This window comes from Phocoena phocoena, chromosome 20 (assembly GCF_963924675.1).
Source record: "Phocoena phocoena chromosome 20, mPhoPho1.1, whole genome shotgun sequence".
Lineage (NCBI taxonomy): Eukaryota > Metazoa > Chordata > Mammalia > Artiodactyla > Phocoenidae > Phocoena > Phocoena phocoena.
Window position 1 is genome coordinate 51,825,928 of NC_089238.1, and position 245,749 is coordinate 52,071,676.

General features: G+C 43.9%; 2 protein-coding genes across 2 annotated transcripts in view; one reads left to right on the top strand and one right to left on the bottom strand.

Annotated features, from left to right (window-relative positions):
- Positions 1–3,937, top strand: part of DYNLRB2 (dynein light chain roadblock-type 2) — a 9,154-nt gene extending 5,217 nt beyond the window's left edge. The window contains exons 3-4 of the mRNA XM_065899137.1: positions 2,631–2,798; positions 3,635–3,937. Of these exons, the coding sequence (XP_065755209.1) occupies positions 2,631–2,798; positions 3,635–3,678 (212 nt within the window). The 3' untranslated portion in view covers positions 3,679–3,937. The remainder of the gene's footprint in view (positions 1–2,630; positions 2,799–3,634) is intronic.
- A 46,472-nt stretch (positions 3,938–50,409) lies between these two features.
- CDYL2 (chromodomain Y like 2) lies at positions 50,410–235,706 on the bottom strand. Its single transcript, XM_065898787.1, has 7 exons — positions 235,662–235,706; positions 107,417–108,005; positions 73,660–73,877; positions 64,281–64,453; positions 55,758–55,968; positions 53,810–53,953; positions 50,410–51,263 (listed from the first exon to the last, which is right to left on the bottom strand). Exons 1-7 carry the CDS (start codon positions 235,683–235,685, stop codon positions 51,105–51,107), a joined length of 1,518 nt encoding a protein of 505 aa, XP_065754859.1. The 5' UTR covers positions 235,686–235,706; the 3' UTR covers positions 50,410–51,104.
- Between the last annotated feature and the right edge of the window lie 10,043 nt (positions 235,707–245,749).

Sequence of the window (245,749 nt, forward strand, 5' to 3'; positions counted from 1 at the left end):
TCAATTTAGCCCAATGCTGAGGAGTATAGGTTTTTGTTAGATTCTTTGTTAACACTGGTTTCCCATTTACAAAATAATTCATTGTTTACAGTATTGCAGTTCTGATCACAGAACTAGATACTGGCGAACATGTATATTTGTTTCCCAGACAGTCATATCTGTCATATATTCTTATGTATATAAGCCTGATTTCTGCAGACTCTTAATTTTAAATATTCTCGACATTTCTAACAATCCGTCATTTGAGTTTCATTAGGTTTTATCAGCCATCCAGCCAATCCTTTTATTTTTGAAATATAATCTATCAACCAAATGTACAGTTGAAGAATACCAGCTTACTGGGATCATGATGAGTCATAAGTTCAGGAAGATAGAATATATACTCTTTGTTCTAGAAGGTACATTTTAGGAATTTATCCTACACATATATACAAATGTGAAATGGCATGCACACAGACATATTCTGTAGCCTTGTTTATAAAAGTCAAAAATTGGGAACAGCCCAAATGCCTGTCAGGAAGATATATTAGTTACATGTATTACAAAGCATCCATTCAACAGTCACATTACACAGACATTAACATGAATGACCTAGCCTTATGCGGACTGAATGGAACAACTTCCCGAGTGTATTAAATGAAAAACGTTAAGGTACGGAATAGAAAATGATACAGTTAAAAAAGAATACAAACACAAACATACTGGAATAGACTTAGAATATCTCTGCAAGGACACCAAAGAAACTGAGAACAGTGGTTACCTCTCAGAAGGGGAAGTGGGTGAATTTTATACTATGTGCTAAAATTACTTCCTAAGAAATTATTTTTTAATTACCTCACATAGTCTCAAGAAAGAACTCAATAAATATTTGTTGATTGATTTTTTTTCCAAGGGTCTACAGTGGATATGAAAAACTCGAAGAGTTTCCACGGTGTGCACTTATTATTCAGAAAGGCTAGCCCTTTTATTTATTGACTTGGATCATGAATAGACTGACTAAGTAGGCCTGAGTATCTGATTCATAATCCTGTCATCTACAGTTTGAATAATTTATTCTGGTTGTATTTCTTTTTTGACACTGAGAAATGCAGACTTTGTAGGTAGTTGCTCTTCATGATGCAAAATAAAACTGTTTGGTCAAAAAGTGCCCTTGAAAGGTTGAGTGCTTGCTATACTTCAGTTTCCTGCTTGTTAAAGACACATGCCTTGTGATGGTTCATCAGTTGTGAAAGACAGAACTGACTTCTGGAGAAAAAGTGGCCAAGAAACAATAATACAGAAATTAACAAGTTTTCTGTAAAACCTTACTTAAATAGGTTTTCCTGTAAATACTGTCGTTGCCTTCTTTGGCAAGACCTACTCTGGAGAGAATGGCTTTCTTAAAAAGAAATTCGTCTGTTTCAAAGTCAGGGTTGAGGCTCTCAAAAAGTTTCATGAAAAACAGGTAAAGTCCCAAGTTAGAAGCACTCATCTTGTTTACCAGTTTCTGGAGCTACATTCTCTGAGGGAAAACCCAAGAGAGCCCCGTCAGCCTTTTTTATTGATTGGCCTTAATTCAGGTTCTTGAGGAACTTGACAGTGATCCCAAATTCACCTTCATATGTCTCCCTAAACGCAAGGCACATCGCAAATCAGATCCCTGGAATTCCCTGGTTGATCTGGTAGTTTTCAAAATAATATGAAGGCCGGTTCTGATTAGACATAGTATATGTAAAATACCTAGCACAGCACCTGTTCCATAATAAGCGCTGAGTGACCTGAATGGAGCTGGACTGATATGAACTGAATTGAATTATACTTGCATATTCGTCTGGCTAGATTTTTCCAGTTAAATTAATAGCTTCTGTTTTAAACTCATATAATGAAACAATAGAGCACACAAGTAGCCAAATTTAATCATGCTTAAACCAAGAGTGAGTGCAAACCAGGGAATGCCCAGCCGAACTGCAGTCTTTGTTGCTGTATTTTCTAGCATAAAAATTAAGGTTTGCAAAATACCATATGAGGAAGTTACAAAGAAATTCTGAAAATCCCTTTTGATACACCCTCTAGCATGTGCAGTGATATCCCCTTTCTATTTCTGGCCTCAGGGGAGAAACTAGCACCGTGTCACAGACCAAGCATTTCACAGTGGACTCACCTTAGGATGCTTAGGGGAATGCATTTTGTATAGTAATATGTTAACTTAGTACTGAAATAATCAATTAACAACTTCCAGAAGACTTGTGTACAAAAATGTTCATCACCATTAGCTACAAAAACAAAAACACACTAACAATCCAACAGTGGGGGGTTGATTATATTATGATATATCCCCAAAAACACTAAGTCTACAGCCATTAAAAATAATGTTGATGGCATCGTCAACAAGGACAGCTTGTATGCTATAATTTAAATGAAGAAAAAAGCAACAGTCAAATATGTAATTATAGTTTGATGCAACTAAATTTTAAAATCCACGTAATGGCAAAACGATTGGAAGGAAATAAAATTGTTACCTTTGAGTGATACGAGCCATCACTTTTTCTTCCTTTTTACAATTACTGTATTTTCCAGTATTTCTACGATGCACATATTACTTTTATAATCAAAATAAAAAATGTTTAACCCCAAATTAAATCTCGTACCAGGCATTCCCATCCGAACGACCTTGGACAACTCGACAACAGTTCAATATGCAGGTCTTCTTCATCAGCTGACCATGAAAGCCAAGAGCACAGTCCGTGACATTGATCCTCAGAACGACCTAACTTTTCTTAGGATCAGATCAAAGAAACATGAAATCATGGTAGCTCCAGGTAATTTGGCATTTCTTTTCATTATTTAAGGCATCTGTCTACTTTACTGGATAAAAGCTTTGTCTCAGAGACAGGGAGTGTGGATTTTAACATGCAATATGACACATAATGCTCTTCAATTACAAAATGAAGAAGTTTGAATGTGACAATTCCGTGAAATTAGTAAAGACGTTGAATTTTGCCCATTTGTTTTTGTTGTTAGTAATCAAACCATTTAGGAGGTGTAGGTTTCCTGTTATGTGAACTTAGCACACAGACTTTCTGAAGAGTGGGAGAAATGTCTCCTGTCCAGGGGATAACGTAGAGGGCAGATCAAAGGTCTGTAGGGTCTTAAACCTTCCCTGGAGTAGAGCACATTCACTGGGGCTATCAAAAGACAGCAGCCACAGAAATACTTCTTTCCTTGAAGGAGCTACATTCACAGTCTTAGTGGACGTCAGTGTAAAACAGGACTCACGTTCCTAAATCTAGTCTAGAACAAACTTCGCTGTAGTACAACTGTAAAATCAGAGTTACCCCCAAACTAAATAAAGCTTTCCCTACACCTGTGTTCTCACCCAAGCTGCACACTGGAATCACTTGGAGAGCTTAAAAAAAAAGACTGATACCTGGGACTCCACCCCAGACCAATAAAGACAGAACCTCTGGGGCTTGGCCCCAGGTAATGGTATTTTCTGAAAGCTCAACAGGTGATTCTGGTGTGCAGCCAGGCTGGGAGCCCACTGGTCTACACAAGGTCCAAGTGATGTGTTGAAGAGAAAAGCAGATTAGCTGAAGTATTCATTTATTAAATTTAATTTTTAGGGTAGATTAACTTTGTCCATATCTCTCCACAGATAAGGAATATCTTCTGATTGCCATTCAGAATCCATGTGAATAGACCTGCAATGGCCAAGTTCTGTCCTGGGACTCCAGGCTGAAACACTTCACTCTTTAAAGATTCCTAAAATTATAATCCAATCTAAATGATCTTTTGGATATTCCTTTCTACTTTTACATTTAAACTCTTCTACGTGTCTCATTTAGTCCGTTTCGAATGTACTGTAAATTTGTGATTTAGCTAGATAATAAATAAATTCTGGTATGTATGCCTCATTTTTTTACGATACACAAAACCAAAGAATTCTAGTGAGAAGACAGCCTTCCTTGAGACAGTTCTTTTCGTCTAGAAGTAACGGCCACCAAGAATTAGAATAAGTGTGATTCTGCCCATTTCACTGACATGCCAGGGAGTTTCAGTGGAGCAGAGTGGGGCTAGAAGGGAAGCAGGGCGTCCCAGCCCTCAAGGAGTTATAGGTGCTTTCCCAGCTTAAACGAGGGCGGTAAGAAGTCAAGAGGGCAGTTCTCAGTTGGGTCAGTGCTGCCCCCTGCGAAACTCCTCAGGCCTGTCCTTCCATCACACCAGCATGAGGGGACCAGGAGTGGGTCCTGAGGAAGGATGCACACGTCAAAAGCTGCCTAGAGAACTCCAGAGGGTTTATTTATTTTACTAGATATTTCAAACATTCTGAAAATAATGAAAATGATAGAACAAATATAACGGATTTCCACAACCCATACAGAATAGATGTTAATCTTTTGCCGTGTTTGCCTTATAACCTCTTTTTTTCTCTAATTAAGCATTTTATTTTGAGATAACTGAGGATCCACGTGAAACTGTGAGAAATAACATAGATCCCGTGTACCCTCTACCCAGTTTCCCCCACGGCAACATCTTTCAAAACTATATTACAATATCACAACCAGGAAATGGACATTGATTCAGCCTAGATACAGAGCATTTCCATCACCACCCGAGCTCCTCGTGGTACCCTTTTGTAGCAACCCCCCAACCCCTGGCACCCACTAAGCTGTCCTCCACTTCTGTAATTTTGTCGTATCAAAATAGTTGTTATATAAATGGAATCCTACAGTACGTAGCCTTTTGTAGCAACCCCCCCAACCCCTGGCACCCACTACTCTGTCCTCCACTTCTGTAATTTTGTCGTATCAAAATAGTTGTTATATAAATGGACTCCTACAGTACGTAGCCTTTTGTAGCAACCCCCCAACCCCTGGCACCCACTACTCTGTCCTCCACTTCTGTAATTTTGTCATATCAAAATAGTTGTTGTATAAATGGAATCCTACAGTACGTAGCCTTTTGTAGCAACCCCCCAACCCCTGGCACCCACTACTCTGTCCTCCACTTCTGTAATTTTGTCGTATCAAAATAGTTGTTGTATAAATGGAATCCTACAGGACGTAGCCTTTGGAGATTGACTTTTCTTACTCAGAGTAATGCTGTTGAGATTCATCCAAAAAATAAACATTATGGATACAGCTGCAGCCCCTCTCCTCCTTTGTGCCTTGGTCCTCTCCTTCTCCGGAGGATCCTTGTCAGGATACACAAGTCACCCTGCATGGGGGTCCACAGACGCTTCCTCCTAAGTTCCCACAACTCCACAACAAGCCAAGAGTTTGGAATGGTGCAGGACAAGTTTAGTTCTGCCACTGCCATGGCACCAGCTTGCATCCTGGCAGGCTACAATAGCCCAACCCAAACAGACAGTGGTCCGAGCAGAAAAGAAGGGCCAAGGCAAATCCCTCAGGTGAAAGGGGTTTACTCTCCACGTGGTGATGGTAGAGGAGACGGGCCAAGGCTGAAAGGGACCATGGTGGCTGAAGCCGAACAGTCAAGCCTATCCACGCAACAGACGTCAGCACCCCACTGCAAATCTCAGTGCCCCTGGAAAGCGGGACCCACATGAATATACTCTGAAAATGCTCTCCAGGTATTCGCAGTGCGGCTTCAGGCTGAGATCCACTGCGGTTACTCAACAGTGGGTCTTACTGGGGTAGGGAGGAGAGTAGCCCAAGACACACATAAATACAAGTTCCATCCGGGAACAGCCCTGGGGGTTCTCCCACATCATCAAGCCAGCTGAGCCCTAGATTTACAAGGAGGATGCTGTATCTATCTCCGGAGAGAACAGAACAAATGAGGAAATGAGCTTAAATTACAGCAGAAGTGAGTTCTTCTAAAAAAGTGAGATGAATAAACATCAAAGAGATTGCAGGATGGAGAACCTATACTATAGCACGTATTAGACTTTCGAGCATTTTCCCCACACTTTTTGTTTTAAAAAACTTCAGTTGGGCTTCCCTGGTGGCGCAGTGGTTGAGAGTCCGCCTGCCGATGCAGGGGACACGGGTTCGTGCCCCGGTCTGGGAGGATCCCACATGCCGCGGAGCGGCTGGGCCCGTGAGCCATGGCCGCTGAGCCTGTGCGTCCAGAGCCTGTGCTCAGCAACGGGAGAGGCCACAACAGTGAGAGGCGCGCGTACCACACACAAAAAAAAACTTCAAAGTTGCAGAAGAGGAGAGAATGAACACCCACATAAGCTTCACCCACATTCACCAACTCAATATTTTATAACATTTGGTTCATGTCTCTCCCTCCCTCCCCATATATATATATATATATATATATATATATATATATATATATGTATAAAACACCCATAACCCCTACTTAAGAAATTATTATTATTGATACAATAATATCATCTAATATAGTCATGTTCGAATTTCCTCAATGGTCCCAATAATGTCCTTTATAGATATTTTTTTTAATCCAGGAGTCTATCAAGGGTAACATATTGCATTTGGTTGTCACGTCTCGAGCTGTTCAGCTGTTTTTAGAACCCCTGTGTTCTATTCTCCCCCTCTAGGTGGTATCGAATTTGTATTTGTTCTCCCTGGAGTCCCCAGGACCATCTGCTCCGCAGCCTCCTTGAGCCCCTCCTGATTGGACCCAGATGCAGCCTGTAATTATAATTCAGCCCAAGAGCAGGTCTTGGTCACAGGTGAGTGCTTCCCCTTCCTTCTGTCATGACTCAGAGACCAGACGAACCACCATGGACCCAACCTCATCCTTCAGCCAGTGAGGTCTGGGTACCAGAATACCCACTCGCCCAGGCACAGCTTCTATGTGTGCTGACAATTTCCAACGTAAATAATATCTTGTTAGAATCCAAGCAGCAAGGAAATGCACTATTGAGGGAGAGGATCACCGATATCATCTATCTGACGCCTTGGTTTTACAGGTGAGGATTTCACCTGAGCCTGGCGTCCAGTGTTTTTCAGGAATCAAGTATGTCAGTTTGTACGGAACTGGTCAAGCCTCTGGAATTGGTCCTCATGATCTTATCAGGGGGCTCATGCTCTTGTGAGACCCCCCCCATACCCTCCAGAAAAAAACTATTTTGAGGAGGTAGAGATTAGTTCATTGTTTTAAAATGTACCAGAAGTAACATCTGATTCCAATCCCTAAATCTGTCATCTCCCCATTGTTCCCCAGCCTACCCAGAGCTCATCAGCAGACACATGGCTGAGTGGTAAAGCCACTTCCTTCCTCCCGGCCCAGCCAGAAATTTCAAGCCCCATTTGAGACGTAGCAGTGGGAAACCTCTGGCAGGTGCAGATGCCGCTGCTTTAAGTGCCAGGGCTCTGTGTGGGCTCTTTTGTGCAAGGAGACCCTTCCATCCCACTTGGCAGGGAACTCTGCTGTGGTCCTGCCTGCACTTTTGCATCCAGAGGAAACAGTAACCCTTTGCTAGAGGCTGAGACTGTGGTATAGAACTTGCCAAAGCCAATGACAATGGAGGAGGATATAATCTTGGGGAATCTGTATCACCCCTCTCTGCCTTCCAGCACAGAGGCATTCACATTCCACTTGGATTCCTAACAGCACAGTAAATTAACTCTTATTTAAAAAAACCTAAGAGATGCCTGGATCTATAAAGATCCACACTCATACAAAACCATTGATAAAGTTTTCATTTCCTGTGAGAAGTACAAGCCTGGACTCACTGGTGCCTCTCCTTAGTCCGAATGGCTATAAATTTTACCTGAACAATAGAGAGCTATTTGCAGACTCTCTGGAGGAACATATCTCAACCATCAATATTAATGAGAATGAACCTGGAAAGACCAGCTTAATAAAATAACTGAAATGCATTTACACATCATTAGCATTACGAGCTCCCAAATCTTCATCACTGAACAGCAGGACCATCTGAGAAGGGGATGAGCGGCAGCCTGCCCAAAGCTCCAGCAGGTGCCTGCCTCTCAAAGCCACTTTCACTGGTTGCATTCTGGCTTTGGGGCCAGATCGCCTCTTCCAAAGCAAAAATCACCATAGACTAAGATTTGGATCTCCACCCCCCCACCCTCTCTTGGTCTTTGAAAAATTACAATTATCCCCAATATGTCTTCTGAATTTAGAAAATACGTAATATATGCCCTTGAATAGGAAAAGATAACCAGAGATAGTCATTCAGTCAAGCAATATTTAGTCTTACATTCCCCATCTGAAGAAAAAGTAGATCATGTTTGGGGCCATAACAGAGCTTTCAGAGTGGTGAAAACATCTCCAATGAGGAGTCTTAACAAAAAATAAAGTGGTATTTCAAATCCTAGGAAATCCTAGGTCTAGACTCCCCCCTTAGTATGAAACCATCTCTAGTAATGGAAGTTCAGGCAACCCCAGGGAAGTTCTGGGTATTTTTAGGATCTGGAATATTTCAGGTCAGTAACACTTTTCTGTATATTTCTTAGGCAAGAGTTGACATAGAGGGTTGGGTTGGCCTTGTGCTCAGCCACACCCTGAACACAGAGATAAAAAGACTCAACCTTCTTACTTCCTCCTGGGTTCTGACTCTGGGAAACCTCCTCTCCTTCTTCCCTTCACCATACATGACCTCAGGACCCCCTCTCTTGATGCCCTCAACCTTGAACATTCCTGCTGCGTGCAGAAATGATTTTCGAATTCTCTTTCTTTGGTCAACTTTACACCATGAGATGTAAAGATGGTGCAGTTGAAAGATCACGAGACCTACGGTCTGACTCGACTTATTTGTTAGCAGGATCCCCAGCTTCTCTGAACCTCAGTTTACTCACCTACAAACCTGAAGAACGCCCGCCCACAGTGGCCTTGCCTCCTGAGCTACACTGTACAGCATAGGTGCCAATTATTATGATTAACTATAGCAAGAGTGGCCAAATAAACCAAGTTTACCAGAATATAAGTCACTGAACACATCTCACTGTGGCCTCTTCTACGCTTTAACCATACGTAAAAATGGATTTAAAGAGTTATAATCCTGCTGGGTTCACACTTCTGTCCAATTCCTTTAGTTATCATTCAATAAGCATTGCCACGGGGCAGCGGGGAGGGATAAATGGGGAGACTGGGATTGACATATACACACTACTATATATAAAATAAATAACTAATAAGGACCTACTATATAGCACAGGGAACCCTTCTCAGTACTCTGTAATGACCTATATGGGAAAAGAATCTAAAAAAGAGTGGGTATATGTATAACTGATTCACTTTGCTGTACAGCAGAAACTAATGCGACATTGTAAATCAACTATACCCTAGAATTTCTTTTTAAGTAGAGTGAAGGGACAAAGGCCCATTTTAAAAAAAAGCATTGCCACATTCCTATATTGATTTTTCTTAATATCTGCATGCAACTCAATCAAGCTTGTCGCTGGTGACCTGACCAGACGAGGCCAATGAGAGATGCTTCCTTGGTATTTAGATTTGAAAGAGAGTCAGAGGGGAAGTTTCCATGTGGCCGGACCTATGCACAAAGACAGGGGCATTGGGGAGGCCATATTTCTCCCAGAGGGGTAGCAGAGAGAGAGAGCCTCCTGGAAGGAAGGGATGTAGCAGCTGTGCGTCACAAGCAGAGCGAGAACAGTGTTCCTGCCATGGGTTCCCGGCAACCTTCGAGGTCCTCAACTATATTTTTACCCTTGGGTTTATGAAACTCCTCTAATGCCTTCACCACAGTGCTCCTCTTTGTGTACACTACCAGAGTGGGTTTTATCTGTTGCCTGAAACCAAAAAGTCCTTAGCTAACATTTTGGGGCTATACTTGTGTCACCCCCGGCTGCTTTAATCAGACATGGTCAAAAAGCCCAGTAACCCCCCAAAAGTGTGTATTAATCAGAGGCCCTGAACAGATGTTTTGTGGTCTCTCACTTCCCCTGCTTCAAAACATGCCCCATGGCTTTAGCAATACAGCGGGGGAGGCCAGTGCTGGACACTCCAGGAGGCAGAGCTCTGGGTGAGAGTGTGGCACTGAGATGCCCCTCTAACTGGGCAGCAGGCACTCTAGTTCATTCCCACCTGGAAAGTGGCCTCTGCCTCTGTCATTGGCTGGAAAGAGAACAGGCCACCTGGACTCTAGGCAGATACATTCCCAAAGCACCTCTCCGGGTGGCCTGGAGTATCTGAAGTGGCAGAGTCATACGAGAGACAAAAGGAATAAAGAAGTAAGGTACAGATTCACCTGACAACCTACCACCCCCTTGCCCCCAGAAGGCAGCGTGGTGCTGAAGGAAGGATGCTGCTTTGTAGCCAGACTGTCTGGTAGCCAGCCCTGCCATCAATAAGTAATAGTAATAGTAATAATAAAACTATTATGTATGTTATTACTTTTTTTTTTTTTTGCGGTACGTGGGCCTCTCGCAAATTTAAAATTTAAAATTTTTTTAAATGTTATTACTTTTAGAAGAAGAGAAAGAAAAAGAAGAAGAGGAAGAAAAGAAACGAAAAGAACACCAGCAGCTGCTGACATTTGTTGATTACTTACCAGTGACAGGCACTTTGGATTCTCACAACAGCGTAATTTACAGACAGGAACACCAGGCCTCAGAGGAGTTTCACAGCTTGCCTAAGTTCAAGCAAGTGTTAAGTGTCAGAGGAGGCACCAAAACCCCAGTACTTGTCTCGGGCACACCTGTTGCCGACGCTGCTGACTCAGAAGATACGTGACAAGGAAATTCACATCTCTGAACCTTAGAATCCTTACCATAACTTCTACATGGCCTGTTGTTGGGAGACAAAAAGAAATTATATAAAGCCCCTGACACTAAGTAGATGTTCAACAAAGGGGAGTTGCTACTATCATCATCACCATCATAAGTACTACCTAGAGGACCAGTAAGTGCTGGGAGATGACCATCACAGCAATTATGTTATTGTTATAAATATGATCAGTGTCACAGTGTTGACACTTAACAATATTCCGTGGGGTTCATCAGAGCAATTACTCCTAATTCTTTCACCAAACCCCTCAAATCCCCAACAACCCACCATCCATCTGGTCCATAGGATGTCAGACTACCATTCCATTCATGTAATGTCATCATATCAGGAATTGCTCGTAGGACCAATCTCCCCATCAAGAATGCAACTACTGTTTTGTATGTTCCTCAAGCCTATGTTTTATCCCCCTCCCACTGTGTCTAAACAGAAACCTGGTTTGTACTACGCTTAATCCCCCTCCCATTCCGTCCACATTCGTAACCTGTTTGAACCATTCCTTCCTTTCCCCTCCCCACCCTGCCTACACATATAACCAGCTTTTCTGTTTAGTCTGGATTGATGGATCAATTCAATCCATCAGACTGATTTTCTGGTCTGTAGTAACTGTCTGCATTGACTCAACAATCCAGTAAAGAGAAGTTATGCATTTGGCAGTCTGTTAGGCTTAAAGACACAAACCACCTTATCCTTACCCCTACCCAAGTGCCTGGCAGAAAATGTGGCACAGGGTGGGTACTCAGTCTGTGGGGTAGTCAACATCTCTATTCCCACCCAGGCCCTATTTTTTTTTTTTTTAATGCGGTACGCGGGCCTCTCACCATTGTGGCCTCTCCCGCTGCAGAGCACAGGCTCCGGACGCGCAGGCTCAGCGGCCATGGCTCACGGGCCCAGCTGCTCCGCAGCACGTGGGATCTTCCCGGACCGGGACACGAACCCACGTCCCCTGCATCAGCAGGCGGACTCTCAACCACTGCGCCACCAGGGAAGCCCCCGGGCCCTATTTTAGAAACACTGTTCCCTGGATCATCGGACTGGTCCATCAAGTTAATGAGCGCCTTTTAAGTGGACATAGTTAGCTACATCCTCCAAGAACACTCAAGACGGGATTCTGACCAGTTAGAAGCTTTAAAACTTCTCAATTCAGATTGCAGGATGAATTAAAGAAGCTCATTGACTGTCATGGGCCTCCTTCTGCATCTGTACTTTCCGCTTCCTGAACCAGCTCCAAGGAAATACCTGCCCCCGCCGACCCCCGTCAATGCTAGGAGAGCAGAAGGCCCAGCTTCTGAGAATAGTTCCCAGTATTCACAGCTGCACCCTTTGTGGAGCATGGATGGGAGGCCTGTGTCAGCAGGTCCCAGACCTTTGGGGACTGCGCTGGCGTTAGCCTCATCAGATTACAAAGCCCCAAATGGTGCTGTCAGCCAGATCCTTTATCCAACACGAACTTTAAGTTGTTCACAAACTCTGAACCTTCCGGTTGGGCATTTGATCATATCTCAGGGACGCAGGGGGAAAGTGAATGTCTAGTGTCTCCAAGAAAGAAAGAAAAAAAAAAAAGCACAACACCGTCAGTAATGTCAGGAGGAGAGGAAAGAAGATGTTATCTGAACATGTTTACCTGCTCTTGCCAAGCCCAGCAATTTCTGGGAGATGCAAGCAGAGATGAATAACCATTTATGAAATTTCAAATTAATAAAAATACTGGCTCCATCTGAGAATTGAAAGAAGGTGCACTTCTTAATCAGAGAACCATTAACCAGGTCGTGCTCGCTCTGCAAGCATGTAACCAGTAATGACTCCGCCCAGGAGCAGACATAGGTGACATCATCCCTGCCCCCAAGGACCTCCTAGTGTAGAACGGAGACAGGTGTGCAAAGAATACATTTTCAACACAGTGAGATAATGGCGACCAAAGAAGTGAGCGTGAGGGCCCGTGCCAATGTCATGCAGAAAAAGGACTGATAAAGGCCTGGTGTTTAAGAAAGGAGGCATTCAAGAAAGCAAACACATCTGAGCTGGATATTAAAGGCGGAATAGGGGTTTACAAAGTTAGGGGGAAGGAAAGAGCAATCTGGACGGGACGAAGTGTAAAGTGAGGCATACTCTAGGCCAGTGGTCTTTAAACCTTGCTTTAGGAATAGACCCTTGTTCATGCACAGCGGCAAGTAAAGCTGCTCTCCACGAGGCAGGGTGGGCCCTTCTCCCGTTCTGTCCTCCCCTGCTCTTTGCCCCCGACACTTTCACACAACGGTCATTCAGGGGCCCCACCCCAGACCTGCTGAATCGGCACCTGCATTTAGGAAGATTCCCAGGGACCCTCATTCCCATTCAAGTTGGAGAAATGCTCCTCCAGGACGAGGAAATCTACAACAAGAGCCCCCCAGAGAGGGGTTAGGGCTAGGAGTTTAGGAACACCGTCGGTCTACCCTTTTTCTCTTCCTGAAATCTTCCTCCACGGCCAAGCCCAGGCCACCCAAAGCCACAGTTCAGAGGAAGAGCTAGGGAGAGAAGTAAAAGGATGTCGACTTATGCCTCAATCCCGACTAAAAACAAAACGAGGAAGGAGACAACCTGGAAAATCCAGCCAAAGCTGATTCTCCAGCCAGGTTTCACATCTCAAGCATTGGGGGATCCCTGGGGGCACCTCAGCCACCAATGAGTCAGCCAGTTTCCACGTGGCATCTCCACGACCTTCACCTTCGCTGGCTCCAAACCTCCTTGGCACTCCTACCAGAGCTCTGGGCTCCGAACATCACAGATAACTTCCAGGTACCACCCCCTGACCCACCACCACCGTCTCCTCCTGTGTCAGGCACAACTGCCACCCGTGAGGAAGTAAATGCCTCACCCCCCTTTCTGCTTGGGCTCCTTGTGAGGCCCACCTTTCAGTTTTTACACACAGGGACTTTTCCTGAGACCATACCCCAATCTACAATCAGATGATTCTTCCACTCAGAGAAGTGAGGACTACAAAGCCCCCGTGCAAACAGGTTTCTGATGGCACCAGCCTACAATTGGCCTGATGTGCCTGGATCCCAGGGTGGGCGCCAGCAGGCTCCTGCACTATTTTTTCAACACCACATACAGTCATGGAGCCCAGGCCGTGTCCAGGTTCTTTATGATGTTACCCCATTGACCTCAAAATAACCTCACCTGGTAGACTTTATGCATCCCCATTTTCCTAACAAGGAAAATGAGGTTCCCATGAGGGCAGTATCTTGCCCAGAGTCACACTGCTTGACCCAAAGCCCCTTGAAGCCTGAAACTAAGTCTTATTTATCATTGCCCCCCAAACTCGTGCATTGTTGAGTCTGCATTTAGTCTACACTCCGTGTAGAAAGTTTGGATGCAGAATAAATGAATCGTGCGTGTGGTTTGGCGGGGGGCAAATAGGGGCACACACTTTAAAGAAATAAGGGCAACTTTACCACTGGAGCCTCCACCTCCCAGGTCCATAGGACATCTGAGGTCTCTCTCAGCCCTATTCCTTCCCAGAACTTCCCAGAATATTGATTCCCGATTTGGGGTTGCCATTACTATTTCTACTGCCGTCAGCACTGAAAAACAGGCTGTTCTGCTCTCCAGATTAGAATACTCAGCTCCCACACAGCCATAAACACTATGTTTATGTGTCTGAAAACACACACCTGTGGAAAGATTTTGAAAAATACACACCAAGATATTAACAACAGCGATTTCTGAGTGAGTGGGATTATGCCTGCTTTTATTTTCTCCTTTTTACCCTCCTTTATTTTTGTTTTTCACCTTTCTACAATTTAAACTGTGATTGAAGTGGGATATGCAAACAAAAAGCACATAAAACATAAGGATGTAGCTCGATGAATCTTCACAAACTAGACACTTAGCATCCAAATCGAGAAACTAAACACGTCTGCCTCCCAAGAGGTGCCCTTTGAGCTTCCCTCTGGTCTCTAATGCCCGCCCCGAGGGTCACTAAGAGCCTGGCTTTTGTCACCAGAGATTATTACTTTTTTCTCTTTGTGTACTTTGGATAAGTGGAATTTTATTTTCATTTTTTTTGATGATGAGAAACAATGCCATATTTTATTTTATTTTTTTTTTTGCGGTACGCGGGCCTCTCACTGTTGTGGCCTCTCCCGTTGCGGAGCACAGGCTCCGGATATGCAGGCTCAGCGGCCATGGCTCACGGGCCCAACCGCTCCGCGGCACGTGGGATCCTCCCGGACTGGGGCATGAACCCGTGTCCCCTGCATCGGCAGGTGGACTCTCAACCACTGCGCCACCAGGGAAGCCCAAGTGGAATTTTTTGTGTCTAGCTTCTTTCAACTGTCAGTACACTGGGGAGTCATCCATATTGTGAGTGGAGGGGTAGGCGTCACTCATTCTCATCTCCATTTCTTGATTTCTTAAGCGTAGAAAATGTGACTTATGCATTTTTTCTTTGGGGGCAGGAGGGAGTCTATATCGAAGGAAGTATGGAGCCAGGTCTTTCCTTGCAGAAAGCAGGTCCACGAAAACAGGGCTGATTTCATTCAGAGAGATGGCAGAAAGAAATGAGAACGACTGATGCTGCCAGTCACTGGTTCCCAGACGCCCACAGATCCCCCATCCTGGTGTAGCGGAAAGAACATACACCTTGAAAGCTTAGGTTCAAATCCTGATTTGGCCACTCACCTCTCCAGGGAATGATGTTTGACACTAAGCCACGGTAAAATGGCGATGTCAGTAAAATTGTGTCCTGGAACAGACATGCTTGCTCTCACCCACATCCCCTGCATTCATTCTACCATTTCTGTGTGCTCTTCTGCCGGCCTCCGGGGGAGGGGGGGAGGTTTGCATCCACCTGCCCTTGGGTGGAGCCACTTTGTGAGCACACGGAGAGAAGCATCAGAGCCTGGCGTTTGCAAACCCCGACCCTTGGGGCCCTCAGCCAGTGGGTGCTGGGGGCAGGGTGTGGAATCCAGCTCCTCTGCACCCAGGAGAGGCACAAGGTACCACCCAGAGGCCCCGGCAGGAGCAGACTGCAGCTCCCCTCCATAGGTCTTGGCCTGAAGTCGCACCTTTGCTGGGCTCCTTCCTCTCCCCTGCCCTGCTCCCCATGTCCCTTGCTGGTTTCCCCAGGGAGCTCTTCCTGAACTAGTCACATGCACAGGTACCCTCGGGCAGGGCCCACTTCTAAGGAACCCACCCTAAGACAAGGGTCGTGGATAATTGTGGTAAAATCTACCCAGCACCCGGCAGGTACTTGAACCTGCTAAATCTCTTTCCCATGTCCAAGGCAGGACAGCCCTCCTGTGTGGCCACATGCCTCGAATCATAAAATCCCCAGGGTCAGAAGGAACCGTAAATGTCCGGGCCTCCTGGAGTCCTGAATCACCATGAATCACTCCCATCTCTCCCTGAAGAGTATTACAGCAGCTTCTGAATGAAATAAGCAGGGACAGCAGAGCCATCCCGGCCATCACTCCCGCTTTATTGTGCTATAATCAGCACGGCCATCTCGTGTGGAGATGAAGCTGTGAAGGGCGGATATTAAAGCCATGGGCCGCGCTCAGCTTCCCCAGATCAGAGGCCAGATTCCCCACCAGCTGCTCCGAGCCACATCTGCACCCCTCGATCCCTGGCTGGCGGTGAGGAGAGCTCTGTCCTGGGGCGATGGGGGCTCCCCTGTGTGTTAGCACTCACCCTTCCTGAGAAGAGGATCTTCCTGCAACATAAGCTAAAAGAGCAAAAAGATATTAAAGAGATGGAGGTGGGGGGGGGAACACAGCATGCATGGAATTATCCACTCTTTTGAAAAGAAAATTCATTGTTTTTGAATAATCCGTGGCATTGATCTGTATTGTAAGAGCAGGCTTTGACCTCGTCCCCTCAGCAGAAAGGGATCATGGGGGCCTCATATCAACAAGGAGGACTTGGTTCATATTAATAGTTGCCATTTCTGTGCCAGGCACTACTTTCAATGTTGAACAGTCTTTGAAGGAGGTCTGTCCATCTTTGATTTACAGGTGAGGAAATGAAGACTCCGAGAAGGTAAATGACTGATCCCGACCCATGTGGCTGGTGGTGATGAGCTGAGACCCACGCCCAGCTCCGTCTGCCTCTAAGCTGGATTCTCAAGCAGAGCTATTGCCAGGGATTTGGGTTCACAATATGGTTTAGTTTCCTAGAGCTGCCGTAACAAAGTATCATAAACTGGGTGGCGAAGACAACAGAAAGTATTGTCTCCCAGCTCTGGAGGCTAAAATTCTTCCTGGCCTCTTCCCAGCTTCTGCTTGGTGGCCGGCAATCTTTGGAGGGCTTCAGTTTGCAGCTGCATCAGTCCAATCTCTGCCTCGGTCGTCACGTGGCCTTCCTCCCTGTGTGTGTCTCTGTCCCTGTTCGTCTTCTCATTTTCTTAAAAGGGCACCAGTCATACTAGGGGAGAGGCCCACACCACACTAGTATGACCTCGTCCTAACTAATTACATCTGCAATGACCCTATTAACCGGTAAGGTCACATTGTTAGGTTCTGTGGAGAGTTAGTACTTAAGTGTATCTTTTGGGGGGACACAATCCAATGTATAACAGAGGACAAGTACCCAGAAACTCAGTTTTGAAACAAGATTCAGAGAGAATGAGGAGAGACCTGGCCTCCTCCCCGACAGAGGGACCCCCAGAGGGACACTTAATCCCTTTGGTCTTAAGTCTCTCTCTCCATCTTTGTCTACCTGCTATGAGGGGGATTAGCCCAGAGGAAGAAGCCAGCTCACCACTGCACTGTAGTAGGAATAAGAAAGAACCTGGGGGGAGGGAGGGTCAATCTTTTAAATGTGGCACCCTCCAAACTGCAGTGTTCTGGGGAAAAACCTCTACAAACCTGTTCTGGTTAAGACTTTACTCTTATGAAACGCATCTCATTAAACTGAGACAGGGTTCTCACTTGCAAGCATGGAAACAAACTCGAGATGATTTTACCTGGAAGGGAATCTATTTTAAAGAGAGGGTCTAGCTCACACAGTAGCTGGGAAGAATGCAGGACCTGGCTGTAACAACAGCCAGGAACAAGAGAATCTGAGAGCCAGAACCACAGTCAGAGTAAGAACCAGCACAGTGAGGACGCTGGTGCCACTGACCATGGCCTCACTGCCACGGATCCATTGCCATAGCTGCCCATAGGCCTTGGATATTACTGCTGAGGCCACCACAACTACCAGCAAAGATTCTCCACTGTCCCTGATTTTGGGGGCCACTAGCTCCAGATTTAAAATCATTGGTTGCCACAATGAGGTATCACCTCACACCAGTCAGAATGGCCATCATCAAATAATCTACAAACAATAAATGCTGGAGAGGATGTGGAGAAAAGGGAACCCTCCTGCACTGTTGGTGGGAATGTAAATTGATACAGCCACTATGTAGAACAGTACGGAGGTTCCTTAAAAAACTAAAAATAGAACTACCATACGACCCAGCAATCCCGCTACTGGGCATATACCCTGAGAAAACCATAATTCAAAAAGAGTCATGTACCACAATGTTCATTGCAGCTCTATTTGTAATAGTCAGGACACGGAAGCAACCTAAGTGTCCATCGACAGATGAATGGATAAAGAAGATGTGGCACATATATACAATGGAATATTATTCAGCCATAAAAAGAAACGAAATTGAGTTATTTGTAGTGAGGTGGATGGACCTAGAGTCTGTCATACAGAGTGAAGTAAGTCAGAAAGAGAAAAGCAAATACCATATGCTAACGCACATATATGGAATCTAAAAAAACGGTACAGATGAACCTAGTGGAAGGGCAGGAATAAAGGCGCAGATGTAGACAACAGACTTGAGGACACAGGTGAGGAAGGGGAAGCTGGGACAAAGTGAGAGAGTAGCACTGACATAGATACACTACCAAATGTAAAATAGCTAGTGGGAAGCAGTTGCATAACACAGGGAGATCAGATTGGTGCTTTGTGACCACCTAGAGGGGTGGGATAGGGAGGGTGGGAGTGAGATGCAACAGGGAGGGGATATGGAGATATATGTATGCATATAGCTGGTTCACTTTGCTGTACAGCAGAAACTAACACAACACTGTAAAGCAATTATACTCCAATAAAGATGTTAAAAACAAATAAATAAAATAAAATCATTGGTTGAGCCTCACACATCAGGTATCTAGCTGCAAGGGAGTCTGGGAAATCACGTATTTAGCTTTTTTTAGCTTTAATAGAGAGAGGTGGCCTCCTACAATAAGCCATACACTAAGAAATTTCTCAAATGTGGGAAGGAGGTTCGAATGTTGGGCAAATAGTGAAAAACAGCTCTCAGGGAAGATTAAACCTGCTTATCCAAGAGCAAAGGTAAGACGGGGATGTCAGAAAGTAAATTAGGGATTGCCACGGGTTACAGATGGGGGAGTAAGAAGAGGGCCCACATGGGTGCAGGGTTTCTTTTCTGAAGTGAAGAAAATACTCTGAAATTAGTGATGATAGTCGTACAACCAAACTGTATGCTTTAAGAGGGTGACTTTTATGTTATGTGAACTATATCTTAATGAAGAAAAGAAGTCTCAGAGAGGGATCCAGCCTCCTCATATTTGCAGGAGAAGGAGGACCCCGGGTCACAGCAATGTCATAGGCTGGACATTGGGGCACGTATATACGGGGTGGAGGAGCATCCCCTCAACTTTCCCATGAAGAGAACACAACTTGATAGACGCGCGCTGGTCTGGGGGAATGGAGCAGAGTGAGCCAGATAGGTCAGTGGTCCCAAACATCCCATTTCCTCTTGGAAAATATTCCACTTCACTGCTAATTGGGTCACAATGAACATACACATTCCTGCTATTCCTGCTCAGAAAGTCCACTGGTGATGGTCTTCTACTTGAGATGAAAACTTTAAAAAAATAAACTCACTGGGGGGAAGGCGATAGAGAACTAGGATATGGATTATATCATACATGCCCTAGACCCTGCGCCAGGCACCGCCTACTGAATCCCATCCCCAGTTCTGTGAAGGGAAACTATTATCTCCTTTTGCAGATGAGAAAAGTGAGCCACAGGGAAACCAGATGACTGGCCTCTAGGTTGTCTGACTTCAGAAAAGCCCTGCTACCTTCACCACCACAGCTTCCTTGAGTGTATTTAGACAGGATGTAACATTCCATGAGAATAACTGAGGTTGGGCGGTGGGGAAAGCAAGAAGAGAAGGAACAGAGGAGTAGCTACAGGAGGTAATAAATGACTTTTAAGAACAGGGATGTTTAAATTTTTAACTTTTGGGGATGTGCCTCTGCAAAGCCTTAGCCAAGTCTGTGGGAGAAGCACAGGTCTTCACTAAATGAGGACCTTTATTGGCAAGGGCTGGTTGATTGGTTGATTAAAGAAAATGTTTCTCATTTGGATAAGATTTAGAGATGGAACTTTCTAACAGAAGCCAGAAGTCTGATCTAAAGTTGAACTTGAGGTTGTAAAACCACCTTGGAATTCACAGGCATTGCAACTGATCATAGCTCAATCTTAGGGGGCAGGGAGACCCCCTTTATTGTGAGGATCCCACATTTCTTACTCCCAACATTAGACTTGGAGCCCTTTCTGGGCAAGATCAAGATCTGGTTCACTTTAGAACAAATAATCCTAAAACGTATATGGAACCATAAAAGACCCAGAATTGCCAAACCAATCCTGAGGAAAAAGAACAAAGCAGGAGGCATAACTCTCCCAGACTTCAGACAATACTACAAAGCTGCAGTAATCAAAACAGCATGGTATCAGCACAAAAACAGACATAAGGATCAATGGAACAGAACAGAGAGCCCAGAAATAAACCCACACATCCATGGTCAATTCATCTTCCACAAAGGAGGCAAACTATAAAATGAGAAAAAGAGAGTCTCTTCAGCAAATGGTGTTGGGAAAGCTGGACAGCTGCATGTAAATCAGTGAAGTTAGAGCACACCCTCACACCATACACAAAAATAAACTCAAAATGGCTTAAAGACTTAAATATAAGACATGACACCATAAAACTCCTAGGAGTAAATACAGGCAAAACATTCTCTGACATCGATTGTACCAATGTTTTCTTAGGTCAACATACGAAATAAAATAAAAAATAAACAAATGGGACCTAATGGAGCTAACAAGCTTTTTTACAGCAAAGGAAACCATAAACAAAATGAAATGACAGTCTACGGACTACGAGAAAATATTTGCAAATGATGCAACCAACAAGGGCTTAATTTCCAAAATACACAAATGGCTCATACAACAAAAAACTAAACAACCCAATCAAAAAATGGGTAGAAGACCTAAATAGATATTTCTCCAAAGAAGACATATAGATGGCCAACAGGCACTTGAAACGGTGCTCAACATCACTAATTATTAGAGAAATGCAAATCAAAACTACAACGAGGTAGTACCTCACACCAGCCAGAATGGCCATCATTTATACTGGAGAGAGTGTGGAGAAAAGGGAACCCTCCTACATTGTTGGTGGGAATGTAAACTGATGCAGCCACAATAGAAAACAATATGAAGATTCTACAAAAAAACTAAAAATAGAGTTGCCATATATGATCCAGCAATCCCACTCCTGGGCATATATCCAGACAAAACTAGAATTCAAAAAGATACATGTACCCCTATGTTCACAGCAGCACTATTTACAATAGCCAAGACATGGGAAGCAACCTAAATGTCCATTAACAGAGGAATGGATAAAGAAGATGTGGTACATATATACAATGGAGTATTACTCAGCCATAAAAAAGAATGAAATAATGCCATTTGCAGCAACATGGATGGACCTAGAGATTATCATACTAAGTGAAGTTAAGGCAGAAAGAGAAAGATAAATACCATATGATATCAGTTATATGTGGAATCTAAAATATGACACAGATGAACTTATTTACAAAACAGAAACAGACTCGCAGACATAGAGAACAGACTTGTGGTTGTCAAGGGGGAAGGGGAATGGGGGAGGAATACATTAGGAGTTTGGGATTAGCAGATGCAAACTATTCTATAGAGAATGGATAAACAATAAGGTCTTATTGTATAGCACAGGGAACTATATTCAATATCCTGTGATAAACTGTAATGGAAAAGAATATGAAACAATTTATATATATGTATGTATGTGTATATATATATATATATATATATATATATATATACAGATAACTGAATCACTTTGCTGAAAAGCAGAAATTAACATGGTAAATCAACTACACTTCAATAAAATAAATTAAAAAAAAAAAAAGACCTGGTTCACCTTTGTGGTACCATTGACTAGCACATGGCAGGGACTCAGTAAATGTTTGTTCAATGAATAAATACAGGAATAAGTCCTCATATCACTAGATCACTAAATAAGTCAGAAATTGTATTTACCTAAATAAGTCAGAAATTGTATTTGCCTACAAGTAAGAACCTAATTGCAGTATTAAAATGGATAAGAAGTCTGAAGGTGAGCAGTTGAAGTCTATGTCACAATGTTACAAATGTGCTTCTACTGTTCTGTTCTTTCATCTTTATCACCCAGCTTCATGATGTCAAGATGGCTGCTGTATCTCCAGTTATCATACCCACATCTAGAGGAAGAAGAGGGAAGAGACCAGTGGTTTTCTCTGAGCCAGGCTCTAGTTGAGAAGGGAAGCCTTCCCCAGGAACTTCTGCCTAGATTTCACTCATCAGAACTGTCTACAAGAGGTGCTGGGAATTTAAGGAGAGCAGAAAAGAGTTAAATAAATAGATGATTAAAGCAAGATACAGTAACTGAGGGAGGGAGGATCTCCCTCGTCATTCTTTGCAACCAAACTGGGGATCTACTTGGAATTCAAGCATTGCTCGTATGATTCTGAGAGTGATGACTGCTGTGAGAGAGCATGGTAGAGGGAGGCCTGCCAATGAGAAAACCGAGGCTTGGGGAGATTAAGCTGTCTGAAGTTACACAGCTAGAGCTCAAAACCAACCCGATGGGACTTCGAAGCTCAGTGTCCTTCTGTTCCCTCCCTGGGCCAGGCCGGTGGGATTCTCCAGGCCCAGGGAGAGGGTGGCCTGGAAGGGAGGTGTGAGTGGCCCCTCATCCTCTTGTCCTCCAGGACTGGTCCTGGAGATGTGTGTGGGAGCTTTCTCAGAGGCCAGGCCAAGCCAGGCCTCACTGGCAAAGCACACCGTCTGCCGGCAAAGTCTTACATCAAACATATTAAAGGCCTCTCAGCTCTGCAGCCCTGTTCCTACCTCACAGCCAGGGATGGAGGGATGATGCTGGGGCCATGGGGACTCTGACTCACCACCGGGAGCTGAATGCTGCGGCATATTAGATGGGGAAGGAGGGGTGTGGGTGGGGTGCAGCCTCGCGCTCTCGGGGAGCAGGGGTCTGGACTGGGCTGGACCCTGACTTGTGGGGGACCCACACAGCCTTCCCCTCACCCTGGGACATCCCTGCCATGGTGGCTCGGGTCATACACCAGGCCCCTCTACCAGCCTTGCCCAAAGTTCATGAAACCGCCTTAGGAGAAACCACAAAGTGCTCAGAGGGTAGGGGATGGTCTCTCCTGTGACTGATTTACCAGGATCCAGACTCAGCAGGAGAGAGGGGGCAGACGGAGAACCCAAAAGCATCCCAGAGAAGTGCTGTCCAACCTTGCCTTGGCCATGAGCAGACACGTCACACCCTGGTAGATCCAAATACAGAATGGAACAAATCTGCACAAAGCAAGCCTCACCTTTACTACCTGCGATACCCTGTCTGTGCTGTACTTTATTCTACCCTGTTTTCTTTTCCTTTTTAGTTTTTTGCAAATGCTGGTTGTGACCCACAAAAATGACGTCACAAATCCATGAGGGAGAAGCCTGCAATTAGAATTTCGGCGACTTACTACGTGGGCCCTGTGGAGTTGAACTGGGTTTGAACTGGCTGGCCTCAGAATCCAGCCAAGTGACTTAGCGTCTGACACTCGGCCACTTTTCTTAATTGCTAATACCATGATCCCAGTTCCTGGCCTCCATTCTGGACCAGGCCATGGCCTCCCGACTGGTCTCCCTAAAATGCACCCTGGAACCCCCTCCTTGCACATTCCGTGCACAGCCTGCGGTGTATTTGTAAGCAGGAGCACGCCAGCCCTTGCTCAAGGCCTTCACGCTTTCCCTTTGATCTCTGGACGAAGACAAAGCTTCTGCCTTGGCTGACAAGCCAGTGACGTCTGAGTGGTCTGACCCACCTGTTCCACCCCGCCCCACCTAGAGCACAGCCCGCACCTCAAGCCCCCTCCCCCTCCAACCCCTTCTCACAGCTCCAGACACACCCACTCTCCTGAGTGTCCTGTCAGCATCCTCACCATGCTCCCTCTCACCACAGGGACTTTGCACGTCCTTTTTCCTCATTTCCTCACCTCTTTACCTGCTTCACTCCTATCATCTGTCCTTCAGTTCTCAATTCAAAGTCACTTCCTCTGAGAAGCCTTCCCTGACTTCCTGAGCAAAGTCAAACCCCCCAGATGACCCCTCTGGACTGCACTCCTCACCTGTCACGGCTGCAGTTCTACATTATTTAGATCGTTACTGAGTTAATCCATTAGACTCCCAGACTTCTCAGTCCCCCTGGGCATTAGAATCAACTAGAGACATTTCTAAAACTGCAGAAGACTGACTCCCTGCAACTGGACTATCACCCCTAACCCCCCAACCCTTCCAATTCAGTTCCTCGGGGTGGGGGGTGTGTGGCTTCCCAGCAGGGAAGAGAACCACTAGGCTGGTCTCTCAGCCTCATGAGGTCAGCTGAGAATGAGGAATGAGGTCAGCTTTCCACCCCACCATGCGCCCTAGTGCATAGCTCTGCTTTAGAGTGTGTGGAAGGGAGGGAAGGAGGGGAGATGGAGAAAGAGGAGGGAAGAGGGGAAAGAAGGAAGGAGGAAGGGGGAGGTGAAGGAGGGAAGGAAGTAAGAGAACGGAGAACAAGCAGCCTCCTTAAGGAGGATGTAACTTCCAACACAAAGAAGCTACGGCTTTGCTTCTCTCAGTTCCAGTCCCTGGAAGATGCTGAGGGCCTGGAGGAACCCAGCAGGCTGGCAGCGTGAGAACCTTCGCTCTCCTCGGGGTCCCAGCTTACTGGGGTGCATCTGCTGGCCCTGCAGCCTCCCCCAAAGCAGAGAAGGTGCCCTCACAGCCGGGGTGGGGCAGGGAATAGTTCTGAACAGCTGTAGGACAGGACAGGATTTCACCTCCATTCCCCCTCCGACCTCACACAAAGGGGCGCAGCTGCACTGACTCTTGTCCAAGCTCCTTCCTGTCTGTGTGACAGTACCCCAAGCCCGTGGGGCTGTAAGGGCAGGAGGACCGCTGGTTAGGGACAGAGCCTGTCCCTCAGCTAGGGGTCCTGGGAATAGAGCACTCAACAAAATGACAGCCCTTGGCCTCCCACAGCTTGCAGCATAGCAGGGAAGAAATATGTCAAACACGTAAATTATAATAACCAATGAACTAAAGCTTCACAGCTGTGCAAAATGCTGCTGGCGGGGGAGCGGGGAGGGTGGCGATGGGGAGGAATAAGGAGCAATGGCCTTGGAGCCACTCAGACCTGGGTCTGGGATATACCTTCCACCTGTGGAATCTTGGACAGGTGGCCCCACTTCTCAGCCTCAGTTTTCCTAACTGTAAAATGGAGATAATAAGATGCCCTCATCAGGCTGTTTGTGGGGCAGAAATGGGATAATCTGTCTAAAGCGCTTAGCACTCTGTCTGTCCTGGTGTGAGCACCCGTCAGAGATGGGTGTTATCTCTATTCCCAAGCGCAGACGTCAAAATTAAGGCTCAGAGGACAGAAGTCGGACACTGGGGAGACCTGGTCAGCTCTGTGTTTGAGGAACATTATTCTTTTGCTGGCTCCTCTCCACTCCAGCTTTGAAAGCTCATCACCTTCTGCTCTTCCTGACACTTTTTCCCCAGGTAGTCTTATCCTGTCCCGTGGTTAGAATTCTACCTATAAGCTGATGACTCCCACATTTATATCACCACCCCTGGCCTCTGCCCTCTATGCTAGACTCATCCATCCAACTGCCTACTTAGTCCACTCGACTGTCTAGTGGGCATCTCAAAATAAACACGGCCAAGGAAACCTCTTGATTGGCACCCTCACCCCCAAGTCTGCTCTCTTCCCATCTCAAAAAGGGACCTCGATTCCTCCCTTCCCCTCGCAGCCCACAGCCCATCCATCAGCAAGTCCTATTGTTCCTGCCTCTAAAATAAATCCCCAATCCACTTACTTCTCTTCACTACCACCGGCATCATCAAGGGCTCCTTGATGGCTCACTCCTGGGGTCAGTAGGATAATGGCCCCCAAAGATGCCCACGTCCTAGTCCCTGGGATCTGTGGATGTGTGACCTGACACAGCAAAAGGGACTCTGCAGATGTGATAAAATTAAGGATCTTGGGATGGGGAGAGGATCTGGGGTCATTCAGGTGGGTCCAATGTAATCAGGAGGGTCAGAGGCTGAGAAGGAGATGTGACAGGAACAGAGGTCAGGAGCCTCAGAGGCAGAGAAGGAGATATGACAGGAAAAGAGTTCAGAGAGAGAGAGATTGCAAAATGTCATGGTGGCAGCTTTCAAGGTGCAGAAGGAGCCACAAGCCAACCAAGGCAGGTGCCTCTAGAAGCTAGAAAAGAAGGGCAAGGACCAGATTCTCCCGTAAAGGAGCCAGCCCTGCCCACACCTTGATTTAACCCAGGGAGACTCATTTCGGACTTCTGCCCTCCAGACAGTAGGACAATAAATGTGTGCTGTTCCAAGCCACCAAGTTTGGGTTAAGTTTGTTACAGCAGCAAGAAGAACCTAATCCACCTCTGCACTGCCCTCACCTAACTGGTCCCTCTCTTCCTTCTGTTCCCTCCAGTCCATTCTTGCCACGGCAGACAACATGGGCTCTTAAAAAACATATATCAGATCACAACATCTGGTACATAATACCCTCTGATGGCTTCTATTGTATTATATATATATATTTATTTATTTATTTTAAATTTTTGGCTGCGTTGGGGCTTCGTTGCTGCGCGGCAAGCAGGGGCTACTCTTCGTTGCAGTGCGCGGGCTTCTCATTGCGGTGGCTTCTCTTGTTGCGGAGCATGGGCTCTAGGCGCATGGGCTTCAGCAGTTGTGGCGCATGGGCTCAGTAGTTGTGGCGCGCAGGCTCAGTAGTTGTGGCTCACGGGCTCAGTAGTTGTGGCTCAAGGGCTTAGTTGCTCCGAGGCATGTAGGATCTTCCCGGACCAGGGATCACACCCATGTCCCGTGCATTGGCAGGTGGATTCTTCACCACCGCGCCACCAGGGAAGTCTGCTTCCATTGTATTTAGAATAGAATTTCATCTCTTTATTGTGGCCGAAGAAGTCCTTTGATTCCTGACCCCTGCCAGTCTCTCTGACCCCCTCCTCCCTCCAGGGATCCCCACAGCCCCCCACTTTTTCTCCAGGCTCTAGTAGCCCAGGACACCTTTCTGCTCCATGAGTAAGTCTAGCTTGTTGCCACCTCAAGGCATCTGCTCTGCTGTTTCTCTTCCAAGGACACTTCCATCACTTGTCATCAAGGGTCTAGCCTGAGGTCTCCTCTGATGACACCCTCCGTTGAAAAAGCCCTTCTTGCCTTAACAAACGTTGGCCATGTTCCCCCACTTTAATTCCTTCCTGGCATTTATCAGTAGCTAAAACGATCTTGCTCGTTTATTTATTTTTTTTGCCTCCCCTCTACATCCCCCAAATTATCAGCTCCATGGGAGCTAGTTGTCTAATTGTTTCTTGCTGCTCTGGCACTATAATGATTCCTGGGGTTAGCAGTGCTCAAAACTTGTCTGTTTTAATGGCTGAGTGAATGACTGACTGAACGAGTGAATGAATGAATGAATGAATGAATGAACGGTGCAGCAGCTGGTACAGAATCAGTGCTCAATAAACGTTGTTTATTTAATATTATCCTCATCGTGACGATCACCATGAGAAAGCTTGTTGTTAGGAACAGAGCCCTGCATACGTGTGGCATCCTCATGAGTCCATTAGCTCCCCTCTAGGGGGATAACCAGCTGGGATGGCTTTGGGGCTCAGCACCCACCCCAAGAGTCAAACTGGAAGACACAGGGGCCCGTGATGGGTGCAGGAAGTCTGGACTGGCAGAGACCCAGTCTGGTGGCCAGATGGGAGGGCAGAAACTTCCTTGGGGGAGATATTTGTGTTATTACAAGTGCTAAACTCAGAGAGGCAACAAATGCCCGCTCTCAGTGCACAGACACACACACACCACCTCAGCCCCAACAGGGCCCTGCCAGGAAGATCCAGCAAATGAGGAACCTCTGGAGAATGGATTTGCAGGCGCCTCCCTGCGCACTGTCTGGAGCGGCCCTCGCGTCATTAATACCCCCTGCAGCTGAGCACATGCTTTTTATTGGGATGAGTATAAATAAACAGCAACAGGAGCTTTGAAAGAAATGACCCCCAAAGGAAACCTGATCCTCAGGCAATTAGAACGCTTCTGTTCGGCTAATTGCCGGCTGAAACAGTGATCTGGGTGCCAGTTCTCAAAAGGCGCCAGCGCTGGCCACCCCAGGCTGATGGCAGTCTCCCATACGGCCTGGCGCTGGGAGATGGCGCTCCAGCAGGTGTCCCGGAGGGTGTGGAGAGGAAATTTTACCCCTCCAGGGACAGTTAGCAAAGCCTGGAGACATTTTTTGTTATTCCAACTGGCATTTAGTGGGTAGAGGCCCAGGATGCCACTAAACATTCTGCAATGCACAGAACGGCCTCCACACCAGAGAACTGTCAGCTCAGAAGGTCGAGAGCGCTGAGGCTAAGAAACTCTCGTCCGGGGCGGGGAGAAACCCACAAGGGCAGAAGTTTCTAATGAGTTCCAAACACCCACTGCAGGCCAAACACTCTGTCAAACACAGATAGCAGTCACTGAATCCTCAAAACATTATTGTGAGGTTTAATCGCCATCCTCATTTTACAGTTAGGGAAACTGAAACTTAAAGTGGTTTTTAAAAGGGGGCAGCTTGCCCAAGATCACCATGCCGGTCAACACAGAGCCGGATCTCAAAGCTGAACTGAGGCCACCAAGCCTGGGCTTTCCCCTCCAAGCTGGACCACCACTCACCGTTATAAAGCCCCACCCTATGCTGGTCACTCTGACATAAGCATCTTCTGGACCCTATGGGAAATGGGAAATGGTGGGAAAAGTGGGGCCTTTGGCTTCCTGTGGACCTGAATTCAATGCCCTGCTCTGCCATTTTTACCTGCCACACAACAGGTTATGGGCATGCTAGTGAAACTCTCTAGGCCTCAGCTGCCTCATCTGTAAAATGGGCTGATAATGTGATCCATCAGAGGGTTTTCATGATATTTCACTTTGAACAGTGCCCAGAGCATTGAGGACCTCAACAAACAGTAGCTCTAAGTGTGATTGTTACTAATGAGTTTGAAACTCAGAGCCACAGAGGTGCTGACTTTCATTAGGGAAGTGGGGCCATGTGGGGCGAGTAGGAGGAACTGAAGGTGGAGGGTGAGAAGGGGAGGGGGTTTGGAGGGTGGTGGGGAGTTGTTCCTACGGCTGCCAGAACTCTTGCCTCTAATTCCCCTCTGCGCTCCTTCCTTTGGGGAAAGCCTTGTATTTTGTTTACTGGTGAAAGTAACAAAAAGTAATGATTCTCTGTCTCACCAAATACCCAAATCTATAAAGTTCCAAACAGGACAAACCCGGTCTAGAGAAGCAGGCTGATGTGAAGATGGGGGAACTTCCCTGCAGCTTGCTAGGCCACCTGGCTTCGAACCTCACCCTGGCTTCGAACCTCTCCCACCCTGGCCTTCTCTCCAATGGAAGGGAAGAGAACTAACACTTCACAACCTGTTCTGTACAAGTGCTTTTGACACAGCTCTTCCAATTTTCCCAGAAGCGCCTATGAAGTCCTGGCATTTCCATTTCACTGTTGGGGAAACTGAGGCCCAGGGAGGTTTATTAATTTTCCCAAATTGCATAGCTGGGAAATGGAGATCTGAGCCCTGACTCCAATGAAGGTGTCTTTAAACACTTCACCTCAAGCCCAGGGCGCTTATGCAAGATGGTGGTGGCAAGACTGATGGAGTCCACTAGGAGCTTCTCTCTAGCTCCTATCCCACTGGTATATGTTGGCCACAGTAAGCATATTCCCCAAGCCCCAGACCAGCCCCCTGGTCTGAAGAGATTAGTGTACTCAAAGGACACAGGGGACTGAGAATCAAGACCCTCTAGAACAGCACCAAGAGAACTTTTTTGCAACGATGCAAATGTTCTATATCTATGTATCCGATATGGTCACCACCAGCCACAGGTGATGGTACATGTGAAATGTGGCTAGCGTAACTCAATTTTCCATTTTACTTTATTTTAAATAATGGAATGTTAAAGTTTAAATAGTCACAAATGGTCAGTGGCTTCCATACTGGACAGTGCAGAGAAAATGTAGGACTCTCAGTCTCTGAGCTTTGTGCCAACCATGTGCTTCTGAGAGCTCCCTTCCACAGGAGTTTCAGGTTTAAGATCCCTTAGCCCTCAACTGCTCTGGGCACCTGGATGAGAAAGCCTCTTGGATGAGCTGACCTCATAAAGGATTGTCTCATTCATGTTTCCAGTCTACAGACACGTGCTGAGACCCTACTGCTTGTCAAGCCCAAACTGGGTATGGGTACCATCCCAACCCAGAAGGAGCTCTAGGGCTACTAGGAATAGTTAAAGAATAACAATAATCATGACATAATGATAATAATGATGATGGGGGTAGTGATGATGACGATGGTGATGATGATGGTGATGATGACGATGGTGATGATGGTGATGGCGATGATGGTGATGATGGTGATGGCGAAGGCAACATATGTGTGGCAAGAATACGGACTTGGAGTCACTCTCTGGATTCAAATGCACATTCCACCATTTACTAGCTACGAGACCATGGGCAAGTCATTTGGCCTCTTTAACCCTCAGATCTCTTTTGAAAAATAAGGTGTTTAAAAGCATGTCTCCCTAAGGTGGTTGAGAGCATTAAATAAGATATATAATGTGCATAGCATAGCCTGACACATAGGGAGGACCAATTAAATGTTAGCTATTATTATTATTATACAGTACCACTGATTCAGGGCACACTATTTCCCAAATTGTTTTACACAATCTCAGTTAGTCTTCACACTGACTCTACTCTCCTTCCCATTTGACAGGTAAGAAAACTGAGGCTCAGATAAATTTAAAGGATTTGCCCAGGTTCTTAGAGCAAGTGGCAGTGCTGTGATTTGAGCCCCGGTCTACATGTCTTCAAAACTTAAGTTGCTTAATTGCCCAGGATGCTACAAATCAGAAACGTTAGGGGCTCTCAACATGGCACTTGCAGAAAGAGAGAAAGAGCTGTATGACACGGATAAGTCCCTTCACTTCTCAGATCCTCAGGTGCCTTGGCCGTGAAACACTGTACAGATGTTACAGAATCACATGGGTGAGTAAATAAGACAGCCGCTGTAAAAAGCGTTTCATGGGGCTTCCCTGGTGGCACAGCGGTTGAGAGTCCGCCTGCCGATGCAGGTGACACGGGTTCGTGCCGGTCCGCAAAGGTCCCACATGCCGCGGAGCGGCTGGGCCCGTGAGCTGTGGCGGCTGAGGCTGCGCATCCGGAGCCTGTGCTCCGCAACGGGAGAGGCCACTGTGTAACAGTGAGAGGCCCGCGTACCGCAAAAAAAAAAAAAAAAAAGCGTTTCATGGAGCTTTCGCACATGGAACACTCATTAACAGCTCACTTTATCAACTAGCATTAAATCACTGAGCGTAAGCCTGGCACACAGGCTATGAATGCTGCCCCCTGACCTTTTCTCCATGCCCCCAGCCCCTTTCACGACACAGCACTAATCTCCAAACTGTTTTATCTCAGTGGGACAAAGGCAAGTGTTATTTCCCCACATGGCTTTTGACTGCCTGGCAAGGCACAGTGCGGAGGGAAGCAGTTCCAGGAAGCAGTTCTCTGCAGGGCCACGCCACTGCCGCAGACCCTCCCCGGGGCTGGGGGTGACCCGTCGCCCCTGATTGTCACCCTGGGGAATCGAAGTGCAGAGGCTCTGTGAGAAACCCTGAAATTACTAACAATCAGCTGGGGTCAGAACCGCCGGGGGAAGGGAGAAGGTATTTATAAACCGGGCGTCAGTGACTGCGCCCTCAGGAACCCGAGAGGGGAGCAGGCTCCCCACCCCGCAGGGAAACCAAAGAGGAAAAACACCAACACGCTCCGAGCTTGGGCCCCGGTCAAAATCCACAGAGGGTGCATCCAAGTCCCCTTCTAAATTTAGAACATTCAGCCAAACCAGTTCTCCGGCTCACCCAGCATCTCTCCCCTTGGCTGGACCGGGACGTTCTTCCAAGAGCCAACCACACAGATGGGAGCCCAGATCCCAACCCACTTTGTCTCCGTTTTTGTTCCCATCGCACCGACAGCCAGGACCCCTGGGGCCTTTCTCACACCTGAGACAGCGAGTTCAGATGTTCTTGCTGGCTGCTGACGCCAACCAGCTGCAGATCCTCAGACAAGCATCTCAAGCTTCCTACGTCTCAGATGTTCATCTATAGCATGAGTGAACCTAACCCAGTGGCATATGGTGGGCACCCAACCCTTGTGGCTGGACCGAGATGGAAACTGGAACCTGAAAGTCCCTGTTCTGAGTCTCTCTTTCCTTCTCTTTGACGAAGTTCAATACATTTACTTAAATATTACCTGTGTGTTCCAGGCTCTATTTTTAGGACAGGGATAAAAACAGGGGTCATGGTAATTGTAATCGAAACGTATTTCTCTATCCTTGACCCTCATCTACCATTGAGTGGCATCTAGCCCATCTTTAAAGGCCTCCTGTTATTCTAGTACCACTACCTCCACTGATAACTGCAATAATAATAATAATAACAGCAATAACCATAGCAACTAGCAGCTACTGAGGACTTGTACAGACATTGGGTAATTTTATAATTTAATTCAATTATTTATAGCACATATATCTATCTATCTCAGAAACAAGGTTCATTTGACCCAACAATTTAAATTATACAACAGCAATGCCGGGGACTTCCCCAGCGGTCCAGTGGTTTGGACTCCATGCTTTCACTGCCAAGGGCCCGGGTTCGATCCCTGGTGGGGGAACTAAGATCCCACAGCCACGAGACGTGGCGAAAAAAAAAAAAATTTAAAAACCAGCAATATCAACAACAATGCTCTTCTTATTCTCTCATGATCCTCACATTGGCTCTATGACACGCGACCTCACCTCCCTGATTGAGTCCACAGGGGCGTCGTACATAAACTCAAGAACACGCCCCTCTTGGGTACCCCATGGAATCTGACTGCCATGTATCCCTCCTGGCCAGCTCGGGCTCCACCTCTCTCTGGGAGGGTCACTGTTGTCCCCAAAGCGCCATCGCCCTGCACTATGCCCTCTAGCATGACGTCATGCTGTGCTCCAACAGCCACCCCAACTGGGAAAGTACCTGTCCCCATTTGTGCTACATCCTGTTTCCCTGGTTACGAAACCCCGCAGCCGTGGGCGCTCAATGCCTCACCATGTTTTGATGGGTAGCAGGCCTCTGATTTTGCGCTCAGGATTTATGGTAGCTGCCTTGCCCTCGGGAGTTCAGCAGGGAAGTGCGTCCCTCACACAGCCCTGTTCTTGGTCTGGAGTCCATCTTCCCTCAGAATGTTTCTTTCCAGAGGCCTTGGGCAAATAACCCCATGAGGCCACTCCACCATCCTCTAGACTGGCCCGGATATCACCGCCTCCCAGGTGAACAAAAGAGCTTGTGCTGCCTAGCTGGGACTTCCACTCAGAAGATGGAGCTGTCTTTGGGTTATCTTCTTCGTCCCGGGCTGGTTTCACAATGACTCATCCGTGGTCTCCCTCTGCTGTTGTAAGAAGCCCTGTGCATTGCTGAGACAACTAGTTAGCAGTACTAGTACTTCTCTGCTCGTGGTAAGTGCTCTGTGATGCAGGCTAAATCCCCTTCCTGCGTCCATGCACTCATCTCATCAGGAAGGTAAAGGGTTCTTGTGAGGTCAAACTCATGACTTCACCCCTTCAATTCCACATCCCCACCCCATGGGCTAGCTGTAAGGAAGATGAGGTTCTGAGCTGTCGACCAGAAATTCCAAAGCAAGATGTGCGTGAACTCTGCACGTGTTTGGAATGAAGAAGCATCCCCCGATGTGCAATGACCATTGTCAACTGTAAGAACAGCCTGGCCCACACGGCACTGCCAAGATGGCAGCTGGCTTATGAAATGTTCTTGAAAGAAACAGCCCCGGCCACTTGGCTCCCGGCTGCTACTTGCTACTCACCACGAAACTGCACGTGTTTGAAAAGTTGATGACATCTGGAGTTTCGGTCTTAATCAGGCTGCTTTTGGCACTACCTTTCCTGGCATGGAGCTCATTCTGGGTGTTTTTCAAACTTGTATTTAGAGAATTCCATAGAAAAACCCCTACGCTGAATCTTGCTAAAGCCACAGCTTGAAATTCCTTGACTTGCACATTTGTCTCATGGTTTGATGTGTATCAACACGGGGAAAGTTAGACCAGAGACCGTAAAGGTACAGCACCAAGCTATAACTAGATAGATTTCCCTCCATCTCCAGCCTCAGGCCCAGCTCTGCCATGTCCCAGGTGTGAAGCTGGCAAATCACTTCTCTGGGTTTCTCTAACTTTGTCTAAAAAATTGGGGGAAATGACATATGTAAAGCACTCAGAAATTACATATTTTTAAAACAGAAGAACACTTTTAAAAAGCATAACTATCATGTCATTATCCCACCAAAAAATTTACCAATAACTCCTCAGTATTATTCACACACACACACACACACACACACACACACACACACACATTTTTTTTGTTCAAATCAGGATCTGACATAATCTTCACATGGCATTTGGTATGTATGTCTCTCCTAAATTCCCTCTTTCCATTGATATTTTCTCCTTTGAAATTCATCTGGTAAAGGAACCAAATGCTGAAACACTTTGTTCTGTACTTTTCCACATTTTGGATTTGATTAATTGCATTGATGGAGTTTTAACATATTTCTCTCCCATATATTACCTGGACATTGCAAGTTCTATTTGGAGGCAGGTGGTATTGTGTTTTGCCATGAGGAGGAAAATAATGTCCAGTTGTCTCACTTTTGGTGAAATTAACAGGAATGGTGATCATTACCAAAATTTAATAACTCATGAGGGGTTGCGACTCCATCTTTTTTTTTTTTAATTTTATCTTTGGCTGCATTGGGTCTTTGTCACTGCGCACAGGCTTTCTCTAGTTGCGGGGAGCGGGGGCTACTCTTTGTTGCAGTGCACAGGCTTCTCATTGCAGTGGCTTCTCTTGTTGCACAGCATGGGCCCTAGAACACGTGGGCTTCAATAGTTGTGGCACGCAGGCTCAGTAGTTGTGGCTCGTGGGCTCTAGAGCACAGGCTCAGTAGTTGTGGCACATGGGCTTAGTGGCTCCGTGGCATGTGGGATCTTCCTGGACCAGGGCTCGAACCCATGTCCCCTGCATTGGCAGGTGGATTCTTAACCACTGTTCCACCAGGGAAGTCCCTCAGTCACTTTTAAGAGCACAAAAGGGGCCTAAGACCAAGAAGAATGAGGACCATCAGCACAGAGTAAAGGTCACAGAGCTTAAAACAAGACCACCCCACATTACAAACCCACCAGCTGCCATTTACTAGCTTGGACTAGTTATGGACTTGGAAAAGTTACTTAACCTCTTTGAGACTCAATTTCATTATCTGTAAAAAGAAGATCATAATATTATCCAACCAACTGGCTTGCTGTAAGGATTAAACAATGGATATAAAAGGCAGTGTATGAGAGCTGGAGGAACCATACGCCCCTACTTCAGACTATATTACAAAGCTACAGTAATCAAAACAGTGTGGTGCTGGCACAAAAACAGACACACGGATCAATGGAACATGATAGAGAGCCCAGAAATAAACCCATGCACTTATGATCACTTAATCTATAACACAGGAGGCAAGAATATACAATGGAGAATAGACAGTCTCTTCAATAAGTGGTGCAGGGAAAACTAGACAGCTACATGTAAAAGAATGAAATCGGAACATTCTCTAATACCATATGCAAAAATAAACTCAAAATGGATTAAAAACCTAAATGTAAGACCACATACCATAAAGCTTCTGGAGAAAAACACAGGCAGAACACTCTTTGACATAAATCACAGTGATATTTTTTTGCATCTATCTCTTAAAGTAAATAAAAGCAAAAATAAACAAATGGGACCTAATTAAACTTAAAAGCCTTTGCACAGCAAAGGAAACCATCAACAAAACAAAAAGACAACCTCCTGAATGGGAGAAACTATTTGCAAAAGATGTGACTGATAAGAGATTAATATCCAACATACATATAAACAGCTCAACATCAAACAAACAACAAACAACCCAATTAAAAATGGGCAGAAAGGGCTTCCCTGGCGGTGCGGTGGTTGAAGGTCCGCCTGCCGATGCAGGGGACATGGGTTCGTGCCCTGGTCTGGGAAGATCCCACATGCCACGGAGTGGCTGGGCTGGTGAGCCATGGCCGCTGAGCCTGCGCATCCAGAGCCTGTGCTCCACAACGGGAGAGGCCACAACACTGAGAGGCCCACGTACCACAAAAAAAAAAAAAAAAAAAGGGCAGAAGAACTAAATAGACATTTTTCCAAAGAGGAAGTGCAGATGGCTCTTGTTGGTGGTGGCATGGATGGATATTATTGAAGATGTGGGGAAGCCTAATCTCTCTTGGTTTCTTAATTGGGAACGCTAAAGGTAGAAAGTGGGATATCAGGATGGATTGATTAATGGGAGTACAACTATCCAAGTTGAGCTCCCTGGTAAAACATGAGTAGAAAACACCACAGGACCGCCTACCTACCTTCTACCCCCAAGTGAATCTATTCCTTCTCCTCCCCTCATTTGAGACAGAGAAGCTAACGAATGGCAGCCCTCTTCCCAAGGGGGAACACCCAACCCCAGGGGAGAGATGCATATTTTTGTCTCCAGGACTTAGTCTCTCATTGAAAAACAAGGTCCAGTAGATGTTGGGTTCTCACTGATCAGGGGAGCACCATCCTCGCCCATAGAGATATCTGAACAAGGGGTGGAAGGAGGTGGGAGCTGTCACCCCAGCACCTTGGAGACACTGATGGGATTTCCTATAGGACAAGCAAAAGTGGGTATATGGGGAGGGAGAGAGGGCTTACCCCTGCAGTAATGAAAATTTGAAAGTGCCTTCTGCGGCTAAAATTTCCCCAAAATGATAATACCAGATGCTGACAAGTATATGGAGTCACAGGAACTCTCGCTCACTACTGGTGGGAATGCAAAATGGTACAGCCGCTTTGGAAGACAGCTTGAGAGTTTCTTACAAAGCTAAACATAGTCTTTGCATACTATTCAGCAGTTGCACTCCTACGTTTACCCAAATAAGTTGAAAACTTATATTCAGACAAAAAACTGCATGTGAATATTTACAGCAGCTTTACTCATAACTGCCAAAACTTGGAAGCAACCAAGATGTCCTCCAATAGGTGAATGGATACACACACTATGGGACATCCAGACAGTAGAAATATAATCCAGCAATAAAAAGAAATCAGATGTCATGTCACAAAGAAAACATGGAGGAAACTTAACTGAAATAAGCCCATTTGAAAAAGCCACATACTGTATGAGTCCAACTATATGACAGTCAGGAAAAGGCCAAATGATTGCTGTGTAACAACATACCACAAACTTAGCAGCTTAGAACAACATGAATTTATCATCTCACAGTTTCCATGGGTCGGGAGTTGGGGCACAGTGTAGCTGAGTTCTTGGCTCAAGGTGTCCCTTGGGGCTTGGCTCTCATCTGAGGCTCGGGTCCCCTTCCAATCTCACTCAGGGTTTTGGAAGAATTCACTGCCTTGTGTTTGTAGACTGAGGTCCCTGTATTCTTGCTACAAGCCACGGACTGGTGGCCGATCTCAGCTCCTAGAAACCTGCCATTCCCTACCATGTGACTCTCTCCCTTTGGTCTCTCAAGTCTGAATCTCTGAATACTCCATCGCTGACCTCTAGTCTCATAATGGTTCAACTGATTAGGGCAGGCCCACCTGCACTCAAGAACAGGGGATTATGTGGGGGTTTGCAATCTTGAAGCCATCTCAGCCTCCTGCCTACCATAGCCCCAAATCATTAAGCAGCTTTCTTAAACTAGACGGACTTGGTCTCCATCTGCAAAAGACACCACGAAAGACCAAAGATAAGAAAATTATTTTATTTTTACACCCCCAGGATCAAAGCAGAAACACTTCTGTTTAGAAAGAGAAAGGGCTGCAAAAAAAAATTGTTTCTTTTTTAAAAAATAAAACAGCCATTTTCCCCTTCCTCCTATAAGTCAGGAAATATCCACCAGGAAGAGTTAAGTTTCTTTCACTCAAATTTAATTGAGTACCCAATGTTTGTAGGCACTATAGAAAGTAAAGGTAAATTTTCCTGCCCCTCAAGGAGCAAACTGAACCGAGAATCCCATTCACTCATGTGTTCATTATTTCATTTCTTTCTTTTCATTCAGGAAACACCATGTGGGCTCTCCCTCTGTGCAAGGCACAAAGCGCTGGAGATTTAAAACTGGTTTTGGCCTGCAAGCAAACTCACAGGGTAAAAGCAACATCTTGAGTTGCAATATCATTTAATATTATTTTCAACTGCTTTAACGACAGTATCAGTTCTGACAGTTTGAATACAGTATACAGAAATCAGATTGTGGGTAGCATGGTGCAGTTGAAAGAAAAGAAGCCTTGGAATCTAAACCCAAATGATCAAGTTGACATCACCAGTGACGGAACAAATGGGCATGATGGGATGCACTCTGAAAGATACAACATCGCTTCTGTAATCGCCCTGCCAAAAATGCAGAGCCTGAATTTAATAATGGGGAAGGATGAGACAAACCCAAATAGAGGGGCATCCTACAAAATATAACTAGCCTGTTATATTCTCTTCCAGCTGTCAAGGTCTACAGAAGCTTAGTTCCAGATTAAAGGAGAGTAAATAGATGGGATGCGTGATCTTGGATTGGATTCTGGACCAGAAAAAGGACACTCATGGGACAACAGGTAAAGTCTAAATAATGAGATCATAATATCGTTATCAATGTTAATTTCCTGATTTTTATAATTGTGCCAGGTTTATGCAAGATGTTATCATTTGGGGGATCTGGGTGAAGGGTATGTGCAATTTGGGGGGTACAATTTTTGCAACATTTTACAAGTCAAATTATTTCAGAATGAAAAGACAAACAAAAGACACATTGGAATTTCTACTCACTGCTTACTACTGTGTGTCCTTGAGCAAGTCACTTCACCTCTCTGAGCCCCAGTTTTCTCTCCCATTAGATCAAGGCATGCAAAGAGACTGGGCATAAAAATACTTAATAAGGAACTAATCTGAAATGAGTGTACATTATTCAGCTGTATGTCTGCCTACGTTATTTCTCAATTCTTAAAACACACAAACAAAACCTGGAAGAGGTATCTGAAGCCAAGAGGAGCCGAGTCATCACATTACGTCACACCATGGTGGCGGAAGAATTTGAACCCAGCTCTATTGGATTCCACACGTCAGGCTCTTCCTACTCCCCCAGGGCTGTTGCTATGATAATAATACTACAAGCAAGGCAAGACACCAGGAGGAGAAGAAGGGGGAGAAAAAGACCTCGCAATCAAACAGGAAATGTGGCCCAGAGGAGATAGAATCTTCAAGACACAACCACAAGACTTCTAAAAAAAACTGTCAACCACAGCTCTGTTCTGCCAGAAATTGGCCCACGACATCTGAATTTTCTCCTCTTCGTCAGTAACTGCTTGTCACCATCCAAATGTCTGTGAGAGCAGCCCATAAGCCCCTCTTTGGAAGTGAAAGTGCAAGCAAGTGTGGCTGCACAGGTGGCATCTTGGGACACTGAGTGTGGCATGAAGCTAGAACCCATCGGGTCCCCTGTCACCTCGAGACAGCTCATTGGCCATCTGTCCTGGCAAAGCCCAGGGCTCTGTGCTTGACCACAGCTGGAAAATCACAAGGACAAGCTTTCCCCACCCTCGCCCACCGGGCACATCCCCGAGTGCTCTATTAGCGTGTGTGAGTGTGTTCCGTACACGATGGCTACACCTGCGGACCCCAACCGTCCTACAGCCACAAATCATTTTGAAGGCCCCTAATCCAGGAGGTTATTAAGTTACTTCCCACAAGTCACCATCTGGCTGGGGGGTTTCCCGTGTGGGTGGGGTCTCCTGGCACTTCTCGAATTTCCACAGCTTGGATGTCAGTCCCTGAGGACAGACTTGCAGAGACTCTCCCCGCCTCCCAGTTCATGTCCTCCCCTCCTCCCCTGCACTCCAGCCACGTTTCCACTGCTTTAAAGGGAAAGGGGAGGAGGTGGGTATCGGGCAATCAGCATGTATAGGACACCTACTACACGCCAGACCCCGCTACGGGAACTTTCTGCATTTGGTTCACATGAGCGTCGTAATAACCGGTAATAGGAGTGATTGTGCCCATTCTACAGACTAGGAAATCAAGAGTGTGCCATTCATTAAAGTCAAATCAGAGATTTGAATGCAAGGTTGTCTGACCTTATAAAAATCATATATGTCATGCTCTTTCCACTAACACCCTTGCCTTTGATCTCTCCAGTTGCTTCTTGGCAAAATCTCCCCAAATTTCTTACAAACTGACCGTCCTGGAGGAGGAATTCTCATTGATCTATGCAGACACTGGTGCTTACTGCCTGCCCGGTGCCCTGGACAGTCTATCAAGTGCACAGGTCTCCCCTCCCACCCTCCGTCCTGAACCCCCATGGTGGCTCTCGCCCCTGCTGTCCATTCTGGCGCTGGGTGCTGGTGCTCAGCCAGCCACTCCAGATTGGTGCCCTGATCAGGCTCGTTGGCTCCTGGACGCTGACTTCTCGACTTGGCTCAGTGCCCAAAGGGCTCTTGCCCTCATCCCAGCTTAGGAAGGCTCCTGGCCCATCCCTGGTCCAACGCCACCGCATCTGCATTTCCAGGAAGGGGTTTGGAGGATGGAGAAGTACAGACCTCACTGGAAACCTCAGAAGCCAAGAGTTTCTGATGCGGCTGCATTAGGGAATCCCTAAGGAAAAGGGCACCAGGCCTCACACACGCTCGCATTTAATCCTCATGACCATCTTGAGAGAGGCAGTGTGAGCTCCACACGCAGGAGGACACAGAGGCCAGAGAGGAAAAGGGTGTGCCAGGGTGTCAGAGCCCGGGGACTTCTCTGGGGAAAAGGCTCCATTTGGCTATCAGCAGAGACAGGGTCTCGGCTGGGAGAGCAGAGGGACATTACCTGCACTGAGTCCCTGACTTTCGCCCCTGGCCTTCACCAGCATAAGTACTGATACAGCTACTCTTGATTCCATAACAATGCCGTGCCAACAACGGTCCTAAAGATGTGTGTGTGTGTGTGTGTGTGTGTGTTTGTATATGTATGTAGGTAGGGAGGTATCCATCTACGTACCTAATCTCATATTTTATATAAATCATATATATGTATCTAATCTCATGCATATATGTAAAGGTCATTTCATCACTAAAGAGTGACTATACACATAGTGAAGACATGGAAACAACCTAAATGTCCATCGACAGAGGAATGGATAAAGAAGATGTGGTACATATATACAATGGAACATTACTCAGCCATAAAAACGAATGAAATAATGCCATTTGCAGCAACATGGATGTAACGAGAGATTATCAAACTAAGTGAAGTAAGTCAGACAGAGAAAGACAAATACCATATGATATCACTTATATGGGGAATCTAAAATATGACACAAATGAACGTATCTATGAAACAGAAACAGAATCATGGACATAGAGAAGAGACTGGTAGTTGCCAAGGGGGAAGGGGTTGGGGGAGGGATAGAGTGGGAAAGCTGGGTGAGCAGATGTAAGCTTTTATTCAATATATAGAATGGATAAACAACAAGGTCCTACTGTATAGCACAGAGAACTATATTCAATATTCTAGGATAAACCATATGGAAAAGAATATTAAATAAAAAGAATGTATATACGTGTATAACTGAATCATTTTGCTGTACAGCAGAAATTAACACAACATTGTAAATCAACTATACTTCAATTTAAAAAAAAGAGTGACGAGTGCCAACAGCTGTTCTAAACATTTTGTATATAGATAAAATCTCATTTACATATGTACATAATCTCATTTATATATCTTTCCTATATGTGTATAAATCTTATTTATATAAAACCTCACATACATATACACATATGTAAATAACATTAAACCATTAAATAGTAACTATCTGTCAACTGTTCCAAAAATTACATATTATGATACTTATATATAATCTCATTTGTGTAAATCTTGCATATATAAAATCTTACATATATATGAAAATCTCATTTAATCATTAAAAAGGCTGTATGCCAACTCTTCTAAATATTATATATAATCTAATTTTATATATTACTGCCTTTTACATATTTAAGTAAATCTCATATATATAAAATCTCATATATACGTCAGTCACGTGTGTGTGTGTGTGTGTATGCATGCACACACGTGTAAATCTCATTTAATCATTTAAAAACTCCTTAGGAGGCAGGCACAGTTGTAATCCCCAAAGGCTGAGCGAGCTCAGACACCCCGTGCATGTGATACCAGGACTCAGCTGAGCTCCTGGCACCTCCACTCAGACCTGCTCCCTCAAGCCCTGGAGCGGTCCCTGCCTCAATTTGGGGGCAATTCCACCTTTTTAGCTGCTCAGGCCCCAAATCCCAGGATCACCCTTGACTCAGTTCTCTCTCTCTTAGTCTGCCTTCAAAATACACTCAGGACTTCACTCCTTCTCATTACCTCAACTGCCCCATCCCTGAGCCAAGCCTTCGTCAAAGGCAGATGGTCAATTACAAGAGTCTCCTGTGGGTCCCCCTTGCCCTCAGCCCCCTTTTGCCCATAGTCACAGAGCGAAATCTTAAAGCGCAAGTCAGTCCCAGCCACGCCTTCCTACACCCTCCCACCTCCCTTTCATCTGAAGTCAAAGGAGAATGAGGCTTTAGCGATTTATATGTACCCCCTAAAACTTAGGGGACACAGATTGGCATCTGACTCATGCCGGAGAAATTCAGTGAATAAGAGGCCAACTAGTTGACTAGTTATAGTACACCAGTGAGGCAGTAGCTCCTGTCTGGAAGCTAGCTTGCACGCCCTGATCTGTGTGGACAGAGGTTGCGTGAATGCTCCCCTGAGCCACATGGTGTCCAGGAGTGGCAAAGGGCTGGCATGGGGATCATCTTACCCTAAAGGGACAAACAGACCTCAACTGACGAAGCTGGCAGTGGACCACTGGACTCCTAGGGACTGAAAAGGGAGTGGTGGGCTGATGATATAGAGTTTACTTGGCAGTTATAAGAGACTGGCCACCATCAACTGAAGAGGTCACCGAGAAACCCATACGAGTTCCCTGAGAGTCTATGAGGCCCAGAGGAGGAAAGCGCCCATGTGACAACAGCACCATTTGGTCCTTATAAAATCTTTCCAGTTCTCCCTAATCCAACCAGAAAAAGAAGTGAGAGTCAGGAATGAGTGAAGTCTTGAATGAAGCTGGAAGCATTGATGCTTAAATGGAACATGGCCATCTTCGACTACAGAATTGATACTGTGTTTGTGACTTTATATTATTTATTGGAAAGGTCCTACAGCCTACCTGTGCTGTCATCTAGGGTGCGGTCAGGACTATTCCGTTAAGTCGACTTAAAGGGACAGTGAGAGACAAAATAAAGTTGCTTCTGGGATTATACTCCATTACTGCTTATTCAATATATTGGTGAGTCATTTAATTGTTGATGTGTCTAACCAGATGGGAGCCTCAGCCCACTTCCTCTCACGATTGGGCAAGGGCTTCTTTCAGTATCATATCACATCAGTGTTAGCCTGTGACAGACAGTTAAAGGAAGAAGGGTTTGCCTTATAGATGTTACACACTCTGAAACATCTGAAGGGCCTCGTCCAGTCTCCTAGAAGGACCAGAAGCAGTCAGGAGCAAAGGACTTCCCAGGTTTGACCTTGACTACTTGGGATGGAGTCAGGACCTCAGAGAAAGGGTAAACAGGCACACAAGATGACACCAAGAACAAGAGAAAGGGAAAGGAAAGGGGACCAGCACAGGGAAGATCCTGGGCTCCAGCCAAGGCTGGCGGGCCCACACCGACAGAAAGGGGACCCGAAAGAAGATTAACAATTAACGCTACACAGTCTTCTAGACTTTGCAGGTGTTCACGATTGTGTAAAGTGTTCTCTCTGGCACTGCGCCGTGATCACTCTGAGAATCACAGCAGGATTACGTGCCTTTCTCACATTCTTGGACCCCAAGCTTCTGTAAAACGGGGACTGTCTGAGTCATCTGTGCCTTTCAGCACCTGTGCAGCCCGAGAGAGAGCAGGGGACTCAATACTGCTGCTGGATGGACGGACAGGTAGATGTGACCTTGTGCAAATCCCTTTCCCAGAATTCCCTGCTGCCACGAGCCCCCGAAAGTCTCCTTCTTCCTATTTCCTGCAGCCTCCACGTCGTCTCCGGAGCCAGGCATCCTCAGCAGTGTGTCTTTCCTAAGAGCCACCTTGTGATGACCGAGGCAACGAGAAAGGATTCTGCATAATTCCTCAGTGACAACTACGGTCGTCAGCCACGTGCGGCCACTGGGATTGTACAAAACCAAGCTCTGTGGAGGCCTATCTCGAGTGAGGAGCGGTCCCTATGCAAAGAAACATTCCAGGTATACCAGGGAAGGGGTGAATGAGCCTATCAGCCTTCTGAAAAACAGTACCAGTGCCCTCCCAATCAACCACCAGCCTGAATAACTCGAAGCCTCAAGGCCGATGTGGGTGAGGGCGTCTCTGCTCCCCAGGAAACCAGACACAACTTAGAAGCCTCAGATGTCGCAACCCCCTGGAGGCCCCAGAAACTTCTCTGTTCAGAAACCACAGAACCTGTTTGTGAACCTTATGTGCAGGCTAACAAAGAGAGAACACAAGCAAACGCAGACGGAGTTTCAACCTTTTTATTCAAAGCAGCTTCTCACAATGTATAAATACTGCATATTAGCACACATGAAAAATACAACTTCTAAGGCACCCAGAAATGTGTTCATACACGTTACAGGACCATTCACAAAGAGAGTGTACAATTTGCTCTAGACGGTCAGCATTTGATAAATCAGAAGGTTATTATCCCTCCGTACTGCACCCGGTCTCAGGGAATATTTACAGCATGGTGAGAAAGGGGCAGCTGTACCTGCTTTAGCAGTCTATGAATTACTCATACTTACAGATACTCAGAACTAAAGACTCTCCCATGATAACCTGGCGAAAGAAAATGAGTAGTCTAATTTGCAAAGGTCTCCTTGGATTTTGGTGTGTGTGCTATATCCATGATCGAATCTGAACACTCCCAGGGTAGGCTGGATACTTTTTTGGTAGCCTGCTTCAATTATCAGAGGTTTGGTAATAAGCCTTACCACTAGAATCCCACTTCTTCAGTATCAATCATTTCTCAACCGGTTAATGGATGAATGATTTCATCATGGATGAAGATGGAGCATCACCTAGTGTGAGAAGTGAAGAAAATTCTTCTCGGGCTAAACAGGAAGTGGAATGGGTTGATGGAGAACAAAAAGGAGGTGGAAATCTAGCAACTGCAGGATCTCAGTGCTCAGTGTAGACACATCTGAAGAACTCACGCTGGAGGTTTCTATTCAGATGGAGCAGTCCACACTGCTCAGATAACCTGAAGAATGCCAGCCCCCCGCTCCTTATGGTACCGGTATGGATAAAGGCTGGGACTACACAGCAGAAACACCAACCTGAGACAGTGCATTTCAATCCGAGAAGCTCATCTGTCAGAGCCTTCTCAAGGTGACGACAAATCCTTCTGTAGGGCCAGCCAGGGGGAGCATGAGGTTGGTGGATGGGAGCAGATTCTCTGTGCCATAAAGCATGTACGTCTCTGCCTAGATGTGCCCACAATCTATGAAACTCGTACTCTGCTGGAATAATGGAATTCTTTGGTCCTTGGTTTTATGAAAGGCAATATTTTCACAATCCTGTCAGCATGGACATCAGCAAATGACTTCAAGCTGGGACGAACGGCACAGGGACGCATTAAATACTAGATGGAAAACTCCACACCCTCCAAACTTCCCAGAGTCGCCTTAAGGAGCACCAGCGTGAGGCCAGGTGTTGGGCCAATGAGGCGTGGTCAACCCACAGAGATGCCTGAGCTGAAGCTGAAAACTAGATGTCAGTTTTTCTGATTGACGCACACACTGCAAATATTTGAAGCAAATCTCCATCCTAATGGGAGATAAGTTGACTTTATGAACACTTATTTGAGATGAACCAAATAACTTGACTTTAGCTATTCTATGGCCCTGGTCTCAAGATCATCTTTAAAGCCTTGGTAAGGAGAACCAGTAGGTAAGCAGGGCCAACTGAAAAGAATCATAATTTAAAAAAAAAGAAATTTAAGTTCCAAAGTTTAGTTGGTTTTTATCAGATCCCAGACACAGTGGACACACTGCCAGTGAGCTCCATGACTTACACGCCATTCAAACAGCCCCGGGTAGACTGGCTCAGCTGATGTGTACGTTGTGCATCTAGTTTGCCTGTGCCCTGCTAAACTCAGGTTCAGTATGGCTTAATGCACCTACTTCACTGATAAGACACTCAGGACATGTGGGAATGCGGATTATGTAACTGAAAGCGACTTCAGATTGTCTACACAGTAAGACTCACATGTAAACTTTGTTAACATCTCTCAAGGAGTGCTGACCACAGCCAGACTGGACATTTCCAGGTCACCTGCAAGGAGCCTGGAGTCAACCACCAAGATCAGGAGCAGAAAATGCCACTGGTTCAAAACAAATGATGGACCAGTAGCCCTCCCTGTGACCACATCTACACCATGTGACTAGCACAAAGGTGGCTCCAGAACACCTGTCCGTGGTCCCTTCGTGTGGCCGAAGACAATCACCAAGGTGTCTATCTGGGCCCTGCCGCCATCAACTCAACCAAACTCTCCAGATTAGCCATGGCGTACAGACTGCACAGAGTCCATCCACGTGGCTTACGCTACTTGGAAGAAACAACCCGTATTACCTTTTTTTTTTTTTTTTTTGCAACAAGCTTAAGGCTCTGTTCACAAACTCCATCAACTGGCACACAGTGAGAATTTATGGAGAGATCTTCAACTACATATGTAGTTGCAAAGGTTGGAAAATCTACTGATCCTAATGGTAAGGCTTATTCACATATTCAATACATTTTCAAATTATACTTCAAACTCACTTACTTTGAGAAAAGGAAAATTAACCGGCTCTCTTACAATTTAATAACACTAGATTCTAATGGAAAACAAAAAACAAAAAACCATTGGCACCAAACCAGAATGCTATTTTTTTGAAAGAACAAGTGATATTAATGGAAAAGATTGCCTAAAACGCATATCCTAACTTATCACAGAAATATAAAAGTTTATATTCTGAAAATATATATTGTATTAAAGTCTGTAAGCATTTCAACCAAAATTTGCAGAAATAACTAAGCAACACTTATCTACAACAAAAATATACATGCAAGACAACCCCCAAATGGTTTCCGTTAAATATCTACAAAGGCAAAGTGTAGATTTTTAAAGATTATACAAAACCATTTACAGAGAATAAAATAAAATACTTAAGAAATCTCATTTAGAGTCTTAAATACTGTGTATATTAGTGAGGATGTCTAAACTAATATATACAACAGATCTAAGTATCTGAATACAGAAACACAGAAGAGAAGCAATTCTGCATTTTAAATATTCACTTAGGAAGATCTGAAGATGTTTCTATCTGTTTCTCTTTGTTAAAAAAATTTCCACAGAAACTAGAGTGGAAAATTACATGAATGTGACTAAATTTCAAATTAAAAAAAGTTTACAAAATTTTTTAAACCAACAATTAATAATGGGAAATGCAATTCAGCATCCAATCAAGGCTATCTTTTAAATGTGGATATCTGGAGATACAGTTGCACTGATCGAAGTCTACTGTGATTATCATTTTTCCATCCTCATACTAAACTTCATATGGGAAAAACATATTTTCATGCTTCAGAGAGAACATTTCCTAGTTTACTTTATACCAAACAAGAATAACATTTAAAATCAATTCTCTACTACTTTCTCAGAGTTATCCACTTTCATTCCAAGAGGGTCACTTTTGATGGTTTTCACCCACAGACATTATTTCAAAGCAGGAAGGGACATATGGGTATATCTACCTTAGGCTGAGGCTTCCAAATGGTGAGGAACTCTGATCATCTTAGCAAAGTTCTCCAAAAAGTCCTCCTGGAACAAGGCTGTTAACATAAATGTTCCACTGCAAGATGCTGGATGCTAATCGCCAGGGGTTGGAGGAGAGGAGAGTTCTAACGCATGGCTAACAGGATGGCAAGGAGTGGATTGTCCAGAAGGCTGCTTGACTAAAGAAGTACCCTCATCTTCCCACCACAGCTCTTCTTCCAACCCCAAAGGTAATTCTGGGATGGGGCTACCAAGACCAAGCATGATTCCTCCAAGAACCTGCCCAAGGCTCTGGGATGTGACCGCCTGGGTGGGGAGGGGGCAAAGCAGAGTAGAGAGAAGGGAGAAAGGATCCTATGGGTGGAGAGAAGGTCCTGGGGTAGAAGACAAAAAGTGGGCCTTGTCTCAAGAGAGCTATGAGGTTAAACCCTGACACAACAACAGGTCTGGCAAATTCCAACCCAGGTCGATCAGCTGGAAGTTTCCTGGATCTCATCTATACATTATCAAAACAACTAACCAGAAAGTGAAAAATTCAGTGGTTTGGTCTACCCTGTAGCAAACAGATGTAACTGAGTTTCGCCCAATATGTGGAACATCCTTCTAGAACTGACTGTATGGAAATAACCGAAACACAGACTGTCTTGTAAAACACCTCCTGTTATACACGAAACCTACAGCTTAACACCAGGCATTCTATCTTAGTGATGGTTTCACATTCCTACCTCATCATCAGAGATCCTTGAGGTGTTTAGAAGTTTAGATTTGATGATCCAAAGCTATGTTTTAGTTCAAAGCTAAAACACTTCTGGTTTTTTCAGCAGGGAACAAAGATGGGCACTGAGCAAAAGGAATTTCCAAACATCCTCTTCCATTCCAACGAGAATCCTAACACTGCTTCTAGAGACGTTGAACGTGGCTGCCCCTAGAAGGTAAAAAGAAAACGAAGTGCTCTTTCTTTAGATGACTTAGTGATGGTTGAGAAGTTACCTGTCAAGGGTGAGGTCGTCTAGGGCCTTTGGTCTCAAAGGAAAAGACAAACCCAAATTGAGATGTGACAACAGGTATTTGGGCAAAAGCAGGTGTTTCCCTGTAGAAACTCCCCATCGTCTAGGTCTGCAGTTCCTACAGGAACCCCCATGGAGCAAGGGGAGGGTACACAGGACTTCAGCCCCATCTTCCTCTGGCTGGATTCAGCCAGGGTGGCTGCCCCCCAGCCGAAGCGAGAAGAAAGTGAGACATGTCCTCTTCCCTGAGCCTCGAGAAGTCATGGGGAAACTCAGAAGGAGAGAGGCTTTCAACAGAGGGAACCAAGACCATCTGGAGGACGGAGAATCCAGGTAAACTCAGGTTCACTGTTTAAAGGCCTATGTCTCTAGTTCTGCTATAGACAGTCCACCTGTGCTCCGAAACACAAAGCTCAGGGCCATGAGTCCTCTCCACCTGCCCAGTCTAGTGCATCCAGCTGCCTTCAGGGGAGGGAAGAGGACCAGAAAGGGAGAGAGAACTGTAACAATGACCCTCCCTCCCTTCAGATGGCCTCCCCTCCCCCAGCTGTGCCTAACTCTCACTGCTCAACTTTCTCTGCGGAAGGGTCGAGAGGAGCTGGTGACTAACAGAGGGTACTAGTAGGAGACGGGTGAGCAGAGGTCCTTGAGGACACCTGGCGGGGGGATTGCGATGGAAATGGAAAAATCCCGCCACTCTGGGAACCTAACTTTCTCTGATGCTTGACCCTCATGCAGAACATGGTCCTGTCACTTCCCTGCTTGAACTCTGATGTTTACGTTCTCCTCTCCAACCAAAACCAAAACCCCTCCTTCGCCACAGCTGACCCAGGGACTTTGGGCTGATGGTCTGAAGACAAATGCTGGAGCCCCCCTGTGGCCCACGCGCCCTGGGACAGGAGGCCTCATCCCTGGTTACTGCTCCATTACTGGACCATTCAGGCGGGAAGCCCCATTTATGTCCTTAAAAGGAGCAGAGTGAAGAGAAAACTCTTCCATGATTTCTCCTAAGAGCAAGTATTCAATTGTCATAGAACTGTTTCACACGCAGGAAATCTGGGGCAGAGCTATTCCTTTTATTCACAGAAATCCCGTTTTCATCTCTCTGAATTTTATTTCTACATGGTTCACTGCTAGAATGCACCAAATGGCATGAACCTTGTATGGGATTTGGTCCAGGGCAGTATGAAAATAATATCTGTGTGAACAACAGATATCATAATATATAAACAAAAATAAATAAATTAAATAAGTCGGGTGAAAAAAAAAACATTTTCCTAGTAGTTATGTGTTTGCAAAACTAGCTTTACATATAATACACATAAATTATCAGAATTTCCACTTACATTGTTTTAAAAATATATATTTAACAAAATGCTCCTAAATGTACAATATCTGGGTTTGTAAATCACTCAATTGGGTTTTAAGACCAAGCCCTAGAAGTCACGCAGATTTGCATCAGAGAGGAGACTGAGGCTGGATCTACACAATCGTTCTGCTCATGGGTCTAGAAATTCCCTAAGATTGGTCGTCCCCTGTCACTGGATCTGTACTTAACCAGACAGAGCCATGGCAGCCAAGTTTCCAAATCAGAGGCACTGTGTAGACACAGCCTGAGTCAGAGGATGGGGAAACGGGTCTTCCCCTTCCTGGACCAGGATGGTGCATTTCAGCAAGTGGGGAGAGGACAAGGGCACCTGGCAGAGGACTGGGAAGATACAGCCCTCGATAGCTCTCCAGCCAGTTGGGGTGGGGACACAGGGGAGGCCAAGTATGCTGCGTTTCCCATCGTTACACAAAACCAAACCAATGAGGAGCAACCAAAGGACACGAGGAAATGGACACGACCCTAGGTATAGCGAGACACCTTGACAGACTCCTTGGCCGGGAATACACTGTGCTCTGATTTCTGAAACACAGGACAGAGCTGGAAGTCACCTGCCCTTGAGCACTGGGCCCTCAGACTTCATAAATTTTGTCCTGCAGGTAGCTGAACAGGGAATCCAGGCCTTTGGAAGAACCCCAGAGCTGTTTGAGCATGAGGCATTCTTTCTCGTTCACATCTTCAAGCACTGACTTCAGGAAGCTCCGGACGAGGCATTTCGACTCCTCCAGCACCTGGAGGGAAACACACGAGCCTCATTAGCCTGGCGCCAGGGACTCTGCTCCAGAAGGATGTGCTTAATCTCCTCATGTCCAAAGCCAGAGGAGGTTGCCTCCTCTGGTCCGGGGCAACGGCCAGGAATGGATTGCAGGCATGCTGAGACGTTGAGCCCTCAGACCTTGGGATGGCTGAGTGGGACCCGCATTAACCTCAACTGCAGGAGTGACACTGACATATACTCAGAGTCACTTTCTATGGATGTCATGACAAAGTTTGGGAAATACGGCTTTCACCTCCCCATGCTACCTAACTTAAGAATGGCTGGGATCACGGAGTAAAATAATGAAATGAACTAATGGTTGTCAAAGTATCCATGGGACCCACCCTGACAGCAATGCCCCTTGGTCAGGCTTAGTAGTTAAGAGTAGTAGTAATAAAAGTAGTAATAAAAGTAGCAATCATTGTAATAGTAAGAACAATTGCAGTAACTGTAGCAATGAGCAGTAACAGTGGTAACAATGGTAACGCTACAGTATTATAGCGAGAACAGTAACGTTAGTGGTAGTAATAATGGCAACAACACCATAGTATTATAGCAACAGTAACAGTCATGCCAGTGGTCGTAATAATACTACAGTATTATAGTAGTGATAATGGCTGATATTAGTAATATAGTAGCAATCACGGTAATAAGAGTAATAATAATCTAATCACGAGTAAGTACAATGGTAGCAAGCATAGTGATCAGAGTAACAATGCCACTACCAGCACTGTTAGCCCATCGGCTCTACGATAGGCACTTCTGCATTCTTTTATTTCTTCCTCAAGTTAACTGCACAACTAGGTAGCCATCTCCGCATTACAGATGAAAGATGTGAGCTCAGGAAGTGAAGGCGCCTCGAGCCGCCTGTTGGGTGTGCCCTGCCAACGCCTGGCTGATTCTGCAGGCTCCACGCTGCCTCGGTCTGGCAGAGGCATAGCCGGAAGCCGGGCCTCCGAGCATCCTTCTGCTGGCCTCCACCACCCTCTGTGGACCTGGAGGCTCTGGTCCTCAGTCTCACAAAGCGCTTTCCAACAGAAAAAAGCAAGACAAGAGCTCCCTTGCTCAAGCAGGCTGGAAAGGGGCAGTGATCTCCCTCAGCTTGGGCTGGAGGCGAATGGGTGGTAAGAAAGGGCTGGCAGACCAAGGGTGCCTCTTTCCTTCCAAGAATTGCTCTCCTGGGGTCGTGGGGTAGATTCCCATCTCAGGTGAATCACCCCAAAGCTCCTGAATTCATACCTGTGGGTGGGAGAGGTTTCCTTGCAGTATTTCTTCAAAAGCCGGTTTCATCTGAGCACCTCCACTGCCCAGAGACCAAACTCCTCAGTGGAGCCTTGGGGCCTTTCTCCTCCCTGCCTTTTCAGTCTTATCATCCCTCAGCTAGCCCCTGCACCTGCTCACACCACCAGGAGCCGCTGCCTGGACTCCACGCAGGGTTTTGGACTTTTGTGGCCTCACTCACACCGTTTGCTCCGCTGAGAACTTCCACCCACCTCTCTGCGCAGCTGCCCCTATGTCACCAATCATCCCCGTTTGCCCAGGCTCATGGGGTTTCCTGGGACTCGAGATTTTTGGTGCTAAAACCAGGAGAGTCTCAGGCAAAGTGGGACGAGTTGGTCACCAGAATCATCAGGAAGATTAAAAGAGAACTCACATAAAGGGATAAGCAAAGTGCTTGGCCCAACAAGGCTGTACCATCCCCACCCTGCCACTGTCACTGGGACCAACAGGCTTCCGGGGGGCAGAGCTGACACACAGTATGTGCCCAGTAAAGGCTGATGAGCCATATCAAGAGGGGAGTGGCAGCTGGGTGCAGCCTCGGGGTAGACAGGGAGAAGGAAAGGGGTGGTCACGGGTCAGCCCCACAATCCAGCCCAGCACCCGTGATGCTGAAGCACAGAAAGCGTCCGGGCCTGCTGCTCCCAAAGCACCTTCCCCGTTTCCCACTCGGCCCTTTCTCCACCTTCAACAGGATATTTCCATACAGCGCTCAGAGAGACTTTGATGAGATAAAATCGACACAATTAAAACCCGGTGTCTCCACGGAGGTGTTATTTATTTATCTGTTTTTCAAGGTGTCTTCAGAGTCGAACCGGTTACATGTGCCAAGCACTGGACAGGCAGGAGAAATGAGGTACCAGGACAGCGGAAACCACTTTTTCTCATCTCTCATCTGGCTTCACACCCTCTGTCCTTATTCGTCTTTGCTTCTCATTTCTTTGAAAACCATAGATGATTTGTATTTTCGTGCATGTTTAGGACTTTCTTTAAAGGCAACCCTTCTACCCCAGGGTATAAATCTCTTCTGTGAGGTTTTCACACTAGAGCTGATGGGGAATATCTAACAGTGCTGACCACCTCCCTCTGGATTTAAGCTCTCAGCACCGAGATGCGGCATCTGTTAAATCACGTACTCCCTGCGTGACCTTTGGCAAGTCGGTCACTCCCTTCCGGCCTCGTTGCCCTCACCTGTAAAATGGGTCTACTGCAAGGACAGGGCACAGAGACTCAGGAACTCACCACCGCGCTGCAGGAGGCCATCTCCTTGACCCGCAGCATGACCTCCTGGCTGAACGTGGTTGGCCAGAAGACCTGTGACACCAGGCCTCTGCTGCATGCCTCCTGGGCGGTGAGCTTCCGCCCGCAGAAGAGCATCTCGTTGGCCTGAGAAAGCAAAGGCAGGAGAAGGCTGAGAGCTGGCACGCCTCCAAGCCTGCTCGCGAGCCCGCCTGCTGTGCGCAACTGTCCCGGCTCCCAGAGGCAGCATCCTTAACTGGGGGCCAAAGATGCTCTGGGGGCTGCTTGCACACGCCTGTGTCTACGTGCGTCTTTCTGCACAGAGGGCCCACAGCTTTCACTGAATTCCCCTAAGAAGCCATGTCCCTGCAGGGGCTCCGCCTGCAATACCCACTTCACCCCCGCCCCCGTCTGGTGGCAGGGCTGCAGGAGGAGACGTGTGTCGGGCTGGGAACAGTTCACAGCTGATACCCCTTCCTCAGTGACTGATTCAGGGATGAGCAGATGAGCCACCCGAGATATTAAAGCTGTCTGTGAGGTCTCCAAGCTGGAGAGGATGGGGAAGACACTTCCTCTCTCTCTGGTGGCTTAAGTCACTGAGCCCAGGGCCACCCACTGCTGTGGAGAGGGACGGGCTGCCAAGACAGCAGGGATGGAGAACAAGAGCCCTGCCGGCACTGGGATTCCTGGGCGTGACACCCCCAAAGGAGGCTCTACTGCTGGACCTGCCAGTTACGGCAACCGTTAAATTCCTTTCTTCCCCTCTTTAAGCCAGTTAAAGTGTTTCCATCACCAGCAGCCAGAAAGGTCCCGACCATAATCCCATACCATAATCCCAACGCAGAGAGGCGCACCCCTCCCAGTGACCCGGGGCTGTGCATAGGCAGTGCCCAGGTACGAAGGGCAGAAACACCTCCTGCGTCCTGCCGTGTCCTCTGCGCCCCACCCCCCAGAGAACTTCCCCTGACTTTGAAGTGTGCAGCTGTTGTACACGGTCTGGGAAAAGCAACGTGGGAAAGGTCCCGGGCACAGACAGAGCCCAGCGCAGTCACCCACTGACACCAACAAATGACTCTCCCGCTGATAATTAGGGCAAGATGGTCACGGTCCCTCCCCCACCGCCTTCACACAGCAGACAACCCAATCCCTTCCCTGACTGCCGTCCACCTGCCTCCCCTGTCCCTCCCTTCCCGGCCCTGCAGGCTTAGCCGCTGTCAGATGGATGTTGAAATGTCAAGCTCTCCCAGCCTCTGGATCTGTGCACGTGCCTCCCCTTTTGTTCTGGTTGTCACTGGAGGGTCATGATGACCCAAGGGACAATCTTTCAGGCCCGAGGAGCAAAATTTGTCAGGTCGCTAATAAGCCTATGGATGCATTCGGCTGGACGTTTGAAGACAAATACGTGTCACTGAACGTATTCAGAAACACCGTCTCAGGAAGGAGGAACGCGAGGAAGGAACCCAGTAGAAGGAGCCCACCAGGACGCAGTCGGGGAGAACACGTCTCAATCAGCAACATCCTTGGAGTTTCAGAAATGATTGAAATAAAAGAAAGCGATAAGGCTGTACAAGGTTAACATTTTTGTGACCACGAAGGAACCAGGCAGAGCACAGGGGCCGAGATCGAAAGGGAAAGTGCCTGCTTTCGGGGCTCCCTGGCTGCCCCACCTTCCTACCACTGCTGAGATGGAAGCCGCGGAAAGCAGCCCCAGCTCCAGAGTCCGAATGGCCTTGCAATCCACCTGTCGGGCCTGCTGCATAGACACCGGCTGGCAGCAACTCTGGGAAGGCAGAGGAAGCTGAGACGGCCCCCAGATTCCACAGGCCAGGAGTACCCCCGGGACTCGACCCACATGAAGGGCTGTATCCTAAACCCAGGACAGAGGAGGGGTGCTGTGGGACCCAAAACCCATGGGTCACAGGGAAGGACCCGCCACAGAGAGGAGGCTTACCAGTGCGACACCCAGGATCTGTGGGAAGGTATAGGAGGAACAGCCGGCGGGCGTGAGGCGGATGGTGGCGTAGGGGGTCTGAAACCAGGCTTTCTCGCTGGCCCACACGATGTCGCAGAGGGGCAGGATGGAGGCTCCCAGGCCTAGCGCGGGCCCATTGATCGCCACCACGATGGGCTTCTTAAACTGGATAAAGGCCTTCACAAAGTCCCTGGGGAAGAGAGAAGACCCTCTTTAGCAGGTGAGCAGGCCTGCCGAGACCCACGGACACCCTTGATTCTGTCGAGGTGGAAATAAGCTTCCCCAGGTGCTGGGAAGCACCCACAGATCATGAGGGAAGTGGGTGCTCAGAAGGGGTCTCATTCTCCCAGACACCGAGCCGCAGAGCTGCGGGCACAGGCGTGGCACACTTAGTGGGTGGTACCAGATTTTCAGAGGGAAACTCATGGGGTGATCACGGTTTGCCCAGAGGGCCCCAGGTCATGCCCGTTGTCCCAGCACTGCACCAGGCTACCCTGTCCTTCCACCCCCTAGATATTGACAAAGTGTAAATATCCTTAAGGAAGATAGCTTGAACGTTAAGGTTCTGAACAGAACCAAAAGGAGGGTGTTACAAGGAAGGGTACGTGAACTCAAGGAGAGAAGGAACATTCTAAGGGCACTGGCGAGGGTGGAATTGGTGGCTTTGAGAGGATGAACCTCTTATTATTCGAGGTGCTCCAAGTTTGGTCCAATGGTCACCCTGGGTGATGCTGGAGAGGGCATTCAAGCTTCAGACGGTAGGCACAGGTGGGGATTGATGACATTTAAGAATTCTTTCAGTCCTAGGATTGTCTGATTCTGAGTTACCTAAAGACATGCCAGACTCACCCGGGGTGGATCCAGAATGCTGACAAGGGTCTCTATATTTGGGTGGCTTTGACCAAAACTGGGGAAGGACGCTGGGCTCCCCTGGAGGTGTGAGGCATCTGGCACCATGCCCACGAATTAGGCGATATGCTATCTCCCTGCCCTTCTGCGTTGAGCAAGGTTACAGGGTGCATCTTTAATATTAAACAGAGACATCTACAATAAACCTCTACTTCCTTGCCTTAGAACACTTTTCACCTTTCCCTTAGTTGCTGTATTAAGGTCTATAAAATTTTAATATTCATGTGGACACAGAGGAAAGATCCAGGATGTCTAGCAAAGCTTGCATCCCTCATTATTCTCAGGTGGAAGATCAGAAATTAACAAGAACTCACAAGAATAAAATCCAAACTCCTGACCATGACCTTGGTCTGCCTCTGCTTACCTCTCCAGACTTATCTCCTGTCTCTCTCACCCCTGTTCACTGTGCAGGAGCTGCACGGGCCTTCTGAGAGTTCTTGGAAAACACCACTATCACAATTTGCAATTATCCTAATTATTTGCTTCCTTACTTGAATTCTCCTCCCCCTTTAGTTCCTTAAGGAAACTCACAGGTCTGCCTTGGGCACTGCTTGGTCTCCATGCATACTGGAATTAACACTCAGTAAACAATCTCCCAGAATGAGAGCAAAGACTGCAGATGTGTAGCGGTGATGCACGCGCTATTCGCCAGACCTGGTTTCCCTTCCCTCTTCTTCCTGAGGCTGCAACTGGGACACGGTCCCCAGGCTCCCTTGCAGTTGGCTGTGGCCCAGTAACCAAGTGCTGGCCGATGGGATGTAAGTGGAAACCAAATACACACTTCCGGGTCTGATGCAAGGAAACCTCCCACCACACAGCCCCCCAAGCCCTCTCATCTTGACAAGCATGGCAGTCTTGGAAGACCTTTGTTGAGCCGCAAGATGGAAGGAGTTTGAGTTCCTGAGTCACCACTTGGAGGATAGTCATGGGCTGATCAGCAACTTCTGTTCTAGGTTCACATATATGTGAAGTAAATTTCTATCACAGCTGAGCTGTTATATACATTTGGGGTTCATTTGTTACAGCAGCTAATACTTAACTAATACAAATGTCGAGCTGATTTATCCCTTCTCAGGTGATACTATTCTCCCCGAATTCTTATCAAAAGATGAGGGTATCACGGTGATATGCTGGGATCAGACTGAACTGTGAGAAGACTTCTTAACACTCCACTGGGGTAGGGGGTATCTTAGGACCTACATGTTGTCATGAAAGTACACGCCCAGGCTTGAGACGTCAGATTTCCTGACATCCGTGTGATTCTGTGAGTAGATTCTCTGTGAGGTATCTCAGTCACTGCTGCCTCACTGTGGCTGAGCCCAGAAGGATACTGCTACCCAGAGGGAGACCTGGCACCACGGCCTTCTGAGTCCTGGTTTTCCAGTGGCCCATTTCCTGGCTTGACTTTCTAACTTCATGGCTTCAGTCACTGGTTTTAACAAGTGCTTTTTACCAAATGCAATTTGGAGTCTGCAGGAGATGTGGGGCTTCCTTGTAGGGTCCTTGGAACCACAGGGTTTGGGTATTTTTAACAGATGTTCTACGCCTAAATCCCCTCATATGATTCTAGGATCTTGGATCTCAGAGTTGGGAAGGACTTTAAGAGGCATGGAGCCATATGACAAACCCACAGCCAATATCGTCCTCAATGGTGAAAAACTGAAAGCATTTCCACTAAGATCAGGAACAAGACAAGGCTGCCCACTCTCACCACTCTTATTCAACATAGTTTTGGAAGTTTTAGCCACAGCAATCAGAGAAGAAAAAGAAATAAAAGGAATCCAAATCGGAAAAGAAGTAAAGCTGTCACTGTTTGCAGATGACATGATACTAGACATAGAGAATCCTAAAGATGCTACCAGAAAACTACTAGAGCTAATCAATGAATTTGGTAAAGTAGCAGGATACAAAATTAATGCACAGAAATCTCTGGCATTCCTATACACTAATAATGAAAACTCTGAAAATGAAATCAAGAAAACACTCCCATTTACCACTGCAACAAAAAGAATAAAATATCTAGGAATAAACCTACCTAAGGAGACAAAAGACCTGTATGCAGAAAATTATAAGACACTGATGAAAGAAATTAAAGATGATACAAATACATGGAGAGATATACCATGTTCTTGGATTGGAAGAATCAACATTGTGAAAATGACTCTACGACCCAAAGCAATCTACACATTCAATGCAATCCCTATCAAACTACCACTGGCATTTTTCACAGAAATAGAACAAAACCTTTCACAATGTGTATGAAAAGACCCTGAACAGCCAAAGAAATCTTGAGAACAAAAAATGGAGTTGGAGGTATCAGGCTCCCTGGCTTCAGACTATACTACAAAGCTACAGGAATCAAGACAGTATGGTACTGACACAAAAACAGATCAATGCAACAGGATAGAAAACCCAGAGATAAACCCAAGCACATATGGTCACCTTATCTTTGATAAAGGAGGCAGGAATGTACAGTGGAGAAAGGACAGCCTCTTCAATAAGTGGTGCTGGGAAAACTGGACAGGTGCATGTAAAAGTATGAGATTAGAACACTCCCTAACACCATACACAAAAATAAGCTCAAAATGGATTAAAGACCTAAATGTAAGGCCAGAAACTATCAAACTCTTAGAGGAAAACATAGGCAGAACGCTCTATGACATAAATCACAGCAAGATCCTTTTTGACCCACTTCCTAGAGAAATGGAAAAACAAAAATAAACATGGGATTTAATGAAACTTAAAAGCTTTTGCACAGCAAAGGAAACCATAAACAAGACAACAAACAAAAGACAACCCTCAGAATGGGAGAAAATATTTGCAAATGAAGCAACTGACAAAGGATTAACCTCCAAAATTTACAAGCAGCTCACGCAGCTCAATAACAAAAACACAAACAACCCAATCCAAAGATGGGCAGAAGACCTAAATAGACATTTCTCCAAAGAAGATATACAGACTGCCAACAAACACATGAAAGAATGCTCAACATCATTAATCATTAGAGAAATGCAAATCAAAACTACAATGAGATATCATCTCACACCGGCCTGAGTAGCCATCATCAAAAAGTCTAGAAACAATAAATGCTGGAGAGGGTGTGGAGAAAAGGGAACACTCTTGCACTGCTGGTGGGAATGTGAATTGGTACAGCCACTATGGAGAACAGTATGGAGGTTCCTTAACAAACTACAAATAGAACTACCATATGACCCAGCAATCCCACTACTGGGCATATACCCTGAGAAAACCATAATTCAAAAAGATTCATGTACCAAAATGTTCATTGCAGCTCTATTTACAATAGCCAGGAGATGGAAACAACCTAAGTGTCCATCATCGGATGAATGGATAAAGAAGATGTGGCACATATATACAATGGAATATTACTCAGCCATAAAAAGAAACGAAACTGAGTTATTTGTAGTGAGGTGGATGGACCTAGAGTCTGTCATACAGAGTGAAGTAAGTCAGAAAGAGAGAGACAAATACCATATGCTAACACATATATATGGAATCTAAGGGAAAAAAATGTCATGAAGAACCTAGGGGTAAGACAGGAATAAAGACACAGACCTACTAGAGAATGGACTTGAGGACACGAGGAGGGGGAAGGGTAAGCTGTGACAAAGTGAGAGAGAGGCATGGACATATATACACTACCAAACGTAAAATAGCTAGCTAGTGGGAAGCAGCCGCATAGCACAGGGATATCGGCTCGGTGCTTTGTGACCGCCTGGAGGGGTGGGATAGGGAGGGTGCGAGGGAGATGAAAGAGGGAGGAAATATGGGAACATATGTATGTGTATAACTGATTCACTTTGTTATAAAGCAGAAACTAACACACCATTGTAAAGCAATTATACTCCAATAAAGATGTTTAAAAAAAAAAGAGGCATGGAGCCCAATCTTCCACTTGTGCAGAATCCCCTCCACAGCCTCCTGAGGACGCATCTTGCCCTCTGTTGAACATTCTCAATGAAGAGCGTCCATCCCTATAAAGATGCCCTCCTGCCGAGGCCCTTATGTGGGCCCCTCCGATGCTCCTATTTGCTCTGCTTCACCATCCACACGACAGTTCTTCCAGCATTCACCTGGGCTCTCATGACTTTCCAGAAGCTTCCCCTTCCAGACCCAGAGACTTTCATGCTATCGTTTCCAACCTGAGCTCTGTGCAGAGGCACCAAGGACCCCCGAGGAGGGCTAAGGGGCCCAGGTGTGCTCAGCTCCGACCCTCCACCCCCAAGCTCCCCTGTTTCAGTCCAGCAGCCTCATGAATTCATTTCCTTGATATAAAAATGTGATGCACAGACCGCTCTCCCCATCCTTTTCCTCTCACCTCAAGCAGTAGATCTCTATCGCGAGGGCCCGCCGGATGTGCGAGCCAGACAACACACAGGATATTGCATTACAGACACTGCCGCTCAGATAGCTGACGCTGGTCTGCGTGGCGGGGCTGCGCTGGGGAGGTGGCTGGCCGTCTTCCCCCCATGTCAGAGTCCCTCAGGCTGACACCAGCCCTCGCTTCTCCCTCTGCCACAGGCTGATGTGGCAGAAGGAGCAGGAACTTCGGGGTCTGAAAGACTTGGGGTCAAGTCTCAACACCGCCCCTCACTAGTGGGGAGACCTCGGACAAGTTACCCAGTCTCTGGAGCCTCATTTTACTTCCTGGAAAATGGGAAAGCCAGTGGGGGTGTCCACAAGAATTAAATGTGATGGTCCACCAGAGGCGCCAGCACACTGCCTGGCACACAGGCCCCTGTTCTCACGGTCGGCGCATCGGCTACGGAGGGTGGACACAGCTTTCACTCCATTCTCCGTGCTCTGTAATCTGCTCACCTGGCCTGAAGGAGACTCAGAAAAATTCTGCACACGGGTATGTCTGGATTTCACCTGGAGCACTTGGCACCTGTGACCCCGCTATCCAGTCCCTTTAACCAGAGCCGTACAGTGCAGTCCTCCCACTGCCAAAGTTCAGAGCCAAGGCAGCCGGGACGGGGCCTGTGAGGACCAGGTACACACGGTGACAACCATCCTGGGCCGCCCCCAGAAGCCCACTCCATAGTCAGACCCAGCCTTAGCTAGAACTTGCGGCGGGAAGTAACAGGAGTAACAATGAAAATAATTCTTTACACTTATTCTAAGTACTCATTCGGGCCAAGCACGGGTCAAGTATTGCACACAAGTTATCTGATTCCTCTTTGTCCCAGCAGCCCGCCAGCAGGCCACCACATCCCCTGTGAGGAGTTCGGGTGAGGGCAGCCTCTCATCCAGGATTGGGCGGACAGCTTTGCTTGGATCCTGGATAGAGACGTCTTCGGAATGAGTCATCTGAGCTCTTCCCACATCTGCCAGTCCATTCAGCGAACATCTGCAGAGGGAACGCAGCTTCCCGGGCCATGTGCACGCATGTTTTCTTTACGAAACTTTGAGGATGGGAAGGGAGCACCGCTGGGGGTACTGTGGCTGCGTGGCCCAGCCGACAGCGTGCGTGTGCCGGGAGAATTGCAAGGGATGCCCGCAGGCGATAAGGTCCTGTGGCCAAAATATGTCTCAGCCATGCCAGATTGTGAACGAAGTTCTTTCACAAGAGACTGCTCAGACAGTAAATACGTTAACTGGAAAATCCGAAGGAATGGGGACAGAACTCATTTACTGACAGAGCCCCTCGCTCACGATGCTGCTCTGGAAAGCTACAGGACAGTCTTTGGGGAAGGCTTCTCTGCACTGTGTTCCTGAAACTTCTGGTGCGCTCAGTCAAGGTGCAGAAGCCTCTTGGTTGGTACGGGGCAGGGGTCCTCAACCCTGTCTTCATATTAGAAACACCGAGGGAACTTTAAAACCCCCACCTCACACACATTAACTCAGAAGCTCCTGGAGGGACAGCCGAGCAGCTGGGTTTTGGAAAAGCTCACTGGGCTGAGAACTGGTGGCCCAGGGGACACCCCCACTCCATCTCCCTGGGTCCCTGCCAGCCCACGAACTAGGAAACTCTGCTTCCCCTGCCGCCTTTCCCTTTGCTCTGCCTAAGAGAAACTCTCCTTCCTGAGGAAATGGCAACTGTCTGAGCTCCACTGGCTGCGTTTCTCCAGAGATGAGGTCATGCGTTCAGCATCTCCTCCAGTTTGGGACTGCAGCTAATGCCACCAGTGAAACTCGTAAACCAGGTGAAGGCTATAGCCACGACTTTGCTCAGGCCACAGAGGTAGGCGCCCCATCTCTGAGAGTCCCATAAATGAGGAGGGACGCTTACGGGGGACCCTGCTGGTCCCCTCACTATGTGACAAAGTGCCTGTGAAAGGACACAGCCGAGTGGAGTAAAGAACAAACCTCCGTGTACACGGCTGGGCTATCTGCACGTGGGCAGCCCAAGAGCAGCCTGAAACCACGACGCCTTTTCTAATAACTGCCTTCAGGTAGCCCACGTCTCTTCCAGCAAGAATTCTGCCACGGGAAGTGCACAGGGGTTTTAGAGCAGAGATTCTAGGGGATGCTTCTCCCTAAAGAGGGACTCTGAACCCCACATATGCAGGCGTCCCTGTGTCACCTCTTGGAGGCTCTGCATCCCCTGGAAGCCTCCCTTGCCTGTGGGAATCAGCTTCCGGGAGACGCTGCCAGAGCCCAGTGAGACTGGAGGCCACAGAAAATCCCTAACATGCGGCCGGAGGCTCCATGACTCCACGCAGAGTAACTGCTCCTTTTCAAGGGACCAGGAGGCATCCCTGAACCGTGGCTTGTCTGAGGACCACAAAAGATGCAGCAGTGGGCATATGTGCCCTTCCCAGGATGGAGGACCCGTGACACCCTTGCTGGAAATCATGATCACTTGCTTTTGACAAATGCATAAAGAATGGGGAAATAACTACCCTTCAGTGTCCCAGAGGAGATACTGATCTTTGGGATTGGCTGTCACCCCGAGGATCCCACTTTTTGCCCCAAAGGCAATAAGACAGTGGGGGAACATTCCCCACCCCACTGGATCTGCATATACACAGCTCCCCACATCCATCCTCCTCCCCAGGGCTGAGCCATGTCAGCTCCAGGACGCAGGGACCTCCAGAAAAACAAAGATTTCACCATCAGGCAGAGGGTGGGAGTAGTGTGTATAATACTTGGGCATTACCAGACACTGGGCTTAATATGAAGAAATAAAACCTCTTTTTGATCAAAAGAATAAAGTGGGATATAACCTAGAGTGTAAAAGCATCCCTAATTTTGGCAGGAAAACACTGGATGTCCAATTAGAATCTGAATTTCAGATAAACATCAAATAATTTTTTTAGTATATGTATATCCCACGTACTGCATGGGTTGGGATATACCTATGCTTTAGAAAATGTTTCATTGTTTGAAATTCAAATTTAACTGAGCAGTCTGTATTTTTTTTATTATCATTAATTTTTTTGGCTGTACCGCACAGCATGCGGGATCTTAGTTCCCCAAGTAGGGATGGAACCCGTGCCCCCAGCCATGGAAGCGTGGAGTCTTAACCACTGGACCGCCAGGGAAGTCCCTGAGCAGCCTGTATTTTTCAGTGGTAAACGTGGCAGCCCGAGGCAGGTCCCCAAGTGTTTGAACATGAGCAGGGCTCACCTGATGGCCTCTGCAATCCGGGTGCTCTCCTTCCTCCGGTCACTGGACAACCGGCCAATTAGGTAGGAGTAATCCAGGCCACTGCAGAACACGCTGCCCACGGCACTAAGCAGCAGCAGTTTGCTGTCGTCCGTGGCCGCGTTGCAGAGCGCACGCCGCACCTCCTTCATGATCTGTGGGGCAGAGACGGATTTGCGGGGGTGAGTGTCCATTTGTAAGCCGGGGGCCTTCAGACCTATGCCGACCCCGGCCGCAGAGGCCAGTCAGTCTACTCGGCCTGCGCAGGGAGCCTCCCCTGAACACACGCCACGTCCAGACCAAGCAAGGAAACGCCAAACCAGACACCCTGCACCATCCCGGAAGCAGCACAGAGCGCTAAGGAGGTGCCAGTGGGGTCACTGGCTGCAGACTCGGAAGCCTGGCGTGGAGCCATCTAAGCTCTGGTAAATCTCTGCAGATCTTCCTCCAGCATTCGCTTGTTTAGCCCTTTCTGAGGGGTGGGAAAATACTCCTGTGCACAGCCCAGGCGAGGTATGTTAGCCAGCATTAGAAGGCCCGGTTTAATTACACTCTTCCTTACCCTAAACCCACTAAAATGCTCACGGGGCTCATAGGTGGCACGTAGGAAGTGGGCTTTGGCAACAGACCCATAACGTTTTCCAGGTGCTGAGGAAAATAACCATTAAACACGTATTCTGTATCCAGCTAAACCATCATTCAAAGGCAAGGGTAAAGAGTAGGCGTTTTCAGTGAAAAGAATGTCTGCCACCCTTAGGCCCTCACTGAAAGAACTAAGAAAGGATGCACTTCAAGAAGAAGAAAACCATGTTCAGAAAGAAAAACTGACATGTAAGGAACAGCAACCGGCACAGAAAGTGGAGAATGTGTCAGTAAATCAATATAAGAATTGACTGGAGGGCTTCCCTGGTGGCGCAGTGGTCGAGAGTCCCCTGCGGGTTCGTGCCCCGGTCCGGGAAGATCCCACATGCCGCGGAGTGGTTGGGCCCGTGAGCCATGGCCGCTGAGCCTGCGCGTCTGGAGCCTGTGCTCCGCAACGCAAGAGGCCACCACAGGGAGAGGCCCGTGTATCGCAAACAAAACAAAACAAAACAAAACAAAACAAAACAAAAAAAGAAAAAAAGAAGAATTGACTGTAAAAATCATCATACTGATAATGGCTAATTGGAAGCTGGGGTTTTGCACAAGGTAGAACTATAGCCTTAGGCAATAATATTGGGTTAGATGACGAGAGTTAGGGCGTGCCGAGGTTATGTGTCTGGGAGTGGTGCAAAGGGTCATGATCACGTTTAGGCTCCGCTACGTGTATATAGCTTAAGGAAAACTTCTTAAAAGTATGTGAATTACAACTAATGGCTGCAGGGGAGGGGCAAAATAAAGAAAGCTCCATCACTCAATCCAACAGAAGTTAGGGAAGCAGGAAAAATAAGTGCAAAAAGTGCACGGTAAGAAAAAACAAGGCATTTACTTGCCTGAGTGGAGCTGACAGTCCAACAGAGAGACAGTAAAGGAACAGGCTTTTAAAGGATTGTTATTAATTATTCAAAAGGCAGAATCACAGGGTATAGTGGGGAAATTTTATGAGAGCATTGTTTTTTAAATTGTACTTTAAATGACATACACCCCCGCCGCCCCGCTTAATTAAGCACTTAAGAGGGGTCAGGGATTGCATCTGTTAACTTCCATGTAACATTTTACTCCAAACAAAATTCCTGTAAGGCAGGGAATGGTATCCCAATCTTGCAGATGAAGCAAGGAAGACTCAGAGAAGCGAAGTAAGTGGTTCAAGGTCACCAGTAAGAGGCAGAACCAGGATGCAAATCTCACCCCTACGTCCCTTCTCTGTCCATGACTGCACACTGTAGGATGACGTAAATAAATGGATGAACCTTTGTGGAAAAAAAAACAGGCCTAGACGTCAACCTGAATCACGACTCTCGGGGTCTGAGCTCCGTGAGAAGGATGAGAGAAGTACTTTCTGCTCTTAACAGGGGATAAGCCACAGATACTCACTTTGAACATCAGAAAAGCTAACAGGCCACTATCATGTGGGTCCTTTAATCCATCTGACTCCAGAAATAGACACACTCTCACCTAGATATGAACTCTATTTCTCCGAGAGGCAAAGAAAACCCTGCTCTGAAGACATGAGCTCTGCACTTCTGCGTGTGACTCTCCATGCGAGGGCACACGTACTTGTCAATTAGTAAAAACAAAATCAAACACGGCGGCTGCCTCCTTTACGAATGAAGTGGAAAGTGGCTTTGTGCTTTGTTCATACAACAAAAGTACATACTACATTTTTAATTTTAAAAAACGTATATATCTAGTTAGTATGCCCTTCCTTTGCCTTTCTCGTGTTGATAATCCGATGTGGACTGATGGCTAAGGTGCCACCTTCTCGAAGGACCACGCCCCAACCCACCACCTATTTTATAATGTAACTGGTGTGTTTAGAGTAAAAGGTTCTAAAATTATTGCATACTCCTTTGCCTTCTTAAACAGAACACATGGCACACATGTAACTACCTCTCCAGGGCAAGTGCTACAGCCTGTAAAGGAGCAGTCCCCTCAGAGGCTCCCAGGGCATGCTTCTGTTACAAAAGGGGCCAGACCGTGGTGCATCTGGAAGTCCCAGGTCTGTTCTGGAGATTCACTGCCCCTGCTCTGCTCCTGACAGCCACTACCTGCTCCTGCGTGAGTGTCTGCTAGAGAAAGCATGCTCCTCCCTGCCACTTCTACCTTTCGATCTGCCACGGGTTGGAAGCAGATGACCAAATCCATTAAAAGCGGGTATAGGGATTCTCTGGTGGCGCAGTGGTTGAGAGTCCGCCTGCAGATGCAGGGGATGCGGGTTTGTGCCCCGGTCCGGGAAGATCCCACATGCCGCGGAGCGGCTGGGCCCGTGAGCCATGGCCGCTGAGCCTGCGCGTCCGGAGCCTGTGCTCCGCAACGGAAGAGGCCACAACAGTGAGAGGCCCGCATACCGCAAAAAAAAAAAAAAAAAAAAAAAGGGTATAAAAAGGGAGCAGACCAGGGTCCCTCTCTCTCCTTCATCTTTACTTGCTGAACCCAGTCACCCAGGGCCCGTCTCAACTGCGACCACCCTCACGAAGGCCTTCCCAAATACCACAGACAAAATGCCACACCCTCATTCCCCTGACACCCCAAGTACTTTAAATCCCTGCTCTGACACTTCTACAAACTCCCTGGTAGAACGGGTGTCTCCTTACTTTTTCCTGCCTCCTTCCTGATTTAAGCCCCTGTGACAGGCAGCCTCTAAGGCAGCTGGTATTCACACCTGTGTGCAATCCCCTCCCCTCAAGTACAGACAGGACCTAGTGACCCACTTCTAACCGAGAGAATATGGTAAAATGATGGATGCCCCGTTCAAGAGGAGACTAAGATACAAGATGACGACAGCTTGTCTTGGCTGTCCTCTCTTTTTTTTTTTTTTTTCTGGCTGCATTGCGAGGCTTGCGGGATCTTAGTTCCCCAACCAAGGACTGAACCCGAGCCCCAGCAGTGAAAGCGCCAAGTCCTAACCGCTGGACCACCTGGGAATTCCCTTGGCCGTCCTCTTTTGCCAAACCTCTTTCTTAGAGCTCTCGGTCCAGGGGATGCAGGCTGCCATGCTGTGAGTACCCCTATGGAGAGGCTATGCCATAGTCCATGGGGAGTAGCCAATGACAAGGAACTGATGTCTCTGGCCAGTGAGGACCTGGGACCTGCCAGCAGCCAGCTGGAGGAGCCTGAAAGTGGAGCCTCCCTCATCGAGCCTTCAGGTGAGACTACAGCCGCAGCCAACACCTCAACTGCAGCCTTGTGGGAGACTCTGAGGCAGAAGTACCCAGCTAAGCCAAGCCAGCACACTTGACCCTCACAGACTGTATTTGTTGTTTTAAGATGCTAAGTTTAGGGCACTGTGTTATGTGGTAATATAACTAATACCATCCCTTAAGAGTTTAAATAAGGACTTCCCTGGTGGCTCAGTGGTTAAGAATCCGCCTGCCAACCGAGGTGACACGGGTTCGATCCTCAGTCCGGGAAGATCCCACATGCCACGGAGCAACTAAGCCCATGCGCCACAACTACTGAGCCTGTGCTCTAGAGCCTGCGAGCTACAACTACTGAGCCCACATGCCACAACTACTGAGCCCAGGTGCCACAACTACTGAACCTGCATGCCGCAACTATGGAGCCCACATGCTGCAACTACTGAAGCCCGTGCTCCACAACAAGAGAAACCACCGTGATGAGAAGCTCACAAACAACGAAGAGTCGACCCCGCGCACCACAGCTAGAGAAAGCCCATGCACAGCAACGAAGACCCAACACAGCCAAAAAAAAAAAAAGAGCTTCAATAAAATAGTATTCTACTCATCTGTTTAGCCCTATAACACCAGGAAATTTGTGCATGTAACAGAATTTAATAAATGTTTGTTGGATTGACTGAATGGTACAGTGTTTACCTCCTCAAGAAGTTTAGAGTCTAATGGAGGCAATCAGACATTTCACAAATTACCACACAGCTACACATACACTGATAACTGGGATGTGTTCCAGGAGGGAGAGTGCAGAGGCCATGAGAGACAGACATAACCTGGTCCAGGAGGGGAGGGAAGACTTCCTTGTGGAAGTGGTGGCTGTGCTGAGATCCTTAGGAACAGCAAGGTTCAGCTAAGCCAGGAGGGAAGGAAGGCTGCTTTAGTCAGAAAGACAGGCATGTACAGAGGCCCTGGGGCAGGTGTGAGCATGAAAGAAAGCCAGGTTGACTGGAGTGCAGCAAGAGAAGAGTGGAAGTCCCAAATCCTTTCTTGAGATTCACTGCCCCTGCTCTGCACTTGCTAGCCATGTGATGTGAGATGAGGCTGGAGGGTCAGAAGCACCGGCCTCACCAGCAACATTAGTTAAGGCTTTTGATTCTTATCAAGAACCATCAGGAGCCATTGATGTCTTTGAAGTGCGTGTGTGTGTGTGGGGGGGGTGACTTGATTGTATGAGCATTTCCAACAGATCACTCTGTCTTCTGAAGAACGGATGACAGGGCAGGAAACATGACAGTGGGCAGACTTGTTAGTAGGTTACTACAATAGTGCAGACAAAATAGCTAGTACTGTGGACTCTCATGTTTGTGATGGAAACAGAAGGAAACACATGAGAGCTATTTAAGAATTAACTGGCTTGCAGATGGTGTGGATATAGCAGGTATGATCAAGAGGGTGTGAGGTGTGCCCCCGTGGAGGGTGGTGATCTGTCTGCCGAGGCTGGGAGCCACCAAGAAAACCAGGAACAGAGTGAGGGCCTGAGGTCCTCTCCTAATGGGAAAGTGAATGAGCTTTTAATCACCAAGACACTGGACAATCTATTTTTCTGGCTCTTTCCTTAAGGGGCATTTTCATTATTTTCCTGGCTCTTTGCTACATTTCAGACAGGAGAAATATTACAACACACCTGCTAGCCTCAGAATCTAGTTAATACACCCAGTAATGTATGAATTTCTGCCCATGAGGCCGATCCAGCCAATGTCACATATACAACTAGAAAAAGAATTCAGTTATGACTGTGAAGGAGGCCTCCTTCCAGTCCCTCCATGAACGAGCAGGGCTGGGCCTGCTGGTGGCTGTTAAGTCACCTCCGTTTCATCTTAACAATGATAGGAACATTCACTGAATACCTCCTAGGTGCCAGGAACTCTGAGAGCCTCTTTTGCAGATATTATCTCCAATCCCACAGGGAAGATACTGTATAATTTCTGTAAACGAGAATGCTCAGAGAAGGAAAGTAATCCCAAGGTAACAGAAGAGGTAAATTAGTGGAAGGAGGGTTCAAACCCGGTCTGCTAGGCTCCTGCGCTAACTCTGTACCCCTCCCTAACACCACCTCCTCATTTCAACAGGACCTTCATTTCGGGGCTACTTTACCCAGTTTATCCATATTATCCAGTTTATCCAAATTATCGGGGCTAATTTATCCATAGAGTCAATCCACTTTGGTTGCTGAGAGAGCTGAAAACACCCGATCAATGACTGTTTTTCTGTCTTCCTCCTGTTCTGTTACTGACAGACACCAGTTAGGAGTAAACCCCCAAATTAACCAAGCCCACGGCTCGGGAGGTGAGAACCCGGGCACCTTAAATCACTTGAATGCCACACGTTTCTGTGATGAGAGGCAACAGTTAGTACACAGAGCTGCTCCAAAGAGACAGAATGAGCTGGGAGACTTCTCATTTATTCGGTTTATCAGAGGAAAATACTACGCCTTTTTCAAGCACGCTTTTTATTTTTTTTTAATACATTTATTTATTTATTTATTTTTGGCTGCGTTGGGTCTTCGCTGCTGTGCGTGGGCTTTCTCTAGTTGCAGCGAGCAGGGGTTACTCTTTGTTGCGGTGCGCGGGCTTCTCATTGCAGTGGCATCTCTTGTTGCGGAGCACGGGCTCTAGGCACGCAGGCTTCAGTGGTTGTGGCGCATGGGCTCAGTAGTTGTGGCTCGCAGGCTCTAGAGCACAGGCTCAGTAGTTGTGGCACACGGGCTTAGCTGCTCTGCGGCATGTGGGGTCTTCCCGGACCAGGGCTCGAACCCGTGTCCCCTGCATTGGCAGGCAGATTCTTAACCACTGTGCCACCATGGAACTCCCAAGCACCCTTTTTAAAAGTAGTGAAGCAGAAAAAAATCTAAGCAGAATCGGTCTCGTGTGAATGTTTCATGATGAGCTTAAAATAACAAGGCTTCCAGGTGTATAAACATGTGAAGGGCGGCCTTTGGGGTAAACCACAGACCCCAGGCTCTGAGTCCTACGCAGAGGTCTACACAGCAGAGAACCCTGAGGTGGTTCTGCTGAAGGTGGAGGGGGGAGAGACCCCCAAAACACCATGCTTAGAAGAGGGGCAACGAGCAACCAGCAGCCCCCCCTAACTGGACAGGCTTGAGCCGCTCTCTTCCCTCACAGGTTGACAAGCATTCCTGACTGTCACCCCACAATCCCGAAAAAGAGCCACAGTCTATGTAAATCATAATGACAAGACACGTGATTGCAAGTTCAAGGACACAGCATCTCCCACTCCACCCACTTCAGGGGCCACGCTGAGTGCACTGGACGTACTGGGCAGTGCCAGGCCACCTAGGCATCTCCATCTGGCTGGGCGGCCACTCCTTGACTGTGTCCCACCTAAAAGAAAACACACCCCCGTGGTTCACCCTCCAGGTCTGCATGGCTACGGTGGACACTGGAGTGCAGGATATCAAGGGACAGGAAAAGGGGGTTTTCACTGAACTGTCTTCAATGGGCCAGGCGCTGGGCTGAGGACCAGGACAAAAGGATGGGTGAAAGTGGTGAGGACCCTGCCCTCCTGAAGCTCTGTGACCCCAGGCCTGTTCAGTTCCCTAGGCCTACCCTGTCTCCTCTGTAAGAGGTGGATCATAATGATCCTACATCAGAAGGGTACTGGTGGGATGACATGGGATAAATAGCGAACATAAAGCCTGAAAAGCCACTACTGGCCACACCATAGTCGTTTTTGTCACTGATCACTCTACGTCCTGCCCAGGTCGGTCCAGTTGGAGAAGACTGCTTAGATGCCCGTTTTCCTACATTTGCACCGGTAACAATCTCTTCATTGCTCCCTACTAAGTATCCCATATTCTGAATGGTGTTTTCTACCTAACTGCATTAAGCATTCCCTGTTTCCCTGTTCTATTCATCTAAGACATAAGTAGGATTAGCATTTTAAAAAGTAATAGAGGGCGCTTCCCTGGTGGCGCAGTGGTTGAGAGTCCGCCTGCCGATGCAGGGGACACGGGTTCGTGCCCCGGTCCGGGAAGAGCCCACATGCCGCGGAGTGGCTAGGCCCATGAGCCACGGCCGCTGAGCCTGCGCGTCCGGAGCCTGTGCTCCGCAACGGGATAGGCCACAGCAGTGAGAGGCCCGCGTACCGCAAAAAAAAAAAAAAAAAAAAAAAAAAAAAGTAATAGAGGAAAAAGATAAATTGGACTTCACCAACATTTTAAAAATTGTGTATCAAAGACTACTATCTAGAAAGGAAAAATACAACCCATAGAATGGAAGTATCATAGCTCTGATAAGGGTCTAGTATCCAGAACATACAGAGAATGCTCAAAACTCAACAACAACAACAACAAAAATCCCATTTTTAAAACTAGGCAAAGGATTTGAATAGACATCTCTCCAAAGAAGGTAGACAAACGGCCAACAGGCACCTGAGAAGATGCCCAACATCATCAGTCACTAGGAAAATGCAAATCAAAACCACAATGAGACAGCATCTCACTCCCACTAAAACGGCTATAATAGAAAAGACAGACAATAATAAGTGCTGTCAAAGATATGGAGAAATTGGGACCTTCACATACCACTGGTGGGGATGTAAAATGGTCCAGCCACTGGGGAAAATAGTTTGGCAGTTCCTCAAAAAGTCAAATATGGAGTTACTATATGACCCAGCAATTCCATAATCAGGAATACATCCAAGAAAACTGAAAACATATGTTCACACAAAAACATATACACAAATGTCCATAACATTATTTTTCATGATAGCCCAAAGTGGAGACAGTCCAAATGTCCCTCAACTGGAGAACTAATGGACAAAATGTGGCCTATCCACACATGGAAGAGGAATGAAGCACTGATCACACTACCACATGTAGAAACCCCCAAAACACCGTGCTGCGTGAAAGCAGCCAGTCATGGAAGACCATGTACTGTAGGATTCCATGCGTACGAAATGTCCAGAATAGGTAAATCCACAGAGACAGAAAGGAGATTAGTGGTTGCCGGGGACTTGGGCTGGGGGAGAATGGGGTGACTGTTAGTGGGCACAGGGTTTCCTTTGGGGGTGATGGAAATGTTCTGGAATTAGTGCCGATGGTTGCACAACCTTGTGAATATACTAAACACCACTGAATGGTACGTTTTAAAAGGGTAAAATTTATGGCATGTGAATTACATCTCAATTAAAAAAACTATAAGCAAGCTGAGTGAATATAATTCCATCTAAAGCAAAGAAATCTGACACGCTGATTATAATGCAGTCTCACTGGAAAAGCCCAAGATGTGATGCTTGGTTTCTGGGGCTAATACTGACTAATTCTGGGACCACGATCAGTTTATTGAATCTCTCTGTTTACCGGGGTCTTCATCTTCAAAATGGGATAATATGGTTACTGGTCGTAAAGATCAGACGGATAACGTATGTAAGGTAATCGGTAAATGGGGTCCCGCGGTCAAGTCTGCACGAGCGTCGGCTGTCTCCATCCACTCCTGAGAGCACAGAGAGAGAGCCAGCGCCCTACTGTGACTGCCTCAGAGTGACACCCACCCCCCATCCTGCCCCCTCACCTCAGGGGTCAGCGCGTTGTTGTCCGAGGTCTGGCTGGACAGCAGGATGTGCGTGAAGCCCTCTTCCTTCCGCACGACAATGTCCCGAAAGCGACAGTTGCTTTCGTTCTGGCGGACGCTGTACCTGAGCCTCTTGTCAAAGACGTAGTCCTTCTCCGCTTCCAGCTTCCTCTTCACCGAGCTGTGCAGGGTTAGTCCCCCGTTGGTCAGAGCAGAGCCTTCCAAAATCAGAGGAACAAAGTGAGAAACTGACTGGGGAACAGTCACACAGGAGTGTGACCAGAGAACGCTCAGATTTTCATGGAAAGGGTCCGATGTGGCTGGGACCCGTGTGCAGCTCTGTTCTGGGTGGTGAAGGGCCTGGGACTTAACGGCTCCAAACTTGGACGAGCACAGAGAGGGCTCTCTGTGAACGACCCCATGCAATCCTTGATTCCCTCTCCCACTCATCCATCCGAGAGCACCCAGCTTCTGCTTGGATGCTTTCAGCAACAGGGAACCCAACGATGGCCACGAAACAAAACAAACAAACAAAACCAAAAAACTGCAGCTTTACTCATAATAACCCAAAATCAGAAGCAACCAATATGCCCTTTACTAGGTGAATGGATAAACAAACTCTGGTTCATTCACACAAAAGAATATTTGGCATACAAAGAAATTCATTATCAAGCCACAAAAATACGTGAATGAATCTGAAATGAGTATTACTAAGAAGCCACTCTGAAAAGGCTACACATTACATGACTCCAATTACGTGACATTCTAGAAAAGGCAAAAGTATAGAAACAGTTATAAGATCAGTGGTTGCCAGGGGTTCAGGTGCAATAAGAGAAGGGTGGAATTGGTGAAGCGTAGGGGATTTTTTTAGGGCAGTGAAACTACTCTACATGATATTATGATGGTGAATATGAGACATAAAGCATTTGTCGAAACCTGAAGAACTACAGCATAGACAGTGAACCTTAAAGTATGCAAATTTTTTTTAAAAAATTAAGAGATGGGGGAATCCAATGATGGAATGCAGAATGTGATAAAAGAATCTAACTGTATGACAAACGTATGAAACCACCTCCCTGAAGCGGGGCAGGGGGGGAGGGGCTGACCTAAGTAACTTCAGGAATGAGTGGAGTCTGTAAAATTAAAGGCCAAATAACATGCACAGACGCAGTGTACTCCAGCTGACAAAGTTGATCACATGGAGGTAAGTACGAGTTAACAATTCTGACATTATACATGAACGCTGGAGTTGAACAGTTACATAAATGGATGGCAGATGGGGAGAAGAAGGTTTTTCAGTGTTGGAGTGGCAGTTTACAGGTAAGCAAGGGGAGGGGGCTAGAATGAGCAACGTGGTAATGGATGAGCACTGAAGACCTCAGTATGAACTCAATACAGATACAGATGGTTACATTCAGAAATATTTACAGATAAGCGTGTACAAACAGGTTAGTATATACATGTGTATTTCCTTGCTCTGTCAGCTGAGAGGGCCCCAGAGTCTGACATCCCAATAGCAGTGAGCACACCTGGGGCCCAGAGCTTGGTTTCATTCTCAATAAAAGGAACCAGGGCTCTCTGGAGAGATGGCTGATTCCAGGACTGGGGCAAGAAACATGCAAGATAAGCTTGCAGAGGCTAAAAGGACGGAAGTACTAAAAAAACCCCACAATAAATAAATAATAATAACGACAACCTTCACAATGATGGGGGTATGTCAAAAGGACACAGGAGCAAGTGAAAGAGCTCCCCATGGCCAAAGATGGCAGAATTTGAGCAACATAAAGTCGTATGTATTGCATTATAATTGAAAGCACAAAATAAATATCCATGAGTCCATACTGATATAATTAAATGAGATTGAATAAGTGGGAGACAAGAGCCAAATCTCCCATGGAGAAGAATTCCAAACAGTTTATGTAGATGCTCTGCTCTCAAGGAGGTAGAACATAACTTCTTTAAGGGCGGGCTGCACAAAGTGACTTCCTTCCAAACAGTGTGGAAAGTTGGGGGGCTCAGCGGGGAGAGTAACAGTGGAGAAACCTGACTGTGGCAGATGGAGAAGTCAAAGCCTTGCTGGCCACGTGATCAAGACCAACACCAACAGGGATAAGTCATGGCGTGGTGTGCACCCCTGACACGATGTGAGGAGAAGGGTGCTGGACCTCTGGGGTCTTCCTCTCAGAAACCTACAACCCCAGTCTAATCATGCAAAAAAGGTCAGACAAATCCCAATGGAGGAGAGTTCTACAAAATACCTGATCAGTATACTTCAAAACTGTGAAGGTCATTAAAAACCAGGAAAGCCTGAGAAACTGTCACAGCGCAGAGGATCCTAAGGAAACATGACGACTACGTGTGATGTGGGATCAGGATCTTGGAACAGACGTTAGGATAAGGGATGGACTTTAGTCGATAATGATGCAACAACAGCAGTCCATCAGCTGTAACAAATGTACCACACTAGTGAAGAAGCTCATAATAATAGGAGAGACTGAGTACGGGGTATACGTGAACTCTATTATCTTTCCAAATTTTCTGGAAATCCACAAAAGTGAAGTTTATTTTAAAGAGTACATTTTAAAATTAAGATAATTTTAAAAAACAAAACAAAACAAAAACCCCCCAAGAAAACTATTTCCCAGGCAACTGTGACTTACAGGCAGGTTTGAGACCCTGGACCAGTGGTTCTTACACTTTTTGTTTTTTAAAGATCATGAACATCTTTGAAACACACCTATCTACCTACCTACCTACCTATCTTATCTATCTATCTATCTTGGCTGTGCCGGGTCTTAGTTGCAGCATGTGGGCTCTTTTAGTTGCAGCATGCGGACTTCTTAGTTGCAGCATGCAGACTTCTTAGTTTCATCATGCAAACTCTTAGTTGCAGCATGCATGCGGACCTAGTTCCCTGACCAGGGATCAACCCCAGGCCCCATGCATTGGGAGTGTGGAGTCTTACCACACTCCCACACTTACCACACTGGACCACCAGGGAAGTCCCCAGTTGTTCTTACACTTGAACAGGCATCCGGATCACCTGGAGAACTGTTAAACCAGCCTGCTGGGTCCACCCCATGCTACTGCCCCTGCTGCAGCGACCAGGCTTTGAGAACCAGGGTCTGGATAACATCAAGGTGGACTCAGATTCTTAGTTAGCATGGGGGGGTCTTGGAATCTCAAGAACCAAGTCAAAGGCAGGGACCAGGAAATGCTTCCCTGGACCCTTTCCCTGCATACCCCGTCCCCAGCCAGACGAGCGCCCAGCCCCAAAGGGGCACAGAAGCAGCAGTGCCTGTGTCACCTGACAGCCTCCAAGAAGCCTCCTCATTTTGTACTTTTCCATTACCCACAGCAACTGGGCTTTGTCAAACACCATGATGTGGGTAAATGATTCAATGAACTCCGGAAAGTAAACGCGAGCATTTAATTAAAAGCCTTGTGTAAAGGGAGCTGTTTCTTCAGGGTCAACCTCAAAACCTCCAGCTCCTCAGAAGCTTCCTAATTAGAGCTGGCAGATCCGTGCTGGGGACCTGCTGGCACAGGTCAGTGCATCATGGGAGCTGCTCTCAGCGGCCACCAGCTCTTGGCCGTGAGAAGTCAGCAGCTCGGGGCTTGGGAAGACCAGTGCTACCCAGGGCTGGGAGAGGTCTGATTAAACTCCTGCCCCACAACCAAGTCAAGGTGCTGCTTTACAATTATATTAAGGAGGAGGACCTGAGGGTTACCTTTTCTGAGCAGCTCTGTACGCTGCCTCTAAATTCCTCCACAGTCCTACAAAACCGCCATTCTTACTCCACTTTGCAGATAAGGAAAAGTGAGTAACTTGCTGGGAGCCGTGAAGGTTTGAAGTGGCAGAGCCAGGATTAGAGGCAGCTGCCTCTCCTTTTCTCCGTTCATTCAAAACCTAATTAGGGGCTTCCCTGGTGGTGCAGTGGTTAAGAATCCGCCTGCCAATGCAGGGGACACGGGTTCGAGCCCTGGTCCAGGAAGATCCCACATGCCGCAGACCAACTAAGCCCATGCACCACAGCTACTGAGCCTGCGCTCTAGAGCCCATGAGCCACAACTTCTGAGCCTGTGAGCCACAACTACTGAGCCCTCGAGCCACAACTACTGAGCCCGCGTGCCACAACTACTGAGCCCGCGCACCTAGAGCCCGTGCTCCGTAACAGGAGAAGCCACTGCAAAAGCCTGCACACCGCAACGAAGAGTAGCCCCCGCTCACTGCAACTAGAAAGAGCCCGCACGCAGCAACCAAGACCCAACGCAGCCAAAACTAAAAAAAGATAAATTTAAAAAAATCTAATTAGTTATCACCTCCTATGGGCCAGCTATAACACTAGATGTTGGAGATGAAACAAAAGTCAGAGAAATAAGGTCCATGCCGTCCCAGAGCTCGCTTCAGGCGTGGGAGATGGGAAGTAAACAAGTAGACTTAGTTAAAATAATGACAGATAGGAAAAGATAGGGTGACATGATAAAAAATATTGGGTGGGGGGTTCTCTGTGAAGGAGCCCATGGTCTTTCTGTTAAAGCATAAGGGGAAGCAGCCCTTAAGGAACCATCTGACCAAATAATCCATAAAACTATGTGAGGAAAACAGACCTGTTTATTCTCTATTAGGACACATGGCTCATATCTCCAATGGTGACGCACCATCTCTGGGCCAGGGAAGGGAGGAAGCCTCCGTGAGGGCCCGGATTCACTCACGTACAGCTGCGTAAAGTTACCTTTCTGGACCTAACTCTGACCTCACACGGAGGTGCTCTCAAGCCCACTCCTCTTCTGGGGCACCGTGCCTCTGGAGAGATGGGGGCAGGCTGGCAGGGAAGGCACCATGGGAAACAGAACATGCCAGAAGGATAGAAGTTTGGGGTTTTGCAGCCAGACAGCATGGCAATCCCAGCCCTGTGTTTGCTCATCAGGAGAAGCCAGGAAGCCACACGAGCCCTCGAGTGTCATCTCCTTCGTCAGAAGATGGGGTTAGTGGTACCTGCTTTTCATGGTTGTTCGGAGCTAATTTAATTAAGGAATCGATATGGGATTAGCAAGTGCCTGGCTCATTCTAGGCACTGCAGAAATGTTAGCTGAAGGATGCCAAATCATTCCAAAAATGAGGAATTAGCTGGTGAGTCCTTGCAGCCCCGCCTCTTGCACTCCCAGCCCCACACACTCCCTCCAAGCCCGGGGAACAGACCCAGGAGAGATGGGTGAACACCCTGGTGAGCCCGAAGGCCAGAGTGAAAACCCAGTGGTGGCGGCATTCAAAGCCCCGCACCCCGTCCTCTCAGGGCTGCGAGGCTGGAGGTCACTATCCCTCCTCTGTGCCCTCACTTCCCGCACGCAGATGACTGCGAAGTGAAGGGACACATGCTGTGCTTCTGGGACAAAGGAACCCCCCCCGCCGCCCCCAAATCAGGCTAGTTTCCTTCCTTCCACTCCCTTCAAGCCTTCTCACATTCCTTCCTTCAGAGTACAAAGGAGTATTTCCCATTAGGAAGCCTCCATAAAATCATGCTCTGACACAGCCCCTCTGCTCCAGACGTGCAGAGGTGACAGAGACGACACTGGGCTCACAAACAACCATCTCTTTGTGTGTGTGGCAGAGCATCAGCACAACGCTCGACACAGGGATGGGGGCCAGGAGTGCTGGGCGGGAAGGGGACCCGGGGGGGCAGCAGAAACCAAGCCTCCCACTCGAGACCGGAGGAGGGACCCAGGGGATGGAAGCCAGGCAATGGCGTGATGCCCTCCCACGAAGGCAGAACGACAGTGACAAAACCACGTGCTGTCCACGGCCAAGGCTTTCTCGGGAGCTCCGGGCCAGGTGGAGGGAGAGAGAGGAAGCAAAGAAAGACAGAAACCAACTTCCCTCTTGAAATGAGCCTGTACACCAAAATTCTGAAATAGGAAGATATTGAATGCTCAGAATCCTAGCCAATAAAATCAATACTGGTGACATGAAGGAATCCAAATCAGATAAATTGGATATTATGAGACAATCTGACAAGGACTTTAGAATAGCAATGTTTCAAATGCTAAAAGTGATAGATGTGAGAAAAAGAGCCATTTAAAATCAATAAGAAATTCTCAGACAAAAGCAGACAGAAAGGAAAAGAGCACAAGGGTAAGGCAAAGGACTAATTAAAAAGCAAATGACAAACAGGAAGAAATCTGCATATCACAGATAAAAGATCCTCAAATTGTAAAGAAATTTTAAACAGTGAGGACAAGAAGACCAAAATTCTTCCAGGAAAAAAGACGGACAGAAGACATGGACAGACAATCCACAAATACTACATAAAAATAGCTCTTAAATGTAAAAAAAGATTTCATCTTCACTCAAAAGAATAATGCAAACTAAAACTCGTAATAAAAGCAATGAAAGTTAAAACTACACTGAGATACCATTTCTTACCCATTCACTGGGCAAAAGTTCAGAATCTTGACAGTATACTCTTCTAGAGAGAATGTGGGGAGCTGGGCATTCTCTTAATTGTGGGTGGAATGCAAAATGGTACAACTACTATGGAAGGGAATTTGGCAACATGTGAGAAAACTGTTCATGCATGTACTCTCAACATAGCAATCACTTCTGGAAACATAACATAAAAATATACCCCCCCAAAATATATATATTTATTATTATTATTACTATTATTATTATTACATATACATTTTCCTCACAGCATTATTCACAACTGCAAAATATGGGAACTACCTAAACTTCCAAGCATAGATTAAGGATGTAAACTATGGTGTATCCACACAAAGGCATACTATACGGCTGTAAAAAGAATGAAAACTATTTCTATGAATTAATGAGTGATTTCCAAAACGTATCTTCAAGTAAAGAGAGGCAAGGTATAAAAGTATTTTACCTTTAGTATAAGAAAGAAGGGAAAATAGATAAATCTGTTTATTTTTGCCAAAAGAAACAGAGGAAGAATAAGTCAGAAAACAATGAAACTGGACAACCACAGTGGTTGACAGAATAGAGCAGAAGGGATGGGGAAGGAGTATAGTTCTCTTCTACGCTTCTCTGAGTATAGCTGACCCTTGAACAACTCAGGGGTTAAGGGCACCAACCCCATGCAGTAGAAAATCTGCATATAACTTTATGCATATAACTTATGCATAGAACTGTGGTCCTCTGTGTCCACAGTTCTGCATCCATGGATGCAACCAACCATGGATCACGTAGTACTTATGTATTCAAGGGGAGGATGATCAATACAAATAACTTTTGGACTCAATATAATGACTTATATACCCTCAGACAAATCTTGAATTCTTCTTAGTGGATTTGCTTTTCGTAAGGGTAAGGGTGGAGCAATTCTAAAATTATTTTATGTGAATTATAGGGTGAGCAAATGAGTAACTGTATGATGTTATGGAGAAACAGCGTTCTCTCTGTGGAAGAAGGGACACACAAATATGGAATGCGGGAAGGCAAGGAAGAACTCAGTAGGATCAGAATGAAACTGGAGGTATCAGTATGAACTCATGGCTTTTAAAATTATATCTATTTCCTAGCTCCATTAGCTGAAAGGGCTTAGAAAAAATGAAGATCTCATAGCAATGAGCACACTTAGACCCCAGATGTTGGCTTCTAAATACCACCCCCACTAAAATAATCCAGGACTTCCCAGAGAAATGGCTGCTTCCAGGGCTGGGACAGGCAAGGTACAAAGTGGGCTGGAAAGTCTTATTGTACCTGGAAGTAAGGAAGTGACCAAAAAAATAACCAGGCATGTCAAAAGGACATATGAGGCAGCTTGGAGGGGTTCCCATTGGCCAAATCTAGGACAATTTGAACATAAAAGTAAATAAGAGGAAGAAATGGATTATAAACCATTGCATAAAATAATAATCTTCAAGTCTGAACTGATAATAGATAGGTAGAGATGATGATGATAGATAGATAGATGAGAGGGAGGGAGGGAGGGAGGGAGGAAGGAAGGAAGGGAAGAAGGAAAGAGATGGATGGGTAAGACAGAGGAAATAACATCATATCAAGTATTTCAGTGGAGATGAATAACTTGAATCTAGTCTTAAGGAAACATCAGACAGACTCAAAATGAGGAACACTCTGTAAAATAACTGGACGGTATTCTTCAAAAATGCCAGTGTTACTGAAGACAATGGAAGACCAAGGAACTGCTCCAGATTAAAGGGAACTAAAGAGACATGACAACTAAAGTCCTCATAGGATTCTGGCCTGGATTCTATATTGGAGGGAAAAATAATCTAAAGAACATTACTGGGATAATAGGAAAAAAATGGAATCAGAACCAAAGATTAGGGCTTCCCTGGTGGCGCAGTGGTTGAGAGTCCGCCTGCCGATGCAGGGGACACAGGTTCGTGCCCCGGTCCGGGAAGATCCCACATGCCGCGGAGCGGCTGGGCCCGTGAGCCATGGCCGCTGAGCCTGCGCATCCGGAACCTGGGCTCCGCAACGGGAGAGGCCACAACAGTGAGAGGCCCGTGTACCGCAAAAAAAAAAAAAAAAAAGAACCAAAGATTAGATAAAAGGATTCTACCAATGTTAAATTTCTTGGATTTTGTAACTGTACTGTGTTGACTTGAGAATATCCTTTTTCTTAGAAATACCTTTACTAAATATCACTGGGGACGGAGAGAGGGATAAATTAGGAGTTTAGCACAGGGAACTATATTCAATATCTTATAATAACCTATAATGGAAAAGAATCTGAAAAACAACATATATATGTGTGTGTGTGTGTGTGTGTGTGTATACGCACACATATATGAAAACCTGAATCACTCTGCTGTACGCCTGAAACTAACACAACATTGTAAATCAACTATACTTCAGTAAAAACAAACAAACATAAAACAAACCACAAAATATATTACTGGGTAAAGAGGCATGATGTATGCAATCTACACTCAAATGGTTCAAAAAAAGAATAATAATTTATATATAATCTGTATAATCATTTGTATATAAGTTCTAAGTGTGTACATATGTGTGAGTCTATATATCTACATATACATGTACAGAAACACACATACACATACAGAGAAAGAGACAGCAAACGTGGCAAAATGCTAAAAACTGGTAAATCCAAAAAGGATTACAATGTTTGATAAGTTTGAAATTATTTTCAACTTATTATTTACAAGCAGTGACAGAGGCCTGAAAAAAATGAACTATCATCAAAATGCTGAGAGAAAATAACTATCAACCAAGAATTTTATACCCAGCTAAAACCACATTTAAAGGACCAAGAAATGGGTATTTTCAGATACCCCAAAACTAAAAGAGTTTATCTACCACAGACTCTAAAAGAATTATAAAGAGAAACTTCAGCAAATCAAAAAGTTAATTCATAGGAAAACAAGAGATAAAAGAAACACAGTTGATTATTTTTAATTTAGTAAATGTAATTCCTGGCTGCAAAAATGATAAAAATAGTTTTTGGTGTTTAACAACACTGACTGGACAAAACAAAAACAAGAGGCTCATTGAGAAGTTAAAACCAAGTAGGGCCCTCCTTGTTATATCAAGAGGAGGATATCACATCTATTAGAAAAAAAATTCATAGTTGAGTATGTATGCTAAAATTTAAGAATACAAATACTATCTATGGTTAGCTTCTAAGTCAGCTCAGGGAGACGGAATATATAAAATGTACCAATTCACTTTAAAAGTATGAAAAGGGTAGGGGCTGGGGATGGGAGAGGGAGCAGAGAAAAAGAATGATAATATTAAAATGCAAAATAGAATAGAAAAAAATCCAAATATATTAATAATCACATTAATTGTTGAGCAGGTTAGACTCCTATATTAAAAGATAGAGATGATCAGATTGGAGAAAAGAATAAAAGATCCAGGTGTGTGGAAGATTCCCTAAGGAGAGACTCTTGCAGACTGAAAAAGGCATCTCAACTCAGCTAGCAGGAGAAGGAAACCTGCCCAATCAACTGAGAAATGGTGGAAATACTCAAGAAGTGTCAAGAAATGGTGCACAGTTGTCACTGTGCAGCAGGAAGAGGTGTGTCAGAAAATGCACTGCAGTTTGTAAGACATCCAAAAAGAAACAGAAGCTGTCCCGGGACGAGGGGTGAGCTTTCTGGGAGGACAGAGGGTAAAGGTCTGGGGGAGGCCACAGAGGACTGGACAGACGAGGGACAGACCACAGGACACCGCTGCACGCAGCATTAGCCACTCAAGGCAGGGCTCAGCGTCCATGCCTACATTCTCCACCAGGAACATGTCAAACCCCAGCACCGAAGAGCACCAAGCTTCCTCTGGACATCGAGGAAGGAAGGAGAAGTTCAGACAGGGCACCAAAGGATGCTATCCCCAGGGGAGGGTGTGTCATCTGTGCTGGTTTCACAGTCGATTCCTCACCATAATGGAATAGTCCTATTTTGTTGAATGCTTATTATGTGATTCACATAGCTTACATCACCCAATCCTAAGAAGTACCCTATAAGACGTCGTTTCAGCCACATTTTAGAGGTGAGAAAAGCAAAACCGAAGGTCATGCCACTAGGAGGGGTCAGAATAGGGTTCAAACTCTAAGAATCTTGACTTCAAAAGTGATGCTTGACTCAAGCAACAGGACTCGGAAACCTAACAGTGGTCTCGGGCCCTCCCGCTGGTGCTGGTGCTGGCGCTGAGGGATATTCTGCTTTTCTTCCCAAGAGCCCACTGAACAAAGGAGGAAGGAGAATCTGGGTGCCACACCTGGCTCCAGTGTCACATGCAACTGTTACCAAGCCGAGCTCGTTTTACTGCATCATCATCATCTCTGCACCTGCCTGATGTCTCCACCTAACGGCGGGCTCTTTGGGGACAAACCTGAGAGCCACTCGCTCTGTGTCTGCAGGACTGAGCACAGTGTCTGGAAGGCAGCACTGCTCAGCGCAGCGTCCATCAAGCGAATGAATGAGCAGAAGACAAACAACGGAAAGTAACTGGAGCAGCCTCCTCACACCACATGGCGGCCTCGCATTTAACACTCCTGATTTTGAAACACGTTCCTTGTTCATTTCTCAGCCTCTTGGCCACACTTCCAAATCCTGGTATTAGTCGCACACATAGGAGCGTCTGTTTCCTGAAATCAGGCTGCTCTCACACCTAGATGACTAACTCGTACTTACATCACACCTGGCCCTTCTGCTTCACAACAGCCGGGCAAGACCTCACCTCTCAGAGATGCCCAGGGAGAGAACACGGTGTGAGCGCTATGAAGTTTCCTTCCCTCGCGAAGAATATAGTAACACTTTTTTGGGGTGTGAGCCATCAGGACACAGAAGGAAGACATCTCGAGACCAGGGTCGCTCTCTCCCGGAATGCCCTTCCTCCCTTGCCCACCTGGTAATGGTCTCCTCACCATTCTCAACGCAGCTCTGCTGTGACCCGCTTAGGAATTCTTCCAGAGCAGCAGCTAATCCCTCTTCTAGTGGCTGCTGGTACATCCTTTTTTTTTTTTTTTTTTTTTTTTACAGCCTTTACTGCCCCTCCCTCCATCCATTCAGCATGCAGTTCATGAGTGTCTAGGACAAACCTGGCTCCTGGGATATACTGATGGGCAGAGAGATAGATCCTGTGCTTAAGAACTTACAGTCTGATTCAGCGCTGTCCTAGAGAACCCCCTACAATGCTGGAAATGTTTGATATCTGCACTGCTCAACAGAGTAGCCAACAGCTACATATGGCTACTGAAACTTAAAAACTTTCGTCTAATTTTAATGCACTGAGTTCTAACTTTAACCACATGTGGCTGGTAGCTGCCATACTGGACAGTGCAGGTAATCACGCGGCAGGATAATTACCTTGCGTACGTTGCAAATCCTGACATTGCTTTTCTGGCACATCTGGCTCCCTCTTCACCAGCACACAGATTCTTAAACGTAAGAGCCATGTTAGCCATTCCTGTATCTTTAGACTCAGCGCAACCCAGCACACAGAAGTGGCTCAATCGCTGCTGAATAGATGAATGGGTGGACAAAGGAGCAAGTGCTAAACACATAACAGAGGACCTAGAGAAGTTTCTGTCTCCTAACCAAAACTGGGAGAGTGAGAGCGAGAGGCTGGAGAGCAGGATAAGGGAATTGTGTTGGATCTGCTGCTGTCCCCGTAAAAAGGTGCGAATGTTAGGCACTTCCCTTCTGGTCCTTCTCCCTCAGCATCCCAGTCACGATCACTATCTTGGAATTCCAGCAGACACGATTCACAGAGATAAGGGAGGGCTGGCAGCCCCCAGAGGGCACTTCACACTGGAGCACCTTCGGCTGCAAGCTGGGGAGAGGGCTGGGCAGAGGGGAGGCTTAAAACAAACAAGAGAGAAGACTCACCCGTTCCGCAGTGGAGGGAAACCACCCTTTGTTGACTGCGGGATTAGGGTTTTCCAGCTGCAGTTCTTAGAAGAGAAAGTGATAGTCTTTGCGCTTGAGAACCATTTCCTGGTCTGTGGTTCACTCACCGGAGATCCCTAAAGCGTGGACCGGTCTGAGGGTGCACTGGGAGGGGAAGTATGAGAGTGCAGAGTTACCGCACCGGGGCCTTCTTGTCTCTGCCCGGCAGAAGGAATGAGGTGTCACCAACAGATTCCGCAGGTAGGGACAGCAGAGCCTTTCCACAGAAGCGGTGCTGGGGGTCAGATCTCTAGAGGTGGGTGGGCCGGGGGCAGTGTGAAGTTGAAAACACCCTCCAATCACTCCACCCACTCGTGTGATGAGAGTTCAAAGAGCCCAACATACACTCAGTACTTGCACCAGTCACTTCACAGCTGGTCACTGTCCCAGCCCCTAACTGTCACCATGGACAGAATCCCTGATCTCAGAGCTGAATTCAATAGCAAGGCTTGAATTTACAGGTACCTTAAAAAAAAAAATCTTATTTAAGCCATTATGCTAAGTGAAATAAGTCAGAGAAAGACAAATACTGTATATCACTTATATGTGGGATCTGAAAAAATACAACAAACTAGCGAATATTACCAAAAATGCAGACTCAGACACAAAGAACAAACTAGTGGGGCTTCCCTCGTGGCGCAGTGGTTGAGAGTCCGCCTGCCGATGCAGGGGACACAGGTTCATGCCCCGGTCCGGGAAGATCCCACATGCCGCGGAGCGGCTGGGCCCGTGAGCCATGGCCGCTGAGCCTGCGCGTCCGGAGCCTGTGCTCTGCAACAGGAGAGGCCACAACAGTGAGAGGCCCGTGTACCGCAAACAAAGCAAAACAAAAGAACAAACTAGTGGTTACCAGTGGTGGGGAAGGGGCAGTATAGGTGTTGGAAAGTGGGAGGCACGAACTATTGGGTGTAATCAGGCTCAAAGATGTACTGTACAACATGCGGGATGTATAGCCAACATTTTGTAATAACTATAAATGGACTGTAACCTTTAAAACTATATTAAAAAATAAATTAGCCAAATTAAAAAAAAAATCTTCTTTAGCCGTGTTAGTCACCCTCTGGCATGTTATAATCATGCCTTATAAAATCTATACACTAGGAATTTCAAGAAAGCTTAGGCTCCCAAATCACTTCAAAGTGTCAGGAGTGATGATAGTCATACATCTTACGATGTCTATTGTCAGTTGTCTAAATGTTTTAAACAGCGGAGCCTGAATTCAAAATGTAAAATAACCTGACTAAAAGGAAACTTTTCTACAGGTGAAATCACAGCTCCTGTGTTAAACCCCACCCAAGGCCATGCCGATCCTCAAAGCACTGTTAGACCAGAATCCTGGCACCCGGCAAAAGACTCCCTAGGGTCTCCAAAGCAGAAAGCGACCCCACCGAAAGGTCATTTTCTCATCTGTTTTAGTCACTCCTCTGCTCACAAACTCTACCTCCTGGCCTCACCCTATTTTCGAACCTCATCTCCCACTCCTACCCCTTAAACACCCTGATTTCCAAGATGACGTGAAGTTTCCTGCTTCTGGGCCATCTTCAGCTGCCCCTTGGCCCAGAATGCTGCTTCCGTCCACCTTCACAGCTGGAATCCTCGGGGCCACCTGAAATGCTTCTCTTCCAGGCAGCTGACTCTTCTTCCCCAGGAATAGCCACCCCTGGGGGCCCCGACGGTGGTCTGTCTGGGGTCTTCCTGAGCGCTCAGCACACTCGGGTTTGCAGCTGGCCATCTGGGAGCATCTGATTCCTTAATCAGTTTAATAAGTTCTTTGTAAGATGAGGCTTGTTATCTCTAATCCCCAGTTCCCAACACACAGTGGGTACAAAGTAAATGCCTCTTTTTCCCTACTGAACTGTAGGAGAAAATAACGATCTCGGAAGGCTAATGATCTCGGAAGAGCCAGCTCTGACTAGTGTTGAGGACACAAGTGACAGGGTCAGGCGTCCTACCACCCAGAAGGGGGGGCCTCTTGAGTTTGCCTTGCTGGGTGACATGAACGGAATGACAATGAATATCCTAGGGTTGATGAGAAGGCAACAGGGCATACGGCGGTAGGGAGGAAAGCGTGCCTTTGAGTACAGGGAGGGGCCCCAGCAGCAGCAAGCCTGCCACCTAAGAAAGGAGAGAAGAGAAATGAACACCCACCAGCACTGCTGTGTGCAGGGACTCACCATTTAATCCTCTGTGGTGGGTACTGTTATCCCCCTAGGACAGAGGTGAAAACCAAGGCTTCAAAGCTGGAAACACTGGCCTAGAGTCACTGGCTCAACAAGAGGCAGTCTGTACTGGAACTCACAGACCCTCTGTCTCCAAAGCCCACCCCTCACTCTTTCCAGTCTCTTCCTCACCACGATGCCTCCAAAACCCACAACCACCTTACAGGAGAAATCCCGAAGCCCTTTATGTAAGTCGTCCTTCTGTTAAGAAGTCCGCTGCCTTTTCTCTGCCACGGCGAAGGACTACACAAAATACAGAACATGTGACCCGAATGAAACACACTCTGCTGAAAAGGACACGCGGTGCCCTTGATGGAGGACAGGCAGGGTCTGAGCCCAGGGGCTTAATTAGGAGCCGGTGAGACTGTGTGAATGTTAAGGGTGGAGAAAGAAGCACAGCCAGCAGGGCCATGGGCAGGTGGTGAGAACAACTGTCAGACAAAACTCTGGAAAGGGAATCCTTCAGGTGCTATCAAGAGCCCTGACAAAACCTCCGCTCTCCATGCCACATTACCAGGAGCAGGTGTGCAATGTGAGAATGTGAGACAGTCCGCCTGGGGTCGAAGGTGCAATGGGTGGACCTGACAGACGTGCGACGATTCACAGGGGCTCAGGACCCCCACGTCGCCAAGCAGGAGAGGCTCCCTGCTTCTCTCTCTGGTCCATCCATTCATTCACCCCCTCATTCGGTAGGTGTTTCTGAAGCACCTCCTATGTGCCCGACAGTGTTAGGTGTTGGAGCTACAAGTGGAAGCAAAACTAGAGACCATCCCTGCCCTCATGAGCTGACAATCCAGAGAGGAGAGCAGCAGCTCTTCGAGAAATCAGGCTGCGACCATTACAAGCCGAGGTACGTGCTGTCAGTGAGGAAACACGGTTCTAGGCGTGGAAAAAATGGGAAGCTGACCTACCCTGGGAGTCAGGGGAGTTTCCATGGGGGGGGACTGCTGCTTAGTGAGCCATGAAGGATGAGCAGACGTTAAGTGCCCGCCTGAGGGCGGGCAGGGAGGGGCATACACGTGCCCAACACGGGGAGATGGCGTGGAGAGAGATGCAAGTGAGGCCAGACCACAGAGGCTTCGCAGGGCTGGGGTATGTGAGCTGCATAAGGGGCTCTCTCAGCTCCTTCCAGAAAGAGTCCCCAACACCCTCCTACTGCAGGCTCTACGCACCCAGGTCTTAAGCCAACACTGCAGCTTCAGCCTCCCCTGCAGGGTGGTCCAGAATTGGCTGGGCTGCCGTGTTCTTCGCGACGTGGTATCATGTACCTACATGCTGATCCTTGGCTTTATGCTTCGGTGGGTACCGTCATCCTCTCCCACGGGCCCTGCCTTTTTCCTTGCTCATTCTGGCTCATTCTATCAGACTCAGCTCGCATGTCACCTCCTTCAGGAAGCCCTCTCCTAACCCCCTTCCCAAGCTGGCTTAGGCACTCCTGCTTGTAACTCCCTCAATATCTTCTGTGTCTCTCCATCATGCTATGTGGGATAGCAACTATGTCTCAACAGTTCCTGGTATACAGTAGTCACTCAATGAGTACAGCTGAGTTAAAAAATATAACAAGGGATTAATATATACAATATATGAAATGCTCTCAAAAGCAAATAGGAAAATACCAAGACCCAGCTAGAGAAACGAGCATAGGATACAAATAATATAGCTAATATTTATTAAATGTCTACCATATGCCAGGTAATAGTCTAAGGGCTTTCTATGAATGAATTCACTTATTCTTTACCAAACCCCATGAGGTATGATTATATCTACATTTTCATGAATGAAGAATACGGCCCAGAGAAGCCAAGCAATTTGCCTGAAGCCACATGGCCAAATGCCCTGGTCCACCCACCATACTGAGTGTCACCTCCTGCTCTACTTGGCATGACGATACTTGGGCCCCTCCCAGGGAAGGAAACACAAGTGGGGGGAACCTGAGAAGATGCTCAGCGTCATTTGTAAACTAAAATCAAAACAACAGAGCTTGGAGAAGCATGATGAAGACTGGCAGCAGCCAGAGTTGGCAAGAGTGTGTGCCTCTGGAGGCATCTTGAACGGCCAACAGAGAGAGGACAGCTAAGTCCCTGCATACCATGAAACCCCAGGCAGGCAGAAAGGGGAAGCACATCCACATGCCTGACACAGATGGATTTTTAAATTTAAAACAAGATGTTCTCACCACCTCCAGTCTTCACCCAGATGCCACCTTCTCAGTGAGGCCTTCGTGTGTATATACACCCACCACACCCACAGACGTGGGATTATTCTTGCTCATCACTCCTTCAACAGATATGTGAGCAAACAGAACGTTTTTACACATATATAATGTGTAATAAATAAATAAATATATATAATTTGCATAAGCTTAGAGAGTGGTCCAGAAAGATCTATAGGGAAATATTAACATCAGTCACCTCTAAATAGAATTTGGGAAAAAAGAAGGGGGGAACTTGAATTTTTTAAAAGCTTATACTTTCCATAGTGTTTTAATGTTTTAAACTGAAATAAGTTACTTTTTAACTTTAAAAAGGAAGGAAAGAAGGAAGGAAGGAGGGAAGGAAGGAAGGAAGGAAGGAAGGAAGGAAGGAAGGAAGGAAGGAAGGAAGGGGGGAGGGGGGGAGGGAGGGAGGGAGGGAGGGAGGGAGGGAGGGAGGGAGGGAGGGAAAGAAGTAGGGGGGAGAAAAGGGAAGGGGCATTTTGGGGACCTGCAGTTAGATAGGGCACCATCCCAACCCATTTCTCTCTCATGAAACCACCCTGAAATAGCAGTAAAGGGATAAATTTTTAGAAAGATATAAATACTCACAAGAAAAAGAGCAAGAAGGGACAACAGCGGACAATGCATGTCACCACGTGGCCAGGAAATAGGAAGAGGGAGGGCCAAGGTGACCCACCTGAAGTTTCCTCCAAGTGCCCAGGGAGGGGATGGGATGAGGCGGGGGCCGCTCCCCCAGAGCCTCTACAGCTCAGGACTTTGAGACGCCGAGGACCGGGGAGCGTGGCTGTGCCCAGCCGTGGACTCCAGGGTTGGGGGGGCCCCAGAACCGAGTCAGAGCTGCAGGAAGCCCCGGGGGGGGGACAGGGATCCGGGCCGAGGGCACCGGAGAGGGTGCTGTGCTGGGCAGCCGGAAGTGGACAGGTGGCAGCAGTGGAGGGCAGTCACAATTCCCTTCTCCACCTTCACCACTGACATACAGGCCAGGAGGAGGTTTTGCTATTTCTGTCTTTTCTGACAGTTCATCCATAATTTAGGATCACAAAGTCATCAGGAAACCCTAAATCAAAAATGCAGGATCAGTCCTTCCACTGATTCCACAGATGACCTGCACAGCAGCTGGTCCTGTAAGTACAACTAGGGTCAGGTCCTCAGGCAGCCAGGCATCGCCCACCCCGGCCCCGCCAGCCTTCTAGAAGTCTCTCTGAGTCTTTCCCTAAACACACCAGCCCCTCGGCCAAGCCCACCTCCTCCCCAGGCTGCAGGCACACCTTGCCCTAGCCTCCATCCTCCTTTGTCAAGGCTGGCAGCACACCACCCAAGTTCAGAGATGGGAGCAGACAAGCCACAAAGAGTCAATGAGCATGTGGAGAAAAGACCCAACCTCAGTGATAAGTAAAGAAACGTGAATCAGAGAGAGACCGAAGTTCCCCCTCTCTTCCCCCCACAAACAATACTGGCAAGACAATGGCAAAACTACAAATCAGACCTCGCTGGTTACTGTTCAATATTTGTACAGTCTTCTTTTTTTGCCAGGGAGAGGGGTAAAATCACCAGTACAATCCTGCCTCTGGGAATTTATTCTAAGAAAATAATTGAGGGCTTCCCTGGTGGCACAGTGGTTGAGAGTCTGCCTGCCGATGCAGGGGACACGGGTTCGTGTCCAGGAAGATCCCACATGCCGCGGAGCGGCTAGGCCCTTGAGCCATGGCCGCTGAGCCTGCGCGTCCGGAGCCTGTGCTCCGCAACGGGAGAGGCCACAGCAGTGAGAGGCCCGCGTACCGCCAAAAATAAAAAACGAAAATAATTGAGAAATAAAACAAGATAAAACCAAAGTAGTTTAGACCCAACCTAAATGTCCAATGACAAGAGACTAAGTAAAATATTGTATGTTCTCTTGAAAAATTATAATGGCATGACTAAAATTACAAACGTGAAGACCTGCCCAATGTGGAAACACGCATATGCTACACTGAGTAGAAAAATGAAAATACAAATGTTGTCATACAGTGTCTTCCACACAAACACACACACACACACGTGCATGTACACACATGAGCAGAACAGGTTTTTTCCCACTGTGTGATTAGGGTCTGGTAAGAAAGTCAGATATCACACATTTAAGGCAGTGGAAGAAAGTTTTAAAAGGCCCTGGATCTCAAAAAAAAAAAAAAAAGCTGGCTCAGAATTCTGACTCTACCACATTACCCTCTGGAGGTCCTAACTTCTGAAAGGCTCAGTTTCCTCACCTGTAAACTGGGGATGAAAAGATGACCTAGTTCATAGAGCTGTCAGGACTGCCTGAGCTACTGCATGTAAAATCCTGAGCCCCGCACCCGACCCACAGCAAGGATGTAATAAATATCTGTTATTGATGCCATAGCCGCTATTGTCATTATTAGTGAGGCTCAAGCATTCGGAGGGCTTGAGCCACCTTGTCTAAAATAAATGCTGACGTGGGATGCGTCACACGGAGATGCCTTGTGGAATTCTGAAAGTGCTTCCTGTCTTGTGGGAGCTGCTGTTCACCTCCCATCTCTAAGATCAACAAGCAAACTTAAGCCAACTTCAGTGCCCGCCAGTCATTTACCAGTCCACACCAAGCACATTATTCCATTTACATGCACTGTCTGATCCAGAGGACAAAATTCATGTTTCCTTGTTACCAACTGGTTTCTGCCCATACAAGAATATAAACCCACGTGTGTGCCTCAACTTTCTTCCCTCCAAATTCTCCTACGTGCCAGTGGTCTGCCAAAGATGTCCTCATTCTAATCCCCGGAACCTGGGAATATGTGACCTGACGTGGCAAAAGGAACTCTGTAAATGTGATTGAGGCTCTTGAGATGAGGAGATTACCCTAGATTACACTGAGTGGGCCCATTATCATCACAAGGGTCCTTATAAGAGAGAGGCAGGAGGGGCGGAGTCAGAGAAGGGGATGTGACAACGGAAGCAGAGGTCAGAGAGACAGATGCAGGGCCACAAACCAAGGAATGCGGGCGACCTCTAGAAACTGAAAAAGACAAGCAACCCAATCCTCCCCTAGAGCCTCTAGAAGGAGCACAACCCTGCCAACCCATTTTAGACTTCTGATGTCCAAAACTGTAAGAGTATAAATGTGTGCTGCCTTAAGCCACCCGGTGCGTTACAGCAGCTGCAGGAAACTCGTATGTGCTGTTGGTCCACTAAGACCACTTGCATTTCGTAGGTGGGATCTGGTGTTCAGGAGTCGCATTGTGGCTCTATTCCAGCTCCACCTCCTGTGGCACTTGTACAAATCTGAGAGGTATGGAAAATGGGGGCATCTCTGCGGACAGCACTCAGGAGGGTCCCTAACACGTGGCAAGCACTAGCCATTTTTTTTTATTCGACTTGTTTCTTTTCCTTTTTGTCTGAAACAGCTTTGTTGAGATATAATTTACATACTATACAATTCACCCATTCAAAGTATAGAATTTAGTGATTAGTAAGTGTATTTGCAGAGTTGTGCAACCATCAGTCATTCCCCATTCCTGTCATCCTCCCAGCCTCTGGCAACCACTAATCTACTTTCTGTCTCTACAGATTTACCTACTCTGGACCTTTCAAATAAACTGTCATACAGTAAGTGGTCTTCTGTGACTAGCTTCTTTCACTTAGCGTTGTGTTCTCAAGGGTCATCCAGGTTGTAGCCTCTGTCCGTACTTCATTCCTTTTTAGGACTGAGTAACATTCCATTGTATGGATATAACAAATTTTGTTTACCCTTTCATCAGCTGACGGATGCTGCTGACTTTTATTTTTTGCTATTTCTTCTAGCACTGAAATAAACTTTGATAATTAAGGGAGTTCCCTTGAAGTGTTGTGAGGGTGCGGGTGTGTGTGTCTTTTAATCTAAAGCCTAGAGGTAAAAAAAAAATGATATAAATGAACTTATTTACAAAACAGAAACAGACTCACAGATTTCAAAAACAAACTTACGGTCACCAAAGGGGAAAAGTGCAGGGGAGGAATAAATTAGGAGTTTGGGATTAACAGACACACACTACTATGTATAAAATAGACCTACCAACCAACAAGGACTTACTGTACAGCACAGGGAACTCTGCTCAGTATTCTGTGATAACCTACATGGGAAAAGAATCTGAAAAAGGATGAATATATGTATACGTATAACTGAATCACTTTGCTGTACACCTGAAACTAACACAACACTGTAAATCAACTATACTCCAATAAAACTTAAAAAAAATAGAAAATAAAGCCTAGAGGAAACTCCTCAGGACTGGCAATTCCACCTCCCTAGAATGCCAAGCCAGCATCTTTGGAACCACTGAAGATATCTCATAGGAAGACTCAGGGATGCTGGCCAGAATGCTGCCCTAGGACCCTGGGAAGAGCTTTGCTGGTTTGAGCTTAAATCCCTGAAGTGTCTTTTTATAAAACGGGTCACAGACTTCTGAGAGCTTCAGCATCGCCAGACCTGGCACCACCTAGCTCCTCCCTTTGGCACTTCATGTCCCCACCCCTCTGAGCCTCAGTTTCCCCATCTCTAAGGAAGGCTAATCATAGCTAAGCTTGTTGTGTTGCTATGTTGTCAAGTTGCTAGGTCAGAGAGCCAGTGAGGGGATGAAATGATATCACTGACTGGTTAAACACGAACAGTGAGGCTTCCGCTACAGTGGGAGGCCAGCACCACATTAGCAGCACCATTAATGGAGACTGGCTCTTTGCAGGGCCAGTGCAGGTGGAGCCAGAGCCCTGGTCCTGGGGGTCCACCCCGGTAGGGAGGACTAACTTTTTAGCAACATCTGCAAACTGAATTTTACCATCGTTTTGAGACCCTCTGCAGACAATGTACCCCTCTCACAGCTGTGACTGGGGAAGGGGGCGACTTCTACTCCCCACTCCCCGTCTTTTGTTCACTGCTGATGAATGGGACTTGGAAACAGTTCCTAAGATTTTTTTTGAGGTAGCTGAGAGAGGAAAACAATATCGGAGCTGGCAGGGAAAGTAATCTGTCGATTTCCGAGTCTTGACAGTAGTCAAGATTCCATCAGCTTCCTCTGGATGCCAAAATCAAATCCGGAATTGGGGAACCCACAGGGAGAGTCAAATTCCCCCTTGGATTGGCCTTGCGTCAGGCTGACAGTCAGATTTTCCATCACAGTCAGGCACTTTCCACTCAGATGCAGCAGCCACGTTGGACAGGTCTGCACATTACCCATAAAAGGGTTTTAAGTTCATTCATTCACACAAGTTGCTCACTTGCCATGCTTTGAAAGACAAAACCTAAGAACCTCTTAGGCTTTGGTGGTTGTTATGTGTCTGGAAAATGACCCACTTCTGAAAAAACAAAAAGGTTGGTTAAAGTCTGCTGCCTGGGAGTGGGTGTTTCAAGTTTGTTAAAAGAACAGCCGTGCCCAGAGAAACGGATACCTGCCTTCACAAGAGGCCCCGCGTGGACACCCTCTTCAGGCTTGCTGTGATTCACCAGATGGCTTGGGGCCACTGCCCGCGCCACTGGGGACAAGCTGGGCACCTCCAGAAGCAGTGGTGATTCTAAAGGTCATGAACCGGGGTCAAGTTCAGGGCATGGAACAAGATATTTCTGAAACAATCACAATTTTGAGGAAGTATCAGGGAACTCTAACAAGCCCAGGAGGGTTATTCAGGACTTTTACCACTATCCTCTTAAGGGAACCCAGCCTATAATTTTCCTTTTTCCTCCCTTCCTTGTCTGGTTTGGAAATCCAGGTTATACTGGTCTTCACACAAGAGTTGGAGTGTTTTCTCTTTTTCTGTTCTCTGCAACCATTCGGATATGAGAGGGAAAGGTTCCGTTCTAGAATATTAGGGAGGCTTGCCTGTAAAATCATCTGAGCCTTGTGTGCCTTCTCCCCGCTTTATATGAGAGATGTGTAAAGACTGGTTTAATAATTTAAGAGTGATTGCCTGAGGGAGACCTTCAAGACGGCGGAGGAGTAAGACGTGGAGATCACCTTCCTCCCCACAAATACATCAGAAATACATCTACATGTGGAACGACTCCTACAGAACACCTACTGAACGCTGGCAGAAGACCTCAGACCTCCCCAAAGGCAAGAAACTCCCCACGTACCTGGCCGTGTGGCTGACAGGCTCTTGGTGCTCCAGCCGGGTGTCAGGCCTGTGCCTCTGAGGTGGGAGAGCCAAGTTCAGGACACTGGTCCACCAGAGACTTCGCAGCTCCACGTAATATCAAACGGCGAAAGCTCTCCCAGAGATCTCCATCTGAACACCAAGACCCAGCTCCACTCACTGACCAGCAAGCTACAGTGCAGGACACATTATGCCAAACAACTAGCAAGACAGGAACACAACCCCATCCATTAGCAGAGAGGCTGCCTAAAATCATAATAAGGTCACAGACACCCTAAAACACACCACCAGACATGGTCCTGCCCACCGGAAGGACAAGATCCAGCCTCATCCACCACAACACAGGCACTAGTCCCCTCCACCAGGAAGCCTACAGAACCCACTGAACCAACCTTAGCCACTGGGGGAAGACACCAAAAACAACAAGAACTATGAACCTGTAGCCTGCGAAAAGGACACCCCAGACACAGTAAGATAAGCAAAATGAGAAGGTAGAGAAACACACAGCAGATGAAGGAGCAAAGTAAAAACCCACCAAACCAAACAAATGAAGAGGAAATAGGCAGTCTACCTGAAAAAGAATTCAGAGTAATGATAGTAAAGATGATCCAAAATCTTGGAAATAGAATAGAGAAAATACAAGGAATGTTTAACAAGGACCTAGAAGAACAAAAGAGAAAACAAACAATGATGAACAACACAATAAATGAAATTAAAAATTCTCTAGAAGGAATAATAGCAGAGTAATTGAGGCAGAAGAACGGATAAGTGACCTGGAAGATAAAATAGTGGAAATAACTACTGCAGAGCAGAAGTAAGAAAACAGAATGAAAAGAAATGAGGACAGTCTTAGAGACCTCTGAGACAACATTCAACACACCAACATTTGAATTATAGGGGTCCTAGAAGAAGAAGGAGAGAAAAACAAAGGGACTGAAAAAATATTTGAAGAGATTATAGTTGAAAACTTCCTTAACATGGGAAAGGAAATAGTCAATCAAGTCCAGGAAGCACAGAGAGTCCCATACAGGATAAATCTGAGGAGAAACATGCCAAGACACATATTAAGTAAACTATCAAAAATTAAATACAAGGAAAAAGTATTAAAAGCAGCAAGGGAAAAACAACAAATACATACAAGGGAATCCCCATAAGGTTAACAGCAGATCTTTCAGCAGAAACTCTGCAAGCCAGAAGGGAGTGGCAGGACATATTTAAAGTGATGAAAGGGAAAAACATACAACCAAGATTACTCTACCCAGCAAGGATCTCATTCAGATTCGACAGAGAAATTAAAACCTTTAAAGACAAGCAAAAGCTAAGAGAATTCAGCACCACCAAACCAGCTTTACACCAAATGCTAAAGGAACTTCTTTAGGCAGGAAACACAATAGAAGGAAGAGACCTACAATAACAAACCCAAAACAATTAAGAAAATGGTAATAGGAACATACATATCAATAATTACCTTAAATATAAATGGATGAAATGTTCCTGTCAAAAGACACAGACTGGCTGAATGGATACAAAAACAAGACCCGTATAAATGCTGTCTACAAGAGACCCACTTCAGACCTAGGGACACATACAGACTGAAAGTGAGGGGATGGAAAAAGATACTCCATGCGAATGGAAATCAAAAGAAAGGTGGAGTAGCAATACTCATATCAGACAAAATAGATTTTAAAATAAAGACTGTTATAAGACACAAAGAAGGACACTACATAATGATCAAGGGATCCATCCAAGAAGAAGATATAACAATTGTAAACATTTATGCACCCAACATAGGAGCACCTCAATACATAAGGCAAATGCTAACAGCCATAAAAGGGGAAATCAACAGTAACACATTCATAGTAGGGGACTTTAACACCCCACTTTCACCAATGGACAGATCATCCAAAATGAAAATAAATAAGGAAACACAAGCTTTAAATGATACATTAAACAAGATAGACTTAATTGATATTTATAGAACATTCCATCCAAAAACAACAGAATACACATTTTTCTCAAGCGCTCATGGAACATTCTCCAGGATAGATCATATCTTGGGTCACAAATCAAGCCTTGGTAAATTTAAGAAAATTGAAATCATATCAAGTATCTTTTCCGACCACAACGCTATGAGACTAGATATCGATTACAGGAAAAGATCTGTAAAAAATACAAACACATGGAGGCTAAACAATACACTATTTAATAACGAAGTGATCACTGAAGAAATCAAAGAGGAAATCAAAAAATACCTAGAAACAAATGACAATGGAGACACGACGACCCAAAACCTATGGGACGCAGCAAAAGCAGTTCTAAGAGGGAAGTTTATAGCAATACAATCCTACCTTAAGAAACAGGAAACATCTCGAATAAACAACCTAACTTTGCACCTAAAGCAATTAGAGAAAGAAGAACAAAAAAACCCCAAAGTTAGCAGAAGGAAAGAAATCATAAAGATCAGATCAGAAGTAAATGAAAAAGAAATGAAGGAAACAATAGTAAAGATCAATAAAACTAAAAGCTAGTTCTTTGAGAAGATAAACAAAATTGATAAACCATTAACCAGACTCATCAAGAAAAAAAGGGAGAGGCATCAAGAAAAAAAGGGAGAGGACTCAAATCAATAGAATTAGAAATGAAAAAGGAGAAGTAACAACTGACACTGCAGAAATACAAAAGATCATGAGAGATTACTCCAAGCTACTACATGCCAATAAAATTGATAACCTGGAAGGAATGGACAAATTCTTAGAAAAGCACAACCTTCCGAGACTGAACCAGGAAGAAATAGAGAATATAAACAGACCAATCACAAGCACTGAAAATGAGACTGTGATCAAAAATCGTCCAACAAACAAAAGCCCAGGACCAGATGGCTTCACAGGTGAATTCTATCAAACATTTAGAAAACAGCTAACACCTATCCTTCTCAAACTCTTCCAAAATACAGCAGAGGGAGGAACACTCCCAAACTCATTCTAGGAGGTCACCATCACCCTGATACCAAAACCAGACAAAGATGTCACAAAGAAAGAAAACTACAGGCCAATATCACTGATGAACACAGATGCAAAAATCCTCAATAAAATACTAGCACACAAAATCCAACTGCACATTGAAAGGATCATACACCATGATCAAGTGGGGTTTATCCCAGGAATGCAAGGATTCTTCAATATATGCAAATCAATCAATGTGATAAACTATACCAACCAGCTGAAGGAGAAAAACAGTATGATCATCTCAAAATATGCAGAAAAAGCTTTTGACAAAGTTCAACACCAATTTATGATAAAAACCCTCCAGAAAGTAGGCATACAGGGAACTTACCTCAACATAATAAAGGCCATATATGACAAACCCACAGCGAACACCATTCTCAATGGCGAAAAACTGAAACCATTTCCTCTAAGATCAGGAACAAGACAGGGCTGTCCACTCTCACCACTATTATTCAACACAGTTTTGGAAGTTTTAGCCACAGCAATCAGAGAAGAAAAAGAAATAAAAGGAATCCAAATCGGAAAAGAAGAAGTAAAGCTGTCACTGTTTGCAGATGACATGATACTATACATAGAGAATCCTAAAGATGCTACCAGAAAACTACTAGAGCTAATCAATGAATTTGGTAAAGTAGTAGGATACAGAATTAATGCACAGAAATCTCTTGAATTCCTATACAATAATGATGAAAAATCTGAAAGAGATATTAAGGAAACACTCCCATTTACCACTGCAACAAAAAGAATAAAATACCTAGGAATAAACCTACCTAGGGAGACAAAAGCCCTTTATGCAGAAAACTGTAAGACACTGATGAAAGAAATTAAAGATGATAAAAACAGATGGAGAGATATACCATGTTCTTGGATTGAAAGAATCAACACTGTGAAAATGACTATACTAGCCAAAGCAATCTACAGATTCAATGCAATCCTTATCAAACTATCAATGGCATTTTTCACAGAACTAGAACAAAAAATTTCACAATTTGTATGGAAACACAAAAGACCCTGACTAGCCAAAGCAACCTTGAGAAAGAAAAACGGAGCTGGAGGAATCAGGCTCCAGGACTTCAGGCTATACTACAAAGCTACAGTAATCAAGACAGTATTGTACTGGCACAAAAACAGAAATAGAGATCAATGGAACAGGATAGAAAGCCCAGAGATGAACTCACGCACATATGGTCACCTTATCTTCGATAAAGGAGGCAAGAATATACAATGGAGAAAAGACAGCCTCTTCAATAAATGGTGCTGGGAAAACTGGACAGCTACATGTAAAAGAATGAAATTAGAATACTCCCTAACACCATACACAAAAATAAACTCAAAATGGATTAGAGACCTAAATGTAAGGCCAGACACTATCAAACTCTTAAAGGAAAACACAGGGAGAACACTCTATGACATAAATCACAGCAAGATCCTTTTTGACCCACTTCCTAGAGAAATGGAAATGAAAACAAAAATAAACTAATGGGACCTAATGAAACTTAAAAGGTTTTGCACAGCAAAGGAACGAATAAACCAGGTGAAAAGACAACCCTCAGAATGGGAGAAAATATTTGCAAATGAAGCAACTGACAAAGGATTCATCTCCAAAATATACAAGCAGCTCGCGCAGTGCAATATCAAAAAAACAAACAGCCCAATCCAGAAATGGGCAGAAGACCTAAACAGACATTTCTCCAAAGAACATATACAGAGTGCCAACAAACACACGAAAGGATGCTCAACATCACTAATCATCAGAGAAATGCAAATCAAAACTACAATGAGGTATCACCTCATACCGGTCAGAATGGCCATCATCAAAAAATCTACAAATAATAAATGCTGGAGAGGGTGTGGAGAAAAGGGAACCCTCTTGTACTGTGGGAATGTAAATTGATACAGACACTATGGAGGTTCCTTAGAAAACTAAAAATGGAACTACCATATGACCCAGCAATCCCACTACTGGGCATATACCCTGAGAAAACCATAATTCAAAAAGTGTCATGTACCACAATGTTCACTGCAGCTCTATTTACAATGGCCAGGACATGGAAGCAACGTAAGTGTCCATCAACAGATGAATGGATAAAGAAGATGTGGCACATATATACAGTGGAATATTACTCAGCCATAAAAAGAAACGAAATTGAGTTATTTGTAGTGAGGTGGATGGACCTAGAGACTGTCATACAGAGTGAAGTCAGGAAGAGAAAAATAAATACCATATGCTAACACATACATATGGAATCTAAAAAAAAAAAAAAAAAGGGGTTCTGAAGAACCTAGGGGCAGGACAGGAATAAAGATGCAGATGTAGAGAATGGACTTGAGGACATGGGGAGGGGGAAAGGTAAGCTGGGACAAAGTGAGAGAGTGGCATGGACATATATACACTACCAAATGTAAAACAGATAGCTAGTGGGAAGCAGCTGCATAGCACAGGGAGATCAGCTTGGTGCTTTGTGACTACCTAGAAGGGTGGGGTAGGGAGGGTGGGAGGGAGATGCAAGAGGGAGGAGATATGAGGATATACGTATATGTATAGCTGATTCACTTTGTTGTGAAGCAGAAACACACCATTGTAAAGCAATTATACTGCAAAAAAGATGCTTAAAAAAAAAAGAGTTATTGCCCTATTCAGGTTTTCTAGTTGTGAGTCCGTTTTGTTAAGTTGTATTTTTTTTTACGAAATTGACCATTTACTCCTGGCTTTCAAATTGAATGGCACAGAGTTAATCTCAATTTCTCAGGCTTAGAAGAATTGTAACTGTCCATCAATAAGAAATGAGGGTGAGTCCAAGTGGCTTCTGCCCCACGAGCACTCTGGGGGTCCCCCAATCAGGGCATATTGTTTTTCAATTTTATTTTACATTGGAGTATAGCTGATGAACAATGCTGTGATAGTTTCAGGTGCACAGCAAAGAGACTCAGCCATACATATGCATGTATCCATTCTCCTCCACACTCCCCCCCCCGCCCCCCCCCCCCCCCCCCCCCGGCATCCAGGCTGCCACATAACGCTGAGCAGAGTTCAGTCAGGGCATATTTTTATCAGGGATCAGGAACTGCCTTGTACTGCCTGGGAGCCAGCTGAGCAGTGATCTAGGGACCATCACTGGAGTCGAACTGCCTGGGTTTCTCTCCTAGTCCCAACCTGGACCCTTGTAACTTCAGTCTCCTCCTCCGAAAAATGGGTAGTCTCCTAACAGCTGCCGGTTAGCACTGAGAGGGTCACCAAAGGACTCTTTGTAACCTCCAAGGCCTAACAGGGAAGTTCCCATGCAATAAGACTTCCACTGAACAACTTCATTTCACAAACTTTCAACTTACGAATTCTCAGGAATGCAAACTCAAGGACCAGAGCAAAAGGGCTTCAACTCTCCCCAGTACCACCAACTGGTGTTCCCAACCACTGTCTGTCATTTTTGTCCCAACCACCTTGGTGCTTATTCGTCTAGAGCAGCGAGCAGTTCTGAAAGCAGGGTCCCTGGTGCAGTGGCAGCATCTGGTAACTTGCTAGCAATGCAGATTTTCAGGCTCTGCTCCATACCTACTAACTCAGAAACTCTGGGGGTTGGCACAGTAATCTGTGTTTTAACATACCCGCCAGTGGATTCTGATGCCGGCTCCATGTCTGAGAGCCCAAGGTTTTCGAAAGTCATAGGGCATCTCCCATGTTCACGCTTCATTCTGAAGTGCTTTTAAAACATGGTTACTCCATTATGATCAATAAAAGGAAAACGATCATCCTGTTGATAGAGTGAGTAGGAGGAGATAAACAAACATGAGAGAAGTGAAAGCTGAGATAATTTTAAAAGATCAATGGAGAGACGATGGCAAGTGTTGCACGTTTGTGTGGGATGACTCACTCAGTGATAGGAACAATTCTGAAAACACTGAATCAGGCGGTGTCTGAGATGCAGCGCCTGGGCCACAGACAACACTCATCAGAAAACAAGGACGATGATTCTCAAAATTCAAGGAAATGCGAACACGGGGTCACCGGGTCAGCATCAAAGTGGAAACTCACTGGCTTCATGGAAATTCGGAAAACGCTGGGCGTCTGTGTGTTGCGCTGGGGCTCAGAGTTTGCTCCTAGGCAGGGGTGTGTCCACAGGTTAGAGGCTCATCTGAATCTGTCAAATATTGATGCTTTGGCCTATTCTGATGAAACAGAACTAATCAGTTCTAGACCAGACCACAGCAGGAGTTCACTAACCCAACGGTTTTTCTATATGGATGAAACAGGTCTGTTTTAGGAAAAAAAAAAAAGCGAGAGAGAGGGATGCCTGGTAGACAGTGCATTAGCAAGAAGGAGAAATTATATCAGGTTTTAAATGTTTAAAGGACTAAATCACACTCCCACTTATAAGCTTAAAACCGAAGGAGTAACTCGATCTACCAACAAAGGATGGGATCTATGAACCACCCATCACTTACAACCAAACGCTTATGCAGGAACGACTGTATATATCATGGAAGTTAAAATTCAGCATTTAAAAGACACAATCCACACCCTGCCCCCTGAGATTCACTTGACTGGGGTAGAGCCCACTTTTAACAAGCTCCCGAAGGGATACTGAGGCAGATGGTACCCGGACCACAGAGCCATTTGTCCTTACGGGAGAAGAATCAGAAGCAAAAGCGGCACTGAGTCGCTGCACGTGCTTCACAAACATTGCTGGGGAAAATGCTGTCGGAAACCAAAGCACCACCCGCTGGAGCCCCAATTTAGCACCTGTTCCCACAGCTCAGATCGGGGAAGTCAGCAGTAAATGAGTAACGTGTTACATAAGTTGCTTTTCTGTATGCAGAACCTTAATTCACCAAAGAGAAGTTGAAATCATATAAAAAGCAACAGCCCACCCCCAAAACAAATGCTGGGAAAGCGTAGCCAGGATCTCCCCGTCCCCTTCTGCAAGGCAAAGATGAGGCCCCCTCCGTGCTGAAAACCCTGCTACCTCACCCTTGTGCCACTGGGATCTGGATCCTTGGTGGCAGTGGTCAGAGAAGGTGGGGCTGGGGAGGGCGGGTAGGAAAACATTCAGGGTCTGCATGGGCATGGACACTGGCTGCATCAAGGCTTCCCTCGGGCTGAAAACATAAGTGGAGTCACGTTGTGCTTCACTATGCCTCTGACCCCTGGCTGGCAAGTTCTGGAACGACACAACTCCCTCTGTCTTGGGTCTTCTCCAAGAACCCCAAACCTTTCTCTCCTCTCTCTCTCTCTCTCTCTCTCTGGCAAGGATTCTCAGTCTTTTCCTCTTCCCAGTTACTCCAAGACCTGGATATTATGCTATTTCTAACTAGAGTGTTAAAAGCTGACCAGGGCTGGGGCATTTATCACCCCAGTGACCACAGAAGATGTCACACAGACATGGAAAGGCATACCATCTACGTAACATACGTGTTACTCCTTCCAGCGAGTCAGCCTCAGGAGTCTTCTCAACAATGACCCAGAGACACCCACTCTCAACCTAGCAGAGAGCAGACTGTAAGTTTCCGAGGGCACAGTCCTTACCTATCTTTTTATTACTTTACTCCAAGCACCTAGCGTGGTGATTAACTCTCAGGAAGAACAAAAGAAGTATTGAATTGACTTAAATTGACTCCCGATGTGAAACGTAATTATCACCCCATTTTGCCACAGAGCAGGTCCCCAAATGCATGAGAGCCACCTAGGGTGCTTGTTAAAAACCCATCTTCTGGGCTCCACCCCAGACTTAGTAAATCAGATTCTACAGGATTTGCATTTTAACCAAGCGCCAGGGAATCTTACACACATGAATTTGAGAACCACTGCCTTAGGCTTATGAGACCCTCAAGGACACTAATATTGTGGGATGCGAGTAAACAAAAGGGCCCTTTGGGAACACCCAAAACCAAACAAAAGAGAGGCAGGTGGCTTCCTCCCCTCTGTCCAGGCATGGGCCAGAGTGGAGTAGAGAACATTCAACATCGGGGAAAAAATGAGGCCAGGAAGAGATCAAAGACAAGAAAGACCTGGGGAAGCCCTCGAGGTTAACAAGGCCACCACTGAGGCCAGCAGGCTCCTTCTCATGTTTCCCCGGGTCACGGGGAACCATGCTCCATCACCAGATCGGGAACCGGGCGGTATCGATGAGGCCCAAGGACAGGTTGCGCACAGCTAGCAGCCCTGCCCCACTCTGGAAAAGGGCATGGAAGGAGAAGCATGCCTTCGTTGAAACTTCTCTACAGGTCTGCCTTCCCTCTCGGCCCTGCAGTGTGGCAGCTCGAGTCAGCACACTTCCCTGCCCACGTTCCCATCCCCCCACTCTCAGGGCAGCCACATCTTGAGCAGGGTAGAGGGCTGCTCCCGGCCGGGGTGCCAGCAATCACACCCGAGTTCCTTGAGCCTGCACCCAAGGAGCCTCACAAGCCCCCCTTCCAGAGACAGGGAATCCCTCCGCTGCTGTCACAGGAACGTCAAACACCAATGTCTGTGCCAGGCCTCATTTACACAAGCCCACTCCTCCCCAAGAGATGGATTTTTAAAACAAACAGCTTTTCCGTATGTTAGCAGGCAGAGTCATGTCAGCATCAGGGATCCCCAGACGGAAACATGAGTCAGTCTGGGGCAGAGACTGCTAAATAAATCCTCTTTGGGTGAAATTCCTCTCTCTGGAGAATGAGGAACCTCAAAGCGGATCGCTCAGATTCCCTGGCAAGAATGCCTACAGACACCACGTTCTCCCCAGCCGGGCACGCCCTGAGCACCCTGAACTCTGAAATCATCACCTCTCTAACATGCATCTGCCTCTGTCACCCCATCCTTCCGGAAACTCTCCCAACCCGTCCCACCTGCGTCCCGGCACCCCTATTCCCACACGCACTCTGGTTCCATCCAGGGCAACGGGTGGCCCTACTCTGTTGGGCATGGGTTGTCCACACTCGAGGAGGATTTCCTGACATCCCAAGGCTTAGAGTTCTGGCAGCTAAAGAGACAAATGCACCACGTGGACACACGGGTACCTGAGAAATGAAGGAACACAGGTAACAGGTGCAGACGGCTCACCTGGAAGACTCAGCCACCGAGCACTCTGTTGAGATGTCAGATTTGGGAGCTTGAATTACCTGGGTCATCGCCTCCTCTTGCCTTAATTTTGCTTGTGGGGACTTGGTCAGAGGGAGGGATTCCTGAATGCTGTGTTGCTTGTGGGAGGTGACAAGAAGGTACAAAGCAAAAGAACTGGCCTAGGAGGGGGTCGGGGCAGCATTTAGGACCTAACACAGACATGGGGCCAGATCATGCATGTTAGTGAGAGATGAGAGGCAGGAGGCTCCAGCTTAAGGACCAGCTGGGAGAATTCCAAGTCCAAACTGAGAAGCAGCAGAGCCTGGCCCAGACCTCGCCTCTCCGGGCTACAGCGCTTACAGCAGGAGAATGGAAGCAAGGGCTCTGGGAGGTGCATGCGGCCTCTGAAAGGTACTGGTCCTGTGGGGATATGAGTCTCGGGTCCTGATGGGTGAAGACTCTGAGCCGCCATCAGAGCAGGGGCTCCAGAGCGGTTACCATGGCTTCGGGTGCCTTTAAGCACAACCAGGGATTTCCGACGCGGGACAAGTCTTGGCTGGTACATCAGTGGCTGGGCCCCGCCCGCCCCCACACGCATAGGTGTCTGTAACCAGTGCAGGCACGTGAGCGAGCCCACAGTGCCCTAGGTGAAAAAGACAAAGGGACAATTACTGCCTGGCTGAGGGTCAGGGCCGGGGTGGGGGCAGTGTGTTTCCCTAGGCTGCCCGCAAAGCCCCATCCAAGAGGAAGACCAGCCACGTACCGAGTCCGTTCTCCGCCAGCGCCGCGGGGCTCACGTGGCAGTCGCCCAGGTCCTGCTCACCCACGTCATTCAAATCCAAGCCGGGCTGGTGGGACCCGTTTCCAAAATGCCTCTCTTCCTTCTCGGAGCCGGCGTCCCCGTTTTCCATCCCATTCTGCGCCTTTTTCAGGGGCATTATTTGCAAGCCACTGGGGGTAGTCCTGTAAGACACCGTCTTGGTGGCCCTGTCCCCGCCTGCAGGGGGCTTGGCCGGATACCCTTTTTTCGGCTTGGACAGGGAAGGGTTGATCCGCTTCCGTTTATGGGAAGTCCCTTTGCTCTTGCCGGATTCCGAGGGTCTGTGGGACAGTTTCTCGACCGAGGGGCCTCGGCCGTCCCGCAGAAGCTTGGAGGCGCCGGACTGCTTCCCCGACTTGAGCCTTTTGTCCTTGGCCAGGTGCAGCCCGTTGAACTCATCAATGAACTCCTCGCAGTGCAGCAGGTGGTGCTCGGGCTCCCACGTGTCCTCCGTGCTCCCGTAGCCTTTCCACCGGATCAGATACTCCCATTTTCCCTTCTTGTTCTTCCTCTTGTCTACAATCCTTTCAACCTGGGATGCAAGAGGAGAATCAGGAAAGAGAGAGACAGAAGGAAAAAAAAAAATCAGTCCCAGAACACAAGAACAATGCAGAGCCCTCGGGATAGATGCATCCGCCCTGCCCATAGGGCGAGCTGCTCCCGAGGCAGGAAGCTGACCCTCCCAGGAGCCTTCAAGAAGGCTGGTTTATTTTAGTACATCGCCGAAAGGAACTGGCGGTGAACAACAACCATCGTTGTTTCCCATGACAACCGCACGATGCCACACCTGCCTGGCTGCATCGACCCGTCCATCCAAGGCTTACTCTTACTCGAAATCGCATTGCAAGCGTTCACTGAAGATCTATATTCTTTTCATTGCACCGAAGTCGAATCAGACTTTTAAAGACCAATTTGGTGTGCGTTTTTCACCGTTACTTATAATAATAAGTAACACTGAGCGTTTACATTATAGGCACTCTTCTAAATGTATCCTTACTTACAATGATACTAATGATGAGTAATATTCGCTGGGCATGTGTGCGGCAGACGCTACTAAATGCTGGCCACGGATGGTCCCATTTCATTTTCTCCAGACAACAACCCGATGCAGTAGGTGTCCTTCCTATCCCCACTTTACAGAGAGGGAAGTGGGGCGGAGAGATTGTCTCTCAACCAAGCTCCAAGCTGGTAAAAGCAGAGCTGGGATTTCAACCACTCTCACCCCGAGTTTTTTTTCTTAATCATTAGGCCATACCAACTCTCTCTCAACTATAAAAATCTTCCATATTGGCCAAAACCGACTCGAATCAATGAAACCCAATATCCCCCTATTCGGCTCCCCCAGCAGCAACACAGGGGGTACAGCTGCGAGGTAAGGGTGACATTTTTTGAGCGCCTATTATGTACCTTGCATAATCCCACAGAGTGTACATTATTAATGCTCCGATTTGATAGATGAGGGATTAAGTATGACGCAAACTGCCTACAACGCAGGGCTAAGAGGTGGTAGAGGTAGATGTGAACGTATATCTGGTTTTCGAGCCATGTAACTCCTATCTACCTTCAAAAGTATAAATCTCTCGTCTTCAACGAGACATGGAAAAACACACTTAGAAAATGCCAGTCCGAAGGCTAATAACTGGTGAATCGGGGTGAAGGGTGTGTGAGGCTTCACTTATTATTCTCTCAACTTTGCTATACATGTGAAATTTTTAATTTAAAAAAACTGACAGAAAATTTCCAGTGCTCTACCCAAAAAAGAGCTAAATTTCAATGAAAAAGTAAACAATTATATTCAAAAGTTTACTATATTTTAATGTCAAGATAATATACTTTTCTAGGATGGAATTCGACCCAGTGAAATGAAGTAATAAGTGAGGAATATGCCCTCGAAACTCATGGAAAAAAAACCAGTATGAGAGGGGAGAAGCAGTTACAGTTATAGTTGATAATTGTTAAAGATGGGTAATAGGTAAATGTGGGTTCATTATACAATTGTTTATGCCTGCATGTTGGAATTTTTATGTGTCTAAATTTTTCCATAATAAAAATTTTTGAAAAGTGAGATTATCTCCCAATGATCTATATACAACAGAAGCTATGCAAAATAATTAAACGACTTTCATTGCTTTGCACTTAATAAATGTCTAAACAGCTAGGCCATATTGCCTCTTTTATAATACTGCTTCTTCATAGACAATTTAAATTGTTTCCTTAATTGATCCATCTGAAATCAAATTGGCCTATTTCTATGAAAATTTCTTTCCTTATAAAATGCTCTGTAAACATCTGTTTTAGATTTATTACATAATTTTTAGATGTATCACACAAACTCTATAATAGCTTGAAAAAGTAAAATCACGCCAAACGAATCCAACTTCCAATCTCTGAATCAAGGAATGGGACTAGCTGGGTATTCATTTGTGATAATGCTGCAAAAGAGTCAAGAGTGTCTCTGCAGGAGCCTGCAGCTTTGCACATTTGTAGGACTCTGAAGGGGGAAACCCTCTGCAAGCTAACGGAGGGAGGAAAGTGAACAAGCAACATGGCACTGCTGGAAATAGCAGCATCCCTGAGAAGACCAACCTAGGAGTGTCAGGAGGAAGCCCAGAAATGTCTAAGGGCTATGAGCTAAGGGATGCGTGTTGGCGTGGAGGTCTCCAGCTTCAGAAAGCATGTGCTTGGCTCCCAGAATGGAGAACCTTCTTCCCCAGAATAAAGCAGAAAACCATGTTAGACAAACAGCCAACACAGTGATAGGTGGGTAGGTGGATGGATGGGTAGATGGATGGGTGGATGGAAAAATGGATGGTTGAATGGATGAATGAACAGATGGCTGGAGAGTGGAAAACCAGCTCCTCCCCCAGCGTGGCCCCAAGTAGCCATGTAGACACTCCATGTGTTCTTGGGCAAGTTACTAAACCTCAGGTGACTCACCTAACAAGGGGGAAATAACAGCACTTACCTCATAGGGTGATAGTGGAGGATATACAAATAAGGAGATTAGCATTCCAGAGTAAAGGTCACTTAATCTTGCATACCCTCCTGTGAATACAAACCTGGGTGGTATCTAAAGATAATGTTTCTCCACCTTGCAGAACGTGACCCCCTGAGGACACTCAACTCCTCCCCGGGAAGAAGACAGAGTAGAGTCCACCTACTTAGATAAGTCCTTCCAAGTGTGGGAGACGGCTGTGCAGAGGAGGGCTGCTCGAGAAGCTTGGGCAGTCAGCAAGGGTGGAGTGTCTACATGGCTACTTGGGGCTGCACTGGGGGAGGAGCTAGTTTTCTTTCCTCCTAGTTACTGGAGGACTGAGTCACAAGTGGCTTTATGAGGGACAGAAAGGCCACTGCTTCCACCTCTGGTACCATCCAGAAAGCCACTGGGTGGCTTGACCGTCATTTCTACTTAAATTAACCCAATACCAACAATGAACAGTATTAACAGGATTATTAATGGCCTGACATGCAGGGGAAAAACTACTGGCTCTTCCACTTTCTATTCACATGACCCTGGGCAAGTTGCCCAGCCTCTCTGGGACTCAATGTCCCCATCTGTCAAACAGAAATAGTAATAATAATAATAGTAGCTTCCTGCAAGGTTGTTGGAATAAGGAATAAGGTGTGATTGAGAAAGTAAAGTGCCTTGAACACCACAAAGCACTACGAGGACATGAGTGGAATTGCTCTCAGAAATATAAAGCTTCAGGTGACAAAAGTGATTTTATATACATGATTTCTTCTACCGTTTAAACCTTTTATAAAAAACGGGTTTTTTTCAGGTTCAGAAAAACAACTGCTTTTTCTGAAAGACGAAAATGCCCACTAGGAGCTCAGAGGAGAGCTGGCTCCCAAACACCCCACCAGGCTTTGAATGTGCCATCTCCTGGGAACTAATCTCCTTCTTTACATCCCTGTACAGGTTTTCTGACCCTCTTTTCCTCTTCTTCTCGGGAGATCCTCAGATAGAACCAGAACTCTAGTCTGTTCTGTTGATAACAAAAGCCTACATTATTTAGGACTTGAATGTTAAATGACTGCAACGTTCTCTGTCTGGAAATCCTGTCTTTCCCTTAAGCTCCCCCCAACCTCCGCCACTGTCCTCAACTCCTCACACCTGTTGAAAACAGAGACCTGGGCCCCCAGGTGCTAGCAGCTCTGCTCTTGATGCCCCGCGCCCACGCTACCTGCAGAGGCCTCGTGCACTACCTGAGGCTCAGGCCCTCCAAATGGAAACAATGGTCAATTCCCTTCTCCTGTAGTTACCTAGGAATGCGTGAATGATATTTAAAAAGCATGTGCTCACACACCTGCCACCTTCTCTATTCAAAGGTAAGCAATCTGAGGACCTGAACGATTCCTTTGAGTTCAACCAAATCATTCATTAACATGTTCTCTCTGTGATCCCCGCTAACACAAGATGCGACTCTACTGCAGGTGGGGCAGGGAAATGGAAGCAATTATTACCAGCGCCACGATGACAAGTGGATGGCTGTCTCCTTAGGAATGAAGATGATGACAGTCACCTCTAGTGGTACATGCTAAGTTCCAGGAACTGTGTTAATAACTTATAAGCTGACCACTGGGCAGTATTCTCACCACTGACAGGTGAGGAAGTTGAGGCTCAGAGAAGTTAGGTAAGTTTCCCTCCATCACACAGTCAGTAGGTGGTTAGCCAACATTGGAACCCTAGTTCATCTGAGTCCTCGGCCCAAGTTCTTGGCCACCTGGCTACACCTCACCAGTGGGAAGCCACCAGAACCAGGCAAGCAAGGTGCCAAGCACGTGGCCCACAAGCACTGAAGAAGGAGACGGCTTCGTGAAGTCCTGCATCCAACACTGTAACGTGTGTCCGTACACAAGGCACCGCAGGCCATGGTGAACCCACAGACCGCCAGCACGGCACCCACAGGCTGGTGGGGACACAGCGCTTGAATGAGGGTGCACGAAGTCACAGGTGATAACAATTATGAAAAGGGCTCTGACGGTGAAGAGAAAGGGGCCGTGGGAAAGAAAGGCTACTTCAAATTGGATGGACAGGGAGGTTCCTCTGAGAAGGAACGGGGCCTTCGGAGATGGAGAAAATTTGGACCAGTGAGAGGCTTTTCCAGGCAGCAGGACAGCCTCCTCAGCTGTTCACTGGCAGGTGACCCAATAACACCACCCCCACCTAACATTCACTCAGCATTTACCAAATGCCAGCCACTGTCCTATGTGATCCCTACACAGTAATGTAATATTATACATGTTAACTCATTTAATCTTCAAAATACCTGAACGAGGTAGGTCACTTTATTCTCTTTTTGACAAAGGACAAAGCTGAGACACCCAGGGATTAAGGACCTTGGCCAAGACCCCAGCTCTGACAAGCACCAGAGAGTTAAGACTTGGTTTGATGCATCCTGGCTCCAGACCCCATGCTTTCAAGGATGACACCATATCCACTCCCCACTCTTGTTCAGTGAGCCCAACCTGACTAAGGCTGATGGCATACGTGCAACTTCTGATGCCCCCCCAACTCCTGCCGGGTCACAGAAAACCTACAGCATCTTTACATGGCTTGTAAGTGGCCTCTCAAAGAAAACTCTAATTCAAAAAGATACATGCACCCCAATATTCATAGCTGCACTATTTACAATAGCCAAGACATGGAAACAAATGTCCATCAACAGATGAATGGATATAGAAGATGTAGTGTATATATATATATATATATATATATATATATATATATATATATATATATATATATATATGTTGGTATATAATATATACAATGGAATATTACTCAGCCATAAAAAATGAAATAATGCCATTTGCAGCAACATGGATGGACTTCACCTATCATACTAAGTGAAGTAAGTCACACAGAGAAAGACAAATATATGGTATCACCTATATGTGGAATCTAAAAACAATAATACAAATGAACTTATTTAGAAAACGGAAAGAGATTCAGACATAAAAAACAAACTTACGGTTACCAAAGGGGAAAGGGGAGGGAGGGATAAATTAGGGGTCTGGCATTAGCAGATACACACCACTATTTATAAAATAGTAAACAACAAGGTCCGACTATATAGCACAAGGAACTACATTCAATATCTTGTAATAACCTATAATGGAAAAGAATCTGAAAAAGCGTAGATATATATATGTATGTATAACTGAATCACTTTGTTGAACACCTGAAACTAACACAACATTGTAAATCAACTGTACTTCAATTTTTTAAAAAAGTAGCCTCCTGAGCTTGACTCTCCTGGGGTCTCCCAGCATGCCATGTGGGCCTCCCTCCCCTCCTGCTCCAATTCTCCATCGGTTCAAAGGGAAAAAGACTAATCATCAGTCATATTCCCTATCCCAGCTTCCCATCAAACCCAAAGGGTATATAAAATGACAATAGCTCGGGCTTCCCTGGTGGCGCAGTGGTTGAGAGTCCGCCTGCCAATGCAGGGGACACAGGTTCGTGTCCCAGTCCGGGAAGATTCCACATGCCGCGGAGCGGCTGGGCCCGTGAGCCATGGCCGCTGAGCCTGTGCATCTAGAGCCTGTGCTCTGCAACGGGAGAGGCCACAACAGTGAGAGGCCCATGTACAGCAAAAAAAATAAAGTAATAAAATAAAATAAAATGACAATAGCTCAAGAATCCAGGATCACCAACGAAGATTTTCCAGACGCTGGAAGGAAGGCCCCTCACACCAGATGGCGTTGGATGAGAAACTTTGGGTTACTAGTACATGTCTTAACCTCTGAATGCAAAGAACAAGGCCATAAAGGAGGATGATGTCCACAACTGCTGTCTACCCACACATACACCAGAGCAGCCAGCCTTGGACATTCCCCAGATTCTGGACCTCAAACCCCACACCCACAGGACCTCTCTTTCTGCATCCTTTCAACATCCTGGGACAGCTTCCTTGGAGGTAGAGAGGCACAGGCTCCCATCTTTACGACTTGGGGTATGAAGTCCTCAGGAAGAGTAAAGACGGGACAAGTTCTGGGGACAACCAGGTATGGACTGTTTCAGGTCTAGAAGATGGTGGTTGCTTCAGATTATCTAGTCAGAGAAGAAGGCAGTAAGAAGACGTGGCACGTCCCACTCAGTCCAGCCAAACTACAGTATACTAAGGATATAGCTGCAGACCAAGAAATTCGGCTCAGAGCCATGCAATTCAAGCTAGCATCGGGTGAGGGACTGAATGGGGAACACAGCAGCATCCAAGTGAGGAGGGGAACAATAGGAACTCCCACACCCACTCTGTTGGAAAACACTAAACCACAGAGACTTCTGTTTGATCAAGAGCACACAGACAAAAACTGGTAACATATTTATAAAAACTTCTAAAACAGAGCAGAAGCAAGAACTACAGTCCTGCAGCCTATGGAACAAAAACCACATTCACAGAAAGACAGACAAGATGAAAAGGCAGAGGGCTATGTACCAGATGAAGGAACAAGATAAAACCCCAGAAAACAACTAAATGAAGTGGAGATAGGCAACCTTCCAGAAAAAGAATTCAGAATAATAATAGTGAAGATGATCCAGGACCTCGGAAAAAGAATGGAGGCAAAGATCGAGAAGATGCAAGAAATGTTTAACAAAGACCTAGAAGAATTAAAGAACAAACACCGAGAAGAATTAAAGAACAAACAAACAGAGATGAACAATTCAATAACTGAAATGAAAAATACACTAGAAGGAAGCAATAGCAGAAAAACTGAGGCAGAAGAACGGATAAGTGACCTGGAAGACAGAATAGTGGAATTCACTGCTGTGGAACAGAATAAAGAAACAAGAATGAAAGGAAATGAAGACAGCCTAAGAGACCTCTGGGACAACATTAAATGCAACAACATTCGCATTATAGGGGTCCCAGAAGGAGAAGAGAGAGAGAAAGGACCTGAGAAAATATTTGAAGAGATTATAGTTGAAAACTTCCCTAACATGGGAGAGGAAATAGCCACCCAAGTCCAGGAAGCACAGAGAGTCCCAGGCAGAATAAACCCGAGGAGAAACACGCCGAGACACATAGTAATCAAATTGACAAAAATTAAAGACAAAGAAAAATTATTGAAAGCAGCAAGGGAAAAAGACAAATAACATACAAGGGAACTCCCATAAGATTAACAGCTGATTTCTCAGCAGAAACTCTACAAGTCAAAAGGGAGTGGCATGATATATTTAAAGTGATGAAAGGGAAGAACCTACAACCAATATTACTCTACCCGGCAAGGGTCTCATTCAGATTCGATGGAGAAATCAAAACCTTTACAGACAAACAAAAGCTAAAAGAATTCAGCACCACCAAACCAGCTTTACAACAAGGGCTAAAGGAACTTCTCTAACTGGGAAACACAAGAGAAGAAAAGGACCTACAAAAACAAACCCGTAACAATTAAGAAAATGGTAATAGTAACATACATTTTGATAATTACCTTAAACATGAATGGATTAAATGCTCCAAGCAAAAGACACAGGCTCAGTGAATGGATACAAAAACAAGACCCATATATATGCTGTCTACAAGAGACCCACTCCAGACCTAGGGACACATACAGACTGAAAGTGAGGGGATGGAAAAAGATACTCCATGCCAATGGAAATCAAAAGAAAGCCAGAGTAGCAATACTCATATTAGATAAAATAGACTTTAAAATAAAGAATGTTACAACAGACAAGGAAGGACACTACATAATGATCAAGGGATCAATCCGAGAAGAAGATATAACAATTATAAATATATATGCACCCAACATAGGAGCACCTCAATACATAAGGCAACTGCTAACAGCTATAAAAGAGGAAATCGACAGTAACACAATAATAGTGGGGGGACTTTAACACCTCCCTTACACCAATGGACAGATCATCCAAACAGAAAATTAATAATGAAACACAAGCTCTAAATGACACAATAGACCAGATAGATTTAATTGATATTTATAGGACATTCTGTCCAAAAACAGCAGATTACACTTTCTTCTCAAGTGCACATGGAATATTCTCCAGGATAAATCACATCTTGGGTCACAAATCAAGCCTCAGTAAATTTTTAAAAATTGCAATCATACTAAGCATCTTTTCTGACCACAAGGCTATGAGATTAGAAATCAATTACAGGGAAAAAAAAAAACCCTAAAAGACACAAACACATGGCGGCTAAACAATACGTTACTAAATAACCAAAAGATCACTGAAGAAATCAAAGAGGAAATCAAAAAATACCTAGAGACAGATGACAACAAAAACACGATGATCCAAAACCTATGGGATGCAGCAAAAGCAGTTTTAAGAGGGAAGTTTACAGCAATACAAGACTACCTCAAGAAACAAGAAAAATCTCAAATAAACGATATAACCTTACACAAGGAACTAGAGAAAGAAGAACAAACAAAACCCAAAGTTAGTAGAAAGAAAGAAATCATAAAGATCAGAGGAGAAATAAATGAAATAGAAACAAAGAAAACAACAGCAAAGATCAATAAAACTAAAAGCTGGTTCTTTGAGAAGATAAACAAAATTGATAAACCATTAGCCAGACTCATCAAGAAGAAGAGGGAGAGGACTCAAATCAATAAAATTAGAAATGGAAAAAAAAACCCTTCTAAAATACATCAGAACAAGATCATAACTAAAAATTCTCTGTAATATCCTACTAAGAAAAGTATTACTATACATTTTTGGATAGCATTTGTGTCATGTTTTCAAAGACTACAGAAAATATGGCCTCTGTTTTTAAAAGATAGAGAGAGGAAATAAAGATAAATGATGAAATGAAATAAATAGGTTGAGTAGGGAACTGAATTGAAAGTAGACCCATTTATATAAGAAAGGATGTAAGGAAACCAAAGGGGGAAAAAGAAAAAAAAAAAAAAAAAACACAGGCAAAGAAATAAAATTCCCATTGGAACCAGGAAAGGACAGAGCCAACATGCACAAAATGAAATCAGTGATGTATATGACATACTTGAAGAGCTCTCCAAGAATGCAGAAGAAAAGGACACAGAGATTTTTAAAGAAAACATTAAGGAAAATGAGTGTAGGCATCCAGGAGGGTTAACAGAGACCCAAGCAATGTAAGTCTGACAAAGGGAAAAAAATCAAAATGGGACAAGAACATTAATAAAGCATAACAGAAGAGATCTCTGTATCTTGAGTCTGTAGGTCAAAAAAAGATCTCTGATGGCGGAAGCAAAGGTTGAGAATAAATCAACTTTATTTCTATTCTTGCAAAACTTAATTTCAAAAAATTAAACTCCCTACCTCACACCCCAACCTTCCCCCATCCAAAATAGTACAGAAGTTGAAAACATAAATATTGTAAACTTAAGAATTCTAAAACCAGTCAAGTGGACCTTCAGTTGGGAAGGAAGGAGGAAGACATTTCGTTGGTTAAAGGACAAAACATAAACTAACCCATTAAAAAAACGAGCCTGGAGGATCTCATAATGCCAGAAAATAAGAAATGTTCAACCAATCAACCGCAAATGATGGCAGTGGAATGCCAAAGGAGCCAACTGGAAGAGGTCCCAGTGGCCAAAGCTGGAATAATTTGAATAATAAATAGGTTATACATGTATAACCTAAAGAATAAAATAAATATCCATGAGTTCACCTGATATAAATAAATGAATTAATTATCAGAAGTTGGCCTGCAGGCCAAATCTGGCCCAGTGTCTGTTTTTAAGAATAAAGATTCATTGGAACACACCACACCCATTCATTTAGGTATCATCTATGGTACTTCACGCTCTCAGAGTCAGTTGTGTAACAGAGACTGCATGGTCCATAAAGACTAAAATATTTGCTATATGGTCCATCACAGAAAAAGCTTGCCGACTCTGGAATAAATAAACAAATGGGAGAAGGGACAAATATTCCTTATAGCTGAATTCCAAATAACAAATGTAAAAAGAATAAAGGAAATAGAAAAATCACCATTAGAGCATCACAGTAATAACTGCTACAGACAAGAGCCACAGATGGATGCTAAAACGAGTTGGTAAAACTTTAAAGAGAAATAGGATACTTGCATAGCCTGGAAATATCTTCCCCGACATATTTATGAACTATCATGGTAGTCTGAACAGATGCCCACCAATTGATCCTCTTCCCTCTAGGAGGTGCAGGTTAATTCCTCTCCCCTTAAGTGACTGGACTTAATGGCCCCTTTCTAACAAACAGAGTACGCAAAGGAAAATAAGAGCACCTGTACGGTGCAGAAACCTGGCCCACACCAGGGATCAAGGTTACATCACCTGCATAAATCGTGTTGCTGGCATGTATACTCTGATCTGATTCACTGAGAAGCACACTTCCCCTTTGTGGTATAATCCCCCAAACCCATAACCTATTAATTACACATCAGACAAACCCAAATTGAAGGACAGTCTGCAAAATACTTGACCAGTACACTGGAAAAGTATCAAGTCACAAAATACAAGGAGACCAAGATATGGCCTTAGATTGGAGGTGACTGAGGAAAAGCAGTAACTAAATGCAATGTGGTATCCTGGTATCCTGGACTGGATCCTGAAACAGAAAAGGATGTTCGTGGAAACACTGGTGAAATCCTAATAAAGTATGTAGGTTAGTTTACAGAGTAGCACCAATGTTAATTTCTTAGTTTTTATAAATGTGCATGGTGTAAGATGTAAATAATCATGAAAACTGGCTAAGGGGTACATGGAAACTTTGTACTATGTAACTCTTCTGAAAATACATAATTATTTCAAGTTTTTTTTAACATACAATTGCAGGTTACGCAAAAACTTTTAAAAAAAGCATGTGAATAATGGGAACAGCAATCATAAAACCTAACAATTCCAGGTACTCATTATATACTTATTCGCTTAGTAATAAAAAATAAGAGAAAGAACAAAAATATATCAGGCAGGATCAAATTTTGTAAAGCATATCAAAGTAAAATTTGAGGAGCAAAAATGCATTAAATAGGAAAGGAAATTTTTTAATTAAAAAATACTCACTAAATACATAATAGTTATGAACTTTTCTGTATCAAATAACAGACCCAAAAGTAACTTTTAAAAATTCAACACAAAATTGGTAGAAACAATTTGAACTGAAGACTTAAACTCAATACTTTCAGACTGAGACACATCAAGCAGATGAAAAATATGGATATAAAGAATCTGACATATAAATATGATGGTTGATCAAGTAAATATTACATATATTTGTATGAACACAAATTTTAACTGAATAATTTGTAAAGAAAATAAACTCTACAAAATTTCAAGAAAATCATCCATGGAACACTTATAAAAATTGATTAAATACGAAAATGTAAGAGGAAAATAATCCCTAATGAATGCAAAAAAAGAGATATTTTACAGACTGTGATTTCTAAATACATACAATGCTATAATACTAGATAACACAATTTAAAAATAAATCCCAACCACTTATAAATGAACAAACGACCCTAAGTAACCATCAAATAAAGAGCTAAGAAAAAACTGCAATAAAATTTTTTCAAAAATCAAAAAATGAGTATACACACAGTCAAATAGTTGGGAGGCAGAAATAAAGAAGGAAGGAAGAAGTTAAAACATCTACCCTCAGTAAGCAGTAAAAGAAAACAAATACTCTTGGGCAGAAAGAGGAAAGCATAAATATCAAAGCAGAAATTAACAAACTAGAAAATGTAAAAAAGCTGAACTCATTGACATTCAAAAACTGATTTTTGAAATAAAGAGGAAAAATGGCAGAGTAGGCAGCTCCAAGGGTTTGTTTCTCTACAGAAACAATGAAAAATCAAGCAAAAACGTCAGAATCAACTGTTTTAGAATTCTGGAAAACAAGGTCTGTAGCAACCAAACTGAAGGCTGAATCAAGAAAAACACAGCTCAAAAACAGTAGGAAAGCTTTTTGTCATTTTTACTTAGTCTTGCCCCACCCACTCCCCAGCTCAGTAGCAGTCTTGAATAAAGCAGCCCATATCCCCAGTATGGAACCACAGTCCTTGGTTCTGGAGGAAGAAAAGCAATCCTTCTCCTCAAAGAACTGTGTTTGTTCTAACTTGTCTAGGGGCTACCTGAGGAATGACATAAGCACTTGTTTTTGTTTTCCTCAAAACTTACTTAGGTTGGAAAATAGCTAGGCAGAGTCATTCTTTGAAAACAATGTACGCAAATGCACAACCTGCTGCCAAATGGGACAAAAGAGTACAAGTGAGAAAAACAATAGATGCACCAAAAGCCTGGGAAGAAAAGATGAAGAGTTTCCTCGGGAAATTCGGGGATTCAGAAAAGCTACATACATGCCCAAGGCAGGATACATGCCCAGAAAAGATGGCCCTAAAACTTTCCCCTCTGGCTGATCTCTAAACTTAGTGCATGCAGGAAGTGAAGACTAAGGCAGACTTGTAAATGCCCTGGCTAAGCATTGAAGGAATGCCCCAACACAGAGCCAATCTGAAAAGCCAGAGGGAGGCTTGCTTCCTTCCTTCCTTCCTCCCTCCCTCTCTTCCTTCATTTCTATTCTTTACTTCCTTATTTATTTCTCCTCGCATGCAAGGAAATCTGTCACAACCAGCGTAACACAAGATAAAGGAACAGAGAGCTCATAGACCACACATGACAAGGAGTACAGACTTTTAAAAAAGTTTAGATAAGCCTCTAAACAAACAGCAACAGTCCACAACAAGCAACAAGAACAAACCCTGACAAGGGGGGAAAGTCTAATTTCCAGAGTTACCACGTTATAATATTCACACTGTCCAGTCTTTAATAAGAAATTATGAAACATTCAAAGAAATAAGAAATATGGCCCATTCACAGAAGAAATTAACAGAAATTTCCCCTAAGGAAGGAAAGACATTGGACTTACTAGACAAAGGCTTTGAATTAACTGTCTTAAGTATTCTCAAAGGGCTAGAGAAAACCATGGACAAAGGGTTAAAGGAAGCCAGGACAACAATGTCTCAACAAATAGAAAACATCAATAAAGCAATGAAAATTATGAAAAGGAACAAAAGAAATCTGGGAGACAAAAAGCACAATAACATACATGAAAAATTCACAAGAGAGTTTCAATAAAAGATGTGAAAAGGCAGAAGAAAGAATCGGCAAATTTGAAGATAGTTCAATTAAAATTATCCAGTCTGAGAAGCAGGAAGAAAAAAATAAAGGGAAATAAACAGAGCCCAAGAGACGTGTGGGACACTGTCAGGAGTAACAACATACACACATAATAGGTGTTCTGGAAGAAAAGGAAAAAAGAGAAAGGGGCAGAAAGAATATTTAAAGAAATAATGGCCAAAATTGTCCAAATTTGGTAAAAGATATAAGTGTACATATTCGAGAAGCTCAACAAACTCAAAATTGGATAAGCTCAAAGAGGTCAACACTGAGATACATTACAATCAAACAACTGAAAGACAAACTCAAAGAGAGGATCTTAAAAGCAGCAAGCAAAGCGACTCATCACATACAAGGGATCCTCAATAGGATTAACAGTCAATTTCCAATCAGAAACCATGGAGGCCAGAAGGCAGTGGAATCACACATTTAAAGTGCTAAAAGGGCTTCCCTGGTGGTGCAGTGGTTGAGAGTCCACCTGCCGATGCAGGGGACACGGGTTCGTGCCCAGGTCCGGGAGGATCCCACATGCCGTGGAGCGGCTGGGCCCGTGAGCCATGGCCACTGATCCTGCGCGTCCGGAGCCTGTGCTCCGCAACGGGAGAGGCCGCAACAGTGAGAGGCCCGCGTGCCACAAAAAAAAAAAAAAAAAAGAGTGAAAGTGCTAAAAGAAAAAACTGTCAACCAAAAATTTACATCTGAATATACATGCACCCCAATGTTCCTAGCAGCATTATTTTCAGTTGCCAAGGTATGCAAGCAACCTAAGTGCCCATCAGCAGACAAATGGATAAAGAAGATGTGGCATATATATACAATGGATTATTACTCAGCTGTAAAAAGAATGAAATATTGCCATTTGCAGGAAGATGGATGGACCTAGAGATTATAGTACTAAGTGAAGTAAGTCAGATAGGGAAAGACAAATATATGATATCACTTATATGTGGAATCTAAAAAAATGATACAAATGAACTTATTTACAAAACAGAAATAGACATAGAAAAACTTATGGTTACCAAAAGGGAAAGGGAGGGAGGGATAAATTAGGAGTTTGGGATTAACATATACACATTACCATATATAAAACAGGTGAACAATGAGGACCTACTGTATAGCACAGAGAACTATATTCAGTATCTTGTAATAACCTATAATGGAAAAGAATCTGAAAAAGAATATATATATACATATATTGAATAACTAATTGAATCACTTTGCTGTACACCTGAATCACTGTAAATCATTCAATTTTTAAAATTTGGTGAAAAATTCTACCTCTGGCAAAACTACCCTTTAAAATTGAAGGAGAAATTATGCTATTCCCAGGTAAACAGAAACTCAGGTAATAATATTATTAGTAGACTTGCTTTACAGGAAATGCTAAAGGGAGTCCTTTAGGCTGAAATGAAAGGATACAACATAATAACCTGAAGCAACATGAAGATTAAAGAACTCCAGAAATGTTAACCACATCGGTAATATAAAAGCCAGCACTACTGTATTTCTGATGTGCAACTACCTCTGTACATTTCCTATATGACATAAAAGAAAAATGCATAAAGCAGTAATTGTAAATGTATACTGATGAGTATAGAATATATAAAGTGTAATCTGTGATAATAACAACATAAATGGGGGAAAGGGAAGGGAGGTATATACAAGCAGAGTTTTGTACGATATTGAAGCTGCACTGATATCAATCCAGTAGACTGCTATACACTTAGGATGTTAATGGTAAATCTCATAGAACCACTAAGAAAATATCTGAAAAATATACAGTAAAGGAAATCAGAAGGGAATCAAAACAGCACATTACAAGAACTGATTTTTGAGGCAAGGCAATAAAACAGATAAATTTTCTGGTAAATCCCACTGAAGGAAAAATAGAGAAAATACAAATAAAATGAATCATAAATGAAATGAGAATATAACAGATGTAAAATAAATGCATATAATACCATGTCTTCTAACATGCTGAAAAGTTTGAAAACAGGTGAAACGCTTACTATGAAATAATATGTGCATTAGCAAAAATGACTCAGAAGATGAAAGTATAAACAGACCAATAAGCAGATACAGTTATTAAACATCTGAACAGAATAACAACTCTAGGAAAAAATGGATAGTTATTAAATAATTTTTTAAGAAAAGGTTCTACCCTAAAATAGGTTTACTCGGGAATCTTACCAATGTTTAAGAAATAGGTAGCTCCCACAGTACAGAAATGATTTTGGTGCAGAGAGAAAAAAATGGAATGCTTTCAAATCCACTGAACAAATCTATCACTGCCTTCATGAAAACTTATAAAAGACAGCATAACAATAAAACATACATAACAATTTCACTGATCAATGTGATGTAAGCATTTTACATAGAACTAAAAAACAGAAGGAGTAATATATTTAAAGGATAAAATATCTCAAAGTGACAGAATGGTTAAATTTAAAAGTCTACTAAGAGGAAGTTTCACATTAATTGGTCAAAGGAAAAAATGAGATGATCTTAACAGATGCTGAAAAGTTAATTACCCAAATTTTAAATTCATTCCAGACCACCTTTCCCCACAAAAAAGGGACTAAAATATATATGACAAAGAAAAACAATATCAAACGGGAAGTCTGCACCAATTCTAAGAGTAAAATTTAATAAGCACTTATACTGATGTCAAGATCAAAACAAAATATGTACAATTATCTCGCTATTGAGCTATTTTGGGTGACAGAGCAACATATGAAAATACAAAACAAGAAAAGGAGACATGGATATAGAAACAGAAAACAAATTATCACTATATTAGATAATATGATTATATATCTTGTATGTCTAGAAAATGTGAGATAATTAACATAAAAAAATTTGACTTGACCAGAACTTACAAAGTTTAGCAAATGCTTAACAATAAATATAAATAATTCACTATCAACATTGCTCCAAAACGAAACTACACAATCTCTTCAAATATGCATCAAGTATTCACAAAAACAATTACATATTACACTTCAGTTAAATCTCAATACGTTAGAAAACATAACAAAAATCACACAATCCATAATTTCAAAATTTATTCTAATAAAATTCTGAATCAACAAGAAAATGACAGGGAAGAAAACTCTATGGACTAGGTTTCCAGTTTCTGCTTAGGCTGTAGAGCTGGAAAACAACTGTTCCCTGCTTTAAAGAGTAAGAACAAGAATAACAAAAGTCCAGGGCTTCCCTGGTGGCTCAGTGGTTAAGAATCTGCCTGCCAATGCAGGGGACACGGGTTCGAGCCCTGGTCTGGGAACATCCCACATGCCACGGAGCAACTAAGCCCATGAGCCACAACTACTGAGCCTGCACATCTGGAGCCTGTGCTCCACAACGGGAGAGGCCGCGACAGTGAGAGGCCCGCGCACCGCAATGAGGAGCGGCCCCCGCTCAACGCAACTGGAGAAAGCCCTCGCACAGAAACGGAGACCCGACACAGCCAAATAAATAAATAAATAATAAATTAATTAATTTTAAAAAAGAGATTAAAATCTAAACACTACTTTCTTTAAAAAAAAAAAAAAAAGTCCAGACAAACTCATGTTCTTGACTTGCCTAGAACTCACCACAGAACAGATATTGAGGGGAAAACAACTAGCCCAAAATCTCAGATGCTTGCAGAGAGAGACTGAATTTGATGCTTACACCTTGAGCAGTGCCACTGGACGCCAGCTCTAATGGAGAAGATGAACAATGCAAGATCAGATAGAAAAACTCAGTGGAAAGAAGGAAACGGTAAGAAATAATCAAGCAAAAATGCTAGAAATCAACAGCATAATAAGAAATATGAGAATTTCAAGAAACAGACTGATCAGTAGACTCGACATAGATGAGGAAGAAAATCAGAAAACTTGAAGGTAGGTCAACAGAAACTAAACCAAACTGAAACACAAAGAAAAAAAGCAGGAAAAAAACAGGGCACCTAAGAGCTGTAGAATGATACCAAATAGTCTGACATACATGTCAGTGGAATCTCAGAGGGAAAAGAAAGGAAGAATAGGCAGAAGAAATACTTGAAAACTGAATAGCCAAAAATTTTCAAAATTGATGACAGTATCAAAGCACTATTCCAACAGCTCAGAAAACTCTGAGCAGGATAAATACTCCTCCTGCAAAAGAAAATAATATAATACAATGCAATATACTAACTTATATCATACTGAAGCTGCAGAAAACAAAATACAAACAGAAAATCTTACAGTCAGTCAGAGAAAAAAAAGATGCATTTCATATCTAGGAACAAAAATAAGCATTACATCAGACTCCTTATCAAAAACCATGCATGATAGCACAGTAAAATAACATCTTAAAGGTGACGAAGGAAAAAAATGGTCAAGCAAGAACTTGTCCAGCAAAAATATCTTTCAAAAAGGAAAAATTTCTCAGACAAAAACTAAGGGAATTAATCTCCAGCAGATTTATTCTACACAAAATGTTAAAGGAAGTTCTTCAGATAGAAGGAATATGATAACCAGACAGAAACCTGGATCTACACAAAGAAATACAGAGCCCTGGAAGTGGATAAATGAGGGTAAAGATAAAACTTTTTTTCCTTACCTTGAATTGCTCTAAAGTTAAATGACTATCTCAAGCAAAAAGAGCAGCAATGCGTTGTGTGTTCATGGCATACGTACAAGTAACATGTATGACAACAATAGAACAAAGGCAGAAGGGAAATGGGAATATACTGTTGTCAGGTCATTAAACTACAATGAAGCAGTGTAAGTAATATAAAAGTAAACTGAATAAATACATGTAATGCAAACTTTAGGACAATTAGTTTTAAAATTAAACAAGAGATATAAATAATTGGTGAGATAAAAAAAGAATCATGAGAAATGCTGAACTTTTTTGAAATTTGTAACTCAGAAGACAGAAAAATGAAACAATAGATGAAGCAAACAAAAAACAGCAACATTTTAATACAAGTATCAATATATAAATAATTACATTAATGTAAAGGGTATAAACATCAAAGTTAAAGACAGTATTGAATTGGATTTTAAAAAGTGATGTTGTTTCTAAGTAATCTACTTTCAATCTAAAGACATAGGTTAAAAGTAAAATGATGGGAACATATACTGTGAAACAATAATAAGGCTTCAGCAGTTATGTTAATATCAGAAAAAGTAGAGTTCCAAACAAAGAATACTACTAAAGACAAACGGGAACATTACATAACAATAAAAGAGTCAATATTCCAGGAATATACAACAATACAAAATATTTATGCACTTAAAAAGAGAGTTACAGGGCTTCCCTGGTGGCGCAGTGGTTGAGAGTCCGCCTGCCGATGCAGGGGACACGGGTTCGTGCCCCGGTGTGGGAGGATCCCACATGCCGCGGAGCGGCTGGGCCCGTGAGCCATGGCCACTGAGCCTGCGCGTCCGGAGCCTGTTGCTCCGCAACGGGAGAGGCCACAACAGTGAGAGGCCCGCGTACCGCAAAAAAAAAAAAAAAAAAAAAAGAGAGTTACAAACATGCAAAGCAAAAACAGAAAACTGGAAGAATGAGACAAATACACATTACAGTTGGAGAGTTCAGTATTTCTCTCAGTAATTAACAGAACAAGAAAAGATGAAATCAGTATGGATACCAAATTCCTTAAAAACACTATGAATCACCTCGAGCTAATTGACATTTATAAAAAATCTCACACAAAATACACATTGCTTTCAAGGGCACATGGAACATTTACCATACTCTAGGCCATAAAATAAACTTTAAAAAGTTCAAAAGAATGGAAATCATGCAAACAATGTCCCTGACCATAACAAAATTAAACTACAAATTAACTAAACTATATCTGGAAATCTCAGATGTAGCTTAGTTAATCATTTAGAAATTAAACCACCCACTTCTAAATTACCCCATGGGTGAAAGAAGTCTCAAGAGAAATTATAAAATATTTTAAACTAAATGAAAATTAAATGAATACAACGTATTCATTTAAAACAGTGTTCAGAGGGAAATTTATAGCATTACATGCTGTTATAAGAAAAAAAAGAAAGGTCTAAAATAAATAATCTGGGACTTCCCTGGCAGAAGACTCTGGGCTTACACCGCAGGGGGAGTGGTTTGATCCCTGGTCAGGGAACTAAGATCCCACATGTGGTGTGGCATGGCCAAAAAAATATTAATAATAAAAATAAAATAAATAATCTAAGCTTCCATCTTAACAAACTAGAACAAAGAGCAAATTACACTCAAAGCTAACAGAAGGAAGAAATTAATAATAAAGGTAGGAACAGAAATAAATGAAATTAAAAACACTAACATTAAAGACAATATCAATGAAGTCAAAAGCTGGTTCTTTTAAAGAACTGTAAAATTGATAAACCTCTAGCCAGACATAACAACAAAGAAAGTGAAAACCCAAATTACCTATAACGGGAATGAAAGAGTGGACATCCACAGAGACCCTCACATATACATTTAGGTCCATAATCCATGTTTGCCAGGGGGTGGGCAGAGAGGGATGAACAGGCGGAGCACAGAGGATTTTTAGGGGGTTGAAGCTATTCTGTGTATTATAATGATGGATACATGTCATTACACATGTCTCCAAACCCACAGAACATAAAACCCCAAAAGTGAACCCTAAGGTAAACTATGGACTTTGAGCGACAATGATGTGTCAATGTACGTTCATCAGTTAAAAAAAAAAAAAAATGACAGGCACTTCCCTGGTGGCTCAGTGGTTAAGAATCCACCTGCTGATGCAGGGGACACAGGTTCGAGCCCTGGTCCAGGAAGATCCCACCTGCCACGGAACAACTAAGCCCGTGCACCACAACTACTGAAGCCCGTGCTCTAGAGCCCACGAGCCACAACTACTGAGCCTGCATGCCACAACTACTGAAGCCCGCACACCTAGAGCCCGTGCTCCACAACAATAGAAGCCACTGCAGTAACAAGCCTGCACACTGCAAGGAAGAGTAGCCCCCGCTCGCCACAACTAGAGAAAGCCCGCGTGCAGCAACAAAGACCCAATGCCGCCAAAAATTAAATTTTTAAAAAGACAAATGACAGATTGACAAAATACTGACATTTATAACAAAGGGTTAATGTCCAGAGCATATTTTTTAAAACTGTGAAATCAGCAACAACAAAAAATTTAAAGCAATAAAAATGGGCAAAGAACCAGAATAAAAAATTCAAAGAAATAAAAATGGATATAACATGGAAAAGCACGGTCAATCTCATCACTTATCAGCAAAAGTAGCAATGAAACAATGAAGAAGATTGGCAAAAAATAAGGTTGATAATATGCACTGGCAAGGGTGTGGGGAAATGTACAGCCACATATGCCTTTGGTCAGAGTGTAAACTGGGACACCCTTTAGGGTAATTTAATAGATATCTATAAAAATTTTTAAAGCACAGATAACAGATATCTTAAATTTTTTTAAATGCACACACACAGTATTTATATTTAGGGTCACATCACACTAGTTCAGGCCAAGGGACCACGAGCAAAAGAATTGTGTGTCCCCTCTGGAGAAAAACCATTTCATTTCTGGCTCTGTCTCCTCATGCTCGTAACACCAAGGAAGCCATAAACTGTTTTTGGTGCAGCTGCAGGAGAGTTAAGCCTCCATCATCAGCCTGGGCCCCTGAGGGGCTGGGTGGAGCTGACCCCCCCCCCAACCCGCCCTCCTCATGCAGCATGAGTGAAAAATAAAACTCTGTTGCATTAAACCACTGGGAATAAAAACCGCACAAATCGTTGACCCAGCACTTTGTCTTCTGGGTTATCTATCCCGACTGTACAACTGTTTCTAAAGGGAAAAAGAAATCAAGGCAGACCATCATCTATCAAAGGAGAATGATTAAAGAAATTAAAACAGAGCTATATGCTTTGATATAATAGTATGACTCCATTTCTGTTAAAATACACATAAGCAAATGGATACAGGGCTAGAATAATTCACTGTTAATTGTCTATAACTGTTGCTTAATTCTTTTTTTTTTTTTTTTTTTTGTGGTACGTGGGCCTCTCACTGTTGTGGCCTCTCCCGTTGCGGAGCACAGGCTCCGGACGCGCAGGCTCAGCGGCCATGGCCCACGGGCCCAGCCGCTCCACGGCACATGGGATCCTCCCGGACCGGGGCACGAACCCACGTCCCCTGCATCGGCAGGCGGACTCCCAACCACTGCGCCACCAGGGAAGCCCATGTTACCTAATTCTTAACAACGCTCGGCTCTCAGGCTGGGAGTGGGATCAGGAAAGAGGCACTAAGGGGATCTTTCATTTTTATTCAATAGTCTTCTGCACTGTTTAACTTTTCTCGGTGCAAGCTATTTATATAGCATCCGTGCCACTGTTAAATCAATAAAAATATTTTCAAATAAATGCATTTCCTATATAACCTAAACGACCAGCTAGAAGATATAATGGGAAAACTGAGCCCATTCCAAAAAGCAACCAGAAAGATTAAATAGCAGAGGTTAACTTTTACAAGAAATATTGAGAAACTGTAAGAGGAAAAACCACAAAATTCTGCTGAGATATTTTAAAGGCCTCAAATGAATGGAGCTATATGTACAATGCTTCTGGGTGGGAAATCTTAATATATTAAAGATGTCAGATTGCAACCAACTGATCGATAAAAATCATGCAGTTACAATCAAAATCCCAATGGGTCCATTTTCAGAACTGTTCAAAATGATTCTCAAGTACCTCTGGAAGAATTAAACAGAAATAGTCAAGAGATTTTGAAAAAGAAGAAAAATGAGGAGGCACTTCCACAATTATATAATAAAGCATGATATAAAGCCACAATCATTGTGAGTATAGTATTTGGGCAGGAAAAAAATCAAATGAATAAGAGATGAAGCCCGGAAACAGCCCTCAGTATATTAGGAAATAGAATCTGAAAGGGAAAAAAAGTGGCATCAAAAATTAGTGCCAAAAGGAAGAATTCTTGGATAAGTGGGATGATTCAATAGGAATGGGGTGAGAAGCAGATCCTCACCTCACAATAGAGGAATCAGAGTTCAGTGTTTGTTTAAATCTAATTCCAGATGGTTCTGAGAGTCAGAAAGCTGAAGGACACACACACCACCACCACCACCACCGCATACAAAACTGAAAACCTAGAATAAAATGGAGGTGGAGAGCCAACTGATTTTTAGTTGAAAGATACCCTATATTTAAAAAGAATAATTTTTCACTCTGAAAAAATTTGTATATAAAAATAGAAACAAAATCAAAAGGCACACAGTAAAATGGAAAAAAATCAAGAGACATTTCAGACAAAAGCTTAAATAATTACCACATGAAAATCTCAGGAACATCATTAAGAAAGGTACATAAATGAGCAAAGGGCATGAAGAAACTCTTCACAGATGGTATATACAAATGGCTATTAAATATGTAAAAACACTTTAATTAATGAGTGAAAATGTAAACAAAAACAAGAATGAGGTTCTCGTTTTTATCCATCAAATTAAAGGTTTTTTCTGAAAATCAATAGTGCTTAATGCTGACAAGGGGATGGACCCCTTGATGCACCACTGTGAAGCGCCACAACTTTCAGAAGGGAATTTTTTTTTTTTTTACATCTTTATTGGAGTATAATTGCTCTACAATGGTGTGCCAGTTCCTGCTTTATAACAAAGTGAATCAGCCATACACACACACATGTTCCCGTATCTCCTCCCTCTTGCGTCTCCCTCCCTCCCACCCTCCCTATCCCACACCTCTAGGTGGTCACAAAGCACCGAGCTGATCTCCCTGTGCTATGCGGCTGCTTCCCACTAGCTATCTATTTTACGTCCGGTAGTGTTTACATGTCCCCGCGCCACTCTGTCGCTTTGTCACAGTTTACCCCTCCCCCTCCCCATATCCTCAAGTCCATTCTCTAGTAGGTCTGTGTCTTTATTCCTGTCTTACTCCTAGGTTCTTCATGACATTTTTTTTTTCAGAGGGAATTTTACACCATGTATTAAGAGCCTTGAACACCAATACTCCTTGACCCAGTAATGCCTCTTCAAGGACTCCAAAAACTTGGCAAAGCATCATACATGTCTACTGCAGCATACATGGAAGCAGACTAAAATGTAAATCTCTAACAAACAGGTTAAAATGAAACGGGTACGCTCTAAAAATTGTATCTACACATAGGCTTTAATGATGTGGAAAAGTGATGAAATATTAAATGGAAAAGAATGATTTTCATAGCTTCAGGGAATCCTACATTGTTCCAGTTATGGCCCTTAACAAGTAACATCTTTCTGTGTGCACTCCCTTTGCAGTGGGACCTCACCTCTCTTCTTATCAAATGGTGGAGTGTATTTTCCAACGCTTGAATCTGGAGCAGGCTCATGACTTGCTTCAACCACCACAATGTGGTAGAAGTGACGTCATTCAACTCCAAACTCTGAATAAGCCTTAAGAGACACTGTAGCTTCTAATTTCACCTCCTTGGTCCACTGCCCTGAGACCACCAGGTAAAGAAGCTGGTCTAGCCTACAGAGGATGAGAGGACAAGAGGTGCCCAGCAGCTGCCAGTACCTTGTGCCAGAAAGGTGAGTGAAGCCTCCTTGGACCATCCATCCCAGCTGCATGAGTAAGCCCAAGACACCGACAGAGACCATCCAGCGCACCCACTGAATCATGAGAATGACAAACTGTTATTTTTCAGCCACTAAGTCTGTAGCTGATATAAAATTGTATTAGAGAACTAGCTCAATCATGTAACATACGACACACGTAACCTTAGACAAAATGACAAGAAGGAAATATTAACAGGAATAGAAAACCTTATTTATAGAATTATCTCAAACATGCAGAATACACACACCTGGGAAAAAAGAGAGGAAAGGCTGTGAATGCTATATCCAGGGAGTAGGAATCGAGTTGAGTATCTTCATTATACTCTTTTATATTTATGAATTTCCTTTTATTCACAGAAAAACACATGTATATAGCATTATGCTTTAAAAATTCATTTATTTCCCCAGCTAGATTGTGAACTCCTTGCTGCTAAGTAAAGACTATGTCTTTCGACTGTGGACCTGAAGGCTTGTCACGTAGCAGGTGAACAATAAATGTTTGATAAATGAAAACATGAAGCACCTGGGCGTCACAGATTCCGGATTTTTGGGCTGTGGCTGCCAAACTCCTCTTGCCCCCCAGCTTTCCCCTAATGTCCAACGGACCAGACCTAGTGCCCAGGGGTCAATGACCACCCATCCAAGTTGCCCTACGGCAGGTCTCCTGGCCGCTGTGTGCTGGCTCAGGCCAAAGGGCCTTCCTGTGGGGTCCTCTAGGGACTGTTCTGGTTACCCTGTATCATCATATCGTTTCTAGATTAACCATATAAAATTACTGTTATCATTTCAATGTAACACTCCAAGCAGCCACAGCTGTTCTCTCAGAGCTAATACAAAATATAGAACTCGTTTATTCATTCAACAAACATTTTATTGAGTGCTTATCATGTGCCAGGCGCTATGGTAGACACCAGAGGTACAATGGTGAGTAGAATCAAATGTGGTCCTTATTCTCATGGGCGTACAGTCTAGTGGGGGAGGCAGATACTGATCAATAACATCACCAATAAACATATAATGACAAACACTAAATGTTTGGAAAGAATTCACTGCTTGACCCCGGCTACCAAGAAACAATTAGTTATACTGAATTATCAACCTGGAAGCATGGGACAGCCCCAGAGGAAACCATTCCCCTTCCTACACAAAAGTAATTAGCACAGGTGACAAGAATGCTCTAGGTTATAGAAAATATGGACAAGAGTGAAGTTGAGAAGGTCTGTGGTGTGGACAGGGACCACCTGGAAGAAGGAAAAGGAGGAAACAAGGGCTGCGGGTGCAGGCTTCCTGGCCTTCTGCCCAGACCATGCAATCAAACATCTTCATCAGAGTGAGGCAGACAGAGGACTGTGTCTCATTCATGGGGAGCAGAGGTGGGTGTAGGAAGGGCTGGCTCTTTGACTGCCTGGCTAAGGGACTGGATGAATCATACCTAGAGACTCACTTCCTGGCAGATGAAGTGAAGGTCTGAGCTGCAGCAGTCAGACACTTCCACCTCTGTTCTGGCAAGTCCTACAAATGGATGGAGGTGTCATGTCACAAGAAGTCACCTCGGGGCATTGTGGCCAGTGAATATCCCCCCTTCTAAGTTCATCCACCCAGAGCCAGCCACTCTGCTTGGGGAGAAATCAGAGATCCGCCTGATACAGCATTTGGAGCTAAAAGAACATTTCCAGACAATAAAAAATAAATGTGAAAAACCTTGAACAAGATGATCCTTGTTTAAGGAGACTTCTGGAAATTTCCTTCTGGTTCTATGACTTTAAATGCTCTGGTAGAGAAGTAGCCTCAAAGAGGCCAGAACACAAAGCTTCCCCAGGTTGCCTTCACCAAACTGCAGACGCTTTAGTGGTGTCATTCTGATGTCTAAGCCCACACTGAAGTCATAATCCTCTCCTCATTTTTAACAGACTGCATGTTTGCACAAAATGGGTTACTCTGTTTGTAACAGAATGGCCACATCTAGCCCTCCAGAAAGACAGACCAATTAAGTTAGGGGAATGAATCTCTTCTGAACCCTGGCACAGGTCAGGGCTGGTACTTCAAGGGGGCTGTAATACAAGGCACAATTGTTTCATTGCCATTCACGGGGAAAATTCCAGTAAGAGACCATTGATGTCTCTTACACCACAAGTGTCTTCTCTTCCAATATGGCGTCAGGGTACTGAGGGAGTCTAGATCACCTTACAATTATCCAGAAAGCAAGGCAAATGGTTCCTCTTCCAACAGGAGGGCTCAGAGGGCCAAACTCCTCATTGGTGGGGCAAAGATGGCACCCTTCCCTCCCCTGTGTGCCATGAGAAGGTTGTGGAGGATGTTAGGTCAACGGAAAAACCAGCATGGGTTGGAAGGACAGGAGGAAACTCTCATTCACCCAATAGGAAATAGAAAAGTCACAGCCATTATCTTGGTACAGCCTCATCACTCCCTTAGAAGGAGCCAACACCATCCCATGTTGAGGATGAGGCTCAGAGAAGATTTCCATCAAGGAGAAAACTCAGCCTGTCCCTTGAGAATACAAAGGGCATCACTGTACCCAAGAGGCAATCAATACGTACTAGCTGGTAGTCAGACCTCCTTTTAAAAATGAACAAATAGGGGCTTCCCTGGTGGCGCAGTGGTTGAGAATCCACCTGCCAATGCAGGGGACACAGGTTCGAGCCCTGGTCTGGGAAGATCCCACATGCCACGGAGCAACTGGGCCCGTGAGCCACAACTACTGAGCCTGCGCGTCTGGAGCGGCCCCCGCTAGCCCCGACTAGGGAAAGCCCTCGCACAGAAACGAAGACCCAACACAGCCAAAAATAAATAAATAAATAAAAATTAAAAAAAAAAAAAGAAAATGAATTCAATATAATGTGGTACATGCTCTTTAAAAAAAATTGAACAAATAAATAAAAGGCACGGTCTTCTTTTTAAACTTATAAATGGAAAATACTAGACGCTCCAAACTTTGTGTTCACGTGTGCAGTTTTCACCCATCAGAAACACTAGGTGAATGCAGAAACCCACACAAAATGTGCACTCACACGCACACACACACACGTCACACATCTATCAGCCGCCTCAGTCCGCCATGTGTGTTATGAGCCACAGCGATCCACAACTTTCCTCGAGCCAGACAACCCTCCTTCCAAACTCACAACCACTCTTCAGCTGCAGCCCTTCTCAAACCCACTTCCACAGGCCAACTTCCAGTCACATGTATTGCTGTAGGTATGTGTTTCTTAACCATTTAACATGTGCAGAACTGTGCTGCCTTCCTTTTTTGACTGTGTCACTGACAACGTTTTTGAGCTTTGTGCCTTAATCTCACTTCTCCCATAAACCCTGTGGGTTATTATTCCATGATTCTGGATAGCATGGTGATTTTTAGGGACACCTAAGTCACTTCAAACAGAACTTGCTGTACGTGGAAAAATGTTCTTCCACGGTTGATTTAATTTTTTAAGGAAATACACAGCCTTTTAAACTGGTACAGCCCTTCTAGTGGTCATATAAGTTATGCCCATGTCTTTTGACCAAGTAATCCCATTCTTGGAAACATAAAACATAATTCAACAGGGATTGCAGACATAATTTAACAAGAAAAAGGAAACAAGACATGTGAAGATGTTCATTGTGAAACTGATGGGTGTGTGTGTATGCAAAGCCACGGAACATTAGAATTACAACGACTATGTAACCCAATAGTAAATGACTGTAATATATGGTTTGTTAAGTGGAAAAGGGAAAAAAATGTATGTAAACTGATTAACAGTATGAAAACAAAGTCTGGGAAAAACAATATTTGTTTACACAAGCACACACACACAAGCACACAGAGTTGTGTTTTAAATTCTTAAAAAGCTAAGTCACCAAGAAGGATTTTCAATAAGCTAATTTTCAGTTTTGCTAAAAATCAGAAATAGTTCTTCGCTGCGTATCACATACCCAGCACACTATTTATTTCAAGATGTGAAGGAAGTAATTTGAAATTTTAGTTTCGTGAATACATATTTTTGCACCAGTACCAATCTGCACCCTGAACTACAGCTGGTTATCTTCAGTCCGTCACTAAAACTAATCTGCAGCCTGCTGCTTTCTGTAAACATGGAAACAATGGTCCCTTTGCAACATGCAAATACACAGGGCAAAACATACCAACAGAAAGTAAAGGTTTTATTGAAAGACTGGAGAATTGTACAATGCTTACAGGCTGACTGTGTTAATGGGAAAAGAAGTGGGAGGGTTTGATGGAAGCAGGGCCATTACCAAGAACACAACTTTCTGGACAAACCAGATGGCCAACAGGAAGTGAGGATTTTTCACGTTTAGCACAGAAGGAACCACCCAATGGGTTCTGTGAAAACTATAAATTCTGTATCTTTTTTTTTTTTTTTTTGCGGTACGTGGGCCTCTCACTGTTGTGGCCTCTCCCGTTGCGGAGCACAGGCTCTGGACGCGCAGGCTCAGCGGCCATGGCTCACGGGCCCTGCCGCTCCGCGGCATGTGGGATCTTCCCGGACTGGGGCACGAACCCGTGTCCCATGCATCGGCAGGCAGACTCTCAACCACTGCGCCACCAGGGAAGCCCTAAACTCTGTATCCTGAACCATTCATGCCAGAATCTCTGAATCAGTCCAAATTCTCATGCGGGAAAGCAGACATTGACAACGTGGAGGGGAAGTGGGTGGACACGCCTGTGTGCACACCTGGGCGGGGGCAAAGATGGGACCACTTTGAATGTTTAATAGAAAGTCCTATTCTTATTAACATTTTGTGAATTGGCTTTCCCATACCAAAAAGCTCTCTCCTCCTCTGAACACCTGGGACGCAGAGTAGAAAGGAGTGGATCTTAACAGCTCTGGGGGTTCATTCGAGCTGTTTGCTGGGTTACCCTCAGCAAATTGCTTGACTTCTCTGAGCCTCCCTTTCCTCTTCAGAAATGCAGGGATAACTGTCTCTCAAATGGCTGTTCTGAGGACTGAATGTTTTAAAAAGCAACACCCCTGGCCCTAAGAGGGCTTAACAAATACTCATTAAATCTGAAGCCTAGTATTCCAAGAGACATTCCTATTGCCTCTACTCCTCAACTTGACCCCATCCCTGATGTCCCCAGAAAGAACATAATGCCCTGGCTGACTGCATTCAATATGGCACCGAGGGATGGGCACCCCAGCAGGATCCTGAATTATCATTTATGCAACCAGCACTGGAATGGACCAACCAGCTTCACTCACCCCGACTGCCGCAGCCATGTGTGTAGGGGATGATGAGATTGGGAGGAAAAGGGGAGAGTGAGTGCTAAGAATTGCTCTTTACACTTTAAAAGAAAAAGAAAAAACCCAACCACTGCTCACTGTGATTCAACTGAATGCAATTAAGCTGTGTCTGTTTTAAGATAATGTCCAAAAACTTCCTCCAAAATAACCACTTGATGACCTGGAGACTGTGCATGAAATCACTGGTGTAAGGGAGAGCTGCCTGGTGTCCTTTGTCTGCCCTTGAAATTCTCTCTGATTCAGTCATCACCATCACCACGATGCAGGTTGCTGGTTCCTGTACATGTCAGTTAGCCCCTCACATCTCCCAGTACCTCGCCACAGCAGCAAGAAATCGAATACTTGTGGACATGAATGTGGCAAACCAATCCCATCCCGAGCAGCAGCACAGGGGAAGCCGTACCTCCCCCGCCGCCACCCACTGCATGGGAAAAGGTGGGCTACCAGGAGGAGGAGGAAGGAGGACTCCTTAAGCCTGAGCAGGGTGCTTGGAATGGAAAATCTTAATGCAAACCCCTCTCCTTGAAAGGTGCATATGGTAAAGCAGCCCTGAGCTGCAGTTCTGCACAGATCTGGAGCAAAGGGAAATGGGTTGCGAAAAGAAAATGCAGTTGCTACCAGACACATCTGTTGCCCTTCATTTGATTTATGTAGCATGTACAGCTGGCTCTGTCAATTTGCTATCCACTGGGTGTCACAAGCTCAGTGACGTCCAGCCCAAGGGGCACTGGTCTCCTTGGTAGAAAATAGGGACTTTCTGCCAATACCTAACAGAGGGACGACCGGGGGAGGCCACAGGGATATTGGAAGCCGAGGGCACCGAGGTCCAGTGGGTGTGGCTTCATTAATAAAGGGTTTAGCTACAGACCAGAGCCTCTCTACGGCCCCCAGCAGCCCTACTTACTAGCACACGACTATCTCTTCCAGACAGCGTGTTCCTTGAGGGTGTGGCCTGTGATCTACTAAACTCTGTCTTCTTTTCCTGCAGCTCATAACACCCTGTGCAACTCATAGCACATGGTAGACACTTAACAAGTGCTAGGATGGGAGATGGGTACAAGGGTGGGCAGAAATGTGGATGAAAACATGGATGGATGGAGAGGTGGACAGAGTTTGAAGAGAAGCCAGGAGGGGCTGTGAGTACACTACACTGGGGGAAAACTCTGAAACCATTCAGGTGACTCAATCGGATTGTCATCTGCTATCTGTAAACACCCAGAAGATTGGCAGCATTTTAAATTAAATCAAATGGCCATTCGGATGTACTGTAGCAGCAGCCGTGGGTCACTCTTCAAGATGTTCCATTTGAACCATATTGAAACTTAACCCAGAGCTCAAAAGATCCCTCTAAACCTCTGATTAGCTTCAGAGAATCAATGGTCATCTGGGGATGACCATGACCTTTGACACCACCCTGCCTCTATCAGTAGAGTTTGTGGAAGTGACCCTGTGTGACTTCTGTGCCTAGACCGTAAAAGTGCCATTCATTTCCACCATGCTCTCTTGGGATACTCATTCTTGGAACCCAGCAGCCAGGTTGTGAGGAAACCCAAGAGAGCCCCTATGGAAAGACCACACCAGGTGTTCTAAGCTCACAACACAGCTCAGGTCCCAGCCAACAGCCAGCATCAACCACCAGACATGCAAGCGAAGATGCTTCCAGATGATTCCAGCCCCCGGCCATCAAGCCCTCAGGTCTTCCTAGTGGAGGTCCCAGACACTGTGGAGCGGAGACAAGCTGTTCCTAGGTTCCCTGTCTGAATTTCTGACAGCATTTTAAAAATGTTTTACACCATTAATTTATGGGATGGTTTGTTTTACAGCCATGTTAATTGGAACACTGGAACTGAAACATCCATCCCCAAACCCAAACCACTGAGCTCAAGCCTTGACACTGAGCCTCCATCCTATTAGCCCCTAGACTGCAGGGGTGGCCCTTTCCTCCTTTAGCCTTAGATACTCTGGGGGGTCTTACTACCAAACGTCAATAAAATAAACAAGTCAAGAGACTGCTGCCCATCTGGTTTGTCACCCACCATGTATATATCTGTTCTGTATGTCACACATTAGATCAGACTTCCTTGGACCTGCCACAGTTCTGGCTGCTTCAGTAAAGTCATCTCTGACCCCAGCTCTCTCTGCTTCCCCAGCTGTTCTGGTCCATAAATCCCAGCATACCTCCCATAGATGCCGACCCGGGAACTACGAAAAGAAATATTACCTCCGCATTCCACGTTCAATCCAAGTAACTCTGAGGCTCACCTGAGGCTGCCAGGTAAAAGGTACCTTAGTCCAAAAGTAGGTTACCATGGCACTTGATCAAAGCTCCAGTTTCAGAGATGAGAGGAAAGGTGAGCATTTATAACGCTCCTTTAGTGGACAGGCAGATTCCACAGAGCAGCATCAAAACGGTATTTCTATCCATCCCACTGGGTGGGAGGGAGCCAGGGCCTCGGAGCAGCCTCGGAGCCCCTGAAGGCACTCAGGAGCAGAGACATAACCCTGAGACAGAAACATCAGCAGACACAGAGCGGTTGGTTAAGCTCACACAGATGAGTGGTTACACCTGACTCACCTGCAGGAGCAATGGAGGTGAGACCAGAGTCTGCCTAACTGAAGCACGATGCACAAACGCAACTGGGACATTGGTCAAGCCATGAGCCGCTGTGGCTGCAAGGACCAGGCAGCACAGAGAGGAAGAAGTGTTGTACCTGGCCCAGGCCCTGAGGAAGGAGGGGCTCACACACACTGTGCTCCTGTATCTTGGCACTGGCCTGAGAATACAGCAATCTCTGTGGGAACCCAAGTCATGACCTCTTCACAATCAACAGCGACCCCTGGCTAGGGAAGACGACAACCAGCATCAACACCCCAACTAAGCAGCTACCCAAGAGGAGTAGTTATTTTGACAATCAGAGCATCTCACCCTTGCCTCCCGTAAGGCTCTCCGTTGGCACCGCCCTAGGGCACCACCAGCCTCTCACAGCAGCCTCCAAATGGAAAACCCTACACCACCCTGGCATCCCTTCCCCCGTTCTCCATCCTCCCTCCAGAGAGGGTTTTCACAATGAAAATCGAATCAGGCTGCCCACCCTCCAACCCTGCTTAATAGTCTTCAATGGCTTCCCACTAATCAAAGCAAAAAGTGTAAAATCCCTAATAGCGACTATGGGGCCCTGCCCAGTGTGGCATCTCCCTGCACCTCCTGCCCCTTCACCCTCCCCCTCCCCCTCACTCTCTACTCTCCAGCCACCTTCTGGAATCACCTATGCCCCTGACCCTCACCTCAGGGCCCAGCCCTGGTGCTCTGGAGGGTGCGTTCATCTCCCATCTCTCTTCCCCTAATTAACTCCTATCCACCCCTTAGATGCAAGCAGTGGGTTCTGAGCCAGACTTCCTGGGTTCAAATTCCAGCCCTGCCCCTGACTTGCAGTTATGCCCTGGGGCAGAGGTCTACCTAGAGTCTGTCATACAGAGTGAAGTAAGTCAGAAAGAGAAAGACAAATACTGTATGCTAACACATATATATGGAATCTAAGAAAAAATAAAAGGTCATGAAGAACCTAGGGGCAAGACAGGAATAAAGACAAAGACCTACTAGAGAATGGACTTGAGGATATGGGGAGGGGGAAAGGTAAGCTGTGACAAAGTGAGAGAGTGGCATGGACATATACACACTACCAAACGTAAGGCAGATAGCTAGTGGGAAGCAGCCGCATAGCACAGGGAGATCAGCTCAGTGCTCTGTGACCACCTAGAGGTGTGGGATAGGGAGGGTGGGAGGGAGGGAGACACAAGAGGGAAGAGATATGGGAACATATGTATAACTGATTCACTTTGTTATAAAGCAAAAACTAACACACCATTGTAAAGTAATTATACTCCAATAAAGATATTTTTTTAAAAAAAAAATGAAGTCCCTCCTGGGGGATGATAATCATTCCTGCTTCATGGGGTTATTACGAGGATTACAGAGTTAAGATATGTAAATTAGGTAAGTCACAGGGCCTAGCACATAAAAAGCACTCAGTAACTGTGGGATCCTTACTCTTATCTCAGCTCAAATATCACTTCCACAGAGAGAAGCCTCATGTGGTTCCCCACACTAAGATTCCTTCATTAAATGCTCTTTCCTTCAGAGCACTTACAGCTTTGTAATTATACATCCTTTAGCGGGACTATTTGACTAGTGTATGTCCCACCCACTGGTCCAAGAGTGGGGTATGTGTCTGCTTTTGCCCACATGATAGATGGTAAACTATCCCATAATAGATAAAACAGTGATAACCTGCGGCTGCCGTGATACTGAGCACCTCATATGTACAATTCCATTTAATCCTCACATCCCACCGCTGGGAGAGACCATCGTACCTGATTTACAGATGTGGAAACTGAGGCTTTCAGAGTTAAAGTGCTTGCTTTAAGGGTCAAGGGTTGAACTTGAGCCTACCCACTCCAGTACCTAAGATATGTATCACCCGACCGTCTTGACCAGAGCTGACTTACCGCTCCCAGGCAAACAGGCTGGGATGGTGGCCAGGCTCGGGAGTACGACTGGCCACAACAGGGAAAGGATGCAGCTGAAAGAGGTGCAGTCGGGCAGTCACAAAGTCCAGTCTGGCAAACGTGACCTGACACCCAAGGTGACGAGTGGATGAGTGGTGGGTTGCAGGATGGAACATCTAGAACAGTAGGCCGGCAGGCAGGGTCAGGAAAGCCTGCCCAGGGAAGAGGGTCCCAGCAGCCAGGCCTTGGTTGGAGACAGAAGCCTGGTCCCTAAGAAAGGTACTGACCAGAGGCAGGGAAGGCCTGGGATCTAGAGAAACAGGGAAGTACGAAGGTAGCAAGGACTTAGGGCCAGGAAACAATGCAGTGACCCAGGCACAGAACCAGGAAGCCAGACAAATTGTTCTTGGCAAACAAGACCAAAGTTGTCAGAAGTGGGGCACGAGCTCTGCACTTGACGACTTAATGCTCCCAGGGAACTGGGCAAGAGCCCTGAGTTCCCAAGGGACTGCTTTGACGAGAACAACGCTCATCTATCCCTTCAATAAGTACTGACGGAGCACCTGTTATGTCTCTGGCCCAGGCCAGGCCCTGGAGATGGAGCCTTGAACAAGACAGACACAGCCCTTGCCTCCTGTGAGCTTGAAGTCAAGGCAGTGTTTCTCAAACCAGAGTCTGGGGACCCTCTGGGGGTGTTTGCAAACATGAAGATTCCTGGGCCCTGCCCCAGCAGGAAGTTAGAAGCGGGAACTTGTGTGGTCTTGACTAAGTCACCTAACTTCTCAGAGCCTCGGTTTCCCAATTTGAAACCGGGAAAAAAGACTGGCTCATGGGTTGCTGTATTAAATGTACTCGGCACGTAGGAGGGATTCAACACAGGCCGGGATCATCATGGCCACCATTTACACCTCCCGCATCACCATCTGAAAATACAGTCTATGAGACTTCATTTGAACAAGACCACTAGTCACTGGCATGCACTACATTTGGAGAATCACTGCACTGTTTTTAGCTCTGCAGGCAGTTCCGGCTCTTCCAACGAGGGGATCAGCCAGCAACTCAAAATTGAGACAAACAAGTATCTGCATTCAAGGCCGCCTGGAGGAAAACAAGGTCATCTGGGACCCCGGCTCAGAACCCGTGCACGCTGTCGTCTCCCCTAGAAGCCCAGACTGGGCGACAGGAAGCAAGGCGGCCACCCCCGACTGCTTCACGCTGTACAGTCATGGGGGACAGGAAGCACCTTGCTCACAGCTTGCGTCTGTCTGTGCAGAGATGATGACTCGGCCCAAGGGGAAACTGAGAAGTCACCAAGTCTGCCTTGGCCACTTCTTTCTGGCCCCAGCCCTCCGTGAATTCAGGGGGAGCTTCAAGAGCACCATGGATATTCCCTGTGCTGGGTCATTTCCCAGCAACAATCCCGTCTCCTGTGCCTTGACGTGAAAGCAATTACAGAGTAAAACGACATGTAGGCAGAAACAAGCAGGTCACGGATGAGGGTGTAAAGATAGGGAATCCAGGTTCCTGCAGGGCTCTGAAACTGGGCAATATTCGCACCAGCTGAGGAGAGAAACCCACTCGGCTGCTCTAGAGCCTCTCTCCACTTCCCCTTACCGCTCCCCCTCCCTGGGGACGCACCGGATTCCATGCTGGATCCTGGAAACCACAGCCAGCCAGCTGAACTCTAAATGCCAGAAACCCAACAACGCAAGGAGACAAAAACTAGGGATGTTTTGCCCATGTTTGCCCATGCAGATGTGATGCTAATTTCTACCGCGTTTACGAACAATCACCACTTAGAGCCCAGTGACCAGGCAGTGCAAAAATCATCCACACACCTAAAACCCCCGACGAACCTTGTCATCACTCCCATTTGATCCCAAGAACAGGAAATACTTTGGCAATGAGTGTGCGCTCTTCTATCAAAGCAAGGAGCACGAGGCTCTGCGGACAGTCTTTAAACCTTGAGGGACTTTACTGGGGACCCTACCCAAGCCTTCAGTGTGGCTTCTGAGAGAGCTGCTGCTGCGGACAAGGCATGTCCCTGGCGTTTCTACCTGGGACTCAGGATGCATTTTCCTCTTGGACCAATACACAAATGAGGGGAGGCTGGTATGCTGCTCTGACGAGTACAGTAACTCCGTCGCTTTAGCGAGGGAAGACTTCAGTGGGCTGGCCTGGGAATCCAACTTGTAAAATCGAACGCCGGGAGCCCAACCACTTCAGAAACTGAGCATGTGTGGTTGCTTAAAGGCCCTCTTTAGAGTCACCGGTGGGGTTACTTATCTTAAATAAGAGAATAGACTAAAATAGCCAAAGAGAACCCACATCACAGCACTATAGGGAAGTGGCTACAGAGACATGAAAACTTCATCCTGAAGAGACTTTAAACACACTGAGTGCATTTCCGCTAAGACCCCAGGAAAATGTCACCTCCTCCCAGGCAGTTGGGGGCTTCCTCTGAAGCCCACGCAGTGTCCCCCATGTGTGGCCAAAACAAGGAGGACAGTACCACACCATGAGAACAACCAGGACAACCAATCACTGCTATTCTCTGGCTGCTCCCATGTGCCCTGAGAAACACTTCACCTGCGGTAACTTACTGACTCCTCACTGCTCCCATCTGACAGGTGAGCAAACTAAGGCCCAGGAAAATTAAGGCGTCTGCCTAAACTTACAGAGCTAACACGTGCTGAAGGCTGTGAACCCGTAACTGACTGGGAAGCCTGAGCTCTTTCCTGCGACCCTGGGCAAGTCTGAGCAGAGAAACACCGCTCCACAGGGAAGTCCTTCCGTCGGGACTGCTGGGGTAGGTGGTGATGACTGGCCACGCTGCTCCTTGAGCTGCGAGCTCTTCCTTATTCACGAGGCTCAAACTCAGCCTGGGCATCTGTGACCACCTTCTTCTAAGCAGATTGATCATCTAGCATACAACCCACTACATTTCACTGAGTCTAAAACACACACAATTTTCCATGTTATCATTTCTGCAACCAGGATTAAAATCAAGGGTGCCTTAACAATGGCCCAGCTTGGCCATCCTTCTGCTTCTCCAGGACGGAGCTCAGCAGCGCCCACAGGGACGACTCGGCTGTTACACCCCCCTCCCCTTTATCCCGGTGCTACCCAGTCCCCCCGAGTCCTGCCCGCCCTTCCCTCCACCCACTGAACCCCAGTGCGGGAGCCCCAGCTGCGCACTCGGGGACTGTGCACCGGGCAGGGCGAGCGAGAGATACTGGCGTTGCCCAGGGCTGGGGTCTGCCAGCTGAGCCAGCGCCCCCTGTAGAGACCCTCCCCGATGAAAGGGTGGTTAGGGAAATACTTGGGCGCCATCTAAAAGAGCCCTATGAACAAATTAGAAGTTCCCACTGACAGGGAAGCACTGAGTCATCATACATTTGACAGGAGTATTTGGGGTTTTTTTAGCGCAGAGGTTCTCAATCTTGGCTGCCCACTGGAATCAGTTTTTAAAAATATCAATTAAAAAATAAATAAATAAGGAAGGAAAGGAATGAATGAATGAAAACCAATGCCCAAACCCCAAATTACTGATGTAACTCGTCTGAAATGGGGCCTGGGCCTCAAGATATGTGATTGCTCCCCAGGTGATTCTAATGTTTAGAGGCATGTAAAACAACAGAGTACCTTACACTCAGTGGTGTCTCAGCGTCAACGAAAGTGAACGCAGGGCCAAATGCTCAGAATTTACCCAGGGAACTCAGCTAAGTCCCCCAGACACTCCAGTTCCTTTTTCTAGATTGAGGTAACATTACATAACACTTTATATATGGCTTGCCACATTATATAAATTTCACATATACAACATTATATTTCAATGTCTGTGTACACTACAGCATGCTCACCACCAAAAATTTAGTTTCCATCTGTCACCATAGAGTTGACCCCCTCCCTTGCCCTTCCCCTCTGGTAAACACTAATCTGTTCTCTATATCTGTGGGTTAGTTTTTCTTTGGTTTGGTTTGTTCATTAATTTTGTCTGTTTGTTTTTTATATTCCACATATGAGTGAAATCATACAGTATTTGTCTTTGTCTGACTTATTTCACTTAGCATAATATCCTCAAAATCCATCCATGTTTTAGCAAATGGCAAGATTTCATCTCTTCTACGGGTGAGTAGTATTCCATTGTATATATGCATACAACTCATACAACACCAAAAAAAAAAAAACCAAACAACCCCAACTAAAAAATACATAGAGGATCTGAATAGACGTTTTTCCAAAGAAGACATACAGATGGCCAACAGTCACATGAAAAAACATTCAACATCATTAATTATTAGGGAGATGCAAGTCAAAACCACAGTGGGATCTCACTCCAGCCCCTTCTCATGAGTCACTGTACCAGGTCAACAATGGCAAAGCTGGGTATGCTTTGCATACAGAAGAATGGGTGTTTAAGCTTCACGTCTATTTTATCTGCAATCCTCAGAACATACCTAAGACTGGTTTGATCAGGCCCATCTTACAAATAAGGAAACTGAGGCTCAAAGAGGTCTTATTACTTGCCCAAAGTTACAGAGGAAGTTATTGGCAGACCTCCAAAACCTATGCCCTTTCCAAAACATCGTGCTGGTTCTCCAACATATTGTGTCTCCTCTGTGGACAGGGCTAGCAGCTAGAATCCAAGGACAGGTAAGCCACAGGCTGTGTACTCTAAGAGTTTATAATCCACTCCAGGAGGCAGATTGGTACCCTGGCCATTATCATCCAGGTCACCCTCCAACATACAAAGGGCTGAGGAAGTCCACAAGATGAAAAAATAGTCTTGACAGGAGGAGTCAGTTTCCACATAGAGGAACACTGGACTTGCCCCTTAGGGTCAGGAGGATTTCCACAAGCACAGTAGAAGAGAGGGCAAAGGCACAGAGGGCCCAGGTGCCATGACCCCATCCTGCCGCAGGGCGTGTAGGCCTCTTACCTGCCAGGGTCGGCAGGAGTGCTATATATCCATCCTCTCTGGCCCTGTGTGTCATGGTACCCATTTCAGGGACCTGCTTAGGCTTACCATCTGCCTCCAAGTACATTTAGGTGTGTGGCACGGGTCCAGGAATTCCTGGAGAGAGGAAAAGCAGCCCGGAGAGCCATCTCAGGCCGTCTCTTCTTAAGAGCTGTTTCTCCCTACACAAAGGCTGCATTCCCTGTGCGTGGCCCAACAGAAGGGAACTTTGCCCAGAAGGGTTGTATTAATTAATCCCTGGCCTGGTATCAAGTCCAGCTTTGGCCTCACAGCCCTGAGGAACTGCGCTGAACATCCAATTTACAGTTCGCATTCCGTCTGTGGCTAAATCTGAGGCTGGGAGATGGGACCTTAACTTCAACTGCTTCTGCACCCCAGACTCCCCACACTGCAAACCCTCTGAGTGTCAGAATGCACCGCGGCCCCAGTGGGCCTTCCTCAGAAGGGCCACCACGCTCCAGATGCTGTGATCCCCCTGGAGGACCACGCAGGGCAAGCACCATCCTGCAGCACACTGACTTTATCTCAACAAATCCTCCTTCCTCGTAAATCCCACAAATCATTCCCCTCCATTCCTCAGGCCACCTGTTGTTGTAAATAAAGTTTTACTGATAACACAGTCATACCCATTTTTTACATGTTGTCTTTCTACAGCTACTTTCCAGTCTTGATGACAGAACTGAGTAGTGGACAGAGATTAAATGGCCCATAAAGCCAAAACTATTTATCCTCTGGCCCTTTACATAAAAAGTTTGCCAACTCCCACCAAAATGAAAAAGAAGAAAAGGAGGAGGAGGCGGAGACCTAGGGAAATTATTTATGTCTTAGCGTTCCTGTCACAAGGCTCTTTTCTTGATTGTTATTTTCTATTATTGTTAGGGTTACTTCTCTCAAAGAACAAATCTGCTTTAGAACCCTGGAGAGGGACTTCCCTGGTGGCACAGTGGTTAAGAATCCGCCTGCCAATGCAGGGGACATGGGTTCGATTCCTGGTCCGGGAAGATCCCACATGCCGCGGAGCAACTAAGCCCTTGCGCCACAACTACTGAGCCTACGCTCTAGAGCCCGTAAGCCACAAATACTGAGTTTGCGCGTCACAACCACTGAAGCCTGCCTGCCTAAAGCCCACGCTCCACAGCAACAGAAATCACCGCAATGAGAAGCCTGCACACCGGAATGAAGAGTGGTCCCTGCTCGCCGCAACTAGAGAGAAAGCCCGCACACAGCAATGAAGACCCAACGCAGACGAAAAAATAAATAAAATTAAACAAAAAAAATCTTGGAGATATCCCACTTAACGCTGGATGAAGATCCAGATTCATTAGTATGGCCCATAAAATCCCCTAACACCCTCCCTCTGCCTACCTCAAACACACACACACATACACACACACAAGACATGACACAAAATATTTCAGTGTGACTTGCCTATAGTAGAGGCATTGTTTTACGAAGTTTTTGTTTCACACACATATACATACACACTCATTTATGTACTGAGCCCACAATGCAAACTGTTTTTTTTTTCAGTAGATCACAGTCAAAAAAGTCTGAAAGCCACTACACTAAAACTCTATGAATTCGATCTCACATCTACCCACTGCTCTGCATCACCGAGTCATGAAATCTCTTACCCAGACCTGTGTGGCAGCCTCCTACCTGTTCCTCCTGCTTCCAGCCCTCACCCCCACCAGTGCATTCTGCATGCGGTGCCCAACTCTGAAAGGCCCTGTCCTGAAACCTTATGGCGGTTTCCCAGTGGTTTAGGAATAAAATCCAGGCTTCTCATCACAGCCCACAGATACACATGGTTTACTGCCTGCCTGCCCGCCCCACTCCTGTACCCCACCCCAGTCCTGCTGCCGTCTAGTGGGTCCTTGGCCATGTTCAACTCTTTCCCATTGCAGAGCCTCTTTGTGGGTATTATCCCCTTGGATACTGGGGTTGAATTGGGCTTAATTAAGTAAATATTTTAACTTAATATATTGGGGATACACTGAGCTTGAGTATTTCCAAGTCTCATATATCCACCTTTAATGTGTACGCGTGCGCGCGCACACACACACACACACACACACACACACACACACATATGCCTTGCCTCACCAACTCCTATGCATCCTTTAAATCCTAGTTTAATATCACTTCCTCAGAGTATCTTCCCTGATGCCCTAGACAAAATCAGGGACCCCATACTTTTAGCACTCTTTTCTATCCCTTGAAACACAACACAACTGTCATTAGCAATTTGGGTGATTCACCATGACTGTCCTCTTATACTCCCGGACAGCAAGCCCCATGTAGCAGGTTCTACGTGTGTCCTGCCCACCACTGTGTCCCCAGCATAACCCCCAGCCCACAGTGGGTACTCTGGAAACATGTGTTGAATGGCTGAGTCAACAAATCACCTTCTACACTCTGCAGATCTCAACCCACAAATTGCAAATTCTCATGGTCACGTCTACGAACTACACTCGGTCGCTGGGGCCTAAACTAGATGTGAAGTTCCAGCATGTCCACAAGAAATTGTGGCAACGGGTGTGTTTGACCGACCTGAGAAACCTGAACCCAGGCTGAACTGGAAAATGCTTGGCATATTTTGCTCCCGAAGGCCTGCCAGCCCCAGTGTGACGGACATGCTTTTGTGACAAACACGTGCCCTGCTATTCAAGAGTGAGACCTGAGTTCTAGGTGAGTGAACCTTCATTTGTTCAAATTCTCACTTGTCCCGAACATTCTTGGTGTCACTCTACCCACAGGCTTCTAATATGCTGGGACAGGAATCTTTCATCTTCTGAAGTGGGATGACAATTAGTTACTCACTGGCTCTTAAAAGGCCAACTGTGAAATGTTCCTTCGCATATATTCAAGCTTCTTCCATTGTACGTGTGTGAGTCACAAAGAAGCAGTGACATCTATTTCAAGTTCAAAAATGATTTGCTAATCCGAAAAAAAAAAAAAGTCAGGTTCAGATGAATTAAGCTTGGTATAGATACCAACAGGAAAAGGGGTATGTGGGAAAAATTGAAAGATTGGAATTGACACATATACACTGTTGATACTATGTATAAAATAGACAACTGATAAGAACATAGTGTATAGCACAGGGAACTCTACTTAATGCACTGTGGTGACCTAAATGGGAAGGAAATCCAAAGAAGAGGGGATATACATATATGTATAGCTGATTCACTTTGCTGTCAAGTAGAAACTTTAACTATACTAACTAACGCAACTATACTCCAATAAAAATTTTAAAAAAATATTGGCCATGAGTTGAAACTATTGAAGCTGATTGATAGGTCCTTGGAAGTTCAGGATATCACTCTCTGTATTTTTGTGTATGTTTGAAGTTTTCCACATGCACACTGAAAAATTATTTGATGAGCATTTAGTGACTCAAATAAATATTCATCCACATGTTTGCTCTCAATAATAAGCATTTGTTTTTAAAACTGGCAATGGAATGAAAGCGTTTGTAAAGTAAAGAGGCTGATTTTAGCACAACAAACAATAATTATATGCCCTATCTCCAATTTAATTATAACCCTTTACTAAAATAACATCAAATTATGAACGAATTTCTAATTAGTAGGGGTAAAAATAGTGAAATTCTATTTAGAGCAAGTTTTAAATAACTAAAAACATGACCCTAAGTACAGAGCTCGACATTCAGTATGTATTTACTGAATGAAAGACAGGCTGAGGCATCTTTCCAAAGTGCAACTAGTTTTAGATTAAGCACAAAGAAGATTAAGAATGCCTAGGGTTCAGATCTTGGTTCCGATATCATTCTCCAATAAAAGGAACAAGGACTCCTTGGAGAAATGGCTGATACTAGGGTTGCAACAGAGAATATACAAAATAAGCCTGGAGCATCTTGTGGTGCCAGAAAGTAAGGAAGTGATTAATAAAAAGATGGAGATGTGTCAAAGGGACACATGAGGCAACCTGAAAGAGCTTCCAATGGCCAAAGCTGGAACAACTGGAGTAAACAAAATAAGTAAGGTAGTAGTGTATTATAACCCAAATTATAAAATAAATATAGGCAAATCCAATCATATAAATTAGCAATTAAGTAATTAGATGAATTAGGGAGAAGAGACAAATTTCCCACACAGAAGAACTCCAAGTAATTTACGTTAACATTCTCCCATCAAGAAGGTTGCTTAACTCCCCACCCTTGAGTATGGTCTGAGCTTAGTGATTCGCTTCCAAAGAACAGAGGATAAGAAGAAGAAGGGGGTACCTTTACAGTGGAGAAACCAGATATGACCTCAGTCCCATGATCAAGGTCCACATCAGCAGTGAAAAGTCATGTTGATAGCATGCACTCTTGATACGATGAGAAAAGAATGGTACTTTCCCTCTGGGGTCTTCCTTGTAGAAACCCATAACCCAAAGTCATCATGAGAAAAACATCAAACAAACCCAACTTGAAACAAAATACCTGCCCAGTATTCCTTAAACCAGTCAAAGGAATTAGAAATGAGGAGAACCTGAGAAACTGTCACAGATCAGAGGAGACCAAGAAGACATGACAACTGAATATAATCCTGGATGGGACTATAATGTGTTATCCTGGATGGGATCCTGTGTTATACAAATAAGCCAAAGACAGCCTCTGTAGATTGACCCCTAGGTTGTTTACTTTTTCATAGCAGGTTGTGAAGCTCGCTGGTACAAAGCTCCAAAGTTTACACATCCAATTGTTTTAAATACAGCCCCGATGAGCAGATTTTCAGCCATTTAGAGCCTGCCTGCTTTGCATATCCTGCAAAATTGCTCCCAACATCTGCTAGTCATAGGTAAGATAAACTCTGTAACTATGAAGACCTCAGGCCCCAGCTGCCCCTCAGACTCTCCTGGGCTGGGAGCAACATCACCAAGACACATAAGCCCCCTCCACCTCCTCTCTCTCCCCTGGGACTTCCTCTGCCCTCTCACATTCTGAGGAGTGACTCCTGTACCATAGCGCCTGGACAGCCTCATGCTGTGAGGGGCCTCCCTTACATGCAAACCAGTCAAAGCATCATCCAAGTCAAGTCTGTATGTGCTACTGCCACCTCACCGTCATATCTTTTTCCTTGACCAGCCCCAAAATTCCTCAATTTTTGAAACAAAAAAAAAGTCATTAACGAAAATTCAATGAAGTCCAAGTGAAGTATGGAGTTTAATTCATAGTAATTTACCAATACTGGGTCCTTAGTTGTCGCAAATGTACCACAGTCACTTATGATGTTATCAGCAATAGAAAAAACTGGGTGAGGAGTATACAGAAACTCTTGTAGTATCTTTTCAGATTTTATGTGAATCTACAACTATTCTTAAAACGAAGTCTATTTAAATTTTTTAAATGATTAATAATAATAAGAGGTGGGACTTCTGTAATAGCTGTGTCAGGAGCTCAGAGGATGCTCTCCCTCAACAAAACAACCACTTAACTGGTGAAAGTTATACAAGAAAAATAAGTATTTAATGTCTCTGGAAATTGTCCTAAGTGCATATAGCAAATGGAGAAACATTTATAAAAACAATTATCTGGGGCTTCCCTGGTGGCGCAGTGGTTGAGAATCTGCCTGCCAATGCAGGGGACATGGGTTCGAGCCCTGGTCTGGGAAGATCCCATGTGCCACGGAGCAACTAGGCCCGTGAGCCACAATTACTGAGCCTGCGTGTCTGGAGCCTGTGCTCCGCAACAAGAGAGGCCGCGATAGTGAGAGGCCCGCGCACCACGATGAAGAGTGGCCCCCACTTGCCGCAACTAGAGAAAGCCCTCGCATAGAAACGAAGACCCAACACAGCCATAAATAAATAAATAAAAATTTAAAAAAACCAATTATCTACTAAATCTCAATAATAATAGTGAGAGCCTGTGGCATTTGATCTATGATCTGCCCCCTCCCACCCCCGCCCAGCTCTAAGTTACAGATGCTCTACTGCAGGTGGTGCAGCCACGAAAAAGGAGGTTCCCTTTCCCCCAGCTCCCACTCTAGGGCTACAATTCCACTCTGGGGGGGGCCAGGCCCCAAAAGACTCTCATCCTCCCTTCCTACCCCACCCCTCCACCAGCTCCACGTTGCAGAAGCTCAGGTACAGGTGAGGGACTAGGAATTCCTTCCCCAACACAAATCCCATTTATAGGACAAGGGCTCTACACTAGGCTTCGCAGGGGCCAAGAACACTGGAGCTTTAATCTCCCCTCCCCAACCCAGATGTCCTGTAGGGTGGAGGGTGCATGCATGGAGGGGAAAGCTAAGAAGGGGCTCCCATCCTTTCCCCAGTGCCCATGCACAGAGTGGAGGTATCACTCTGGGAGATGTGAGCTTCTGTCCCCAACCCCAGCCCTGACACAGTAGTGTAGAGGTTCTGCCCAAAGCGGGGAGAGGCCATCAGAACTGGCAAGCCAGAAGCTATGCCTTAAGGAACTGACGTTATGTGGAACAGAGCACGGAGAAATCGTGCCTAAGGATGTTGTTGAAAACAGCGAAGACACTGGCGGCCAGCGATTAAGAGAAGACTGGGAGTTCCATGAAACTAGTACCATCACACAAACAGCAGACCAATCGTAAGTTTAAGAGAAAGAATGAGGGAAATGGACACTCAAGAAGGGCCTTCCTGGAATCATACTCATCCCTGGGAATCCAGAAACCTGAGCACATGTGTTAGGCAACATTCATTCACAATCAATCAGACCTGGATATGAAGCCGACTTAAAAGCATTCCCCCATATGGATGCATCAGCAAAGGGTAGGGGCCTTACTGGTTCAAGAGGTTTAGGCACAACCTCTGACCCAACACTCACTGAGCAATAAACAATGATGACCCTAGGAAGCTAGGCTTAAAGTCATACTCACTCATCCCTGGTCGTCTGGAAGACTATGCACATGTGCAAGGCTGCATCCCCTCAAGAGTGACCAGAGAGGGAACATCCCAGATACCAGTCTCCAGCACAGGGAAAAATCATAAACCCTGAAAGTAGTCTCCAAGCCACACACAAATCCAATGGTAAAGAGTGAAAATTTAACTGCTTGAAGGGGCATAGGCACACCATGTGACCAATAAGTGGAGTGAAAATTTAACTGCTTGAAGGGGCATAGGCACACCATGTGACCAATAAGTGGCTTATGCTGACCCAGAGGGAATCCCTAGGAAGCCAGGCTAAAAGATAAAACAAGATGGAAAAGCTGAGCAGGGACAGGCTACGCGTTGCAGAGAAAAGAGAATTAGTTCAGCCTAGTCGTTAAACACGTAAATAAATGACCAAATATAAACAACAACAGGCCATGGTTGGAGGTGGCGGGAGAGGATCAGTATCTAGATTTGTTACAATATATTATCTAAAATGCCCAGTTTTCAACAAAAAATTATGAGACTTGTGAAGAAATGTGATGTGTTGAATAACAGGGCAGAAAAGCAAACAACAGAAACTGTCTCTGAAGGGGCCCAGATATTGGACATAGCAGACAAAGACTTTGAAACAACTGCTGTAAAGGTGTTCAAAGAATTAAAGGAAACCACGTTTAAAGAATTAAAAGAAAGTATGATGATGACAGCACATCAAATAGAAAATATCAATTAAGAGATGAAAATTATTTCTTAAAAAGAAATAAATGGAAATCTTGAAGCTGAAAAGTACAATAACCAAATTAAGATGTCATTAGCAAGGCTCACCAACAGATTTGAGTCAACAGAAGAGAGAATTAGTGAACTTGAAGATAAATCAGTATAGATTATGCAACCTGAAGAACAGAAAGAAAAAAAAGGCTAAAGAAAAATGAACAGAGCCTTAGAGAAATATGGGACACCATAAAAAACACACCAACATATGCATAATGGAAGTTGAAGGACAGGAAGAGAAAATATTAAAATAACTAATAGCTGAAAATATCTCAAATTTGATGAGGAACACTAATCTACACATCCAAGAAGCTCAACAAACCCCAAGTAGAATAAATGCAAAGATATCACACCAGAATACATTAGAGTCAAATGCTGAAAGCCAAAGATAAGGAGAAAGTCTTTAAGGAAGTAAGAAAAAAATGACTCATCATATACAAAGGAACTACAAGAAGATTAACGGCAGACTTCTCATCAGAAACAATGGAGACTAGAGGGCAATGGGGCAACATATTCAAAGTGCCAAAAGAAAAAACTGTCAACCAAGAATCCAGTACCTAGAAAAGATAACTTTCAAAAATGAAGGCAGAGTAAAGATAGCCCAAGATAAACAAAAACTGAAAGTATCTGTTGTAAAGCTAAATAACTAAAACAAGAAAACAAAGATATATAGCTAATACTCCAATAAAAGAGATTTTAATTTTTAATTATTCAATTAATACAAAAGAAGGTAGAAAAAAGGAAGAAAGGAACAAGGTACGGCCAGAACAAATAGAAAACAAACATTAAGATGATAGAAGTAAGCCTAGTCATACCAATAACAACATTTAATATAAATGGTCTAAACACCCCGAGTAACAGAGATTATCAAATTGAATAAGAAAGCAAGAACCAACTATATGCTGGCTACATGGAACACACTTTAAATATAGAGACACAAAGTGGTTAAATGTAAAAGGATGGAAAAAGACATGTAATGTTAACACTCAAAAGAAAGCTGGAATGGCCATTTTAATATCAAAGTAGATTTCACAGCAAGGTGTATCACCAGGGAAAAGAAAAGTCATTTCATAATGATAAATGGGTCACTTCTTTGAAATCACATACAGTTAACATTTATGCACCTAATAACAGAGCTTCAAAATACAAAAAGCAAAAACTGATAGAAGTGGAAGGAGACAGATCCACAATTATTGTCAAAAGCTTAAAAAGACTTCTCTCAAAACTTAATGGAACAAGTACACAGAAAATCAGTACATATACAAAATCAGAATATAGAAAAATCTGAGCACTACTATTAATCAACCTGACCTAGCTGACACTCCATCACTACTTGTGACTCCAAGTTGACTAGCACACTCTGCCCCATGACAGCATAATAAACATTCTTTCCAAATGCACACAGAACACTTGCCGATATAGTTCACAGACTGGCCCATAAAACAAGTCTCAAGTTAATAAGACTGAAGTCATACAAAGAATGGTCTCCAACCAAAGTGGAACTAAATTATAGGTTAATAAGAGAAGGATCTCTGGAAAAATCTCTAAATATTTTGAAATTAAGCAATATACTTCTCTAAATAATACATCGGTCAAAGAAGAAATCAAGAGGAAATTAGAAAGTATTTTAAACTAAATGAAAATTAAAACAAAACATATCAAATTTGTGGTATGATGCTAACAACTCTATCAATAAAGAACTAAGGTCTCAAATTAACCTCAGATTCTACCTCTAGAAATTAAAAAGAAGAACGAATTAAACCCAAAGAAACAAAATAAAGGAAACATTGAAGATAAGAGGAGAAATTAATGAACAGAAAACAGAAAAATGATAGAGAAAAATCAATGAAACCAAAAGATGGTTCAATGAGAAAAATCAATAAAATTGATAAACCTCTATCAAGAATGATCAGGAAAAATAGAGAGAAGATACAAATTCATAATATCAGTAACAAGGGAGGTGACATCATTACAGATTCTACAAATCTTAAAAGGATAATCAGGGAATATTATCTTTTTAATTTTTTTCCAAAAAAATGTAACAATGTATATGAAATGAACAAATTTCTGGAGAGACACAAAGACAAGGCTCTTGAATTCAAGAAGAAATATATAACCTGAATAGCTCTGTATCTACTAAATAAATTGATTTTGTAGTTTAAAATCTTTTTAGAAGAGAAACTCTAGTTTTGCCAAACATTTACTACTACTCCTCGTAGTAGTAGTGGTAGTAGTAGTAGTAGTGGTGGTAATTCAATACAAACTCTTCCAGAAAATTGAAGAGGAGAGAATACTTCCCAACTTGTTCTATCAGGGCAACTTTATCATGCCACCAAAACTACACAAAGATATTACAAGAAAGAAAAAAAACTACAAAACAATATCCATCATGCACATAAATGCAAAAGTTCAACAAACAATTTTAGTAAATACAATCCAACAATATATAAAAATATATATATATCATGACCAAATGGAATTTTATCCTCAGGATGCAAGTTGATTTACCATTCAAATAAATCAGTGTAATTCACCATATTTACAAACAAAACAACAAAAACCATACAAACAATTGAATTGATGCAGAAAAAACATTTGACAAAATCTAATATCCACTCTTGAATTTTAAATTTCAGCACATTAGGGACAGAAGGAGATTTCATCAACTTGATGAAAAACAACAAACTAACAAAAACAAAAAAACAAAAAAACCTACATCTAGCTAGCATTACACCTAATGGTGAAAGACTGAATGCTTACCCCCTTACCTCATAAACAAACAAGACAAGGATGTCTTCTCTCACCACGTCTACTCAACATTTATTGGAGGTTCTATCCAGAAAAAGAAATAAATGGCATCCAGGTTGGAAACAAGGAAGCAAAACTGGTTTTATTCCCAGAAGACTTGATTATCTAGGAGATAATCGAGTTGAGTCTTCAAAAAAAAGCCACTTGTACTAAAAAGTGAATTTATCAAAGCTGCATGATATAAGATGAATATACAAACGTCAATGATATTTCTATATTCTAGCAATGAACAATCAGAAATTAAATCTTTTTAAAAAATACCATTCACAATAGCATCAAAATATATGAAATACTTAGGAATAAATCTGATAAAAGATTGTAAGACTTATACACTGGAAACTACACTGTTGAGAAAAATTTAAGAAGACTCTCTTTTGAGTCTTCTTAATTTAAGAGTACAGAAATAGACCCACAGACATATATCAACAACTGATTTTTGACAAAGGAGCAAAAGCAACTGAGTAGAGATATATACAGTCTTTTCAACAAATAGTGCTGGAACAACTGGATATCCATATGCAAAAAAGAATTTCAATTCACACCTCACACTACTTGCAGAAATTAACTCAAAATGGATCACAGGCCTAAATGTAAATCCTAAGACTATAAAGCTTGTAGAATAAAATAAAGGAGAAAACCTCTGTGACCTAAGGTTAGACAAAGATTTCTTAAATAGAACATCAAAAGCACAGTCCGTAAAAGGAAAAAATTGGACTTTATCAACGTTAAAACTTCTGTTCTTTGAAAAAAACCATTAAGAGATTGCAAAGACAAGCCATGAACTGAAAGAAAATATTTTGAAACATATATCTGATAAAGGATTTGCATCCAGAGTAAAGAACTCATAAAATTCAATAATAACAAAACAATCCAATTTTTTTTAAATGGGCAAAAGATTTGAGTCGACACATCACCAAAAACAGTATGCAGATAGCAAATAAGCACATAAAAAGATTCTCAACATCATTAGTCACTAAGGAAATTCAAATTATAACTATAATGAAATACTACTATACATCCAAAAAATGTCTAGAATTAATATTGAGCATACCAAATGTTAAATCTGGAGAAACTAAAACTCTCATACACTGCTGGTAGGAATATAAAATGGTATAACCACTTTGGAAAAAAGTCTGGCAGTTTCTCAAAAACTTAAACGTACATCTTCTATACGATTCCTCTATTCCACTCCTATGCATTTAACCAAAAGAAATAAAAGGGTACTTTTTTCAAAGTCTTGTGCATGAATGTTCATAGCGGCTTTATTTGTAATAGCCAAAACCTGGAAGCAATCCCCACGTCTGGCAATAACTGAATGGATGAATAAATTGTAGTGTAACTATGCAATGGGATATTACTTAGAAATAAAGGGAGTGAACTATCGATACACTCAAGAACTTGGATGAATCTCAAAATAATTATATGAAATGAAAAAAGCCAGACAAAAGAGAGTACCTACTGTATGATTCCATTTATACAAAACTGTGGAAATGAAACTACTTCAGACTGACCTAAAATTGCTCAGTAGTTGACTGGGGTGGCTAGGCAGTGAAAGAGGCAGGAGAAATTACAAGAAGGAAAGAGGAACTACCTGGAAGTAATGGATATATTCATTAGACTGACTGAGGTGATAGTTTCACAGGTACCTACTATGTCAAAACTTATACAATTTTACACTTTAAATATGTATAATTGTACGTCAATTATATCTCAACAAAGCTATTAAATAAACACCCTTCAAGACATAAGAGAAGATAATTCCATGCAAAATATGAATAGGATGCTATAAAGAAGGAATATTCAAAGAGCAGAAAAATAAAGTTCTTGAAAATTAAAAAGAGCGCAGAAATAGAAGGGTTAGAAATAGAAGGGTTAGAAGACAAAGCTGAGGAAACATGAAATATGAGGTAATAATACAATCAGAAAGAATCCAAGAGGGGAAATACAAGAAACTTGGAGAACCAGGAAATTCAACATCTGAATAACAGGAGTTCAAGAAGTGAAAACAGAGAAATTAAAAGAGAAAAAAAATCAATAAAATAATTCTGGGAAATTCCCACAATAATTCTAGGAAATTCTGAACTTCCAAATGCAGAGTCCACTAGGTATCCCAGACAAGGATCAAAAAAAGACTAACCCAGGTCACATCCCTATGAAAATTCAGAAGTGGGCTTCAGAGATAAGATTCTGAAATCTTTCAAAGTGGAAAATAAAGTTTTACATCCAAAGGAGGAATCAGAATGGCTCTAGATTTCTCAAAAGCAACACTGAACACTAGGAACAATAAAGCAAATACTTCAAAATCTTAAGGAAAAATGATTTCCAACCAAGAATTCTATACTGGGCCAAATAATCAAGTGGAAGAGTAGAATAAAGACATTTTTAGAAATATAAAATCTCAAAAAATTAACTTCCCCCCAAATTAACTGTGCTCCATCATAACAAAGGTGTAAATCAAGAAAGAGAATACATAAGAGATACAACACAGTTGAGGAAGCAGGGACTCCCCAAACTAGTGGCCAAGGGGCTCCAGAGAGCCAGCTGTGTACTAGATCTTGAGAAAAGTCAGTCCAGATCGGAGCAGGTGTAACTAATTTTTGGCCAACAACACTTCAAGGCTCTGTATTCAGAGCCACCTCCACTCAAGAATAAACAGGCACAATGCAAGGCACTAGAGCCATCACGTTCACTGAAGAGCTCCATGATGACGGGACAGACGGACTGAACGAGAAGATGTAGTACCATACTTCACTGATGCTGAGACTGCCTTTTTTACATGCTAACACCTCTGAAATCAATATATATCTTACAACCGAGGGAATGTCATGGTTTACTTGGCTGTGTATTGTTTTCTGCCTTTGTGGGACATCTCATCATTGACAGCACTTTTATCAATACATCCAGTGAAATATGGTACATTCCCTACATAAGTGGCTAAACTTATGTAGGGAACGTGTGGAGGCTCCATTAAGCAAAATCTTGGCAACAACCTTCTGATCTCCATAGGCTGCAATGCAGAGAAAAACACAAATCTGTCCAATCAAGAAAAAGTCTCCTCTCTAAACATCCAAGCTTGAACGTGCACAGAATTTCTTTGGAAGGATACACACGAAGCGGGTAAAGACCACAGTCATGTCTAGGGGGATGGTTGAGGGAAAATACTTTCCCTATTTACCCTTTAGCTCCTTTTGAATTGTGTGCCATGAACATATCAGACCTATCAAAAAATGAACAAACTTTTAAAATAACTAAGTAAATGAATGTATAAAAATATTTAGAAGGTAGTCTAATAATCTGGGCATTAGGGGTGATGAAGATGACTCTGACCTGCCAGACGGTAGTGTAAGGACTTCCTTTGGTTCCATTTGTTCTGAAACTACTACACTCATCTCTCTTAAGGTCCACACACTTCCTTTGAATGGGTGATAGCCCTTCCTAAACAAGAGTCAAGTTAGGACTGCTGAGGAACAGGAAATACACACACACACACACACACACACACACAGATTCTGTTGCCTGACTCAAGGTATCACGATCTATTCAGTCTATGAAGAGATGTAAGCACAGCAGACTCAGAGGCACCTGCAGGAGAGGGTGAAAGTTGTAGCAACAAAGCCAATTTACCCCACATCTTTGGATAATGTTCTTCCTACAGCCACCCCCGTAGCACTGGGCCTCTTGTGGGAGCGATGAAGACAGTTTACCAGGAGGAGTACAGAGGTAGGAAGAAACTGAGGAAGTAGGATTCACAAAATCAATTATCAATTATCAAAATAAAAGCTCTTAATATTATTATTCCAGAATCTCGGCTGCATATTTTTTAAGATACCCTGAGAACCTCCAAGGGGCCACAGCTGCAGCCTGGTTAGAGAGTGGGCAGGGACAGGAGAGGTAGAAAGCCGATTTCTCTATCTGCTGGAAGGACTCTGAATAGTTTTGTAATGCCATCTTGGCTATGCAGTGGCCTCACCCTATTCCAACGTTCTGAAAACGGTGAAAATTCTGGACATTCTCCAAGGCTCCCTGGACAGGCTGACTGAAGCTTCCTGGAAGGCTTTTGTGACCTCACTTCATATCCAGTAGGACATGGCAGTTGCTAAACTCCCATCCCTCTGGGGACATCACCGCTATGGCAAGATGGAGAGATGCCTGTCTGAGCAAGAGGAAACAGAGGATCTTGGATGTGCCTCTTCCCCAGGGCTTTGTCAATAAACTCAAGTAAAGCAGTTGGCACCACACAGGGAACGGCCCGGAGGATAAAGTAATGCAGCAGTGAGATCATCAAGGATTCTAAATGTTCTCATAACAGATCACATACACAATGACCACCTTGGATCAGAACTATTCAATGGCTCCTAACTGATTTCTGCTTCAGACTCCTTCCTCTAATCTTCACTTGGACACCAGGTTGAGCTTTCTAACATATAAATCTTACTGCCTTACCTCCCTCTTAAAACTCTGCAATGGCTTCCCAACATAATTAAGTCCCATCCTGAAGGTAAGACATACAAAGCCTCCCAAAATTATTCTGAATGGGAGACTCGCTTTGCTAACTAATTATTACCAGGAATAAAGGTAACAGATAAACTAGGATATACAGTTATGCTCAATGAACTTAACATCAAGCCACTATACTTCATATAGATATGTGGGTGGACATTTTAACACAGTTACCTTCTCACAGACTATATTAGGAAATGCCATACTCAAAGCTCAATATTACAAGAGTGTAACTTTATCTGGCCAATGTGTACATCTTGCTGAATCTACTGCAGGTGAAAAAAGCTTTCAAGTTAGACCAATGGTAGCCAGGCTACACAGAGGAGAACTTTGGGGACCACCTATGTGTTTGTACCATGGAGCTTTGGAGAGGCATTTTACCTGGGCATGAAGTTGAGGTGCTTGGGATGTGGACCATGAAGACAAGAGGATGCTAGAGGTGCCCTGGGGGTTGAAAGCAAGGTTGGAAAGCAGGTGCACTGTGGCTCTAGAGGAGCTAAGGCAGGACATCTAGGTAGGAAGAAACTGGACAGAGACTCAGAAAACGGAAGTAGGCTTGGGAAGGGGATAAGAGGAAGACCTTCTCATAGGAAGTCAATCGATCTGGCAATTAGAAGCATGGGGTTTGGACCCACTCATTTGATGAGGTTTATTGCATTAGCACTCACTATGTGAAAAACATTGTGTGGGGCTTTGGGGGTACAGATGTACTCCCTTAAGTTTAAGGATGTTTTCCAGGAAATGGAGGTGTTAAGTGACTCACTGTCACATGCACATCCGCTAGACAGCTGGTCCTCAATTTTGCAACCCAGTGCTACTGTTTCTTCAATTTAAGGTGCCAGAAGTGATGAAGGATCTCCCATCACAAGGTGTTCCAACTACTGACAATCAACGGACCTCCCAGGCTACGGTGATACAGTTGATGTCCCTCCATTCAAAGGCTTCCTACTGATCCCCGAGTGCCGAGCTTCATCCCGTATCCGTCGCCCACTTGGCGAAGGTGCAATGTCCTCAAGCCACCACAAAATGAGCACGTACCACCCAGCTCAACCCTCTTTCCTGGCACTGGTTGGTTCTTCCAGCCATGCACATGGCTCACCTGCTCTCCACCATCAAGGGCAAGAACTCTTCAGAGCATGAAATGATCACAGAAAAAGAGGCCCCAATGAAGTAAACAGACTAAGATGTACCTCAAAACCGAGGACATGCCAGAACCTGCCAGCCAAGAATATAAATGGTGCCCAAGCTACTGAACTTGCCACTAAGCCGCAAAGAAAATTTATATCAATTGTACTCTTCTGTATTATAATAGGTCTGTACATAGATCAAAAAAATATTTGAGATGAAAGGGTGCGGCGTTCTAAACAAAGCACAGTCCGATCACATCCTTACAGACTCTGGCAAGTTTCCCCCAGTCTGGGCATCAGTGTTTCATCTGTAAAATGGGGTCGCTATTGACCACCTTGGGATCGGAAATAAACGAGCGATAAACGAGCACACTCCTGTCAGCACTTAGCTCTGTGTCTGCCAAGCAGAGGCACTCATCGGATGGCAGTGATGACCATTACCACCATGCCTGATGTTACAGGGCTCCAGTGGCCCAGCTGGGGGCAGTAAGGGGATTCTCAGAGGTGGCACAGACCCCCAGAGGGTTGCCCCAGATTCCAACTTGAGCTCTGGGGGTTTGGTCTAGAAGAGCACCCTGGAAATTTTGCTCATAGACATTTTTCTCAGGGACTTCCTAGAAATAATCGCTGGACTCCCTACAGAGTGCTCTGTAAGCCATGGCGTTGCCTCCAGACCACACCCTCCATGTGCGCAGTGTCTCCAAAAGAATTCTAAGCCAGTCAGGGAGCTTTGATCAGCTCTGACTTTCAGACAAGACATTTGTCCTTTACCAGCCTTGGACTCTGCCTGTCCATAACAGAGGCTAGAGAGAGCGTGTTAAAGGAGGGACTTTGGAATCACTCAAGGCCGGGTCTGCACTTGCTAGGTCAGGGGCCTCGAGCAGGTCAATAACGACTCCCAACCTTGGTCAGCTCCGGCCTCTTGGCTAAGAGTCGCCTGGCCAGCTTGCCCTCAGTCACTAGCCCTTTACAGCATAGGCCAGTGACCTTGAGACTGTGGAACACCCAGCTGTCACAGCTGGCCACAGGCCAGGGCAGCGTGTGCAAACCTCTGTCTTGCGGGCCGTTTGGCAGCTCCTAAATCTAATTGCAAACGGTGACACATCCCCACCATCAATACATTTATAATTCGTATTCTTTCGGAGGCCTTTAATGAATATGTCTCATTTGTCTGTTCTCATTTCTAATGGCCAAACACGACACCTAACTGTCACACACAGAATACTAATACGAATAACCCTTTAGGTGAGCTTAGTGTGCAAAACTGTCCAACCCACAGAATTCAGCAAACTAAGCACTTATTTTTAATTAACTAATTTTGAATGTACTAAGCGCTCACTATGTGTCACAATAGCAGTGGACAACAGAAGTCCACAGCTGAATCCCTGTCTCGTGATGTGAGGAAGAGCCGGGAAGACACAGCTAGCAAACGCGAACTTGTCTACATGGTAGGAAGAGGCAGGGCAGCAGTGGGGTTGAGCAGTGGGACTCTGGGTGCAGACTTCATGGGTTCAAAGAGTTAACTCTGGGCCCTAAAAAGGAATGAAGGGCTCCCACAGGCTACAACTGGACCCACAGAACATTGTGCCAAGCGAAAGGAGCTGGTCACAAAAGGCCAGAGACTCTATGCCTCCATCTCTCGGAAACGTCCAGAACAGGAAAATGTATAGACACAGAAAACAGAGTTGTAGCAGCTAGGGGCTGGGGGGAGGAGGGAGAGAGTGACTGCCAGTGGGTATGGGTTGCTTTCTGAGGGGATAAAAATGTTCGAAACTCGACTATCGTGATGGTTGCACAGTGTGATGAATGCAACTAAAACCACTGACTTGTATACTTTAAATGGGTGAGCTGTAAGACAGGTGAATTATAGCTCGATAAAGCTGTTTTTAAAACAGAGTAATTTGGGGCAAATTACTGACTTCTCCAAACCTCATTTCTTCATCTGTAAAGTGGAGATGATGATAATAGTGGCAAATTTTAAATTATTGTGAAAATTCAGAGGGATAACTTTGTAAAAAGCACTCACTGCTTTGACACTTATTGTTAGCAGCTATAGAAGATCAGAGGATCATTCGCAACAGGCAGAAGGTGGAAGCAACCCAAGTGTCCATCAACAGATGAATGGACGAACAAAATGAGGTATATATACATACAACAGAATATTATTCAGCCTTAAAAAGGAAGGAAGTCCTGTCATATGCTACAACCTTGAGGACATTATGCTAAGGGAAATAAACCAGTCACAAAAGGACAAATACTATACAATTCCATTTATATGAGATGTTTAAAGGAGTCAGATTCATAGAGACAAAAAGTAGAAGGCGGTTACCAACAGCTGGGGGCGGGGAAAATGGGAAGTAAGCATTTAAGGAGACGACTCACACAATTTAGTTTTGCTAGGTGAAAAGAGTTCTGGAGATGGATGGTGGTGAAGGTCATACAACCATGTGAGAGTATTTAATGCTACAGAACTGTACACTTAAAAATGGCTAAGATAGTGGGGACTTCCCTGGTAGTGTAGTGGTTAAGAATCTGCCTGCCAATGCAGGGGACACAGGTTCCAGCCCTGGTCCGGGAAGATCCCACATGCTGCGGAGCAACTAAGCTCGTGTGCCACAACTACTGAAGACTGAGCTCTAGAGCCCACGAGCCACAACTACTGAACCTGTGTGCCACAACTACTGAAGCCCGCATGCCTAGAGCCTGTGCTCTGCAACAAGAGAAGTCACCGCAATGAGAAGCCCACGCACCACAACAAAGTGTAGCCCCCGCTTGCCGCAACGACAGGAAACCCACATGCAGCAACAAAGACCCAACGCAGCCAAAAATTAAAAAAAAAAAAAGGCTAAGATAGTAAATTTTATGTTATGTGTATTTTACCACAATTTAAAAACAAATTAAAAGACTGGGGGGATATAAGAGCTGGAGAAATGAGCACTGTGGGGAGGAGGGAGAAATTTGGAGAAGGCTTCACAGGACAAAAGGCTCAGGAGCTGGGCCTTCCCTGGTGGTACAGTGGTTAAGAATTCGCCTGCCAATGCAGGGGACACAGGTTCGAGCCCTGGTCCAGGAAGATCCCACATGCTGCAGAGCAACTAAGCCCGTGCGCCACAACTACTGAGCCTGCGCTCTAGAGCCCACGAGCCACAACTACTGAGCCCGTGTGCCACAACTACTGAAGCCCATGCACCTAGAGCCCATGCTCCACAACGAGAAGCCACGGCAATGAGAAGCCCACGCACCACAAGGAAGAGTAGCCCCCGCTCGCCGCAACTAGAGAAAGCCCGCACACAGCAACGAAGACCCAACGCAGCCAAAAATTAATTAATTAATTAATTAATTAAAAAAAAAAAAGACTTGGGAGCTGAAGCCTCATCAGAGCAGACTGATGGGGTGTCTCGGTGCCCACAGCCCCAGGACAGAACCAGCACACCAGTCAGATGCTGGCACTGCCCTCCAGGAGTGCTCTGACTGCCTCCTGCTCTGCCATCCACTCTACCACCCAGCACCAGCCCACGGAGCACGAAGTGTCAGCTCAGAGCTCAGGGGTGTGGGAGCAGGAGCGAGTCACGGGCTCTGCTCTCAGACAGACAGACTCATCCCCTGCCAGTTAAGGAAGCTCCGCAGAAACAGAAGCCCCACACCTGGAACCTCCCGTTCACACACAGGCCCTACAGTCCAATGACCCAGAAGTGCTGATCTGGATTATCCCAACAGAGCAGCCCAAGTGTGCTGGGGGTGAAGCTGAGTCATGCTGATGTACAGGAACAAAAGACTCAGGAACCATCTCACGGTTCTCCTTTGTATGTTGTTTTCTCCCACGTGGTCGTGAGGGGAGGGTGGGTGGCAAGCAGAAGTTACAGAAGACAGGAGAGCTGCTTACAGGTCTCTAACTCAGAAAAAAAGAGACTAACTAAATTAGGCAGGGTTGACATCCACACAAGTTTGTCCCTTTAGTGTCCCTCCTCAAACTTGGTGCAGACCGTGGGATAAGCAAGTCCAGTAAGATGCAGCAAAAACCAGCGTGCCTGAAATTTGCCACTTGTGTTGCCTACTGCGACCCCCATCCTCCCAAGGCCCGAGATCCTACAGATATATTCCCACTCTTTATCTTTTAAGTCTAAAGTGGTAGAGGCTGGGGGGAGGAAGAAGGGAATACAGAGACAGCCAACTGTAACGCATAACTTTGCACCATTAAAAAGTGCAGCCCTGATTTCTAAAATCATTGTTTTAAATATTGTTTTAAACTTCTAGCCAATGCAATAAGGCAGGAAACAAAAATATAGAGGTAATCTATAGGAAAGAATCTAAAAAATATTATTTGCATAAATCGTCGTACATCTAAATAGCTCAAGAGAGATGAATTGAAAGAATTCAGAGTAAGAAAATTCAGAAAGATGTCTGGTTACAAAATAAAGACCTAATCAACATTCAGCAATAACTGGTTAGGAAATATAGTAGGAAAAAAAACCTATTTATGGAGGCAACAAAAATATAAAACGTCTAGAAATAAACTTAACAAAATTGTGCAGGATTAAATGAAGAAATCCACAAAACAACTGTGATACATAAAAAAAAAACGAATTTACCAAATGAAGACACTTCTATATTTGTGGATGGGAAGTTTCATTACCATAAACATGTTAATTTTCTCAAGATTAACTTTAAATTTAAAGCAATTTCAATCAAAATCCCATCTGGATTTTTTAAACCTGACAAATTTATTTTAAGTAAGTAAGAAGCAGGAATAGCCTAGAAATTTTTGAAACAAAAAGAAAATGAATTCAGGCCTTGCATTACCATTTATTAAAACATAAAGCTACAACGAAGTAGAAACTGGTGTAAGCAGATACAAAAAACAAAGAAATTTCATAAAATGCTCAGAAATAGACCTACGTATACATTATATGCATACATATACACTAGAATTTTGTATATAATAAAAATGGCATTTTAGATTCTAGATTCAGTAAAGAAAGTGGGTTTGGATAACTGGTTAATTATTTAAAGAAAAATTATGAGATGCCTACTTCCTATCAACCAGCATGAATACAGTTTAATTCAAGAATTAAATGTACAAATAAATACACTCACACACATATGTAATTCAGGGATAGAGAAGGTCTTTCTAAGCTTACAGAAAATTTTAAAAGCTTTTGTTACATAAATAGTTAAAATGTCTGTATATCAAAGACTGTCATAATCTAAATTGGAAAAAACATTGTGAGGGGAAGACTCATAACATAAATGGTAGATAAACATTTATTATCTTTATTATTTTTTTAAATGAATCTTATGATTCAGTAAGAAACAGATGAGCACATCAATGGAAAAGGTCAGGGAAAAGAACTGTGGGAGGAAAAAAAAAAAGTGAAATGACCAGGAAACAAACAAAAGATATTTAAACTCACCAGTAATAAAACTTTGAAAAATAAAACAATGAATTGGCATTTTTCACAACATTGGCAAAAGATAAAATAACTGACCAGCCCTGGAAGATGTTCAGGTAAATGGGCACTCACATGTACTGCTGGGCAGCTGTAAATGCCGGGCTAATTTACAACATTCCCGGAGGGCCATTTGGCAACGCCCGTGAAAAACCTTTGTGAAATGGTCACAGCTTTTGATCAGTAACTCCACTTTTAGAAAACAGCCTAAGGAAATAACCAGAAGTATGTGCAAAGTTGCGACATCATCATCACATGTTATGGCACCATGTGTACTTATGAGACACAGTTCTCTGCTTTAAATGGATTGTGCAATTTCATTCTTAAAAAGGTAACATCTAGATCCTGATATGATCTCCATTTTTACACATGAGGAAACTGATACACAGAGAGATCAAGAAAATCATTCAACGTCACACGACTAGTATGTGGTAGAGCCTGGATTCAAACCCAGGCAAGTGTGACCACTTAGACCCAGACTCTTCAACGCTAAGATGCCATCGGGGAAGCATCGATACCAAGAGCGAATCTTGACTACTACCTAACATCCAACAAAAGGGATTGATTTAAGTACATTCTGGCATATGCACATAACAGAATTAATGGATAGATGGATGGGCAGATGAGTGGAAAGATGATGGATGGGTGCGTGGGTGGACGGGTGGATGAATGAGTGGCTCAAATCACAAAGCACTGATTTAGGATTTCCACTCACAAGTACTGAACATTAACTTCACGGCAGGCAAATTTTCAGGTTCCATTTCAGCCCTCACCAAAACAGCCATGGAACAATTAAACACCAAAATCCAAGGCTTCTGCTCCCAGGAGTAAATAGTGAACAAAGATAGCATGAGGCAGCCCCGAAACCAGAAGGTGTTTCTCTTCCCAAAGTTCGTAAAAACGTTTTCATTTCATACAAGAGAGAGAGGTCAAAAGAATTCACAAAGTATGAAAGTCTTTAATTAAAGTCTGGGTCTCAAAGAACCACAGACAAAAGGCCTGACAACTGTCTGCACTGATACAGTAGCTCTGATAGGAGGTAGCACGCCAACGTGGACTAATGTATCTCGGATAGAGAGGATTACCAAGGATGCTGTGAAAGTGAGGACAAGAGAAGAGGATTCAGAACAAGCCAGGAGAGATGCTCCCTACATCCCTGTAGGGTCTCACCTACATCTGGTGAGGAGGGATTGGCATTAAGCCCCAAAACCATGACATTTGAGCCTTATGTTCCATTATTTGTTATTATCTTAATCCAGGTAAGATTATTTCCTATAATAAACATATTAATTGAAAATTTAAAAAAATTTTTTTTAACATTTAACCTCTTCATATACAATTATGGATGAAGACGACAGAAGGACAGAATAAACCAAAAGAAGGATGAGGTCTCTCCTGAACACATGAGTGGCACCTACTAAGTGCGCAAGGCATCACCGTAAGCGGCTGGGGTGGTGGTGGGATTGTACTGCTGCTACTGGCGCTGCTGACCCCCCTAAATGAAAAAGGAACATCCGATGTGAGTGTGTCATATAGATACTTCACACCCATTTACTCATTTATTCACTCACTTAATACTTGCAAACCCCTGGGAGTTAGGTATCTTAGTCCCATTTTAAAAATAAAGAAACTGAGGCACAGAGAAATTAAAGCAACTCAACAAGGCCCCACACTGATTCAAACTGAATCAGTGTGATGCTAAGTCCAGAGATGCAAAAAAGGTGGTGTCCTGTGAAACTCACTCCAGGGAGGGGCTCGCACGCGCGGGCAGATGTCACCCTGTTCTCCGTGCCTCCTCTTTCCTGCCTTGATTTCCCCCACGACCCCACTCTGTGAGCCACTCTGTGAACCACAGCAGAGCTCCAGAAAGCTGTCAGAACTCTTCTGCGCCGTCATGTGTTGAATCCCGTAACACCCGCTTCACACAGACACCAGGAAGAACATCCTTCCTGAAAGAAACCCTATTCCATAGTCCCGACCTCAGAAGGCTTTTTATTTAACCCTCCCAACAACCTTCCAAGAAAATGTCATTGTCCCCAACTCACGGGTGAAGAAACAAAGGCTCTGGGAGGTTAAGCAACATGCCCAGGTGACAGGTGTTGCACCAGCTCACCAAGACCTACAGTGAAAGTCCACGGGGGGGTCTCGACCAAACTAAGGTCTGATACCATGTGTCAACACAGCCAAGGGACTTCTAGTTAACTCAGCCCTGGCAGGCTCTCTTCTTGGCTGACAGGGTAGCAAAGCAGTAATTTTATCCTTGTGACAACAGGCAGCGCATTCACGCATAATCAGAAAGGTGACGATCTTGGACCATCACCCTCCTGCTATGAGTTATACAAGCCGAGCTACACAGTGGTACTGAGCCACCTGCCTCCTCTTCTCTCAGGACAGCTCTGCACACAGGCACCCAGGGGCCCTTTGGGTACCACAGGGCCAGTGACAGAGATGGAACAATAAAAGCACCACTGCTAGAGGTCCTCTGGATGATGAAGTGTGTGCACAACGCTTGTTTGCTTCACCTGCACAAGCACCCCCAAAAGCCAGGTATTGCAAGCATCCTGCCCAGTAAAACAACCAAGATAAGAAGTTCAAACAAGCTGCCAGAGGGTGCCCTGGCTAGAATATGGGGGAGGGCCGGGGGGGTGATTTTTAACTGAGACTGTCTGATTCCAAATCCCCTGACCTGTGCCCAACACCAGGCAACCTCTTTTGTGTGAAGTGAACACCTGGAAAGCCAGATGTCCACTCCCTAGGACATTAGTGACCCCAAAACCAGGATCCCAAATGAAACCCTGTCCCAGACACTCAAAGACCCCAAGGTAAAAGGCAGTCAGAATGGAATCGAGAGCACCTGGGGTATGTAATCCTGGCCCGACCGCTTACCAGCTGGGTGACCTTGAGAAAGTCATATAACCTCTCTGGGCTTTAAGTTTCTCATCCGTAGGAGGAGGAGAATAACAGTGCCCACCTCTTAGAGTTGGTATGAAGATTAAATGAGCTAATACCTATAAAACACTTCAAATGATGTCTGCTACTGTAAGGACTCAATAAAACGATACACGTTAGCGATTACTATTACTATTTTTACAAAGAGATGACAGCGTACAGGCTTCCAGCTTGTAAGAGGAGGTGATTTTGCTCCTAGATTTGGTTTTGAGGAGCAAAACAACACAACTGCAGCATCACCCTATGATGCCTGCGGGCCATCTGAAATCAACCCTACACAGGACCCAGGTTTCTAAACCAAACACTAGGGTGTGGTTATGCACTTGGAAAGGTTTCGATCCTGATCCATTCTTGTTGCTCCTCCTGCCTCAGAGGACGGGGGAAGGCAGGGAGGACCAAGGACACCACTGTTTACCCAGACTGGTAGCACATCACCGCCACCTGACTGAACAGCCCTGTGGTTGTTAGGACACCCCTTCCTCCTGCCAATCAGCACACCTGCTGCCGACCTGCCCAGTGGGCATCACCTGCACCCAATTCCTCTGAATCTGAAGAGTGAACTGTAAAGGGAATGAAACTCACAAGACCAGACCTGTTCCCTAGCCCTACCTTCCACCTTTGGCTTTGAGGATGACGTACCTCCCACCAGGTACCATATCAGGGTGCTGGGCTGTATCTGGGCGAAAACAGGGGCCATTATCCCCCATCCGCATAAAGACCTGCAAGTGATGGGTGGCTGAATTCCACTCTGTCTACCTGGGCAGAAGCATGGGCTGAGTGTGTAATAAAAGGACACAAAATGAGCCTACCCCGCTGACCAGGGGAGAGCTGACTTTATAATCCCGAGCACTAGGGATTCAGGAGTGCATTGTGCAACAGGACGAAAAGGGCTTTTCAAACGAGCTTGAAATGTTCCATTGGGCACTGACTCCAGCTGTGACCTCTGGTTTTCTTCTTACAACCAGGTTTCTTTTTTTATTTTATTTTATTGATTGATTGATTGGCTGCATTGGGTCTTCATTGCTGCGCACGGGCTTTCTCTAGTTGTGGAGAGCGGGGGCTACTCCTCGTTGCAGTGCGCGGGCTTCTTACTGCGGTGGCTTCTCTTGTTGTGGAGCACAGGCTCTAGGCGTGCGGACTTCAGTAGTTGTGGCACGTGGGCTCAGTAGTTGTGGCTCACGGGCTCTAGAGCGCAGGCTCAGTAGTTGTGGCGCACGGGCTTAGTTGCTCCGCGGCACGTGGGATCTTCCCGGACCAGGGCTCAAACCCGTGTCCCCTGCATTGGCAGGTGTATTCTTAACCACTGTGCCACCAGGGAAGCCCACAACCAAGTTTCCTGAAGTGCGGATTCTAACCAATTTTCTTTGTGTCCTCTCAAGCGTTCTGGAATCTTCTGACTGTTCTGAATCGGTGCTGAAGACAGATAAAAAGTAACCCCAAGAATGGAGGGCACAGGAAGTCGAGGGTCCTAGACAGACTGAGAATGATTCCTGGCTCTGAAAGCCCACACAGAATCTTCACTCAGCCACCATACAGGCCAAGAAAGAGCTACACCACATGGGGCAGCCCCTCCCCAGGGTGTGAGGGAGACCAGCGAGGTTGCAGGAGTGTCTCTGGCCAGACGGCACAGCACAGAGACCTCTCTCTGGGAGACTGCTTCCCCCACAGCCCTACTATTGTTGGCTTAGGGTCATTTAAAAACTGAGCTGACTCTTAAAACCAGGTAGACTTCACTTAAAATCCCAGCTTTTCTTCAAAAAAAAAAGTAAGAGAAAGGAAGAACTGGCAGCCCTGGGTCCACATTCCAGTACTGGCTGGATTTAACGATTGGCCCTCCTGGGTTTGCCACACTCCCCGCTCTGGGCTATAGTGTCCCCAGAGCTGAGCGTCAGGTGCCGTTTATCACCATGTGTGCTGTTGGTTTTCTTATAGCATAGAAATAGCTCTCTGTCCTCAAAAGCATCAAAACATAAAAATAAAACAAAAGGTGGACGAAAAGCCCACATATTTCAAGAAGACAGGGAAAACGTCCACCACACATCACCTTCCTCATTTGCATGACCAGCCGGGACCCCTCGGTGAAGAACACAGCACCGGGTGTCAAGAGTTGGCGGGGTTCCAATCCTGGCTTGGCAACTTCTGAGCTGTGGGACGGCAGGTATGGGCTTACCTTCTCTAAGCCCGGGGTTCTTCGTTATTAAAATACCGAGGCTTCATGGGGTTTGGGAAAGGATTCAGGAAGATACTGCATGCAAAGCGCTAGGCACAGGGACCCAGTTAGTGTTGGATGAGCGCTGGTGGTCACTGTCATCAGCGCTGTCGCAAGAAGCAGTCGTGCTGGCAGTGGCGCTGGTAGCTGGTGGGAATGGGGTAGTCTTCCTTCTGGAGCCACTTCTTGCATTTGTTTCCCTCCCAACTTCTGAGGCCAGAGACCCACACATGGCCACACCCAAAAGCTGTCCACACAGACTCTTCCGGGACCACCGAACACGCACCCCAGCTTCTTTGCCTTACAGACTCATACACCCCACCAAGTCTCATCTCTGTTACAGACCTGTTTATCTGGCTTCGGCTGTTCCATCTGAATGCAACAGCCTTCCCACCTCTGCCTACCTGGCAGGCCCTTACTCACGCTTGAAGACTGTGATGAGACATCAGCACCAAGAAGCCTTTCCTGGATTCTCAGGCAAGATTCCTGAATCCAAACATTCTACGTTTGTTCGTCTTCCCCACTAGACCATGAGCCCTTAGGAAGCAGGGCACAGTCAGCCCTGTGACCCCAGCCCCCAACACACAGGTTCAACCATGGAGCCGGTTCACACCAGTAGGTATTCTGGGAAGACAGCAGAACATAAAGGAAAGAGTGCAGGTTTGGGGGCCAGAGGCACAGCTTTTGTATCCTGGGTCTACCATTTAAAACTCCGGTGGGTAATCCTGAGCTAGTCCACTTCATCCCTGGAGCTTGGCTTGCACAAATGGAAAACTGGGCTAACAAGATGTACCATGAAGGATCCTTGTGAAGAAGAGAAGAACATTAGTGAAACAACTCAATTCATTATTACCAGCACCCCCAACTACCATAAGACCCAGCTCCTCAGCCACCACCAACAACCCCATCCCCAACATAACTTATGACCCCTGACCTTAACTGTCCCCCATCTCCCACTCTCCTAAACTTCACTGCACTGAGAGCTCTAAGGGGCCCAGCGTGGCCACGGGTTCCAAAATACTCCACCCTGACATAAAGAAACCCATCAAAGAGGGTAACGTCTTAGAAGGGAGCTAATCACATGTTCTCTCTGGACATGTCTAAATACTACCATGAAGAAAATAAGAATAGGGCTTCCCTGGTGGCACAGTGGTTAAGAATCCACCTGCCAATGCAGGGGTCATGGGTTTCATCCCTGGTCCCGGAAGATCCCACATGCCGCGGAGCAACTAAGCCCATGCGCCACAACTACTGAGCCTGCGCCCTAGAGCCCGCGAGCCACATCTACTAAGCCTGCGTGCCACAACTATGAAGCCCGTGTGTCTGGAACCCATGCTCCACAACAAAGAGAAGCCACCACAATGAGAAGCCTGCGCACAGCAACAAAGACCCAACGCAGCCAAAAATAAATAAACACATTTATTTTTTTAAAAAAAGCTAGGGAAAAAACAAACAAACAAAATGATCCTAATCAAAGGACAAAGGGATTAATTTTTTTAAATAATTACGAGAAATAAAAAGTAAAAGCTTCCTTAAAAAACTAAATATAGAACTACCATATTATCCAGCAATCCCACTCCTGGGCATATATCCAGAGAAAACTGTAATTCCAAAAGATACATGCTCCCCAATATTCACGGCAGCACTATTTACAGTAGCCAAGACATGGAAGCAACCTAAACGTCCATCAACAGATGAATGGATAAAGATGTGGTACATGTATACGATGGACTATTACTCAGACATAAAAAAGAATGAAATAATGCCATTTGCAGGAAAATGGATCGACCTAGAGATTATCATACTAAGTGAAATTAAGGCAGACAAAGACAAATAACAAATGATATCACTAATATGTGGAATCTAATTTAAAAAAAGATACAAATGATCTCAGAATCAAAGACTCACAGATCTTGGAATCAAAGTTATGGTTACCAAAAGGGAAACATGGGGGGAAGTGATAAATTAGGAATTTGGATTAACATATATATAAGACTACATATAAAGTAGATAACTAATAAAGACCTACTGTATAGCAGAAGGAACTCTACTCAATATTCTGTAATAATCTATATGGGAAAAGAATCTGAAAAAGAATGGCGATATATATATATATATATATATATATATATATATATATATATCTGAAACTAACACAACATTGTAAATCAACTATACTCCAATAAAAATAAAAAAGTAAAAAGAGAAGACTGGGTCAAAAAAAACAATCTAACAATCAGTTCTTTTAAAAGGACTGATTAGGGCTTCCCTGGTGGCACAGTGGTTGTGAGTCCGCCAGCTGATGCAGGGGACACGGGTTTGTGCCCCGGTCCGGGAAGATCCCACATGCCATGGAGTGGCTGGGCCCGTGAGCCATGGCCACTGAGCCCGCGCATCCGGAGCCTGTACTCCGCAACGGGAGAGGCTACAACAGTGAGAGGCCCGCGTACCACAAAAAAAAAAAAAAAAAAAAAAAAAAAGGACTGATTAAAAAAGACAAACCTCTAGCAAACCAAATCAGACAGTGAGAGAACACAAAACGTAACACACCATCTATGAGAAAGAAGCTATAAACACTGAGTGATCTTCAACTATTATATTTCCTCTACAACAAATTGGAAAATACAGAAGAATTCAATGATTGTATTAAGACAATCCCCCCCCAAAATAACCAATTATCAAAAGACCTCATTAAACTAATAACCAGGAAAGAAAATAGTACAAGTTACCAAAGAACGACTGGAGAGGGGGAAGGATGTGCCATGCTCAAATGATTTTATTAATTCTTTTAAACTTTCAAACAGTAACATAAAAGTTACTCAACAGATTTTAGATTATAGAAAAATATGGAATTTCCCAGTCCATTTGGGGGCTGGCATAATTCTAGTTCCAAAACCAACACAGATAATGCAGGAAAAACAAAAGCAAAAAACTTTAGACTTCTATTCCAGCTAAGATAGAGCAACTTTTAAGAAACCAATGTCCCTGCCAAGAACAACCAAGAAAGCTGCTAGGATTCATCACCTGTTCTGAAACACTCACGGCAGCCACGATGTAATGCACCAAAATTCCAGACGGAAAAAAATTCATGGAGGTGTGCCTAGCATTCTGTATTCTGGTCTTCCCGTTGGGTTATTTACCAGCTCTTAAATGGTGTGGGGTTAGATACTGAAAGGCTTGGCAGAAACACAAAGAGAAAGCAAAGAAGCACAGGAAAGCTAAGGAGAGGTTTCCACAGTCTTAGAGGGCTGGGAAGACAAAAATTGTGCTCAGCACCTATCAGGCACTCCAGCGCCCAATCAAGACTGGAGGGTCCAGGGACTTCCCTGGTGGCTCAGTAGATAAAAATCTGCCTGCCAATGCAGGGGCATGGGTTCGATCCCCGATCCAGGAAGATCCCACATGCCACGGAGCAACTGAGTGTGCCACAACTACTGAGCCTGTGCTCTAGAGCCCGCGTGCCACAACTACTGAGCCCATGTGCCACAACTACTGAAGCCCGCAGGTCTAGAGCCCGTGCTCCTCAACAAGAGAAGCCACTGTGAGGAGAAGCCTGCACACTGCAATGAAGAGTAGGTCCCACTTGCTGCAACTAGAGAAAGCCCACATGCAGCAATGAAGACACAATGCAGCCAAAAATAAATAAAATTAAATCTTTAAAAAAAAAAAAAGACTGGAGGGTCCAAAAGCTGAAATTAGTATGATAATCTCTAGGTCCATCCATGTTCCTGCAAATGGCATAGAAGGGAGGCAGTGTGCCTATACTCTGCACCTACTCTCCCTTTAAAATAGTTGACGTTTCTTAACTAAAGAAGGGTTAGAGACTAAACTCCTGAGCAGAAAGAAGCTGAACAGCTGAAATGAACTTTCAGGAGGGTCACGGTGCTGGGAAAATAATTTTTGGAGTTCAGGATCCACCAAGGCAAAAACAAAACTGAAGGCTTTCAGCTAGGGAGAGGAGGATGACCAGAAGTTACCAAGTCGAACAAAGACTGACAATCAGCCTCAGCTTCTGATCAGATGAGGTGATCTGCCTCTTCTCTGCCTGATGGAGGACAGGATAAATCCTTAGGAGACAGGCTGAGTGAATCCTCTTTGCAAGAAGGGAACATCATCCACGACATGAATAAATGTCCAGCATTCAATCAAAAATTATCAGGCACACCAAGATGCAGGGCCAAGAGTCAAAATAAATATTAGACCCACAGGAAACACAAATACTGGAGTTATCAAACAGCATCTTGAAAATAACTGAGAAACAGATAACCACCTGGAGAAGTTAACCAGAGCACAATTTATCTAAAAGTAAAAACAGAATAACTGAAATTAAGAATTCAATACATGAGTTTAACAGCATATAAAACACAGAATCAGTAAAGTGAAAGATAGGTTAGAAGAAAATATCCAAATAGAATCAGGGACCAAAAACAGGTAAAAATACAAAAAAAAAAGAACACAGTAGGCATGGGGAACATGGTAGCAAAGTCTAAATATGTGTGATAGGAGCCCCAGAAGAGGAAGAGAGAAAGATGGCAAAGAAGCATTAGGTGAAGAGATGATGACCAAGAGTCTCCTAAAAATAAAGAAAATATCAAGTCACAAAGACCCCAAGCAGAAAAAAGAAAACGATACCTAGAAACCCCATAGTAAAACTTCTGAAAACCAAACACAAATTCTCAGAAGTAGCCAGAGCAGGAAACAAAGTCACATTACCTGAAAAAAAAAAAAAGAGCTTCCCTGGTGGCGCAGTGGTTGAGAGTCCGCCTGCCGATGCAGGGGACACAGGTTCGTGTCCCGGTCCGGGAAGATCCCACATGCAGCAGAGCGGCTGGGCCCGTGAGCCATGGCCGCTGAGCCTGCGCATCCGGAGCCTGTGCTCCGCAACGGGAGAGGACACAACAGTGAGAGGCCCACGTACCGCAAAAAAAAAAAAAGGACAACAATAAAACTAACATCTGAGTTCTCAATAAAAATAACAGAATTTCTAGGAGAAAATAAATGCCACTTAGAAGGCCTTATCCTATGGAAATACCCTTCTAAAGTGAAGTAAAAAAAAGGGACACTGTGAGATGCACAACAGCTGAAAGAATTTGCCACCAACCAGTGATGTGCTAGTAAATATTTAACAAAACTAGTTGTAGTTTTCTATTTCTGTGATATAAATACTCCCACCATGACTGATTTTAAGCCACCAAGGTGACATCACTGAATGTAGAGTTGGAAAAAGATGCATACGATCATTTCTCAGGGTCATGCCACTGTTACAGATAAACTAAAAAGAATTATTTAGGAAGAAGAAAAATTCTCTCACAATGAAATTTGTAAATGCAATAAAGAATGGAAATTAGCAGAAAGAATAAATATGTGAGTAAATATAAATGAATATTTAATTCGATGAATAATAATGGCATGTGGTCTTTAATATACTGTAGAATGAAAATGCATGGCAACATTAACAAAGAAGTGGGACAAATGGAGTCAAAGTTTCCTAAAGTTTTGGGAAGTAGTAAAACTCTCATTTACATCAGTCTTTAGTAACGTAAAAGAGACAGAGCCGTATATATATGGTCAATCAGTATCTTATAAGGGGAACACTGAGGTAGGGAAAAAAACAACCCTTTCAAGAAACAGTGGATTCCCAACATTAAAAATAAAAAGAATCTTGATGCCCCCCACCTCATACCATACACAAAAAATCAATTCCAGATGACCACCTATCTAAATGCAATAGGTCAAACAATGAATATTCTATAAATAGCAAAGGAGAACATCTTCATGACCTTCAGGTAGAAAGCCTTCTTAAACTAGGACACAAAAAGCATTAAGAAGCTTTTATATATAAAGGAAGAGACTGATTAAGTATACTTCCTTAAAATTAAGAACTTCTGCTTATCAAAAGACGCAATTAAGAAAATATAAAGGTAATCCACAGATTGTGAGAAGATACGTAAAATACATATTTCTCACAAAGAATTTGTTTCTAAAATATATAATCCACTTTGTCAAAAGCCCGGGTAACTAACCAGGTTTCTGGGAAGAAACGAGGTAGGAGGCACTGGGAGGATGGATTATAATGGGATAATGATGACAGAAGCATGCCTTATGCATCATCTTATTTGATCTTCACAGTAATCCTTCAAGGCAAGTGCCATTTTTATCCCTATTTTACAGGCTCAGCACAACCCTAGTCTCCAACATGCTCCTAAGAGCCACCATCACGCATGGAGAAGGGTACTGAGATGCTTGGTTAGACACAAACGGTAATCAATGTTTGCCAATCTGTGAAGCACCAGCAAGGACATGGGTGTATCAGACGTCCCCTGCAGGAGCGGCTGCAACCAATACATGGGCAGAGCCCAATGTGAAACAGACTATATGGCTTTCTGAGGGATGCGTGGACAAGATTCTGGGACTCAGGACAAATGGCGCTTAAGCCGGGAGCAAATACTGGACCCCAATATCAGAAGCAAATACGGGAGGGCTTCCGGGAAGATGGTGAAGGAGTAGGACGCGGAGATTGCCTTCCTCCCCACAGATACACCAGAAATACATCTACACGTGGAGCAACTCCTGAAGAGCACCTACTGAACGCTGGCAGAAGACCTCAGACCTCCCTAGAGGCAAGAAACCCCCCACGTACCTGGGTAGGGCAAAAGAAAAAAGAATAAACAGAGACAAAAGGATAGGGACGGGACCTGGACCAGTGGGAGGGAGGTGTGAAGGAGGAAAAGTGTGCACACACTAGGAAGCACCTTCGCGGGCGGAGACAGCGTGGTGGAGGGGGAAAGCTTCGAAGCCGCGGAGAAGAGCACAGCAACAGGGGTGCGGAGGGCAAAGCGGAGAGATTCCCGCAGAGAGGATCAGTGCCGACCGGCACTCACCAGCCCGAGAGGCTTGTCTGCTCACCCGCCGGGGCAGGCAGGGCTGGGAGCTGAGGCTCGGGCTTCAGAGGTCGGATCCCAGGCAGAGGACGGGGGTTGGCGGCGTGAACACAGCCTGAAGGGGGTTAGTGCACCACAGCTGGCCTGGAGGGAGTCCGGGGAAAAGTTTGGACCTGCCGAAGAGGCAAGAGACTTTTTCTTACCTCTGTTTCCTGGTGCGTGAGGAGAGGGGATTAAGAGCGCGGCTTAAAGGAGCTCCAGAAACGGGCGCGAGGCACGGCTAACAGCGCGGACCCCAGAGACGGGCATGAGACGCTAAGGCTGCTGCTGCCGCCAAGAAGCCTGTGTGCGAGCACAGGTCACTGTCCACACCCCACTTCCGGGGAGCCTGCAGAGCCCGCCACTGCCAGGGTCCCGGGATCCAGGGACAGCTTCCCCGGGAGAACGCACGGCACGCCTCAGGCTGCTGCAACGTCACGCCGGCCTCCGCCGCCGCAGGCCCGCCCCGCTCGCCGTGCCCGTCCCTCCCCCCCGGCCTGAGTGCGCCAGAGCCCACGAATCAGCGGCTCCTTTAACCCCGTCCTGTCTGAGCGAAGAACAGACGCTCTCCGGCAACCTACACGCAGAGGCGGGGCCAGATCCAAAGCTGAGCCCCGGCAGCTGTGCGAGCAAAGAAGAGAAAGGGAAATCTCTCCCAGCAGCCTCAGAAGCAGCGAATTAAATCTCCACAATCAACTTGATGTACCTGCATCTGTGGAATACCTGAATAGACAACGAATCATCCCAAATTGAGGAGGCGGACTTTGAGAGCAAGATTTATGATTTTTTCCCCTTTTCCTCTTTTTGTGTGTATGTATATGCTTCTGTGTGAGATTTTATCTGTATAGCTTTGCTTCCACCATTTGTCCGAGGGTTCTATCCATCCTTTTTTTTCTTCTTTTTAAAAAAATTTTTTCTCTATAATTACTTTTTATCTTAATAACTTTATTTTATTTTACTTTATCTTCGTTCTTTCTTTCCTTCCTTCTCTCCTTTAGACAACGAATCATCCCAAATTGAGGAGGTGGACTTTGCGAGCAAGATTTATGATTTTTTTCCCCTTTTCCTCTTTTTGTGAGTGTGTATGTGTACGCTTCTGTGTGAGATTTTGTCTGTATAGCTTTGCTTCCACCATTTGTCCTAGGGTTCTATCCGTCCGTTTTTTTTTCTCTTAATAATTATATATTTTTAATAACTTTATTATATTTTATCTTATTTTATTTTACTTTATCTTCTTTCTTTCTTTTTTCTTTCCTTCCCTCCTTCCTTCCTCCCTCCCTCCGTCCCTCCCTCCGTCCTTTCTTTCTTTCTTTCTACTTCTACTAATTCATTCTTTCTACTTTATCTCCCTTTTATTCTGAGCCGGGTGGATGAAAGGCTCTTGGTGCTGCAGCCAGGAGTCAGTGCTGTGCCTCTGAGGTGGGAGAGCCAACTTCAGGACACTGGTCCACAAGAGACCTCCCAGCTCCACATAATATCAAACAGCGAAAATCTCCCAGAGATCTCCATCTCAACACCAGCACCCAGCTTCACTCAACGACCAGCAAGCTACAGTGCTGGACATCCTATGCCAAACAACTAGCAAGACAGGAACACAACCCCACCCATTAGCAGAGAGGCTGCCTAAAATCATAGTAAGTCCACAGACACCTCAAAACACACCACCAGACGTGGACCTGCCCACCAGAAAGACAAGATCCAGCCTCATCCACCTGAACACAGGCACTAGTACCCTCCACCAGGAAGCCTACAGAACCCACTGAACCAACCTTAGCCACTGGGGACAGACACCTAAAACAATGGGAACTATGAACCTGCAGCCTGCAAAAAGGAGACCCCAAACACAGTAAGTTAAGCAAAATGAGAAGACAAAGAAACACACAGCAGATGAAGGAGCAAGGCAAAAACCCACCACACCTAACAAATGAAGAGGAAATAGGCAGTCTACCTGAAAAAGAATTCAGAATAATGATAGTAAAGATGATCCAAAATCTTGGAAATAGAATAGAGAAAATATAAGAAACATTTAACAAGGACCTAGAAGAACTAAAGATGAAACAAACAATGATGAACAACACAATAAATGAAATGAAAAATACTCTAGATGGGATCAATAGCATAATAACTGAGGCAGAAGAACGGATAAGTGACCTGGAAGATAAAATAGTGGAAATAACTACTGCAGAGCAGAATAAAGAAAAAAGAATGAAAAAAACTGAGGACAGTCTCAGAGACCTCTGGGACAACATTAAACGCACCAACATTCGAATTATAGGGGTTCAAGAAGAAGAAGAGAAAAAGAAAGGGACTGAGAAAATATTTGAAGAGATTATACTTGAAAACTTCCTTAATATGGGAAAGGAAACAGATAATCAAGTCCAGGAAGCACAGAGAGTCCCATACAGGATAAATCCAAGGAGAAATACGCCAAGACATATTAATCAAACTGTCAAAAATTAAATACAAAGAAAACATATTAAAAGCAGCAAGGGAAAAACAACAAATAACACACAAGGGAATCCCCATAAGGTTAACAGCTGATCTTTCAGCAGAAACTCTGTAAGACAGAAGGGACTGGCAGGACATATTTAACGTGACGAAGGAGAAAAACCTGCAACCAAGATTACTCTACCCAGCAAGGATCTCATTCAGATTTGATGGAGAAATTAAAACCTTTACAGACAAGCGAAAGCTGAGAGAGTTCAGCACCAACAAACCAGCTCTACAACAACTGCTAACAGGAACTTCTCTAGGCAAGAAACACAAGAGAAGGAAAAGACCTACAATAACGAACCCAAAACAATTAAGAAAATGGGAATAGGAACATACATATCAATAATTACCTAAAATGTAAATGGACTAAATGCTCCCACCAAAAGACACAGATTGGCTGAATGGATCAAAAACACATCCCATATATACGCTGTCTACAAGAGACCCACTTCAGACCTAGAGACACATACAGACTGAAACTAAGGGGATGGAAAAAGTTATTTCATGCAAATGGAAACCAAAAGAAAGCTGGAGTAGCAATTCTCATATCACACAAAATAGACTTTAAAATAAAGACTATACTAGACGAGACAAAGAAGGACACTACATAATGACCAAGGGATTGATCCAAGAAGAAGATATAACAATTGCAAATATGTATGCACCCAACATAGGAGCACCTCAATACATAAGGCAAATGCTAACAGCCATAAAAGGGGAAATCAACAGTAACACATTCATTCATAGTAGGGGACTTTAACACCCCACTTTCACCAATGGACAGACGATCCAAAATGAAAATAAATAAGGAAACACAAGCTTTAAATGATACATTAAACAAGATGGACTTAATTGATATTTATAGGACATTCCATCCAAAAACAACAGAATACACATTTTTCTCAAGTGCTCATGGAACATTCTCCAGGATAGATCATATCTTGGGTCACAAATCAAGCCTTGGTAAATTTAAGAAAACTGAAATTGTATCAAGTATCTTTTCCGACCACAACGCCATGAGACTAGATATCAATTACAGGAAAAGATCTGTAAAAAATACAAACTCATGGAGGCTAAACAATACACTACTTAATAACGAAGTGATCACTGAAGAAATCAAAGAGGAAATTAAAAAATACCTAGAAACAAATGACAATGGAGACACGACGACCCAAAACCTATGGGATGCAGCAAAAACAGTTCTAAGAGGGAAGTTTAGAGCAATACAATCGTACCTTAAGAAACAGGAAACATCTCAAATAAAAAGCCTAACCTTGCACCTAAAGCAATTAGAGAAAGAAGAACAAAAAAAACCCAAAGTTAGCAGAAGGAAAGAAATCATAAAAATCAGTTCAGAAATAAATGAAAAAGAAATGAAGGAAACGACAGCAAAGATCAATAAAACTAAAAGCTGGTTCCTTGAGAAGATAAACAAAATTGATAAACCATTAGCCAGACTCATCAAGAAAAAAAGGGAGAAGACTCATATCAATAGAATTAGAAATGAAAAAGGAGAAGTAACAACAGACACTGCAGAAATACAAAGGATCATGAGAGATTACTACAAGCAACTCTATGCCAATAAAATGGACAACCTGGAAGAAATGGTCAAATTCTTAGAAATGCACAATCTGCCAAGACTAAATCAGGAAGAAATAGAAAATATGAACAGACCAGTCACAAGAACTGAAATTGAAACTGTGATTAAAAATCTTCCAACAAACAAAAGCCCAGGACCAGATGGCTTCACAGGCGAATTCTATCAAACATTTGGAGAAGAGCTAACACCTATCCTTCTCAAACTCTTCCAAAATATAGCAGAGGGAGGAACACTCCCAAACTCATTCTACGAGGCCACCATCACCCTGATACCAAAACCAGACAAGGATATCACAAAGAAAGAAAACTACAGGCCAATATCACTGATGAACATAGATGCAAAAATCCTCAACAAAATACTAGCAAACAGAATCCAACAGCACATTAAAAGGATCATACACCATGAGCCAGTGGGGTTTATTCCAGGAATGCAAGGATTCTTCAATATATGCAAATCAATCAACGTGATACACCATATTAACAAATTGAAGGAGAAAAACCATATGATCATCTCAATAGATGCAGAAAAAGCTTTTGACAAAATTCAACACCCATTTATGATAAAAACCCTGCAGAAAGTAGGCATACAGGGAACTTTTCTCAACATAATAAAGGCCATATATGACAAACCCACAGCCAACATCGTCCACAATGGTGAAAAACTGAAAGCATTTCCACTAAGATCAGGAACAAGACAAGGTTGCCCACTCTCACCACTCTTATTCAACATAGTTTTGGGAGTTTTAGCCACAGCAATCAGAGAAGAAAAGGAAATAAAAGAAATCCAAATCGGAAAAGAAGAAGTAAAGCTGTCACTGTTTGCAGATGACATGATACTATATAGAAAGAATCCTGAAGATGCTACCTGAAAACTACTGGAGCTAATCAATGAATTTGGTAAAGTAGCAGGATACAAAATTAATGCACAGAAATCTCTGGCATTCCTATACACTAATGATGAAAAATCTGAAAGTGAAATAAAGAAAACACTCCCATTTACCATTGCAACAAAAAGAATAAGATATCTAGGAATAAACCTACCTAAGGAGACAAAAGACCTGTATGCAGAAAATTATAAGACACTGATAAAAGAAATTAAAGATGATACAAATAGATGGAGAGATATACCATGTTCTTGGATTGGAAGAATCAACATTGTGAAAATGACTCTACTACCCAAAGCAATCTACACATTCAATGCAATCCCTATCAAACTACCACTGGCATTTTTCACAGAACTAAAACAAAAAATTTCCCAATTTGTATGGAAACACAAAAGACCCTGAATAGCCAAAGCAATCTTGAGAACGAAAAACGGAGCTGGAGGAATCGGGCTCCCTGACTTCAGACTATACTACAAAGCTACAGTAATCAAGACAGTATTGTATTGGCACAAAAACAGAAAGATAGATCAATGGAACAGGATAGAAAGCCCAGAGATAAACCCATGCACATATGGTCACCTTATCTTTGATAAAGGAGGCAGGAATGTACAGTGGAGAAAGGACAGCCTCTTCAATAAGTGGTGCTGGGAAAACTGAACAGGTACATGTAAAAGTATGAGATTAGATCACTCCCTAACACCATACACAAAAATAAGCTCAAAATGGATTAAAGACCTAAATGTAAGGCCAGAAACTATCAAACGCTTAGAGGAAAACATAGGCAGGACACTCTATGACATAAATCACAGCAAGATCCTTTTTGATCCACCTCCTAGAGAAATGGAAATAAAAACAAAAATAAACAAATGGGACCTAATGAAACTTCAAAGCTTTTGCACAACAAAGGAAACCATAAACAAGACAAAAAGACAACCCTCAGAATGGGAGAAAATATTTGCAAATGAAACAACTGACAAAGGATTAATTTCCAAAATTTACAAGCAGCTCATGCAGCTCAATAACAAACAACCCAATCCAAAAATGGGCAGAAGACCTATATAGACATTTCTCCAAAGAAGATATACGGACTGCCAACAAACACATGAAAGAATGCTCAACATCATTAATCATTAGAGAAATGCAAATCAAAACTACAATGAGATATCATCTCACGCCAGTCAGAATGGCCATCGTCAAAATATCTAGAAACAATAAATGCTGGAGAGGGTGTGGAGAAAAGGGAACACTCTTGCACTGCTGGTGGGAATGTGAATTGGTACAGCCACTATGGAGAACAGTATGGAGGTTCCTTAAAAAGCTACAAATAGAACCACCATATGACCCAGCAATCCCACTACTGGGCATATGCCCTGCGAAAACCATAATTCAAAGAGTCATGCACCAAAATGTTCATTGGAGATCTATTTACAATAGCCCGGAGATGGAAACAACCTAAGTGCCCATCTTCGGATGAACGGATAAAGAAGATGTGGCACATATATACAATGAAATATTACTCAGCCATAAAAAGAAATGAAATTGAGCTATTTGTAATGAGGTAGATAGACCTAGAGTCTGTCATACAGAGTGAAGTAAGTCAGAAAGAGAAAGATAAATACCGTATGCTAACACATATATATGGAATTTAAGGGAAAAATGTCATGAAGAACCTAGGGGTAAGACAGGAATAAAGACACAGACCTACTAGAGAACGTACTTGAGGATATGGGGAGGGGGAAGGGTGAGCTCTGACAAAGCGAGAGAGAGGCATGGACATATATACACTACCGAACGTAAGGTAGATAGCTAGTGGGAAGCAGCCGCATAGCACAGGGAGATCAGCTCGGTGCTTTGTGACCATCTAGAGGGGTGGGATAGAGCGGGTGGGAGGGAGGGAGATGCAAGAGGGAAGAGATATGGGAACATATGTATATGTATAACTGATTCACTTTGTTATAAAGCAGAAGTTAACACACCATTGTAAAGCAATTATACCCCAATAAAGATATTAAACAAAAGAAGAAAAAAAAAAGAAGCAAATACGGGACTCCAATATCAGAAGTTAGGAGACGCTGCCATTACAGAATTTTTTGCACAGGAATTTTATGTAGTTTGGAAAATATGCCAGAATCTCAGAGCTGTCACAGCCATCATGATCCATAAAGTGTGGCCTCTCGTGACCAGGAATAATATTGTAGAAAAGGGCAGTCCAGTGTCAGCCCACATTGCTCCAGAGCTTGTCTGAGGTATGACCCTGGACAAGTCACTTAGCCCTTCTACTAATACTTGCTTCCCTTATCTGTACACCAGAGATGATAACAGCGCCCCATCAGGGAGGACTCGGCAGGGGAATCCACATGGAGAACTGGCATAGACTGAGAGCAATAAATTACTATGGTGAGATTGTAAAGTTCATTTGGGAGTGTGATGGAGTTTGGCCCTCTTTCCTCCCAAGTGTTCATCAACTGGGGAATCAACAGGCCCCCAGAAGACCCTCCTGCAGCAAGGAAAAGCAGGGTCTCAGATGGGAAGGTAGACACTGCCTCATGGGTGAGAAGCCCATATGACTTCCCAAGAGAAGTATCCTCAGAACTTCAGTCCTGAACTTGGGCAGTGGCCCAGCAACACCACCTGCACTTCCGGTGAGTGGAGGGGTTGGTAAGGGGCTCGGGCTTCTGCCCTTGCTTCCCCTCTCAGAGTCTTGGTTCCCTCACCTGCACTCTATTTAATGCATGGAGGTATTTTAAGATGGCAAAATACGTAAAATGCCTGACATTTCCTGGTTGCTCAGCAAGCATCAGTACACTTCTGTGTGTCAGCAGGGATGCCTGGAGACTGCTTGCATTTGGAGAGTGGAGGGAACTGTGAATTTTTACCCACTTAATCTACCAAGGAGTCTGGGCATCTCAGATCTATGGGAGGATGAATAGGAAGGGCTTCCTGGCTGCCTCAACCCTGAGTCCTCACACAGGAAAAGGAGAAATCACTGGGGGACCAGAGACCACACTCAACACTTCACTATTTGTGTACAGAGACCTGGCATCTGTGGGGAATGACTTTTAATAGCTACAACCAATAAAAGGCATAGCTGCCCTTGATGGACAAAAGGGCCAATAAAGAATCCGACCATATCTATCAAAAATCCAGAAAATATTCTTACTTTTGACCTGCTAATCCTGCTTCTACAAACCTATCCTGTAATTTGAGATAGAGGGAGATGCAAAATATTCATCACAGAGTTATAAAGAAATTATAAACACATAAATGAAACCCTCGGCCATTTAGAAAAAGCCCTCTTAAATAATTATTGGGTAAGTGGATAAAGAGATTAAAATATAAATTAGTTAAAAAATAGCAATAATGATAATACGACATAGACCGCTCTAGAAGAGATATGGCCAAAATCATAATTGTAAGAAAATTATTAAAAGTTTTATTATTAAACAAGAAAGTATGAAATTAAATGCACCAACAATCCAATTCAAGAAGTTAGGAAAAAAAAACAAAATAAAAGCTAAGTAAAACAGAATCACAGCATTAATAAGGTGAAAAGCAGAAAAAAACTATAAACAGCAGTAGAATTCAAGAGCTGGTTCTCTAAAAAACACTACTATAAACAAAAACTACCACCAGCAGACAAACCTCTATATGGTCTAATTAAAGAAAATAATGAGAAAACAAAAATAGACACAATAAAGAATGAAAAAGGGTAAAAATATGGCAGCAATTCAAAAATGACAGGAAATTATTTAAGAATTAATTTTAAAATTCTCAATGAAATAGAGGGTTTTCTGGAAATTTTTAAGTGAACACAATTGACTTAATAAGAATTCAGAACATCAAATTAAGCAAACACTGTAGATGAATTTGAAAAGGCTGCTGAAGAATACTCTCAGAAGCTTTATAAAATGTTCCTGATGCAGTAAAAAAAAAAAAAAAAAAAAAAGGAACATGTCCTCAGTCATTTTATGACATTTAGTGACCTTGACAGAAAAATTTGATTCACACACAGAAACTAAAACTAAAACTACAGCCAGTATCACTTAGGAATATAATATTTTTGAAATCCACAAACATAATAAAATGAAATATACCTCTATCAGGAAGGATTTGTCCCCCCAAAAATATGATTGCTCTAATCATATTAATTAGTGAAAAAAAAGCACATGATCTCAGTCATTTTTAAAAGGCATCTGATATTCATTTCCAGGTTTTAAAATACAGCAAACTAGGACCAGAAGAACATTCCTAGTCTTAGTTTAAGACTAACCAGCCAACATCAAACTTAAGGTGAAGTAATACAGGCATTCCCATTAAAGGCATGGGTAAGACTCCTATCACAACTGTATTTAACATTGGTAAACAAAACAAGTAAAAGAAATAAGAGCTTCCATTATCAGGAAGGAGAGAAACTGACCATTATTTGCTTAAAACTGAACTCAAGAACGTAAGAGAATTAAGCAGGAGACCATGATAACTCTTAACATGGCAGGTTATAAAATAATTATTCAGTAACCAATAATTTACCCTATAAAATTAATAAACAATATAATAAAGATGTATTCTCAATAACAAAAGCAAAACTGAACAGAACATAGCTAAGAAAAAAAGGACCAAGAAATATGTAAAATTCACATGAAGAAAAAAAAAAATTACTGAAAGATACAAATGAGATCTGCACCAATTAGAGACATAAGCCAATTGGCCTATTAGTAAATAAGAAAGTTCTTCCCAAGCTCAATAATAAATATTTAATTTATTATTCTAATCCCAGCTACAAAGATTTTATTTGACTTGAAAATTGATTCCATAAATTCACATGGAAGATAACTGGGCTAGTATAGTCAATAAAATTTTGAAACATAAGAATAAAAGCATTATACAATTATGTGTAAATATATAATGTTTATATTTTAATATTATATAATTAAATAACATAATATATTAAAGTAATGTTATATATAATTAAATATAATATTATTATATAATTACTACAATAAGTATTAAAAATTGTTAAGTAAAGCAAAGGAAGTTTAGTCCTAAATAATGTGACTTTCTGGCAAGCCCTTCAAAATGAACTGGCCTCAAATGTGTACTCTCAGGTTAATTGAATGATGTTAACCCATATACCGGGGCTTCCCTGGTGGCGCAGTGGTTAAGAATCCGCCTGCAAATGCAGGGGACACCGGTTTGTGCCCCGGTCTGGGAAGATCCCACATGCCACGGAGCAACTAGGCCCGTGAGCCACAACTACTGAGCCTGCGCGTCTGGAGCCTGTGCTCCACAACGGGAGAGGCCGCGACAGTGAGAGGCCCGTGCACCGCGATGAAGAGTGACCCCCACTCGCCGCAACTGGAGAAAGCCCACGCACAGAAACGAAGACCCAACACAGACAAAAATAATAAAAAATAAATAACCCATATACCAACTGAATACTATCACATTTTAAAATGGCATGCTACAAGGATGGCCAAAACAATAAATCATAATCATTATAAATAGAGGAGTACTTCTGTCATGATGGTTATGAGCACATCAATCAAATTATTCTTTTTGATATTGGATGGTGTTTGCTGCTTGTGTGGATAAGAGGGAGTTACAACCTACCCTCCTCTAGAAGGTGGCAAAACAGACCACACTCCTGAGTGTGAAAGGGTACTTGGAAGCAAATGCATAACTATAAAGACACAGTTGCAGGGGAGTAACTGCATTGAGAAAAAAAAAATAAACACACAAACTTAGAATAACAACAAATTCAGGAACTGCACAAACCACTTTGAGTCTAACCACACAACTGCAAAAGTTTCCCTAAGACCAGGAAACTATCAGGGGAATTCTAAGATTCCCTGAAACATGTGGAAAAATCTTGAACTATTTTTTTTTTTCCTTTGAGGTCCTGTCATAAATTCTAGGAGAAATGACTCAGATGATTTGGAAATTACTAGAGTTACTAGAATTACTAGAAATTACTGTCTTCGGGTAAGTTAACTGTAGCAGCACGAAGAGCGTTTAGAGATTACTGCTCTAACCTGAAGGCATATTTCATTTTAAGGAAAAGGTGAAAATCTAGAATTATAAATATGGTGTCACTGTTCACTTTATGAAGATGGCTTGCTACAGGGCTCCTTTAAAAATAGCAGGCTGCCCTCATGCAATTACGTTATTATCCAACTTGGGAATGCGTTCATCTATTGTACAGACAAGGCACACCTAAGCGAAAACTTAATAGCATTTGTCCCTAAGAAAGCATCCTGCTTTCTTAGAGGAAGTGCATTGCCTCTGGTATGTTAAAAACAGTGTTAAAATAGTTGTACTCCTTGCAGCGTCTTCTCACCTAGGCTCTATTAATGGAGGGAGGATAAAAATCTTACGAGCTACATAGATCACTAACTACAACTCTGAGTATTTCATCTATTATAGATTCAGGAAGAATAACAGGTGAGCAAGAAGACACAGGAGTGACCAATTATTTAGAGCCATATTCTTAAAATTATAGAAACTTGGGGCTGGACTCAATCCAATGACAAGTTCTCCCTCAAAAGTTTAAAAGACTCATTGAGAACATGTGCTTCTGTGGACTTAATGCACAAGTGTGACAAAGTGAATTAACTCGGCAGGTGAAAGTAATGGGAACCAAATGGACCATGCCATATAGACTTTTCTTTCTTTTGTATTAAAGGTTATACTCCATTTATACTTATTGTAAAATACTGCCTACATTTCCCGTGTTGAGCAATAAATCCTTGTAGCTTATTTCATACCTAATAGATTTTTTAATTGAGATGGCTCAGTCCAAAAAAGGAAAGAAGGTACAACGATATCAGCATCACAAAGGAGCTTGTTAGGGCTTCCCTGGTAGCGCACTGGTTGAGAGTCCGCCTGCCGATGCAGGGGACACGGGTTCGTGCCCTGGTCCGGGAAGATCCCACATGCCGCGGAGCGGCTGGGCCCGTGAGCCATGGCCGCTGAGCCTGCGCGTCCGGAGCCTGTGCTCCGCAACGGGAGAGGCCACAGCAGTGAGAGGCCCGCGTACCGCAAAAAACAACAACAACAAAAAAAAACACACACACAAAGGGTTTAATAAGGAGCCTAATGTTCATGGTGGTGGTTTTGACGGTTATCGGTTTTAATTGCTGTCATCTTTACCAGAGCCCTCAAAACCCTCCCCCACACATATCTGAACCACCTATGGAACGTCTATAACCGGCCCATACAGAGACTACACCCCTTGCCAATGCTGACTCCGGGTCTGGGGTGAGGCTGGGGGCACCGTAGTTTATAAAACCCCACAGGTGATTGAGATGTGTGCCTCCTTTTTAGAACCCGAACTTCAGGAAAGCAGATTTAAAACAGTTTGAGATTCAAACGCTACGTCTGTGGTCCAGGGATGCTAAGAAGAAAGGCGGCTCAAAGGAACTTCAAAAGAGCCCCCAGAGTGAAACTCTGACTATGCAAGGGCAGAGGGTCCCAACGAAGAGAAAGAATTTAGTACCTAGGGAAGAATGTGACCACAGTGAGAGCCTGGGCTCCACAGAGACATGAGGCAAAGGCAGGAGAAGAAAGTGACTAGGTCAAAAACGGTGGGCGACGCTAAGACCCAGAACTCACAGCTGCAGTGCTGCTGGCCACCATCAAGTCATTCAGACCAAAACCCGACTCGGGAAGGATGCTCCGCCATTTAGAAGAGATGTTACAGTCGCATTACACGAAACTACATTTGATCCTCATCATCCACAGATCCCGTATTTGCGAATTCTCCTACTCACTAAAATTCATTTCTAATCCCCAAAATCAATACCCAGGGGACTTCGTGGTCATTCAAGGACACACACAGAGCAGGGACAATTGAATCATCCAACTAGCACGTACCCAGCTGAGACTGAACAAGAGCACGTTCTTCCTTCCTGTTTCAGCTCCCATACTGCAAACAAGGGTGCCTTTTCCCGTCTATTTAGTGCCATGCTTTATCATTTTTGTGCTTTTTGTTGGTGATTTAGCTGTTTAAAATCGCCCCAAACACGGTGCTGGAGGGCTGCCTAGTGGTCCTAAGCTGAGAAGGCTACTGGGGCAGAAAACACGTGTGTTACATTAGCTTCCTTCAGGCGTGAGTTTATAGTGCCGCTGGCACGCCTTCAACGTTAACGAATCAATATTATGTATTAAATAAGGTGTCTCTGAACAGAAACACACATAAAACGAGGTTGTGTACTGTGACAAGAGGCTCACAATTCTAAACTCTACGTTTCCCCAAGGAAATGGTTCAGTACAGCCATCCCTCAGTATCCTGGAGGGTGGGGTGTGGGAGGGGTGGGAGTGGGTTCCAGGACCTCCCTCGGATACCGAAATCTGCTGATGCTCAACTCCCGAATGTAAAATGGCACGGTACTTGCATACAAGCTAGGCATCTCCTCCTGTATACTTTAAGTCATCTCTAGGTTACCTCTAATACCTCATACCTAATACAATGTAAGTGCAGCGCAAAGAGCTGTAAATACAACGTAAACGCTATGTAAAGAGTTGCCGGTACGAGGCAAACTCACGTTTTGCTTTTGGAAACTTGCTGGAATTCCGCCCCCCCTCCCCGCCCCTCCATATTTTCCATCTGCAGTTGGTTTAATCTGTGGATACAGAACCCATGGATATGGAGGAGCCTAGCGTACTGGCAAATCCCATGTTCACAGGGACTTTATAAAGCACGTAACTGTCGTTACTAACAAGCACGGCAAATCATGAGAATCAACTGTAGCTACTCAAGAAGTATTGGCTTGGCGAAAAAGTTTGTGTAGTTCATGAATATGTCGTTCAATAAAGTTCTTGGTGAAAATGAAAAATGTGTCTTCTATTTTTACTTAAAACCGAACGAACTTTTGGGCCAACCCAATAATTTCTTTCCACCATTCCAACAAAGAAAGGGTAAAAGAAAGAGAAGAGAGAAGGGAACTTTAAAAGTTTCACATCTCTGAACTCAGATTAGTTACAATCTGGAGTTCCAAAATAATGCAAGTCCATTCACTGAACAAATATTCACAGGGGCATAATGCTGGATGCCCATCCTAGGGATACAGTGGTGAACATGAACAAAAATCCCTACCCTCAAGGAGCTTACATCCTACTGGGATACCATAAATAAACTGATTTTCTTTAAAGGAAATATATAGTATGTCAAAGAGTGTTAAGAACTAGGGGAAAAGACAAAATAGGGAGGAAGGTATAAAATAAGAGAGGGGTGTTGAATATGAAATAGGGTACCCAGGAAAAGCAGTGGGGAAATCAGAGATGTAGAAAAGGGAGCTAATATTGAAAAGAACAAGACAAGATAATCTTTAAATAGGGAATGATTTAACATGTTTAAAAAAAACAAATGTGAAAGATAAGCATTTAATTAAGTGGCTAGGTATAAGATGAATAAATAAAAATCACTTACTTTCCTATATTCCAGCAATAAGTATTCTAAAATATGATTTTAAACATTATTTACATGGTGGCCTCAAAAGGTATATAGTAGGTAAGAAGGCCTTAAGAAATACACATGACCTATATAAAGACAACTGCAATACTGTTTTGAGAGATTTAAAAAGAAATTTGGAACGATGGAGCTTAGGGTTTTATTCCAGAGAGGAAGATCGAAGAAATTAAAGTATCAAAATCTTCCCAAATTAAATTTAAGACTGATGCAATTCCAATCCCTATCCCGATGTAAGAAAAGAAAATCTTTTACTATGAGTAATTAAAACAGACCAGCATTATCAATACAAAAATATTTATAATGAATAAAAGGGTATGTTGCTGGGACAAGAAAAGGCAGATCTCTGGAAAAGAATATAGAGATTAAAAACGTGGGGACTTCCCTGGCAGTCCAGCGGTTAAGACTCCGCACTTCCAATGCAGGGGGCACGGGTTCAATCCCTGGTCGGGGAACTAAGATCCCACATGCCGCTAGTGTACTTTTATGCACTGTGGTGAGGTACCAGCATAAATGGTCTTTTTTTTTTTTTTAGGTAAATTTGGTATATAACATTATATTAGTTTCAGGTGTACAACATTATAATTCAGTAATTGTATACACTACAAAGTGATCAGCACAGTAAGTCTAGTTACTACCCATCACAACTGACCCCCCTTCACCTTTTTCGCCCACCATCCAACCCCCCTTCCCTTCACTGTATCTATGAGTTTAGTTTTGTTTTATAGTTTGTTTTGTTCTTTAGATTCCACATATAAGTGAAATTATATGGTATGTCTTTCTCTGTCTGACTTATTTCAGTTAGCATAATGCCCTCTAGGTCCATCCATGTTGTCGCAAATGACAAGATTTCATTCTTTTTTATGGCTGAATAATATTCCATTATATATATATATATATATATATATATATATATATATATATATATACCACATCTTCTTTATCAATTCATCCATCAAGGGACACATGTTATTTCCATATCTTGGCTACTGTAAATAATGCTGCAATAAACAGAGTTGCATATATCTGTCTGAATTAGTGCTTTCGTTTTCTTCAGATAAATACCCAGAAGCAGGATAGCTAGATCACATGGTAGTTCTATTTTTAATTGTTCTGAGGAACCTCCATACTGCTTTCCATAGTGGCTGCGCTAATTTACATCCCCACCAACAGAGTATGAGGGTTCCCTTTCCTCCACAACCTTTCCAACACTTGTTATTTGTCTTTTTGATAATAAGCATTCTGACAGGTGAGAGATGATACCTCACTGTGGTTTTGATTTGCAATTCCCTGATCTTTAGTGGTGCTGAGCACCTTTTTATGTGCCTGTTGGCCATCTGTATATCTTCTTTGGAAAAATGTCTATTCAAAGTCCCTGCCCATTTTTCGATCAAACTGTTTTTTTGTTGTTGTTATGGAATTGTATGAGCTCTTTTTATATTTTAGCTATTAGCCCCCTGTCGGACATATGATTTGCAAACATCTTTTCCCAATCATAGCTTGCCTTTTAATTTTGTTGATGGTTTTTCCTTCACTGTGCAAAAGCTTTTTAGTTTGATGTAGTCCCATTTGTTTATTTTTGCTTCCTTTGCCATTGCCTTTGGAGTCAGGTCCAAAAAGTTATTGCCAAGAGCAATGTCAAGGCAGTTACCACCTATGCTTTCTTCTAAGAGTTTTATGGTTTCTGGTCTTACATTCAAGCCTTTAGTCTCTTGTTAGTTAACTTCTGTGTACGGTGTGAGATGTGGTCCAGTTTCATTTTTTTGCATGAGGCAGCATAAATGGTCTTTGATATGTACTGTAGGAGTCACCGGCATCAGTGGGGAAAGAAGTTTAGTAAATAAATTGGGTTGTGTCATCTTGTTAGTAACATGGAACAAGATGAATTTAGATCCTCATACAATGTGCCCAAATTAATTCCATACTGATTATATACTGAGGAAAACTAAATTAATATTCCATAAATGATTTCTTAAAGTTCTCCGGGTTTTTATCTCACTGTAGAGGGTGAGCAAAAGGGCAGTGTCAGTCTGGTAACAGAGAATGTCCTCAAACTGTTGTTACTGTTCTTTCCTTTTGGAAATAGAAAAATTAAAATAAAACAAAAACAAAGCATGCTGTCTACCGGTATGGTCGGGTAGTACGTTTTCATTTAAATGTTCAATGAAGCAGAGATAATTTTGTCATAGTCAGAAGACTGTTTCGATCCCCCTGAGCAGAATAGAATAGTGGGATCAACATCATATTAGACCTCAATTCTCTAAACTAACTTTTGGGAAGTGAGGCAATGAGAGGCCAGCTCTGGATTCAGATGAAAAAGCCCAGGGCAGATGCTGGATGCTTTCAGGTAGCAAGTACGTGTGGGGCTTGGCACATCAGGGGGAGTGGAGGGCACTGTTAAAAAAATAAAGGCCCTACCAGGAACAGGGGTGGTCTTAGCACCCACCTTGTTGTTTCAGGGATGACCTGGGGACCAACTTAACTCTGAGGACTTCTCCCAACAAAACAAGCAAGTGGAAAGGAGGTCCAGGGGCAAGGCCCATCCCCAGCCACTTCCATCCTAAGGGAGCACCTGGCCTGGGAGAAGCTGGCCTTGTGCTGAGTGAGGGGGAAGGGGTGTGGAATGGGCAGTGGGCACCACCTCTACATTGTACAGTCAGCCCTTCATATCCGTGGGTTCTGCGTCTGCAGATTCCGCCAACCACAGGACAGACCATACTACTCCATGTTATATGAGACTTGAGCATCTATGGATTTTGGTATCTGTGGGGGTCCTGGAACCAGTCTCCCACAGTTACTGAGGGAAGACTGTGCATCTTTTTATAGAGCCTAATACACAGGCCTCTTTGCCTTTTTACAGGTCTAGTGTCAAGTGCCCTCAGGGCAAAAGCTCACTGCAAGGTGGGCCAGGTGAGGTGTGTATAAGCTTGCCCATATCTGACCCCACAACATTCATCCAATCCAAGCTAGCCCATATTCCACTCTGCATTCATCTGACATTCATCTAATCCCTGGTGGCAGGTTTCTAAGTTTAAAAGTGATGGAAGAAATGACAAAAGACACAAAAAATAGATTTAACTACATAAAAATTATCAAAGAATTATTAAAAAGCAAACAGTAAATATTTTCAACAAATCTGACAAATATCTGAAATCCCTAACATAAAAAGCAAAGAACCTTTAAGCAAAGTACTTCCACTCCAATTAAAAAACAATAGGCATACTGGGGAAAACAGTCTGACATTTCCTCAAAAAGTTAGACATAGAGTTACCATATGACCCACTAATTCTACTCCCAGGTATATACCCAAGGTAAATGAAAACCTACATCTACACGGGTGTTCACAGAAGCATTATTCATGATAGGCAAAAAGTGAAAAACACCCAACTGTCTATCAGTGGAGGGATGGATAAACAAAATGTGCTCTATCCATACAACGGGCTAGTAATCGGCAATAAAAAACAATGAAGTTCTGACATAGGCTACAACATGGATATGACCCTTGAAAATATTATGTGAAGTGAAAAATGTCAGACACAAAAACCCACATATTGTATGGTTCCATTTACATGCAATGTCCATAACAGGCAACTCCAAAGCAGTTGCCTAGGGCTGGGGGTGTGTAGAGGGGAGGGTAGAACAGAGTGACAGGGTACATGATTTTTCAAAGGAGTTATGAAAAATATTCTAAAATTCATTGTGGTGATGCCTGGCACAACTCTGTAAATATGCTAAAAACCCAATGAACTGAATAATTTAAAGGAGTGAATTGTACAGTATGTGAATCCTATCTCAATACAACTGTTACTGGCAAAAGACAAGGAGAGGAAATTCACAATGGAGGACATTCAAACGGCCAATAAAACATACATGGAGATGAACAACAAGGATTTACTGTAAAATACAGGGAACTTTCAGTATCTTGTGATAACCTATAATAGAAAAGAATCTGAAAAAAATGTATATACATATAACTGAATCACTTTGCCGTACGTCTGAAACTAACACAATACTGTAAATCAACTATATTTCAATTTAAAAAAGAAAAAAATAGAGGGGCAGGTTTAACCTCTACTACCAAAGAAGAATAAATTTAAAGTGAAAATCCATTTTTCACCTATAAAGTTACTGAATGCTTTTTAATGATAATACTCAGACTTGACCAATGTTTAGTGAAAACAGTATTCTCCAGTTGGTAATGAGACATAAAATTGGTATAACCTTTCTAGAAAAAAAAGAATAGTAATAAATATCAAACGCTTTTAAAAAATAATGTGATCTCGACACAGCCCAGTGAAGTAGGTACTATTCTTATTTAATGCCTTTACGAAGGGAAAAACTGGGGTTTCAAAAGGTACATAAGTTTTCCAAGACAACACAACTAGTAACTCCGTACACATCATATATCTGACTACAGATTCTGAGCTCTACAACATGCAGGAGGCAAAACTGCTCTCTCCAAAAAAGAAGTATAAAAAGCAACAGCACAAAACAAGAGAGTAACGTTTAAAACCTGAACCAGGAATAAAGAAGTACCAGCCATGCAATCTTCACAGGTGTAAATCACGACAAAATATTCAGTAAGTGCTTACTATATACGAGGCACTGTGTTTTACACATACGAACACATTTAATCCTCCCAACCACCCTAAGAAGCAGGTACTATTACTCCCATTTTGCAGATGAGTAAACCAAGGCACAGAGCAGTCTAGAAAACCTTCCAATGGTCACAAAGCTACTTAGTGGCAGAGCCGGGTTGTGACTCTGTGTGGCCCCCAGAACCTGCACATTCCCCCCGACACCACGCTTCCTCTCATACTCTCCCGAAAGAAAGACAGACAGAAGACAATCAGCCTTCAACATGGTGGAACTTTACTCAACTATATAACAAATGCATAAATGGATTTTTTTTTCTTTCATTCCCCAATTACACCAAGGAATACCCCAAGTATTTTGCATAGCACTTTTCAAAGAACTCTCTGAGCATATCTTCCTTTGGAGAGACTAACTATACTTAGCTGTGTTTCTCAGGGGAGGAGAGCTTCATTTGCTACTTCTCACAGGCGCTTAATGCAACAGGGAAAATACCCGCCCCATTTATTCTGGGGTGGGGCTTTCATTGCACGGAGATTCCACTCTTCAACAGCATTTACAGAAAACAGAACTGTCGAAAGGAAGGACCATCAGGGGTCATAAGATATGATGAACACCGAATGCAAAATAATTTGGTTTCTAATCATTTCATTCTTGCTCAAGGCATCCCCAAAGACTTTTCATGGTAGATGACGCCTGAGCCATGGAAGTGGCCTAGGCTACCCTCATGCACCCTGTAAAAGCTCGTGTCTACATAGTCACAGGATGCTAGAGAATGAGATGCTGGTTGGTGTCAAAAAATTCATTCCACCAATATTTATCGAGCGCCTACTATGTGCCAGGCACTGGAGGGTCTCGAGCTCTCGCTCTCACTGTAAGTTAGGAAAAGGAGCTGCAGTTGAAGCTGTCACCAAATGGCACTGAGTTCGTATGGAGCGTCCCTGCTCTGCCCTCTTCTGCACCACCTTCTCATACCAGGCACATCAGTGAGAAAGGCTCCCTTTTCTAGAGCACCTTCCCTGTACCCATGCTTTGTGAGCGCCGAGCACCTAACATGAATTAACTCATTTAGTCTTTCTGTCAGTCCTGCAACACCATGGCTACTCTGCCCATTTCATATAAGAGAAAACCGGGATTTAGAGAGGTAGAGCCAATTCCCCCTACTACCACCCTGGTAATGAATGAAGGCCCTGGGCTTAGAACCTGGTCTGGATAGTTTCCTAGTTTATGTCCATTTTACTAAGTCAAATAACCATGCTGCGGCCCACGAAGGAAGTCAAAGAGCATATAAGAGACTCTGGCAACACCCTAAACCTCATTCCCCTCTGTCCCGCCTCCCCATTCATTAGCCATCAGACCTAGCTCCCAAATATCTCTTGAACTTGGCCCACTCAACACTGTCCCCAACGTCAAGACCTCAAGCATCTCTCGCCTATGATAACTGATGTCCATGCTTCCAGCTTCCTGCTTGAGAGGCAACATAACAACACGAAATCAGGCTGCCTGGGTTCAAACCCTGCCTCCTCCATCTATTAGCTTTGTAAATTAGTTTTTCAGCCTCTTGGCACCTTAGTTTTAATGTCTGTTAAAAAAAAAAAAAAAAGGTGCTTGAGAATTTTTTTAAATGATGCAGATAAAGCACTCACAGAAGCAAATGGAATATAAACATTCATAAATGTTAGCTGTTGTTATCAATATGATTCTCTTACTTACAAAGCCTGTACTATCAAAAGCATAGTGCTGACCACCAGTCTCCTACTTTAAAACCTTCAATGGCTCCCTATTATTCCAAACTTCTTAGCACAGAATATTATGGACCTCATCAAGCAAGTACCAAACACCCATTACACCATCTCCCATAATTCCAGCCCATGTGCCTCAGTCATGTCCACAGCCAGTGGCTCCACATTTCAGGAGTAAATGGAAGAAATGGAAGTGTCTTGGTTTTTAAGATCATGCGTGTTCAGGGATATGGTCACATTCTAATCAGTTGTAATTTATTACAGTAGGTCATTATGTGATTGAGCTAATGGGTCAAAAAGTTGTAATACTAGAAAAACATTAGCCCAAGCATAAGCTGAGGGAAGTGATGGGGGAGGCCAACATTTACTGAGCACTTATACGTGCAAGTAACTATACTAAAGCTTAGCAAGCATCATCTCTCAACTAATTCTCAGGCTCTAAAAGATATGTATCATTTTCCCTTAGTCTTGGCATGCTATAAAAGAAGAGCCACTCTATGGACAGCCAAGTTGGTTACAGAAGGGACTCTGCACATGCTGATATCAGGCTGTCACCATAAACATAAGAAGGTATCCTTCAGCAGAGATTGGAAGCTCTGGTCATGTCAACACTTCTGTCTGCAGCTCCTTCTGCAAATAAGGCAAAACAAAATCGTGGGAAGTATCAACTTCTAGTTCCCTTCATCTCAGCTTGAAAGATCTGTACAGGAACTAATACTTTTACAGGCAGAGTCTTAGCTCAACTCCTAACACTGGACAAATAAACACAGATAAAGACACTGAAAAAAAAAATCAGACATATTTGCATAGATGAAATTCAGGATACTAAACTGGGGAATCAGATTACTCACTTCCCAGTACAACAGTAATGAAAAACTTCATAAGACTTTATGCATTATACAATATGCATTCTCAATGACTTTGAGACCATCACATCCATGAAAAGGAAAGAAGAGTTTAAAATAAAATAACTGCAGAGGTATTAAATTAAAAAAGCATTTCCATATTGTTTATATGACAAAGTACCAGGTTTTATAAAACCAATGTAACTATTTTGCAAAACAAATGGAGTCAGCAAGAGTCACTGCAGAAAACTGAATGAGATAATCAGAAGACTAGCTTATAAAGTTCTCTGAGAATTAAGGAGGAAGAACAAATGAGCAAAACGTTAGAAATATTCAGGGTAATATCCAAATAAACTACAATATATTAACCAATGTTACATAATTAAGGAAGAAAGTAATGACCAATAACATAATTTTGAAGGACTTCACTACGTATCAAAAGACCTGGTACCAACCTATATTAATGAAAACTGCATACTAGATATATACTTCTGAAATGCATTAATTTAAAAGGTAAAGAACAAATCTTACAAGAACCACATAAGAAAGTTATTAAGTTTTTAATCATGTTAGCATCAGACTTCTCCTCCACACCATGATTTTCAAAAAACAGTGTGCAACCAAATCTTCACAACCAGCCATGCTAAATACTGTTCATGTGGAAGGACAAAAAAACCTCACATTTTCCAAGTCCAAATCTGCAAGAGCCCACAAAGTACATCACCCATACATTTGTTCGTCCTGAGCAAAAACAAACAAACAAAAAGAATTATACCACTGACCAAAACGTGTATCAAAATGATAAATTTTAAAATGAGGCAGATGTGCCATCAAATAATTCATACGCACAAAGAAAAGTAAAATGTAGATTTGCTGTCTAATTCTTAACAACGTAACTATATAAAGGCTGTTTATCTTTCCTTAAATAAGACAGTATTTAAAAACCTATAAAAACAAATATAAAATCCTTGGTTATTCCAACAAAAACTGGGAAAAAGTTTTACACACTAGACACCACTAAAAACTCTGCTTCCTTTTTGACAAAGAAAAATAGAGGAACAAGAGAATTAAGAAGGTATTGACTAATTATCCAGACAAGAACTGGGAGAAAATGGAAAATCAGGGAATTGATATAGAATTGGGGCCATAAGAGGGCATTTACTGACCCAGAAGAGTCAGCTAAGAGGATCACAAAGGTTGGATCTACTGAGAATTCGTACTGGAACCCTGAAGTTCTGCCCTCTAGGAGTAGGGTAAACAGTAAGTAAACTAGCCTATAAAGACCACTGGCAAGGGACTTCCCTGGGGACGCAGTGGTTAACAATACACCTGCCAATGCAGGGGACAAGGGTTCGAGCCCTGGTCCGGGAAGATCCCACATGCCGCAGAGCAACAAAGCCTGTGTGCCGCAACTACGGAGCCCATGCCCCGCAACAAGAGAAGCCACCACAATGAGAAGCCTGCACACTGCAACACCGGAGAGCCCCTGCTCTCCGCAACTAGAGAAAGCCCGTGTGCAGCAACGAAGACCCAACACAGCCAAAACTTAACTAAGTAATTTTTAAGAAAAAGACCACTGCCAAGATTTCACTGGCTGGTCAAGAAAATCTCCACCCCTGTTCAAGATGAGCCTATCTTCCCCCACTGTCTGACAAAAGCAGATGAATATCAAATACAGAGAAAGTACAATCATTCAAGGCCTCAGTTTAGTTACACAAAGATTTTTTCCCCAAATACAATCCCAAGAACAAAAGCAAATATAAACAGATACAAGAGGAGAGAAGACAATTTTAATGAGAAATGGCAGAAATACCAGATAGTACAAACAGGGGCTCCAGATGTTGAAATGTCAAAGACTTTAAAATAACTATATTTAGTATGTTCAAGGAGCTAAAAGACAATATAGAAATTTTCAACAAAAAAAAATGGAAACTGATAAATAACACAGCAGATTTCTAGAACAACAACAACAAAAAATTAAAGCCTCAGAGGAAGAATATTAAAACAAACTAGACACAGATGATTAAATGATTAGTGAATTGGAATATAACAAGAATGAAACCAAAAAAGTGATTAAGAGACAAAGAGGCTACAGGGAAAGACTTTAACATGCATTCAGAAGGAACAGCAGAAGGAAGAGAAAGGGCAGGGTGAGAGAGAAAAGGGCTAAGCATTCCCCTAAATTGATGAAAAACATCAATTCCATAAATTCAAGTAGCCCAATAAACATGCCAGCCACAAAAAAATGGAATGGCATCTTTAATCCCTGGAAGGAAATCACTGCAGCCTGAGAATTCTTTACTCAATGAATAACTATCCTTCAAGAATGAATGTGGAGAGAGCAGAAGCAAGAAGAACTACAATCCTGCAACCTGTGGAACAAAAACCACATTCACAGAAAGACAGACAAGATGAAAAGGCAGAGGACTATGTACCAGATGAAGGAACAAGACAAAACCCCAGAAAAACAACTAAATGAAGTGGAGATAGGCAACCTTCCAGAAAAAGAATTCAGAATAATGATAGTGAAGACGATCCAGGACCTTGGAAAAAGAATGGAGGCAAAGATCAAGAAGATGCAAGAAATGTTTAACAAAGACCTAGAAAAATTAAAGAACAAACAAACAGAGATGAACAATACAATAGCTGAAATGAAAAGTACACTAGAAGGAATCAATAGCAGAATAACTGAGGCAGAAGAACGGATAAGTGACCTGAAAGACAGAATGGTGGAATTCACTGCCATGGAACAGAATAAAGAAAAAAGAATGAAAGGAAATGAAGACTGCCTAAGAGACCTCTGGGACAACATTAAACGCACAAACATTCGCATTATAGAGACCCCAGAAGGAGAAGAGTGAGAGAAAGGACCAGAGAAAATATCTGAAGAGATTATAGTCGAAAACTTCCCTAACATGGGAGAGGAAATAGCCACCCAAGTCCGGGAAGTGCAGAGAGACCCAGGCAGGATAAACCCAAGGAGAAACACGCTGAGACACATAGTAACCAAATTGACAAAAATAAAAGACAAAGAAAAATTATTAAAAGCAGCGAGGGAAAAACGGCAAACAACATAAAAGGGAACTCCCATAAGGTTAACAGCTGATTTCTCAGCAGAAGCTCTACAAGCCAGAAGGGAGTGGCATGATATATTTAAAGTGATGAAAGGGAAGAACCTACAGCCAAGATTACTCTACCTGGCAAGGATCTCATTCAGATTTGACAGAGAAATCAAAAGCTTTACACACAAGCAAAAGCTAAGGGAATTCAGCACCAGCAAACCAGCTCTACAACAAACGCTAAAGAAACTTCTCTAAGTGGGAAACACAAGAGAAGAAAAGGATCTACAAAAACAAACAAAAAACAATTAAGAAAATGTAATAGGAACATACATATCAATAATTACCTTAAATGTGAATGGATTAAATGCTCCAACCAAAGACACAGGCTCACTGAATGGATACAGAAACAAGACCCATATATATGCTGTCTACAAGAGACCCACTTCAGACCTAAGAACACATACAGACTGAAAGTGAGGGGATGGAAAAAGATATTCCATGCAAATGGAAATCAAAAGAAAGCTGGAGCAGCCATACTCATTTCAGATAAAACAGACTTTAAAATAAAGAATGTTATAACAGACAAGGAAGGACACTACATAATGATCAAGGGATCAATCCGAGAAGAAGATATAACAATTATAAATATATATGCACCCAACATAGGAGCACCTCAATATATAAGGCAACTGCTAACAGCTCTAAAAGAGGAAATCGACAGTAACACAATAATAGCGGGGGACTTTAACACCTCCCTTACACCAATGGACAGATCATCCAGACAGGAAATTAAAAAGGAAACACAAGCTTTAAATGACACAATAGACCAGATAGATTTAATTGATATTTATAGGACATTCCATCCAAAAACAGCAGATTACACTTTCTTCTCAAGTGCCCATGGAACATTCTCCAGGATAAATCACATCTTGGGTCACAAATCAAGCCTCAGTAAATTTAAGAAAACTGAAATCATATCAAGCATCTTTTCCAACCACAACGCTGTAAGATTAGAAATAAATGACAGGGGGGAAAAAAGAATGAATGTGAACACCATGCACAAAAATAAATTCAAAACAAATTAAAAACCCGAATGCAAGACCTGGAGCCATAAAACTCCTAGAAGAAAACGTAAGTAGTATGTTCTTTGACACTGCATTTTTTTTTTCTTTTTTTGGATATGTCTCCTCAGGTCCTCAGGCAAGGGAAACAAAAGCAAAAATAAACAAATGGGACTACATCAAACTAAAAAGATTTTGCACAGTGAAGGAAACCAACAACAAAATGAAAAGGCTACCTACTGAATGGGAGAAGATATTTGCCAATGATACATCTGATAAGCGGTTAATATCCAAAATATACCAAAAAAACTCATACAACGCAACATCAAAAAAACAAACAACCCAATTAAAAAATGGGCAGAGGACCTGAATAGGCATTTTTCCAAAGAAGACATTACAGATGGCTAAAAAGCACATGAAAAGATGCTCAGCATCACTAATCATCAGGGAAATGCAAATCAAAACCACAGTGAACATCATCTCACACCTGGCAGAATGGCTATTATCAAAAATACAATAAATAGGGGCTTCACTGGTGGCGCAGTGGTTGAGAGTCCGCCTGCCGATGCACGGGACACAGGTTCATGCCCCAGTCCGGGAAGATCCCACATGCCGCAGAGCAACTAGGCCCGTGAGCCATGGCTGCTGAGCCTGCGCATCTGGAGCCTGTGCTCTGCAACGGGAGAGGCCGCAACAGTGAGAGGCCCGTGTACCGCAAAAAAAAAAAAAAGAGAGACAATAAATAACGTATTGGTAAGGATGTGGAGAAAAGGAAACCCTTGTGCACTGTTGGTGAGAATGTAAATTAGTACAGCCACTATGGAAAACAGTATGGAGACTCCTCAAAAAATAAAAAATAAAACTACCAATCCAGCAATTCCAGTCCTGGGTATTTAACCAAAGAAAATAAAAACACTAATTAGAAAAGATATATGCACCCCCACGTTCACTGCAACAATAATTACAATAGCCAAGATATGGAAGCAACCCAAGTACCCATCAACAGATGAATGGAAAAAGAAGATGGAATATTACCCAGTCATAAAAAAGAATGAGGTTTTGTCATTTGCAACAACACAGATGGACCTAGAGGGTAATATGCTAAGTGAAATAAGTTAGACAAAGAAAGACAAATACTGTATGATTTCACTTATACGTGGAATCTAAAAAACAAAACAAATGAACAAACATAACAAAACAGAAACAGAGTCATAGATACAGAGAACAAACAGGTGGTTGCCAGAGGGGAGAAGGGTGAGAAGAGGAGAGAAATAGGTGAGGGAGATTAAAAGGCATAAATTTCCAGTTGCAAAAAAGAAAAAAAAAGAATCATGGGTATGAAATGTACAGTGTGCAGAATATAGTCAATAATTATGTAATATCTTTGTTTGTGACAGACTATAACCAGACTTATGGTGATCATTTTGAAATGTATTGAAATATCCACTCCCTATGTTGTGTAACAGGAACTAAAACAGTGTTGCAGGTTAATTACACTTCAAACACAACCAAACAAACCTAGAGAAAAAGAAATCAGATTTGTGGTTACCAGAGGCAGAGGGAGGGAAAGACTGTCAAAAGGTACAAACGTCCAGTTAAAAGATAAATAAGTACTAGGGATATAATGTACATGATAAAGATAATTAATGCTGCTGTATGTTATACATTAAAGTTGTTAAGAAAGTAAATCCTAAGAGTTCTCATCACAAACAAAAGAAATTTTTTTCTATTTCTTTAATTTTGTATCTATATGAGATGATGGATGTTCACTAAACTTACTGTGGTAATCAGTTCGTGATGTATGTAGGTCAAATCACTATGCTGGACACCTTAAACTTATACAGTGCAGTATGCCAATTATACCTCAATAAAACTGGAAGAAAAAAAAGAATGTGTGTGAAATAAAGATTTTTTAGCCAAAGAAAAATGACGAGAATTTGCTTCTCACTAAAGGAAATAATAAAGAGTGTTCTTGAGAAAATTATCTCAGATGAAGGTTGGAAATGGAAGGAGGAATAAAGAGCCCCAAAAATGGGAAATAAGGGAAAGTCAAAATAATAATAACAATGTCCTATGGGGTTAAAAACGTACATAAATAAAACACGAAAAAACAATAGCACCTAAGAGAAAAGAGCATAAATTGGAGCAAAAAGACTTCTAAGGCCTCTGTATCATCTGGGAAGAGGGTAAAAAGCCAATTGATGTTAGAATTTAAGTCAAGTGTGTATGTTAATCTCTAGAATAACCACTAAAAGAAAAGGAAAAAAAATAGAGGAAAAATGGGATAATAACATTTTCTTAATCAATAAAAATACAAGAAAGAAGATACAGAGTAATGCAGAATAGGTAAGACAAAGAAAAAGCACAGGGCTTCCCTGGTGGCGCAGTGGTTGAGAGTCCGCCTGCCGATGCAGGGGACACGGGTTCGTGCCCCGGTCTGGGAAGATCCCACATGCCGCGGAGTGGCTGGGCCCGTGAGCCATGGCCGCTGAGCCTGGGCGTCCGGAGCCTGTCCTCCGCAACGGGAGAGGCCACGACAGTGAGAGGCCCGCGTACCGCAAAAAAAAAAAAAAAAAAAAAAAAAAAAAAAAAAAAAAGAAAAAGCACAGTAAATGGTAGTTTTAAACACAACTATATGCATAATTACATTAGATATAAATGGTCTAAATACTCCAATTAAGACGTAAGGGTTATCAGATTGAATTTTTTAAGAAAACCTAACTATACGCCATATGCAAAGACACATATAAAACATAATGGATACAGAAAAGTTGAAAGTATAATGATGGAAAAAGAAATGCCATGCAAACATTATTGAAAGAATATAATGTGTCTCTACTAAGAGCAGACAAGTATTCTTTAAAGCAAAACACTTTACCAGAGTTTAAAAATGATTCTTTTATAATGGTAAAAGGTTTAATTTCCCAGAAATATATAAAAATTATAAATCTCTATGCACCTAATATCATAAACTCAAAATGCATAATGTAAAAATTTATAAAACTATATCAAAATATAAAATAAAAAAATGAAAAAACTACAAGGAGAAACAGACATATCTATAGTCAAAACAGATTTTTATAACTCCTCTCAATAACTGATAGAAGAAGCAGACCAAACACTGAGCAAGGACAAATGTTTTAATATGCAAATAATAACACTGACATAAAGGACGTACATAGGATGTGCTATCCAAAAACTGCAGAGTACAACTGTTTTAACACACATGAAACACAGAGTAGCCACATACTAGGTGATAAGGCAAGTATCAACACATTTTAAAGTGTCAATATCAGAATGTGTTCTCTAACAAAACAATTAATCCAAAACTCTATAGAACAAAGATAACTAGAAAAATCTTCAAGTTTGGAAATTAACAAATATACTTCTAAAGCAAAATGGAAATTAGAAAATGTTTTAAACTCAATAATAATGAAAATATTACATATTAAAACCTGAGGGATATGGCTAAACCAGTACTTAAAATGTACAACTTTAATCAATATACTTGGGGGAAAAGGCAGGGTGAACATTAATGAACTAAAAACAACTATGTCAAGAATTTTTTTCTTTTTTTTTGTGGTACGCGGGCCTCTCACTGTTGTGGCCTCTCCCGTTGCGGAGCACAGGCTCCGGACGTGCAGGCTCAGCGGCCATGGCTTACGGGCCTAGCCGCTCCACAGCATGTGGGATCTTCCCGGACCGGGGCACGATCCCGTGTCCCCTGCATCGGCAGGTGGACTCTCAACCACTGCGCCACCAGGGAAGCCCCAAGAATTTTTTTAACAAAAAGGAAAACAAACACAGAAAAGGTAGAAGGATGAAAATAATAAAGATAAAAGCAGAAATAAATGAAATAGGAAAAAAACAATAGAAAAATCTACAAAGCTAAGAGTTAGCCAAAACACTTTTAAAAAATTAAACCACTAACAATTATTACTAGGGAAGGAGGAGCAAGAGGATAAATATAAGCATTCTCAGGAATGAAAAAAGGAAAATCACCATACAGCTTAAATAGGTAAAAGAATATTAAGAACAAACTTCATGTACATGGGGGTCTCTTGGTGCTGACAGTGTTCTATGATATGAAGACCTGGTGATAATGAGACAGGTACTTACTCTATACTTCATTAAGGTGAATATTTATAATTTTGGCAATAAATAAGTAAACATATAAGAGAATGGATAAAATATATAAGGAAAATAGAAACAGAAAGCAAAAGTGGCCAAGGCAAAGCAAAATTAATTCAACTGATATTAACTGCATGTTTACTATGAATCTCTCACTACACTAGGGGTCAGGACTACACAACAGTGAGACAATGTACTTCCTTCTCTGGTGAGCCTTAGAGGAGTCAGACATTAACCAATTAGTCATGCAAATAAGTTCCAAACCATAACAAGTCCTATGAAAAAAATAAAAACAAGATATTAGAATATAAAACAGGGAAACCTAATCTGTATTAGATGTCAAGGAAGACTTCTTATAGGAAGAGACATTGAAAAAAAGTCAGAAAATGAATATGAATTAATAAGTGTAGCAGGAGGACAGCATTCCAGGAAAAGATAGAAGAGTATTTTGAATAGTTCATTTCAATGAAACATGGTACATTCAAAGTCAGTAGGAAGGCCAGAATGAACAAAGCACAAAAAATAAAGGTAAGAGTAGTAAGATAGGCAGGGACCACAACAGGAAGGATAAGGAGCATAGCAGCTAGCTGAATTTATCAGAATATTTTTTAAAAATCATCAGCAAGGGTCTTCCCTGGTGGCACAGTGGTTGAGAGTCCGCCTGCCGATGCAGGGGACAGGGGTTTGTGCCCCGGTCCGGGAAGATCCCACATGCCGCGGAGCGGCTGGGCCCGTGAGCCGTGGCCGCTGAGCCTGCGCGTCCGGAGCCTGTGCTCCGCAACGGGAGAGGCCACAACAGTGAGAGGCCCGCGCACCGCAAAAAACAAAACCCAAAAAAACAGGAGACAGGAAATAAAGAGCAGCTAAGTTGCTTACCTTCTTCAAGAGGGAAGCTCTAACAACTGTTTAACTCTAGACATTAGCATAAAGAATAGTATCAAATTTGTTAAAAAATTAAGGACAACCATTACAAAAATAAGAAGCATATATAAAAATACCAGAATACTAAAAGAAAAAAAAGTCACAAAATAATCAATCCCAAGAAAAGCAAGTAAAGGAAAACAACAAAGCATGATAAATAGAAAATATAACATATGATTTCATAAATAATTTCAAATGTATCAGTATTCATAATAAATATTATCTATATACATTAACATGGAAACCTATTCAATACGCCTACAAGAAGACCTTGAGACTTCAAACTAGCTCTCATCTTATGAAAAACCATTAAGGATCTAAGGAATTTACTTGATATAATTAATCGGCTTTATTTAATAGGTATATATCTTAACTATCAATATATACTTATTCATATAATACAGATACCACATTTTGTGCTCTCTAGAGGCTATGCAATTTCAAGTATCAATAACATATTGATCAGACATTAAGTCACAAAAAATTCAGTAACACTGCAAAAAGCAGTTAAATATACATCTTGATCTCTGACCACAATGTATAGAAAACTTGAAGTTAGAAACAACAAAGAGAATAAAAAAATAATATTTATTTTAAAATCAGAACAGAGACACATACCCTGATTTTCTTGTTCTACAAAATGCTAAGTAAGAAGCTTTTGTGAATTGTTAGAGAAAATCCTAAAATGAATTTTTATCAGGTGAGTTTATAGGTCTTTATGAAAGTATGAAAAAACATCAATAACATGGAACCACAACAAGCAAGTCCTTCACGCCAATCTCTTTTCTTCCTTTAACAGGATTCGAAAATTGTACATAAGAAAAATTACACAGATGTACAGTATCTTAAAAGCAACAAAGCATTTGACAAAATTTTCCCTATCATTTAGAAAAAGACCATAAAATGTCAATAACACAAGGGTAATGTAAAAAAAAAAAAAAAAACAGTGAACTCATAAGGATCTCCAAACATTGTCTCCTCCATAACAGCAATAAGAAAACTGGCAAATATTGTCAGTACCAGCTTTTTAAAAACTCTGGAAATTAACCAAAGGCTTCCAGCAATCGGTTGTGGGGGGAGGGGATTTATTCAACAAAAATATCTGAATCTCAGTAAGAACAGCAAGTTTTGTGATGTTTTAACTTGCCCCATTTCATGCTTGATACTCACTTGTCCAACACACTTCTCTATGTTCCCTGTGCTAAAGCCCAGAAATAAAAAGCCCACACAAGCTGGAGAGAACACTCAATCAGGTTTTCAAAATAATTTCAATAGGCTAAAGTGGCAAGGTGCAAATTTAACAGAAATCACTGTACCCGTTTAGGTTAGAAAATCAAAAGAAAAGTATGTGCTAGAACAGGCTCCAGATACAATACTGGGAACTGTTTGTGTGAAAAGAAATCTAGGAGGTTTTAATTGCCTTTAAGATTCATATGACCCAACCAAATAACAAAACGGCTTTTGTAAAATGCCCACACTGTTCTATCAAGAAAATATAATGATTATAAACATATGTGCATTTAACAATATAGCCCCAATATATGAAGCAAAAATTGACAGAATGGAAGGGAGAAATATACAGTTCTACTATAATTGGAGACTTGAATACTCCACATTCAATAATGAATAGAACAACCAGACAGATCAATCAATAAGAGAACAGATGATGTGAAGAATACTATAAACCAATTCCACCTAACATACATAGAGAGGATACTCAACAACAGCAGAATATACATTGTTCTCAAGTGCACACAGTATGTTCTCCAGGATGGACCACATGCTAAGCCAGAAAACAAGTTTTACTAAATTTTAAAAGATTGAAATCACACAGAGTATCTTTTCTGACCACAATAGAATAAAATGAGAAATCAATAGCAGAATGAAAATGGGAAAACTCACAATTATGTGAAAATTAAACAGCACTCACTTAAACAACCAGGGGGTCAAAGAAAAAAAAAATCACAAGGAAAATTAGAAAATATTACAAAAGACAAAAGGAAAACATATCAAACCGTAACGGATGCAGTGAAAGCAGTGTTCAAAGAGAAATTTATGGCTATAAACACATTTCAAAAGAATAAAGATTACAAATCAATAACCTAACTGTATAACTTAAAGAACTAAAAAGGGAAAAGCAAACTAAGCCCATGCTAGCAGAAGGTAGGAAATAAAAAAAATTAGAGTTGAGATAAACAAAATAGAGACCAGAAAAACAACAGAGAAAATCAATGAAACTAAAAGTTGGTTCTTTGAAAAGATCAACAAAGTTGAGAAACCTTTAAATACACTGACAAAGAAAAAAAGAGAGAAGACCCAAACTGGTAAAGTAAATGAAAGAGACAACATTACTATAGACCTTAAAGAAATAAAAAGAATTATAAGAGAATATTCTGAACAAATAGCATTGTTCATGTAGGTTATCCAGTTTGTTGGATACCTACACTGACAAACTGGATAACCTTCATGAAATGGAAAAATTCCTAGCAACACACAAACTACCCAAAACTAACTCAAGAAATAATAGAAAATCTGAATAGACCTATAACAAGTAAGGAAATTGAATCAATAAACAAAAACTTCCCAACAAAGAAAAGGCCAGGACCAGATGGCTTCACTGGTGAATTCTAACAAACATTTAAATAGAAATTAATACCAATACTTCTCAAATTCTTCCCCCTCTCAAAAAAACTGAAGAGGAGAGAATAAATACCTCTTAATTCATTTTATGATGTAAACATTACCCTGACACCAAAGCCAGACAAAGATTACAAGAAAAGAAAACTACAGGCTAATATCTCTTATGAATACAGATGCAAAAATCCTCAACCAAATACTAGCAAACCAAATCCAGAAGCATATAAAAAGGATCATACATCGTGACCAAGTGGGATTTATCCAAGGAATGCACGGGTGGTCCAATATATAAAAATCAATAAATGTAATACATTAACAGAATGAAGAAAAAAACACATGATCATCTCAGCTGACACACAAAAGTCATTTGATAAAATCCAACACTCCTTCATAATAAAAATGTCAGAAAATCAGGAACAGGAAACTTTCCAACATGGTAAAGCGCATTTATGAAAAATACACAGCCAATATCATATTCAGTAATGAAATATTGAAACCTATTTCCTAAGATAAGGAACAAGACAACAATGCCCACTTTCTCCGCTTCTTCTCAACAAAGTACTAGAAGTTCTACCCTAAGTATGAAACCAAAACCACAGGCAACAAAAGGAAAAATAGATACTTCATTAAAATTACTACTTTTGTGCATCAAAAGACACTGACAAGAGACTGAAAAGACAGCCCATAGAAAGCAAGAAAATATTTTCAAATTATGTATCTGGTAGGGGTTTAATATCCAGAATATATAAAGAACTCCTGTAACTCAACGACAAAAAGACAAACAATCCAATTTAAAAATGAGCTAAAGACTTGAACAGACATTTCTCCAAAGAAGATATACAAATGCCAACAAGCACATGAAAAGATGTTCAACACCATTAGTCATTTAAGGAAATGCAAATCAAAACCACAGTGAGATAGCATTTCTTAACTACAAAGATGTCTACAATTTCTTTTTACAAGTAAAGCAACAAGTACAAGTAAAGATGCAGAGAAATTGTAACCCTCAATACACTGCTGGTGAGAATGCAAGACAGTGTAGATGTAGTGAACAGTTGGGCAGTCTCTCAAAAAGTTAAACAAAGAATTACAATATAACCCAGCAATTCCACTCTTGGCTATAGAACCAAAAGGACTGAAAAAAAGAACTCAAACAGATACTTGTAAGCCAAGCTCACAGCAGCATTATTCATACTAGCCAAAAGATGGAAACAACCCAAGTGTCCATCAACAGATGAAGGGATAAAGACATGTGGTATACATGAAATACTACAGAATATTATTCAGCCACAAAAATGAAATTCTGACTACACGCCACAACCTGAATAAACCTGGACAATACTATAGGAAGAAAAAACAAATCCAGACAGAAAAGGCCGTGTACTACATGGTTCCATTCATATGAAATATCCAAAATAGGCAAATCCATAAAGACAGCAGATTAGTGGTTGCCCGGCTAGGGAAATGGGGAATGAGCACTTAATAGGTATAGGGGTTTCCTCTTGGGGTGATAAAAAAAAAAATGTTCTGGGGACTTCCCTGGCGGTCCAGTGGCTAAGACTCTGTGCTTCTACTACAAGGGGCACGGGTTTGATCCCTGGTTGGGGAACTAAGATCCCACATGCCACGTGGTACAGCCAAAAAAAGAAAATAATAATAATAAAACAACATAGCAGGATCATAGGACTCTTGATCCAGTGCTCCATTCATGAAGGCCAGCTTCCTTTACAACAAAAATGTTCTGGAGCAAAAGGCAGGGGTGATGGTTGCACAAGAGTGTGAAAATACTAAATGCTGCTGAAATGTATAATTAAAATTGTTAAAATGGCAAATTTTATGTAATCTAGGTGATCCTTAAACAACACAGGTTTAAACTGAACATGTCTACTTACTTAGACATGGATTTGCTTCAATAGTAAACACTACAGCACTACACAATCTGAGGTTGGTTGAATCCACAGATGTGGAACCACGGATATGGAAGAACCACAGAAAGAGAGGGCCAACTCTGAGTTACACGTGGATTTTCAACTGCGTGGAGGGTCAGTGCCTCTAACTGTAGCATCTTTCAAGGGTCAAATATATATATTGGACAATTTTTAAAGATAGTAAAAAAATATATATGTAAAACTTTGACATGCAAAAATAGCTAGTAAATCCTTCAATACACTTATTTTACTGTTTTTCTCTTTTCTACTTTATTAATGTTTTTCTTTTTATTTACTCTTATTCCTTCTTTATCGTTTCCCTTTATTCATTTTGTTGTTCTTTTTCTAACTTTTTGAAATGAATACTGACTTCATTCTTTTCTGTTTTTAATGTATGTGTTTAAGGTAAAAAATGTTCCTCTAAGCACCCATTGTACAGAAGTTCTATGAATATTGTTTTCATTCATGTTATTTTTTAAATATTCTGCAATTCAGGTTCTGGTTTTCCTTAAGACTAAATTAATAAAAAGTCCACTGTCCAAATTACAAGAAGTGGCCTTTACTGATGAAACCAAGAATTATTCTAGGTAATGCATTTAAAGTAGAGTGCTAAATAGACTAGATATACCCAGGAGAGAACAACCAGGAAGGTAAAGAATTGGGAAACACATCCAATAAGAGCAGGAAAAAAAATACAGTGATGCTTACTCTGGAGGAAAAAACAGCCCTAATTTCTAGTAGCCCAGACCTTTCTGGAATACTTGGAAGACTTCCACAAGCACCTTATATGCTCTAGGTGCTGGAGATACATCACTGAACCAGATGTGACCCTGCCTCCAAGAAGACAGTCCTTAAATAAGGACAAAAATAAATGACTGTTCCCTTTTCTCCACACCCACTCTTGCACCACTGGTGGGAATGTGAATTGGTTCAGCCACTTTGGAGAACAGTATGGAGGTTCCTTAAAAAACTGCAAATAGAACTACCATATGACCCAGCAATCCCACTACTGGGCATATACCCTGAGAAAACCAAAATTCAAAAAGAGTCATGCACCAAAATGTTCATTGCAGCTCTATTTACAATAGCCCGGAGATGGAAACAACCTAAGTGCCCATCATCGGAAGAATGGATAAAGAAGATGTGGCACATATATACAATGGAATATTACTCAGCTATAAAAAGAAACGAAATTGAGCTATTTGTAATGAGGTGGATAGACCTAGAGTCTGTCATACAGAGTGAAGTAAGTCAGAAAGAGAAAGACAAATACCGTATGCTAACACATATATATGGAATTTAAGAAAAAAATGTCATGAAGAACCTAGGGGTAAGACAGGAATAAAGACACAGACCTACTAGAGAATGGACTTGAGGATATGGGGAGGGGGAAGGGTAAGCTGTGACAAAGCGAGAGAGAGGCATGGACATATATACACTACCAAACGTAAGGTAGATAGCTAGTGGAAAGCAGCTGCATAGCACAGGGAGATCAGCTCGGTGCTTTGTGACTGCCTGGAGGGGTGGGATAGGGAGGGTGGGAGGGAGGGCGATGCAAGAGGGAAGAGATATGGGAACATATGTGTATGTATAACTGATTCACTTTGTTATAAAGCAGAAGTTAACACACCATAGTAAAGCAATTATACCCCAATAAAGATGTTAAAAATAAATAAATGACTGATTACAAGGACCAACGCTGTGGAGGAGAAGCACAGGATGCTCAGAGAATACATAACAGGGAGGTCTATGGTGGCCTGGGAGTCAGGGAAGGCATACTTGAATCAACTTTAGAGCTGAAAGGGGATGGAAAAGGAGACCAGGCTGGGCCAGGGGTCTCCCGGGCACAAGAAACAGCATGAGTAAAGGTCTTGAGGCAAAAAACGTTTGGATGCCTGAAAAGAGGCAGCAAGAGTGGCGCACAGAGGAGAAAAGGGAGAGCCGTCCTAGCTGAGCCTGGAAAGGCAGGCAGCTTCAGATCATGTTAAGTATTTGGAATTTCTGCCTGAGAGCAACTGGAAGCCATTGAAGACTTCAGGAAGCAAGTGACATGTTCAGAATTACCTTTTCAAACAATCACTTTAGATACAGTCTGGGAACAGAGAGTGGCAAAGAGGAAATGTTGGGAGTCCAGTTAACAGGCTATTGTTTCTTCCAGAAGGGAGAGAGGGATGGCTTGGACTAGAATGGCAGTAGGGGAAATGGAGCTACCTAGGAAATGAAACTGATAGCTCTTGGTGACTGAATTCACAGCTCTTATCAACAGGTAGAAATTGCACAAGAAGGCAGACCTTGGCTCACTATAACAAGGCATTTTCCAACAGCTAGGCCAAAATGGAAGAGGCTGCCCTTCAAGACAGAGCACCCTATTTCCTTTGAAAGTTTTCTAGGAGAAACGGGGTGATCATATGTGAAGGATGTATGTGCTGGTTGAGGAATGAGACTAGGTGACATCTAAGACATCCCAACCTCTAAGACTCTTCCCTTTTTTTTTTTTTTTCTGGCCATGCCACATAGCATGTGGGATCTTAGTTCCTCAACCAGGGATCGAACCCATGCCCCCTCCGGTGGAAGCACGGAGTCCTAACCACTGGACTGCCAGGGAAGTCCCTAAGACTCTTTTCTAAAATCAATAGAAATGTCAGGTCATCTGGACAACTCAACGTAAAACACCTAGGAAAGAAATAAATCATGTGTGTTTGTGTATGTATATGTGTTGTCTCATATCTCAGTTTTCCTATCTATTCAAACTGCGTTTCTTCTAGAAAAGTACATGGATAAATGATTGTCAGTACTTTACAGCTTGTCATGCAGATGGTGAAAAAATTGTACTACTTCTCTTTCTGGTTCTTTGCATTCAAGTATTGATATAAAGCTTCAACTTATTTGTACATATCAACTTAATTTTAATAAAGATTAGAAACATGTAGAAAACAAACCTACGGTTACCAAAGGGGAAAGAGGGGGGAGGGATAAATTAGGAGTTTGGGATTAACATATACACACTACTATATATAAAATACATAACCAACAAGGACCTACTGTATAGCACAGAGAACTATACTCAATATTTTGTAATAACCTATAAGGGAAAAGAATCTGAAAACTATATATATATATATATATATATATATATATATATATGAATCACGGTGCTATACGTCTGAAACTAACACAACATTGTAAATCAACTATACTTCAATAAAAAAATAAAAAAAGAATTGTGAATGCTCTGTTAATATATTCTTTTCAGCCAAGTATACAGACCTGTCTACTAGAATCTGGGATTATTTGCCTCACCCATGCGAAGCCTAGCTGTTTTGAGGACAAATCCATACAACCAAGGCACCATTGTCCAACAGGCACCACAGTATGTGGCAGTAAAGAAAGAGTTTCAAACACACCATCCTGCCAGTTCCAATCATGACGGGATGCAAACACCATGCCAACCAAAACAAAACCAAAACAAAACAAAACAAAAAGCATGTGGAGAAATGCACAGAGACTCATAAATGCGCTGAAAGACTGAAACGACACTGACCAAGAAATGTTACCAACTGCCCGCAAAACCAGTCTTCTCAATGCAAAAGCCTGAGTAAGGCCGAGCAGCACCAAGGCCACTGAAATTGGCTCCTGCATCATCATTGCTAGGTGGCAGAGCCATCACTATTTCTGAAGCAGCATGACTTAAAGCAGTGTTGAAAAACATCTACTCAGACAGACTCAAACGGAAGATTTCCCATCCCAATTAACTCACTTCACACGAACTCCTTCACAGGCCAACACACAGGCTGGCCTGTGTCATCCCTGTCTTGAACAATACAACATACATAATTATGTTTTCATGCTAGAAGTATGAGGAAGCAGGAAGGTTTTCCTGTTCCTTTTCTTGTTTTTGGTGTAACACCCACTGACCTATACCACCTGGGATTCTGTGTAAAGCACAGGTGCAAGAGAGTCCTAGAGCAGAAACATCACCTAGTAACAGAAGAAGGGAAGTTAGAAGGAAAACTACGGGCATCTTATAATTCACCAAGAAGTGAGAAGGAAAACTACAGGCATCTTATAAATTACCAAGAGGTGAGTGCCTCAGATGACATCGTGTAGATCTTGGTTTTACCATCTGGTGGCTGTGAGCCTCAGTTTCTGAATCGTAAAATGGGGATACCACTAGTATGAATCCCATAGGAAGAACTAAATGAGACAATGCACATGACGATTTACACAGTGTCTGGCACACTGAAAACACTCATTAAACACTATTATTACTGTTTTTACTATTATTAATAAGACTATTTTATACAAGAATCATAGGAAGTTACACTTCAAAAACCTCTTTATACATCAACCAGGATCAGAGATCAGATTTCTTCAAAAGATATACCAATTCATTAAGTCAAAAGCGAATGGGATTTGCACCAGCTTCCCAAAAAGTCAACACCATAGACATAGCCACACAAGAGTTGGAGAGTGGGGGGATAATAAAACATAGAAGTGCCTCGAGATTTCAAAGACTTTGGAATCACTGCCATGTTTGATAACCAAGACAAGAAAACAATCTGTGACAATCCTACATGGTACTAAAATATACATCAATTCTGGAGAGAAAATTAGGTCAATAATTTGAAGAAGATCCATTATGGGTTTTTTTTGTTTTTTTTTTTTTTTGCGGCACGCGGGCCTCCCACTGCTGTGGCCTCTCCCGCCGCGGAGCACAGGCTCCGGACGCGCAGGCCCAGCGGCCACGGCCCACGGGCCCAGCCGCTCCGCGGCACGCGGGATCCCCCCAGACCGAGGCACGAACCCGTGTCCCCTGCATCGGCAGGCGGACTCCCAACCACTGCGCCACCAGGGAAGCCCCGATCCATTATGTTTTTACATCCCAAAGGCAGCCATTGTGTGGTTCCTTTCCCCTTTCTATGAACTGCAAGACCCTTACCAAAGTCTGTTCCACAAACCACCATGTGTACCATATTCTCCAAAGTGAACGTGGTTTTAGGTGGCAAGGCAGACAAGTAAACACAGCAATGTAAATATCAGGACACTAAAATGCTACCCATTCACTCTAATGCCAAAGGAGCTTGGGATTCCATGAGTTGATCTGACTTCCAACAGTTCGCAAACGAGTCTGGATTTCCAGGAAAAGTTTAGATATCAAGTGCTCCCCATAATGTCAAGGCCTGTGATGTCAGTCGGTGAGGCAGGTCCTAACCCCATTCTCCATCAACAAGAGAATTAAACAAGGCTCAAGGCTGCGCCGAGCCTCACTGGCCTCCTTTACTAAGTCTTGCGTAAGAAAGCGATAATGACATCAAGATTTCCAAGGCAACTCTCCAGAGGAGTCTAGGAAGATATCATCTCTGTCTCATGGATGACACACTCAGATTTCAGTGAAGACAAACAGCCACTTTTAGCATCTCAAGCACTTGTCTCCTTCAAAAGAGTAAAAGAGTCCCTCAGTTCTGATCACCTGGTGGAAATGTTAGTGAAAGACTGAGCAGAGGCCTTCAAAACTCTCACCCAACTCCAAGATTCAATAATCCTTTGAATACAAGACTGTATTAGCTTTACTGGTAACACAAAGCCGAATGCTGTCAGTGAGTTTTGCTTATGAGAAACCAAAATAAGTGTTAATTGATCAATAAAGACATAGAAAAGAGACTCAAGACTTAGACACGCTTAGGAAAACTGAAAGATTGAAAATGACTTCAAGCTTCCTACAAAACAGACTGTAGAAATATCTGAGACAATTTCAACTTTCACGTAAATGAAAGACCTGAGCAGGTTAATTCTTTCATTAGATTGTTTTCTGAGTCTTACACTGTGCTAGGTGCTAAAGATGAAATAAGTCAGAGGGAATCCCTGCCCTCTCAAAACTTACAACCCAGTGGGAGATTCAGAGAATGAGTTAACACATTACCACCTATTAACATGAGTGCTGTGACGAGAGACGAACAGGGTTCTACAGGAGCCCAAAGAAAACCCTTGATGAGACGGGGAGGTTTTGCCAAGAGCAACATCTCAGCTGAGACCTAAAGGCTGAGCAAGAATTAAGGAAGCAAAATTGTGGCAGGGCTGGTAATGAAGAGCGCCCAGTCACTTGGGAGGGTGTGATTAAAGGACAGCACATGGAACATCAAGAACTGAGAGCAGAGCTCTCTGGATGGAATATCTGCTGTCACTGGAGAACTAGCAGAAGATGAGAAGGGGCCAAATCGCACAGAGCCTATACATCACTTAAAGATACTTCATCCGGAGAGACAGTAGTAAACTGGGGATTTTAGAAAGACCTTTGGGTTTCCCCGGTGGCGCAGTGGTTAAGAATCCGCCTACCAATGCAGGGGACACGGGTTCGAGCCCTGGTCCCAGGAAGATCCCACAGGCCGCGAAGCAACTAAGCCTGTGCGCCACAACTACTGAGCCTGCATCTAGAGCCTGCGAGCCACAACTACTGAGCCCACATGCCACAACTACTGAAGCCTGTGCACCCAGAGCCCACGCACCGCAACGAAGAGCAGCCCCCACTCGCTGCAACTAGAGGAAGCCCGCACGCAGCAATGAAGACCCAACGCAGCCAAAAAATAAATAAATAAATTTATCAAAAAAAAAAAAAAACCTTTAAAATAAAAAGAAAGACCTTTGTGAGCGCAGTATGGAGAAAAGTTGAACTAGATGCATAGATATCAGCTGAGAGGTAGCAGAGTGACTGAAGCAATGGGAGTTGTCTCCTGAATTAAAGTGGTGAGAGTGAATATGAAGAGAAAAGGACGGGCTCAAGAAATATTCAGGATGCGGCTTCAACAGAACACACACGATGACTGGGCAAAACAAAGGAGGCCATGTTTCTAGCTATGGAACAGGTGGATGGAGGTACTATTGAGGCTAGGAACAACAAAAGGAAAAGCACATCTTACATAGGTTGAACATAAGTTCAATTTTGGATATACTGAGTTTAAAGAGCCCAAGAGGGGTTAGATGGATATCATCTCCGGAGCTCAGGGGAAAAACAAAACAAAACAGGCAAAGTGTCAGGGACTTGGGCATCACCTATATAGTCACTGCAGCACAATGAGAAAACAGAAGAACCCTCGGTCAACACTATTAAGAAGCTCCAAGTTTAAGGAACAGGCAGCAGGAGATGAGGACATAAAGGCAACTGAGGAGTGGTAGAGCCCGTCAAGGACAATGTCTCAAGAATAAGGGGTGGAGACCCAACAGAAATGACGGCCTGTGAAACACCTCCCTGCGTGTGATCCTACACTGCATGCTGTATGGAGAGAGAAGGAATCACAGGCACGACCCCAACACGTGGCCCGTGTGTCAGTACTCAAGACCTGGGCTGCCCCAAGAAGCCATCAAACGACAAATGATGTCTTTGGGAGGAACCAATAACCTAAAATACAACCTAGGTGACAGACACGTATTCTGGTGGATCCAGAGCAGACAGATTCACCAATCCAACAGTGAACGGCAAGAATTGATGGTATTGGATAATGTGATACTCCACCCAGGTCCCCTTTTCAGGGTCGATGTGCCCATCCCCTCAATTCTAGGAATATCCATGCTGCTAAAGACTCACAGATGTGCCCCTCAAAGGGAACCGCCCTCCACCACAGGGAGCTGCCCTGCCCAAGAATACATTGCCCCCACTGCCGCCAAGGGGCAGCTTACCAGCAACAGCTGCCTGACTTAGGGATATGAAAGTCCAGTTCCCTGGCCTCAATATGGTACATTTCTGAAGAGCCATCCCAGCTCCCAAGCCTTCCTGAGGATCCGCTGAGACCTCAGCTGTAATCTCACTGCTGGTCTCCTTCACCATCTGTCCCATCCTGCATTCCTCACTTCCTTACAGGTGTGTCTCCCAAGAGCATCCTTCAGTAATCCCTCTGGATACAATTCTCCAGTTCAGAGCCCAGTTCTAGGCAGACCAACCTAAAAGGGATGGTGCGTATCAAACTGGGCCACAACACTGAGGCTTGAGTAGAGAGGCAGAGCTGCCCATGGCAGAGGTGGCTGCAAACTGTAGGGCGGTCTTTGTATGTGTCAGCGTGAGAGGGGCTCTGTCACATGCAGCATTTAACAGAGAAGGGCCACTCTCAATCCAGCTGTCACCCACAATGAAGGACAATGACTTGAATGCTTGAATTCACCTTCAGGGACTTTTGTTACCTAATAAACCTATATAAGATCTGATGGAAGGCAAAATGGAAACTTGAATTTCAAGGACGATCTGAAGTAATCTTCGAAAAGGGAGAGAGGAAACAATAAAGGATGCTCACTCAAGAGAAAGCCGAGGAGCATAGGTTTTGAATATTTTCAATGACTCATTCAACAAATATTTATTGAAAGATTATTACGTGCCCAACAAAGTGCCACAACTCGAGACGACAATCATGGAAGAAACAGACATGGCCCCTGCCCTCACAGAGCTTAGAATCCAGCAGAAAATTCTGGAGTTCGGGAATGGAACCCTTTTCCCCCATCAAAATGGTTCCAGGAAACCTAACACATAAAATCAGATACATGGGATAACTTCTTAGTGGAGATGTCTTCTGTAAGTATAACATGACACTTTCTTATCGCTGAGTTAACTCGTGAGGGCGATAAAACCTATTCTGATTAAGAGCAAAGTTTTTAAATGAGGTCTGAGGATGTAACTGTCTTCCTATGACAGCCTCGGCAATTTATTTCCGCATGTGGTTTGCTTGTCCATAAGAAAACAATCTCTGATTTGCTACGAAAAGCAGCTGCAAGTGGTATCAGATTTGGTTTGGTTTCATAATCTCGCCTTGCCATCTCAGGGTGTCCTTCACTCTGACTAATCCTGAAGCCTGATGTTTGTTTCATGGTTGAACCTTTAACATACAACTGCTCACATTCTTTCTCTCAAATTTAAAAGTCAGGGCAGAAGGACACAGAACTCTCAATAAACCCCACCACCACCTTGTATACAATATAAAGAGACAACGCTTTAGCCATCCAGTTATTGCCACACGCTGCTTATTATACCAGGTCTAGAACATTCACCACCGCACCACCTGAACCTTGAATGGTATTTAATGGAGTGGGGTGCATTGTGCTACAAAGCGTGTTTGCTTGCACACTTTCACGTGAGGAGATATGAACAGGCCTAAAAATTTTTAAGGACGTAGCAGACGTACAATGTTGCCAATACAGTGTATTTACTGGAAGTTCAAGTTATATGTCCAGAGATGGCAAGAAAAGCTGTATTCTGAGGTCTGCTCGCACAAAACGGTTGAGCTGGCTGCCCCTTTTAACATACTAAAAACACCGCCTTGTGTTAAAAATGTGGTATATAAGCATATGTGGGCGTTAGGTTTTTTTCACGATCCCATTCTGAACAGCAGTTTAAAAGACGTTTGTGGCTGCAGCCCCACCATCTAGCATAGTTCTAGGCACGTAGTTACCAAACAATAAATATTTGATTGGTGGATTACTGAACAGAAATAACTATTTTTAAATAAAATTCAAATCCAGCATTTATATAAGATCCATGGTTTATTAGCAAGAGCCCTTGAGATACAATTTTTAGAACACTAGACCCAAAGACGAGGAAATGAAAATCAAAGAGGAAAATTCCCTGATCACGAATCTGAGAGTAGGGTGGTGGTCCCTCGGCAGGGGAACTCCTGGTGTGGCAGAGTGTGGCCCAGGGCCCCAGTCCCGCATACATGTCCCTCCAGTGTCCACAGTGATGCTTCTGTAAGTCACTTAGAAAGCAATGTGGTAATAGATCGACGCTAGGGGGATTCCGGGAGAGACGGGATGACTGGAGTGAATGAAGAATATTTTTTATTTTTTACTATTTAACATTTTATTGATAAAAATATCTATGATTATAAACTGCATTAGGTTTTCTATTATCAAACACATGGTTAAGAGAAAGCAGGACATAAAATGACAAACTTATGGCTCTCCCAGGCTTCCCAGGAACCCGATCACAGCTTTAAATAGGCCTGCTCAACGGATGGGCATGGCACCGGAGTGACAGGACCTTTGGAGGCATCTGCTTCCACCCAGTGGCTCAGGCTAACTGGGCAATGTCACAGGGAGACAATTAGCTGGAAGGAGGGACAACAAGGCATGGATCAGGACCAAGAGGAGCTATCCCACAACCCCCATCATTCACTCAACGATCAGAGCAGAGGCTAACTCAAGGCTGGGGTCAATTTCAGACCCAGAGGAGGCCTCCCCAGGGGTCCAACACCACCTCTGCCTGCCATCCCGAGCATGGCTCCAGGGAACAACTCCAAAAGACAAAGAAATGGCAGGATTCTTGGAGCTCTGAGCTTGCCCGTCTTCACACCTACATAAATACAAGATCATGGGGCTCCCCTGGTGGCGCAGTGGTTGAGAGTCCGCCTGCCGATGCAGGGGACACGGGTTCGTGCCCCGGTCCGGGAAGATCCCACGTGCCGTGGAGCAGCTGGGCCTGTGAGCCATGGCCACTGAGCCTGCGCGTCCGGAGCCTGTGCTCCTCAACGGGAGAGGCCACAACAGTGAGGGGCCTGTGTACCACAAAAAAAAAAAAAAAAAAAAAAAAAAAACAGATGATGACACGTACCAAGAAGTATGGTATTTATGTGAAGAAGTAACAAGACTCAATCAGAAGGAGGAATTTCAAACATAGAAGAGCTCTCATTTTACAGCAGAAGCCATCAAGGTTCATAAAGACTAAAAGACAGGTCTAGCTTCACAGTGTTACCAACTGGTGGTATGTGGGCAAGTACGCTGACTGTATCAATCAGGGTTCACTCAGAGAAGCTGAACCACTAGGAAATATACATTAAGAGATCTAACAAGGAACTGGCTTATGTAGTTGTGGAACTGGCTAGGGAAGTCTAAAGTCCATAAGGCAGGTCATTAGGAAGGGAAACCTGGAACTCTTCCAGGCTGAAGATGCTATCCACAGATGGAATTTCTTCTTCTTCAGGTAAGCCTCCATTCTATTCTTAAGGCTTTTCAACTGACGGAATCAGGTCCACCCAGATTATCTAGAATAATCTCCCTTAAAGTCAACTGATTATGGACCTTAATCACATTTACAAAATAACCTCAGAGCAACACCTACTTTAGTGTTTGACTGAATAACTGACACATAAAACACCATCACATTCATTTATCAATAGCACCCCAGTGATCTCTCCTCTCAGAGACTTGCTAGTACGACCAACCCGTTAAAGAAGAACTTTATCTCCTTGTACTCAATATATCAAGACCTTTTCCTTGATTAAATTTTATTTTGAAAGGTTCTGGGTGACGATATTAAACATGCTCTACTTTTTTTCTCCAGCTAAAATTACTGAAGACGTTGGACCCAACTGTCATAGTTCAGCAGGAGAGAGGTTTGTAGAATTCATGGGAAGTCACTTCTTCTAAGAATGTAAGTCCAATAGCCCAAAGTGTATATCACAATTTTTTGTTATCCAAGTCATCCAAAGTAGCAGAGCATGTGTAGAACTAGGAGAGTGCAGATGGCTGATCCGTCCTCCCACTTCACCCCTCGATACCACACTCACTCTCTCCTCACTATCAAACTCAAGATTCTTTTTTTTAATTGAAGACTAGTTGATTTACAATGTTGTATTAGTTTCTGGTATGCAGCACAGTGAAATATTCTTTTCCAGATTCTTTTCCATATAGTTTACCAAAAGATATTGTATATAGTTCCCCGTGTTATACAGTAGGACCTTGTTGTTTATCTATTTTACATATAGTAGTGTGTATCTGCTAGTCCCAACCTCCATATTTATCCCTCCCCCACCTTTTCCTTTTGATAACCATAAGTTTGTTTTCTACGTCTGAGTCTGTTTCTGCCTTGTCAATAAGTTCATTTGTACCACTTTTTTAGATTACACATATAAGCAATATCATATGATATGTCTTCCTCTGTCTGACTTACTTCACTTAGTATGATAATCTCTAGGTCCATCCACATTGCTGCAAATGGCATTATTTCGTTCTTTTTTATGGCTGTCACACTCAAGAGTCTTGAAAGTGTTAACCGTGTAAGATGTCTCTACATCCACATTCCACACACACACACACACACACACCGTCACTGTCACACTGCAATCCAGCCCTCCCACCAGCACACTCTATGGAATATATCCCTTAAGGTTACCAATGACTTACTGGTTATTACACCCAAAGGACCCTGTTGACCCTTCTTTCATGAAATGCATTTTTCCACTGCCTTCCATAACAGCAAAGCCTCTTGCTTTTCCTTCTACCTCTCTTGCTATTCCTTGTAAATCTGATCTTCTTTCTCTTCTTCCATCCTGTAAATGTCCACTTTCTCCAGTCCTCCTCCATTGGACCCTCCTCGTGTTTATACCCTGTCCTTTGGCTTTCATTATAATCTATACACTAATGATTTCCAATCTCTATCTCCATGACAGATAATGCTTTTGAGTCTCAGGCTCACATGACCTACTGCTATGAACATCTATACCTGGATGTCCCACAAACACTCTGAACTCATTGTCCTTTCCACCGTCCCCACTTCCTCCACTCAATGCTTCTCCCTCGGGTCTCTACCTCCATGACTGGTCCCACCATCCACCTAATGGACCAAAACAGAAACCACGAAGTTATCCCACAACTCCTGCCTTTCCCTCAACACCTTCATACTGTCAGTCAAGTCTTACTTGAGCAGGGAAGAGGAGAGCACAGCTGAAAATCATATTCTCCAGCCTCCTTTGCAGCTAGGTGTGACCATATAACTATTCAGGCCAATGAGATGAAAGCAGGATTGCATGGAACTTCCAGCAGCTGCTTATAGAGGATGACTCAACTTTTGCCCCTCCCTCCCTCCTGTTTCCTCCAAGCTCTTACACAAAAGATGGCTAGAGCTCCATGGCCAACTTAGATCAAGCAGTGACCTTAAGGGTAGAAGCCACAGCTGAAGATGAAAGAGACAGAAGGAGCCTGATACCCTGAGAAGTTCATGGAGCATCACACTAACCCTGGACTGCCTAACTCCAAGTTTATTTCGTGTAAGAAAATAAACCTTGTTTAAGCCACTGTTACTGTACATTTTCTATAATAAGCAGCCAGACAAAATCCTGACTGATATACCAAATTATGTTGATTCTTTTTAAATCTTTCAATTCCAACCATTTCTCTCCATCTCTACTACCACTCTTTTGGTTCAAGTCGCCAATGTCAGTTGTTTCAATTACTGAAAGAGCATATTAACGGGTCACCATACTTGTAGTCTTCCTCCAGACTAATCCACTGTCCATTTCTGAGGGGCAATATAAGATTATGTATCAACGGTGTTAAAAATGTTAGCATTCTTCAACCTAGAAATTTCACTTCTCAGAATTTATCCTCAGGAAAATAATAAGATAGGAAGACAAATAATTATGTTCATGGAGGTTAATAACAGCAATATTTATATGGTTTCTAAATGGAAAAAAATCTAGATGTCCAACAACAGGGGATCAGTTATACACAAAATAGTGCATCTATTCAAGTGAAAATTGGCCTGTCATTAAAAATCCCGATATAGAGTAATATTTTAAGATAGAAGGAAATGTTCATTTTATATATATGTATGTATACATATATAAAAAAGGGTTATAAAACAATATGTACCCTATGTTCCAATTTGATATTTTAATTACATAAATACGTACAGAAAGTAATTTCACTCTTATATTTGTATGTACACCAAGAAAGCTATCATTTTAATTCAGATATCACATTAGTATTTAATAAACATCAAGTATATGCTAAATGTATAATAATAGTTATCTTAGGTATTATAATTTTTTTCTTTATGCTTGTAGTTTTCCAAGATGCAACAATAAATATAAACTGCTTTCAAAAACAGAAAAGATAAATATTCTCAATAAGTCCTGCAAACCTGATCATGCTCATTTCCTAGTTCAAAGTTCTCCACAGTCATCACTTCCTCTGGAAAGCCTTCTCTCATTCCCCCAAGGCTGGTCCTCCCATGGTCTTAGAGAACCCCATCTTGCCCTGTACTAACACTCTTCCCACAGCATGGCAAACTGCCTACTTTCTTAACTATGTCTTGTGCTAGACCATAGGTCCAGGGAGCACAATCTCATGTTTCCCTAGTATAGCGCCTGGGATATATTTGGTGTTCTATTTATGTGAAATGAGCAAATGAATGATGGTGTTATGAATTCAGCCACATCTACACCTCTCGTCACCATCCAAGAGATGCCGAAAAGGACCCACATCTTTGGAAGCTAAATGTGTCTCCAATACTTAAGATCTTTGCTAATTACCATGCCTGAACCATCCCTTATCAACTGATCAGGCTGCAAGAAGCCTCCTTTATATAAACTCCTTTCAAGGACAGTTTAAGCCCCTGAAGAAATGATCTTATGTGATGAGGAATGACTTCACATAAAAGTCTATACTACTTGAAAACGAGCTGATATCTACACACATGGGATCACTTCAAATAACTTTCAAAAGCTGGGAGAATCATACACCCATCCAATGTTCCTCAGGTGCCTACCATGTGCCAAGAAATCGATTCAACTAATCCGATATATCTTCTTTGATGATATTTGCCTCTGCAAATACTGGTACAGAGATTCAAGAAGTTCTACCACTGACCATTTGTTCTGTGACTACACGTTTCACCTCAGGTACGCGTGGTAAGTAGGAGAATATGCCAATGTAACAAGTTGTGTTGATTCTTATGTGATTTTCATCGTTTGTTAATATTTTTAAGCAATCGTAGGAAAGAGCTCTCACAAGGAAAGAGAAAGACAAAGATGTTTGAAGACCTTAGAACAAAGCTGGAAACGCACTCAAGTGCCTTCCTTTAATATGAGTAGGGGCCGACCGTGGCATCAAGCACTACTACCTTTCCACCATCTTAACTTGCCTAGCAATGCTGCAAATTACAGATGAAGAAGCTACAGAAAGATTTCTCTCTATACAGATGAATGCAGAGGGCTATGCTCTGGGCCAGATTTAATTTCAGTGAAAATGGTCTCTATTAGAAGAGAATGACATCTGTGATCTACAGAGAGAAGAAAGAAGCACAAGCCCAATTTGAAGGCTGTAAAGGATGGACTGACCTGGGGAGGGCAAACCCCAGCCTGGTGGAGATTTAACTGACCTGTATTTTTATTAGATTTGGTTTTGGTTTTGTTCCTGGTTACGAAGTTCCAAATGTTTTCAGCAGTCAGCCTCAATCCTGTTTTTCCCATAAGCCTGTTATTTTCAGTGCGTGATTTTGCAGGACGCAGGGTGCGTACGTAGTGCTATAGCGGAGACACCAGTGTTCATCACTGCAGCAGCATGGATTTTTTTTTTTAACGTCTTTATTGGCGTATTATTGCTTTACAATGTAGTGTTAGTTTCTGCTTTATAACAAAGTGAATCAGTTATACATATGTTCCCATAACTCTTCCCTCTTGCGTCTCCCTCCCTCCCACCCCTCTAGGTGGTCACAAACCACCTAGCTGATCTGCCTGTGCTAGTAGCATCGATTTTTAACTAGAGTAAATTTCTTTCAACAAAACTAAAATCCCATTGTTATTTATTTTATTTGGAATGAAATGAAAGCAGTATTTTTTAATATATGTACCCATTATTATGCACGTATTATATAAACATATATATTATATACATATGATATAAACACATACGTATTTATTAGATATGGATACATGCATGTATATCAATCCCCCCCCCAAAAAAAAAACACATGGCACATTTGATCCTTTTAAGATAGAACTTTGGAAAATATAAATCAACAGAATGTTGACAAACATCAGGAACTGACACTGCTAAGTCCATCTCGATAAATTTCAACTTGGCCACTACTGACCTTCTCTATAGACATACAGCATTCTCTTTGAACATTTTTTCCAACAAAGTGGAGACCTCCTCCATAATGTCAGCTAATCACACGGGAGAGAGTATAAAATACCACCCAACAGCGACGGGGAAAGCCACAGGGTTGAAGCTTACATGCATTCAATGAACGCATCTTTTAGTGAATAACCGTCTAGCTCTCTGGAAGGCGACTCAGTCAAACTTCCTTTCAGAGAGAACTGAGAGCCACCCCTACACATGGTATTACCACCACGGAGAGACCACAAGCCAGAGAAGAAAAGAGAACAGAGAGTAGCGCTCAACACAAGCATAACAAGGTCAGCCAAGGTTCTTTACCTATACTTAAGTCAGTCTTCCATTCAGTGATTCAGTGAACAAGCATTTGAATGTGCAAGGACACAGAGATGGACAAGACAACTGGGCTCCTTATTCCACTGATTATGTCTTCCTGACATCCAAGCATCTTAGCGAATGTTCACGAGCATCCTGGGGCTACAAACTCTAATGCCTACGGGAGCCAGATAAGTAATTTACGAGTGAAGCAGAAAGGGTACCTGGTACGAGGGCGCACTGGGACAATTATACACTAGACATCACATGCCCCATCTAAAAGCATTCAAATCCAATTCTCTTATCTACCATCAAGGTGAGGCAAAACACACAGATAGCCTAGACGTGGCTCACAGATTACCATTTTATGACTCTTACGTTTAGCAAAATGTAGACCAGAGCATCTGGATAAGGAATTTCATTTTGCATCCAGATTATCTGATTTTAAAATACTCAACCCATATTTAAGATCACCTTCCTATAGGTGATGGCTATAACATACCGGACGATGATGAGAACTCTGCTATAAGAGAAATAATCTATCAAGAACCGAAATTTTGGAAACTGAGCTTGATTCCATATTTCTTCATTATGACTGAAGACTGCCATTAAATAAACAAAGTTTTCATTTGTTGGTGTCTTTAAAATTAGCACCTATTCCTTAAAAGATGCTACTCAGGGAAGGTTTACTCTTTCCAATTTCACTGTCTGAAGCACCAAAGAGAAGTTGAAGAATCTCTACAATCCAAATCACATCTTCACCATAAAAGGTCAAGGACAGTGTCAGCAGACACACAGGTGAAATAAATCAATTACAAATGTAATAGTTCTTGCCCACTCAAAATGTGGGTTCTTGGTCAGAGGTTACAAGAAGCCATTTTATATACCCTTGAGTATAATATTTAATTAAAGTAATATGATAATTGAGAATGGTGTCAGTTTTCCTCTTTTTTTTTTCTTTAAAGGTCAACCAATGTACTGGATATTCCAAGATTTGTCCTTAAATCAACATCCTATTTTTTACACACACAACAGTTTTACAGTTACAAATATACATGCTAATGGACAGTTAGCACATCTTGTTTTTAAAGCTAAATTTGGTCAACAAATTAAATTCCTCAGTATGTGTTATGTAATGTAGACACAGGCTATAAAAATGTTGACATTGGTTATATATTCATAATGCAATTTAGCCGTTTTAGTAATGACTGTGCAAATAATCAGCCACAGGAAAACTATTTTACATCTAGTACAATTACCTACTATCACAGAAGTAATTAGTATTATTGTCTTGTTTACTGAACTTCAATAAGAACTCAGTGAGGTGCTAAGATACTTACAAGGCAGGTGTGAAAACTCCCCTCTTAAAAGACTCATCTGGCAACTATAATTACCCATGTTAAGGAGGGCATTTCAGATGATCATTAAACAAGAAATTATCCCCAGAAGGTTCATAAGTTCCAAACTTTAAATGGAGAAATACTGACAGCTCCTAACATGTCCTCTTAATTCCCTCTTGATGCAGCTTTTCACCAGGCAAGGTCAGCAGCTCTAAGATGACTCAAGATCAATGGGTAGAAAAATCCATACTCCCAGCGAGATGAGCTTTGCCCCTGAACAATATCTACTTTTGGCCAATGCCCTAATAGTGCTGGTTATACTTCGGGAAGCTCAATCAAACATCCCATTTTACTGTGCTTCAACTTTCTTGGTTTCAGAAATTGCTCCACCATCTTAAAATAGGCAAAAGTGCTTGGATGACCCATTGGGCACAACCTGCCAAAGTTCTTCACCAGGTCTCTACCCAACTTCATCTTCTCTGTCAGCACAGGGATGAGGAAGGCAGTAGGGTAGAGAAGAGGTCTACCTGAATCATTCTTTCAAGGAACCCAGGAACATGTTAGCTGGATGGTTCAGCCCCAGCAAATATCATGGGGTTTCAGTCAGTATGTTCACCAGCGCGGTGCTCATCTGAATGCTTGACTGGGGCTGGAGGTTCTGCTTCCAAGGTGGCTCACAAACACAAGCTTGTTAAGCTAGTGCTGGTTGTTGGCAGGAGGTCTCAACTCCTCGCCACATGGACCTCTCCATAGGACTGGAGTGTCCTCTCATGACACCCGAGCCCACTAGTGGTCCATGACTGTGCCGCACCAAATCCAGAATCATCCAAAAGACCTTGGACGCACAGGAAGCTGAGATGCTACCTTGCCTGTTCTCCACTCTTCCTCTCTCACACCCGCCAGCAAATCCACCACCTGAAAAAGCTTCAGCTGTCCAGAAAGCCCAGAGGAAAAACTTCACTGTGGGTGAATCACCCCTGTGGTCTCCTACCCAGAAGGCTAATTCCACCCCTTGGGGTGCTCATCTCAATTTAACCAAAAGCCTTGAGAACCAGGGCTAGTGTTAATCGATTTAAGCACAGGGGAGTCCAGGTCCAGGCTGAACTCTGACTTGCTTCTTGGAGTGATCGATCAGCAGGCCTTCCGGATGAAGATGGCAGGTCTCTTAGCTTCCTTATCCTGAACCTTCTCTTGGGGCCAACAGCTCTTTTGGGCATTTTCCCCAGGGAAAGGGGGTTGCTTCTTGTTTTGTCCACTTGTCGGGAATCCAAAAGCAGTAACTGTTGTATCCAGAGCTAGTAAAACCTAGCTCCCAGAGACCATGGCTATTTCTCCACTGTTTCAAAGATGCCAGACTAATGTCTTCCTTGAGCACTTCTGAGACGCTTTCAAAGTATCCGATGCTGGCCACTAACCTGTGTGGACCTGGAGACAGGTATCCACCGAGGGTGACGTAGAGCGTTGGAAGCTGGGCTCACATCCCATGTCATCTAGCAACGTGCTACCACCCACCTCCGCCTTCCATGTGCTCTTCATTCCACCGAAGGCCCTCTACAGCGCCCCCTCTCGCCCCCAGTGAGCACGACACCCGCAAGGACCGCCCCCACGCCCCAGCCCCGAGCCCGTGGCGGGGGCAGCAGGTGGGAGGAGGGGGGAGGTGGCCTGGTGGCCCCGGGGAGCGATTTGGCGGGTGCCTCCCGAACTCCCCACCCGGCCGCCCCCTCCGCGGCCGCCCCCGCAGGACCCCGCCTCGGCCCGGCCGGGCTCCGCTCCGTCGGCCCGCCCCCATCCCCTCCCGCGCCCCCGGCCCAGCCCGGGGCGCGCACCCCCGGCCCCGCACCCCCGCCGGCCGCCGCGCGGCCCCCCCCCCGCATTCCCGGCACGTCCGGCGCCGACTTTTACCTGTACTTTCTGCACTCGAGGCGGCTCGTCGGGCGAGAAACACCTCCCCGGGACCGCTACCTCCCCCGCCCCGGCTCCGCCCGGCTTCCTCCTTCCCCTCCAAGGCCGCAAAGTAGATGGAGTAAGAGAGTGTGTGTGCGAGAGAAAGAGAAAGAGGGAGCGGGCGCGGGCGCCGCGGGAGGGCGGGCGGGCGGCGGGCGGGAGGCGCGCCCGGCCCCCGCCGCCCTCCGGCCGCCGCCGCCGCCGCCGCCGCCGCGGGCTCGGCAACTCCGGCTCGCGCCTGGCCCCGGCCCCGGCCCGGTCCCCGCCGCCCGCCGTCCGCCCGCCGCCCGCCGCCCGCGGGCTGGGGCCGGCCCGCGCACCCACGTCCCCGTACCTCGTAAAGGTCCCCAGAAGCCATGCCAGGCTGCGGAACTTGGCTCGCCGGGTGTGCGCGTCTGCTCGCTCGCGCCCTCCGTGCGTGTGCGCGAGGGGGGCAGTGTGCGCGTGTGTGTGTGCGCGCGTGTGTGTGTGTGAGTGTGTGTGTGGTGTGTTGAGTAAACTGTGTTTTTGCAGAATGACAGGCTTGGGGGCTGCCTATGCGCAGAATCAGAGCGGGCGGCGGCGGGGCTGGCGTAACCGGCGGCGGCGGCGGCGGCGGCGGCGGCACGAGCGCGGGCAGCAGCGACGGCCGCGCAGCGCGCCCGGGAGGCACAGACGCGGCCCGAGCGCTGCGGCCCCCACGACCCGGCGACCCGGCGGCGGTGGCTGCGGCGGGCAACGGCTCGCCCCGGCGCCGCCTGCAGGAAGCCGCCCCGCGCCCGCCGCCGGCCCGGACGCTGCTGCCACTGGGCGAGTCCCCGCCCCCCGGGAGCCCGGCCCGGCCCCCCGGGCGGGGGGGGCGGGGGCGGCTGCCCGGCCGCGCCCCAGGGGACCAGTCCGGGAGCCGGGGAGCGCCGGGGCCCGCCCCACCGCCCCGGGCCAGCCCCGGAGGCGGCCGGCGGGGCCCCCCGCGGGTGGCGGGCCAGGTACCCGCCGGGCGCACCCGGCCCCGGCTGCGAAGGGGCGACCAGAGGCAGGTAGAGGGCTTCGGGGCGCGGCGGGGAAGGGGCCGCCGGCAGGCTCGGCAAACCCGGGGGCCTCCCCTCTCGCCCCCAACCCCCACGAGGGAGTGGGCGCCGCCCGGGGAGACGCGGCCCCTCCCCAGCTGCATAGCCCCTCCCTCCAGTCTGGTTAGTGAGATGTGGAGGCCACAGCAGGAGGGACGCAATGGCCCATCCAGAGGCGCCCAAGAGAGCCAGTACTGCACCCCGGTCAACCCTGGAAAGTCTTTAGAGCCGGGCGTGGCCTTCCCTCAACCACCCCCAGCCCCCATTCATTCACTCGTCCATTATTCAACAAACATCTTCCAATGTCTACCCAACTGCACCGTGTCCCTGGTAGGCACGACGGGGACCCTGCCCACAAGGGAGTTTGAATCCAAGTGGAGAGATGAACCACGCGCATGTGAGGCGGATTCAATCGCTCAGCCAAAAGGAGCTCCTACTATGTGATAGGCTCCAGAGCTGTAGGGACTCTGAAATCCAAATGAGTTCTTAAGTTATCTCTTCCTACTTCACTGTGGACAAGTGGTCACCTTTCTGTTTAAAGATGCAGTTGACTGAGGACTTGGGAAGGCAGGCTGTTCTGAAATTGGAAGAAAGGTCTTCCTCATCCTAGCCCAAAAAATGCCCAGTTGGTCTCTTTCTCCAGCTGTGATGTGGACTTAACTCACATCCTCCCTCCGTCTCTTCCTATTTGTGAGACTTTGGACAAGTTACTTTACCCATCTGAGCCTTGCTTTCCTCATCTCTAAATTGGAGATGGTAATACACACCTAAGGTGATGTGAGAATTGAAGAGAGGATCACTGTATACATGAAGTGGCCTAACCCAGCAGAATTCCATAAAGTTATTTGTGTCTGAACTTGAACCCTGAACTGCCCTTATGGAGAGGGAGATGGCAAAGGGGAATTATAACAAGAGGAAGGGTTTAATCCAGACGTTATCAAATTTTTAAAAGTCACCACATTTTTCAATTTAAAAAAATTCCACAGAATCTGGACCACAGGGTTTTCATGTCTGGCTCATTCCAGGACACATGAGTTTGCATATGCTGTTCCCTCTGCCTAGAATGTCCTTCCACACTGAATCCATCTGGAAAACTGTTCCTGCAGCGGCTTGTTTATCTTTGTATCACAAGCATGGCAATGTGATCACTATTCCTATTCCTGGCAGAGTGGGTACACAATGAATGTTTGTAGATTATACCAATACAACAGATTTTATACCAAGTTGTAGTTAAAATTCCATATTACTATGATGGGGGGGAAGGGTGAGGGTGTGGAAATAAATAAGAAAGTGTATTTGGTTTAGAAACTGTGGAGATTGTCATAGCAGTTCTCTTCCCTGATATTTTCCCCATGGTGATTGTTTTAAATAATAATAATAATAAGCGGTTCTCTATCTGTAGGTCACAAAACAAATTATAATGATCCTTAATTTGTACTTGGGAATAAATGCACCACCATAGCATAAGGATGTAATTTGGAAGTAGAAGACAAGAAAGGAACTGGGTTTGGAAATAATACGCTCAGCCAAATTTGAATATATAATCAGTAGTTTTACGAAAACACCAAAAACTTCACTTGTGCTGGCCAAGAACTCCCTGGGGATGTGAGCACAGTTTGAAAAAACCTTCGACTAGACAACAATTGTTTACGGAGTTCAGAGAAGGAGATATTAACTGCAGATTGGCATGCTCGGGGAGTATTTTATGGAGGAGATAGTGTTGTAACGGACCTCGAAGACTCATAGAAAAGGAGAGACTTTGGAGAAAGAGGTAAGTGTAGATGGTGGGCAGTGCTGCAATGGGATGGGCGTTAGAAGACTAGAAGATTGATTCGTGGAAGTCACAGCACATTGGAAAATGAACGTGGCTCTGTTCATGGAGAGTCTTGAATACCAAGCTAAGAAGCTTGCAATTTAGCTAGTCCGCAGTGGACAACTGGTTGAAGACTTCTGAATCCATCAAAAGCATGTGGCAATCAAAAGTTGTGTTAGAAGACAAATTCTAGAAGAAATATGAAAAATGGACTGCAGGGGTTGAGGTTAGAGGCAGGGAGACCAGGTGCAGTGGACCACGGTGATAGAGGTAGAAATGAAGAAGAAAAACTGGATTTACAAGATGTTCTGAAGGAAGGACCCGCTGGCCACAGACTTTCCTTATGGCTATTCCACCTACTTCCATAAAGTATTTGATCCACATCAACAGGACTTGATGACTAACAGGATGTGTGTGTGTGTGTGTGTGTGTGTGTGTGTGTGTGTGTGTGTTTGGAATTGAGGGAGGGGGTGAGCAACTAAGGAAAGAAAGGATACAGAGATGACTAAGGTTTTAAACTGAGTGACTGAGCGCCCCATCTGTCATAACACCATGTTTTTTTTGTTGTTGTTTGTTTTGTTTTTTGCAGTATGAGGGCCTCTCACTGCTGTGGCCTCTCCCGTTGCGGAGCACAGGCTCCGGACGCGCAGGCTCAGCGGCCATGACTCACGGGCCCAGCCGCTCCGCGGCATGTGGGATCTTCCAGGACCGGGGCACGGACCCGTGTCCCCTGCATCGGCAGGCGGACTCTCAACCACTGTGCCACCAGGGAAGCCCTCCCATAACACCATTTTATTTTGAGCTTGCCCCCAGACCATTGCTGGCTTCTGGAAAAGCTTCCTAAAGGATGAAGAGAAGGTTCTTCACCCTCTGCGGGAAGGTCAGCCCCACCAATGGACAGAGCTGCTCCAGGTTCTTCGGATGACATACAACCATTGTTGCTCATGGAGAATGGAAGTTAACTACTATCTTCCACAAAGTGGGATAGACTCTTCATACTAGTCACAATCAAGGACAGCTGATAGAAACTCAAACTAATTTAAAACAAAGAGAGAATTTACTGACTCACGTAGATTAGAAAAAGATGGAATTGCTCTCAGCGTTGGCTGGATTCAAGGTCTCAAAGGATATAAAATGGAGTCTCTCACTCTGCCTCTCCCCCCGATGCTGGACCCTTTCCTGTTGAAGATGGACTTCCTCCAGGCATCTGAGAACATGGCACCTGGCAGCTCACATCATCCCAGCTTAAAGACCTCATAGAGTATTTCGAAATCCCAGGGAAAGGCTCTGCTCGGCTGATGTACATCATATGTTCTTGTCTTGGCCCAATTACTGTAGCCAGTCACTGACAGTGCTCAGCTTAAGTCACATGCCCACCTATGGGGCAGGAAGACTGGAATGACTGGTAGTTTTACCAGCACTACCTGCTTGGAATTGACGATGAGCAGAAGCCCAAAGGAACAGGGGAATGGATGCTGGGAAGATAGATATTCACTATATTCTAGAACAAGCCTGGGGCAGAAAGGGAACTTAGAAGCAAGGGCAGTGGCTGCCTAGAACATGGCCTTGCAATAGACCAAGAACAGCCAGTTTAATATCCAAGGATAAGATTGTATCCACTGCCCTGACAGAGCCACTGCCACATTAGAAAGCGGCAATCTTCTCCTTCTGATATCACTTGAGACCTGATCTTGACCTCCTGTATAGTGGGATGGTTGAACATTTCTGCTCTAGATTCAGATCGCCTGGGTTCCAATTCCTCCATCATCACCGCTAGGTGTATGCTATGACGCTCTTTACTTAACCTCTCTGTCCTTCCATTTCCAAAAGTATTTGTTATTTATTGCTACACGATAAATTATCCCCAAAACTTAGTGGCTTAAAACAAAAGGTATTTCTTATCTCACAGTTTCTGTAGGTTACGGATTCAGAAGCAGCTTAGCTGAGCCCACACTCAAGGAGAGGTGAATTAGCTTCCACCTTCTAAAGGGAGGACCATCAGAGAATTTGTGGACGTATTTTAAAACCACCACACTACATCTGTAAATTGAGGTGATAGATAACCCATAGAGTTTCTGGAGAATTAGATAAGATAATCCATGCAAGGCACCTGCCACTAATAACGGCTGAATAATGGTATCTGTTATAATTAATATTACAACTACTACTACCAGTTTCAAACTTGTATGTGTCACTAATATGTTTGAATGTTCAAGATTCCTGTAGAAAGGCATTAAATCAAAACTGAGTATTGTTTTCAAGCCACATAGAAACCCTTGTTACTAACTAAACTTTATTTTTAGCATTAATTTTAAAACATTTTACTTCAATGGTAATGATAATAACGATAGTAATTGAAGTAAAGTCATACTTATTCAGTATCTACAGCACGTTAGTTATTATTCTCACTGAACGAAACTAATAATGCCCTGCCCTCAAGGAGCTTACTGTACAGTGGAGGAGACAGTGAAGAAAACAAGAAAACAACGTACGTATGTAATATTATTTCCCGGACTGATAACCACAAAGAAAAATGAAGCCAGGTAAAGAGACAGAAAGGAACTGACACGGGTGTATGCTTGGAAGAGCATACTGGTTTAGATAAGGTGGTTAGCTAAGACCTCACTAGGGTGATGACATTTGAGCTGAAACCCAAAAGAAAGTGAAAGAGAACACAAAGCAAATCAGAGGACAGAGAATGTCAGAGAAAACAGCAAAGGCAAAGCCCTGGGGCTGAAGAAGCTTGGTTATGTTCAAGGTCCAGCCATTAAGCATGGTGGCTGAAGCTGAGTGAGCCAGAATACAGGTAGAGGTCAGGCCGGAAGCTAACCGAGGACCAGAAGATAGATAGATAGATAGATAGATAGATAGATAGACAGATAGATAGATAGGACCTGGTAGGCCATGTAAAGAATTGAGATTCCACTCTCAGTGATGTGAGAGGTCATTGAGGAAGCTGTGAACAAACGGATGATATGGTTGGATCACTTGGCGCCCGGGTAGAGACTGGAATGAAGAGGAACAACAGGGCTGCTGGACACCATGCCGGAAGTCCAGGTATAAGATCCTCGTGGTGTGGACTAAGCGGGAAAGTGTCAAGACAAAGGGAAGTGGTTGGATGGGAGGTGTAGAGGGGGATAAGTGGGCTATGAGGAACTTAGAAGAATCCTAAATTTTTGGTCTGAGTGTCTGGGAGAATGGAGGTGCCATTTACTGAGATGTGGAAAACTGGGGAGAAACATAATTGGTAGGTATTTGTATTTGTATTAGGCCTGGGTGTGGGGAAATCAATGGTTCAGTTTTAGAGCATGCTGATTGTGAGATATGTTTAGACATCCAAGTGGACATGAGTGGGGATTCAATAATGTGAATCAGAGGGGCTTCCTTGGTGGCGCAGTGGTCGAGAGTCTGCCTGCCGACGCAGGGTTCGTGCCCCGGTCCGGGAAGATCCCACGTGCTGAGGAGCGGCTGGGCCCGTGAGCCATGGCCGCTGGGCCTGCGCGTCCGGAGCCTGTGCTCCGCAACGGGAGAGGCCACAACAGTGAGAGGCCCGCGTACCGCAAAAAAATAATACTAATAATAATGTGAATCAGAAACTGAGGCTAGATATGGTGGCAGTGGTCAGCACACAAATGGTAAGGACTGGGCACAGACCTGGAAGGAAAGGGGGCCTAGGACGGAGCCCTAGAGCAGTTTAGCATTTAGAGGTCAGGAAGAGGGTGAGGAACCAGCAAAGGAGTCTGAGAAGGGGTGATTGAAATAGGAGGGAATCAAGAGAGTGTTGTGTCCCAAAGCCAAGTGAGAGACAGAGGACAGGTCATTAAATGTCTGTGGGAGGCTGGGTGAGAAGAGGACTGATCATAGCATCTGGCAACGTGGAGATCTTTGGTGGCCCTGACAGGACCCGTTCTGGTGGAGCAGGAAAGTTGAAAGTTAGACTGAAGTGAGTTCAAGAGACTTAGGCAGAGAGGAAGTACAGATGGTGAGCACAGGTTACTCATTCAAGGCCTTTTGCTATAAACAGCAGAGAAGTGGGTCAGTAGATGGAGGGGGGCATCAGATGCAGGAAGGGTTTTTAATACAGCCGATATGATAACATGTCTGTAGAATGATAGGAATGACACAGTAATGAGGAGGAAATGGTTATGCAGTAAAGAGAAGAACTGCAGGAACAGGGTCCTTGAAAAGGCCAATGGAGAAGGGATGCAAAAGGCCAAAGTGGAGGGGCTGGACTTAGGAGCACAGAGTCCATCTGTACTGGGTTGAATAGTGTCCCCCTAAAATTTGTGTCCACCCTGAACCCCAGAACATGACCTTATTTGCAGGTGTAATTAGTTAAGATGAGGTCATACATGATTCAGGTTGGCCCTAAACCAATAACTAGTGTCCTTAAAATAGAGACAGAGACCAAAAGGGAGAATGCCATGTGACAATGGAAACAATGATGGGAGAAATGTGTCTCCAAGTCAAGGAATGCCAAGGACTGCCAGCAATCACCAGAGGCTAAGAAGGAATAATTCTGCCCCAGAGCCATTGCAGGGAGTATGGTCCAGCTGACACCTTGATTTCAGAATTCTAGCCCCCAGTACTGCGAGAGAATACATTTTTGTTGCTTTCAGCCATCAGGTTTGTGGTTAAGTTGTTATGGCAGCCACAGGAAACTAATACATCATGCTCTGGAAGAATAAAGCAGGCCAAGTGCGTGGCTGCATATGAAGTCACTGGCAGGTTTGGAGCTCTCTTCTATTACAGGAAGTCCCCTACATACGGACCTTCAAGTTGCGAACTTTCAAAGAGGCTAACGTGTTTTCACATGTCCAATCACACAAGGCATTAGTGAAATTGCAGCTTCCCTCTATCTCCTATTGCTGACGATCCTTCAGCTCTACCATCTCCCACCTTCTCACCCTCCTCCAGTCAGTAACTCTTCTTGCCTGTTCCCTCGATGCCAGCCCCTGGATGCCAGCTGTTGTACTGTGCTACTGTACTTTTCAGGGTACTGTGCTGTAAGATTAAAAATGTTGTCTTTATTTTTTGTGTTTGTTTATGTATTATTTGTGCAAAAAGTATTATAAACCTATTACAGCACAGTACTAATAGCCGATTGTGTTAGTTGGGCACCTAGGCTAACTTTGTTGGACTTACAAACACGCTCTCAGAATGAAACTTGTTCATATGTAAGGGACTTACTGTATTTCTATATTCCCCATGAAATGAGCCACGAAATCATCAGATGAAAGTGAGGGGTATCAGATAGGGAAATGTGATTTGCCTGGAACAATACTTCTTTAATCTGTTGTCCCCCCAGTATTATTAAGAACACCCCCTTTCACTCCTCAGGCTATCTAGATTTAGACCAAAGCTGTATCGTTTTTCTAGTGTTAGATGTTTGAAGACAGATTTTAAAATATGAAAAGTTGACTTGGGGAGAAGAGAGGACTGACTAGGAAAATAGAGAGGTGTTGCTGGGAGGTACAGAGGGCCCACTGGATATCTGTGATCGAAGTTAATTAGACCAGTCAGACCAGTCAGCAAGGTTGTCCTTTATCCAATAACTTTCCGTTGTTCAGGGCAAGCTGGGCATTGCGTTTAAGCAAGGGTGGGGTTTGCCATGTGAGTTCAATGGAAGGAGAGAGAGGAAATGGAGTTAAGAGTATATGTAAGGAAGCGATTGTAATGAAAGGATGATGGTGACCGAACCTAAGCTAGATAAGGAGGCATGTGACAACGTGGGGGCTGTGTAGAGATGTTACAAACAAAACTGTTGGTCAGTGAATTGGTACAAACATTGTTCGAGTGAGGACTGTTGCAAGTGACAAGAGCTCTTGAAATGGTGCAGTCAGTGATGGCAGTGACCGCTCACCTTGAGCTACAAGGTTTTGTTTCAGTTTTTTTTTTTTTTTTGGTCACACCACCCAACTCGTGGGATCTTAGTTCCCCGACCACGGATCGAACCCGTACCCCCGTGCAGTGGAAACACAGAGTCCTAACCACTGGACCGCCAGGGAAGTCCCCGCATGCTCTCCACGTATGACCATCTTTAGTTTCCACCGCCTCTTTCTTGTCTCCTCTACTCATACGGTAAGGACCTACTGTTGTCCCAGCAGGACAGAGGCGGGATCCATGTTCAGAACCTTGAAGGCCTTAAGAACAGAGGGTGAATCCAAGGTAAGAACTGAGGGTTGGAAGAGACCACAGATATTGGGGCTGGAAGAGGGGCTGAGAAAAGAGGGAAGGAGAAGGAAAAGGAAGGAACTTCCAGAAACCCAACCGAGATAGTCTTTGAATGACCTTAACTGAAAGGAAAAGTAAAGATATGTGTTGAGCTGTCTATAGACTCAGGTGATTTTCAGTGGAGTGAATCTGCCTTTTCTTCTATGCATTGTATGCAGAACTGAATTATTATATGCATATTGTATCATTTTATCATTTCAACAAGAGAAAAACAATTGGCCCTATTTTACAGATGTAAGAAATAAAGGTCATAACCCTGGAGATATGCTCCAGAAAGGGAAGGTAGACCTTCTGTTGCCTGAAGTAGGCCCAGATTCCCTGTGGACTATGTGCACAGGAAAAAGTTATTTCTTGCAGAGCCCACCGGGCAGAAAGAAAACCCAAGTGTTTGGCTTTAAGCCTTAACTAAGAAATTGGTCCTGTGGTTTTGAAATCTTGGAGTAGGAAATGGGTGAATATTGGGAAGCAAAAAGTATCAGTTTTTTAGTTGTGTGTCTGTGTGTGTGTGTGTGTGTGTATGTGTTGTAAGAAGAAGGAACATGGACTTAGATTTATTGGCCCAACACTCCTTTGTCTAAGAAGATCAAAATGCAATGTTTTTTGTACATAGTATATCAGTGACATGACTGTGAAGCAGATACGTCTATCAGTGTAGCTTCAAGTGACTAAACTCTCTCAGAGGATCTCAACTTTTGCTCTCAAGACCCATTGACACTCTTCAGCAAGATTGGGAACGCCAAAGAGCTTGTGTTTACATGTGTCTACTGTTATTCACTGTATTGGATATTAAGTTGAAAAAATTTTAAGACCGGAGTTCACACACAAAAATAACACACAGGCACACACTCTTGTTAGCCACCAGAGGAATACAGTTGTCTAGAATCATGAAACTTCTAGAAAAGTACTCCATACACTAGTGAGAGAATGAGAGTGAAAAGCCAAAAATATCTTGGTATTATTACGGAAAATAGTTTTGACTGTATGAATCCCCGAAATGATTTCAGGGATCCTGAGGGACCTGGACCACTCTTTGAGAATTGCAATTCTACAGAATTATGTAAAAGGCTATCTCTGTTGTGGGTAAAGTTGCATCTTGGAATATTATATGGAAATGTTTCTTTTCTAAATAGACTTAGACGGCATGGTTCCTACATTATAGGGAGGTGAGTGTGTATGTTCTCAATCGCAAAGTCCCCCCAAGAGGAGCCCAGAAATAAATGCTCAGAGGCCCTTACACAGGACCTGAGAGCCTCTTTCTTCACCACAAGCTTCTGGAGGAACCCTAAGGGGACAGAAATTAGTACTGAAGAAGACCCTTACAGGGGTATT

What these genes read in the sequence shown, in the direction of transcription:
- CDYL2 (XM_065898787.1), bottom strand. Translation starts at nt 235,685, where the DNA reads ATGGCTTCTGGGGACCTTTACGAG. An exon ending in GCTGGCGGAGAACGGACTCG is followed by an intron (nt 73,878 to 107,416) that starts GTACGTGGCTGG and finishes TGATTTTGGAAG; the next exon opens with GCTCTGCTCTGACCAACGGG. An exon ending in TGGCCTCCTGCAGCGCGGTG is followed by an intron (nt 51,264 to 53,809) that starts GTGAGTTCCTGA and finishes GTTTCCCTCCAG; the next exon opens with GTGCTGGAGGAGTCGAAATG.